Source organism: Lissotriton vulgaris, chromosome 9 (assembly GCF_964263255.1).
Source record: "Lissotriton vulgaris chromosome 9, aLisVul1.2, whole genome shotgun sequence".
Classification (NCBI taxonomy): domain Eukaryota; kingdom Metazoa; phylum Chordata; class Amphibia; order Caudata; family Salamandridae; genus Lissotriton; species Lissotriton vulgaris.
Window position 1 is genome coordinate 76796503 of NC_141697.1, and position 288358 is coordinate 77084860.

Sequence of the window (288358 nt, forward strand, 5' to 3'; positions counted from 1 at the left end):
GAATAGAATACCTCTGTCTGCCGACATTCGTGTGCCTCTATCACGAAAATGACTGTACCACCTCGTGATGACAGTCCGTTTTCTATATGTTTTAAAGTTATAGTTTTTCTTATGTTTGCCGGGATGATAATTGCACCCGGTTTATTTTCATTAAACCCTGTAACATCGAAACCCCGTTGATTCGCATCTACTGCGACTTCATCGGTTTCGTTGTTATCGCCATTGTCTGACATTGTTTTAATGAGAGTTTGCAGAGCAGGTTTCCAAGGAAACAAAAGATTAGGTGCACAATATTTTGGAACACTGTATCCTTCAACGTTGACTAAACCAGAAACTCTACATAGGAATCTCTTCCTACAAAGTTCCGGCGGATTTTAAACTTTTACCGACTCCAGACGTCTATTGGAGTATTTACGGGAGAAAGGGTCTGTGTGAAAAAAAACAACTGAGTTACTCTAACGTCTTGCATTCGTTTTATCGCCTTACCAAACGTTGGGCGCCATGTAGTGTAGTTCCTATTTTCCCTATAGGCCCTGCACATTGCAATAACATAAACAGCAGTTTAGACGTAGGACTGAGGTCTTCTAGCTCTCTACTGACTATGTTAGACTTAATTTAGGTTTGCGCCAGCTAGCTCAGAGGTCACTGGAAACTTTCTTGACTGAATAGGAAGTGATCAGCTTCCCTGGCTCAGACAAGAAGGGATTCAGCTTCCGACAACCGCATAAACATGACAACTTTGCTCCCTCAGAATAAGAGTCAATCTCTAGAGTCGTGTGAAACAATAGACAGCTATTTCACTCAGTCAGTTGTGCATATTTAATTTCACCAGGGTGCAGAGAATAGAGAGACGGGCGTTTTCAATAAAAGGTATTATTTATTGAGCAGTCTTCCTTCTCATGCAAGAGAAATGAATTGCCACAATTGCAATACTTGTTATAAAGTAAAGTACGTACAGTAAAAGGAGTATTATGAAATAATACTGTAAAAGCATTGATATGGTTTCTTAGCCATAAGACACTTTGTAAAATGGATAAAATATATATACATATATATACATAGGCTAACGTGCTCAACTGGTGCTTCTAAAATACGCCTACCCCGGTGTACCTGACCTAAGCCTAATACGTGGGAAGGAGTAAGTAGCAGTTTAAGTTAAGTAGGTTTGTTGCCAAGGATCTGTTCAAGAATTCTCTCTAAGGGTTTAGTCAGCACTGTACCTTGGGAATAGAATGTAGGAGGTCTGGTATCTCCCTCTCAGGATCCGATATCCCAGTCACCCACAAGGGTAGGCTGGAAACGCCGGAGCTGGATTTTCTCGGCAGGAGAAAAGACAGCGTCTTTCTCAGCGCGTCAAAGAGGAGGGGCAGTGTCCGTGGGCTTCTCGCTTCTGCTGGGCTCTCGGAAAGTAGATTAGCTGCTCTGCTCCAGAATCACCACCGTGTGTTTGCTTAAGGCAACGTTGGTATATTTATACCTGAAAGGTGCCGAGTTTGACGTAAGGTTTGGACATACAACGTCAATAAAGATGTCACTAAGAACTGGTCGTTTTTACAGTGCTCGCAGGAGTTCTATTACAAATCAAAACAAAGCAAGCGGGGCTTTCCCAGGTTGCTGGGGGTTTGGTGTGTCGAAAGAACTCGGTGTGCTCTCTAGGAATCTAAGGAAGTAGCTTCTGCTGTGTCATGGACTGCAGAGGCGATTTACTGAAATATGGCTCTGATTATTATGCCATTATAGGGATATTTATTGATTATAGCCGTATAGGGGCATAAGGTCACAATATTGAATCGGGTTCCTAGATAAAACACATCAATATAAAGGTACTGTTGCCTAAACAGAGCCAAGACAAGCAGCCCAGGCACTGCCCCATTGTCTTACTAATGAGTTTTTGTGTTTCGTGCTAAAGCTGAGTGGATATATAAAATCTACTTTTGTGCTTAAAAGGGCAGGACAAATAAATTAAAGTCTTCACATTTTGTGCTGCTTAGAGCCCGCCCATTACTTACCATTGGTTGTCTCCCATGTCACTTTTGGTTCCTTGATTCTTATTGGACAGAGCCTCCTCCTCAGTCAGCTTCCTCCTGAGGCTTTGTGTGTGTTCTGTTATATTCCATATAGGTATCCCAATTTAGGCTCAGGCAACATTGTAACCCTTCACCTATATTCTTCCCTACATTACATACATAGCGGTTCTTAGGGACTGACCTTTTACCTAGACACGACACTGCGCACAGAACACTGGATTTTCCCTGGTAAAGGTCTCATACATTATGCATGAGGATTCTTGGAAACTCAGCAGGACTACCATCTCCTGTATATTATCTCTGTATAAAGATCATTCCCGACGTCATCCTAAGTCCAACAAGTGGCACAGCGAGGTAGAACCCCGGGAGACCTTTGGGTATATAAACATCACATCTTGCCGAGACAAGGAGAGGAGATCAGGATTTCCCTGCCGACAAACACTGACACAAGACGCCAAGGTACCTGCATGCAGATACCCCAGCGCGCAGTGGTCTAACATCCGGGTGTACAACTCAAGACCAAGGCAGGGTCCCACAATCTTTCACTTCAGCTAATGGGGTTGACTTTATCCTAGAGGGATTCTTGACTTAAAAACCTACATACATGCTAGGTACACTTAGGTACATCTAGCTAGAGTAGCATCGTAGGGGTACGCATTTCTATTGCCATGTATTTTATATACTTGCCTGTATTGATGGTTATAGCAAAAGGGCAGAAATCTACCATCCTTTTACTTTCTTAGTGCTTCTAATCATTTATATCTTTTACTCTCTAATGGTTGTTTCAGTGCACGTATTTTACACTAGAATAACAACGGTTCAGTAAATACTTATTGAAAAACGTCCCTACCGTTAATTCTGTGTAACTCTCTGAGACTAAGTGAGCACGAGTGACTGAGCGAAAAGTAGTACACCGTTCCACTGTCATGAGGGATTAGGGTTGTCATGTTCGATAGTTGTCAAGAATGATTCTCGCCTTGGTAAGAGGAGTTTCTAGTGGCAATGTGAGCTAGCTGGTACACAGGCCAACATACCCGGTGGGGGTGTCTAGCATCAGTCTGACACCAATCCTGCAGTGTATGTTGTCTAAACGCACAGATCCTATGTAGGTTCTATTGGAACTACACTACAGTTTCTGCCATGGGGCATGGATCAGGAAAAGCTTCTTATCTACCGCCAGTGGCTGTAGACTCCTGTAGGCACTCTTTTTCACTTTTTAGCATATACTCTTATAGAGTGCATGTCCCGGCAATCCATCTCCCAGTCCATGTCCCACTGTTACTGCCCCATTGTGTTGCTTTCCCCGCCCGCCTTTTCAGTATTGTGTGGTCGGATTATTTAATATTTTTTAATGTTTTCTGTACAGCACACACTGAGAACTGAAGTACCGTCTCTCTGTGCCACAGTTGGCAAAAATAGCTGGGACCTGCCAGAATCAATTCAGTTTAAAGTTCAAACTTTCACAATAAACGGAAATGTGTGATCGTTGGTGCACAGGATCACAATTTTCAATTAAATTGGGAAGCTGGGACTAGCACACTGTTTAAATAAAAGAGGTGATTCTTCTGCAATCACACATTTGGTATTCCACAGTGCACCAGTTTCAAGGTTCTTGGAAAGCACGGCATTATCAACTTCTTCAAAAGAATGTTGAATATGAAAGATAAAAGCATGGCATCTGGGATTTATCTACATATTAAGTGTTTCACACATGCCTTTGTGCACATACACAAACGTATATATGTAATTATGATATAGGAACCTGTTAAATATTGCGCTTGATGCCACACGCTTATAAGTCCGTAGCATCGTAATTATCAATTGTTACTGTTATCCAACCTGTGCTACTCTTTTTATCGAACACACAGTTGTTGCACATGTGTTTATTTAATTGCAATTGCACAGCAACCAGGAGTACAAACAATTTGCGGTATAGCTCACTTTGTATGCTATCTTACATCCAAACGCTTCTATAAACTATTAAGGCACGAGACTTTGAGTTTGTTAGCAGGGCCCAGTCAGTATTTCTGGGCGACTGCAATATTCCACTAATGGAAGTTCATTAGAGTACCCACCAGCATGCATCAGAAAATAAAGCATGAAAGTGCCTTTCGGATGCTGCACACTCCTTGGACAACAAATAGGCCAATTTGTGTCAGTAGAGACAAGCACTGACAAAGCCAATATGCAATATCTATTTTATTTGCCAATGCATTTTTTACATGTTGCACAGCAGTGTGAGCTGGCGAACAACATGGCTTAAAGTTTTTTTTAAAGCGACATGACATGTCCAGCATTGACCGCGTCAGTCACCACCTCCGTGACACACTCGTATACAGGCCCTCTGGCCCCGCCCGCCCTTCATCTACACCATAGTTGACCTAATCGCACCCCAGGCTCTCGGACCACCGATTATATACTACTCGAGAACGTCGCCAACATCGGGCTCAAGCAGCTAGTCACCGCGCCGACCCTCACAGCCGGACACACGCTCAACTCTGTCTTCTCTGCCAGTGGGAACATCACCTACAGCCACACCACCGAACTCCTCTAGACCGACCACCACTGCGTGTATTTCGCCTTCGCCACTCCCACCGTACACCACCGCCCCCCGTGGTAGCTTGAACAAGGCCACTGAAGAACATCTTGTCGATTTCCTCAGCACGACCACTCCACCAACACCAACAGGCACCAACACAGCAGCACACAACCTTCACCAATGGATCTCCAACTGTGCTGGCACCCCTCATGAAGACACCAGGCAAGCAACACACCAAGAAAGCCAGCTGGTTCATTCTCGCCCTCCACAAGTCCAGACGCACCTGCAAAAGACTTAAGAAGAGATAGAGGAACAACAAAACCCAAGAGACCAAAGCAACCTTCTAATCCAATGTCAACGCACACCACCTGTCACCAAAACCACAAAGAAAACAGCCTTCCAAGACAGAATCAACGCCAATGCACACAACAGCAAAGAATTTTTTGCAATCGTCAAGCAGTCCGCCAGGCCCAACGGCAAGACCATAGGCCTTCCACCCTCTCAAGACCTCTGCAACAAACTCAGCACCTTCTTCCACCACAAGATCAGGCAGATCTATGCCAGCTTCGACACCCAAGACCCTGCGACAATGCCATCAACCACATCAAGCAACCACGCGCCACACCCCAACAGATATTGCTCAACCGGACCCTGCTCACCTCAGATGAAACACTCAAGACCATAAAGAGCATTCACTCAGGAGCTCCATTGGATCCTTGCCCGTACCACATCTTCCATAGAGCAGCCACCTCCATCGCCCCGCCACACCATCAAATGCTGCATTGATACCGCCACCCTCGCCGATGTCTGGAAACAGGCTGTGATCAACACCCTGTTGAAGAAGCCATCCGCTGACCCGACAGACCTCAAGAACTTCAGACCCATCTCCTTAATCCCCTTCCTAGCCAAAGTCATTGAGAAGGCCATCAACCCCAAACTCTCCGAGTTAATCGAAGAGTACCATGACTTGGACACCTCCCAACCTGGCTTCTGAAGCAACCACAGCACTGAGACCACACTCCTCGCTGCCACTGACAACATCTGCTCCCTCCTCGAGTGGGGTTAAACCTCAGCCCTCATCCTACTGAAGCTCTCGGCTGCCTTCAACTCCGTCTCCCACTGCACCCTTATCACAAGACTCCATGACGCCGGCATCCACATCAAGGCACTGGACTGGATTCACTCCTTCCTTACCGGTCGAACACAGCGAGTCAGACTACCCCCAATTCTCTCAGAACCTACAGAGATCAGCTGCAGAGTGCCCTAGGGCCCCTCCCTGAGGCCCCCTCTCTTCAACATCTACATGGCCCCCCTCGCGCCATCTTCGAAAACCACGAACTCAACATCATCTCCTAAGCTAATGACACCCATCTAATCCTCTCCCTCAACAAAGAACCCACAACCACCAGAATCAACTTTCACAGCGGAATGAAGGCAATTGCTACCTGGAATGAAGACAGCTGCCTCAAGCTCAACTCGGACAAGACCGAAGTACTCATCCTGGGACTCGCCCCCTCAGCCTGGGACGACTCCTGAAATGTATTTAGTTGAAAACCATAACATTCTTATCTAGCCACTATATTCTATTTAAATTCTATGCAGTGAAGACTTTGTTCCAGCAGAAGGCAAATTGTTGCATCTTCCTTCGGATGGACCTGTCAGCGGTCCAGTATGTAAATAAGCTGTGCGGGACATGTACTCGAATGTTGGCAGAAATAGACAAGGATTTTTTGGCACTACAGCCTTCAGTGAAAGATCTTAGTAGTTGGGGATTATCTTCCAGGACAGAACAATGTAGTGGTAGACTGGATCCTGTGGGTGCGAGATCTTGGTCTCTGTGTCGTGATCAATTGTCAGCTGGAGAGGTTCTTCAGTTTGTATTCTAACCCGAAAGCCCTTATGACCGGTGCATTTTGCCAATATTGGAGCGGGCTCTCCACCATGCTCTTTCCCAGTTCATGAAGATTCCTTGGGTTAGCTGTCCAGGTAAGGAGACAGAATTAGGATCGGACACTTTGGAGGACCCAACCTTTGTTACCATCTCTTTTGGAATTGTCATGCAAGCCTCCGGTTCGGCTCCCATTTCCAGAGGTACTCATAAACGCTATTCTTCATCTTGGCAGTGATGGGTACGTTGGTGTGGTCAAGTCCACGTGGATCCTAGGGGCAGATTTGTCACATATTATGAATTTTCTGTCAGCTCCGGCTGCAGGTGGTCTGACTTACAGGTCAGTCAACAATTATCTGTCAGGCATTTCAGCAGGACATTCCCATGTTGACAGCAAACAGGTGGCAGAACACCTGTTGGTGGGTAAACCCAGGGGTATTCGTCTGTCAAATCCTTCTCAACCGCGCTATTCCTCCCTTTGGAGTGTCAATGTAGTGTTAACCTTCTTGGAAAACTGGCTGCTAACTCTTATCTTTCCAGGAAACAGTTGTCTGCAAATCTTACTGTTCTTTTATGTCTGGCTTCTTGCTGAAGAGTATCGGAATGTCCGGGCTCTCTACTTGGCTGGTAGGATGATTACTTTGGACCGGATTTCCTTTTGGGATTTCTTGACAGACAGACTTTCTCCAGGACTATTTCACATCCATGCTTTACGAAAAAACCCAAATTATGTGTGATGCAGTATTTGAAGGCTTATGAAGACTTCAGAAGGGAATTTAGGACTTCCCCCTCAGGTCAATTTTTGATTGCCTTGCAAAAGCCCTTTCGTTCAGTGATGGCAGAAACCTTGACATACTGGTTTAAATGGATTGTGCCACAGCTGGCATTGATGTGACCAAATATGGTGCACACTCTGTAAGGATGGCCATGGTGTCAAGGACATTTGTTTGGTTTCTCGGCTGGAAGACATTATGAGAGAAGCAGATTGGTCCTCTGATTCAGCATTTGAGACAATTAATACTGGTTGGTTGATATGCTTTATTTCGATACATAAATATCTTAAAAGCAGTACATACATTGATAAATAAAAAATACATTCTCAAGGCCAACAATAAAATACATATGTAATTTAAGAGGAATAAAACAATCAAAACTATTACAATAAATAGTTAAAAAAGAATTACATTGAAATGGAAAGCCTTTTTGAACGGATCAACCATGACCATTTAAAACATTTTGTAACACCACAGACAATAGGGGAAGATGTATCAGTCAGTAGGATACGGAGGGCCACCAAGTGCTGGCGTGTACCTAAAAGTCTACACAATGGTATGAGCCAGCGCCTCCTTGGTGCACAATAGTCCGGGCATTCAAAAAGAATGTGTGCCACCGTCTCCACCCGTGTTGAACACAAAGCACAGAAGGGCGAGGACTGGGAAGAAGATTTACACCTGGACACCAGGTTGCCTAGAGGTAAGGTACCCACTCTGAACTTAAAGTAGAGAGCCCTGTCCAATGGGATAGAGATGAGGTCCAGATAAGGCTCATATGCCACCACATCTTTGATTTTTAGGAATGCTGCGGTCGAATTGCAGTTTCGTGGGTTGCCAATGAGTTTGGAAGATATCCAGTCCCAGTATAGTTTCTTCAGGGTGGCCTTGGGAGGAGCAGATCGAGTAGCCCAAGAATCTTCCAGACCCAGCTCCCCCAAAAGACTCTTGACATCCCTCAGCCATTTTATTCGGTGCCATCCCTCCATTGCGATCACTCCAGACAGGCCTGCTGGTTATGAGGCTAGCTCAGGGACCCTCCATAAGCGAGCCCACAAGAGCAAGGGCCGGAGTCGTGCCTGGTCCGCCATTGGTCTGCAGCCCAAGTCGAGGAGCACCGGAACTGTGGGTGTGCTCAATGGAAGAGCCATAAGTTCTTTCAGGAATTTACTTTCCGCTTTAGCTAATACCTCAAGGATTGAGGTGCCCCTCAACTCCGCCCCATACAGGGCGGCAGTAACCCCTCTAGCTTTATAAATGTCTATAACCAAGGAAATGCAATGTTTAGAAGATGAGCGATGTTCCCTGAGTAGGACGCCAGCCACCCTTTTGTGGCTGAGCAGCATCTTGTGAATGTGTGGGGTCCAACTCATGGTATTGCTAAGGCGGATCCCCAAATAATCAAACTCACAGACCCTCTCCAGGGGAACAGTATTCAAAACCGGGGGGCGCCCTAGTTTTTTAGGGGGGTTCATGGTCAGGTAATAATTACAAGCCTATTACTTTTGTAGAGTCTGTGGTGGTGAATCAGCCTTAAACAAGCATAATCTGAACCTCTGGTCCTGTTATAGAATTAAAATAAATCTAGATTACGCATTAATACTTTTCAGTTCTATTAAGGACACAGAGGAGAGGATTATGCCACTCAAAATTGACATGTATCATCTTTGAATTTCACTATTTGCATTCTAATTACATTGCAGTTCTTGTTAATGCAGAATTATTACCTGTTATCCTTTTCTCCCACTCTTTATGGATCTTTTTAGTGGGATAGTTGTTACTGTTCATTTTTTGCCTTTCATGAAACGATCAGTAGCAGGAGTAATGCTTGCCATGGGCTGTGGTTCATGCTGTTCCAAAATCGAGGACCGATCAAAGGCGATCTTTACGCTCTGGGCATTTGTGTGTCTCTGCACTCATGCAGTGTCATAGAGTTTTGTGTGAAAGTCTTGTTGATTCTATGGACTGTGCTGGCCGGTGAAACAGAGGATTACTGTGGACTTGTTGGTTGACTCTTTTTTCATGTTTCAATTGTTTGTTTATAGCAAAGAAAGAGGAACTCCTGGCTCTCCAATACATAAAGGGCTAAGTTGGTCCTGAATAGATGGAGGTTTTATGGGAAGTGTAGTTTATATAATTAACTGTTTTGATTGGCTGCTGTAAGTTTTTAATACAGAAATGAGAAGCATAATCCTTGCCTTCTTGTGCTAAATAGAACTGAAAATTCTTGACGCATAAAGTAGATTTTTATTTATTAAATAGAGAAGTGTTCTTGGAAAGTGAAAGCGCAAGAAAGCAGGGCAGCAATGGGGGCAGTGAAAGGCGAGACAGCATTAAATTGAAAGCTCACTCATTTGTCATGTCTGTTTATAAATCACATTGCAAATTTGAGCAGTGTCTTTAATGTGCTTTGTATTCAATCTTTGGAATGGACACTGCCTCTGTCAAGCACTGGGTTTATGTAACTTCTAAGCTGATTTTTAATTTCAGGAACTGAAGCACAGTACAACGTGGAGCTGCAACGTGCCCGCACCCACTTCAAGGTGCCTCTGTATTTTGCTACAACATATTTACACTGAGGTTCAAGCCATGCAGCTCACTGCCTTAAGTAGGTCTAGAAGAGAGTTTGGTACTTTTTTCTTCCTTTTTTATGTTTTTTTTTTCTTTTGTTATTCTTGTGTGCTTGAGCTATGCCTCCAGAATACAGTAATTCAGAGCAAGTGGTACCTTTTGCAGCAATAAGAATCATGTTTCGTGGGAATTGCTTCAAAACAAAGGGTTTCTGTACCTATTCTACTCACTCTTCCCTTCTAGGCAGCCCCCCAACTGTTCTATAACTGTTTTATTAAAACAGCACAAATATTATGTAATTTAATTTTTGTCATTTTTTACTGCATGCGAATGGCTGACACGTTGATGTGGTGGTGTGCTTTTAAACAAAATGTGGGCATATGCTTGAAATAAAAATGGGCTTGACCAAAGCTTATTGGAACTGGTGTTTGACAAGAAGCACTGTTGTCAGTGAATGACTTGACATGTTGGGCCAGGATGGCTCTATCCTAAGTCTCAGGATGTAATTTAAACTGATATCATAATTCTGAAAAAAGTCATATAGCATCACTTTTAGTGATACCATCATTATGCAAATAAAAGGTATTAAAACCTGAATAATTCTACCCCTTTTTTTGTCCCAAAATGTTGCCACGTACACCAACATCATCCTATCACAAGACATCACAGTCATCTCCTACGTCGATGAAACTCAACTCATCCTCTCCCTGTTGAACAAGACAACCACCACCAGAACCCACTTCACCAACTGCATGACCATGGTAGCAGACTGGATGCGAACAAACTGCCTGAAGTTAAACTGCTACTAGACAGAAGAACTGGTCTTCAGCAACATGAAATCCCCATGGGACTCCACCTGGTGGCCATCAGAGCTAGAACCAACACCCACACCTACAGAATACACATGAAATCTCGGGATCAATCTAGATGACAAGCTAAACATGACAGCTCAAGTCAACGCAGTGTGAACCTTCTACTTCCACATCCTATGCATGCCACAAAAGATCTTCAAATGGTTGCCTCAGAATAGCAGACGGGGTGTCACACAAGCACTCATCACCAGCAGGCTGGACTAAGACAACACTTTTTACGCTGGAATCTCTAAACAACTCTTACAGAGACTCCAGACCATCCTGATCGATGCTGCAATACACAAACTCAATCTCACACGCTGCACCCACATCACACTGCACCTCAGGAAGCTTCAATAGATCACCATTCACAAGTGCAGCCAATTCAAACTTCTCATACACACTTATAAAGTCCTACACAACATAGGACCAGAATACTTGAACAGCTGCATACACATTCACCAACCCACGAGACACTTACGTTCTGCTTCATTCTCACTCGCACACACTACCCACATCCGCAAAAGCAAAACAGGAGGTTGTGCTAGTCTAATGCCTGATGCGTGGTACTTGGCAGGGCTGCGTCCGCAGGCTGCTTGCAGCAGGCTTAGGGGCTCGCTCAACTGGCTACAATATAAAACATTTACCCGACACCCCGGCGAGCGCATCTGATTCACTCAGGACGTCGCAAGAATCATTGCCCTATCCCTACTGCTGACACAGCCCGCTGCTGCAGTAGCTCCCCCGCGTGGGCCGGCCGGGGCCCAGCGGCTTAAAGATCACCTGCGACCGACCCCTGGCAGACCACGGCCGCCACCGAAGTGGTGGTCTGGTGCCTTAGCACTGCAGCCTGGCCACCCTGCACTACAGTCCACTGCCTGGACCAATGAATGTCATGTGAGTCAAGACCTCTGGACCGCAGCCACGATGCTGCCTGGTGGACGTTACGGCTGGCTCAACTGTTTTGGTGGATACAGAAACGCCTGTGCCTACTGTTTAATGTACATCAATGCTAAAGAACAGTACTTAATACAAGAGAAATTTGACAAGGAAACTGGTCAGGTGCTTAATGGAATGGATACCTTGCCTCTTGATTTAAGGGACTCTGTGAAATAAGAGACCCGGTGCTTTGCGTGAGAAACTGAAGAATGGAATGTTTATCAGCTCCGAAAGGTACAGGAAAGGATGGTGACCTCTAAGCCATCCCAGGATGCGGCACCTTACAGTAAAAGGTGGAGAGCCAGAATTCTTGGAACAGCCGTTACGAAGCGATCTCTCAAATTATTTGAACGAGTCGACAGTAAATAAATCACTAAAGCTGCTGCTGAAAATGAGGTTCGAAATCCAGAACTTGTGTAACAGATGACAATTAAGCTACACCACTAGCTCGACCCCAGCAGAGCATAAGCATCCACGCAACAAAAACAAATCGAAAACAAAACTATAGCTAACAGGAAGCATTTGCTACGGAACACCGGGCCACGTGAGGCTGGGCAATCACTTCCCGTGAGAGATCGAGACGGGCGGATAGTGCGTCATACGGGGGCGGGTCATTTGTCTTAAACCAATCACTGGAGACATGCGTGTACCACCATCCAGCTGACCCGTCGGAGTACCGATTGTAAACTTTTCAATCATGAACGAGTAGTTTTCGTATGGGTTTTTAAGTCCGGTCTGCACGTGCACAAATTAGAGTCGAAAGCAAAGCAGGTAGGCAATCAGTTTGTAATACCTTTTTTTAAGGTCGGAGGGTTGGTGTGTGTGTTCAGTTTAAAAATAACACTTTATCGTCTTGTTTAGCTCTGAGACATTTTTTGCTGTCCTGGGTTTATCGTTGTAGGTCTTATAGTTAGGTATTTACTTTAATTATTTTCGTCTTGCAGCAGCCCCACCCTCTATATCAGGCATCTAAGGGATGGTAGTTCAAGTTATATCTCACCCGAGGTGTAAGGTCTGTGCCTACCCCTTATGCATTATTAACCCATTGTACCATGTGATCAATATTAACTTAAAAGCAAGCACTAGCAACGCCAGTATAATGTGAAGCATTGCAAGTAGATAGCATGGGGATGCAAATGTATTTATGTGGAAAATTGGCATAGGTTAAAAGGTGAAGTAACAGTCAAGACAGACCTAAAAACTATGTACATGAGTTACTACCCTTCTCTTATCTGTGCTGCTGCTAGAGAAAACCGCTTAAAAATTGCAGTTATCTAGGACACTGTAATAGCATGATAGTGCCATGTGAGCCAGTGAAATTTCACCAAGGAAAATCAGAAAAGAAATCGGATCAGAAAGTTCAAGCTCAGGCAGCTGGATAAATAAACGCAATGATCATACGTGTGTTGGGCAAGCACTTTTTTGTGGAAGCACATAACTTCTGCCCAATCAAAACATGCACTCCTGGGTCCTAACAGGTGGGCGGAGCCAAAGCCCCTCCTGGAGATTTTCACATAATTAAATAATTGTCTGACAACAACTGCGTGATCAAGACAGGCCATAAAAAGAATTAGTTCATTTGAGGTGATCTAAATATTATGTTTAATAACAGACAAAATATTGTCACTTGATATTACCCACTTGACAGCTAGGGCGGCACACATTTGCTGCCACCCTGCTTTCCCACAAGTCTCCCGATAGAAATGGTACTCAATCAATCTATCAATCAGAGTACTTGTAAAGTGCGCCACTTACACGTGAGGGACAGCGGCGAGGGCGAGGCTGGCGGAGCGGAGTTGTCGGGTGTGGAAGCTGAGCCTGCTGTTCAGGTCGGCTGGTCCGGTGTTGTGGAGTGCTTTGTGTGCGTGGGTGAGGAGCTTGAAGGTGATCCTCTTGTCAACGGGGAGCCAGTGTAGGTCTCTCAGGTGGGGGGTGATGTATGTGGCTGTGGCGGGGGACGTTGACGATCATTCGGGCGGAGGCGTTTTATGATGCGTTGTAATCATCGTGGGTGTTTGGCTGGGATTCCTGCGTAGACGGTGTTGCTGTAGTCCAGTCTGCTGCTGACGAGAGCCTGTGTAACTGTTCTTTTTGTTTCGGTCGGGATCCACTTGTAGATCCTGCGGAGCATGCAGAGGGTGTTGTAGCAGGAGGAGGAGACGGCGTTGACCTGCTTAGACATGGAGAGGGAGGAGTCGAGGATGAATCCTAGATTGCGTGCATGGTCGGTGGGTGTTAGTGCTGTTCCCAGTGTGGTCGGCCACTAGGAGTCTTTCCAGGCTGAGGGGGTGGGTCCGAGGATGAGGACCTCCGGCTTGACCGAGTTCAGCTTCAGATGGCTGCTCCTCATCCAGTCGGCGACGACCTTCATTCCCTCGTGGAGGTTGGTTTTGTCGGTGTGAGGGTCCTTGGTGAGGGAGTGGATGAGCTGGTTGTCGTCGGCGTAGGAGATGATGTTGAGGTCGTGATGGCGGGCCACTTGTGCGAGGGGGGCCATGTAGACGTTGAACAGCGCCAGGCTGAGGGATGAGCCCTGGGGGACGCCGCAAATTATGTCGGTGGCTTCTGATCGGAAGGGTGGGAGGCGGACGCTCTGTGTTCTGCCGGTGAGGAAGGACGTGGTCCAGTCAAGGGCCTTCTCTTGGATTCCGGCTTCTAGGAGGCGTGTCTTTAGAGTGCGATGGCAGACCGCGTCGAAGGCGGCCGACACGCCCAGGAGGATGAGGGCTGATGTTTCGACGTTGTCTCGTTGGCGCCTGTGGCGGCGATGAGGGCTGTCTCAGTGCTGTGGTTTCGTCTGAATCCGGACTGGGACGGATCCAAGATGTTGTTGTCTTCCAGGTGGCGGGCCAGTTGCATGTTGACGATTTTCTCGATGACCTTTGCCGGGAACGGGACAGGGAGATGGGCCGGAAGTTCTTGGGATCCTTGGGGTCCGCTTTGGGCTTCTTGAGGAGGGCGTTGATTTCGGCGTGCTTCCAGCTTTCCGGTAATGTTGCTGTTTCGAAGGAGATGTTGATGACCTTCCGTAGTTTGGGTGCGATGGCTGCGTCTGTTTTGTTGAATACGTGGTGTGGGTTGGAGAGTTCCTTTACGATGCTGAAGAGCTCTTTGCTGTCGTGTGCGTTGTTATCCAAGCGGTCTTTGAAGGAGGATCTCTTGTCTAATCTGATGAGGTGGTGGTGTCTGCGGGTGGCGTCCTTGTGGGCTGCGTGGTTGTCCGGTGTGCGTTCGTGGAGCCATGTCTACTTCAGTTTCCGGCATGCACGTTTGGAGGTCTGGAGCTCGTCGGTGAACCAGGTGGGTCTCTTGTTGGCATGGCTGTTGGAGGGTTTCTTGAGCGGGCGAGGGTGTTAGCACAGCCGTCGATCCACTGTCTGAGGTTGCGGGCTGCGGCATCTGGGTTGGTGTGGTCAGTGGGTGGGTTCTTGGCGAGGGAGGTGATCAGCTGGTCTTAGGTGACTTTGCTCCAGCAGTGGCGAGGCAGCTGTTGGGTGCGGTGGTGCGTGGTTGGTTTCTTGAAGGTGAAATGGATGCAGCGGTGGTCGGTCCAGTGGAGTTCGATTGGGTGGTCGAAGGCGACGTGGGAGAATGTGGAGAAGACTGGATCCAGCGTGTGGCTGGCGGCGTGGGTGGGTGCGGTGATGAGTTGTCTGAGGCCGATGTTGGCGATCAGGGTGGCGGAGTTGGCGTCGTTGTTGTTCTCAAGGTGGAAGTTCAGGTCCCCGAGGAGGATATAGTCCGTGGAGGCGAGTGCGTGGGTGCTGGCGAAGTCGGCGATGAAGTCGCTGAATTGAGCCCAGGGTCCGGGGGGTCTGTAGATGAGGGTTTCTCTGATGGTGGTGTTGGGGTCGGTGTGGATCCGGAAGTGCAGGTGTTTGGCGGTGTTGAGTGTGTCGTCTGCGTGGGTGGTGACCTTGAGGGTGGACTTGTGGATGATGGCTATTCCTTCTCCGATTCCGTTGGCGTGATCCCTGCAGGTGATCCTGTTGCCGTCCGGGATGGCTATGGCGATGTCGGGCGCAGAGGAGTCGTTCCACCAGGTCTCGGTCAGGAAGGCCACGTCTGGGCGGAGTTATCGAGCAGATCTCAGTGCTCGACAGTGTGTTTGCATGCGGAGCGGGTGTTGAGGAGTATGCAGCGGAGGTGGTTGGGTCCAGTCCTTGCAGGTTTGGGGGTTCTGTCGCAGGTGAAGCTGCAGGTGTGGCAGGAGAAGGGTCCGTTTCGGAGCGGCCTGGAAGCAGGTGTGGTTTCGGCCGTCGTTGAGTGCGTGGAGGGTACTGGCGTCGTAGTGGATTCTGGTGTTTGGCGTTCGCGGGGTCCATGGGTTCTGGTGCTGGGCGCGGACGGGCGCAGACGGGCATGCCTTCGGAGCGCCAGTGGCCTGCATTTGAGGTGGCTTGGGAGGGAGGAGCAGCTGGGAGGCGGGAGTGGGGAGGCGAATGAATGTGCAGGGGGGCGGGGCCGCAGAGAAACAGCGGCGGGAAAGGGCCGGATCGGGAGCGGCGGTGGGAACTGGCGCACAGGGCAGAGGGGAAGGGAAAAAAAACAGGAAACAAGGAGGCAGCAAGGAGGAAGGAACCAGGGCAGTCAGGTGGCGAGCAGCGGCGTGGGGGCGACCTGCCTGCAAGCAGGGTCAAAGGTCGCTCCACTTGTGTGGATGGTCCTAGCACCTTCGAGAGCAAAGGGCCCGAAATGCAACATTGATCAACAAACTTTTTCTACTCCCATGCCCAAAATCCACAGCTAATAGCTTTGCTGATGTCTCAACTTTGCATTTTGGGATGTTTCATGTTGCAGAAGACACCTCAAATGTTCTCTTAGAATACCCCTCCTTGTGACTTTCTATAACTAGTAATCACTTTTAGCTTGGACTAACCTTTCTGTTGGATATTGCCCTGGCCCATACTTCCAGTTTTGGAAGTAGTCTGTTGAGACTTCGTCTCTCCCTTTGCTTTAGAGCATAGCTGCTCCAGCACTTTGGTAATCCTGTTAGCCAACCACTTGTCATCCAACACTGCATCGCTGGATCCTTCTGACAAGTATTGCCAAGCAGTGTGGCAGAGAGGCTCTCCCTTTAGTCCCCTGGTCACCATCAACAGGTTTAAGTAATGACAATCTCTGGTCTCCATACTTCTCACCTAATCAATCCAATCAAACAACACACCATTTATCCAAATTGCAAATGGTATACTGCCTGCTCTCTTGCTCTCATTGAATCTCTGATGGTTCTAAGCTGACTTCAGGCCAAACCAGCTGATCAGAGCATCCTTCATTTGATCGTAGGTCATTTGATTAGCTACAGGCATTCTCCAAATGTCTGCTGTTCCTTGTTTTTGGCAAGTGACTCTGTAAAGTAGCTGCCTTTGACACATCATAAAAACCTATACTCTACAAGTGATCTCAAAACTTACAAACCATTCCACAATATCCTGGGTTTTTGCATACAAGTGCGCAAACTCTTTTGGAACCTTTACAGGTACACTTGCTGAGTTAGAGTTAATAGGTTTTTTCTAACAAAACTGTCTCTACTTCAATCCTGAGCTTTTCCTTCTTGAAAGCTGTCCAGTCTCTCCCGACGACCTCATTCTCTTTTTCTTCTCTTTCTAGTTCTTTTTCTTGCCTTTCATTTTCCTCTTTCCTCACGGGCCCTATTCCTGTTTCTCACCTGCTTCCTTTCCTCTTGTTTCTTCTGTAGTAATCTCATCTTCTCCATCTTGAATTCCCGGCTTTCTCCTCTTGCTCGGCTTTAGCTTTTTGAAAAGCCAACTGCAAGTTTAGGATCTCAGCCAGGCTTAACCCACCCAAGAGAATAATTCCTGGTTGTGGTGACCCTAGTACCCTTAAAGGGGGAATCTTTTAGGGGAACACATATGCGGCGAGTACTGGGAAAACCTGGGCTAGGGTAGCCAGACACTACAGCACTTCCCTGAATTCCTATCATAGTATCCTCTCCAGAGTCCATCACACTGTCTTCCCTGCTGCTCAAGTTCGCTAACTGGTCTTTGACAAAACCAAAAAGAATCAAACTATCGTTCTTTTTAGGGGGCCTCCAACCTCTACCAAAACACAGAGACTTTAACTGATATAAGAACAGGGGGTCTGGATCTACTCCTTCCAACGTTGTAACTATCTTTGTACTATGCAGGCGTACTGTGTTTAAGCCAAACCTATTGTTCTGTTCATGAAATTTTGACCTGGCACTTGTAGATCTCACACCGTTTGCCACCAGTTGTCAGACCCTGCTCAGGGGCTTGACAGCTTTTCAGGGGCTAATGGTCCCAAACATTATGGTTGAGGCTGTTTCCCACTGGTGGAGGCTCGCGTATGGTCTGATATCACTCTGTAGGCCTTGGCATCACTGAGCAAGCGATCCTGGCAGTTGTGACCTGCTACTGGGCTCACGTGGACTCTCGTCACATCAGTTGCATTCCAAACCTAGATCAGTGCGCACAACGAGTCAGTTGCTGCTGCATCGTTGGCTGATACACACGGCAAGACAGATGCAGCCTTGACCTAGATCAATGCACTGTGAAAGGTAGATTCAGCCTGCCTCGAGCTGATGTGTGGGTGTGCACAGATTTTTATGGTTCTCCTCTGGAACCGCAGAGAAACTGCAAGGCCCTCTGCAGTACATGTTGGTCCTAGTTCCTTTCTCTGAGGCAGTCCATTTTCTGTGGATCCTCTTCAGGCCAGGAACGCACCGGGATTCTTCTGGACCATCTCTCTATCTGCAGAACAAGAAGCAGATCCTCAGGTCCTCCATCAGAAAGTACATTCATCATATGATGTAACCTATCTCTGGGAGATTTCAAACACCGCCCCGGTCACACAGCAATCCTCTGCTCTGGGGAGCATTCACTTTCTTGGTCATAAAGAATTTGGAAGTGGAAAAAAGTGGGTTCGTTTGGGTCACACTTGTATACCTATTTCCTAGGCACTATATTTATCTTTCTTAATGCCCAGTTTTTCTCAGATTTAAATTGTGCTGTACATCAATGATTATTAGCTCGCCTCTATTGACTCAAAATACCTGCCTAATTTTTTGGCGTTGCAATGTTTGTAACAGCTTCTCTTGTTCAAGTCAGTATGCAAATCATTTTATTCATATATTCATGAGTGTTTAGTCTATGAACTCCCTCAACTGGATCTTTACTGTAATGTAATAAATTCATCATCCGGTTTTGTTACATCCTTTTATTTATTATTTATTTTGTCTTTAGAGTTAGGATCTTTATTTAACTGGATCTTGTGCCTCTTTTTCGATATTTAATGACAGCTTTAGTAGTAGAACATCAAAATCTGTTATACCCATTAGACACCTAACATGCACTCATAAAAAATGTTGATGGTTTTACAAGCTCTGTTAGTGTCTCACTGATCAGTCCAAAGTGCTTGCCTAAAACCACCCAAAATGGTGTATTGTCTGTGAATGGCTCTGTTACCTTCCTTTGCACCACCCTCAAATTGTCTTCATGGTCCCACTTTTATTGTAGTCAACTTAGTAGGCACTTTAGGGAGAAGTTAAGGCATCAAAGGGAACCTTGTGTACTATACAAAAAACTGACAGTCCCTCTCTTCAACAGGCCCTTCTTCGGAATTCCTGGCACTTCTTCATAGATAGAGAGAAAGAAATAGTGTGAAAACAAGCTAACATCTACCTATGTAGATCAACTTTTACTGGTTCAGTCAGCTGCCTCCACATTGTCTGCGAGGAAGGTGTTTACCTTTCTTGTTTCTTACCAGTGATTGCTGATCTGTTGTCTGACCCACTGTTCCTTATTGATAGCTTTGAGATCACTGCACTACCTAAGAGAAGATGGTGAGGAGTGCACACCTTGCGAGAAGATCGTCTCTTATCATTAGTTGTTTGCCGTTTTTCTTTAAAGCATGAAGCGCAACAACTGGAGAGAGGAGGACCAGAGGCAAAGCCCCAGCCCTCGTGGAAGCAGAAAACAGAAATGGACACCCAATCAAAGGTAATTATAAAACATTAGGAACAAAATTAAAATATGTTGTTATTTGTGGTGTTCCCCAGAGAGCCATCTGCCATCTTACTAAGCACTTCTTCCTCCAAACTGAATCGCTGGAACCAATGTGCTGAGTACCGACAGCCAAACACAAAACATAATTTATTTTAATTGCTGAAGATGCAGCTTTGTTTGCTTGCTTGGGCCCAGGTGCTATTCTCCTGAAGCTGAAAGGAAGAATTGTGCTTCTTTCGACCACCAACTTTTTTCGTTTCTGAAATCTGTGAGGGCTAAAGGACTGCAGCAATCATTCAGGCTTACCATGTGAAAGAGGAAGCATTCGTTTATGTGGATCAGATGGGGAAATTGTGGATAGGGCTTTGTAGTACACTGTGGAACTCTTTGGCTGTGCCACCAAAAAATGCCCTCCCAACTCTCAGCCTCATATTCTTGCAGTTGTGAGTTCAGTTTGTGTTTTAGTTTGGGTTCAATTTAAATATTAATACTAACATTACTGAAGAAAGCACCTCAATACAACGCCTCTCTCACCCACAATGATGGCATCACTGTATTCTTATGTTTTCATTAGCAGGCTTTAACTGTAGCATGGGTTCTGCATCACGCGAGGCGTTTAATTTCATGATCGGTGCTGAATTGTTTCCCTGACTCATGTGTGAGCATGGATGCTAATGTAGACTATCTTTGTTAATTGCTAAGAATTGAGTGACTATTTCATTAATGTAAGTATTCCAGAACTAGAATTTAGGAATTTTGCACAAGGTTCTCTCTCCAAGTTAATAAGGAGAAGACAGAGATCCTTCTCTGTAAAGTAGGGAAGATCTCCCGAGGACTGCCAAATGATTTCTGGCCGACAAATGGAAACGGCCCACTGGACCAGTCAGTGCTGTACGGAACCTCGGGGTCAGTTTCAATGAAAAAATTAACCTGGAATCACATGTAAATAAAGTAGTGGGAGCTTGCTTTACCCTCATTCGAGGACTGCGCAAAATACTGCCCTTGCTGCCGGTCCTGGCAAGAACGACAGTAGTCAGGAGCATTATTTTAAGTCGTCTTGACTACTGCAATGCCCTACTTTTGGAAACCCCAGGGTTTTTGATTGCCAGGCTCCATAGTGTACAGACCATAGCTGCAAAGCTTGCGCTGAGCCGACCACGCCTATCGTCAACAACACAGGCTTTAGCGGAGCGTCACTGGCTTCCGGTAGCAAAAAGGATTTTGTTTAAATCCTTGTGCGTAACGTTTAAGGCCTTTCATGGGCAAGGAACTAAGCCGATCGAAGCCAGCTTCCAATGGTACGTACCAAATCGCAATCTTCATTCTGCATCTGCCTACCTGGTCAGGGTACCAAAGACAAAGAGGGCAACCATGGGCGGTAGAGCCTTCAGTGTGGCAGCTGCCCGTCTCTGGAACAGCCTGCTCCTGGATATCAGGAATACACGGAACCTGCTGCTTTTTCGCAAGAAAGTAAAAACTTGGCTCTTTCCTAAATCCCGCCCCCTGAGTCTCTAGCTCTGTACCTAATATCTGCCTAGCGTTGTCTGGTCCGTATGTAGTCTTAGCGCCAGGATGCCCGTAGGGTTACAGTGCGCTCTACAAATGGCAAAAATAAATAAATTAGGTTCCGGCTTTATTTTGTGCAAGCCTACAGAATGTTTGTATGTGCAAAATTGTCACATATTTTCTGCCCATGAAATTAGGATATTTGACTGTTCTCTGAATGAATGTTTGGGCTGACAGCAAGAGGCTTCTGCCGGCTGACCTTGTATAGCTCTCTGCTTCTGGAATTCGTAAATAACAACAGTTGTTGCTTTCACCCTCATTTTCAGTCCTCCTGGAAATACAGTTTCTGTGTTTATCATCTCACTTTCTTCATACACTTCTTAAAAGAAGACATTGATAAAAGCACCTAGCAGAGGGGCACAGAGATGACCGGTTGGTGGTAGAGATACTGTCGAGAGGGTAACCTAGTTGCGACCGTCTGGCTGACAAGTATGAGGGGGATTTGAAGGGGCTCTGCAATTTAATATAGATATAGTAATATAATGCCACAAGGGCAGTTAGGGTTTTTGTAACCAATGGATTATTGATTTGGGATGGACAGCGTTTGAGTTGTATCTTGTATACAGTCTTATCTTACTTTTAATTCTTGTGGTAGTCTGAATTATAATCACTTACAAAATTTCTAAAGGAACAGCAGTTAATACATTCTCATCATTATTCAATCCTAGTTTTGTGGGTGCACCTATTTTGTGGGTTCGGGTCTTGGCCGTTTCTCTTTTACCTGCAAAGTGTTCTCTGGCAGGTTTGTCATATTCAACCCATCCCTATGTCTCATGAGCATGACTCTGTGAGAAACGCTGTCGCTTTCCTTTTCTTTGAAATGGACGGGTAATCCTGTGAGGTTAAAGAAAATCTGCCAGATGTGATCTCCAAATTATTGTGGTTCTCAAAAGGCTGACAGTTTTTTAATCTCATGTTCAATGCCACCTCATGTTCACCTCCCTACTGCATCTGTTTTACAGCCTTTGTAATCCCCATGGTCATAGCACTATGTGAAAACCTTAAATGTAAAAAAAAAAACTTGTTTCTGAGTGACCCACAGATCCCTTGTGGAAACTTTTCATGAATGAGGAATTCATTCCAGCTTCCCAGAGCTGTTTGGATGAAATGGCAGTGTTGTATTGCAGCAAACTATATATCAAAATCAACATATGGGATTAAGAGAATCAGTCACATTTTGTATTCCAACTAGTGACTAGTCTATGTTACTAGTAGATCAAACTTTACATTAGTCAGTTTCATGGTACACTATTCTACCATAGAGCTTGATCAAAATAGGCCTAACATCATTTGCTATTCTCACAGCAATACCTACATTTATGTCTTTAATTTTATTTACAACTGAAAGCATCTCTTGCTAATATAAGGATTCAGCAAGCCAGGAATCACTTTTACACTGAATAAAACGGCCAGCTAATTGGAAATTATGTAACTGCTCGATTTAACAGAGAATGTCTGGCTGTTCCTGTTAGTTTAAGCAATAGACGGATAGTGAACAGCTCATGCCTGCCGGTGCAGGTGGGGCAAGCAGTGAGGTTGTAGACATGGATGGAGAGCATGCTGTCCGATGGCAGCTGCTAGAGTGCGCTTGCATGGACCACCCTCTCTGTCCTTCCCTCGGACTGCAACTATGCATGCCATACCACGAACAGGTACTGTATGTATGCAGCACTCTCTCTCACACCCTACTCTTAGAAAACGTGGTGGCATGCTTTAAATCAAAGTTGTACCTTCAGATCTTTGGGAGCGGAAACATCTGGCAGCAGAGCCAAGCCTCTGTTTCAGGCACAAGGACATGCATACACCCAACCGTGCTCTGCAGAACCATTGCCAAAGCCAGTTGCCTCCTCCCCACATGCTAGAAAACGATGCACCTGGACAGACTTTGCCCCTCTTGACCAGACACCTCTGCTGTCAGCAGTCCATTGCCTGTTTTGAAATGCAGATTGTGTTTAGAACCTGCAATAGTTGATGGCATACAAAACATATTTATTGCACGGACGACAAAGCCTGTTGCTATCAAGGCCCCAAGTGTTGTATAGCATTTTAGGACCCTAGTGTAATTTTCCCGATTCATGCCCTTATCTAGGTACAAATCACCTTGCCCTTATACAGGCATAGAAATCATAACCATATTTAGGCATAGCCCATGCAGTCCAAATACAGGCATGGATACTTCCGCTAGTTTCGAAAAGCCACAGCGATCTTTTGGAAAACTCGGCTTCAGCAGTCAGGGTCATCCCATTGCTTGAATATTGATTTGTCCAAGAACTCATGGAGTTTTCAAAGAACTGCCAGTCCCTTGGGGTTCTTTGATGATGTTATTATGTCCAACTTAACGTCAAACCAGGCACCTTCAAGGTATAAATATGCCCACATTTGCCCTAGCAAGCACACGGTGGTTTGGAGCAGTTCGACTATCTACTTGCTCGACGCAGCTCGCTATAGCAAGTGCCGAAGGAAGCCGACCTTCCAGCTGATGCCCTGACAGAGACGCTGCCTTTCTCTCGCTGAGAATCCAGCTCCAGTGTTTCCAAGCTCCCCTTGCGGGGTGTTGGGAAATCGAGTCCCGAGACAGAGAGGTACCAGACCTCCTTCATTCTAAAACCAAGGTACGGAGCTGATTAGACCCTAAGAGAAATCTTGGATAGATTCTTGGCAAAGAATACTAAACCTATGCTACATTATACTTACTTCTTCCCTCGTACTAGACTTAGGTTAGGTACATTGGGGTTGGCGTATTTTAGAAGCACCAGTTGAGTACTTTTAGTCTTTGTTATTTATGTATGTATTTTATGGCTTAGAAACCATACCATGCTTTTACAGTATTATTTTATAACCCTCTTCTCGCTGTATGTATTATACTTTGCAGCCAGTATTACGATAGTAGCAGTTCATTTCTTCAGCATGAGAAAGAAGACTTTTCAATAAATCCTTTTATTGAAAACGCCCGTCTCTCTATTTCTCTACACCTCTGGTAAAACTAAGGATGCACGATTGACTGAGTAAAATATCTATCTATTGTTTCCACGACTCTGAAGATACGTTTTATTCTTGAGAAACAAAGTTGCCATGTTTATGCGGTTGTCAGAAACTAATCCCTTCTTGTTTATTCGCGAAAGTTTTTAGTGACCTCTGAGCTAGCTGGCATTCACAATTAAGTCTAACATACTCAATAGAGACCTACGTCTAAACTATCGTTTATGTTATTCCAATGCGCAGAGCTATTGGGAATATAGGAACTACACTACACGATGAACTCTGTTTCTTAGTTAGATGGACAATACAACAATGTGGAAGTGGGGTCTCAATTATTGGAAGTGGAACTTTCCACAGAGGAGATTGTGATCACCATTGAGAATCACCAACCAGGGAAGGCCATGGGCCCAAACGGTATACCCATCGAGTGGTACAAAAGAAATAAGACATTACTCACACCTCACCTCGTTGTCAGAAACTAATCCCTTCTTGTTTATTCGAGAAAGTTTCTAGTGACCTCTGAGCTAGCTCAATAGAGACCTAGTCGACCTAAGTCCTACGTCAATTCTATAGGATATATTATTCTAATTACCAGAGCCTATTGGGAATATAGGATATACACTACACAAGAGAGTTCACATTTGTGAGACCCACTGACTACAAAGATGTATGTGCAGCAGAAACATTAAGGGTGATCAAACTATCTAGAACATGTCTCAAAAAGATGCATCAAACTGGCCCGTGTGGTGTTCTTTGGAAGAAGCAGAGAAAACAAATGCAAGGAATGCACAAGTGGCAGGAAGCAATGGGAGGAAGTGGCGGATGGTTTATTGAGGTAGCAAGATAATGAAATGAGGAAAGAAGCAAGCGAAGAGAAGAAGAAATGTGAAGCAAGAATAGGAAATAGAGAGATAGGAAGGAAAGAGCAGAAGGGAAGCAAGAAAAGGAAGAAGATTGAAGAAGGACAACTTAAAGAAGTAACATTATTTCAGCTATACCATACTGTTTGAGACCATTGGATGCAAGAATGTTTTGAAATGGCCTTTATGTTTCCATTCTTGAGACATTTCTTTCAAAACCTAATGAAACGCTAGCAAATTACTGTTGTGTTGGCGATGAGACGGATCCTGCTACGATCTCCATTGTAAAAACACAGTGAGGTATATTTCAAGGACATTTTTGGTCACCTCTTCGATTTTACCTTTCACTTAACACAATGTGCAACATCATCATTGATCATTCAGCACCTGGTACAGTGCATTAATCATCACAGGTGAAGAAAGTGGCATGGCGCAATGTACATTATACACCAGTGTATTCAGGCTAATGAGCTGTGTGCTTTTGTGGCCCAGTATGGTTCAAACAAGTTCTCATTTCTGTACACAGAAAGTATATTTCCACGTGGAAAGAAAAAAGCATTCCTTTAACTCTTTGGAATATAGGGGGTGAGCTTTTTTACACCCGATTGGCGAACTTAGTCATGCATTTTCTAACACTTGAATTTAGTGTGCACCTTGAGTCTGAAATACCCATGAATCTAAACTTTGTTGGTGTCCATCGAATTTTATCACAGAAATCCCACCCTAATGGTAGATTTTGTGAAGTTGTAAATTTAAATCACTCTTATAATAAACCTCAAACACTGATTCTGTAAATGTCAAAGTCAATCCATCGTTCTGCAGGCCTAAGTGCGTTCATGATCCCACCCGTTAGAATGGATGGTAATATCAAGGGCTGGACTGTGGGTCTCCTCTCTCCATTTTGGCTACCTTTTGGAATGGCCAATCGCTTCCAGTAAAGATTGTCTCACCCTATACAGAGATATTATGATGAAGGTGTTTCTCTATAGAAGGAAAATATCTTAAGGGCAGAAAAACCTTGATTGGAGCTCAAGCAGAAGAAGACGAGCAAGGCACCAGAACCACACTGAGACAGAGTAGTCGTGAGCCAAGCAGCAAACAAACTTTCAGAAAAATTCAACAGGAGAACTACTAAATGGAGTATCGAAAACAGGCTCTGGGGAACATATTGATTAAAGAGGCAATTAACGTAACAAAAACAAAACTCCAAAAGTGTAGTGCTTTACGCATCTCTTCGCAAAGCCCTTTATATATTGTCTAGACCACAAATTAAAAGGCCAGGGTCCTTCTTGGATTGGTAAAATGCTAGAAGCAAAAATAGGAACAACGGTTATCTTCGATTGGTTTTATACATCTGGTGTGCCACATGTCTTTCCTCACAAATCATGATGTAAGCTTACATGGAGACAAGGTAAGTCACAATTGTGTAAATTATATTTTTCCTGTCAGGGCAAATTATTATCTAGCAGACTCAAGTTTTCAGGAGATGGCTCTGAAACACTGCCATGACTCTATGGGATCGGTCCACCCACTGCTGCCCATCATAACGGGCAGGGCCGGACTGGGAACAGAAATCGGCCCTTGAAAACTGCTCAGCCAGCCCCCGAATTTGCTACAGGGGGCCGTTATTGCCGACCCCCACCCTGACGACCCACCGGGGAAATGCCAGATGCCGCTAAGGCCAGTCGGGCCCTGATAATGGGTAACTGGTGGGAATGCTACATTTCTTACGGTTTCATTGGACCCACACTTCACCTCATAACGAGGTCCAGCAGGCTAAAATTGGTCTGGTTTACTTGTATGTTTTGCTGGTGGGGCTCTGCCTGATAGTTTAAGCTGGACTGTTAGTATTGGAGCAGTACCAAGACTGTTTTGTATAGAGCTGGTCTCTGCTTAGAGTGGAATAGCCAACAAGGAATAAAGAATTGGAATGTCTCAGGAGTAATTCCAGGGCTGAGATTAATTCAAGCATTTCACTCATCACTTTTTTGTTTTTCTTATTATATGCAAAGTAATCCTTTTAGTCTTTGCCATGCCAGTATTTAAGAAAGGGGGCATAGTATTTTTAGATTATGTGTTATTTAATATAAAATTACATTTTAATGTTTTCATTGTGAATTTTTTGGTTACAGTTTCAGATCTTTCACCTGCTTTAAAACCTTTTGCCACCACTCTGACTGTATCATGGGAGGCTGAGCCATGGACTGAGTCCCAGTACCTTTGTGCAGCCAAAGGGACATTTACATTTTATGACACACTAGTTCTTTAAAAAAAAAACAGGTCTTGAATAAAGAACCAGTCACCACTAAACAGAATCAGCCAGTGGTGGTAGTGTTGCTGTAATAAAGGCACACACAAGGGTGAGCGGATTAAACCAGTTGATAACTAAAGCCTTAAGAGTAGTACTAAGAAGTGTGTCACTTTTTATTAATAGTTTGTCAGTTTACATTTGACAAAGAATGTATTTGTCTGTGAATGCACAAAAAGGGATGTGATCTTACATCTGTAGGTATGAACCCGATGGGCCTTACCACTCTGCAGCAAGAAGGCCATGGACTGAGGAACCCACCTCTTCCTCTGCTTCTAATCGCTATCCGCCACCTGGTAAGTAGCCTCTTTGGTCTCAATTAGAAGTGCCTTTTAATTCTGGTAAAGTCGATATCACTAGTTACTAGCCCCATCAGTGTTTTAGGTCTGTGGGAACACTTCAGTCCATTGTATTTTTTTTAAACATATTTTGAGTTTTATAGTATCAATCCATACATCACAATTATGCGAGGATCTTGTTACATATTCATGTATAACAAGGCGTTACATTTTAAAATCCACAGTTTGCACAGATATGCACATGAACTTCTATCTTTACAGTACTTATTATGCCTTCAGCCATACCATGTGTTATCATTAGTATAGCATAAGGCAATACATACAATAAAACCCAGAACGATACCCCAACACCCCCCCTCCCCTGAGGTCACGGTCTCTGTCTACCCGTTACACACTGTCCCGAAAAACACAGTGGGCATCTACATCATTAAAATGTCTGGTCCGCACACTCTGCATCACATTAAGTCCCATCCTTGCTCTATTGCACACACTCTGCATGAGGTATTACTGTACTAAACGTCCATTTCCTAGGTAACAGAATCTAAATCATGTGATCACATCCCTTCTAACATAACTTCCCATTCAAGGCAGATCAGGTTTTTTCGCAGGCCTCTGATTTCTTCTCTGCACCTTCTGCGCCGCCTCAGCGTAGCAATTCTGTGTGCCAGGCACGCAGTTCCGGAGATTAACGAGATTTCCACCTTATAGCGATATTTCTAATAGCCAGTATAAATGCAAGGCTTACAAATCAGTATTGCACTTTATGGGTAGTGGCATGAGGATGTAACTCCAAAATGAACTCCCCCAGTGTATCAGTAATGGCGAGCTGCGAGGTCGATTCTGTCATGTGTTGTACTGTATCCCAATATCTCCTTAGCTTCGAGCACTCCCATACCATGTGTATAAAGCCTGCTCCTTCGAAAAGACATCTCAGACATAAGTGTTGTGTTTGGGGAAACATCTAGTCTTGTCTGTTCGGGGTTAAATATGCACGATGTAGCACCATCATTTGAATGAATTTGAATTTGGCATTGCGTGGGATTTTTCTGGGGTGTTCTAACACTCTCACCCATTCCTTCTCCGACATTTCTTTCCCCATATCTAAGTCCCACATGGTCTTAAGCGTTTGTAGGGAGACCCTCGTGTGTGTACTAATACCAGCGTACAACCTTTTAACCATATGGCGCCCACCACCCATGTAATAGACTATCTTAATCAATTCGTTCTCTGGAGGGGCTGTTCTCTGTGGGGCCCAATGCGTCTTAATAAATCAAATCCGTGCTGGATGCATTAAGTACAAATGCGCCGGAGCGCCAGTCTGATTTATAAACGTTTCATGAGCCATTAATGTCTCTTCCCCAAACAAATCCGCCACAGTACTACTACCCGCATCTAGCCAGGGCACTAATCTGCAATTTGCAAGCCTACGACTTGCTAGTGTGATACCTAATAATGGTATATTCCCTGCGTACCTTTGCGTCGTGTGTGTATATTGCAACGCAGCTCTCCAGCACCGTAATGCCTTCTGCAGTAATGGGGGAAGATCTCCTGGGGTCCTATTACCGGGCAGTAACAAAGCGTGTAGTGATCCACTATCCAAGTCTGCAGCGGTATAGTCGATTTCTTGCAGGTTGCGACCCGCCGTCCAATACGACAACCACTGCAGCTGACAGGCATAATAATAAGCACGAAAATCAGTCACTCCTAGGCCCCCCGCCCTAGTTCCGACTTGTAGTTTTTTTAGGCTAATACGTCGCCTGCCCTTACCCCAGATGAGATCTGTAACCAGAGTGTCGAGTGATCTAAAAGTATGTCGCAGCACAACCAATGGCAATTTCGGAAAATAATAGAGCAATCGCGGCAACACACCCATTTTAGCAATAGCCGCTCTGCCCGTTATAGAGAGCGGCAACGAACCCCAGAAAGCGACACTAGCTCTCAATGCTCTGATTGGTTTATTCAGATTGCCCTCCAACATGTTTTCGTGTTTTCTATATATTTATATGCCTAAATATTTAAACTTCGACTGTGCGACCTGGATACCAGTGCCTCAGATATCTACCTCTGCAGTGCCCTCCCGCTCCACAAAGAAAAATGCATGTGTTTTGGTGGTGTTTATAGCCAGACCCGATACACGTTCGAAACTGTGAAACGTCTCGAACAGCGCAACCAGTGGTCTATGGAGATCAGATATGTACATGAGGATATCGTCGGCGTATGCCGAAAATAAGTGAGTCGAGTTACCTATTCGTATCCCCCAATCTAGGAAATCCTGTCATAACTTTAGGGCTAGTGGCTCTAATGCTAATATAAAAAGGAGGGGGGGACAACGAGCACCCTTGTCTCGTCCCCTTATGTATGGTATATTCCTCTGATATATGTCCACCCGTTCTAGTGAGTGCCGTTGGGGCCCTGTATAATATTTGTTTCCACGTTATGTATTCTGTCGGTATTCCACATTTTTCCAGTGCCTGGAACATAAATTCTCAGTGTATGGTGTCGAAGGCTTTCCTAAGGTCCAGCGAAAGACAGCCGGCATGTTGATAACGCTTCGGGCCTCTGTTAGCAAATAATGTAATTTCCTTATATTAAGGGAAGTGCTGCGAGCAGAAAAAAAACCTGTTTGGTCTATATGTATCAATTTGGACAGATGTGGTAGATGTCTGTTTGCTAATACTTTACTTAAAATTTTGTATTCCGTGGACAGCAGCGCTAATGGCCGGTAGTTTGCCATATCCGTGTGCTCTCTGCCCGGCATTGGCAGCGTAATGACCAGGGCTTGGGATGTCGTAGTAGGTAGAAAGCCCTTTTACCACACCTCTTTATACAAGTCTACTAAATGGGGCACCAGGACCTCTGCATATGTGTCATAAAACACTTAATGGGAAGCCCATCAAGGCCAGGTGTTTTGTTGCGTGGCAGCCCCTTCATCGCTACCCTGATCTCCTGTGGTGTAACGTGTCCTATAAGTCCCTTTCGCAGTGGTTCTGGAATTGTCGGACTGGTTAGGGTGGACAGAAAACCACTATTTGGTTCTCATCAGGGTAATTAGGTACCCCATATAATATGGCGTAATAGTCGCGGAACGCCGCGTTAATCTCCCCTTGAGTGGAAACTATGTCCCCATTGCCTGTAATAATCTGAGGTATGACCACTGATTGGGGGTTGTGGCGTATAATGCGAGCCAATAATGCTCCCGCCTTGTCGGCCTCGCTGTGGGTACGTTGTGTGAATGCCTTATAGTCTGTGACTCTCAGAGATTCTAACAATTCCGCGTGGCGGATTTGCGCCTCTTGTAGAGTGCCTTTTTTCTCTGCATCCATAATTGCCTCTTTTTCTAGCTTACCCAATGTCTCCTCCACCTCGACCAGTGATTTATGCAATTCTTGCCTTACTCCCACCGTCGTACCAAAAGCCTTCCCACGTACCACCACTTTAAATGCGTCCCATTCAATCAATTTATTCGTGGCTGTATTACTGTTGTGTATAAAGTAATGTTCGATAGTGGTAGAAAGGGTATTCCGGAAAACTTGGTCCTTCAGGAGTTGTGGCCAAAGGCGCCACGTTGGGACTGATGTGGGTATCCTACCCCATGTGATGATGGATTCCAGGGGATTAGGATCTGAGAAGGTCTTGGGGAGATAAGGAGTCAGTCACCTGCATCGCTATCCCGCTGGAACAGAGCAGCCTATCTATTCTGGTGTGGAGGTCGTGTACCACAGAATAATATGAGTATTCCCTATGTTGTGGATGTCGCATCCACCAGACATCATGTAAACCCCACCCCTCTATCCATCTTAGTAGCGCCTCGGCTTGTTTATGTACCCCAGTGCCCTCTACTGGTGGGTGCGACCTATCCAGTGATGCATCTAGTACTACATTGCAATCACCTCCCAATATCCATGGATATGCCTTTCAGCCGCTAATGCTCCACTCAACGTATTCCAATATTGGTCTTGTTCGTAATTAGGGGCATACAAATTCCCAAGATCACCAATTGGCCGTCCAACGTCCCCTTAACAAGCACATATCTACCCAATTTGTCAACTCTCTGCTCCTGCGCAACAAAAGGCACCCCATGTCTTATCCAAATCGTGGCACCTCTGGCATAATTAGAGTAGAGGGTGGAGAACACTTGCCCCCTCCATTTCTTCCGGAGTTTCACAACCTCAATTTTTTTCATGTGTGACTCTTGCAGGTAGACTATTTGCGCCTTCCGGCGCTGCTATTGGGCATGTATTCTGTGACGTTTATGTATACCTCTTACATTCCAAGTTATAATTTTGTACTTCCCTGGTGTATACATCTTGACATTAAAAATACCAGCCTAACAAAAATGGCAGACATTTCAAGACCGTACCCCATCCCAATTTCCCAAATACTTGGTCCAATCTGAAAACTGCATCGGACCAAAACCCCCAACAACTGATCCATCATACATTCAAGTGTCTTTAATGAATACAAAAATTGAATGAACTAAAGGAAAACAAAAAGGGAACATAAAAAGCCCCTTAGCCATATGGGGGATTGCGCCTGCGCTCTGCACACAGTACTGTGTATCAGATATCTGCCAGGCTTGAGCTTCTACGGTACAAGAGGACTAACAAATGGTGCCTAATATAAATTAGTTATACTGTCTAGGGGAGGAGCCTAATCTAGCGCAGCTGCGGTGTGAAAATACAACATAAAAGTTTCAATACTGGTGTGAGTCCATCACCCGAACAGGTCCGTGATCAGTTGTGGAGTCGCCGAAGGAAACCAGGAGTCGATCCGTGTGAGTCCTCCTCTTCTGTAGAGGATTTAGTGATCGTCCTTGGCTCATTCGTGAAGGTCGCCGTGGCCAATACCCCCTGTTGTTTGGTCTTTTGCATCTGTTGCGAGGTAACTCGTGCACACCTGTTGGTCCTCCGCAATTGACGGTCTTTACGCCCAATCGAGGTGCTTTCGAAGGATTTCTGTCTCTCCTCTGTGAGCCCAGCAGTTTTGTCCGCGTTGGTAAGTTCCATCACCTCCAGCCAGTCTTCAGTCTCCAGGGCTCTCAAAAAAATATGATTTCTGTTCATGTATTATTTTGAGCCTTGCTGGGAACAATAATGCATACTGCAACTTCAGGTCCCTAAGTCGCTGTTTCACCGCCATAAAGGAGGATCTTTGCTTCTGCACAAGCATCGTGTAATCCGGGAATAAAGAAATCCTCGCATTCTCGAAGTTGATCAGCGCCGTCACCCTGGCTTTTTGCAGTAGGACATCTCAATCGCGGTAGTTCAATAACTTTACTATGAGGGGTCTTGGAGGAGCACCTGGTTTTGGCCTCCAAGTAGGTATTCTATGCGCCCGCTCTATTCACTATTGTGAGGAGAGCCCCTCTGTCGTGACATGGTCCCTAAACCACTGCTCCATATACCTTACTGCATCAGGTTCCTCACTTCTCTCCGGCAGGCCAATCACCCGGATATTATTTCTCCGTGCTCTCCCATCCGTGCCTTCCACTCGCTCCAGTAAAGTGGTCACCTGTGTTTGCAACTGTGTCACATCTGTCTCCATTTGCTTCTGTTTGGGCGGCAGCTCCGCCAGTGTCATTCTGTGCTCCTTCACCGTCTCTGCCGTTTTCACATGGTCCGCCCTGAGCAAGTTTAATCCTGTGATAGGGACCCTATTTGAAGCTCGAGTGCCTTCCGTGTGTCACGCACCTCTTGCAGAATAAAATCCAGCTTATCTTCCGTGCTAGACTCCTTAGTCGGGGGGACATATCCTGAGCTCATCGCCTCGTCCGTGCCGCCAAGACCTATTTGTGTCTGGTCTGTATCACTCTGGTCTTGCTGCTTCAGTTTGGCACGCCCTACCTTGCACTTTGCTGTTGGTGTAATTATGCACTAAAGTAAAGATACGAGGCATGAACGTTCCACTAAAAATAGCGTCTCGGCACACACACGTAAAATCCTGCTCCACTGCTGGTCTTTGTGGAGATATCAAATCTGCCAGGCTGTTTCTGCACCCTGCATGCAGCGCCCGTGCTCACATAGAACCATCGATCTCTACAGCTCCCGTCTGGCACCACAGCAGTCCGTGGTGGGGCAGTTGTCAACTCCAGCATTGTTTGGTGCACTTGACAATGTTACCTCAGTGGCCCTTCCCCGGTCGCATCCCAGCTCCGGAGGCGAGGATAAGAGCAATGGCGCCGTTAGTTAAACTGCCAGGCGGTCATACCCATATTAGTGCTCCGCTCCACCCGGGTTCATCCAGGCCCAGCAATGTGGTAGAACAGCACGAGGTATGTCCCCACAGGTATTCACTGAATAGAAGGCCAGCATTAGTACAGAGATAAGAGCAAAGTAGAGCTCACCCTCGTGGGCACAGCAAAGCCCTCTATATTTCGCCCCTCTCACCCCAGATCATGAGCAGCGTTTGGCGGCCTTCTTTCAGTCCGTTTGATCACTTCTGGGAGGGCATGAAGGAGTAATTGTTTCCCCACAGCTCCAGTCCCAGGTCCGCATGCAGCTTGGTTGCAAATGGCCGCCATCGTCACAGGGCACGCCCCCCTGGCCGCGGCTCCGACGTCCGCCCAGGTCCTGCACCGCACCTACAGGGAGTGGAGCCCCAGTCTTCCTCCCACACTGTCCACGTCTCTCTTCAGGCTCCGATGCGTGGGTCACCGTGTCCCGGCAGATCGCGCCCCACCGGGGTTCGCCCACTAGTGGAGAGCAGGCCTCGCCTCATCCCCAGGCTCGCGTAGTTGCGCGTCCCGGTGTCCCGCCACAGGCTCCACCTCGCTCCTTGCATGTCTGTAGGTGCAGTTTCGGCAAAGTCGCAGTCTGCAATTTCAGTGAATGTCCAATGCTTCGGCTCTTGCCCCAGGATGACAATCCCTAGGATCCGCGGCGTTAGATCACCGGGCAGCCGTACCTCCTCTTCACGCACCATGCGGCTTCGGCGATATTGGGTCACCGCACCCCCTCTTGTCCTTGGAGTCCGCGCCGAGTGTTCAGGTTCGATCCCACAGTCATGCACCGCAGCTACAGGCATCCGCTTATAGTTCTTGGCATATATAAATCAGGATTTTGGAGACTCGAGTCCGGAACTCTCCTAGCAAGCAACCGCCATGCTCAGCTGCTGGCCACGCCCCCACTTCAGTCCATTGTATTTCAATAAGTGTATTTCATTCCAGGAAATGTACTGGTTATAAAATGAGGAATTATCAGAGGAGTCTCGGTATCTATTGGAAACTGGCTTTTTATGAAGTGTACCAAAATGAGGCACATTATGTCGAAAGTCCAGATGACCCTTACTGGCTTACAAGCTTAAATTAATAATCCCAAATGCCCTCTTTTTTGTTAGTGTGGGCGAGCACTTTAGGTTTATCAGACTTTAGTGTTAAGCATTTGTTGAACACACAGAGTCAATAAATCAGACACACACTCAAGAAGAAACTCAAGACCAATTTGGAAAAATAACATGTATTTTTATATATTTCCTAACACCAAGATATTCATAATTGGGTAAGTGTTTTTTGCATTATCAATTTTTACAGTTAAGTAAAAATGGCACACAAATGCATTCTTCTGCGGTAATATTTTCCTATGGAGAAGGAAATGTATACTGCATACAGGTATTTTGCAAACGTATTTCAGGGGTTACCTTAAGGACTTAAGGTGCTGGTGGTCAAGGTCACAAGATCCACCATCCGTTCAGGTATACCTGCCCTAAAAGTGTCCAGCTACAGAGGTGCCGGACGGGTTGGTAGGTAGCCTTGTGCACTACACTGTAGTCTAAAGGGGGGGGGGGGGGGGGGGGGCACTTAAAAATAGACCGCAGAGGGAGACAAGTCCGGGAGCTTCCAAATGGGGACTCCGTATTATTTTTTAAAAAATGTATTTTATTTTTTATTTTGTGTGTCCTCATTCTGCCAATTCTCTTGTTGGCAATACTCTCTTTCCATTACTGGTATACCAGCCAGGGATGGAGTCATTCCACCCAAGAATACATATCTGCTTCCACGTCTGCCCTTCACTGGTGTGCCTGTAGCAAAGAAGGGGCCAGAACTGACAGCAATTTATTGGCTTAATCCTTGGACCCCAGGTTTTTAAATCCACTCCACCAGCTTGGCCCATACTTTTTTCCGACTACTGGGATCACATGCTATATATATCCTGTTGACGTGTAGATATAATATTCTTTTTGCACTCCTGAAAAGGAGGTGGGTGGAGCACCTGATTTCCATGATCTACAAATCTCCCTTCTCCCCAATAAGATCACATAAAATATAAAACTTGCAAACGGCTTATTAGGACAGGTGGCACTATCTTGAAATATTCCAAAAAATTCCAGTAAAGGACTTACCCTCACCTGTATGCCTGTTACTTCCGTTAAGAATTTACAAACTTCAGTCCAAAATTTTGTAATCTCAGGACACGTTTTACAAATATGAAGGTCATCTGCTGAGGGATCCCTACATCTTGGGCATGAATACTGTGTTCCTAAAAATGTTGGAAATTTTGCTGGGGACCAATACACCCTGTAAACAGTAAAAAGGTGGTTACGTTTAAGAAAGGCAGGTTTAACTGTCTCCCGAAGCATTGCAAATGAACCCAACCACGCCTCGCTCAGATTTAAGTTTACCAAGTCATCTCCCCAGAGCTTTTGAATGTCTTTATCCAGTCCATCTTCTGCCTCTGCCAAAATACGATACCACAAGGCAACCTCCTTCTTAACTGTACCGTTTTTTGTTGCTTAATCCAACCAAGTATCATCTTCCTCCTCATCCCAGTCTTGACGTGCCCACCACACGGAGACTTGATAATACTTACATCTAGTTAGTTGACCCCCCTGTACATAAACTCAAAGTTTCCCAGCTAACTAACTCCATTCCCGACTTCAGATCTCCCCATCGAGAAATTCCTGCATTCTTCAGTGGAAGGCTGAGCGAGTCTTTTAAGCACTCTGGGGTTCCTGGTGATTCCCATATCGGGGCTCTAGAGGAGTAGTATGTTATTCCTCGTTTTGTCCAGATAAAGACCCATGCTTTCAATGCCCCCAACAAAATCTTCAATCTCACTTTAAAAAAAAACTTTGGGTCCCCACACTTAAATAGAAATTGATCTTGCACCTCCCTCAGCTCACTGAGCATTGCCCCAAAGAGAATTCCTATTGTTGAGCCATCTGCTTTATTTAACCACATCCGATATTTCTTAAAATAAAACGCATGCCCATTTATCATCAAATCAGGAAGTGCCAGCCCACCTTTCTACAACTTCCTGCTTAATGTTTTCCAGGATATACAGGAGCCCTTTGAGGCCCAAATGAAGCTGCCTATGTTTCCCTTTAGTTTAGCAATATCTCCTCTGTCAAATAAAAGGGGTATAGAATTAAAAAGGAAGGTGACCTTAGAGAGAACAATCATTTTAATAAGATTTACCCTGCCATATAAATTTAGGGGAAGGTTTGCCCACCAAACCAACAATCTCCCTACCTCCTGACTAATCTTTCTCCAGTTGACAGTAGTCACTTCCGCTAATTCCTGCGTAATTATGATACCCAGATAGCGCATGCTCGATTTTGCCCCCAAAGTTTGTTTTGGTTGATTCAATTCCATAACTTCTGTCTTATCCCTATTTACCTTGTATCCTGATATCTTTCCAAAGGATTCCACTTTAGCCATTAAATTAGGGATAGCCCTCTCAGGGTTTAACGTATACAGTAGGAGGTCGTCAACGTATAAGGCTAGTTTTGCCTCCAAGTTTGCATATCTAAACAGAACAATGGAATCGTCCTTCTTAATCCAAGCCGCTAACGGTTCAATATAAAGATTGAATAAAAGCGGGGACAGGAGGCATCCCTCTCTAGTTCCCTGCATTATATTAAGCCAATCCGTTAACTCCCCATTTACTAGAACCCTTGCTCTTGGTGAACAGTATAAAAGTTGGACTGCCTTTATATTGTCGGGAAATCCAAAGGTCTTTAGGGCCTCCTAGAGATAGCGTATAAGGCTAGTTTTGCCTCCAAGTTTGCATATCTAAACGGAACAATGGAATCGTCCTTTCTAATCCAAGCCGCTAACAGTTCAATATAAAGATTGAATAAAAGCGGGGACAGGAGGCATCCTTGTCTAGTTCCCCGCATTATATTAAACAAATTTTTTAACTCCCCATTTACTAGAACCCTTGCTCTTGGTGAACAGTATAAAAGTTGGACTGCCTTTATTATATTGTCGGGAAATCCAAAGGTCTTTAGGGCCTCCCAGAGATAGGGCAAGTGAACTTGGTCAAAGGCCTTAGCGGCGTCTACTGCCGCAACTGTTACAGGTAGATTAGAGGTTTCTGCCAAATCAACTACCCCGAGCATTCCGAAGGTTAACTCATTGAGCTGCCTCCCGGAGATAAAACCTCTCTGATCTCGATGTATAACACTTTTTATGATCTTAGCCACCCTGGCGGTCAATATCCCTGAGAAAACCTTGTAGTCGGTATTCAACAGCGATATTGGCCTACAAGAATCTGCCACCAGGGGGTCTTTGTTGGGTTTCAAGATCAGGGTTACTGTTGCTTCAGCCCAGAACAGCGGGGGGTCTTCCCCTTTCATCAATATATCATTGAAAAGCTCTTTTAAAACTAATACTATGCTATCTAGGAGACTAAGATATATCTCAACTGGTAGGCCGTCCGGCCCAGCCGCCTTCCCTCTAGCCATCTTTCTCAGCTGAGCTCGGACTTCCTCCTCCGTTATCTCAGACGTTAACGTCGTTTTCTGATCTTCACTTACATTCAGGAGTTCGATGTTCTTTTAAAAAAAACTCTATATTCTCCCTCCCAGGAGAGATATCCCCCTTATACAATTGACGCATATGTCTGCATACTTCCAAACCAATTTTTATGTTGGTATCTACTAGTCACCTGGTATACTCTCTCCTAAACTAGCTATTGTGTTGCAGGTTTCATCTACTTTAGCTTTCCAGGCAAGGAGTGAGCCGCTCTTCTCCCCGTATGAAAAATTTTGCAATTTGCTAACCTTCCATCTATCAGATGGAGCCATAGGGCGACATCACACGGTCCGCCAAAAGGAGTGGCAGGCTTTGCTTCCGTGGCTGGGCTTTAGCTGCTAGTATCCCAACGCAAAGCCTGCCGCTCTTTTTGGCGGACCGTGTGATGTCGCCCTTTGGCTCCATCGTGCTGCGGGAGATCGGCTGTCCTAGAGCAGCAGAACTAATGCAACAGGGCTCGGCCATCAGCCCTATACTCTTTAATCTGTACCTCCGCCCCCTGGTCCGGCTTATAGAATCTTTTGGTGTCTCGGCTTTTAATTACGCCGACGACACCCAGCTGGTCTTTTCGTTGAAGGACACAATGCAGTCCCGCTGGAGACATTTCATTGCTGTATGGCAGCCACAGCGGACTGGCTACGGGCTAATTCTCTACAATTTAACAGCACTAAGAAGGAGGTGCTCTTTTGCTCCATAGACCGGATTCCGCGGGTACTTCCAGAGAATTTTTGGCCTACCACTTTTCCTGAGCCAGTGTCGGCTGCGGAATCAGCTCGCAATTTGGGGGTGATCTTCGGCCCAAACCTACAGCTTGACATGCACGTTAACAAAACCATCTCTACGTGCATGATGCTGCTACGCATGTTGCGTAAAGTTCTGCCCCTTCTCCCCGCCCAGGCCAGGCCGGAAGTAGTTCGCAGGACCATACTAAGTCGATTAGACTATTGTAATGCGCTACTCCTGGAGGCCCCAAAAAATCTGCTGGGGAAGTTACAACGGGTGCAGAATATGGCCGCCAAGCTGGCTCTTTCCCGCCCTAACTTTAGCTCTTCTACTCTAGCTTTAAGAGATCTTCATTGGCTACCGGTACACCTGCGTGTACTGTATAAAGCGGCGTGCCTGGTGTTTAAGGCAGTACATCAACAGGGCCCAGTGCCCTTGCAGAATATGTTTGCCTGGTACTCTGCCTCGCGGCCCCTCCGCTCCTCTTCGGCACATCTGCTTGTGATCCCGAGGTTTCAGAGAGTCAGGATGGGTGGCCGCTCATTTAGTGTTGCAGCGGCCAAACTTTGGAACTCCCTGCCACTCTCCTTGAGAAGCCACAGGAACTACTTCCCGTTCAGGAAAGCGTTAAAAACGTATCTCTTCCCTAGAAATGTTTGAGCAGTGAAGTGTAACCGTCCGAAGTTCAAGCGCCAGGATGCCCTTTGGGTGACAGGACCGCGCTTTATAAGTACACCTACATACATACATACATATTTCAGTATCACGTTTCACCGGCCCACATGGGTTTAACTTCATTTGAATACAGTACCTTCTTAAAGATGAAACTCACTTGAGATTACAAACTCTGTGTGCACGGGGCGTGTGGCTTGGACGGCAGGAGGAATGGCCGCCTGAACCGAGTGCTCTGCGGAGAAGGGAGAGCGAGCTCGGTGCCTACATCGCTTCCAGTGGCGAATACCAAGCCAAAACCCAGGATCCGGTGACTGGACCTTAGCAGCACACTTCAATGCCCTGATTTCGGGCCATGTTCACTTTTTAGTGACTTTGCGGGCCTTTTGGTCGACCACGCGTCCCTCGCCCGGACTCTGCCCAAAATGGCGGCGCCCTGTCTCAACTACGGCGCCTGACCCTCGAGTGTGCCGGAGGGGCTCTCACTGGATTCTACGACCTCCCGCCGGCATTACAGGTCACACAGCCCAGGTTAGACCCCAGCCAGCAGTTGTATGTCGGAAGGGGGTGAGCGAGTGATCGGCGGTGATCGAGTCTATCAGCTCCACGCGCCTGACCCTAAAATGGCGGCGGCGCCTCCAGCGAGCTTCACGAGAAGACACACCGACCCGCGGTGAGCTCCTATGCCTGTACCTGTGCCTATATGTTCAAGCCCATGTGTGCTAAGGTGCTAATTGTCGGTGGCGCTGATAGTGATCCACATAAAGAACGAGCTTAAAGACGCTTACAAACCCTCGTTGTGCTTCAAAGCCCTCCACAAGCCAATCTGCAACCTTCTTCAGCCATCTGGTGACCTAATCTACTGCCAAATGAAGGTATGTGCAACCCTACCTGCTTCGCCACTTCTCTCGTTGGGGGCCGGTGCCTGAGCCCATATCTTTAAAACCACGTGGGGTTCCTGTCCGACCACATAGCCACAGGCAGCACTAACATCCTAGGTGGAGTTCTACTTCCACGTTCTACAAGAGCAGCCATTACCCAGGGTCATACGGCCTCCTTTTGCGTGGGTGCCAGTCACGACAGCCAGCAGCGTCTTCCTACAGTATATATGGTCTGGCTGGCTCCTCACTAACGTTATCAGGGATCAGCATCGGTGATTCCACTGCCATCTCTCAGCACGTATGAGCCCGGCCTCGTCAATAAGCAGTGCCTTTCTACAGCGATTAAGTTCAAGCAGGCTTCCAACTAGGGCGAACTCAAACCAGGCAACAATGGCAAATATAGAGGACAGGAATAACCCAAAAAAAGTAAAACCTGGAAGTCTGTTGGACTCTCCCATCAAAAGTAAGACCGACATGGCAGCCAATATAGAAATGATCCTAAAGAAGATGGCAGATCTACATGAACTTTCCAAATCTACCAAATCCAACACCGACTCGATGCAACTGGAGCTCACTGCAATCAGAGCGGATATAAATGTGATTAATAATGGCTTGGGCGCAGCTGAGCAACGAATAAGCGACCTGGAGGACATATCGAGGCAATCAGTCGCCAAAATCAAAAATCTAGAAAAGATCACGGAAGAGATGAAGCGCCACAATGCAGAGTTGGAGGACAGGAATAGAAGAGGCAACATCAAGATCTTTGGTGTGCCGGAGAATTCCGAAAAAGATGCGGATTCCTGCGTGGCTTTCCTCGAATCATGGATTCCCATGATAACCAAATTGTCCTTCCCACACGGCCTTGAACTGGATAGGGCACACAGGATCCCCACCTTCACTGCAAAGAACTCCAATGGCCCTAGACCGCTGATCTGCAAACCACTTAGATTTCAACACGTAGAGATGATCCTCCAATTCGCGAGAAGAAGCCACGCCATCACATGGGAAGGCCATAAAATCATCTTCACACAAGACTACTCTAGAGACACGGTATCAATCCGCAACGGGTTCCTGGAGCTCAGAGACAGGCTAAGATCCAAAAGCATTCCTTTTTCTTTTGCTGGACCAGCGAAATTCAGGATCATCGCCAACGGCCATCCGAGATATTTCACAGACCCCAAAGCCCTTGCAGCTCTTCTGGAAGATCGGCAGGAACAAGAAATGGACCTAGCGTTAGGCCTCTCGAACAAGAGGAAAACTTGATGTCATATGTTTTCACATGCAATCAGGCTCATTCTCAGTCTCGAGCGCAAGTGTAAAGTGTCATTGTCGTGCTTTATTGGTGCTAATCATTATCTCGCGGGTTCAGGTCTCCACATGTCTCCACGGGTATCCTCATCTGTAATGTGAGTAGGCCTTGTGCCCCATGCATCATTATTATTATTACGTGTTCTTATCACGTTCGTTGCATCGTCGTTTTATAGGCTACGTTTTTGCAAGTTGGCTTGTGCCCAGATAGAAGGAGGTTACTTTGATGTAAGAATATTGCTCATTATTGCTCAGAAAATGCTCCTATGTGCTCACCAACACAGGACTGTTTCAATGTTTTGGATTTCTAGACTATAGAGTTAATGGATTTGTCATGCTTTAATGATGCTAGTCATTAACTTGCGGCTACAGGTCTCCACATGTCTAAACAGGTATCCTCATCTGTAATGTGAGTAGGCCTTGAGCCCCATGCATTATTATTATTACGTGTTCTCCTCACGTACGTTACTCCGTCATATTATAGGCTCCGTTGATGTAACAATATTGTTCCTTATAGTTCAGAAAATGCTCCTATGTGCTCACCATCACAGGACAGTTCAATGTTTTGAATTTCTAGAGTATAGATTACTGGATTTATAAAGTTATTCATTCCGCCCATGCTCAAGAGTAAGTTGCACTAGTTGTCTGATGTACATTTTCAAGCTTTATCCCAACAGTGTTTTACTTTATGACTGGAAGCTTCTAGTTATCTTCTATGTATCCCTTAACTCCGCCTTGCACGGGTCTGCCGTCGCACTCCCGACGTACGTTTTGGGGGGGGAGGGGGGGAGGGACAGAGGACAGAGGATGGGGGTGGGGAGTAGGGGAGGGGGGGGTGTAGGAAGGGGAGAAAATGGAGCTGAAAGGGTCCAAAGTGCCCTTATGTCCTTTCTGTACGTTCTATGCTGTTTTGTCCTTAAGGTTACCTATGTCACAAATGTAATTTGTATTTTTTTACAGTCCACTATGAGTCCACATATTGTCCCACATGTTGAGCAGCCGGGGGTTTTATCCACTGCCTGCCTTAGGTCACAGCGCACTACCTCAACGACGTTCCTCATTCCCAATGGCTAAGACAAACTCGTTGGCCGACGACCTCACAATAGTCTCTCTCAATGTTAAGGGCCCAAACCACCCGGTAAAAAGGAGGAAAATTCTTGATTATATCACCAAGTCAAAGGGTGACATTATTTTGCTGCAAGAATCCAAATTGTCCGAGGAAGACCTACGTTTCCTTAATATTCATTGGGCATCACACATCCTGTCCTCACCAGCTTCCCACAAAAAAGGAGGGGTTATTACCATCCTAGCGAAAAAAGCAAACCTTACTCTAATCTCACACTCACACGACGAAGCAGGCCGGCTGTCCATTACTAATCTTCTCAGGGAAGATGACCCTATTCATGTTCTAAATATATACGGCCCAAACGCAGACGACCCAGATTTCTGGGAATCGGTCTCACAGTCTCTAGAACCTATCCCTACGGATGATCTGTTGATAGTGGGAGGTGACTTTAATCTCCCCCTGGACCCGATCCTCGATAGGCAATCCAAATGTGCCTTCCACCATTCCCGCTCACATGACGCCCTCCTTCGCATATGTGACAGATATCACCTGAAAGACTCATGGCGCCTACAAAATCCAGACGGTAGAGATTACACGTTTTATTCTGCACCTCACAATTCCTATTCACGTATCGACTTCATATTAGTTTCAAGCCCCTTCACTCACCTTATAGAGGAGACAGAGATAGCCCCCAAACTAGTCTCTGATCACGCATGTATCAGAACCAAACTGGCTGGTTCCAGATCGATCTTACCACCTAGGAGATGGCGATTCAATGACGAGACACTTACAGATCCCGCAAACAAACTATTAATATCGGAGGCCATAGAGGATTATCTCTCTTTAAATGACACCCCCGACACTACACCTACCACCCTGTGGGATGCTCTGAAGGCCACAATCCGCGGGACCATCATCACAATTAGGGCAAGAGTAAACAAGACACTTAATAAAGAGCTAGTAGATCTAGAGCAGCAGATTACCTCACTCGAAACCCAACACAAAGCCAACCCGCTTGACTCTACCGTCTTTGATACTTTGACCAAGAAAAAATATGAATATAACACCATCACCAGCAAACGGGCGGGGGTATGGGTTAACCGATTCAAGGCCCTGAAACTGTGCGAGGGCAACAAAGCAGGGAAACTGTTGGCCTCCTATCTCAAACACAAACAGAAACTGACTACCATTTTGTCCATTAAAGACTCAGGCAACGTCACACACACCATACAATCTATCATCCTTGACACTTTAAAAAAATTCTATGAAGACCTTTACAAAAATGACAAGGTACTAGATGAAACTGCCTGCGCAAATTACCTCTCTTTACTCCACCTCCCGAAAATTTCGGAATCTGACAAATCCCATCTGGCCTCCCCAATCTCTGGTTCGGAAATCAAAACAGCGATTAACACACTGAAGAACAATAAAGCCCCCGGCCCAGACGGCTTCACCGCACCCTTTTTTAAGGCCTTTGCGGACCAAATTAGCCCCCCACTCCTAACACTCTTTAACTCCACTGCAATCAATGGCGGTGTTTCTCCTTCAATGAGCGAAGCCACAATAATAGTACTGCCAAAAGAGGGGAAGGACCCACTACTCACTAAAAATTACCGTCCCATATCGTTGATTAATCTGGACTGCAAGATTTATGCTAAAATCTTGGCGAGCAGACTAAACTCCATTCTCCAAAAAGTAATTAGCCCCTCGCAGGTTGGCTTCCTAAAGAACAGGACGTCCAACGACAACACTAGACTACTATGCCACATCCTAGAAAAGGCAAAATCCTCCTCCGCGCCAATGGTAGCAATAACCTTGGACGCGGAAAAGGCATTTGACAAGGTTTCATGGTCCTTTCTGCGCCAGTGTATGTACGCCTTCAATCTGGGCGAGACCTATACCAGGATGGTGATGGCCCTCTATTCGGCGCCTTCGGCCAGGATTGCTATAAACGGCACCCTCTCGGAACCGTTCCGTCTCTACCAGGGTACAAGACAGGGCTGCCCTCTCTCACCAGCACTCTTTCTCTTGGCCCTTGAGCCCCTCATTACAGACATCAAATCTAATAGAGACATCGCGGGTATCTCCTTTGGGGACACGCAAGTCAAGTTAGCTGCATATGCAGACGATATCTTGATTGTGACCGAAAACCCTACTACCTCCATTGCTGCCCTAATGACCTCGATAGACAGATACTCCTCCCTCTCCGGATACAAATTAAATAGGGATAAGTCCGAAGTAAAACCTCTAAATGTACACACTTTGAAAGAGGTGTTGGGCGACTCCGGCCTTCTTTGGCAAACTGGAGTGATTAAATATTTGGGAATCGAATTCACGGATGAGTTATTGAGTACCCTTAAACATAACGAAATCAAACTCCTGACCAAAATCAAAAATCTGTTGGACGGCTGGTCACCCCGTTTCATCACCTGGTGGGGCTGTATCGAAACTATAAAAATGATGATATCACCCTTGGTTAACTACCTCGTCACGATGCTCCCACTCGTCCTCTCCAAAGAATTCCATGCTAAAGTAGATAAACACATCTCGGCTTTTCTATGGCAGGGCAAAAAAGCGAGAATTAGCTTAAAAAAACTTCGATTGGATAAGAAACTGGGAGGAGTTAATCTGGCGGATTTTAAAACATACCAAATAGCATTCTTAGCAAAACAGGGGTCTTACTGGATATCCTCCCAACCGGACTATAGCCCAGTTTGGCTGTCGGTAGAAAAAGCGATTCTGAAGGGGCTCAGCCCAAGCGCCCTACTCACTGTCAAACCCAGCCCCACCCTAGGTCCAGGTCTAATCTTCAAAAACACGAAAATGGCTCTCTTAAAAGTCAGTAAATATTTACCACATCAATTCCGAAATTCACAGTGGGAGTCTTTATGGCACAACACAACCATCACATACAAAGGGAAACCTCTCAATTACCAAGCCTGGATAGACAAGGGCGTCATATTCCCCCACCAACTCGTCGGAAACGCGATACCCCTAACCTTTAAAGAAATTCAGGTTAAGTTCCACCTCAATAATATTGAATTTTATAACTTCTTACACATTAAAGTAGCTCTAGCAAAGGCTAATCTGAAAGATGCCACTCCTTCACTCCTAGACTTATTCCCCTCCCTTAACAAGCAAGGACACCAAGTCTCTAGCTTGTATAAATTAATGCGTCCGCAAGCGTCCTCCCTAAATGCACCCATCCAACAATACTGGGACTCATTCTCCTCCGAACCGAACTCGGACACGATTTGGGCCAGAACGTGGGAATCCACCACCCGCCACAAAATATGCCCTACACTGTCTCAAACCAAATTCTGGCTTCTACATAAAGCATTCTGGACTCCCAGGAGGTTGTTTCTTCATAAAATCAAGGACGATGACACGTGTTGGAACTGCTCAGGGGTGGGTGGAGATCTGGAGCACCTAGTCTTCAAATGCCCCTGTGTTATCTCGTATTGGGACAAGATCTTTGGTTTCGTGAAGGAAGTCCTCCATATTACTCTACCAAGAGAATTCTCGTTGCTTGTACTAGGTTTTGCCAAAGCCGTCACTCTCAATGAAAACGATAGAGCCCTACTGGACCTGCTGCTGACGGCTGGGGTTAAAATCATACTTAACAACTGGAAAAGCACGAACAAAGCCTCCTTTCCTCGCTGGCTGAACTGGGTATCGTACTTGAGAGGTGCTGACAATATATCCTTGACCTCCACCCCGTGGAGACCCCCATCGAGGAAAATCTGGTCCTCGCTGGACACTCATTTTGATACATACAAACCTCCTTGAATCTCGACTACTAGGCCTTAGAGCGTGTCATCACACAATGTTTCATTCTGATTGTTAGCCAATCTATGTTTTTGCACATTCCTAACCACAGAGTGATGACTCCAGCTCCCACATGTACTACAGGTTTGGGTTACGAAAATGTACAGCTTATGTAGCCTCTGCGATAGTGGGGTGGTGCCTATCTCCTTCAAGGTCAGGCTTTACATGACACCAGTTATTATCGGAATGTATGTGGACATTTAAGGGTATTTTATGTAACGTGATGGACTCATTGTTTTATGTTTTATGGACTCAATTGCATTATTGGTGACAATTTTCTGTATTCCTATTCATGTGACTGTAACTATTCGTACTGTACCGACTATTCCTGTACTGATGATTCTCTTTGCAGCTCCTAATAAAAAATCTTTTGAAATTAAAAAAAAACAAACTCTATGTGCACTTCAAGAACCAGAAGGCCGTTTTTTCGACCACGCCCACTGGGGCAGGCTCTTTATAACAAAGTGCACATCATGTCATCAGTAAGAATTGATGCCATTGAAGAAGGGATCGTAATCCTGAAACCGGTCTGGCAGCTTACTCAGATGGTGAAAGTTTGTCTTCATCCCCTGCTGGCTGCTGCTCTGATAAAGAAATGGATTCAAAATTCCAATTTTGTGGCTTCTTCCTTTTGGGGCTTAACTTTGCGTTGGGATACATATATATATAAATATATTCATTGAAAAAAACATAGGTTTCACACCAGTTATAGTTGGGAATTAGCATTTAAAAAACCTATGAAATTCACTGAAAAAACCATAGGTTTCACATCCGTTATAGTTAGGAATTAGCATTAAAAAAACCTATTAAATTCACTGAAAAAACCATAGGTTTCACACCAGTTATAGTTAGCTGGAAATTTTACTGACATAAAACCATTGAAATTCCCACGTTATAGTTAGTTGGACTCACTATAACTTGCGCGCCTGCAATGCACTGCTGATGACGTCACATATTACATCACTCATGACATGGTCAGTGACATCACTCATGACATCACTGATGACACCATGCAGGGAATGTGTGTCTTTCTTAAAAATAAATATGTTTTATATATGTATATGAAAAAGGACGATGGACGAATAAATGTTTAAATAAGTGTCTTAATGGATGTTTTTAAAAAAAAAATTGATTGGTTAACTGGCTTATTGTTAGCGAGTATTGTTTAAATATTTAAATGTTTGTATCAGTGTTTCACTTTGTGTATAAGTGGCTTCATGGGTTGGTGAGTAGCTACATGTGTGTATATGGGTTATTAGATGTTTTTTTGGTATCAGTATGAGTGTCTGTATGGTTTGGTGGGGGTGTTACTTAACACATAGATGCATCAATGACTGACTCACTGTTTCTATGTGTTTTGAAGACAACATATGTGCAGGACTGTATGGGTGGATGTGTGTGTATATGTGTGTGTTAGTGAGTGAATGACTGTCTCACTAGTGTCTTTATCAGAAACTACATATGTTTTAATCTAGTATATGTGAGTATTGATGTATATAAGCGAGTATATGTGAGAGTGAGAGATTGTAAGAGTTTCTGTTTAAATAAGTATGTGTTTCTATAAGTGATTGTTTAAGAGAGTAAGTATGTGTAAGTTTCCTTAGAAGTAAGGTGGTAGTGTGTGTATAGCTGTATATGCAAATAAATGGATGTTCAATAGTTTATTTGCATGTGTGATTATGTGTGTGAGTAACTTTTGGATGACTGTCGGTATGTAACAGGATGTATAGGTGTATCACTACATATGATGAGTGAGTATATGTATGAGGGACTATATAGAACTGTTGGTGAATGAGTGGATGTGTATCTAGTTGGTAGAATTACTGAATTGGTTGTTGTAACTGGTATGGGTATCTCCATTTTTTTGAAAATGTTAGTTTCTATTTTTGAATATGTGTTTCAAGGGTTACATTACACTGAAAGAAGGTCTCTCACTCTGTCACAAGGATGGTGTCATCAGTGATGTCATGAGTGATGTGACTGACCATGTCATGAGTGATATAATATGTGACGTCATCAGCAGTGCATTGCAGGCGCGCAAGTTATAGTGAGTCCAACTAACTATAACGTGGGAATTTCAATGGTTTTATGTCAGTAAAATTTCCAGCTAACTATAACTGGTGTGAAACCTATGTTTTTTTTCAGTGAATTTAATAGGTTTTTTAAATGCTAATTCCTAACTATAACGGATGTGAAACCTATGGTTTTTTGAGTGAATTTCATAGGTTTTTTAAATGCTAATTCCTAACCATAACTGGTGTGAAACCTATGGTTTTTTCAGTGAATTTCATAGGTTTTTTAAATGCTAATTCCTAACTATATATAAGGCCCCAAACCTATGTTTTATTCTTTGAATTTCAAAATTTTGTTAATAGCAAATGTCTATAGCTATGAAATGAATCCTATATTATATTTGTATTTAAAACAATTTTTTAATGTATATATCTATTTTTTTGCCCTGGAGCGCTTCCGGGGCGTGCCCCGGTGAGCACCCCGGAAAGCGTAGCCTTTTGAAGCGCCCCAGGGCGCGTTCCGGAGAGCGTCCCGTAAGCGCTATTGCCGCGAACGAAAACATCATCGGGACGTATCGCGTAGTCGCGTCCACGTGATACGCACGGCGTAATCGCACCCGGAAGCACTCGAGCGAATACGATTGCGCAACGTAAACATCCGACGCGCTTACACGATGCGACCCGGGGCGCGCTGCGTAAGCGTGTCGGGTCATGTGACCTGAAAATAACACTTTTAATTGGTGCAGAACAGTTTTGGTTTCATAATGATGAAATCCCTGGTCTTGTGACCTGAAAATAACACTTCTCATTGGTTCAGGCCTTTTTTTTCCAAATGATGAAAGACCCCACCTTTTTTCCTTATTCTGACTTTGTCCTTTGACTTAGGAAGACCTGTTTTGCAATATTTGAGGTATATTTTGTACTTTGAAATGGCTACAGTAGCAGCAGCAGCTGGAGCATCTGCACCACCACAACCATTAAGAGGACCACCACAATATTACATTGGTCGTCAACAATAGGAGGAGGAGGAGGAGGAGGAGGAGGAGGAGGAGGAGGAGAGGAGGAGAGGAGAAGGTGGCTGCAAGAACACAATACCCCATACCAGCCAAGACCACACATTGTATGAGAGTTTTTTTGATCCCTGAGGGCAAGAAAAAAGTCAATGCGGCCAAGGTGACTTGCCTAATCTGGGGCATGGAACTTTCAAGGGGGAACCCTAACAAAAAATACTCTTTTGGAAATAACACCATGATTCGCCACATGCAGCGCAGGCATCCAATCAACTATTCTGCTGCAGAGATGAGGGAACTGGCCAGTAACCCTCCCCAATCTTCAAGCACAACCTCCAAAAGAAAGCAACCCACTCCATTGGGACCAGAGGCAAGAGAGACGATCCCTTGCATTCAGCCACGGTTTGGGGATTTCCGAATAACATGTATTCATTGTGGTAAGACCATCTCCTATGGTGAACTGAGCATAAAGCTCATCGTCCTTGCTGGGGACAACCACAAATGCCCCAAAAAACCCTAATTTTTTCTTATTTCTTTTTTTTTGCTCCATTGAGCCATTTTCAATTCCCTGTTTTTTCGTTTCTCCCCATAAAAATAACAAAAAAATATAAAATAGTTCATAAAAGCCAAAAAAAGTACAAAATGTCCCAAAAACACTAAAAAATATAAAACAACAAAAAGAAGAAAAAAAACAGTTCTTTTTAGAACTACCTCTAATTTATAAAAAAAGGCTACATTTTTTAAAAACTCTGTCATTCTTCTTTCCCATGGGCCGCTCCCCGGTGTATTTTGCACCGCGGGGCCCTTTTATAGCCCCCACATCAAACCTAGGGGGTCAGGGGGGGTCTACCCTGCCCCCTTATGGTCATTTCCCCCTTTTTTTTTCCACCTCTTGTGACTCTATCCTACCGAGACGCAAGATGGCGGCCGGTCCGGACTGTTTCGAATGTTTACAGACACCCGAGAGCCAATCAGCTTTCCGTGCGCACTTCGCGTGTCACACCCGCTGCGCTCCCCAGTGCGAGTACCGGGGCGCGGCCATAGATATATATATATTTTTTAACCTAAATTACTCAAAATCCACTGGAGCACATATCTTGAGACATAACAAAGGCACATCGGGCTACCAGTCCCTACAATTTTGCCAAGTTTGGTGGAAATCCATTCAGCCGTTCGGGCTAAAAGTGAGTTTGACCGCCCTATGGAAATTAACATAGAGAAAACACGTTTTGGGACCCCCCCTTTTATCTCAGCCCCTGCTTGACAAATCCCCCCCACATTTTCAGGGAAGGAGCGGAGCGGGCCACCTTCTTTGAGAAATTCGTGAAGATTCGTCCACCGGCGCCAAAGTTATTCCCAATAGAATGTTGCGGATTTCCTATGGAAAGTAGATCCTAACTATAACTACCTACTGGCGACCGCCAGTAGGTAATATATATATATTTATATGTGATACTCACCTGTACGCAATCAATCAAATAAAAGAGGGGATGTTACTGCGGGTCTCTGCACGCCATTATTTTGTCTGCAACGCTCATGGATGAAGGGCGCAAGTCCGAAACGCGTCTGCGAGTAGGAGTGAGGAGGTGTGTGTCGGTGCAAGAGCCGCTTGGTTGAAGTCAGCGTTTACCAAGCTGCGAGTGCGACTCAAGAAATAGCAAACTGCTTACTTGGATTTAACTGGTCCCGCCTGGGCCGCGAGTCAGCACCATCAAGCGATCCTTGTGAATCCATTCCAGCTTACTGGGGCAGTGAGTAGCGGAGCGGTTTGGACCTGTTTTTAATGTACAGGTGGGAGTAGTGCAGGACACACCCGTGCCTCCAAGAACTTTTTCTTTTAAAGACACAATATGGCAGTCCCATAATTCTGTGCGTGATACTCACCTGTACTCAATCAGTAAAATTGGGGCTGTTACTGCTGGTCTCTGCATGCCATAATTTTGTCTGCAAAGCCCATGGAAGAAGGGCGCAAGCCCGAAACGCGTCGCCGAGTAGGAGTGAGGATGTGTGTGTCCGTGCAAGAGCCGATTGGTTGAAGTCAGGGTTTACCAAGGTGCGACTCAAGAAATGGCAAACTGTTTACTTGGATAATGTAGGGCATTGGAGGCTGATTCTTCTTTCACTGTTGGGTAGGACTGTACTATTCCAAATTATTGTGCTTCTATACACACTCCAGAACACATTTTACTAGGTACTGGAGGAATTCTTACAGGGAGGAACAGAAGTAACAGTATGCACACTGCTGTGGCCCTCCTTCCAAGGACCAGAAGTAGCAGTATAATGGCTACTGTGGGATACCCCCCAAAGATCACCTTTGACATGTTAGCTTGCAGAGTTTATAACAGGGATGGTGCACTCCCAGATCTATGAAAATATCATTGGGCCTCTCATCTGATGGAAGCCAAACACTTGGTTTTCTTGTCCCAACAAGAGGCTTCCGTCCGGGTAGCCACACATGCCCTGGGCTCTTTTTGGTATTTAGAGACACAATATGGTAGTTAGCTCATCCACTGCCAGTGCACACAGGGATGTGATTAAGGTATGGAAGGCAGACACATAAGCAATAGATTGAAATGCCACCTTGACAGCCTTAACCAGTTATGGGTGAGTGTGTGTAGGAAGCTGGCTCTGTATACACTATACCAAAATGAGGTATAGTGTGCATAGAGTCCAGTGGAACCCCAAAGGTAGGCAGAGGTAAAAGTAGATATCACCTCACTCTCTATTTGTCTTGAGGACTTGGTGCAGGTAAGTCGAATTTTACTTTTTCAAAACAGGTTGGTAAGGATATTCAAGCTGGGTGAAATTTACTTTGTGAGGTTTGTAACACTTTCAAAGACAGTTGATCGTTGTAATTGCTTTTTGATTACTTTTAGATTACTTTTTCTACAGAGTGTGGTATGCCTAGATGCCACACTGGGACATTTCGTAGACAAAGGTAAGTAAAGCACTTTGACATTAAAACATAGTTGCAAAGGTATCCATACAAACACAACTCAACACAAAACTCTTTCAGAGGAAAAACAGTCAATGCGATCCTTTGGAAGAAAATGTGGTATTGGTTTGCAGGTCAGCAGTCGGTCTTGAGGGTTGAGTTTCTGGGGTTAGAACTAGGGTTCCTCCAGGGTCAAGGATGCACTCATAGAGCACCCTCAGCGGCACTAGGGCGGCTCAGTTGAGAGTGCTGAGGCCCAATGTTAACCTACTGGGCTTGGGGGCCGTCTGTTGTTGGCTGCTCACGAGCGAGCTACTGGGTTCTGGGAGCTCCTCGGGTTAAGGTCAGGGCAAAGGGGAATCTGAGTTAGCACACAAGGTGCACCCACAGCGGCTCAGTGGCAGCCAGGCGTAGCGTGCTGATGTGTCGGTGGGTGCCCTGTTGTTTTCAATGGTAGCTCTCCAGTCGGAACAAAGACTGCAGGCTCAGGCAGGGAGCCTCCTAGAGGCGACCACCAGTTGAAGAGGTAAGTTGGGATGCAGGGGGATGCTGGTACTTCATCTGTTGGGCCTCCCAAGGCCGTGGGCCATGGGGCGTCAGGAGCAAGGGTGTCATTAGGCGTTTGGTTTCTTTACCAGCTCCGGATGCGGTCGGGAGGATCCTCCAGATAGAGGCTGCAGACGTCCTCAGGAAGTTTGAGGTAGGTCAAGGATTACAGGATCCTACGTCAGGGAACCTCGTAGTGTTTGGCCACTCGAACTCAGGCCTAGGGCGTCCGTTTTAGAGTGGTGCAGACTTGCGGATTTGGCCAGAGCCAGAGTCAGTTTCTTGAGCAAGTCTGATGCTCACGGGAGACAGAGACTTGGCAGGGCAGGTCCTCCGGGTTCTGGGAGGCTGTTGGACATGCAGGGATTGCCCTGGAGCAGGCCGAGGTCAGCACAGGCCGGTAGGACTGGGGCCAATGCAGTTGGTGCCCTCCTCTTCTTCCTTCAGCACGGCTCTTCAGTCCTTCTTTTTCTTGCTTGTCTGAGGAGGCAAGGTTTGGGGTCCTCCCTAAATACTAAAGTTAAGGATGTTTTAGGTAGGTACAGGTCGGGACCCCCTATTGTGCCACACTCTAGTGGGAGGGAGGGGGCATAAAAGATGGTGGGGACTAAGAGATGTGGGCACACCTCTCCTCCTATCTTGCTTTTCCCACCGATTCTCCCTCCCAAAGTGGGGGTTAGAACTGGTGAGGGCCAGTTGCTGGGAGCAGCAAAAAGTAGAGTCAGCTAACAAAGGTGGCAAGCCTTTGAAGCTTTTCCTTCGTGGACACTGCCAATCATGGGGGAGGAGGCTTGGCACCACTGGGCAGGATGTGCTTTTCTTCAGGACTCATAGAGCAGGAGGCTCTCGACCCAGGAGTCCATAAACAAGTCTAGGCGGAACATAAGAATCTGAAAGCCGCCCGGGTGAGCTGGTACCCCCATATAGAAACACACAGGGTGTGTCTATTACAGGAGTTTAAAGATTACTATCCAGCATTCGTCCAAATTTGTGTGGGACGCCTGCCTATTGAGCCTAAAAGCCTACTCTATACAGGTACGAGTTCCTCATTCACCCTGTGTGTTTCTATATGGGGGTACCAGCTCACCCGGGCGGCTTTCAGATTCTTATGTTCCGCCATTTATATATTCCCTTAAGGCACTCCCGACCTCGTCCGCATCCACCTTTGGATCACTACAATTGAAAACCTCTCCGTCCCCGGTCCACTTGGAATAAGCGAGGTAAGAACCTGTCCTCCCCAGCACATTGTAAGGTGTTCCAGCTCAGTCTTAACACTGGAGGCTTATTGCTGCCCTTTACTCCTCAGTGTGACAACGTCATCCCCCACAGTGAGCGCTACCGACCGCATCCCTGCTCTCTACACCTGTCAAGTGGCCTAGCAGACCAGTAGGGTAAGCTGAGTGAAAGAATTGGTTTTTATGCTGAAAGTTTCTGGAAGGGTCTTGAGCATAAACCTGACATGAAGATATATATTTTTCTTTCTAGATAACTCCCCCGGCCCTGATGAGAGTCCCCTCATTGTATAGGACTCGAAACGCGTAGGCCCCTTGCAAAGTGCTGCTCTCTCTAAAGTGAAAAAATTCAAACAAGTGTGAACTTGAATGCTCTAACCTGTGTATATACAATGTGTGACATCATTTAAGTTGTTCATGATTAGTCTCCAGTTGTGTATATATGTGCAGATAGATGGTATATCACAGATGAGTATTGTTTGAGCAGCCTTTGTTTGTTTCTTCCTTTCTGAATTCTGTTCTGTTTCTTTTCCCCTGTGACAATTCTTTAATTCTGTGTACATATGGATGTCTGATTTTGCATGTATGTGATATGGATGACTAGTTGAATGAGTGTTGTATAATATAATGGTGTAGTGTTGTATAAAATGTATTAATTTGTTTGAAACAATTTTCTTTGAATTAACTGAATAAACCGCTATTTATGAGCAACATCTTAGGTTGGAATGAGCTTTTCTAACTTATGAGCAAAATTCAATGTTTAATCCACGTATCAGTTTTGGCATATTTCCTGGTCTATTATCTCGGAGTGCATTTGGCATTAAATCCAACACTGGCATCAGTGTGGGTTTAATAGGCTGAGACGTTTGATACCAAACGTCTCAGTCTTCAGTAAAGCCATCATGGAGCTGTGGAGTTCGGGGTGCCAAACTCGCAGCCCATGGTTTAAAAAATGGCTTTACTGCACTTACAATACCTGTGAATAGCACTGGTACTATAGGGGCCCAGGGCTTATGCCACTGCCACCTGCTGTATAGTGCACCCTGCCTTATCGCTGTAAGGCCGCTAGAGGGGTGACTGACCTGTGCCACAGGCAGTGGTTTGGTAGGCATAGCACACAGGGATGTGTGCCGTGTTGACTTGTAGTTTTAGGTTCTCCCCCTGGCTCACCGACTCAGGGGAGGGGTCTCTAAGGGTGGCAATATATGCTTCAGCCCTCAGAGACTTTCCCTGGCTACAAGGACCTTGATGCCCCTGGCCCATTTTACTTGGGACTTACATGTAGGCCAGAGGAGGGACAATTTAGGAGCCAATGTAGGAGCATAGGTACAGTTTTGGGGCAAGAACACAGGCCCTGTTGGCAATGGTTTGCACCTTTGTCCAAATCGGGACCCTTCTTCCTAATCAGGGTAAGGGATACACGTCTAAAATAAACCCTGCTCACCCCCTTGGTAGCTTGGCACAAGCAGACAGGCTTATCTCAGAGGCCAGGACTTTCACTCTATGATATGTGAGGAAATATTTGATTCCTCTAGAGGAGAACTAAGAAAATAGAAGAAATATAGCAAAATGGTATTGTTTTTTTAATTTTAATTTTAATTTCTTTATTGTCATTTTGTAGGTTTGTATTACAATTCGTATATGAAAGCAAAACAATCTGAATCTCAAATAATTCAATGGCATCTGCTATACAGTACTGAAGTCCCTCTTTCAGCGTCCATATAAACTATGAAGGTAGAGAATCTGATTAACATTATACAGTATGGTTAACCCAAAAGGTTGCTGCATAGCCAATATTCCAGCGGAAATCCGTCCCCTCCAGATTTAGACCACGTTCCTCAGTACGTTCTTCACAATAATTTGCGCTCGATAAGCAAAATGGTATTGTTTTCAGAAAAAGTGATTTGCAAGAAAGTGTAAGGCTTTTTTTAAAATAAAACTGGCCTCAACAAAACTTTTGCTGTGCTCAGATAACCCTTTTCCCAGCTATGAGGAACAAGCGGAGTTGTTAAAAACAATGTTCTACCATATTTTCTGCCATATTTATTTCAATTTACTAAGCGGTAGTCAATACAGCCTATACATTTCTGAAAAGTTGGCTAAATTCCACAAGGATCATTTGTGTAGATTGCTTAGTTTTTCTGAAGACATCAGACTTTAGAAAAATATTCAAATGCCCTGTATCTTTAGAATCAGTCAATCAATTAGTAATCTTATAAAGCTTGCCTACTCTCCAGTGAGAGTCTGAAGTCCCCAGCATTAAGGAAAAAGGGTTCAGTTTTGCCTTGATATTCTCTGTAAAAGAAAATTATGAAGGCTTAAGAACAAAAATGAAAAGAGAGCCTTAGAACTGTGGGACAGGTGAATGGGGAGCCGCAGGTCTTAAGGGGATGTGTCTGGTGTACTTCAAGGACGATCCCTCTCCCCTCAGCTTTTTAGTAAGTACATGAAGCCAGTAGCAGAAATGGACAAGACAAGAGCTGAATACGCTGCGACTACACGGTTGTACCACAGAGCGTCCAATCCTTCAAATATAACTATTCTGAAAGAATACTTACAAAATGTAATTGAGTGGATGGCTACCTTTTTACTGAAGTTGAATCCCACCATGACCAAATTCCCTCTTCTTCACCCACCTGTTCAAAAATGCCTGAAGCTGTCGCCCTCTTGGGAATCTCACTTGGTAGCAGAAACCTTGGGAGTCACTATAAACAAAATCCTGTTTTTCAATGAACATGTAATTTCCCTGTCAAATACAGCTGCACCTCGTGAATTGAATAAAATACTCTATTCCGCCGAAAGACTCTAGATCTGCTTTATAAGCCTTGTTACGCCTCTGTACAGGCTGCAGCAGAGCCATTTTAGCAGGTCTATCCAAATCCACAATCTCGTCTCCTGAAGGCCACCCGCCATCCTGCAGCAGGGGTAAGAGTCAAATGGAAGAAATTCGAATCATATAACCTGATCCACAGCCACATCTATTTCAAGGTCGAATGCATTACACACAGGGCAATACACTAGTGGATTCCAGACTATCTGCAAGAAAATAACTACATACCACTAACAGACATAACATAAGGAAATATAATGAGAAAATGAGAAGGCCACAACCATAAATCATGCCTTTCTTGTCCAGCCCCAGATTAGGGAGCATAATCCCCAAATCCATAAAAAAATCCTAAATCTCTTGACATTCCGTAAAAATCTAAAAATGCAGATTTTCATGTTCTTGATATCATAGTTTTCACTCCCTTACAGCTAAGCTAAGTTTCACTGATTGCCATAGATAGTTATAGATATAGTTATGAGAAGCGAAGCTAATGGTCTAATTGTTATGTATTTTGAAATGCTAGGGTAAAACATCCCATTATCACTACATCTAGAGCAGCGCTCTGTAAATGCCATAAATAGATTTCTTTTTGCTGATCCTCAGCTGCTGAGTGAGTAGCAGGTACAATTGTTGTAGGAAAGTGGGTTTCTGTTGCAGTAACCCCCCCACCCTTTTGCTAGATTTCTGATGTACTTTGACTTGATGTGCCCTAGATCCCTGCCAATCAGATTCTCAGGGCCTGTGTTCTTTCCCAAAACTGTACCTTTGTACCCGCAATTGGCACCTCTCTGGCACCATACAATCCCCTTGTTAAAGGTACTATGTGTACTGTGACTGGGGAAGGCCTCTAAGGGCTGCAGCACATATTGTGCCACCCTTAGAGGTCCTGTACCGTAACACACATGCACTGCCATTGCAAGCTGCGTGTTTTGGTGCTGAGTAAAGTGAAGAAGCGACATAGCACACATACCTGTGTGCCATGCCTGCAAACACTTCCTATGGTATAAGTAAGACACCCCTCTAGCTGGGTGCACTATACCACTTGAGGGTACATTAGCATTAGTACTACACCCCTACAGTGTCTAAGTCCATTCTTAGACATAAGTGCAGTAAAGCCATAAAGAGTATATGGTCGGGGAGTCGGTCATTACGAACTTCACAGCACCATAATGGCTTTACTGAAATCTGGAAGTTTGGTATCACACTTATCAGCATAATAAACCCACACTGATGCCAGTGTGGGATGTATTATACAATGCACTCAGAGGGCATCTTAGAGATGCCCCCTGGAAAACGACCAGCCTCTGGTGGGTTCCCTGACTGGTACATACCCGCCTGCCACCACAAGACATGTTTCTGGACCCCTGGGGTGGGAGCCTTTGCTTCCTGAGCCCAAAAACAAAGACTTTCCTGGGTGGAGGTGGTCACACCTCCCCAAGGTCAGGAAGATCCATCTGTGGCAGGGGAGCTTTAACAGCTTTGCTGCCTTTGTAACGCGACCCCCAACCTCTCCCGCTATCAGGAGCAGGCCACCTTCCTGTTTCCCCTCCTTTTCGGCAGGAAGACAGGTGTGAGACAGCCCAGAAGGTGTGCCCACCTCTATCAACCCCACCCCTCAGGTGGGGGAGGCGAGGTGAAGCCCACTCTTCAGTGCCCGCCATCTTGCAGATGGCAAGCACTCTCCAATTATTGTGAGGGATTGTGTCCACTCCCTCACTTGGGGCGAGCACACCAAGGGTATAGTCACCCTAAGGTCAGTAGCCCATTGTCTATTGACCTCGAGACCCCTAAAACGCCCCCTAAATACAGTATTTAGGGGGCAGGCCTGAACCAAGAAGGCAGATGGCTGTAACCTACAAAGAAGAAGGACGAAAGAAGATGCCCAGCAGAGGAGACTGCAAAGAAGAACTGAGTTGGCCCCAGCCCTACTGGCCCGTCTGCAGTTTTCAGAGATCTTGTGCCAAAGGTTACCTTGTCCTGCAGTCAGCGACCTCCAGAACCCCTCGGAGGACTGAATGCCTTCAACATAGACATAGACCGTATCTCCTGTGAACAGCAGCTGAAAAGAAACTCCCAAGACAGACTCTGCACCTGCTGATGACAAAGAATCCCCAAAGCCTGGAAACACAACTGCACCTGACGCCTAAGGCCTGATTCCGAGTGGCCCACCGGTCCCAGCAAGGTTCCCCAGCGCTCCAGAGTCTGAGTTCACTGTGGGTTGACACCTCCAGGACTTCCGACGTCGCCTGCAGCCTCTGCAGGGAGGTCCCCCTCAAATGCAAATGACCTGGTACGGTAAAATCCAACCTCAAAAGATACCACTGCATCCAGCCACCCTGCGCCCTGGAGAAGAGAACCTGAGGTGCACCTATATCTCGAGCCATCCAACATACCTGCCCAGCTGTTGGTTCCTCCTGTAAGACTTCCTGGACCGAGCCTGCAGCTAAAATACCTAAACTGGCAATCCCCATTGAAACAATAGGGCCCCCAATGCCAACACAGCCTCCTGCACCCGGCCGCCCCTGTGGCGCTGTGGGTGCACCTTGTGTGCTAACTAGGATCCCCCTGTGCCCTGAGCTTTAGTCCAGGAGCTTTGCTCCCACAATCTTGTGGCCTGCTCGTCCATCACCACCCCCTTTTGTACTGCTTTTGGCCACCATAAGTGTGGCATGGTATGCTCAGACGTGAGTCCCTTGCTCACTTTGCCACTGGATTCAAGCAAGCCGGGCTGAAGACGGCTGGAATGCCAGTAACCGGTCCTCGGAAGATTGTTTCCGGTCCAGGGAAGACATGGCTTGGCAGTTCAGGCTGGAATGTTCCCATGAGGCACAGGGTCAGACTGATTTGCATATAGCCATGTCTGAACTGGGGTGGCAGAGTAGGCTAAAGAACGGTGATGGATCAAACCCAGATCTTTTGACTGGGTGTGAGTGTTTGATTGGTTCAGATGCTCCGTCCATCACCACCCCCTTTTGTACTGCTCGTGAGCAGCCACCAACCGGAGGCCCCCTTTCACTCATTGGATAACATTGAGCTTCAGCACTCAGCACCCGGCTGCCCTAGTGCTGCTGAGGGTGCTTTGAGAGTGCATCCTTGACCCTGGAGAAACCCCTGTTCTAACCCCAGAAAACAAACTCCCAAACCTAAGTACTTACATCTAAACTGATAACCTGGTTTTCTCCGATAGGACTGCATTCTTGTGAAAATTGTTGTGTGTGTGGAGTTAGATTGTATGAAACATTAAAAACTGCATATGTCGAAAAACCGATTTACTTACCTTTTACCTAGGAAATGTCCCAGTGTGATATCTAGGCATATCACACTGGGTAGAAAAAGTAACTTAAAAAGTAACCAGAAAAGTAACGTACAAAGTAATGTCAATAGTACCTGAAAAGTAATTACAACTGTTTTATGAACAAGTGACTTACCTGTAAACAACCCAATTGCATTCAACTGCATTCAAACTGTCATTGCATTATTATTGCAAAGTACTATTACATTTACCTGTACCAGGCCTGGCTCGGTTCTAGGAAATAATATGCAACAAAATAAGATTTTTATACAATCAAATTGCTCCGAGTTCAGTCTCTGAGTGTGTGACATTTCTTGCTTGAGTCTGTATAATAATTGCTTAACACTACCCTCTGACAAAGCCTTACTGCTCTCCCACACTACCACAAATAGAGAGTAAGGTCTTATCTACTTTTACCTCTGCCTACCTTTTGGACTCCACTGGACTCTGCGCACACTATATCTTACTTTGGTATAATATTTACAGAGCCAGCTTCCTAGACTTGTGTTCTCTGTAGACTCTAGTGTTTAGAGGATACTTAAAAAGTGTATGGATTGAGAACAGAGCATCCCTCATGTGTCAATAACATTTTTATTTTCAATCAGGCATGAAGAGGAACAACTGGAAAGAGCAGGATAGACCTGGTTGCTTCGACTACAGCCAATACCCCAGGTCTCGTGGGAAAACGAGGCACAAACACAATGGCCCTGACAAAAGGTTAGGAATCATTTATGGTGAACAGAATGGAAAGTTGATTCTGATATTTAGAGGTGATTGTGAGCATTTGCTCTTCAGACTTTTTATGAGCAGTTGGCTGTGCTCTGAAATTAGTTGTCCAATGGTTAAGACTGGCATCTAAGGGAATAATGAATTTCCCGTGGCTTAGGATGGTAACCACAAGTCACTTTTTGTACAACCTTTTTAGCATTTTACCACTTTGCTAGCTGAGAAGCAGGTGCAAAAAGATGGTAGAGAGCGCATTGATTGTGTGAGAGGGTAATTGTGGGAGATGCTGACAGATGAGGGAGAAGGAAAGATATGAAGAAACAGAACACCAAGCTGTGTTAGTGAGGTGCAGGGATTAGGAGACCTACATTGTGAGTGTATGATAAAGATGAAAGAGAAGGCCTGTCAGTCCCTACATTCTGGCTAAATCTTTAGCATTCTTCCCAGCCCGAATTCTCTTTTATTTGATCCATCGCATGCCCATCCCGCAAAGTGTTCCATTTTGGCCCAAAATGTCCCCCAAATACTTGTAAAAGTTTTCAGCCCCTCTTCCCAACCAAACCAGATTGGACTTTCCAACTATAGTATGTCTTTCAGCCTGATATTCAGGACCCCTCAGTATTTTAGCCGTATTGCCACTCTTTTGCTGTGTCTGCCTTTTGCTTGCTGTTGAGCTCTTCAGCTGTGGATTTGTGTCTCAGAATCAAAGTTCTATCCAGCAAAAAAACTGGCAGTCACTGCAGATTACAATGTTTAAATGTACTTGGAGTCTGAGCACACATGGGCATGTGTTATAGTTACTCTGGTGTGGAAAACATCAAACTGCAGTGCTCAGAATCTAGATTCTTTCACCGCTCTGAAGCCACAATGTCCTTCAGAAAAGCACTTATCAGAGATTCAGTTCACAGGGTGTGCTAAATAGCCCACTCTGTCAAAAAAAAGAGAGCTATAGTGAGATTGTGTGGTGAGCAGGACATACAGAGTGAGTTTTAAAGATGAGTGTAGAGTCCTGGAAATGGAGAGAATAGAAAGTGCTGATGCTGCAATCTCCTTGGACTAGCAGACAAGCGAAAGAATGAAGACAACCAAGGAACACAAATCTCTCCAGTTTATTCAGCCCTCTGACCTAAGAGCTTGTACTATCACTGGTACGTCTCCGTAACCACCAGCTTCCACCCCAAAGCAATGTAGGGCATGCTTAGGAGAGACTCCACCCTGCTGCTGCCTCTGGCAAGAGTTGTAGGTAAGATAAATGCATGGTTTGGTATGTCTAATCAAAACAACAACTTTGGAAGCATTTTGCACTTGCATCTTGACTATTATGATTATTAAATCTTTTTTTATTCACATCTCTATCCATCTGAATAATATCCGCACAGAAATAAAATGCAGCTTAAATTGTCTTTTTGCACTCCCCTTTTTACATACATTCTATGACAGTAAACTGTTACTGCACTTACATTGATCTGTATATTGAAGCAGAAAGTATAGAGCATTAACCTTTCAACGCTGAATTCGAAATTGGAATAATTATTGATATTTAGTGTCAAACGGGCATTACATTCCGATGAAAGAAAGAGATGTGGCGTAACGGCGAGAGCCACTACTTTTGGACCTGAGGAACCAAGTTTAAGTCCCCGAATGTGCTTATCCTGCAATTCTGGGCTAATCACTTTAATCTTTGTGTGCCTGAAAAAGAAAAAAAGAAAAATGCACCTTATGTAATGTCATCTGGTGCTTGTTTAAATCACTCTAATGCCTTTGTTCAAGTTTGTATTACATAAAACTACAAAACAACAACAATAGAAAGGTAAATATCTTGCCACCTACATCATTTTCCTTGCAATAACATAAATATTTGTATGCACATACTGCTACAAGGATTTAAAGCACTGTAAATAACAAATGCTGCTTGATTAAACTATTTAGTACATTTCTTATTTTAGTCATTTTTATTGAGGCGAGACATAATATGACCAAATAGCATATCATGACGCACAGCATTCATAAGATATGACATCTTAGTCAACTCAGGCTATTCATCTCACCAATCTAAATGGCCCAACAATAACTCCAATCACAGTTTAAATAGAATTTATCCATTAGGCAATCCACTTAATGCTATAGGGAAACAATCAACTCTGTAAACGGTAAAAAAAAAAAAATAGGGAGGTAGGTGAGAAATTTTTTGGGAAGGAACCCTAAAAAGCCCTTCCAATCTGTACAACAAGGGATTTTGGTTCCAAGATGAGTCGGGCTGTGAAAATGAATCCCACAGACCGTACAAGTCCAACCTCTGCTGAATAACACGGCTGGAATTAGAATTTCAGGTTGCACACAGCTCTCATCAGCAGATGATTATTCCTCTTCCCAGTTATCAAAGAGCAAAACAGCTTTTAATTCAGTCATTAGTCAATGAATATTATGCAGGTTTTTCTGTCTACAGCTTTTTGGTTTTTGTAACTAAAAATTCTTTTGTGTCTCGTTACACATGCAACCAAAATACTTCAGGCTTGTAGATTCCCTGATTACTTGAAGAATAGAACACATGCTTTCCCATTATGCATGTTAAAGAGTTATCATACACCGCCACTCTGGCAACAATAACCTATATCTAGTGTATGTTACTTCTGGCCTTCTACTGGCACTAGAAGAAAGCTGACTACAGTCTTCGTTTGTGTGATGTCTTTAGGATCCCTTCAAATTACTAGGAAAAACAGCCCACAGGTGACAGGGTTGGAATTCCCAGGCCTGTCATCCTCAAGGATTCTGTGCCCTTGGGTCTCCCTGCATCCAACCCCTCATTCCAGAATATTGTGATGGGTCACTGGGCAACTGGCCCATTCATGCCTCTGCTCGACATCCCTTGCCTCAGTATCGTAGATCTTATAGTTAGGTACAACAGGTTTTGTTCTCTGTAGTTGGTGCTTGGTGGACACCTGCTGGTCCACCGATAGAGAAAGACGTCCGAGAACCCCATAAGGAAGGTGTTAATCTCTCCTGACCGTTTCTTACTAGATTTAAATATGCATGTTGTTCTGTTCCATTTTGTAAGAAACAGTTACACCCTCTTTTATTTGTCATTCGTGCACTATTCCAACTGATACATTGCCACATACACATAGACAAATGGGATGTGGGTAAGAATAAAAGTTTGGCAATGAGTTTGAGTATGGCAGTGGTGAACAGGATGCAAAAGTGACAGTACTGCTATCACTATTGAATATACTTGAGCAGAGTAACTCAAATCAATAAAAGCACATTAGTTGAAGAAATTCCTCTAGGTTGGGCTTTATTTTACTTGGTCAGATATAATATATTGTGATGATTTTGGCTAAATATAATGATCTAATGCGGAACTGTGTCATTAGGTGTGAAACTGATGGTCATCACCCCTCATCAGTTGCAGGCACAAGCTCTATGGATTCCAGGCGGCTTTCTTCCACTTCCTCACAGACCCCGCCTGCTGTGGGTAAGTAACCACTTGGAGAATTGTCGATCTCTAGGACATGGAGAATCCGGGAGAGGCAATATGGATAGCAGGTCACAGTGCACAATAATTGCATGTCTGTCATCTGTCTATTGCGTTGCACAGGAATGAGGCGCTAATGTAAAAAAAGATTTTAAGTATATATTTATTTAATTCATATAGGGCGAACATTCATAATGCTTCTGCATGAAAGCGTTGGTTTTTATTTGTCACACAAATGAGCAAGACCTAAAACACAGCAGTGCCAAAAATGTTTATTGACAACTTAGTGATGCCAAAGTATAAACTGAATACAAGTCGCTAGCGCTGTATGTCTCAAAGAAGCCCTTGGTGAAAGAAATGGTGCTCTGACTCAACTAGGGTGGAACCAACACACTGCTAAATATACTCCCTCATAGTCAATATATGCTTTACAATCAGACATAGTTCTCATTAATCATTAACCCCTTGCATGCTGATGACGAACCCCAGCCGTCATGCACTACGGTGCTCGTGTGCTGATGACGGCTGGGGTTCGTCATGGCCCGCCCCTGTTCATTTGTTTACAGCACAGGGGCGGAAACGGGCCAGCAGTGAAGGGGTTAATATATGGAATCACACAACAGTGAAAATAAGCCCAAAAATTATTTTGCCCATTGTCTTTATTTTTTCATTTCACTTCATGATTTCATTTCTCTTCATTTCATATCTTATTTTTTTGTTTTTATCTATTTTCTATTTTTTCAAAGTCAAGGATTTAACAGATACAAAATATAAATATAATCATTTCCAATCAGTATTATTTAAACAAACCTATACAAAAAACCCAATCAAAACTATCCCTGGACTGTGTACAATAAATACATACATCTCATACTCAATCATACACATTCACACACTCTCAAAACCTCATACACCTTACATCTGTACATGGTAGATGCAACCAGATGACTAGCGGAACCTCTGCATAACACAGTTTATAAAAGTTTAGAGCACAAGGCTCAGCAAAGGGTCGACGCGCGTTTCGGTGGTATACAGGAGATTAAACCACCTTCATACGGACCGTATCAGATATCAACACACTATGCACCGCTCCCAGGGATCCTAAAATGCTAATGAGTAAAACACTGTTGTGACTACAGATTCCAATTAATACAATTTAATACAATTTAATAAAATTTAAATAATTTATATGGCCATCCATGCGCACACCGTACGGCTGAAGGTCATGAGACATTCCAACAATTTCATTACTATCCACAAAGACCAACAACATATTACTCCACACACATGATAGTCTCACACTCCCTTAGTGTCTATATCTTATTTTTTTGTTTTTATCTCTTTTCTATTTTTTCAAAGTCAAAGATTTAACAGATACAAAATATAAATATAATCATTTCTAATCAGTATTATTTAAACAAACCTATACAAAAAACCCAATCAAAACTATCCCTGGACTGTGTACAATAAGTACATACATCTCATACTCAATCATACACATTCACACACTCACAAAACTTCATACACCTTACATCTGTACATGGTAGATGCAACCAGATGACTAGCGGAACCTCTGCATAACACAGTTTATAAACGTTTACAACACAAGGCTCAGCAAAGGGTCGACGAGCGTTTCAGTGGTATAAAGGGTGGAACAACGATGCTTGATGCAGGGCAGAAAATGTCTATAAGTGGTGTTTAAATACTTAAACAAGATGTCACATTGTTTGACTTACTGTACATAGCATGGGAGAAGATTCCTGGATTTGTTTGTAGGTTTTGCCTGTGCCTCAGAGTTGTCAAATTAAAGGCAGGATGGTGTGCACTTTGGTATGATCCACCAGGAGGCTTTTTTTAATGACAGCTGCTCTCTACATCCGCTTGAACTGGTCTGCACCTTCTAGTATCCCCAAATCTACATCTCCTCGTCGAGAGCATGAGTCGCGCAAGCCTATCCTTATCCATACCTTCAGACACAGTTCCTTTGAACTATCAAGTTCTAAGGAACTATGAAGAAAGGCATACACTGTTGTTTTCATATTAGCATGTCCACCTTGCACAAACAGCCTTAAGGTTTTTAAGTTAATTTACCCTCTAGGGGACATATTATGAGTTGCCTAGTGTGATATTCCCCATGGACATATCCGTGCTGGCAACTTCATGTTTTGCAGTGTTTCCAGGATATCAATTCCTCAAACTCCAGATACATTAGTTATGGGCCTGGAGAACGAGAAGCATCAACTGAGCTGAGGGCACTGTAGGCAGCTGCAGTGTCTGTCCCCCACCTACCTCAATATTTCAGCATGGAGAGCAGAACAAGCTCTCTGCAGCTGAAGAAAAATAATAATTTCCCTCCTGTGGCCCCTACTTCCCGTTTCTTCCATCCTTCAGTGCATTTATCCTCCTCTTACTGCAGATTGTAAATGTTCCAGATTTTGACCTGTTGCTTCCCCCAGAAGATCTAAAACATGCAGGACTGGATCTGGTATTCCAGATTCTGCATGTTATTCCCCACTCCGGGGAAAACAACTTGTAATCCCCATTATTGCATGGGATGACACTGCCAGGTAACATAAGTACTGACTCTGGTATCTCCCCGCGATTATAACAGGTGACACTTAACAGCGGCTCATATTTACTAGGGAAGTATAAGTGCCCCCTTAAAACCTTTGTCTATTGAAGCCCTTCTCATTCTTATCTGTAACCAAAGATTGCACATAGTGATTTGTAAGCACTACTGAATGTTCAGTGTCAGTCATAAGTTTTTGCATCGCAGTCAGGGAGACTTCCATCCTAAACACTTTTAGGGCTACTCACAAAGTTAACTTACACATATGGTAACATACATTTATACGTTTACTCTTAAACTTTTGAGTAATTTATCTTCTTTTGGGTATACACAAAATCTGAGTGTAAAGTTACTCAAAAGTGTAGACTCACGTGTCTCGACCCCCTGAAGAAGAGGGTGAGCCAGATTTACCATTGTAAGTTACTACTGTCAGAAAGAAACAGTAGTAAGTCCAGCATCATACACGACTAACCACCAATACTGCAATACCCTCCTATAGAAAGACAGGGACTTAAAAATACAGCCCCACATGAAATGATATTAGATTATTTAAAATAGTAAAAAATATAATTTAACGTTTTAAAAAGTCTAAAAATTGAGCATTTTTATTATTTAGTTCTAGAATATTTTAACAACGTTTTTTGAATGTATACTTTAAACATTAAATTGTATTAAAATATGATAAAATTAATTTTAATTAATTCTGTCCACCGTTTTCAATAATTATTATTGCATAGCAAAATAAATCATCTTTTTAATGTAGGTCAGAATTTATTTTAAACTCCAGAAAAATATGTTTTACTTAATGTAATATAGTTACGTTACTGAAAGATTTAATTCAAAATTAAGTTAATACTGCTGCAGCATTTTTTAATTTGATACTAAATTTTTAATAAATATAACATTAATTTACATTAATATTTACCTGGAAAATATTTTTTCTGGAAACGTGCTAAAAAATAAACATGCAAGAATTTCTTGTTAGTGTTATGATGTTAATTTGACTTACTGCATGCTCTCTGCTGCCTGGGATCTGCTGCCTGACATCGTAGCGCCATTCTGACCACTGCTGCCTGGTATCGTAGCACTAACTGCTGATTGCTGCCTGCGATCGTAGCGCTTTACCGCCCACTGCTTTAATTCCCTTGCATTTGCTCGCATTGCCTGTTGCTGCCTGGTACTGCATTATTGCCTGACTCGCCTGATTACCACTGCCCATTCCAAAAGCGTCACTCCGACTGTGCCCCAATATCGTACTGCTTATCTTTGTTTACGTCTCCATTTTGTGTTGAGCCAGTCCCTACACCCCGCCCCCGCCTCCCATGTGAGAACCCCTCGCTCCGCCCCCTCTTCTATCCACATATGTCTAATGTCTTCTCGCGCAGCGGTCACGCGCAGCGGTCTCGCCGAAGGTGCGCCAAAGGTAAGCCCGTCTACGCCTGGACCGCGCCCAGCGCCAGACCCCCTGCCCCTCTCGCCGCCCACCCCCCCGCATTACCTACGATGCCGCCACCCTCCTAGCCCTTAACCCCGGCCGCGCCCCCACCTGCGTCCAAGCCGCTCCTGGACACACCCATGGACCTTTCTCCTGCTACTCCTGCAAATTCAGCAGCACCGACAACATCTCCGCTACGACCACTCCACAGATTCCCGACCCCAACCACCTACAATGCATCCTTCTCAACACCCGCTCGGTCCACAGGCACGCCATTGACCTTTGGAACCTACTAGACACCATCTTTCCTGACGTCGCCTTCCTAACGGAAACATGGATGAACGCTTCCTCCGCCCCTGACATCGCCATCGCTATCCCTGACGACTATAAGATCACACGCAAGGACCGCACCGACCATACAGGAGGAGGAATCGCTATCGTCCATAAGAAATCCATCCGCATCTCTACCAGCTCCGACGCCAACCTCGCTAACTCCGAACACCTTCACTTCCAGATCCACATCGACCCCAAGACAACTCTTAGAGGCACCCTCCTCTACAGACCTCCAGGACCCCGCGCAAAATTCAGTGAAGACATCACGGACTTCATCACCCCACACGCGCTCCCCTCCAAAGACTACATCCTTCTGGGAGACCTCAACTTCCACCTTGAAAAGATCAACGACCGCAACACCGCCACCCTCTTAGACAACCTCGCCAACCTCGGACTTAAACAACTGGTCACTTCCCCCACCCACATCGCAGGTCACACACTCGACCCCATCCTCACCTCCAGCAATCATGTCTCCTTCAGCCACACCACGGATCTCCTCTGGACTGACCACAGCTGCGTTCACTTCACCTACAACAAGCCGAAACCCATCATCCACCTCCAACCAACTCTACAAAGAAACTGGAACAAAATCACCACGGATCAGATCTCCACATCGCTCCTTCGAACCTCCCCAGCCCTCTCTTCTAACGCCAACGAAGCCGCCTCCAACCTCACCCTTTGGTTATCCAACACCGCCGACACCTTAGCACCACTGAAAAAACGTCAACACAAACTTGGCAACAAGAAGGCCTCATGGTTCAACGATGATCTCAAGAAGTCCAAGAAACTGTGCCGCTCCCTTGAAAAGGCCTGGAAAAAAGACCCATCCACTAGCAACAAGGACGCCTTCAAAAGCGCCACCCGCACTCACCACCAACTGATCCGAAAAGCCAAGAAAACAGCATTCAAGGATCGACTTGACAACAACGCCCACAACAGCAAGGAACTTTTCAACATCGTCAAAGAATTTTCCAACCCCTCGGCCAACTCCAACGACATCACCCCCTCTCAAACCCTCTGCGACTCCCTAGCCTCTTTTTTCCACAACAAGATTGCTGACATCCACAACAGCTTTGACAACCAACCCGGAAGCCAACCCACCCTACCATCTGCTGACCATCTTCCCCCCGTAAACACCCTTAACGCCTGGAACCCAATCTCCACTGAGGACACCATCCGCCTGATGAATTCCATCCACTCTGGATCCCCCACAGACCCATGCCCTCACCACATCTTCAACAAAGCAGACTCCGTCATAGCTCCGCACCTCCGAGACGTCATCAACTGCTCCTTCAACTCCGCTACCTTCCCAGAAGACTGGAAACACGCTGAACTCACCGCCCTTCTGAAAAAACCCACAGCGGACCCCACCGAACTCAAAAACTACCGCCCCATCTCGCTTCTTCCATTCCCGGCCAAAGTCATCGAGAAAGCCGTCAACAACCAGCTCGCCGCCTTCCTCGAAGCCAACAAATCACTCGACCCCTCACAATCTGGCTTCCGAGCCAAACACAGCACTGAGACCGCCCTCATCGCAGCAACAGACGACATTCGAACTCTACTGGACAATGGAGACAGTCGCCCTCATCCTCCTCGACCTCTCTGCAGCCTTCGACACAGTCTGCCACAGCACCCTTTTACAACGCCTCAGAAACATCGGAATCCAAGGAAAAGCACTGGAATGGATCACCTCGTTCCTCACCGGAAGAACCCAGAGAGTCCGCCTCCCACCATTCAAGTCCGAGGCCTCTGAAATCATCTGCGGCGTACCGCAAGGATCCTCACTCAGTCCCACCCTCTTCAACGTATACATGAGTCCCCTCGCGGCCATCGCACGCCAACACAACCTCAACATCATCTCTTACGCGGATGACACTCAACTGATCCTTTCTCTCACCAAGGACCCCAGCACCGCCAAAACTAACCTACACGAAGGAATGAAAGAAGTCGCCGAATGGATGAAACACAGCCGTCTGAAACTGAACTCAGACAAAACAGAAGTCCTCATCTTAGGTACATCCCCCTCTGCATGGGACGACTCCTGGTGGCCGGAAGCCCTCGGAAAAGCACCCATCCCGACAGACCACGCACGGAACCTTGGCGTCATCCTGGATTGTTCACTCTCAATGAACAGACAAGTCAGCGCCGTATCCTCTTCCTGCTTTAACATTCTTCGCATGCTCAGAAAAACATTTCGCTGGATCCCCTCCGAAACAAGGAAAACAGTCACCCACGCTCTAGTCACGAGCCGACTGGACTACGGAAACACCCTCTACGCAGGTACCACCGCTAAACTCCAGAAGAAACTACAACGAATCCAAAACGCCTCAGCCAGGCTCATATCAGACATCCCACGCAACGAACACATCTCTGGTCACCTTAAAGACCTCCACTGGCTACCCGTCAATAAGAGGATCACTTTCCGACTGCTTACCCACGCACACAAATCACTCTACGACATCGGACCAGATTGCCTCAACTCTCGACTGTCCTTCTACACCCCCTCCCGCCAACTTCGCTCTTCCAGCCAAGCCTTCGCCACTGTACCTCGCATCAACAAGACCACCATGGGAGGCAGATCCTTTTCATACCTGGCTGCCAAAACATGGAACTCACTTCCCGCTTACCTTCGCCTCACCCAGAATCACCTAGCGTTCAGAAAGCAGCTTAAAACGTGGATATTTGACAAATAATCCTCCTCCCCTTCCTAAGCGCCTTGAAACCCTCTGGGTATGTAGTGCGCTATACAAATGTTATGACTTGACTTGACTTGACATTGTGAAATAATCATATATTTTCATAAGAATTATCACAGGTCTAGTCGTTTTGATAGCACTTTGTCATAATAATAGCACATCATTAACTTTTTATAGAGAAAGCACTTTATGTGAATAAAAAGTACCTGTAAAGTCACACACATTACCATGTTGGGGAAGAACACATGTGAAAAACACTGCAGATAGAAGATATATATTGCTTTGTGACAGATGGTAGATGTATATACAATAGTACACTAAGCATGAGTTAAAAAATTGACCCATTGAAGGGGAAGAAATAGCAGGCCTCTTGGGGTTACTTTGATGTATTCCAAGGCCTTATCTAATGGTTGGTTAAAATGTAGTTGTGGGTCAATCTGGCAAGGGGATCACAAAGAGAGAAGCGATGTATAAATTACTGGTAGTCTGGTTATTTTTCACTCTCAGTCCAGTTAATGCGAATTGTAACTTATCCTCCTTCATTTTCATTTACACATTTAACTCTGGGGGGACTTAGTACCAACAAGACACTCCATCAGGACGAGCATCTGTTGGAATCCATTAAAATGACAACAGGGCAAATGACTCAGTTTTCAATGTGGTTATAGTTGGAGGAAGATAAAACGTGATGGGTGTCCAGTATAGGGGGGGAGGGGAGGGTGTGTGTGTGTCTCTTCTTTCCTGTTAGGCTGGGGATATACAAGAAAGAGGTATAATATTGTTAGCTGATTGCAGACTAGTGAATTTGTGAAAAGTGCATATCTATACTTTTATCAAACCTTTCCTGCCATAGGTGATGTGCTGAAACGAATACTCTCGGAATTAATATAGAGGTAGCGGACAATTAAACCCATGTACATTTTTATGAAAATATGTGATTTTTTTCATTATAAGGCAATGATTAACCCATCTACCTTATACAGATTAACATAGTTTTACAATTTTTGTTTGGGATAGGAGTCTCATATCTTTTTCCTATAAATATTGTCCTTATTCCAAAACCACTGTTTCTTAAATATGTTCAGCCTGTCTTCATACATACTGGCAAATGCGTCAACCAAAATAGCCCTCTGTAAAATTGCGAATCAGTAAAACAGGCCGTTACCGAACGCAAAAAATCATATCCCAATGAATCAACCCCAATACAGAAAAATCTCACCACAACCTCACAGCAGTTGAACTGGACCAAACAGGACTTCTACCATGTGGCACAATTTCCCCATGTCATAGGATCCATTGACTGCATGCATGTCCCCATCTGACTCCCTCAGCCAAGGAGTACATATTCGGCAACCGGAAGTCCTATCACTCGATAAACTTGCAGGTCATGTGCAATGTCAAGCACATAATTACGGACATTGTAGAGCAATTTCCCAGGAGCACACACACAACTCCTACGTATTCAGACACAGTGGCATCCATAGGCGTCTGCTCAACAGTGAATTCGGAGTGGGACACCTACTTGGTACATACATATACCTATTTGTTACGCCATCATCACATATGTAATTGAATTTATGCCGCTAACCCTTTGCTCCTCACCCTGTAGGTGACAGCGCATGCGCCTTGCATGAGTATCTCCTCACTCCCTTCCTCAACCCAGCAACACCTCTGGAGCCGCGCTACAATGCGGCACATATCAGTACCAGGAATGTGGTAGAGCAAACATTTGGTATCCTTAAAAGTCGCTTCAGGATCCTACATAAGACGAGAGGTGCATTGCAGTATAACCCTGTAAACTGTTGCAGGATAAAAGCAGTGTGTGCCATGCTGCACAACATTGCGACAAGAAAAGGGATACCAATAGAGGTGGACGGAGATGACCACTTTCGTGGTGACCAACCCCCTGCACAACACTGACAGGCACACGTGCCAAAAACAGCTAAAGGTCAAGGGAGGCAGAAATACATCACACCACATCACTTCAGAGCCAGGTAAGAATGAGCCATCACAATATATTCTGGAGTGCAAATGTTTAATTCACATGAGCACTTGTCAAAGTAAATATACATAATTCGTAAACATGACGGTGACTCAACACATTGTGAAAAGATACAAATCCGTTGGCATCACAGGAGTACGATCACGATATGCAAGTGTCCCATGGTTACGCCACCATGGACAAATAGGCAGAAGTGCATGTCTATTGCCGCTTTCCACGTATCCTCAGCCTCCTGTCGCGTTGCTCCTCTACATCACCACGATGTGTGTCGCGGCTGTAGAGCTGCATGAACTGTGACTTCGGGAAGGAGCTACGTAACGAAGTGTCCTTGAACCAAAAATAATATACGTGGGGAAAAGGTAGGCTTTGGTTTGCAACCTATACCAAAAAACCCCGTTCTAAACAAAATGAAAAAACGCGAAGGGGCAAGGAGCCGGGAACCCTCCGTAGCGCTAAACAAACAGCGCGAGTGAAAGCAAAGCCGCCGCGGAGTGACCCAAAGCGTCACTTCCGCAAACAACGAAGCTACGCGTAGCCCAGCAACAGCGAGCTGACGCTCACGCTCGTAACAAGCTTCGAAAACACAGCGTATTTAGTTAACGATGACGCTGGAGTGAACGGGAGCCCCCGAGCACTTGAAAACGGGAACACAGGGGGCAAACAAGAGGGGGAGGACAATAAAAGGGAAGGGATACCAGGATACCGCTACCTACACTAAAGGGAAATGCAACAACGGGAATGGGACCAAAAACGTAGCAGGAAGGCACACAAATCCTCTCACGAGCCCGTGAGAGGAACTGGACAGCATCAAAGGAGTAGGGAAGACAATGAGGAGGCTCAGCTCTCTGCTTTCTGCAACAACCAACAACCAGGAAGGGAATCCAAACACTGGCAATATCGAGCAATGAGCTAAAGGTAGGACTGGTTTTTATCTACCTATCCCTGGTCATGTGATGGCAAGGCATGGTCACAGAGATAGGACTAGCTCGATTCCTAACACTGTTACTGGTCTCCGGCACAGATGCCGCCTCACTGCCCTCCTCTCCTCCCAAGTTGCTGGCCCTAAATGTGTCAGACTGCAGATGTTCAACTGCAGTGGTCACCTGGCCTAAGGCCTTCGCTACATCCCCTCAGTAATGACCTAGGTCTATCTGCAGTGACACGGATCTGCATGACAAAACAGCAGTGCTGTTGCAGAGCTTGGCGATGGCCCTAGTAGATGCAGTAGAACGGAGCAAGTTCTGCCGATGCCTCCTGCGCTCGCTGTGTTGTCCTGCTAGGATGGCACCCTGTAGGGTCTTGTTGATGTCACAATTCCCCTCTGCTACAACTGTGGTCAGTTGACGCACAGTGTCTGTCATCGTGCACATGTGTTTTGCCAATTTTGAGAGGTTGAGGTTCATTATTCCCATATTTCTCCCCTGCAGGCGCTGAACACGCAGCATCTGGGACTCTACCCCACCATAGACGTTTGTAGGCTGTTTTGATCCCTCAGCAATACTGCCCATGGACCTGCGCCACTGTCTGACTCGGCCACGCGCTGGTGTTGGAGTTGGCGGAGTGACACGTGACTGGCGGGGAACATTTGTGGGTGCTGGGCTAGGATCCATATCAATTACCTGCAGAAAGGGGACATGTGCCCTGCGTCTTGGTGGTGTAGTTGGTAGTGGTGGTGATGTCGGAAGTGGCGGTGGTGGTGCTGGTGTGGATTGACGTCCCTATGGAGTCTCTCCATCAGTTTCTGCCGGTGTTTCGGAAATTATGAGAAGTTCGCTGTCATCAGAGTCCACCAGAGATGCATCTGTGTGTGGAACAGTGCATTGTTATTTTATTTTGTTACTTTAACTGTTTATCATTTCGCATACTTTGAACATAATAAATAACATATTTAGACAGACTGTTTGACCTGTACTGCTGGTCTAATTTCTTGCGCATTGGTGATCATACATGCACACTTTACTGATATGACTACAACTCCCATGATGCAATACTTCTGTGATGGTATATGTGTTATGCACTTCTTCCTGCACACTGTGATTAGCCTGGGGAGATGGGCATGGGTATACAATACGCAGGGTATCAGCACAGGCATGCATCTTACCTTGTTCTATGGTCGCTGCGCCGTAAGTGTCCATTTGAGTGACTCCCACGACTGCCTCTGGCTCAATAGTCCCCTCAACGAGGTCCTCAAGGGCTGTGTTGGCAGGTACTCTGGATGGCCCCCCTCCTGTGCCAGTTGCTTCCTTCACCCTTTCCGCAATGCGCTCTTTTGCCCTTTTCCTGAGGTCATACCACCTCTTTTTCAGATCGTCAATGCTGCGGTGCGGAACTCCTACCGCATTTACCCTCTCCTTGATGCGCAGCCAGATCTTACACTTCTCGGCTTCGGGCACCTTGAGTGACAGCTTTCCAAAAATCATGTCATGCTTGCTGCTCACCCCCTCTATCAAATGTTCCAGTTCCCTATCAGAGAACTTTCTCTTCCTCTTCCTTGGTGTGTCATTCTTGTCCATCCTGCATAGCTGTGGTGTGGCTGGGTTGTGAGGGTGAAGTCTCTCAGCTCAGCCCCTATGCTCTGCCTCCTCCGGGCACTGAATGAAGCATGGGCTGGATGACTTCCTGGTTGTGATGTCATCAGCCTGCTTCCAATGCGACCCATTTTTTGCGAATTCGCTAATTCCGAAATCGCTAATTCCGAAATCGGTAATAGCGAATTTGGAATTTGCTAATCTTTATTTTGAGGACTCACTATCGTGTATTCTGTGTTTTTTAGCAATTTTTACAGAATCACAAAAAAATACTGAACCTGTTAATGCATCCCGAAAACAAATCCTTATTTGCGATTCCTTAATTATCGCTAATGAGGACTAGTTTTTCCTAATTTTGATGCATGTGCACCATAGTGAATAACTGCATGCAGGATGTCCATTTAATTTTCTCCGTGGTTGGAGCTCCTGAAGTAGTTACCATAAAAATTGTGCAATGCCTAATGTTTCTAAGATTTATGTAGAGCCGTGTGCCAGCCCCTTGAAAAAGATTTGTGATAAAGCGGATACTCTTAAAAGATACATCTATGGGATGACCTATCTCTTTCAGCAGCCAGTCCATTACCTTTGGAGACATTTTGAATGATGGATGGATGCAACTTCCCATTTGAGCCCCTCTTGGCCTCTGTAAGTTTAGTGAATTCTAGGTTTCACTGTTTTCAGGGATCACAGAGGAAGGATCAGTATAAAGTAACTATGCCCCATTTACTCCTACACAGATCTGTTAAGTTCTTTCTATGTTCCATTTCTGGAAAACAATGACAATTCCCTTTTTTAAGGAACATCTTGTCTCCTAGTAACAACGAGATACCCCATTCTCCTCAGCCACAACCTGTAAATAAATGTCACTTGCACCACCCTGTCTCCCTCACCTCCTGCATTAGTGCAGGTACTTGCATACCCTCCATTGATGTTGATGGCAACTTCAAGGACCCGGAGTTCCCTACAACCTCTTCCCATTCCAATAATGTGGTCTGATGACTGGCTCTGTTACACAAGATGTGCAAGAAAGTAGTTTAGCTATCAAAAACAGTGTCAGTCAAAGCAATTGTTTGGCTAGGCTGTCTTAATTTGTTTTATGGCTTTGATATTACAACTGCGCGAGTTGAACTAAGCACTGTGGGTCTCTCTAATGTTCAGAACATGATCTTAACATACCTTTTGGCAGGAGAATATTCTGAATCATCTGTATCTGGATTTTCCTTTTAGGCCTGACAAGAAACAACTCAAAAGAGCGGGAACAATCTAGGAGGGACAACTGCAGGCAAAGTCACAGCTCTCATGAAGGAAGAAGACAGAAAAACTGCCCCCCTAACAAAAGGTATTGTTGTGTCCTAAAACAGTCTGAATCAGGTTGGCAACCCTCTGATATCCCATTATTGTTTTACCACTTATTGATGCTTAGTTAAATCAGGGTACAATTAGCCTTTCTGCATCTTTGATTCTACATTGTTATTCTCAAACATTGTTGCTCTTTTCCAGATACATGAGGGTAATAAGTGGTTTACTAATGAGTAGTCCCATTGTATAATCAAAGCCAAGGGTTCCCTGTTTCTGGTCACCTAGGCACCATCTCCAATCTATATTATAGAGTTATACTAAATATAATATCGAGGCTACCTCTAGTGTAAAGTGTCATCTTTATGGGTAATTTAGTCATTTGTGTGAGAGTAGACCTTAACTGTCATGTTACTGTTGTACCCAGTAATTGATATTCAATAGCTTCAAAGTACTTTCCCTGCAGAACAAATGATAACTATATATATGCTAACATTTTAGAACAGGAAAATGGTAGACTTCGAAAAAAATAATCAAGGAAATGCATTGACTACTAATCAATTAAACTGGATTATCACTATTATTAATTATGAACAACTCAAGAATTTGAAAACTGAGCGGTGGTGGTTTCAGGCTGTCACCAAATTGACCAATCATTTTGCCACGTCTTTGCACCGGGTGCCTTAAGCGATGAATATAGAAAAATAACATAGATGTATATATTACAAAAATAACATTGATGTAAATATTACAACAGTGGTATTTTTGGTATGTTTTAGTCCTGAGGAAGTCGTAAGGGGAATACTCCCGCTGCATCTAAACGAGTTGGCGTATGGCTAAAAAAGTAATAAAAGAACACAAAGAGGAACAAGAATTTCAGCATCTTTCTTTTCTAAAAAGTTATTATGAATTATAGTCTTGATTGTATTAGTGTGTGCCTTGAATTTGGTGAATATTTGTAAAGTGCTGCTGATCACCTGTGAGGGTATCCAGGCGCTGGGGGATGCTGCTGCTGGATGTAGGTTAGTCGAACAGCCACGTTTTCAGACCTTTCCTGATTCCTGCAGGGTGGGGGGGGGGGGGGGATTCTGCTTCAGTAGAAGCTGGGAGTGTGGGAGAGAAGGGTGGAGCGCACTTGTGTTAGGAGTTGCACTTGTGTTAGGGGTTGATTGAAGTTCAACCTGTGGGCAGTGACGAAATTAGAAAAGTCCTACTGTTGACCGTGAAAATACGCAGCTCCAGTTTTTGTGACGTTAGGGGTTGAAGGCTGATATCTCGGCACAATGCACAAGTGTAGCTGTGGGTGGGTGAGTGTAGAGCCAGGGTTCCTGGCGCTAGACGCGGTCTGGGCTCCAATGGCCTTGGCTTTGGTGCGCCAGCTGGGCACCTGTCTGCACATCGGCTGCTCAGGTGCACTGCGGTCTTTTATTGGAAAATATCCAAGAAAAGTTTATGACCAGTTCTCAACCTGAATGAGTTTCTCCATATGTACATATTAAAGTACTAATGGCCCACCCGCAGATTCACGGTTCTTCAATGACACTGTACTTTCCGCTCCATTAAAATGCTTGTGATACGAAGCAACAACTCTTTCAACTCCATTTCTTTCTTTCATTAGTAGAGCACCCATTCTGTACACACTTGCATCTGACATAGGAATAGTGTGATTTATTCACATCATACAGTTTCAGTTCAACCACGTTCACAATCCTCCTCTTGAATTGGTCAACTGCTTTATCACAGTCTTGCGACCAATCAGTTACTAAATTTTTCTACAGAAAATTCCCTCAACACCCTTATCCTCTTAGAAAAATGCTCCACAAATTTGAAGTAATAATCCTCCATCCCAAGAAACAATTGCAATTGTTTTTTGTTTTTATTGGGGCGTGATGTCCATTCAGTGGCCTGAACCCACTGCCTGATATCAAGTGACCAAGTTATTCTACCTCAGGTTAATCAAACTTGCATTTATTTACGCTAGATGTCAAGCCCTCCGCATTCAAGCTTTTAAGTACCCTGGGAAATACAGCATCATGCTCACTCTGGTTGTTTCACCTCACCCATATATCGCTCTGAAATACTTTGCACTTTGATCCCCCTCAAATAATCTTTGCATTGGCCCTCTGAAAATACATCAGAGGCTGAAGCGAGTACAAATGGCATTCTAATAAATCTATTTATTAATTATTGTGCTAGATGTATTTGTTATTAGGTTAGTCTTGTGCTCTAAGGAAATTGGAGAATTTCCTCAATTTTTAAGTGCTGATCTATTAAGTTTAATATGAGTTAGTTGTAATTATTACAGTGCAAAAAGGAGGGAAGAATAAAATAAATGAGGAGGAGGTTTACCTGTTGTGAGACAGCAAGGAGAGGAGCTAGGTTAAAAATGGTTTGGTATTGTAGGAATTGCTACTCCGAAGGTTATTTTCATGCAAGATTCTTAGTAATGTTGAGGTAGGATGCAGAAAATATAAAGAGTACAAAGAAAAGCTGAAAAGTGTTTACCTGTGGGCAGGGTATATACTTTGTTCCATCTTAGGTTGTTCTATTTGGCTGTTGATGGTGTTGATGCTGTCTGTTCTTTTTACATAGATATTGAAATTGCTTTACTTTGTACTTTTTTTATATGGGCACAGGTCTGGGTTATTGCTGGAGTTATACCTTATAACTTGTGCTCTTGGCTATGTGGTTACAATTGGTTTATATATTTCTTTGTATGTACAGAAAGGTGAGAAGGTAGGAAGTACTATTGGAGAGATGGTGGTGGGATTGTGGCATTCCTCTCCTTCACGTTCCGGCTTATGTAGGCTTGTTAGTGACTTGATAGTTTTTGTATGGGAGAGAGTTTGAGCCAGAGTGTGTTTGTGATATAAATGTGGGTGTAGGGTTTTGTTTTACTGGTGTGTTAAAACAAAGTTCAATTCTGTTCTGATATCTTATGGATGATAAGACGTTGGTGTGATTGGTGATTTTTTGTTGTTTTGTTTTTTTGGGAAGTGGTATGAGTGAGTGCTGGTGGTGGAGTGTGGTTGTCTAGTTTTAGTACTCTGAAATCAGCAGTTGATGAGATTCATTGTTGGGTGCGTATGTGTGGATAAGTTGGTTTGTGTGGGGTTGAGTTATGCTGAGTGATTAAGGTTTTAGATGAAGAGAGAGATTATGAGGATGGGTGTTAGGAGAAATGTATTTGACCAGTCTATCAATAGGGCATTCCCTTTTGACCATGGTTGGTAGAATCTGGGGCGTACTGTAGGCATTTCTTCATTTTAGCATTTGTGAACAAGTTTATTTGTGTATAGCCCCAGTCTTGAAAAAGAGTTTCTAAGATTTCATAGTTTAGAACCCAACTCTGTTTTTGGGAATGTGGTACTATGGGGGAGTCAGTTTCCACATCTGGTAAGCCTGGTAGGTGAACTGCTGACCTGTTCACATTTTCTGCTATTAGCCATTTCCATATGGCTTGAGATTCAAGAGATAGCAGTCTTGCATGAGTCCCTGTCTGCTGGTTCAGATAATGCATAGTTTTTTTTACTTCTGTTTATTAGATATAAGAGGCACATTTACATCTTTTAGGTTGTCCAAAACATGGTCATCACATGTTGGATATCTTGGTCTCTGATCAGTACAACTGCATACATGTTAAATTCACATATAAATCAATACATCTTATTAGCATTGATAATGTTAGAACAGTTCTGGTTCAGCAGGCAACGTTGGTATTTCACATATCCCTCCTCTGTAAGTGTTTCATCCACCCCACAGTTTAATCAATTTTTTGGGGCAGCCCCTTCATATATATATACAGTTCTTTCTGCCACCATGGCCTTGTCCATATCTTTGCACCAGTTTGCACATGTCAGCGCTGTCGCCCCTCCCCAGTGCTGAACTATACCTCTCTTAACCTGCATCATTCCTATTGTCACCCATATCTGTGCCATAGAACTAAGATCTGTTGCTTCCCAGATATTTAGGAGACATCGTTTGGGGTCAGGGGGAACTGGTTTTCCGCTAATCCTATCCCTAGAAATAGTGCTCATGACGGATTTCCAGTATGACAGTACAGTGGGACAATCCCAGATTGTGTGAAAGAAGGTACCAATAGCCCCACATTGTCATAGACAGAGCTGTGTGGGAGCCTTCCCTATTTTATAAAGCGTGGTTCTTGTATAGTATACTCTGTGAAGTATTTTGAGCTGTATTAACTGGAGTTTAGAAGTGATCGCAACTTCTCTAAGGACGCTAGCGCTTTCTGCCAGTCGGTGTCGTCTAGTTCTCCCACCTCCTCCCCCCATTTGTCCCTAAGCTGCTGCAGAGGATCGGGCTCATTGTTGATGATCTTACGGTATGTCATGGACATCTCCTTTGTGGTTATATGGTCCGTTAGTAGTCTATTCTTCAACGGTTAGGCCTCGGGTGGTGTGGTGCCAGGCAGGATCACTGCCTCTAGAGCGTGTTTTATCTGATGGTATCGGAATAGCTCAGTTGATGCCATCTCATACTGTTGTTGAAGCTGCTCAAAGGGGATCATTGTACCCCGTACCCAGAGGTCCCCCACCTTGGATATCCCTATGTCGTCCCAGTGTTTAAAGCTGCTCCTGCCCAGCCTGCCCAATTTGTCCATAGTCCACAAGGGTGTTGCCTGTGTTACCTTACCATGCCACCCTAATTTTTTTACACACGATGGTCCACACTTGGAGCACGTGGTTTGTCGGGTTTACCAGGGTACGGGTCTTGTTATAGAGTGCTCAGTGCTGGCCCTCCTCACCCAGTTCTATTCTGTCAAGGCCGTAGGCCGGGTCTGTATTTGGGACATCGAGCCCGTGATTAATAACAGTTAATTGGGACGACCAGTAGTATACTTGGATACTTGGGAGTGCTATACCGCCATCATACCAGGTGCGGAACAACTTTGCCATAGCTGCACACGGTGGCTTATTATTCCACAGGAGTTTCGTGAGTTCTGCGTCTTTTGTACGGAAGTAGGGCTGGGGGACCTGGAAAGGGGTGTTTTGGAGGGCATATAAAAATCTTGAGAGTGCCATCATCTTGAAGAAGGCCGCTTTCCCTAACAGTGTTAGTGGGAGTGTTTGCCAGTGTTTGTGTCCGTTTGCAGTCTACGGAGAGGAGCTTGAAGGTTTAGAGTCATGAAGGTCCCCGGGTCATGAGTGATGTGAATACCCAAGTATTTAAAAGTGTTTCCTGCCAGCATTATAGGGCACCTAGCAGGGAGTGTTGGTGGAGATCCCCTTAGCACGTACATCACAGACTTAGTCCAATTGATTGTGTATCCTGAGTGCCTGCCATACCAGTCACAGATGTCCAATAAACATGTGAGAGATCGTTTAGGAGAGGCCAGGTAAAGAAGGACATCATCGGCCTATAGGGTGATCCGGTCTTCGCAGCTCACCGTCCAGTGAAGTCCGCAAATGACGGGATCATGCCGCATCCAGGCCGCTAGGGGCTCCAGGATAAGGGCAAATAGGAGCGGTGATAGCGGGCAACCCTGCCTAGTGCCGCAATGGAGTGGGAACTCATTGGACTTATGTCCGTTGGCTACGACATGCACGAGTGGGGCAGCGTAAAGCATTTTTACCCAGGCAATGAATTTCGGCCGAATCCAAACTTCACTAGGACAGCAAATAGGAAAGGCCATTCGACCGTCTCAAAGGCCATTGGGCGTTCAGGGAGACAATAATGGAGTCCTCTTGTATAGTATGTTTACGACCCAGCACACTGTGGAAACTCCTCAGATTGAGGGCTGTATTTCTACCTGGCATGAAGCCTGATTGGTCTGGGTGTATCAGGTGTGGCGTGAGGGTTTTAGCCAGGACTTTGGCTTTGGCATTAATCAGAGATATAGGTCTGTAGGAGGTGCACTGCAGGTTTGCTGCGCTTTTTAATGGCCACTATCGTCGCTATCCGTTGATCTCTCAGAAGTTTTTCTCTGTCCAGAGCAGCCTCATACATAGTCACGAGATGAGGTGTGAGTAATATCGTATTTCTTTTGTACCACTCGATGGGTATACCGTTTGGGCCCATGGCCTTCCCTGGTTGGTGATTCTCAATGGCGATCGCAATCTCCTCTGTGGAAAGTCCACTTCCAATAATTGAGACCCCACTTCCACATTGTTGTATTGTCCATCTAACTAAGAAACAGAGTTCATCGTGTAGTATATTCCCAATAGGCTCTGCGCATTGGAATAACATAAACGATAGTTTAGACGTAGGACTGGAGTCGACTAGGTCCATATCGAGTATGTTAGACTTAATTGTGAATACGAGCTAGCTCAGAGGTCACTAGAAACTTTCTCGAATAAACAAGAAGGGATTCGTTTCTGACAACCATATAACATGACAACTTTGTTCCCCAAGAATAAGAAATATATCTTCAGAGTCGTGGAACCAATAGATGGCTATTTCACTCAGTCAATCGTGCATGCTTCGTTTCACCAGGGTTTTTGCAGAGAAATAGAGAGACGGGCGTTTTCAATAAAAAGGTTATTTATTGAGCAGTCTTCTTTCTCATGCAAGAGAAGTTAATTGGAACAATCGTAATACTTGCTATGAAGTAAAGTGCGTACAGTAAAACGAGTATTATGAAATAATACTGTAAAAGCATTTATATGGTTTCTAAGCCATAAGATACTTAAAATGGATAGAATAAATACAATGATAAATAATGACTAAAAGTACTCAACTGGTGCATCTAAAATACGCCTACCCCAGTGTACCTAACCTAAGTCTAGTACAAGGGAAGAAGTAAGTGAGGTGTAGCTTGAGTTAAATAGTTTCTGCCAAGAATCTATCCAAGAATTCTCTAAGGCTCTAATCAACTCCGTACCTTGGTCATAGAATGAAGGAGGTCTTGTATCTCTCTCTCAGGACTCGATCTCCCAGTAACCCGCAAGGGAAGCAGGGAAACACTGGAGCTGGATTTCTCTGCATGAGAAAAGACAGCGTCTCTCTCAGTGCGTCAGCTGGAGGGACGGCTTCCTTCGGCACTCGCTACAGCAGGGCGTCGGGCAAGTAGTTAGTCGATCTGCTCCAAACCACTGTGTGTTTGCTAGGGCAGATGTGGGTATATTTATACCTGGAAGGTGCCGAGTTTGACGTAAGGGTGGACATAATAACGTCACTAAGAACTCAAAGTTGTTTTACACGCTCCAGGAGTTCTGGGACAAATCAATACTGAAGCAGGGGGAAGTCCTGTACTGCTGAAGGCTGATTGTCTTCAAGAACTCGTTGTACTCTTGGAGCTTAGTGGAAGTAGCCATGCCGTATTTGGACTGCATTGGCTGTGCCTAAATATGGTTATGATTCTTATACCTATATAAGGGCATGAATCGGGAAAATTACACTAGAGCCCTAGATACGTTTACAACAATCGTAAACAAAGTAAAAAATAATTTCAAACACTTAACTCTAGACAATTGATATGGTAGGCCTCCTTTTTGTCTGACAGTGTCCTTTGAGCCCTTAAGTGGTCCATGGGAGCTCCCCATCTTTGGAGAGAGGCATCTGTGACTCTATCCCTTCTAGGAAGTTGGATTGTCTGATGGAGTCAATCTCTTTTCCCAGCGGCCTGAGAACTGGTTTCACTGGTCCTCTAGGCATTCTTGTAATTGCCTCATGCTTAGTCTGGCGTAACTAATCAGAAACATTCAGGATGGCACCAATCATAGGAGAGATAATATCTGTTGTGGCTTTGGGTCAGGACTTTGTAACAGATTGAGACACTTCAGACGGAGAGATGACAGTGTCTCCTCCAAAAGATACACCTTTGTGGACTAGGTATCCAGGATCGTACCGAGGTAGTGTATCTATTGCACTAGGTATGTTTTTCTTTAGGAAAAGTAAGTATTGGGAATAAATCCCTGATCCTTTTTGGTTATAAGAATCCTCCTCCACCCCATTTTTTTGTTGCAAGATGATGACTTCCCTCTTCAGCAGGAATTGCTGATAATCCCAAGTTTAGCTTGATGGTATAGAAGGAGAAGCGGATATCAAACAAAGAGAACATTCATTCTTAACAATATTTAAGACCGGTTTGTATGTTGGTATTAAAAGCCACCCTTGTAGATGATCAACTATGATTTTCCACCACCGTAGTGACTGACAGGAGAAGAGGGAAGAGGCAGGTTATTTTTTGACAAAATGTTTTCCTGTGGCCATGGGTAGTTGCTGGCCTCCGTTGTGTCTGGAGTGCTTCTGTGAGTGGTATGGTTCCTTCTGATGCTGTTACTGCTGATGTGGTGACTGAGTTGTTTGAACTCTGAGGGAAGAAACGCTGGTTGTAGGGCCTTTATCTCCGAGTGCACTCATTTTTCTTCTCCTGACACACTGCTTTTAATGTCTCCATCTCATACTTCATGTGAAACATTTTGTTGTCTATTAGCGCCAATGTGAGAAATTACTGAAAATTGTATATTCAGGGTCCGTTGTTAAACCTCTGGTTTGAGTCCAGGTAGTCTAAGTTAGGAACTTTGTAAAATAATCCATTAACATCTGTGATGTGCTTAGAGTCTAAATTTTAAATACAAATGGATTTTTTAAAATTACAAATGCTATGTCCTTTTACGTGACTTTCTCAAATAGTAAATATCGACGTCATGTTGAAATATCCAAATTTTAAAATTGATATTTGATATAAAATATATTTTAAATCCACATTCAAAAACATTCTAGGATATGGTACCTCCCCTAAAAATATCAATTTATTGAATTGATTTAAACAACTACATTTTATGGTGCCTTAATGTCTTAAATGTTACTTATATTAACACTTAATTGAAACCATGTCTGCTATCATGTTACTAAAAATATAGACTCCATGTTGACAAAAAGTTTAATTCTCTAGTTTCGTAACAAATATATGCTTTAAATCTGTAATCAAGAGTCTCATTCCAAAGACATCACTTTTCGATTCACAAATGTCTCAATAGCATAATCAAGTGTCCCACTCACAGTATAATTCCCATAGTGAAGACATAAAGATTTATAGATCATTTTATTGCTATTGCCCTATGTGATCTACAACTATACACATAACCTCCTACAGTGGACAATACACTTGTTAAACACAACCACACTCATTCCTCATCAAATTCAAAACCGGGTAATATAGACAATGGAATAGAATAGATGCCTCCTGTCTCCTGGGCAAAGCTAACACTAATGTATGCCAAAATGGACTTCCAAAGAGTGAATACCTCCAGCCTCATCATATAATCTCTGACCATGCCTCTAATCATGGAGCCCCTACGATAAGTGATTATTGCTGTTGTTGATGTGATATATAGTTCCACATCCAAAAAGTAGTTTTATGTCTGTAACTTATCATAGTTTGTTATATAATTTAAGTTTTGATCCGTCGTATCATGCCAATTCAGATAATTATAATAGCATCCATGCATCTGCCCTAGAAAAACTTCCCTCTCATACCATACCATAAAATGGTTGCCATAAAAGGGGCAAACCGGGAATCCATAGCTGTGTCCTGTAGCTGGTGGTACCACTCTGCATTGAACAAGAAAACGTTATTGGTCAGTTTCAAAATAACCATCTCTATTCAGGTCTCAAAAAATCATAAAAAGTTTACTAGACCTGCAGGTCTAGTGACCTAAAAAAATCTAACCTAATTATAATCCTCTTGACCCATAAACTGGTTTGAAATTATGTGATCCTGGGCAAATATTTTAATTCACCGAGCTGCCATTTTCTTCTTTATCACATATAAGAGCACCTTCAAACATATGAGTTCAGCATCTCTGCTGTACAAAAACACTTTTGTTTTTTTTAAAAGAGTAAACATTTGCTCTCTATATAATACAAATTTAGCCTCGTATAGGATAGGATACACATGGCCGCTGACTTTGGCTCTTAGTTCATTAACTGTTACAAAAAACAAGGGAACCCAAAAGGTATAGTATAGGGACCTTGGGCACTATCATGTTATAGAAAACAATGGTCCCTATTTTCAGAGGAAGCATCACTTATATAAAATAATCATACTCTAAATAGGTAGTATGTCTTTTGTCCAATTTATTTTGCAAGTATATATAAAATTAAATTGTTAGAAACATTCAATGACAAGTGGGCACAGCCGTGACCCACAAAATAGTGAGACAACAAAACGAAGCACAGAATGGCCAAACGGCAAAGTGAAATACGTCTGTACACTTCTATTTGAAAGTTTTAACAGACTAAGATCATTTTCTTATACACCATTGCACATTACAATATTGCATAGTCCTATTGCGTATGGCGTTTTGTGGTGTCGACGACGTTTCGATGCCACCACTAGATACTGGGCATCATCCTCAGGACAACATAATATTTCATTGTTGTCTTTATGAATTTACAATTGCACTATGCCTAAATCGCATTCTTTTTTTGTTCTTTTTGTTTCTTTCCCAATTTCTCCCCTGTGTCATGTAATTGTACAGTAATGTGATTTAGGCATAGTGCAATTGTAAATTCATAAAGACAACAATGAAATATTACAATTTACAATTGCACTATGCCTAAATTGCATTCTTTTTTTGTTCTTTTTGTTTCTTTCCCAATTTCTCCCCTGTGTCATGTAATTGTACAGTAATGCCCACAGCTTTTCTTACTTCATTCCACCGACGATATTGGGGGGAACCGATATAACCAGCATCTGCTGTTCCTGGCCCTTACTATCACCAAAACAGATATTGCACAGGGGTGGAAGGCGACGTCTCCCCCGACCATAAGCAAATGGAAGAATGCATTAGACAAATATATGGGGGCCGAGATTGCTATCTTTGAGGACAGGGTTTGCCTCATGAAACATCGTAAGATCTGGACACGGTGGGCGACATAGCGAGGAATTTACCTGCCCCCCCTGCCTGAGGTGGATCCATGAGTGGCACCCTTTGATCCCTGATGTGTATCACCCTGTGTTGTATCATTATGTAATATTGCTGCTCTGCTATGATATGTATTTTGGATCCGTTGTATCAGGTGTCTTACTATGGAGATTGAAAACTGCCTGCATACTGTTTGTATTGTTTTACCTGCATGTTTGGCAGGTATTGTTTATTATCGTAAAAGTGGCTACTGATGCATACATCCTCTCATTCATACAGGTCATTGTAGGGCTTGCACCCCTCATAATGCAAAATAACCTAATAAAATGTGTTATTAAAAATAAATGTCAACACCATTTTCCAGGATAAGATAAGCAGCAATTAGTAAAAAGACAAACTGACATTTGACCTCCATCCTTGAACAGCGAGCAAATGTGTCAAGATAAAAACAAGATTTAAAGACATTTTAATTGCTTATTTACTTTCGGAAGGAATGGAACACCTGTTCCTTTCCGGTTTAAGTTCACTCTCCAGAACGGATGAGTAGGTCCTATAAATAGCTCGTCCTGATAAAATCTAACTCACCATAGCGAGTAGATTTTTCGAGCTGGCTATTCATATGCTGATATGGTCCAAGTAATTGTTTAATCTTGACGAGAAAAACTGTTCCATAGCAGTCAATCCATGTCCTTTATTGATACCTGTATAGAGTCCAACCACATCCATTGTTACAAAATCATACATTGATCATCCCATATTAAGTTTTCCAATCTATTCAAAATGTTGTTTATATCCCTCACAGAGAGTGGTAAATTGTATGCATTTGGTTTTAAGAAACAGACTACAAACTCAGATGAATTTTCTGCAGTGGGCTGTATTCTGTAGATAGGTCTCATAGCTGGGAACCTACTTTGCTTATGGATTTTTGGCACAAGGTATATGGATGCGTTGTCTGCTTTGAGGAAACTAAATTCTGAGTCACTCAAAAGGTCAATTTCTTTTCAATCAGTTCATTTCTGATCTATTTGTCTTTAAACCTTATAAGTGGGGTAACTCGGTGCTTCCATGTAATGTTCAGTACCCCAAATGTTATCTAAGAATTTCCTTTACATAGTCGGTTCAGTTCATAGTAACTATAATTCTATCCTTATCCACCTCCCGGATAACAATTGTATTATCTGCACTTAAATCATGAATTGCCTTTTTCTCATGAATTGAAATATTGTTGTACTTGTTCTTATACAATTTGGTTCTGTTTTCTATTTTATATAGATTTTTCTGTGACTTTCTTTGCAAACACATCTATTTCAATTAACTGTGTTTTTTGTGGAATTAATTTTGTGAGTGTATGCAAACCACTATCAATTTGTAATCTAGTTTAGTGTTTAAAGCAGTGTTTCACAAACTGTGGGTCGAGACCCCATGGTGGGTCGTGAAAGTCCTGCTTTATATGTAAACATGACTAATCGTTTTAACTCCTTGAGTGCTAAGGATGAGCAGGGCTCTTCTTGATGAGAAGGTCTCGTCCCCAGGACCATTGGAGCTGGACGCCCTTTTATTCACCAGTGATATAATGCTAAACAATGTTCTTAAGTCCAGTATGAAAACAAATCCCTGCAAGTATTCCCAAGCAAGACTCTGAATGAGCCTCCTAGCACTTGTTGCTGTTTTCTTTTACTTCATGAAGCCATTTCAACAGAGAATATGCTCACTATATATTATCATGCACAACCATACCACTTGTGTATAACTTTTACATATAAATTGAGAAATAGGGGCCAAAGCTGCTGACTCTGGGTGTTGACTCAACATTTTTTTAATTTTGGACAAATCACTTAATCTCCTGTGCTTATAATAAAATTAATCTGATCTTGTGTAGCTCTAACCGGAGTCCAACTTTATCTAACATCTATTTGTCCCCCTTAGCGTATCTGGTTCGCTCTTTTGATTTTTGTTTCATTCAAGAATGACACAGATTATTTTCATAATTTCTGAGAATGCCTCCTCCACTCAAGACAATTTTGAGCATGTATGAATTCCACCTGGATGCATTCCAACTGTTGTTGATTCAATTCATATAAAGCAGAGGTTAGTTGGCTTTAGACCAACAAGTGGCCTGCAGAACTGGGAGTTGCTCCCGCTCCTGGGCGGCTGGTCGGTAATCTGGGAGTCACTATTGATCGTGATCGGTCCATGCCCAATAGAAGTGGGCAAAGTAGTAGAGGCATGTTTTTCCATTTTAACAATGTTGCATAAAATCTTCAAGGTCCTACCCATTCAAGCCCTGCTTGTATCCAGTTTAGAATATGGAAACTCGCCGTACCTTGGCATTTCAGCAGGCTGCTTGCTCTTTTTGAGGTGGTCCCAAATGTGGCTGCCTGGTTTGGTGTCAGTCTATTCAGAACCAGAACTCCTTTTCTGAAGTCATTACATTAGCTCCCAGTTTGAAAGAGGACTGTTTTCAAGTCCTTCTGCCTGGTTCAAAGGACTGTGCCGGACTATTGTTCCATATTATCCCAGGCATAATCTATACTCCACAAATGCTTTGCAGCAGGGCTAGTGGCCATGCATTCTTCTTCCTAGTGCTTAAAAGGTGGGCTCAATTGCCTATCTATATCACACATTGGACCAATTATCCTCTCTTTAAGAAAACCCTTAGCCTAAAGACATGGCTCTTCCAATAGCCCAAATCTAATCTAATTTCTCTTCATGGCATGTGTAAATAACTGTACCTTAGCACCAGTACGCCTTGTTCAGCCAATATTTTAGCATAACATTTTTATTTTAATATAACATAACTGAGTTATGGTACCAATAGTTTCCTGTCATGACAATGATAATGGACCTAGCAACGTTACACCCATTGTCAACGGTTCTTATACCTAATCGCACCATGTTTTGACGTCTATTTGGCACCAGATCCTGGAAAAGCTGCACTTTCCGTCGAAATCAACATGTCTGCGCCAAGCTGCCGGAAACCTACACTTGGAGTAAAATAAATGTTGAAAGCCCCTCAACAACCGGCATCAAAGCAGGCACAAAGGCTGGACGCAACAGAGGAGTCTTCTTCAAGAAACTGGCAGATATCTGGATGAGAAACAGAAAAAGATTTTCATTTGTCCAGACACTGGAAAATTGCATAATGTGGAGGACAAGGTCAAGTTAATATTGAAATGCTCTGTAAAACAGAACGCACAGTTCCAATGTCTAAGGGGATGTTAAAGTAGGACAATTCCACTTTTAGGGAGCCAGTGAAGGCCTGGGTGGTAACTCCACTTGCGGAGATTAAATAAAAGTCTTCTCTAGACAATCCAGCTTATGTTAAGGGTCTTATTTTTCCGGACTCCTTTGTGGTGCCGTCAGCCTGTAAACAGGAGATGCTACTGTACCCGGCATGGAGTCTCAAAAAATTGATGCTGCTGAAAAATGTGAGAAACGCTTGGACCAGCCACACACTGGCACATTGCTAACATGGTGGACCTTCTCTCCAGGGACGACTGATACCACTGGAATGAGATGGAGGAGTTGGTGAAGCACCTACCAGAGGCTCATTAGAAAAGGTCACAGGAGTTGGTTGCTGAGGGCAAAACCGTTAGCTATGCTAATATTAAATGTGCTATTGAAACAGACACAGCCGCCGATTGTTTCGTATGAGCGTCCTCCTCTGAAGGCATTCCTGTCTTAGGGTGTCAGGATTTAGGCCTGAGGTGCCATAGCACCTCTCAAATATCCCAATCTCATGGGATTGTGAGCGTTAGTTTGGTCTTCAGGTCAACCACATGCTTGAAACACTGAAAAAAGATATCAATATAGTCAAATCTATTGCCGCCCTACAGTACCCCAGTCCCAAATCTGCTTTTTGTAACCACAAACGATGAGGTACAAAACGAGGGTTCTTTAGGTTAGAGACACCTGTACCAACACTATCATCTGCCTTTTCAAGACACCCAGCTCATGGACAGCGCTACAACCCCAGCCTTTCGCCCTATGACCCCTGGCACTTTCCTTGCAAGTCTGGCCTTAGAGGTGGTAAAGGCAGTGTCAGAAACAACTGTATAACAAGGCTCTAATGAGTCGTGTTTACTTTCTAAGCCCCTCAGCCACTTCGTGCGGACTCCAGCAAAAAGGCGTCTTGGAATCTCTTGCTGTTCCTGCCATGCAAAGTGAGTAAGAAATATAGGAGAGAGAAGAACATCAAAGGGGGCAGTAACAAAAGGAAGAGCAGGAAGAAGATGCTACAATGAGGTAGATGAGAGGTCAGGTTTTTTGTCGGGTGCGAAAGAGAGCAAGACACTAAGAGAGCGATAGGCGATAGCTACTAAGACAGGTGACAGACAGCCTAGAGTCAGAGGGGAACACCAGTGAGAGGGGTTGACAGTATAAAAGATGCAAGACAGATGAGAATTAGATAGCTAAGAGAGACAGAGAAGGAGACACAAGTGTGAGAAAAGTGATAATGAGACAGCTGGTAATAGACAAGAGTTAGAGGAAGGTAGAAGAAACATGAGATTTATTGGGAAGGTACTGCTCAGATATGGACAGAAAAGAGACCAGTAATAAAGAGGTAGCTGAAAGAGAGTGGGGAGACATTCTAAAGAGGGGAGAGATTAATGAGAAAGTTGGTTCAGAGAGCAGGGGAGGCAGAAGATGGTGAGGAAGACATTTGAGAGAAAATGATGAGAAGGATCACTCAGAACGAAGGCAAGACATGTGTGAAAGGGGACTCAATAAAGAGACAGGTTAGGAAGACAGCTGAGAGAGTTGGGAAAATTGACAGCTGCGAAAGTGATAGCTTAAAGAAGGAAACAGGAGAGTGGTGATAAAGTGTGAAGCTGAATAGGAGACTGAGCCCTTATACTGGTAAGAGAGTGAGAGAGAAAGAGAGAAATGATGAGAAGACGACAGATGGGTTAGAAAGAAAACGGCTATGGGAGAGGCAGGGAGAAGGAAATGTGAGATATATGGAGGCGATATTGAGACAGATAAGGGACATGGAAGACCGGTGAAAGAGGTCAGATACGGAAAGACTAGGTGAGAAAAATGGGTGGATGGGAGAGGGAACTACTATTAGGAGATTATAGAGAAAGAAACAGTTGAGATAGAGTAGGAGACCGGATAGGTGAGAAAGAGACAGCAACTTGTGAGTAAGACTGATGATAGCGAGATAATAAAAGACTGACTATTGAGAAACAGACAACTGAGAGGAGGGTGATAATGCGTCAAAGGCAATTTTGCGTCAAATTCACTGTTTGTGATGTCATCAAATAAAATGTGCTGGTAAATCTGCTGGACCTGGCATTTTGGTGAATCGACATCTATGCTCCAGCAGCCAAAGTCCTTCCATAGAAGAGCCTCTAGAGAGAATGGGTGTGGAAAATGCAGAGGTGGCAACCCAAGTGACTCCTCCACTTCAAAGCATTGACTCCCATTCCCTTCCGCCTTGCCACATTACACCTGTTGGCGGCAGACTAAGGCACTTCCTGCCACAGTGACATTGATCATATTAGATCAGTGGGTCCCCTCTATTTTGAGTGAAAGATGCAATCCCCTCAAAATCCCACCACGATATGATATAACCAGTACCTCAGCACCAACGCACCAGATGGGTATATGGTTCCCTTTACTTTGTAATCCCCAAACATGATGGCCCCTTCTAGCCATTGGACAGGTTCATCCTCTCTGAGCACTTTCACATGGTCACTCTACAAGATATAATCCTGCTGCTACATCAAGGCGACTTCATGTCAGTATGAAATGTGAGTACTTTCACATCGTCCTTCACCTATAACCCCACCAGTACCTTTGGTTCATGATAAGTGAACCCACTCCCAGTTCAGGGTTATACCCTTGGGAGTCACTGCGGTCTGGTCATAACTATGGATTCACAAAACACGGTACACTGCCACCAAATTTCTGCATGCTAAACCTAGGACAGGGACAGCAGTCCTGGGTCTGAGAACGAGGGCACTCTTGGTGCTCCCTTCCTGGTCACCGTGTAGGTACAATATGTCAATGGACAGAACTAAGCCTCAGCACAAGCACTAGATGAGTGTGAAGCTATGGCCAAACATCAGATGACCAGATACTCGCTGCCAGGCACTCAAAGCAAGGGAACACAAGTGTGCACTATGCGTACTAGTGACCTTTCCATTCCAACAATGCTGGATCCTAGAAAATTTCACTCTTGATGATGATGATGAATCTTCAATGTGTGGTTGTGCAGTATACAACATTCCAAGTAGAAAGATATTTCATAAAAACTTAGTACACACTTGTTAGAAATGGGCGTCTCTACTTGGCAAAGGTAGGTGCCTTTGTCCAAATAGGGACCCTTGCTTCTAGTCAGGGTAAGGTGGATACACACTTTAGATAACCCCTGCTCACCCCCTGGGTAGCTTGGCACGAGCACACACGCCTATCCTAAAGGCAATGTGTAAAGTATTTGTACTCAATACACACAGTAATACAGTGATAACACCACAATTGGACACCAAACAAATTTAGAAAAATAAAGTATCTTTATCTAAACTAACCCCGGGCGGAGAACTCCGCTCTGCCAGCCAAATTTCGCCTAATTCGCACTCCGTTGTGAGCGTGGAGTTCAGGAAAAACTCCAACTCTGTAGTGCAGCAGAGTTAGCCTGCCTCTCCATCCGCACTAATTTAATTATAACGGAAAAGGCACTTACCTGCTGTGGCGTCTTCCTCACCTATTCAGTTGAGGGCCACAGGCATTGGGGATAGCTTCCTGTTCTTACTTGGGGTCAGAGTAGTTGGAGGATATGGACTCGGGGCTGGGTGTAGGTTGGTGTGACAGAATGCTGGAGAGCTGGTACCCTCTCTTTCCATGACCCAGAAAGGGTCTTGTTCATGGAAGATGTTGAGGGGATTGGTGGTGGAGTGCTGGTGCATCTTGCTGTGCACCCAATGCCTCTCCAGTACCATAAGTTTTCTTTGAACGGAAGACGGGGCCAAATTCACACCAGGTATTGTAGTGGTCGGTGAGAGGCAGTGGTTTCAAACCTTATGATGGTCTGACGGCGGATACTTTGCCGGGCAGCTGGAGCAGTACTGGAAGGGAGTCTATTATAACAGCCTTTACAGCTCTGCATTCTCCAGTGTCAGAGGCTGTTAAAGAAGGCATACCTGCCTGGAAGAGCACAGGGGACCGGTGTTCTGGGACTTGCAGTCGCCACTGGGTAGTTCTATTTAGGATTGCTTTTCCATAGACTTAGGGCCATATGTATCAAGCAAAAATGCGATTGCAAACGCCGAAATTCGCAGAATTTCGGCGTTTGCAATCGCATGTTTGCTAAATGGTATGTATGGTGGCAAATCTGCGTGCAAAGTAAGGATTCGCAAAATTTGCGATTCCTTATTTTGTGTTTGCATTTAAGGAATCGCAAATTTTGCAATTCCTTAAATGCAATGTAAGAAGCACCAAAAAAGTGCAATTTGGCTTTAAGGAATGGCAAATTACCACCAACTCCAAGTTGGTGGTAATTCGCGATTTCTTTGAAAAATTCACTTTTTTGCATTTTTCAAAGTGCCATGTGGCGCACATACATGCCCTTAGGGCATGTATGTGTGCCACATGGGCACACATGCACATTTCAGGGGTGCAACAGGGTGTCCTTTTGACACCCTGGCACCCTTGAAATTGCATTCTCAATTTGCGATTCTCTAATTGAGAATCGCAAATTGTGAACGTCTTACCATTCATTCCTGTGGGCCTCTAGGCCCATAGGAATGAATGGGGGGGTATTCCTTAATTGCGAATTGCAATTTGCGATTCTCAAGAGGTCTCAGCAGTGAGAAGAGTCCCTCCCTGCACCTCATTACGCGCAGTAGTCACCTTGGGGAGAGGTCTCAACAGAGGGGATAGTGTCTCCCACACTCTACTATGCATGTCACTCTGGGGATAGGTCTCAGTAAAGGTTAGTCTCTTTCCACACCCTAGCACATACATTTGTCACCCTAGGGAAAGGTATCAGTGTAAAGGCTTGACCCTGCCCACCGCCTACAAAGCACATCTGTCGACATGGTTAAAGGAAAGGTATCAGTGGAGAGAAGAGTGTCTCTTCACACTACTATATGCCCACCTCTTATGTTGGGGGAAAATGTCAGGAGAGAGGCCACTTCCTCCTGGCAGTCTACCATGCACACTTGTTACCCTGGGGAGAGGTGTCAGCGGAGAGCCCAGTCTCTCCCAACAGGCTACTATGTACACTTGTCGCACTGGGGAGAGGTGTCCGTGCAGAGGTCACTTCCTCCCCAAACCCTACTACGCATGCCTGTCAAGCTGGGGAGAGTGGTTAGCGGAGACACCAGTCTTTTCTTACATGTAACTATGCACGCATTTCACCCTGTGGTAATAAAATATTACTTTACATTAAAACAAAGTACAAATTCACTGAAAAAACAAAGGTTAAAGTACCATTATAGTTAGATGTAATAAAAAGATCTGTTTGTGTTTTTTTTTTTAAAAACCTTAGAAATTCACCTAAAAAAGCAAAGGTTAAAGGGACGTTATGGTTAACTGAATATGTCAGTAAAACATTAATGTTTTGAATGAATAAAACCCAGAGATTCACCAGTTAGAGTTAGCAGAGATAACTATAACTTGCTCCCCTGCCATGCACTGCTTATAACATCACATATTACCATAACTCATGACATGTTCAATGCGATGGTTTATGACATCACTGATGACCTCTCAAAGGACATCACTGATAACATCACTGATGATATCATCCAAGCTTCTTTTGAACACATTGCTCTATAAACAGGGAAACAGGTATGGCATTAGTTCAATGAAATTAAGTGTAAAATAGCTTAAAATAATATAAGGTATCATTAATGCTATCCTACATAAAATCCCTTAGGTAAAGCAAGCTTGTGTTATGTGCCACATTAACACTATACTATACACTTCATGGGCAGCCGAGTTCATGTTGACTATAAACCACTGATGAAAGAGTAACCTCTCCTGCACACGGTGGTCAATCTGTACACAACTGTTCAGAGAAAAACGAGTTCCTCCAGATCCTAAAGCCCTGTTACACAACTAGTACTTTACTACAGACAGTATTTACCTGTACCAACTACTCACAGTGACTGAACCTACAGTGAGAAAATGAAGTGGATATCAGTAGAAAAGTGGGTACTGTATACAACATTTAGACTTTAGAGACCGTTATCTCTTTGTACCACATGTTTTGCAGACAGTGACACTCTCATGAGAAATACACCCCAGAGTATTACAAAGTAGCTACTAAGATTAGTGTACACTCTATGCAAAACTTAACCAAGGTCTGAAGTTGCAAAAGATCATACTATCGGCAGCCTTCGTACAGTGGTGAAAACTTTACAGATAGGCCATCTTCTAAAGCAGAACAAGCACACGTACATATGTTAGTACCTTGTGCACACAGTCTTCTATTTCATGTAGAAATTGTCATGCTGAGGCGATTCTGTCGAATAACTCTAGGCTGCTTACAATACTTGGTATACAATTCATAGGATCTTTACCCTGTTGGAAACATTTTCTGCAGTGCCAAAAGACGTAGGTTGAACACGTAGTCACCTGCACACAGAGTTACTCTTCTATACAAACATTTATAAGATGTTCACTACCTCTACACACCTATGATGCATTAGAAGCACATGCGTTTGGTAAACACTTATACCCGTTAGCTCGACACAGGCTGTAAAAAGTAGGTAGAATAGTAATATGGTACTTGCTCGCCATCATGTAACCAATTAAACAAACTAACACACTCATTGGATGATGTCACCATATCTGTCATCAATGATGTCATCTGAGATGCCATGAATGATATAAAGGACATGACCTGAGTGATGGCAGTAGCGCAAGTTATAGTTAGCACAGATAACTATAGCTGGTGAATTTCCATGTTTTTTTTAGTTCAAAATATTAGTGTTGTCACTGAAATTCGCCCAACTATAATGTCACTTTTGGTTTATTCATTGAATTTCCAAGGGTTTAAAAAAAATACAAAACAGATCTTTTTATCATACATAACTATAATGTTACTTTAACCTTTATGTGTGTGTGGTGTGTGTATATATATATATATATATATATATATATATATATATATATATATATATATGTGTGTGTGTATGTGTGCACGTATGTTTCAGGAATTTGTTATGAAATATACATGGAATTTGAGATGAAGGATCAAACTGCAATTGGTGCAACTGTAAAACAATTAATAAAGGCTCAATATTAATAGAGCCTTGTTGGTACTCCCATGCGCCAACTTCATGTTTATGCCAAGAATTGCTAGTAAATTATCAATAAACATGTCTTCTTTTCTTTCATCTGTCAGTAGGTTTGAAACCAGTAGCCCTCACAGCTCATCACCAGCAGCAACAAGTACCACAGAGCCTTCCGCATCTTCCTCCTCTTCTTCCACTGCTTCTCAGAAGTCTGCTGCACCTGGTGGGTGATCTATTAGTGTATTTTACGGAGTAATTAAATGAATGTCATGTGGGTGCTTCACATGGCTTACAGAACATGCTGGGTCATTGTTTCTCCCTCTTTCTGCCCGCCTAAGACGAGCGTTGTCATGGTGATAGTTGAAAACAAAAAGTTGCTGATGCCTATATGGTGTTTGTATAGATATTTGTTGCCTCTAGCTTTTATTTGTCCAACACTGAATCAAACTAGCTGGTCTGATACCACTGTCAATGATGTTGTTTTCCTAAGCAATATTGTTGGATTATGGAGGATAGATGAATGCATTTTAAACATCTGGTCTCCGTATCTTCCCCTACATTTTATGTTTTTTTTTAGCAGTTTCATGTTACTTTGCTCAGTATATCGAGAACTGCAAGTGTGACAGACTCCCTCTTAAGAGCATTGTATTTGACCTTTAAAAAATAGTGTCCTTGCAGTCACTTGAGGCATTCACCAAAAGAGTCACATCTAGCAATCCACACTTTTCATCTCTATCACACTTGCTGGTTCATCACCAGACCCTGACCCTGGGAGACCCCTGAGTCTATGCCCAGAACCCTAACTTCACCAGCCAAGTACTCACCTGTAAACCGATAACTCACTTACCTGCCATTGGATAAAATTGACTGGTTTGACTCGAAAAATCTTCCAAGTGTGAAGTTTTGGAAACTAAAAATATTCAAATAAAATCACCGAATTCCGAAGTACTCAACTGTGATCAGGGGCAAAGCCAGTACTGTACCATGTAGCCCAGTACTGAACCGCAAAAGTAATCCTTACCGGGTTTACTAGTAATCTATATTTTCTTCATAGGAATCCATTGTCTGCTTTTCTATGAAATTTCTTCGACGTGTCTACATTTGAAAACTTTAAATATTCTGTAAAAATCATACGAAATACTGAAACGCAATTACTCACCTGTTTTAAGTTGAGACCTCAGTGCTAGACCCAGGAGCCCAGTACTGGATTAGATTACATAAGTAACGAGATCATACTTTACCTGCAACCGGATTATTCTCCCATTGGATAACATTGTCAGTTTTTCATTGAAAAGTTTCAAAGTGTGAACTTTTAAAACCGCTTTAGATTCCTGAAAAATCACTACCATAACTAAAACGATTTTACTAAATTGGTTTCAGCTTAGACCCAGGCGCGCATCACCCATTGGGCTCACGGGGCTTCAGCCCCCTCGGCGTGTGTGTCAGCCCGGGCGGAGACAGCTTCGCGGGCTGGCGAGCAGCTAATTGCAGCCGCACCGAGTACTTAACAGGTCTTTAAAAGACCATTTACTTGTAAATGAGGCTTTTGTTGTGTGTTTTCCCCTTCTTACAGCCACTCTGTCTATGGTTGGAAGAATTAGCACCCCCGGAATATTTTTCATCCCCCCCCCCCCCCGAATTTTGGCTCTAGTTGCCCGCCTGCTTAGACCCCAGGACTGAACCTAGGATCCAGTCCTGGAACTACCAAAGTAATCTACAAAGTAATCAACGGTACATATATGATGAAAACCCATTTAGCTTAATGCTATAGTGTGTCTAGAATTGTGTTGCCTACTGCAACCCCTGTATCTATTGTGTTCACAAAGTTTATTGCCTCTTTGCAAAGTAATTACATGAGAGTACTCATATCGAGAAAAGTATATTTTTATACCTATTGGTTCTAAAAATAAAACAACTATATCTGTTGATATGGGGCGCTAGAGGGCGCACAGCGGAATGGCTGCCTCTTGAGACAGCTCCGCCAGCCAGAGACAACTAACGGGTAACAATAGCGTGCAGCTGGTGGTATCACTCCCGAAAACGGCATATAACGAACTCTGAAGGTGTGGAGAACATGTTGGAGAGTAAAGATTACTGAACCGACAGCTGCTGTTTCCGCAATCGGCTCTTGAGACCAGAGTGGCTGGAGATCAACTTCGGCCAAGATGGCGGCCCCGTGTAGTCAATGGGAGGAGAGAGTGGCCGCGCTACCCGCCTGAGAAGGAACGTGCGGCGAGACAACACAAGTCCGTATCGGGTGGTGCTGTGGGACGCGGAGGGCCTGGCGGTCTATCTGACTTGTGTTTGTGAGGCGGCATAATGTGTAAAAGCACATAATTAACTGGCGGGGCTGATGTGGTGAAAGCGAAGCGCACGTAATTGAAATCTGCATTGCCCTTCAAATATTGACAGGACTCCAGCGCTGCCGCGGCTTTACTTCTCTGCTGTTGAGCGTGCTATAAAAACGACCCGATACCTTAAGTCCGCTGGTGGAACGCGTTACTTCTGGTACATCTGCACTGTGATGGTGAGCGGCTTGGCCGCACAAGATGGCGGCGCCCGCAGTCTGGTGAGGTGCGGAGGAGGCAGCGCGACTAGTGACCGGTAGCGGTGCGCGGAGGTGGAGGCGACCGGCAGAGAGGTACTGCGGGAGACGGCACGGCACATACCGAGCAAGCCCCGGCTGTGAGGTGCCTGGCAGTTGGCAAAGGGCGACATCGGAAACGGCAACGCTCCGAAAAGGCGCGAACGGGGCAGTGAAGTAAATAACAGCGGCGAAGGTTCGCAGACAATAAACGGCTCCCGTTGATAAATTGCATCCCGCGCAAGACTTTACAGAGCTGTACGGCGTGGATCGGAGCTGCAAGACTGGGGGGCATTCTGGCACAACTCCTAGCTGCGTACCTTTCAAATAAATTACATTCTTGAACCTGGCTGGTCAATAGTGGACTGCAATACGTGCTGGTCTGTACGTGAGTGAAGAGATCTGATTGCAAGGCTGCGCAGCTATTGCGAACGACTAAACTAGTAGTGTATAAGCGAAGTTTGGGAAGTACGCAGTGATTAGAAACGGCCCCCACACACGTCCCAACGTACAGCACTTGGAGACGGCTGTTATATATTTGTCCAGCAACATGGGTAAACCAGAGAAAGTACAAACAAAACTGCCCTTTGACAATAAAAAAGCTACGAAGGGGGCCACGGCGCCAGCAGACGCTGACATGGACACGGACGCATCCCTAAGAGCCATTCACAAAAGCTTGCAGGACGTGCATAGTAAACTGGATTCCATCACAGAGAGTCGATAACATGGCTGCGAAGCTCGACAAGCATGGGGAGCGGCTAGAAGAAGCTGTTGAAGATGAGTCACACGCGACAACACAGAAATGCTCTGAGATGGACAGAGTGTTGGAGGTCATTAAAAACAAGTCCAAGGAGTTGGAGGCGAGAACCCGCCGCAATAATATACGCATAGCGGGAGTCCCTGAATCAACCAACACTGGGAAAATGGAGTCGTATGTGGAGGATCTGCTGAAAACAATCTTTGGAACTGACCAACTGTCAACAGTGTTTATTGTCGAGCGTGCAAACAGAACGCTGGTGCCGAGACCAAAACCAGGAGCCCCTCCACGCCCAATAGTGGCACGTCTGCTCAACTATAGAGATAGGGACGTAATACTGAAAATGGCGAGGGAGAAACAAGAGATTGAACATCAGGGTAACAAGCTACAATTCTACCCAGACTTCACCATCAATGTACAAATGGCGCGGAAAGAATTCGCTTCGGAAAAGCAGAAACTGAGAGAAATGGAGATCACCTATGCGATGCTATACCCAGATAGGTTGAAAATAACCAAAGATGGTAAATCAGTGATATGCCAAACTCCCAAGGAAGCGAACGACTATATTAAACGGTTGGGACAACGTCGAAGGGAACAAAGGCGTCAGGAGCAAAATCATGAATCCGACTGAGTCAAGAGAGACAACATAAATCGAACTATATTGACAACGACCTTCCTCACGAAATGGTACACACAGGATGCAGAACTAAATATTATGCCATGTGTGATGTAGGGAATAAACTGTCAGATGGAGGTTTGAACTACAGTCATCCCACTGGTGCGATGAACATTTGGTACCCATAAATGTGCGCAGCGGGGGATGTGCAAGATATTGCTGGTCTGTTTCTTACTGCGGCGGCTGGCGACGATAGCCGCTGTGGTGAGATGGAACCATGTCGCACTGTGCCCGGACTGAGTGGGAAAACTCGGTGAAGAGTGGTAACGTAGTATGCCCATTACTGGGAAGTGCAGTCGATAACAAAATAACTGGGAAATGTAGAGATTGTCGGATGCATTGCTTAGATACCCTGCACGGGTCAATGGTCGCCTCTCAGAAATGTCTGATTTTAGCCAGAGCTGTTTCTCACGGGAGGTATGTAGGTGGGAAATGCAATGCGCTAGTGCTGTGGACACCCACGGTTATGAGGCAAAAATGACTGTGAACACAGGTACACCTGCTCTACACACGGTACTCTGGCAACATCCACTATGCTGGATGCAGTCGTGTGACCCAAGCGGACCCCCACACAGGGTATCCCCCTACAATGGTACTGTGTTGTTTGATGTTAAAACTAGGGTATGTCTTTGGCATGTTTGGGGTGCTGAAGTGGGCGGGGGCGGTGGGGAAGAGTTGGGGAAAGTTGGTTGTAGAACTGTATTTGAGAAGCACTGCCAAACTCCATGGGAGATGTATACTGATTAATACTTTGTATAGGCTAAAAATGTCACATATCATGTCCCAGACTGATGTTAACACTTTGCAAAGGCTAGTATTAGAGATAAGATATGATGGAGGATAGGCACATAGGTAATTTAAAGCTGTTAACTTGGAATGTACGTGGCTTAAAAAAAACCAAGAAAATTAGGCAAATACTGGCATACCTAACACGATTGCACATTGACATAGCCTATCTCCAAGAGATGCACATTGATCCGCATACACAGACACACATTGGTATTAGGTGGGTGGAAGCTTCATATAGTGCGGCCTACTCTTCGTATTCAAGGGGAGTACTCATATTGATACGTCGCGGGTTAAATTTCAAAATGGAACGAGTTCATACAGACAGTGACGGGAGATATGTAATTGTCACGGGCATCCTCAGGGGATATAGGATCAACCTACTGAACGTTTATGCCCCAAATGTAGACGACCCTCAATTTTATAGCACTATCTGGACGAAACTGTCTAAACTGCCAGATATTCCAGTGATTTGGGGAGGAGACTTCAATATGGCTCTGCATGACGATGTTGACAGATCAAAAGCATCGACAGAGACACACAAAAAAGCATTGCAAACACTACAAGACATAATGATAGATAGGCACCTAGTGGATCTATGGCGAATAAAAAATACAAACAAACGTGAGGCTACACACACGACAGCGGCCTATGGCAGCTGGTCATGGATAGATTACTGGATTGGGTCACCGGAGGTGTTACAATGGATGGTGGACGCCACCCACCTTCCAAGGACGCTATCCGATCACAACCCGGTGCTGCTTACGCTTATGATGCCTAACTATATGCCCCCCGGTTCAGTTGGCGCTTCAACGAGAAAGCCCTACAAGACCCATGTTATTGTGACACGATCAGTAAAGCAATAACGGATTATTTTGAACTGAATGCGGCTACTACGGATGACTCAGGACTCCTGTGGGAGGCCTTTAAGGCCACAATTAGAGGGGTCTGTATTAGCACTAATGTAGGTATATTAAAAGACCGGACCAATCAGGCTTTATCCCCACTAAATCGACTTCCCATAACACGAGAACCCTGTTTGCACTGTCTCACTATTTGACCCCAGAGACGAAAGCAGCAGCGGTACTATTAGACGCTGCAAAAGCGTTTGACACCATTGCTTGGATATATCTGCGCACGATATTGTGTAGAATGGGTTTCCCACCAATGTTCCTGCAATGGGTGGCGCTCCTCTATACAAAACCTATAGCAAGAATTAGAGTTAACAAATATGTCTCAGAACCAATAACTATAGAAAGGGGTACACGGCAAGGATGCCCACTCTCCCCCCTCTTATTTGCCATAGCAATAGAACCACTAGCATGCAAAATTAGACAGAATATCATCACTCGGCATTACAGTTCCCCCAAAGACCACTTCACATCTCGCTTTACGCGGATGATGTGCTGCTGTATGTAAGAGATCCAAAAGAAAATTTAAACCCGCTCTTGAGGGAATTTGTCAAATTTGGATACCACTCTGGGCTTAATATCAACTGGACGAAATCCACGATCATACCCCTCACTGATAGCAGTCTTCCCTTTCAACTAGATTACCCCTTGAACTGGCAAACGGACCCAGTAAGATACCTGGGAGTATGGTTCCATAGAGACCCTGAAGAGGTGATTCGCACGAATTACGGCAGAGTGTTAGCTGGGCTGGAACTGAAAATAGATAGGTGGATACAATTGCCATTATCTATGGCAGATAGGATAGCAATAGTTAAAATGGTGCTACTACCAAAACTACTTTATCTATTCAATAATATTCTGATAAAGCCACCGAAGCCTGTGTTCCAGGCGATGAAATCGGCAACCTTAAAGTTGATTTGGGCAGGAAAGACGGCTAGAATAAACCTCCACACTCTGACATTGCCGAATGCAAAAGGGGGATTTAAGGTCCCAGATTTTCTACTGTACTATATATACGCGCAAGCACAATATGCACACTTTTGGTATCACCCCATCCCATTCCTCACACATGTAGCGGTAGAAGAAGGAGACGCCCTCCCTATACCACACGCAGTTCTGACACACGTAAGGCCGCCATTACACAAAAAAGAGATTAATACAGTGGATGCTACATCGGCAGCATGGCAGATAATAGCAAAAAAAGTGGGCAAACAACCTCTTTATACACCAGAAATACCACTACACTATCACCCGGCACTATCGGTTACGCAAGAGACAGTGGGAATGGAACTACTTAAACAAGTGGGATTTTACACGATAGGAGATCTATATCATGAGGGTACAGTTAAAAAATTAGAAGACCTGGCATATATACAAAATCAATCATTGCCATTTAAATTTACGTACTATAGACTACAGTGTGCACTAAGGGCACACTATCCCACCTATCCAGTAGAACCTGACATTCTACTGACACTGCAACTGATCATCACCTCGTCTAACTTTAGGCACCTAGTGTCTAGACTGTACACTACGTTGCAAGCTGAAATAGGAGATACTGCGGGTTAGGCGGTTCAGAAATGGAATCTGAGCTTGGAAACACCCCTAACTGATGAAGAATGGAGTGCAGCAGGCAGGATTACTGAAATACTACCACCAAACGGGAACCTAAGGCTCATACACATTAGATACTTACATCACACCTACCACACACATCAACGCCTACACAAATATGGCCTGCGAGAGGACTCTAGATGTCAACGATGCGGGATGGAAGATGCAAATTTTATACATATGGCATGGTATTGTAGAGAGGTGGCTCAATTTTGGGTAGCGGTTACAGATATGCTCGGTAAGATGGTAGGAACTGTGATACAATGTAATATACAATCGTGCCTTCTAAGTCTCCTACAGAATGTTAAAGCGAGAAAACGCAAATGTTGTGTACTGGCACTGCTATTGGCTAAACGTAACATAGCACTATGTTGGGGTGGTAAGAAGACGCCACGAATAAAGCAATGGGTAAGTGATATGGTATATTGTAAGGACACTTTCAAACAGTATGAGGAAGAGCTTCCGCCACGTGCACGACCTAAGGACTATTGGCATTATCTAGTGGATTATCTATCAGGATTGGATGAACAGTTGGAATAACATTAAGGTAGACTGTTTTAGAAGTGACATAATATGTATGTAGTGAAAATACCCTATTGAATATGGAGTGTTGTAATGCTGTTCAGGTGTATGGGGCAGAAATGCCTAAATGTTGGACATTGTATGTCCTATGTTGATTCCTTCGGAAATACCAATAAATAATAATTTTTTTTTTTTTTAAAACTATATCTGATGATATAAAAACAATTGGCCTGGAGTTCAGTCCATGAGTGTGTGAAACCTTTTGCTGACTGAGTGTGTACAACAAATGATTTACACTGTCCTCTGGTACTGCCTTGCTGCTCGACCAAGCTACCACTTTTGAGAGTAAGGTCAGTCTTGACTTTAACCTCTGTTATACCTCTGGGGTTTGTGGACTCTATACACACTGCACCTTATTCTGGTCCAGTATATATAGAGCCACTTTCTCACAAGCATACCCCGAGGAATTTTCGGCCATTCAGGATAGTCAAGATGCTGTGAAGTACATTATCCGTTCTGAGCCGGGCAATACTGAGTGCGTGGACAGAGCGGTTGGCGTTAGTGTGCTGCTTCGGTGCCGCAACTGAATGAGGTCCACGGGCTTCTCGAGTTAAGTACAAGCCTCTTTAATGGCCATTTCATTCAATCGGTGTCTCTTTTCTACAAGAATGCGTATTCGGGGTTGGAACTCTTTAAAGAAAGCTTGGCCATGACTCCTTAGGCCTTTTACTCCAGGTCAGATAGTACCCTCAACAGTGTCCCCTTTTGTGACTACTTCAGAGTGTTGCCATACTGGCAACGTCAAGGCCCACCTCCTCCTCAACTGCCATCCAAGTGTGTTTTGGATTCCCGGGGCAGGAATCAAGCAGACAAACTCAATGTCATCAAGGACAATGCTGTTCCCAGTCTTGTGCCCCGATGACTCTGCCGCTTTAATTTGTACTTAATGGCACTTGACCACACTGTGGAAGGCAGGATCGGACGTTTACCCCCAGAGTGACACAGGATGACATCCAACGGTTGGGTCCTGTAGATTGTTCAGCGAGTCTAAGCAATATTTTTTTAGACGTGCTGTGTCTCACGCCCACATCAGCGCATCTTTCAGAGGGGCACCTGTTCATCTTTTTCTAAGAAGAGCAGGCTATTTTGGCCAGAGGGGCCATAGAGAGTTTTTCGGTCCCTGAAAATAAGGACTGGATGGTACTCCTGTTATTTCCTTGTTTCTAAGAAGGGAGGCCATTGTCTCATTTTTGGATGTCCTCCCTCTGAGCGTCTTCGTGCAGAAGGACAAATTCAAGATGTTTCATTTGGCCAAGGTGCTGCCCTAGATCCAGGTGGCTGGATGGTGTCTCTGGACCTTAAGGCCACCTACTTGTATGTTCCCTTTCTTCTGTAATACAGATGGTTCTTGCAGTACAATGTGGGTCAGGAGCATTTTCAATTTGTCTTTCTCCCCATCAGCCTCATCAGTGCCTCTCGGGTGTTCACGAAAGTGATTGCGGTGGTTGCAGCGCACCTTAAGAGGTCCAGTTTTCCCCTACCTCGATGACTGTATGATAAAGGCGGACTTGCCGCAGTCAGTCACAGACCACCTTCAGACGACGGAAAACTCCTGAGGGGTGCACTATTAACGTTCTGAAGCCACACCAACTCCCTCAATCCCAAGTTCAGGACATTCGGGCTATGATCAAGATGTTTTAGTCTGTGTTCTGGGTCTTGGTGAGAATGACTCTGAGGCTCTTGTATCCTGCATCCTGCTCTTAAAGTATGCCAGGTGGTTCATGCTGGCTCTGCAGTGGAACCTGAAATCTCAATTGGCCCAGCACCCTGGGAATCTATAAGATTTATCCAGGTTTTGTAGGACACTGTAATAAACATGCAGTGGTCGCTCAGGCACAGCTGGTATGGCGGCAGATCTCTCTCCTTGCCCTACCCAGAACTGACAATGGGAACAGACGCGTCACGGCTGGGATGGGGCGCTCGTCTAGGAGAGGTGGAGATCAGAGGAATGTGGTCTGCGGCGAAGACCTGACTCCACATCAACCTGTTGGAGCAGCAGGCCATGTATGTGGTGCTGAAAGCCTTCCTGCTGTTTATTAACCCCTTGCATGCTCATGACAAGCTCAGCTCGTCATGAGTCACAGTGGAGCTGTGCTCATGACGAGCTGAGCTCGTCATAACGGCCGCGGCCCGCCCACCCGCGTCTAATTCCCCGCCTGTGTGGGAGAATGAATGAGTGGGCGGGTCTGTGATGAGCTCAGCTCGTCATGAGCACAGCTGGGCCGCGGACCCCCGCTTTACCCCCCCCCCCCCGCACCATGGGGGAATTACCCCAGCTGCCTAGGGGTTAAAGGGAGGCTGGTTTGAAGTGCTCTTGGATAACACTATAGCTATGTGGGACTGCAACACGCAGGGTGGGGCCCTGTGCCAGGAGGCACTTCACCTCTGGAGCTGGCTGAAAGGGTATTTCCCTGGGCGTGAAGTACCTAGTGAGATCTTTAAACGTCAGAGCAGACAAACTCCGCCAGCAGCCATTGGAGGATCATGAATGGCAGTTGCGGCTTAGACAGCACCGGGAATCTTCTAGCAGTAGAGAGAGTCTGTCTTCCAATCAGCATACCACTTCGAAAAGACCTCCTGTCGCAGCTACAATGCAGGGTCCTGCACCAGAACCTGCTGCGTCTGCAGCTCAATATTGGACATTAAGCGGCGGCACGTGACAGCATTCGATTCTCCTCTAGAAGTTGGGAATGTCATATTGGCTGCCAGTCACTGTTGGATAGCCTTTTGTTTTTCTCTTTTTATTTTACCTCTGGTCCAGTAAGGACTTGCATTGGGAACGGTTTAAGGTTTTCTGTCTGCCATGTTGGCATTTTACGTTCGCTGGACCAACTGTCCTTGTTAAAATCACCTGATGAGGTTTTTAAAAGGTATGCCCCATTTTTTTCCTCTAAATCCCTGTGGTGCTACAGTGCAATCTAAATTTGGTCCTCAGTTCCCTCACATGCATGCCATTCGAACCAAAGCAAAGCTGTCCACTGACTCTGGAGACTGTTCATGGTCGCAGTCACTTTGGCTCGTTGTGTCAGTGAACTCCAGACTCTCTTGGTGCAGCTGCCTTATACTGCTTTTTACAAGTTAAATTAGTGTTGAGGACTATGGCGGCATTATTGTGGACAGTTGTGAATGCTTTTAAAGTTTGGTAATCTGGCTGTCTCCTTGCCAATAAGTTACGGGAAGCCCGACAGTGTCAGGGAGTGCAAGCCATTCGCACGGCCGGAGGCAGCTCAGTTTCCGATGACGCGGCAATAGCAGAGACGTTCAGAGATTTTTACGCAGACCTCTATACTGGGGACTCCCTTGATATTCACCAAAGTGAGTATATAGCACAGGCCCAATTGCCTTCCCTGAACAAATCTCAGGCTGATTTTTTTGATAGGCCTATCCAAAGTAGGAAGTCATCTCAGCAATATCTCGCCTCAAACTAGGCAAGTCGCCCTGCCCTGATGGTCATTCAGCTGCCTTCTACAAGTCATTTTGCGACAGGTTGGCTCCCATCCTAACGGGCCTTTTTAACACCTTTGAGCACACCGGTGCTATTCCGGGGGAGATGCTGGAAGCAGCAGTGGTGGTAATTCCTAAACCGGGGAAGGACAAGACGGAGTGCAGTGCGTACAGACCTATATCTCTACTGAATGTAGATATTAAATTGCACACCAGCATCCTAGCGCCCTGCCTGGCACCATATATGACTCAACTGTGAGAAGTGTGGCTCAATGGTTAGAGCGGCAGAACCTGATGCAGAGGTCTAGCCCGGGACCAGGGTTCAATTCCCCGCCTCGGCGGGTCTTGGGCTCAAAATTCCACGGACCTGATAATTCTCGCCTCGGTGCCGATTCCAATCATAGATTCCCACTCTGCAACTCTGGGCAATAGCTTGCTTAATCTCCACAACGGCCCCCACAACGCTAAGGATGCCTGGCCTTCACCCTGGGGGTGCCCAGGAGTGGACGCCTCACAGGGAAAGCCAGGATGGGTTCCACAGCGGTATTCGTACAAGCGCCTTGAGACCCTTGCGGGTGAGTAGTGCGCTATACAAGTATAAAGTATTAACTCAGCTATCTCGAGATGGTTTTGATGGCCGCCGGTTTAGGCAAGAAGTTCCGAACTCGAGTTTTAAATTGCTAACGTCTCCCTATGGCTACGGTCCGAGTTAATGGCCACACGTCATCTCGCTTTCCGATTGGCAGGGGCACCAGGCAGGGATGCCCTCTGTCACCCCTCCTTTTTGCGCTCTATATGGAACCTCTGGCGCTGCTAATTCAAAGGCACCCCCTCATAACCGGGATTAAATTCGATCGGGATGTCCACACCATTAGCTTATACGCAGACAATATTCTGCTCTCCCTATCAGAACCAAATACAGCGCTGCCCGCCCTAGTCATTGAGTTAGTCAGCTTCGCACGCGGGTCAGGGTTTAAAATGAACATGGGCAAATCGGTGGCTCTGGACATTTCCCATTACCCGCCCACCCTTACCTTTCTCCCGGAGGAACACCCGGTGCAATGGGCAACTACTACGATACCCTACTTAGGTATCCAATTGGGCCCCACTGTGCAAGGTACCGCTGACGCCAACTACTCTGCCCTCCGGGCTCGCATCCTCTCAGAATTGAATAGGTGGAAACATTGCGCGATGTCTTGGTTAGGCAGGATTGCGGCTATCAAAATGACGATCCTCCCTCAAATTCTATATCTTTTTCAGACTCTTCCTCTCCATTCCCCACCTGGCTGGATCCAACAGACCCAGGCGGATCTATCGCGTTTCATCTGGCATGGACGTAAACCCCGCTTCCGACACCAAGTTGCAGTGCTCCCACCAGGGGAAGGGGGGTAGGGATACCAGACATCAAATTATACTATCATGCCGCCCAGCTTCGCTATATCGTGGAATGGCAGCAGTTAGAGTCTGAGAAACATTGGCTATTCAAAGATCAGGCAGTTGCAGGTCGACCACTTCGGGTATCCCATTTCTCCGTAAATCTCACTGCCCCCCCCCAATCTGTATGCCTCATTGATTACGGGTTCTCTCATGGATTCATGGGACCGAACCAATGTGTCTGCACAGCTGACCACCTATCCATCCCCTCTCACGCCACTCTTAGACAATCCGGACTTTCGGCCCGGCATGGATTCAGGTCCGTCTGTTCACCTCTTTGATTTGGCCGGCATTCTTACCTTTCCGCAGCTCAAAGAACACTATGATATCCCGGAAACGGAACGTTTGTCATACTTACAAATCCGACACTGAAGCACAACTGCAGTCACTCTTCATGTGTTGCACTGGGACTTGTTGTGGCCTTCACCTACCTGGGCAGTGTCATAGACAAGCAGGGCGGTACAGACGCCTATGTCAAGGCAAGAATAGGCAATGCAAGGGCTGCCTTCATTCAACTACGGAAGACCTCGAGCTCCAACGACCTAATGGTGCAAACCAAGATCAGGCTATTTAACACCAATGTAAAATCAGTCCTTCTGTCCATAGCAGAAACTCAGAGGACAACTGCGACCACCACCGGCAAAGTCCAGACCTTCATCAACACCTGTCTGAGCGAAATCCTCCAAGTCTGAATGTTAAACACCATCAGCAGCAACAACCTATGGCTGCGGACTGTCCAACTCCCTTCTCATGAAGAAATCATGAAAAGACGGTGGGGCTGGATTGGTCACACCCTCTGCAAGCCTGCATCAAACACCACCAAGCAAGCCCTCACCTGGAAACCTCAAGGGAAAAAATAAAGAGGTAGGCCAAGAAACACCTAGCATCGAGCCCTCGAGGCTGACTGCAAGAAGATGGGTTACACCTGAAGTCCGATTGAACGGAAAGCCCAGGACAGAGATGGCTGGAGAGTCCTGTTTGATGACCTAAACCCCAAGAATGGTAGTAGTAGGCATAAGTAAGTAAGTATATTAGTGTAGGGACAAAATCTGGGTCTAAGCCTAGATCTACAAGGGTTGCTTACAGCTGCAATATGGCACTGCATGGCAGGTCACATGAGGGGTTGAACTGCACATTGAACGTTACCCTGCTGCATAATCAAATCATTTGACTGGACCAAACGGCCTGTCTTAATTACTGTAACAATTTCCCAATCTATATGTTTAACCATTTAAGTAGTGAGAGTTGCTAGAGCAATTTGAGTCTGTTTTTGCTAACAGTAGTAGATTTATTAATTGAACATCTCCGTTGGCGGTGGATTCACTACAGGCTTAATACTCTTGCCCTGAACCCATCCCCGGGACCTGGAACTGGTTTAATCTTTAGACGAATGTTATTGTTCCAAGATGCTTATTTCTCTAGAATAAAGAAGAGTAATAGAATATCCATATGTCAATGTATAGAGGATTACTTTTGTTTTTATAAACAAACTGAACCGAACTGCCTTAAGTTTTGTAGTGTTTCAATGTTTTCTTCGAAATGCGTATTATATTTTGAAAGAAATAGAAATATAAAATATTTTTGAAAAATGACTGCCTCTGTTTGCCACATGATGCATGTCCATATCTTGGAAGAAGTTTCCAGCCACAACCCAGGGCTTGGTTACGAGTTTGGGAGACAGGGTACTCCGTCTCAAACTTGACGTGATATAGAGACAGGTGGACCTTAAGTCAGATGGCTTAGGGGCTGTCGGAAGAATGACCTTACATCATCTGCCTTCTTTAAGGTCGAAGGTATAAATAAAAAATAAAAACTGTCCATCACTTCGAAGAAGAATCTGTAGTTGAGGAACAGGAAAAAACAATAATGACCCACACAGCCTGGGACCTTTCACCCAGGGTGTGGGTGTCATTAGTTTTTGTTTTTCAGAAACAAACTCCCACTTTAGAGTTACTGAAACACAAGAACGTTGGAAAGATTTGGTGAATGGCTGTCAAAACCTATAGCAGCCTTCCATCAAACTTTTTATACATTGAAGGGAAACTGCCATGACAATGGTTCCTTTAAATGTAGAGAGATGATCATTGAGCCAGTGGTCATCTCTAAATCTGGCAGACAGTGGTCTGACAGGGTGGCAGAGGCAATGTTCTCTGCCACGCTTAAGGATGGAGTTCCGTCCGTTAAACCTTAAATCAGGCCATTAGTGTGTCATTGGAGTATGTATTCTGCTGATTAAACCTAAGAACATCTGGTCTTTGCTCGGATTATACCTTATTGAATTTTGACAAGTAATTGCCGGCATCAGAGCATAGGCCATGTAGGAAAGTACCTCTTTTTGACATGGTCACCCCTACTTTTTCCTCACTGACACTGATGCTTTTGATTGGAAGTGCACTGGGTCCCTGCTTACCAGGCCCCAGTGCCACTGCTCTTTACCTAAAATTGTAACCATATTGATTGTTACCCAATTGGCAAAGACTTTAGCACCCCTGTAAGACCCTGCTTAATGATACTCCTGTTAACCACAGCATGGGTACTAAAGAGGGTCCCTAAGGGCTGCACCATGTATTATGCCACTCAGAGACCCACACACAAACTGCATGTAGGCGGCCATTGCAGGATGCGCAAAATGGTGCAAACCAGTCTGAAAACACGAAATTGGATTGCCCACTCTCTGTGTGCAGTGCCCATGTAGACTTTGTGTACTATATCTACATCATCCCTACAACCGGGCTTAGAACCCTAAGTCATGGTGTATTATATTACATGTGGGGGCATGAGCAGATGTGCCCCTTTGATGCCTAGTACCATTGGTAGGCCTTGCAAGGGGTCAGGAAGCCATTTTAAAGATATGTACTGGGCACTGATCATTACGAGTTACCCAGCTACATAATTGCTTCACTGAAAATAATGGTGTTTAGTATCAAACACCTTGTCTTAATAGATCTGCACTGATGCCGGTATCAGATTTATTGGACATGCACCCAGGGGGCACCTTAGAGGTTCCCCGTAACCCTGCTAACTGGTCTGTGAGTTTGTTGGCTGACTGGTATCTTCAAACCTGCCACCACAGATGAGTTTCTGCTCCACTACAAAGGAGTATTTACAACAAGGGGTGGTGAGGGACAGAGTCTCTGAATTAAGCAGAAAGCTCTCACCCAGTCAAGAGATCAGGGCTAGATCCAACACTGTTTTTTAGCTCACTGCACCATCCCAGTTTCAGAACCTGGCAGGTTTGCTTGAATCCTGATGGTGCAATGAGCAACATACAAAGGAGAGCCCACCCTGTCAGATGGCAGTAACAATGCCTGCTCGGTAGAAGATGTTCTCGCCTCCTCCAGCAGGATGGCTAGCAAATCAGCACATCAAGGCCAGAGTCTTCAAACCCTCTGCTGCCTTTGATATGCAACCCCGGCTTCCCCCCGTTGTGGTGAACACCACTCCCTTGTCCTGGGGCCCATTTGGCACCGGAGCAGGTATGAAAATTTTCAGGCAGCGAGTTGTACCCACAGGCTAGCCACACCCCTAAGGTGGGCTGCCTGAAGAGAACAGCCAAAGAAGGGTTTCACCATCTTAAGTTTTGATGAAATAGGGACTACTGGGTCAGGGTTATGCCCATTCCCCACAGGAAGTGAACATATAGGGGGCGTAGTTGCGCTAGTAATAGGCAGCCCATTTGTTAATATTGCCTACTTCCCACAGGAAGTGGGCATATAGGGGGCGTAGTTGCCCTAGTGATAGGTAGCCCATTGGTTACTATTGCCTACTCCCCACAGGAAGTGGGCTTAAATGGTGCATAGTTGCCCCAGTGAGAGGTAGCCTATTTGCTACTACTGGCTACTCCTCAAAACACCTCTAAATTCAGTATTTATGGATCCCTCCCCTCTCTGGACACCAGGTCCTTAGATTTGACTTCCTGGGAAGTGAAGAAGGACAAAGAAGAGACAACACTGCGAGAAACAAGGACCTGCACAGAAACTGGTGCCAGCCCCTGCCTTGCTGCTTGCTCCTTAAATATTGCCTAGACCCGACTTGACTCGTCCTGCAGCTGTGCACACTCCCAAACACTTGGACTGTCCAGCACTTCAACAACCAGCTAGCATCTCCCTTGGGGTGGAGGAGACATCCCCCCTGCATCTGCTCACATCAGGAGGAGGTCTTCGTGGCTCAAGGAGGCCAGCCCATCTCTCTGCCGAGTTTCGAGGTGCTAGACCCTCCAGGAGCTCCCCTACACCAATACCCTGAGTACTGGGGCACTTGCACCAGACAAGGCTAGTTCAGCGTCCAGTCTGGACACCACCACCTTGGAAGCCTTCCTGCACGTTGAGTGACATCAGGACAGATGAGACCCACATCCGGAGTGGCCCTGCTGTTTTGTTTTTTCCTCCTCCTGCAGACACCGACAACCCTGAAAGCCTCGAACACCAAGTGGCCAGCCAGCCAAGACCATCTGCTCCCGAGCCCCACAGCCCAAGTTACCAACTTCTGACTGCGTCTGCTTGGCCCTAAAGTCCCTCTGACTTGAGCGCCCCTTTGGGTTCATCCATACTTGCCCCAAGTCTTCTTAGTTTTGCAGCGTGAATCTTTCTGGATTCACTATGCTGTGCATATTCCGCGGTCTTGTGGTTGGGTCCGGATTCGTAGTCTTTTCTCTCTTTTTTTTTTTTTTTTTTTTTTTTGTGGCCCAGGTGGGCGTCGGCGTCACCCCTCCTTGGGTGTATTTCCGGTGACGTCGGCATGCTTCCTGCGGAAGCTCCCATCCCTGGGCGCCATCTTCAGATTCTTTTTTCCGCGGTCGGGTCTGGATCGTTCCCGTTGGGCTCCAGACATTTTTGGAGAAAGTACTGCAAAGCGAGAAGTTCGAGAAGAAATTAAAAGGAGAAGACCAAGGAAGACTTCGCAGACCATTGGCGAAGCGAGAAGGAAGAGAGAACGTCGAGAACTTCGACGATCATCGACGTCCACGCGGTCAGGGAAGCCTGAAACGCTCGAGGATGGACAACACGCCGTTCAAGTTCTGCCCGAATTGCAGACACAAGTACGCGCAGAAAGATCAGCACCCGGTGTGCAACCTTTGCCTACCGGTGGACCACAGAACCGAAGACTGCAACGCCTGCTCCGTCTTCGCCGCGAAGACCCTTCGTGTGAGGAAGAGCCAGAGGGTAGCACACGCCACCCTCGGAGGAAAAGCCCCGACGCCTTCGCTGTACGACCTGGGGATGTCCTCAGAGGAGGAGGACAACGCTGCCGCCGAACACGACAGCTACACGGTCGTAGAGACCGATTCCAAGAAGACGCCTGATAAGGTAGGAGACTCGACGTCCCACAAGAGCACGAGAGACCCTGAGTCTCGAAAGAACGAGGGCCAGACCCCGAAGGCGCCGACGCAGCGACATCTGCAGTCCGCGACCGCACACAGGCCCAGCGGATCCTCGGAGAAGGAGTCCCTGGCGCCGAGAGCTGTAGAACAGCAGAAGGCTCCGAAGATCGCCTCCGAAAGGGGCCGGCCTGTTGAACAGCAGAAGGCGCCGAAGATCGTCTCCGAAAGGGACCGATCGGCGTCGAGGGAGAAAGACCCGAAAGCTTTGACGACGTCCAAGGACCCGAAACCAAGTTCGGCGTCCAAACCTTCGACGCCGAGAGTCTCGCCGCCGAGCCAGGTGACGAAGAGAGGGGCCGAGCGTTCCGAGGCCGAGAACGCGGCCGAAAGGGAAAAGAAAAGACGGCGTTTGGAGGCCGAGATGGCGAGCATCTTGCAGCGGAAAAAGGATTTCGACGCAGAGATGAGTGCCTTTACAATTCCACACAAGACCAAGCACGTTGTGCTAGATCTGGTCGAAGAGGAAGAAGAACTCGGCGACGGACATGGCCCGGCCGCCGAGATGGTCGACGACCAGGGAGATGAGGAGAATCCCTACGAGGATTACGGCTATGACGAGGAGGAGGGCAGTAGGTTGGACGCCGAGTCGGCCACCTCTGACCCCAACGAGGAGGATTACCTGGATATCGACACCGAGAGCCCGGAGGAGGCGGTCGACACATACCCCTCGAGGCCCTCGCCGCCTGACGACATCGGGGCATACAATTCGGCGATACAATCTGCCGCAGCGGCATTTAAGCTAAAGCTCGACGAGGAAAAGCAGAAAGCAGACTTCCTGCTCGAGACTTTGCTCCCAACACAGACAAGGAGCCAGTTCCTCCCAATGCTCGAGAGCGTCTTGGCTCAGGGACGAGAAGCATTCAAGGAGCCCGCAACATGCAAGGCGGTAACCCCTAGAACAGAGAAAAAATACAAACACTCCACGAAGGACCCGGCCTACATTCGAGGCGAGGTCTCCGCAGACTCCATTATCACGGCCACGGCTAGGAAGAGGGCCAACGTATCCACTACCTCGGGCCCACCACCGGATAAGGAGAGCAAGAGGATGGATCTGGTGGGCAGAAGGATCGAACGGAATGCTGCGACCCACTGGCGCATGGCTAACTCCAACGCTCTTCTGAACAGGCACATGTACCAGATCATGGACGGCCTGGGGCACTTGGTGAAGGACCTACCCCAGGAGGCCAGGCAGAAGGCCGAGATGTTGGTCGAAGAGGTGAAAAATGCGGCAAATTCTTGCCTTAAGACGGCCCTGGACGGAGCAGACACCGCCAGCAGGCTGATGATGATGGGTGTCACGGAAAGGAGACACGCCTGGCTCAGGATTTCAGGGTTCAAACCCGAGGTGCAACACAGTATCCTCAACACACCGTTCAACGGCGACACGCTCTTCGGGCCAACTGTGGACGAGAAACTCAGCCAACTCAAGAAAGATAATGAGACGGCAAGGTCTATGGGGGCGTTGCAGTTCAGAGGCAACAGAAGAGGCACCCCGTCACGGAGGCCCGGCGGGAGAGGTGGAAACCAACCAGGTACATCACACCAGGTTTTCCAGCAAACGCACCAGGCAGACTCACAGGGACAGCAAGGTCAGCAGAAGCAGTCCTGGCAGTACCAACCAAGAGGTCAGTTCTTTCGAGGAAGAAACGGACGTGGCCAGAATAGGAGAGGGGGGCAGCAGCCCTCCTCGAAGTGACTCCACAGAACTCTGATTGCCCAGCCACAGAAAGGACCCGGGGGGGCACCACGTACCAAGGGGTCGGGACAATCAAAACACCTACGACCACATGACACCAGTGGGAGGAAGATTGAAATTTTACCTCCAGGAATGGAGAGAAATCACATCAGACAAATGGATCCTAAACATTATCCAATTCGGGTATTGCCTGGAATTGGAGAAAGGGCCAACAAGCAGGAAACCAAGGGGAAGACCACCAGCAGGAGACCAGCTGGCGAGGCTTCAGGAAGAGGTAAAGGAACTTCTGCAAAAGCAGGCCATAGAGCGAGTCCCATTCAAGGAAAGGAACAAGGGAGTCTACTCGACGTACTTCCTGGTACCAAAGGTAGACGACAAGATGAGGCCCATCCTAGACCTGAGGTTCCTCAACAAATTCATAAGAACACAGAAATTCAAAATGACCTCCCTGCAGGAGGTGCTACCGCAACTGCAGGTCGGAGACTTCATGGTCACGATAGACCTCAAGGACGCCTACTTGCACATACCGATGAACAAAAAGCACAAGCATATGCTCAGGTTCACACTCTGGGGAGGCCACTACCAGTTCACAACGCTGGCCTTCGGACTCAAATCAGCACCAAGGGTATTCACGAAGTGCCTCGCAGCAGTTGCTGCACACCTACGAAGACAGGGGATACACGTATACCCTTATCTAGACGACTGGTTGGTGAAGGCGAGTTCGTACCAAAGGTGCAAACACCACGCACAGACAGTGACGAGCACGCTCATAAACCTGGGGTTCTCCGTCCATTGGGAAAAATCGTCAATGGAACCGGAGCAAGTGAAGACCTTCCTGGGGGCGGTGATCAACACCGTGCAGGCCAAGGTGTTCCCCAGCGAGAAGAGAGCAAGGGCGCTGGTCAAGGAAACTCGCCTCTACCGGAAGGGGCAAGCTCGGACAGCGAGGACTGCGAGCAAGATCATGGGGATGATGGCATCATGCATCCACCTGGTGCCGAATGTGCGGCTACACATGAGACCCATGCAGGAATGGCTCCAGGAACAGTGGTCACAGGCGTCAGGCAGTTGGGAGGATCTTGTGGTGGTGACGCACGCAGTGCAAAGGGAGATGACATGGTGGAGCATGGAAAACCTGACAAGGGGAAAGCCTCTAACACCCCCAACTCCGACAGTGACCATCACCACAGACGCATCCCTGAAGGGATGGGGCGCTCACATGGAGGAGCTCAAAGTGAGAGGACTGTGGACGCCAGCAGATGCGACAAAGCATATCAATTACCTAGAATTGAAGACAATCTTCCTTGCACTGAAAGCCTTCCAGACAAGACTGTACAAGCAAGGGGTGTTACTGCAGACAGACAACACCACGGCGATGTTCTACATCAACAAGCAGGGTGGAACACAGTCAACAACGCTTTCAACACTGGCACAGGAGATATGGAGATGGGCCATCCCTCTACAGATAGACCTGCTAGCCATACACCTACCAGGGAAGGAGAACATTCAGGCAGACTGGCTGAGCAGACAGACATCGGCATCCCACGAGTGGGAGCTCAATGCTCAGGAAACTAGGTGGTTATTCAACAGGTGGGGAACGCCATCAGTGGACCTGTTTGCAACACGCCAGAATGCGAAATGCCAGTACTTCGCATCCAGACTACCCGAAGAGGGGTCCCTTGGGAATGCCCTATGGATAGATTGGTCCGGGACATTTGCCTACGCTTTTCCCCCGATACCACTGATACACCGAGTACTGAGCAAGTGCAGAGCGAGCAAGATGACCCTGATACTGGTCGCGCCACAGTGGGCGAGGCAGACATGGTACTCGCAGATCATGGAGATGTCACAGAGTGCACCCCACAGATTCGGCAGAAGAAAGGACCTGCTCTCCATGCAGAACGGAGAGGTGCTGCACCCAGAGCCAGAGACCATGAGCCTAGTAGCATGGCTCCTGAGGACATAGAGTTTGCACATTTGAGACTGCCAGAGAGCACCCTCAGGGTCCTTCGGGAGGCACGGAGGCCGAGCACACGGCGGTGCTATGTCGCAAAATGGAAAAGATACACGATGTGGTGCAAACGTGAACAACTTCACAAGAAGATGAAGAAAGACTCCACAGTGCTGCGATACCTGACACACTTGCTGGACAAAAAACTCAGTTCATCCTCCTTGAGGGTTCACTTAGCGGCTATAGTAGCCTACACAAGGGGTGAGATGGGCAGAAGCTTCTTCACATCCCAGGTTGTCAAGAGGTTCCTGGAAGGAGCGAAGAGGATCGCACCGCCCAAGCGGGTGCCACCACCAGCATGGAACTTGAACGTAGTTCTCACGGAACTCATGAAGGAGCCCTTTGAACCACTGCACAGGGCCTCCTTAAAGATGCTAACCATGAAAACAGCCTTCCTAGTTGCTATAACGTCATTACGCAGGGTAAGCGAACTACAAGCGCTGACGCTACAGGAACCCTACATACAAATACATAGTGATAGGGTTGTGATGAGGACGGACCCACACTTCATGCCGAAGGTGGTCTCCAGGTTCCACATGAACCAGTCCATACAGATACCGAGTTTTTTCCAAAAACCAACCAATAGCGCTGAGCGAGCTCTGCACACCTTAGACGCCAGAAGGGCGGTCATGCATTACATTGAAAGGACAAAGGAGCACAGAAAAACGAAGCAGTTCTTTGTGTCATTCGCCAACAGTTACATGGGCAAAGCAGTAACGAAGAACACTATTGCACGATGGATAGCACAGACGATTCAGCTCTGCCACAACAGGGCAGGACAGGAACTAGGCGAGGGAGTGCGTGCACACTCCACTAGGAAGAAGGGGGCCACAATAGCCTTCCTGGCTAACACGCCCATACAAGACATATGCCTGGCGGCAACATGGGCTTCAGTGCACACGTTCACAAAACACTACTGCGTGGATGTGCAGATGAACAAGGAAGCGCAAGTCGGACAAAAGGTGCTCCAGCACATATTCAGACACCAGAACTCATCTTCCACCCAGCCGCCACGGAAATGAGAAACCGCTACAAAATCTATGCACAGCATAGTGAATCCAGAAAGATTCACGCTGCAAAACGAATAGTTTCTTACCTGTCGGTGTAGTTTTGCAGCTTGATGATCTTTCTGGATTCATTAGCGAACCCACCCACCTCCGCCAGAAAGATGAGGCTGGAGAGAAAAGGGGTGGTCAAAAAAAAAAAAAAAAAAAGAAAAGAGAAGATGAATAGATAAAATGGATTTTACATACAAGGCGGTTAAGGAAAATTCACCTACATAGAACATTGCCATCACTTCGGAAACGAAGGAAACACGGAAAAAAGAATCCGAAGATGGCGCCCAGGGATGGGAGCTTCCGCAGGAAGCATGCCGACGTCACCGGAAATACACCCAAGGAGGGGTGACGCCGACGCCCACCTGGGCCACAAAAAAAAAAAAAAAAAAAAAAAAGAGAGAAAAGACTACGAATCCGGACCCAACCACAAGACCGCGGAATATGCACAGCATAGTGAATCCAGAAAGATCATCAAGCTGCAAAACTACACCGACAGGTAAGAAACTATTCGTTTCTGCAGTGTAGCATTTGAGGCTACCATCCCAACCGCACCTCTGCACCTGGACACACCAGGTCAGGTTAAAGGAGACTGCTGGCCCCTAGCACCTTAATTCCCAAATGATAGTCCTGAAATCCAATTGCAAGAAACTGTTTGCTATGTGTGTTTTTCCTCCCATAGGTTAACATTGTAGCCTGCCAAGCTCATGCCTCAAAATCGTTATTTGATTATTTTACTGTTTTCAGCTAGAATGGATTCCTGGGTTTTTACTTATGTTATTCTAAAGATCTTGGTGCCTAAATTCATATACAAATCTACTTTATTTTTATAAATTTGTATCTGGTTTCTTATTGAGTGTGTGAACCATTTATTGACTGTGTGTGTACAACAAATGCTTAACACTCCTCTATGATAAGCTTAACTTGGGTGCTAATGGCTTTTCCCCTCCTCTGCTGCAGAATCATGATCCCCATTGTTCATGACAAGGTCAACTCGTCATAAGCACAGCGCAGGTAACACCCATGACGAGTTGACCTTGTCATGAGCATGGAAGGGGTTAAGCTGCTCAACCACACTACCACAAATAGAGCACTTGGTATTATTAATGGATGATGTGCGCTTACATTGGCACCAGTACATAAAAAGCCAGCTTCCTACAGGCCAGCAATGACAGTTGTTAGGATTTTAGGTCGTAACTAACTATATGTAAATGGTATATGGTATTTCTGTAGCGTGAACATTGTCAAACTACTGTGGAGAGCTGCGTATGTAAATGTAATCATTTATTTAATGATGAACATAACCTCGGGACCTGATAGTATCTACAATTATTTTACATGTGAGATTTGTTTTCTCTGATCGGTTAAACAGAACATATAATACTTATCACCTTCTACAGGCAGTTAAAAAGCTATCAGCCAAGATGAGTGGAAAGAGAAACTCCAGCAATAGAAATTTGATCAAGAGTTGCCTTTTAAAATTCTGAATTCTTTGTCTTGATATACTTTGTTTCTTCAAAGAATTGCCTGGGTTTTATTTCGACCCGGAAAAAAATCGATATTTTCGCCTCCTCCCTGGACATAACAACTGCAACCCGCTAACCAAGGAGAGCATTAAACAGAAGGAGATGGAGAGCAAACGACTGAAGCTCCTGGAGGAGGACAAACATCGGAAGGTGGGTGTCCATGTGTTCATTATCCCTTACTACAGGCTTCAGTCGCATGGTTAAAGTGTTATCAAATCAGTTGAATCTATACGATAAAATTGACCATTAAGTGGTAAAAGTTTGTCTGGATTTGAAAACTAGTGCGATTTAGATGCTGCATTAGTCTTTCCATTACACTTTGAGACGGTTATAGTGTCAGTGCTTGGGTGATATTATTTAAAACCTATTTACAATGAGAATTTTACGCAGATATTGACAAGTACTTGCCTTGAAGAGAGCAGGGGGATTGGAAACAACATCTCGGTCTAGAGGAAATACCTCTTCAACCCTAGGGGTCATTAACACATGTAGTATTGTCTATCTACTGTTTTTTCACTTTTATTCAACTGTACTTAAAGCCTCTTTTTTTGTAAAGCATACCGAAAGATCTATTGGATAAGTATCTGATTTGTTTTTAAGTGAGTCATGGTAAGACCTATTATCACTATCCAATGGAGCTACCATAACCTTCACACCACTGGTGAGTTCACAGCTGCAATGAAACCATACATTAAGAGAATGAGATTTCTCTGTCCACCACGCCTGATGACCGAAGCAAACAAGGGTAGAACCCTGAAACTTGAAAAGCGACATTTGTGAAAAGAGCTGGGCATAACACAAACGTTAACTCTTTGGTAGTAAGAGGTGGTAGTGTGCGTGAGGGACCGCAGGAAGGAGGACAATTGGTATCTACGTTCCTTCTTTCTCCTGAAATACAGTTAACTGAAGTTATGAATTTAAAAAAACTGAAAATTCATAAATGCTTCTTTTTAAGTCATGTAATAAGGGCTCTGCTTATCATGTAATTTAGGAAACTGTCAGAAGAGGGGTGAATTCTTCACTCCTGTTGCAAAAGAGAAGGCTTGGACTACTTGGCTCTACCAGTTACTGCAGGTAAGATCATTGCATTTCTTCAATCCAAGATCAGTCAAACTCTTTAAGAGTTCCTTGTGCCTGTGGTGGTTAAAACATCTAGGGCTATAGACAGTTATACTCTGTAACCTCAATGCCAAAAAGGATATCAAAGTGAATGTGTTCCGACTGAGAGTGTACACTTCTTCTTTCGAATTGTGCATTAGACTTTTCCATCAGCTGAAGGTGAGCTGTATGCAGAAGAAGAAACTGGAGGTGCAGAGCATGGATTCCTTCTTCTCTGGGGCAGGGAATGTTAAGCTTATTGCGGTGAGTGAGACACACAATTTCTTTTTTTTTTTTAAACTAGCCGTAGGTGTTAATGGTTTTGCGTGTGTTTGTGCAAATTTGCTTGAAATTACGAGTATGTAATTGAAAGCCGTATCAAAATGTTTCCCGCCTGTAGGATGAGTTATCTGAAATGAAATTGTGGATGAAGTCTTGCAGTGCCACAATAATGATGTCAAACAGACTTTCTTAAACTCTTGATTCAGTACCACTGAACCATGCATTACCACGCATGCCTTTCCAATGCGGGCATTACAACGAAAATGCCTTTACCACACATTTTTTAATCACAAATATACCTTTACCACGCATGCCATTACAACTGAATTATATTTATATGATGGTAACTGCTACATAAGAAGCAGCATTGACCACATACGACAAGTAAAATCACAATATAAATTAGAGTTAACCAAATGGAGGAATGCAGGGTTACTCATCCAAGATGAATACCTATTCTTGAGAATTACGTCCCTAAGACACCGGTGATGTATTTAATACCGAAAATACATAAGAATAAGTTCCAACCACAGAGAAGGCCTATCATCTTGGCGAGAGAGAGCTTGTTTGAAAACATCAAAATTTATAGATTTCATTTTTCCGGAACATTTTGGTAGTTTGCCATCATTCATCCAGGACTCTGGCGATTTCCTTATAAGAATTTCTGATATACCGTGGAGAGATAATTACCACACTCAATGTGACCTTGTTACACACGAGCATTAACCACAGTGATGGATTACAAGCGGTGGAGCATTTTCTAAAGGGGAGACCCCTTCAGTTAAATAAGCACCTAAAGATGCTATTATCTGTGATCAAGTGATACCTTGAGAACAACTTCTTTCTCTTTAATAAAGGGCATTTTTTACAACCTGCGCGAGACGGCGATGGGCACCTTTTTCGTCCCAGTTATGCATGTATACACATGGGCTGGTGGGAGGAGTAGGCGCTCATCGCCGACCATGGTGCTTTGTGGGACGAACATATAGTTTCTTGACTGCAGTACAGTGCTTATCACCGACCATGGCGCTTTGTGGGATGGACATGTAGTTTCTTGACTGCTGTACAGTGCTCATCGCCGACCATGTCGCTTTGTGGGACGAACATGTAGTTTCTTGACTGCGGTACACTGCTTATCGCCGACCATGGCGCTTTGTGGGATGTGTAGGAGAGTAGGGTCTGCAATCCTATGATCACCCGGACTTTTTGCTTTTGTTTCACTGGTTTACGACTTTCTCGGGCTGTGGGCCTGCCAATCAGACCCACAGCCTAGCTGTCCTCTCGCTAAATTGATATGTGTACCTTAGGTGCATTACCCAATTGGAACTGGGCCACCCTGTCAGACCCTGTAACTCAGGCATCGGTGTAACCAGGGCCTACCAGGAGCTGAAGCATGTATTATGCCACCCCTGGATGGCCATCTAAATCTGACACAACTGGCTGCACGACAGCTGGGGCAACGTGGCGTACTCGCCCGTTGCTGTAGGTATAGTATCCCTATGCCTTACCTTAAAATGGACACCCGAGTTCCTATCAGTCACTTCTATGGCAGGCCTTGACAATCCTGAAGGCAGAGTGCATGGAACTGTGTGAATTGGACTCCGGCACGAGCCGAGCCCGGTTGCAGCTTGCGGAACCAAGACCCAATGGCTGTTCCATGATAACGCGTCCCATATCGGTAACTTCGGTATCGCGTTATCAAGACATGTCGAGTAAAGTGTCATACGAATCGGGGTGCTGCCCTCTCACCATTCCTGGCGACTAGGTTAGCATTCCGCCGCTTCTAGAGGGACACGACATCTACGTAACTGTGAACCCCGGTTAAAGTTAACTGAAGCCTCAGCTCCACAAAATGGACGCTGCCACCACAGACACAAGTCTGACCTCCTGCTGCTGGGAGTCCTTCCAGCGAGGAGAGCTTGGACAAAGGGTTTCCTGTCAAGGGCGGTGTTCGCACCGTCCCAGACAGGGTTTGTGTATTCTGGGTAGGTAGGGCTTTGCAAGAAGGTGACTGCGGAGTGGCACCCCGGTGCTCACTACGCATCTGCCGGCTAGAACCAGTTCCAGGGGCGCGCAGCCCCTGACCTGGGGAAAGTCCAGCAGGGGGAGAGGGGTGTAACTACCCCCCTTCCTGGTCCCACCCTTAGGGCCGGACCTAGTCATGTACCCGCCCCTTTCTTTAGGATAAAGGCCGGAGCGGGGACCCTTCCAAATTAAATCATCTTTGAATCAAGAATACTTTCTACGAAAGGACTTCAAGACTCTTCTCAAGATTTCTCCCTTGTGGCTAAGGAGTAGTCACCCTGCACCAGGGGGCACCATCTAAGAACTCTGCGGTTTGCTGCAAGTCCTTCCTCAAGGATCCGACGGACCAGCTCGACGAGAACCGGCTTCCCTGGCACCTCTGACCTCTACCCACGTCGTCAGCTCAGCTGAGATCTGTGGGTGCGACGAGACCTCGAGGGACCGGCCATCATCAAAACCTGCACGCCTTCTTAACCAGCACGACCATCGAAGCAATTCTCTGGTGAGTGCTCTGGGGTCCGAGAAGCCCCGACCCTGAGCAGCTCCAGCACCGAAGTGCAGTCTCCCAGCATCTCCACGATCTGCGTGGGGCCCTTCTGCTCGCTGCTCAGCACGTTGTCTGGTCACTAGCCGCTGGCTGGTGTCCTTCTTTGACGACATCCGACAACCAACGTTGCTGGTCTGGTTGCTCCAGACTGGCCCTTGCTCCCTTTTTCGAGAGGAGCACTCCGGACCCTCCTGGTCCACTCAAGACGCCATTTTAGGCCCACCACGTGGCCCTGAGATCTGCCAAGGCTTGTTGCCCCAATCCTGGGCCCAGCGACGCCGACAGCATCAACCTTCGTGGGACCGCTCGCACCTCCATCCTGGTCGCCGACAACGCCTCCTGGTCCGTGAGACTGCAGAGCCTAGTGTCGCCCACTCACCTAGTCGAGGTGACGGCCATCCGGTGCCTTCCTGGTACCCTCTGACTACTGGCTAGTAGTACGAACTTGGTCCCCTCTGCTTTCAGGTGTCAACAATCACTGATCCAGGCTTGGATCTCTACGAACTATTCATCACTGGTCGCCGGCCAGCAACTCCTTTTCTTCCGGCTCCTGGCTCGTCAGCGAAGACCCCCGACGCCTGTAAGACTTGTGCAGCCGCAGCCCTCGTGGCTAGGTAACTTCGGCATTCCGGTGCCTGCATAGCCTCCTTACTCTAGGGTCCCGAGTCCCTCGCTTCCGACTTGCCTTATCGGGTCCGCCCGAGACCACTAAACTTTCCGTGCCCTCGGGCACTTGTTTTTAATTGTGCACTTGAAGTATTTTCTAAGAGCTTTTGGTTCTGTGCTTAGTACCCTGTCCTCATAAAGAGTCCAGGGCTGTTGTGATTCTTAATAAATATACTGTTTATTTTCATAACACTTGTGTGGTGTCCTTTCACTTGGTGTTCAAGGGGTATGTGATGGTATTACAGCTGGCTTAACACGCCCTCTAGAGTTTAGCCCGAAGACTGCTCGTATCCACGCTACTAGGATAGCTGGTCTAAGGTTGACTTACAACCAATCACCATAAGGGTCGTTGGAACGATACATAGTGGACGCTAGAATAGCGAACGCTGCATATCGGGCCACCTTCTCACAGGATGAACATGTAGTTTCTTGACTACGGTACATAGATGATTTGTTTGTAGTGTGGAGGGGCTCACAGAGCACAGCAGAAGCATTAATTGATGCAATCAGCTGCAACTCAATCAACCTACAGTTTACTGGTCAGATCAGCAGAATTCAAGTTGAATTTCTAGACTTACAAGTAAATGTACATGACAATAAGATTGACACACAATTTTTTAGGAAGCAAACTGCTGGCAATTCCATGCTTCACGCAGGCAGTATTCACCCGCGGCATTTGAAATCCAATTCAGCTTTCAGGGAGATATTTAGACTTAAAAGAAGTTGTAGCCGTACGAGTGACTTTAAATAGAGCATTGACTAGGGTGAACCAGAAAAGTAGGGAAGCCATTTTATTTAAGGCATGCCCTAAAGGAAAGCTAGACAGGCAGTTGAAATACATAATTAGGAAACACTGTTTTTTTAATTCATGGAGATCCAGCTGGATACAACAGAGATAGGGTATTTGAAAGTGTACTAGCTGCCAAGCATGTAACTTTGGGCTGAACTCTACAGATACATTAGTCTGTTCCAAGACAAGCTTTTCATCATTAAAGTCTTGTTTAACTGCAGGATGGAACATGCAGTATATGTATTGGAATATAATTGTTGGCTAAGATATGTAGGCATCACAAAGCTGAAGGTCCAGAAAAGAGTACTGCACCTTAGAGTGATTAGAAATGCTTCTCCTTCATATCCAGTAGTTAGGCACTTCAACAATCATCACAAAAGTAATCCCAATTGCCGCAAGTATTTTGTGATTAATGCAATCTCTAGGCAATGATGTGGCAGAGATTGTGAATGGTTATTGAGAGAAACCGAAGTCAGATATACACTTAATCTAAATCCAAATCCTCTGAATGAACCTTGTGGAGGAGCCATACGCATTCTTGTAGATTTCATATCAGGCAAGCTGCTCCCCTTTCTTTCTTTTATAATCAGTACACAGTGTCACATTTAATGTGGTTTTGCAATACAAGGTATGCATCACAAGATGGCAGTAAATAGTTATGCAAGTCAAGATTAATAATTTTAACTATGCAGAACATCTGGTGCAAAGGTGCTCGAACATGTTACACTACTATTAGAGGGGCAATTAGGAGTAGGCTCACTAGGCCATTATTTTATTTAGTGAATAATGGGCTCTTAATTTTGAGGGCCAGCATGGTCAACTTGATAAATCACTTAGTTGCTACGTTTCCGAAATGCAAACAAATTGTTTCCTTCATGGGCCCACAGGGGCATGATAAACAAGTTCAGCGGTTACATCATCAAAGCAATGTGGGCATCAATTGTAGCAACATACGAATTGTGATTGAACAATGAAATGCATGCTGATTCTGGCTCTAGTTCCAGATATGGTTGTTATTTGAATGCTCTCAATCATATTCATTAGGTGCGTTGTGAATCTAAACATTTATTTTTACATATGTGTTAATTCTGTGGCAGCGCGACATTAGTGCCTCCTATGTGAAATACCATACAATGTTTATCAATACCATGTAAAGTGGTGAGGATTTATGTTTGGTGAATTAGTCAAATGCAGGGAGCTTGTAGATAGTGATATTTAATTTGTTTTAAATGTGTTTTCCCTTAGTGAATAATTGTATTCACAATGAGTGACAAGTGTGGCGTGTAAATACTTTTTTTGCACTTTGCACAGTCTTCAAGCTTTGTGAATCATGTGGCCACTATATAATGAGAAAGTAATAGTGCAGCGCATGTGTGAACAAGGCCAATGTTTGTCCCAAACACTTAATTCTGGATCATTGCGGAATAAACTGAGAAAGCATGCAAATTGGATATATATATATATCCGTTTCGTGCTGCTCGCCCGTACCGCCACTCTCTTGTGGGCAGGAGTTGCTATAACGCAGTGGCAAAACTGCACAAAATTTTATAAATGAAAAACCTTGCCATCGCAAAGCCTATCGGGACTCAGAAGTCAAGTATGATGTTTCTTTATTCCATCACCATTGTTGAGAAACTTGTTTTGGCCATGACAACCTTTGTCAATGTCAGCGTCCTTTACTACACCACTCGATTTTATTTACAAACAACGTAAATATCATTGTAACAAAGGACGTACTTGCGATATAAAATATATTCGATCGTTTAGGAAAAACATTCCTGCTATCTTAAAATGGTCAATGTTTATAAAAAATATCATTAATTCCGTCTCAGATGGGACTATATATATTTCATTATAAACATATTAATATCAAGCTCATATGAATTGTTGTGGCCGCGTACTACTTTTGGTGTTGCAGTACTACAAAAACCGTTCGCCATAAAAAGGGCCTAATTTTTTGTGTATCTGTTGTATGTTCACTGCTACCCTTTAAACTATCACAATTGCTGTATACTGGCAAGTAACTTCTATTTAGTTGAGACCTAAATGGGCAGTGCTGGGGGATTCCTGTATGTTAAAATAACGGACAATCCTGTCTCCCATTATAGACAGTTCTAAGAACTTAAAACAGTTAATTGCGTATTGTGTAAATTCAGCAAAAACCTAGCCCTGATTGGGCAATAATAGGAGATTTCAATATGCTAGGAAATCTAACACATTCTGCTCTCCAAGATAATACGCAAATTGACCTTTTTATCATTGTGCAAGTTCAACAGTGATCAAACTAAAGTGTGTATGCGACATAGTATAAACTCAACATCATGTAGTGGAGCTAAATATACCTAAAGGCCATATAGCAAATTTGTTCATCCGAACAGTCGCCGGGGCTCGGGGGTCCAAACGTCCCCCACTTATAAATGAAAAAGCCCTGGGGAATGATGGTCTCCTGGTTATCAATGAGCCCCGGCTGGAGGGGCTCGGGCGCCCTACTCCTTTATTAAAATGCCCCAGGGACCTGGTCCACCCGGGGGCCGATTAATAATGACGCGCATGGGTCTGCGCTTTACTTTTTAACCAAAATTTCAGCAGAGGCCGCGGATCCAGCACGACTCCCGCCGCATTTTGTTTTGAAAAAAAATGCCTTTCGGGCCCTATGGGGTCACTATGGGACCCCCCCCCCCTCCTGCCCCCCCCCCTCCCCCAGCTTCTTTGGGGTCAGTGTGTTTCTACCCTGCCCGTTTTTCGTTTATTAATGTTTTTTCTGGGACTCAGTTCAAGCTGAGTCCCAAGATGGCTGTCAACACTCCCTGATTTGAAGTGTTAGCAACCAGGCATATTTCAGCATGAGATCAGAAATGGTATACATCAGACAAAATTGTAGTTCCTATGACACATTCGTCACAAATATTGAGAACACTAAGCACCGTCTTTTAAAGCCGGGTATGAAATAATAACATTGGAAACGCTTGAGAAAAGAATTGCTAAAGTAACTAGGAGTGACACCTTCAAAGGGATTGAGCCCAAACGAACAAACCTGCGTATACTGTCATTTAATACTGAGTATAACACACATAGCAGCAGTATTTATGGTATTTGAGAAAACATTGGAATCTCTTGATTTATATACCTGGACTCAAGGACGTCATTTCCAAAAAGCCGAAGATGACGTACCGTAGGGGGATGACAATCAGGACTCTGCTTTGTCCCAGTTACATTGTGACAGGAAAACCCTCTACATGGCTTTCTAGTATGGTAAAGGGTTTCTATACATGTAGAGACTGTAACGTGCACTTTGGGAAGAGACAAGACAAAGTTCTTCTGTTACAACACGGCTAGAGTATACAACATTAAACATCACATACATTGTAAGACCAGATTTGTTACGTATGTTATGGTCTGCCCATGTGACAAGATATATGTAGGTAGCACCATTAGACCACTTAAATTGCGTATTCAGGAAGATGTTCTTGCTAAAGCCTCTGGAAGAGGAGTACTTCTTTATAGTCTATGCATAGCATGTGTATCTGCAGCCAACACATGCTTTACAAATTGAGTATGTTACTTACCATGTAGGTATCTATTCGTATCATGTAGTGCTGCAGATTTACATGCACCCTCTTGCCTCCCCAACAGGTATAAGATGGTGGCACATATATGGAATAATATTCAGCATATTAAACAGCACAAAGCTAAATTAACAGAATATATCCTCACTTCCTGTAAGGCAGGGAGAAAACATTATAAATTAACAAAGGAACTGGTGAACATGTGCAATGACTCTAGGAGGAGTTACGGCCTCAACCATGAAATATTTCTTCGAAAACAACAACTTGCAGAGTCGGAGCCCAACGCTAGATGCAGGATTGTGCATAGCATGTGAATCTGCAGCATTATTCGCTGTGGATGCCCACCATAGGGGCAGAATGATGCCCTGAGCTGGCAGTAGCATACAGTGAGAGGGAAATACTCCTCTGCTCAGAGCCTTCTCTCTCTAAATTTTAAAGAATTGGTAACAATAGCTCTTGCAGGCAGCTGGGCTATTAAGCCAAACCTACCAACCCACTGCTCATATCTTAAGGTTGACTAGATGTTTTTCATAAGATGTTTTATTAGAGCAGATGCAGCTTTTTGTGACTTAAATGTCTACATGGTGCTAGAATTTCAGTTTAATTTGTTTGTATTTGTCTGCAGGCTGACGGGGCCTGTGAACATATATTCACAGTAAATGAAGCGAAGAACGGAGGAATCTATGGAATACTTAATCTGAAACCCTTGCGCAAAGACTTGCTTCAAATGGAATTATATGAACATATGTACTACACCAATTGCAAGGTACCATTGTATTCACAGATACAGATACATTCATTGCTAAGATTTCCAGTAACACTGGTGTACAAGAGGGATTCCGTGGGCACTTGTTTGATATTCCTTTGTTGAAACTTTAGTTGTTGTAGCAGTTTACCATTTATACTGGTAAAAGATGACATAATGCGTTGACAAAGCTTAGAGGCAGACTTGTCCCCTAGTAAACTTCTGCTACTTAATTTTTCACCACAAGCTACCTACTTTACTTTATTCCCCACTGTTATAAGTCATGTGAAAGTATGAACTCCAACAAAATATATGCTGCCAAAATCGCAAACGTACACCTATTTCCATTATTAAACACTTAGGCTCATATAGCCAAGACAGTATTTGCAATAGTATAAAATATGCTGGTTGTGAGTTTGGCTTGATTTAGTGATTAAATCCAGGTTGAAATTCATATAGTAAGATATTTATGTGTGGTCAAAGTTGCAACAGTCAATATTCATGGACTGTCGTTGCCAAAGATGATTTTAGAGTTTGTTTTTATATGGAATCCAGGTGAATACATTGATAGTATAACCTACAGAGAAAGAACCGTGTTGTGAACCTTTTTCTCACCCCCAACTTTTGACATTTTCTTTGTCACTGGCTACCATTCTGTGCTGAAATGTAACCCCTTAATTTTGTTGTCATAGGCACTGTTTTATTTACCCATCACTCCTAGTTCTGCTTCTTTCTTCTCATCTTTACTGCAAGACACATTTAGCAGATGAAAATGTTTAAATCTAACTATCGACCCAAAAATCTCCAAGAGGTCCGTTAGGCCAGAAGACACATGATCAACTTGTGCTCCTAGTACAGCATTGTTTTTCTCCGCGCACCATGGAAGCAGTTTTTTATACATGGGGAAAACCTTCTAGTAGCATGTGGCACTGGTAGCTCCAGTTAGCAGAGGAAAACATTATTAAAACTAATAAAAATAAAGCAAAGCTGTTATCAAATGTGTTTTATAGTCCAACAAGTGTTATTTTATATTTTAGGTCACTGCTGCTTGCTGGGCCTCGGTGACGCACCCGGATTCTCACTTGTTGTATCCTTTTCACGCTGAGGTTCATATCAGCACAGTACTCAAAGGTAGAGGCGCATTCGTTGTAATTCTGTAAAGTATATCAATTTTGGAAGCGCCATCCGGAGAATACTCTTTCTTGTCATCAATAAGTTTCATTGTTCCAGTTTTCTTCACTTGTACTCGTCATGTCTGCATAGTGCTTAAAGTAGTTGGTAGTGTGCTCCTAGGAAATGGTGTAAAACAATTCTTTAGGCTTAACTGTTATATAGTACTTGCAAATCAGATTCTGGATTATGAACTCTCTGATGTGCTTTGTATTATCCGAGTGGACCTGGTCGTTTGGACATTCTGAAGCGTTGCAACAGAGTTACTGATCTCATTGTGGCCCCTTGAAAATGACTGTAATAACCAAGCATTACTGTTTGGGAAAGCTGCCTTGCGGAAAGCATTTTTTGAATTTCTTTCTTCACCTGGACTGTTTACCTTGACTACCGTCCTCAGATTGTGCCTCATGGGCAATGCAAAAACTCCTGGTTCTGTCAGTTTGCTTCCAGCTTCTATGTTTATCACTCCCAGCCTAGGTACATTTTTTATGTATAAATGTGTTTGAACCTATTACCAATTATGATATATTTTCTAAGGTTTTATGCACTAACCTATGATCCATGTCACACTCTCGTTAATATGCCGTGTACCATGTAATGACCAAGCATATGGGGGGGAAAGCAATGCTTGACTTTTTATTCTGAACAACCCCTCTGTCAAGGTTTGAGGAGAGGCTTGTCTATAACGTGATACTTTCTCTTTCTCATTTAGGAGATCAGCCTGTCATGCGCTACAATGCCAGAATTACAGATGCTTGGTCTTGTGCTTGGTGCCCAACCTCTCATGCTGAGAACTGCTTCAGTACAGGTTAGCTTCTCTATACGTCTACACTACTAACATCATTCAGCAACACACCACCATCATAAACCAATACACCTAATTGCATATATCCACACAGCCAACATCACATACCAGCACATCCACCATCATCATACGTCTGTACAATTAACACCATCGCCCAGCACACTCACCATCATACACCAACTGAAACACAATTCTACTACCCATCAAAACATTTTATACCAGCACACCCAGCATCATACGTTAACACCCAACCCTCCTATTTCCACACAAACAACTCAATGTACCAACACACCCACCATCATGCACCAACACAAGTAATATCATATGTCTTCACAACCAAAATCATGTGTCCACCCAGTCACCATCTTACACCAGCACACTCACGATCATGGGCCAATAAACATCGTAGGTCAACACAGCTAATGTCATACAGCAACGGTCAGAAGCCAATGCAACGTAGCAAAATAGTGCCAAAGGAAACAATTAAAACACCTAAAAAAGACTATAGTTGAAACAGTTGAGGCCACACAAACTAAAATGAAATTAAATTAAAATGTCATGGTAGTACCTTGACATAGTCTCATACATTAGTTGCACGTAGTTACCTTTTTATAGATATATATCTTTAAAAAAATAAGAGGCAGATCTACACTCCTATGTGCATGAACTAGGTCCATTATACTTATATACATGTACGTACATACTGGTTGTATAGCATGGCTTTTTAACATCCTTCTCCTGGTCTGGTTTGCATCACTGCACAAGTGTCTTTGCACTGAAGTACTATTTCTAAAAGTTGAAATTGTCCTGCTCACTTAAATAACTTCCTACCTTTGTACTTTCCATTCTCCTTACCTTTTGGCTCCGGTGCCCTCTAAAATTATTTCCTATTGGAGCGGATGGGGGTGGGTAATAGAATGAGACACGCTGTGCTGATAAGAAATGTTATGTAATAAAACAGGTTTATACTCATTTAGAATGTTACAACTGACAAAACAACTGTTTCTTTCCTTCTAGTGTCTCTAGTGTTGGCCTTTGTATTCGGGCTATTAACCAATAAAAAGCTTGAAGTAAAGAATGAAAAGGAAGTATTGCTTTTCCCCAAAGCCACATGGATTTCTTTGTAGTCGAGTTAATGTTGAGAGCATAGCGAACTCTGGTTGGTCCCTGATCTATGAAGAGGCATCGATCGCCCTTTAGCACTTTCACTGTGGCCTTTTGGGTGTGGGGCAACAGCTTGGAGAGCTGTCCAAACTGGGCAGCAAACTGCAAATGTTCAAATTGCAAGTTTTAATGCATTGTCTTGGAAATGACAATCTAGGAGGCTGAAGCCCACTTTTATTTGAAACCTGCTGCAATGTGTTTTTTCAAACGGCGTCAGTCATTAACAAGTTCTTGCTCTTAAAAGAAAGTCTTAATAAAGTTAAATGTTTGCTTGTGAAATCTGACACATTGTGGCCAGGCTGTACATGTTCTTCCGCCTGGACTATTGCAGTGACTTCTGGTCTGTTCTCCTTTGTCCATTGACTAAGGAGGGTCTTTTATTATTATTATTATTATTATTATTATTATATTTAAGTTTATAAAGCGCTCAGCTACCCGTAGGTTTCCCGGCGCGAAAAACCAAAATGAGAGTGGGGAGGTCAAAAGGAAGGCTGTTATATAATAACTAACCAAGTTTTTACCTGTCTGCGAAACTTAAGGTAGCAGGGTTCAGTTCGCAACATGAGAGTAAGGGAATTCCAGAGAGAGGGGGCCAGCCAGGCGAAGGAGCGACCACCCATTCTGGATCTTTTGATTCTAGGAACCAAGAACAAGTGCTGGTTAGATGATCGCAGAGTGCGGGGGGACAGTAGTGCTGTACCAAGGAGTTAAGATAGGGTGGGGCCAGGCCAGCATTTATTCTGTGCATAAAGCAAAGGGCCTTACATTTTGTACGGCTTTCAATGCGAAGCCAGTGCAGAGTGCGTAGAGAATTGGATGTAGGGGAAGTATTGGGGAGTTTACAGAGCAGTCGCGCTGCCATATTCTGGACTGTCTGTAGTTTACGAGTCACCTCTTTGCAAGCTCCCAGGAGAAGAATGTTCCCGTAGTCCAGTCTAGAGGTGATTAAGGCCTGGACCACGGTTCTCTGAGTATCCTGGGGGAGCATCCAGATGATCTTACGCAACCACTTAATGATAGTGATACAAGTGGAGGAGGTTTTAACCATGTGGTTCTTCATAGATAACTGGTCGTCAAAAATGACGCCGAGGTTGCGTGCTGTTTTAGATGGAATGGGTAGGGTGCCCATTTGAGAGGGCCAATGTTGGGGTCCCCATAAGGTGGTATTATGGCCAAACAGAAGAAGCTCTGTTTTCCCCCCGTTCAGTTTCAGTTTGTTATCATACATCCAAGCTGCAATGTTGCTGAGTCCTGCACAGAGGGAAGAGGAAGAGGAGTGAGAACCTGTAGAAAGAGAATAGATGATTTGGGTATCATCGGCGTACGAGTAAATAGTGAGCCCAGCTTGCTCCGCAATAGTAGCCAAAGGTCTGACATACAAATTAAAGAGCAAGGGGCTCAAGATGGAACCTTGCGGAACACCGTGCGTCGATTTATAGATTTGGGAAGCTGATGAGGAAGAGAAGACTTGGAAGGTACGGTTTGATAGAAAACTGACAAATCAGTTGAGGGCTGAGCCGGTGATGCCAGATGATCTAAGGGCATTGATGAGAATGGGGTGGGAAACCGTGTCAAATGCGGCACTCAAATCAAGCAAAATGAGTGCCACGGTTTCCCCCCTATCCACTCGGCATCGGATGTTTTCAGAGACCCCAACAGGGTAGATTCCGTCGAGAAACCAGACCTAAAGCCGGATTGGGAAGGATGTAAAATTCCCCTAGATTCAACATGGAAAGAGAGTTGAGAGTTGATGTGCTTTTCCATGATTTTTGAAAAAACCGGGAGAAGGGAAATAGGGCGGAAGTTCGATGGAATGCTAGGGTCGGCATTAGCCTTTTTTAGCAGAGGCACTATCATTGCATGTTTCCATGCAGGGGGTACTGTAGCTTCTCTAAGGGAGGAGTTTAGAAGATCTATAATGAGTTCAAGGGGCGAATTGTCCAACATTTTTAATATTTGAGGGGGAAAAGGATCTAATGGGGAGCCAGATTTGATTTTACTGATAATCTCAGAGAGAGTATTGATATTGAGAGGATCCCATGTGTCGATCAACTGTGACGCAGGAGGACTGGTATCCGGTGGGACCCCTGAGTCACAGGAGATCGTAGGGTTAGATACTGTGGGAGGGGTCTGCTGTGCAGGGGTATGGGACCTGTCCTCTAGAGTTACTTAATCAACAGATGTGATTGTGGCTGGTGGGTGAGATAGAGAAGGGGGAGGAGCAAGTTTTTCAAAATCAGAATAAATAGTATCAATTTTGGCGATAAAGAATTCAGCCAGAGAATTGCACTGTGCAGAATCTAGACAAGGTGGTTTGGGCTGACACAATGCGCCCGAGAGCTTTTATACTGCCTTAAAAAGTGCTTTAGGACGATTTTGTGCCTCAAGAATAGTTAGGTTGACATGTTCAACTTTTGCAGTTTTGCATAAAGAAAGATATTTAGTTAAGGCAGCTTTGTAAATTTGCTTGGTACACAGATCATATTTTATGCGCCATTTGCGCTCGAGGTTTTTGCAGATAGTTTTTTCTTTTTTTAAAGCGGCTGTAAACCAGGGCACAGGCGGGTGGTGGAGGTTGTGCTTTTGCATGCGCTGCGGTAGGCATGCATCGGCCGCTTGTGCAAGCCAGGCATTAACAGCATCAGCTGTTTCAGTACTAGTGACTTCCGTGAAAGGCCTAGAATTCACAAGGCAGGAGTTGAGTTGCTTAAAGTCCAATTTGTTCAGTTTCTGTGGAGCGACCTTCCTGGGCCACCGCTGGACACCTCTGTGTTTGATGTACCCAAACAACCAGTTGCTGAATCCCAGTTAAAAAAGGACTAACGCTATGTCTTTACAAAAATGGGTGGCACATAATAAGATTTTTCTGTTGGTTTCTGTTCAAGCTGACTAGGAGAACGCATTAAAAGTATTTGCTGATAGATATGTACAAATGTTTTAACTGAACCCTGATGTTCATGTGGCCAACACATTTATTTCAGGTTTGGCCCGTCAGGTCCTTCTAACCAATTTGGATACTGGCCAGCGGCGGACCTTTGGAGCCAAGAGTGATGTTCTCGTACAGCAGTTTGCTACCCAGGTGAGAAGGACAGAGTCCTAAATAACAAAGAGCAACTCTTTACTCTAGTAAAGAGTTGCTCTTTGTTATTGTTTTTACTTTCCCATCCTGGTTTTGTCTCTTGCTCAATTTGTAGGTATGCTTACATCATAGTAGTGAGCCTGCAAACTCCTTCTGCAGCTGTTTAGTGCAGAGCTTTCTGATGCAAGTATTGTGTGCACATGGAAAGATTGTATGCAGCACACCACTATCGCTGTGTTTAAACATTTCTGCACCAGTTACCCTTTTTCCACCTATTGTAATGAATCCGAACTACCTTTTCACAGTCAGTGCAAATTCCTACCAACCCATAGAGACTCCATGGTCTGTGGGTCTTTTTTTATAACCCCTTATAGCTGTGTTCCGACAGTTGGTATTCAGCATTCAGGTAATATGCCTTACTAGCCAGATCCAGTCTCGAGAAAGACTGTTTGGAATGACAGAGGAGAGTTTTGAAAAATAAGAATTACATCATGTATGGTATTTTATTTTTAATAATATTAAGTATATTATATAAACCAGCTATGCCTTTGAAGAATAATTAGTACTACATATGTAGATATTATGGTGAAACATAACTTTTCATCAATTTCAAACAGAATTCTTTAAATAGGTTTCCTAAAGCCCCTTTATGTTAACTGGTTCTCAGTTTAGCCAAAGTCCCACTCCTTCATTAAGTTTAAAATCTAATACAATTGTATTAATAATCTCCTTCTTCCAACGCGAAAAGAGGGTAAGCTTATCTCAAATGCTGTTTCTCATTATCTACATCCTAGCTATTAGTGTGACATAGAATATAAATAAAAGAGGGCTCGCTGTTTGAATATTCCTGTTATGTAACAAAAATGTTATAGCTTACCTCAAAATTTCAGTCAATTGCTGACCTTATTACATTAAGTACTTTACCTCAAGAGGCAGAAACCGTATCTTATATAGCAACCATGGGAGTGAGTGATGCTTCCAATGTAAAGCATCTCGATCAGCCTGAGGATTTCAGAACATTTTTGATGTACTATCTGGGGAGAAAAACAAGCAAAGGAGTAGTTGTTTTTTAATTAGGGATTTTATTATTTTATGCAAAAAGAAAAAAGACTGTAGAAAGTACTCATCTTCTAATCGAAGACCGATACATCTTCGAAAAGTAATTTTTCTTTTCAGAGCATTGTCGTAGTTCTTCTTAAAGACAGGAGCCATTTTCCTTTCAGTTCATGTCAACCAGCTCTAATTCCAGTCTTTGCCACTGCAACCAACATAGCTAAGGAATTTTGGTAACAAAACGATCTCAACTTAAGAGAGGCTTTTTCTTAGGAAACAGATCTTGTGTAACATTAAATCATCTCCGAACGAAGCCCTTCTTAATAGTTTTTCTGATCTCCATATACCACAACCCTGATTCCCATAGGTCTTAAACGCGAATGTTCACAAATTAGAAAATGAATCTTCATCTCCTTATACGTTTATCCATCCCTGAATGATCTTCAATTTTAATTCTTTGAATAATTTTGAACCTCAGAACGTATACAAACATCCTGTTCTCTGAATGTGTCATTTTAGATTTTTCTATTGTGCGAAATAGATCAGCTTCTAGCTCTTGTTAGAAAATGTTACCCTTTTCAATTGAGCTGCCCAGTAGTAAATCCTTTTCAGTTGTGCTGCCCAGTATTGAATTAATAAAGCTCTCCCTCCCTTAAAGTTGTGCAGAGTGTTTTTCAGCATAGGTGAGCTCTATTGACTCAAACACATTTTGTAACTTCAGATTGTAGGTTTCCAAATTGATTTTAGCCAATATTTGTTAGTGGTACTTGAAGAATGAAAATAATTCTTGACTATCTACATTTTAACCACATTTTTTGCACTTTTATGGTAAGATACACCCTATCCCATTTTATCATTAAGCTTCTTACCTCCCTAAAAACTCTATCAAATGTAACTGAAGCTATATCTTCTAACATTTCTGGTATTTTGAATTTCTTAGTATCTTACTCTAAGTTTTGTAAGGAGACAATAGATCAAACTATTCCATTGCATTAGTTAGGATTTAGAGGAGTTGGCTTTGTATCCTGAGAGTTCACCTTTGTTTACAGGATGGAGAGAATAGTTCTCAATATAATCCATTGCTCCTGAATATCCACATTAAAGATTAAGGTCCTGATTATGAGTCTGGTGGTCCGCGGACCGCCAGGCTCACGGTGGCGCGGCGGTCCAGCTACAGCCGCACTAGCGATCCGACCACTCGGGTGGTCAGACTGCCATTGCACCGCCACGACCACCAGAGATCAGAGATCCTTGGCGGTGGCACCGTGGTCTGACGACCGCAATATGCTTGGTGGTGCCCTGAGGTTCTTTCTCCATGAAACTGCTGGCTGAGGGGAAAGATAGGGGGCCCTGTTGTTGCCCTGTGCATGGAGGTGCACGGCAGGAATGCACTACATGGTGCATTCCTTCCTGTGCAGGAATGTGCTCTGGTGGTCCCGTGGCGGTGCAGTTTAAGGCTCACTATGAGCCTTAAACTTTACCGCCAAGCCTACTGCCTGCCATACCACAAAATGACTTGTAATCGCGTGGGCGGATGGGAGTGAATTTTGGCGGTGCAGGAGCATGGCGGTGGCATACCGCCTGCTCCTGCACCGCCAAAACTCCTAATCAGACCAAAAGTCTAATTTAGTCTAATTTAGTTTTGTCTTGTGTCAGTTTTTAGTTAGGCGTTCTAATGTGAGCGCAAACAATGCCTTGTCACTTTTCGGTTATCAAAACTCCCTGAAAAATGGCTTCCAATTTCTACCCTTTCATTTTGTTGATGTTAGAGGCCCCCGATTACTTCAGTAGGAGGCCATGGGTAGACCCAATTGCAACAGAATTGATCACCAGTGTAACCAATTCGTGCAGTGAATGTTTTTTCCTGCACCAACCAAATAGATGTCTAAAAAGTTGTTTTTTTTCTCTGATATAGCAAAATTGACCCTCTTGACTAGTAGGTGTGTTAACAGTGTTTAATATAAGTTAGGAATACATCCTTGTTGATCTTCACGAATAGGATTTTCAGCCAACATTTTTACATACAATTTGGAATCTCAGTTCAACAACAATATCAGGCTGTACGAATTGCATCATTTCAGATATTTGCTGGATTTATTGACTAATGCTATTAAAGCTGATTGCTAAGAAGCTGGAACATTCGATATAATTAATATTACATTAAACAGTGTCTCTCAAAAGGAAAGAAACAGACATTTATAATTTTCACATGCTATTTCAGCTGTTACCACAGCTTTTTTACAATATTATTGTCTCAATGCTTTTTGATCTCAGTGGCTTTTATGTGGAACCATTAGTTATACAATGTCATCTTAATTAAGATCTAAAGTCTTTAAATCTTCAGGTATTCAGTTATCCTGGCATTCTGTTACCCTTTTATGTACATTTTTAATTTTATTTTTATTATTTTAACCAAAACATCTCTTAACAATAAATATCTGCACATTTGTTAGGGTATCGCCAACATAGCTAAGGAATTCTGGTAACAAAACGATCTCAACTTAAGAGAGGTTTTTTTCTTAAGAAACATATCTTCTATAACATTAAATCATCTCTGAACATAGCCCTTCTTAATAGTTTTTCTGATCTCCATATATCACAACCCTGAGTCCAATAGGACATATATTGTACAATGGAACCTTTAGTCCGTAAATACTCACATTATCCTTGTTCAGCCTTTGTGTCGCACTAGTGTTTATCGAGCTTTTTTGCATCCTGCTTTATTATAAAGTTGATTCAAATCTACCATCCATGTTACCATATTAAAAGAAAAATCAAAAACATTGTGTATTTGCCTGCTTAAGAAAGATCGATAAAATAAAAGAAAGACAAAACAGAGAAAGAAGAAAAGAAAAGGGAAGTAAAGCAAAACAGAAAGAAAAAAGAGAGGCAAATAAAGAAGAAAGGAAAGAACATAAAAAAAGAATTAAAGAAAGGCAAAACAAAGACAGTAAGTAGGACAGAAGGCAAAAAAGAAGAAAAGGAAAGTTAAAAAAGTAAACAAGACAAGAAATAAAGATGCAGGGAAGGAAAGAAAAAGGAATGAAAGCAAAAAAAACAAATAAGGAAAGAAGGCATAAAAGAAGGAAAGCAGGTAAAAAAAAGGAGAGGAGGAAAGAAAAAAGAAGAGAATGTGGCCTAACGGCAAGGGCAGTTGACCTCGGAGCTGGGGAACAGTGTTCGTGTCTCGGCAGAGACGCTTAACATTCTGTGATTCTAGGCAAATCACTTAATCTCCCGTGCCTAACAAAAACAAATGAATGTGTCCGTCTGTAACGTAACTTGTGCTCATGTAAAGCGCTCTGATATCTCTGGGTCTAGTTCATGCTATATAAAACTCCATAGGGTAAAAAAAAGCCAAGGAAGAAAAAAGATAAAGAATGAAAGAAGGTAATAAGTAAGGAAAGAAAAGGGGAAGAAGGCAAAAAAGGCAAGAAAGAAGGAAAAAAAGAACGCAGATGGATAGCAGGCAAGAGGGTTCTTAGTATAAAATATTGGATACTAAAAACCAAATAACATCCCATCTATGTTTAAATACATTTGTTAAGTGTGCTCCTAATTAAACACCTTAAAGCTTTTTTTATTTTCACCTGGACAAAGTTTATCAAAGGACCATTGGTGAAACAGAGTGCAAGAACACAATATGGCATGCTATGTCCACTTCAAAGGGAATTTATAACTGCGTTGGAAGGAGATAGGCACTGACAAACCTGGAATGTGGCATGTGCTCACTTCAGATGTGTCCTGTGATCACATCAGGCAACACTGGTACTGAAGGGAACTCCTTGTGTGCAGATGTATACGTCTGAAAGAGGAACATGCAGTCACTCATTGCCTTATGCTGTAGTTGGCGGAAGCAAAATAGGAATGACACAACAGGCCAATGGGTGTAAAGAGGTGGCCGAAAACCCCTTTAAGTAACTAAATTATACATATTATTTTTAGAACCTATGAGAATGTTCTCGCAAGCAATCTTCTATACCACTTGTACTACAGCACAGTCAATCAATCAATCAATCTTCGAATTTGTATAGCGCGCTACTCACCCATAAGGGTCTCAAGGCGCTTAGGGGAGGGGGGTCGCTACTGCTCGAACAGCCAGGTCTTGAGTTGTTTCCTGAAGGAGAGATGGTCCTGGGTCAGCCGAAGGTGAGTGGGGAGGGAGTTCCATGTCTTGGCTGCCAGGTAGGAGAAGGATCTTCCTCCGATGGTGGATTTCCGAAATCGTGGGACGGAGGCGAAGGCGAGGCTGGCGGAGCGGAGTTGGCGGGTGGGTGTGTAGAATGTGAGGCGGCTGTTTAGGTACTTCGGGTCCGTGTCGAGGAGAGCCTTGTGTGCTTGGGTGAGGAGTGTGAACGTGATCCTCTTGTTGACGGGGAGCCAGTGAAGGTCTTTCAGGTGGGCAGAGATGTGGCTGCAGCGAGGGATGTCCAGGATGAGTCGTGCTGAGGCATGCTGAATGCGCTGGAGTCTTTTCTGGAGTTTGGCTGTGGTTCCAGCGTAGAGGGTATTCCCGTAGTCCAGACGGCTGGTGATGAGGGCCTCGGTGACCATCTTCCTGGTTTCGGTGGGGATCCATCGGAAGATCTTTCGAAGCATGCGTAGGGTGTTGAAGCAGGATGATGAGACGGCGTTCACTTGCTTGGTCATGGTAAAGGAGGAGTCCAGGATGAAGCCCAGGTTGTGTGCGTGGTCCGTTGGTTTGTGTGCGCTGCCCAGGGCAGGGGGCCACCAGGAGTCGTCCCAGGCGGAGGGAGAGGGTCCGAGGATGAGGACTTCCATCTTGTCTGAGTTCAGTTTCAGACGGCTGATCTTCATCCATTCTGCGACGTCTCTCATTCCTTCCTGGAGGTTGGCTTTGGCGGTGGTGGGGTCGTTTGTGAGGGAGAGGATCAGCTGGGTGTCGTCTGCGTAGGAGATGATGTTGAGGTTGTGTTGGCGGGCGATGGCTGCGAGAGGGCTCATGTAGATGTTGAAGAGGGTGGGGCTGAGTGAGGATCCTTGCGGGACGCCGCAGATGACTTCGGTGGCCGCGGATTGGAATGGGTGGAGGCGGACTCTCTGGGTTCTTCCGGCGAGGAACGAGATGATCCACTCCAGGGCTGTTCCTTGGTTTCCGGTGTTGTTGAGGCGTTGTATTAGGGTGCGGTGGCATACGGTGTCGAAGGCTGCTGAGAGGTCCAGGAGGATGAGGGCTGCAGTTTCCCCGTTGTTGAGCAGGGACCTGATGTCGTCGGTGGCTGCGATGAGTGCGGTCTCGGTGCTGTGGTTTGCTCGGAAGCTGGACTGTGAGGGGTTGAGGGATCCGTTGGTCTCGAGGAAGGCGGAGAGTTGTCTGTTGACGATCTTCTCAATGACTTTGGCTGGGAAGGGGAGGAGCGAGATGGGGCGGAAGTTCTTTAGGTCCGTGGGGTCTGCGGTGGGTTTTTCAGGAAGGCGCTCAGCTCGGCGTGTTTCCAGCTCTCCGGAAAGGTGGCGGATGTGAAGGAGTTGTTGATGATGTTCCGGAGTTGGGGTGCGATGACGGCATCGGCTTTGTTGAAGATGTGGTGTGGGCAGGGGTCCGTGGCGGAGCCGGAGTGGATGGTGTTCATCATACGGGTGGTGTCTTCGGTGCTTACAGGGGTCCAGGTGCGGAGGGTGGTGGTGGGGAGCGCTGGTTCGGTGTTTGGGTGCGTGGTCGGCGCGCCAAAGCTGTTGTGTATGTCGGCGATCTTGCGGTGGAAGAACGAGGCGAGAGAGTCGCAGAGGTCTTGCGAGGGGGTGATGTCGATGTTGCAGGCGCTGGGGTTGGAGAACTCTTTGATGATGTTGAAAAGGTCCTTGCTGTTGTGGGTGTTGTTGTCCAGTCGTTTTTTGAAAGCTGTCTTCGTAGTGGTGCGGATCAGCTGGTGGTGTATGCGGGTGGCGTTCTTGAGGGCGGTCATGGGTTCTGCAGTCTGGTCGATGTGCCAGGCTTTCTCGGGGGTGCGGCAGGTTTTCTTGGAGTTTTTTATGTCGTTGGTAAACCACGAGGCTTTCTTGCGGCCGGGTCTGCTGGGAGCGTTCTTCAGTGGTGCGAGTTCGTCAGCGCATTCGGTGAGCCACTGTGTGAGGTTGCGGGCTGCTTCGTCTGGGTCCGTTGTGTTGGTGGGTGGGTTCTGGCTGAGGGAGGTGGTGAGCTGGTCGGCGGTGATCTTGCTCCAGCTTCTGCAGGGGATCTGTTGCGGGTGGTGGTGGGTCGTGGTTTTCCTGAAGGTGAAGTGGACGCAGCTGTAGTCTGTCCAGTGTAGTCCGGTGGAGTGGCTGAAGGAGATGTGCTTGCTGGAGGAGAAGACGGGGTCGAGCGTATGGCCGGTGTAGTGGGTGGGGGTGTTAACCAGTTGCTTGAGTCCGAGGTTGGCGAGGTTGTCCAGCAGGGCGGCGGTGTTGCAGTCCTTGTTGTTCTCCAGGTGGAAGTTGAGGTCCCCTAGGATGGTGTAGTCTGTGGAGGTGAGGGCGGGTGGACTGACGAAGTCTGCGATGGCTTCGCTGAATTGTGTGCGCGGTCCCGGGGGTCTGTAGATGAGGGTGCCTCTGAGGGTGGTCTTGGGGTCGGTGTGTATCTGGAAGTGAAGGTGTTCGGCGGCGGTGAGGGTGTCGTCGGAGTTGGTGGTGATGCGGATGGTGTTTTTGTGGACGATGGCGATGCCTCCACCGGTTTGGTTGACGCGGTCTCTCTGGCTGATCTTGTAGCCATCCGGGATGGCTATGGCGATGTCGGGGGCTGAGGAGGCGTTCATCCAGGTTTCTGTGAGCAAGGCGACGTCTGGTGATGTTGAGTCGAGGAGGTTCCAGAGTTCGACGGCGTGCCTGTGGATGGAGCGGGAGTTGAGCAGGATGCACTTGAGGTGGTTGTCGCTGGGGCTCGGCTTGGCGGGTGCGGTGCAAGTTCGCAGGCAGGTGAATCGGCAGGTGAGGGTTCCGTGGGTGCATTTCGGGGTGGCTCGGTAGCAGGCGGGGATCTGGCCGGCATTGAGTGCGTGAAGGGTTGCTGCGTCGTAAGTTCGTCGGGTGCGCTGGCATCGACGTGGACCAGGGGTTCTGGCGCTGGGTGCGGTCCAGGCGCGGACGGGCGCAGACGGGCTTGCCTTTAGCGCGCCTTCGGCGCACCCGCTGCGCGCGTCCGCTGCGCGTACACCGTGCGTCCTCCATATGAGGGGCTGAGGGAGGAGTCGTTGGGAGGCGGGAGTGGGGTGGCGAATGGGAGCGGCGGGGGCGGGGCCGCACAGAGCAGCGGCGGGAAAACGAGGACGAGGCGGGAGTACACAGAGGGCAAGGGGGAGCGAGGGAAAAGCACAAATGACAAAAAAACAATTAAACAAAGCTAAATGGAAGCGGAAGGCAAGGGGAGCAAGGGGAAACTAATGGGACAGAGCAGAGGGGTATAAATGGCAAACACACAGCGGGGTGAAAAACGGCGAGCACACAGCACGAGGAGGACTACGCGGTGGCTAGGGGGGCGACCTGCCTGGTGACAGGGTCAACGGTCGCACAGCCACTGTCATAACGCAGAAAGTGAGCCCAGATCAAGCTGTTGATCGGGAGCTGACCATACAGCCATGATCATCGTGCAGGAAGTGAGCCAGATTAAGTTGAAGAAAACTGAGCCCGTAGATGAGTTTCCCATGAGATGTCATAGTTATCATTTGCTTCTCGCACTCATTTATGGAGGGCACTGCCACCGCGTTCTCTTTCTCATGGTATACAATTTAGCTAATGCCAACTTCGTAGAACCCCATCATCTCCAAGCTTTAGTGTCAGAAATGTCAGGCAAATTAAGGGGTGCCACGAGTGTCGCGCCACTCTAGTTTGACATATAGTGTTCAATCTAAGACCAAAACCGCAAATGAGGACCACAGAAGAAGTAATATGTCACAGCCAGATTAAGTGTATATCTGCATTACAAATTTATTTTGAAATATGTTAGAGGAATAACTATTGAGCTGGGTTGCAGGGAAATCGTTAGTCTTGTAACCTCAGAGAGGTTTCAAGGAAAGATGCAGCTGCACCTAGCCTGATGGCTAAACAAACTAAAAGCCTGAAAATTCTGTTCTGCTTTTTGCCTTTCGTGACTACTCTGCATCTTTCAAGAAAGTTGCTAGAGCTACATGGAGTTGAAATTGCTGGAAGGGTCCCTCGAATGCCTGATCATTCTTACCTACCTCAGGATACTTGAGGTATGATTAAGCCTACACCAAGATTAGTTGTGCCCATTGAGCCCAGCAGTGTTATGTGGTCACTCTCTTCCTTTATTATCATGGTTTTATGCAACCTGGAGTTTAAGGTCGCTAAGGGTTCATTATTTAATACAAGAATTGGGTCAAATTATTGAACGGCTCTCTATTGAGACAGTGTCATTGTGTTATGTAACTCAATGGCAATACGCTTAGAGTCTTGGATGTTTGGGAGCAGTAGGCCGGAAAGAACAGACTTATTTATATGAATGAAATCCGAAAAGTAACATTAGGAAAATCTAAAAATATTAGGAAATGATGTGCAATATTCTTACTTGTTATCAATACGTCTCTTGTGGCTATTTTGGTCTTTCTTTTAATAAAGCTTATCAAGGGAAACTAACCCTAATTTTGTTTTAGGATGCATCTCGGTGGTTGTTTCCAGTGGAGAGTTTGATGGATGAGTTGGAGGCATCCATGTTGAGAAACTTCCTCCAACTAAGAAGTTTTACGTTAGTGGAATTAGTGCCAGTTGATTTCTCTCCTCCTTGTTGAGCTAGAGCACTTAATTTAGTAATCCTCTATTGCGAGCCCTGCACAACCTTTGGCATTTGCACATGATGAACAGTGAAAACAAAATGGGAATTCTGTAAACCATTAATTATTTTGCAAGTTATTGCTTAAAGGTATACAATCCTTAAGTTAAAGGTAAAAACTTAGTTTTAAAAAAAAACCTTTTCAAAGCCAATCTATTTATTTGTCTGGCTCCAGCTTCGCGGGGGCACTACGCCCTTCAGAGCACCGGATTCAGGTCTCCAACTGGGTAAGCCCTTATGGCCAGGTGGCCGCGAACACTGACATCTTACTGGGGCGTGGACTCAAGCCAATCACTGACTAGAGTCTAGTCATGGGCTTCTAGCCATCCGAGGCCTCCAAAGTTTCTCTATGACTTTATCAGCTTTTCCGATTGGCTATGAACCCCAGAGTGTCACAGCTCATACATCATTTATGTAATTTGATGTCTATTATCTGTCGGACAAAATAGACATTAAATCTTTTTGCCCGTCACAAAGATCTACATGTTTCGGGTGGCATGCAATGTGAAACCCCCACCCCTGGAGTCTTATCATGTGTACAGAATTTAGAAGAAGTCATTAGTAACCCTTTCCAATTTTAATCTACCTAATAGGACGTTGCAACTGATAGTCTCAGATTCCTGTTGAAACCTCAGCAATTTGTTTCCCCACAAGGGACACAGAAATCCCCAGCATCGAATCAAATAGACTTTGTTACAAGTAGTTTGTAACAACAACTGAATAATGGATTATGTACAGTGCCTGTGGGCAACAACTCCTTCAGTGAGGTTTCATGATTTACATTTGTGCTTGTTTGATGTTAATCAACACTGTAAACAGGAATACTTATACATAAACACTCAATTGGCGGCACTTGGTGATGGGAATAAGAGTTTGAATAAAATGTATTTGAGATCACTTTTTTGATCATGTACACAGAAATTTATCGAACAATTAACAGTAGTAGCTGGTACTCTTGTATCTTGCCTCTCTCTGAACCCGTACCCAAAGTAAGTAACAGAAAAAAGCTGGTGCAACCACTTGGAGCCAGCTATTACAACCCCAAATTGCAGCACGGAGTGTTGGAATGTATGTACTTATAGTAGATTTTAGTGTGCACTCAGCATTTTGTGTCATATCATTACATTTATCGGGCCATCATCAGTCCTTCACACATTTATCCAGGTGAAGTCTTGCGGTTAGTTCTATTTATAAGTCTCGAATATTGTTATTCATCTAAAGAAACGTGGATTAAAAACATTTATATTAGAGGCGGTTTTGCCAGCCGACGCATTTTGTCCAGGGACAGACTTTTTGAAGGTACACATTGCCACTAAGCTTGTTCACTGTAAATGTATTAAATTTGTCACCTGGTTTCCACATTAATCACTCAATAGATGTATATATTCCAAAGGCTACCTGTCAAATCAATTTCGTTGGATGTGTATATGAAATTCAAACTTTGAACTTCCTTTCTACCGTTCGGGACGAGACTCAAACGGACTGCGCTTCATTAATATGGATTGCGTTATGATTATTATACTAGTTTAAAAAAAGCTCTTGTGTTTAATGTAAGCACAGGATGAGAGAAGGTCTGTGAAACTGCACTAAAATTACAGTGAAAATGTTTAGAGTTTGTAATGTTGACACAAGAATTACATGCAGGCACCAGCCTCAAAAAAAGTTATGTATTTTTTTTTGTGGCTGATTAGACAACCTAATTGTTTTGATAGGACACTCCCCTTCATGGTCGGAGTCTTGGACAAGATCGTAAATTCTCTTGTTTTAACTTCCCTTTGGTGTAATGGTGCCAACATTAGAACAGTTATGTTTGTTGTGGGTCAGTGTCATGTGAGGTTTCTGTGCAAGTAGTGGCATTGTATGATTTCTGGTTGTGGTTGACGTGTAGTATTCTAGTAATGTCACCAGTTCATGCTATTCTTTCTGGGGCGGTTAATATGTGATATTGTAGTACAAGGAACTCCTTGCACATGGTATGCTCACCTGGATTAATGTCCTTAGTATTGCAGTTCAGTCTGTCACAGACATGGTATACTCTCTGGACTGGTGATTTGAAGCATGTTGTTTTTAGTAGAGTCCAGCATATAGCATAGTACATTCTCTGGAGGTATGGACCCTGTGGTATTTTAGCATAAGTTTACTGTTGTGTACAATATTCGACTGCAGTTTGCTGTATTAGGCCTGTTACCCTGTTGTACCCTTGTAGATTCATACCCCAAGCATGGTATGCGCTGCCTGGATTAACGTGTTTAGGTAATCTTTCAGATAAATACATAGTCATAAATGACTCTTAGGGCTGGAGGCCCGTGCCGTTGCCCAGTCATATTCTGGGCATGTTATCCCCTCCTCTTTCCATTTGGTGTCCTTCACCCTCCCCTCCTCTTTCCTGCCTCCATTACCTATCTGCTTCCCCATCTCCTTCCCCCCTCCCCTGATTCTTTCCCCTTGCCTGCTTTTCCCCTTACGTATTTGTGCTTATTGTTTATCTCAACCTTACAAGTAACTATGTTGCCATGCTCTAATAACTGTGCAACCTTTGTAACGATGTAACCTGTAACTATGATCTGATGCTCATGTAAAGCGCTCTGATACCTTCGGGTCTAGCCAGCGCTTTATAAAACCTTTTAAAATAAAAATAAAATTAATAAAAAGGTTTCTCCTTGGTAGTATTTTTCCGTTGAGAGAAAGTATAAATAAACAAGAAAAAAGAAATGTGTGAGAACAATGCTTTTTACATCTGGCCAGGAGACAATGGAAAACTCAAATGGAGATTCTTGCTAAATGACTCTATTGACCTATAAAGTAGAAGCTTCCTACTTCATTGAAGAGATTAATTTTGCAGTGTCTCCTCCATGGTTGCACCCTGCAACTGATCTCTGTCATTAAAACTGTTGATTGTCCCTTTTCTCTAGCCTGCTGATCTCCCAGAGTTGTTGCAAATGTTGCACCACAAACAGTGCATTCTACTTTAAAATCTTCTTTTCTCTCTTAGGCTCCAGTGCTGTACAATGGTTGCCGTTCTGGAGAGGTGTTTAGCATTGACATCCGTCAGAACATCAGAGAAGGACAGAACTGTAGGGGTATTCGTTTTTTCCAAGATTCTGCTGTAACATCTTTGCAACTTCTTAAAGATGAAAATTACATGATGGCAACAGATATGTCTGGAAAGGTAATGCTGTCCTTTCTTCTTTGTTCCTTATGCACATGAGCTGGTGTGTCACTAAAGGCCAACTCAAACTTTTATCTCTAGTAGTTTTGTTGCAAGGATTCTGCTCCTACACAGAACTGTGCACAGAGACCCAGGACCTCAGTGAATTGTGGTGTACCAAAAACTCACCTCCGTACCTAGAAAACCCCAACCAGCTAGCATCAGTGTCACATTAGCTCTTCGTCCTATAGCAAAGTAACCAATGATTAGACAACCAAGAACATGCGACTTAGGATATACTCAGGAATGGTGGGAAATGAGAACACTCTTTCGTTATACTCTCATAGCAGTCCACAACAGGAGTAAAAAAGAGACACAGGTAAGGTTAAAATATTTATTTTAACGACGTGCTCTCAGGTGCAGTATCTTTGCCAACACAAGCAGACATATGATTAGAAATAATATGGTCAGCATTGTTACGATTCCATAAAACACAAAAGGAGAAAGCATTTTACAATGCTGGTGAAAACAGGTCGTATCACACCTAGTTATAACACCCTCCCTCTCTAGGAACTATGTTTCATAAACTATAAAAGGTCTCTTAGGCTTGTTTGGAGAACCCCATTACCTCTCAGCTCAGCAAGAGGGAATCACATCAGGATCCGCTAAGCTCTCTGCATCACTGGAAACGGAAATCTTCCAAGTGTGTGAAAATCATGGCTGCAGTGTAATAAAAAAGGCGCCAGTATTTCGGCAGGCTCGCAGCTGCCATTTGTTGTGTCTAAAAGGGTTAGCCGATCAGTTTGAACAATAGCTACCATGTTATGATAACCTTGACTGCTTCAGCACTCACTGTGCAGACTAGGGTATTGATGTAAGTCTAGGGATGTTGAAAACAAGCTTTTTTCATGTAAAGACATTTGCGTAACGTAACTTACAAAAACAGCTATATGCAGTGTCGTGTGGAAAAGCAGAAAAAGGTAAAATGGCGTTTAAACTTCTACTAAGCCATGCTAACATAACGATGTGTACAACCCAGGCCACAGCCCACACTACAGTTTTAACTGGCATGTTTGATAGAGGACTGCAATTCCAATTTTTGTTTGCTTGGTCAGTGTCAAGGTTAATAGGTTTAATTACATAAAAGGTTTAAATACATAATTCTGTTTTATGCAAATGACCAGAGTTAGCTAGCCTTGCCCACCAGGCCTCTTATGCTGCTTTAAACGATGAACACACATTATATTTCATTATACTTCCAATTCAAAATAGTCAGAATTATCACTTCTGATGGATAATTCTAACACAGATTCCTTGTCTTAGAATATTCTTAAAACACCAAACTGGATATGAAAACCTTTTCAAATAGTCTTCCCTCGCGCCGCTAGATGGCGCTGTGCAGCTGCACTCTCACTCCATACTTCCACAGAAGAGACCACCCATGCTCGCTGACTTCAGTTCCTTTCTTTCTGACCCTTTTGATGCAGATCCAGAGCTCTGCTCCCAAACCATGTCGTTTTTTTTTGGATGCCTTCTAAAATCATGTCACCAGTGTGCTAGAGAACGATGTCCTCACCCAAAATAACAGGTTTTAATTTATGCCACGACTGTACGGCGCAGATGTCTCTAACGAACCTGAACAAGATATGACTTTGGTGCCTCTGCTTGTGCTTCTTCCTGCACCCTATGCAATCCAAGACCAGCAGACTAAGCTACATGTTGCAGAACATAAGAAGTTGGGACCTTTGTCCTACTAGGAAGAAGCTCTCCCGCCTAGGGAGAGAACACCCCTGCGCACAACTTCAGAAAGACCCAGAGGTCTAGTTCAATAAACTGTTGTTCAACAATTAATGTTCACATCAGAAAAAGTTCAAGTTTCCGGGTTCATTCAAGGTCATTAATGATGTCATTGCATGTCAGCAATTGTAATCCAAATCAGGGTACATAAATTCAGGCGTGTTTTCTCATCACACAACCCAATGCATTTCGGGCGAAGCCCATCGTCAGGGGATTACTCTACGGACAAAAAACAAAAATGCCAACTATAATCTCAATATTAAATGCTAATCAAAACATAATGCAAAAAACAATCAGTGTGCATAAAGGTAAGAAAAATGTGCTTATGAGAAAATGCTAAAACGGTAAAAAACGGTAAAAGAATAACGGAGTTCTAAAATACCCATGTGTTCCTATGAAATTGAAACTGAGCGTGCTGCCCAAAGGTTTTAGATAAAGGAAAACGCGTGGATAGAGGGACGCTACAACCAAAGAGTCAGCGTGGTGAAAAACAATGAGGCGAAACGCGCCGTGTTGGCCAAAAGGTGGAAGGTAAAACCACAGATAGTGAAGAGCATAATGAGGTCCCGAGTCAGGGTACTTACAGATGTGATGACTACGCCGGGACTCCGCGGAGTTCCGTGGAGGTTAGCAACCCGGGGGAGGAGAATGAGGAAGAAAATGTACAAAACCAAACAGAGACATAGGACTAAACGACCCAAAGGTGGAAAGTGTAAGCGCCATCTTGAAAGGTGCAAAAAAAGGACCAAGGTTGTGAATGGTAGTCATGAATAAGAAGGATAACAGGATCATATAAACAATCACAGATAGAGAACATAAACAAGGGAAAGAATCATAAATAGCACAAAAATTCAATGCGGTCATTGAGACCCAAGGGGGCCATCGTGGAAAGATAACGGATCCAGAAATTCTCCCGTTTGAGTAGATAGTTCTTATTGTTCACAGTAATAGGAACTTGTTCGAGTACTTGGAATTTGAGTTGAGCCACTGAATGTCTATTTTCCAAAAAATGAGTAGCCACAGTAGATTTCAGGTTTTCAGTGCGAATGTTGCTCTTATGTTCTAAGATCCTTGTGCGGATCTTCCTCTCCGTATGGCCAACATAACATTTGCCACAAGGGCATTTTAAGGCATATATAACGTTCTTGCTGTTACATGTGACGTTCACTTTCAATTTTATAGGATTGCCTTTCATCGGATGGTTAATCAAGTTGCCTTGGATGCCGTTGTTGCAGTTACTGCAATTATAGCAAGGTTTGAAACCACTGTAAGTGACCTTGGTTTGGGGACCACTAGTTTTACTCAGGATCTCCTTGAGATTCTTACCCCTGGTGAATGCAAAGATGGGGGGTTGTGTAAACAGCCCTTTAAAGTCGGGTTCCAATGACAAGATGGACCAGTGTTTACGGATGATCTTTTGGAATTGTGTGGATGCTTTAGAGAATTTTGAAACTACCACCATACGGTCGGAGGGTGTCTTCTGTTTAGGTTGTAATAAAGAAGCTCTGGTGCATTTTTCACTCCTCTGGATAGCCATGTCTAGTATGGGGGTAGGGTAACCACGTGCTCGTAAACGTTCTAATACAGTTTTGATCTGTAGTTTACTCTCCTCAGATTTGGAAACTATTCTTTTTACCCGTAGTATCTGGGCGTATGGTAAATTGTTCTTGAGTCCCATGCGGTGGAAGCTCTGATAATGTAGAGTGGAGTTCCTGTCAGTGGGTTTTCGAAAAATGGTGGTGGACCAATCACCTAATTCTCTGAGAATTTTGACATCTAGATAGTGGACACAAGATGTGCTATAATCCCATGTAAATTGAATCCGTTGAGTGACTTGATTCCAGGTGTTGAGGAAAGTGATTAATGTTTCGGTAGTGCCTGCCCATAGAAGGAAGATGTCGTCAATGTAACGGAGATATAACCGACCATGTTCTTGCCAGTTATCTTGGGAAAGGATATGAGTTTCCTCAAAAATTTGCATGAAAATATTGGCGTAGCAAGGAGCAGCCGAATTTCCCATGGCCGTACCGTTGAGCTGTAAGAACCATTTGTCAAGGACGGTGAAATAGCTGTGGTATAGTGTGAATATGGTGAGTTCCATCAGGAATACTTTGAGGTCATGATCAATGTCTGATTGGGCCAAGGTTCTTTCAATGGCATTAATCCCTCCGTCATGAGGGATTGAAGTATAAAGGGAACTGACATCCACAGTACACATAATGAGGTTAGAGTCTTTGAGTTGGTTCATGACTGGGTCCAGTTTCAATAAAAAATCAGTGGTATCTTTAACAAAAGAGTCTGATGTAGTGACAAATGGTTGAAGATATTTGTCCAAGAATTTTCCCACATTTTCGTGGATGCTGTTTCTTGTCGACACAATCGGCCGAAAGGGAGGATTGGTCGGGTGTTTGTGCAGTTTCGGTAACATATACAATACCGGAGGTTTAGGATTGTTCGGTGTAAGAAATCTTTTTGTTCTATCATTAATAGTACCGTTATCAAAGGCCCTATTGATGATTGTGATCAAATCATTGGTATATTCCCTGGTGGGATCCCCAGGGAGAATGTCATAAGTGTTGGTATCCCCAATGTGTGCTATGACCTTTTCTTCATAAAAGGTGGTGTCCATGATGACCAGGGCACCTCCTTTGACTAGACCTCTGGGTCTTTCTGAAGTTGTGCGCAGGGGTGTTCTCTCCCTAGGCGGGAGAGCTTCTTCCTAGTTGTTCATTTCACACTGCCTGGCCAGACAGTGTTTCCCCCCGCTGCACACGAGAATTCTTTACAACTCCATCATTTGGTTTACCATAGCTGTGCGAGCTCCACAATATTTGTACCTTTGTCCTACTCCCGATGCAGGATTCAGACTCAGTCCTGAGGCCATTCTCACAACTACTCAACTTCACGCTCATAGCCGTACAGTAAGTCAAAGTCCAAGCATAGGAAAGCAAAGCAGAACTCTGCCTCATGCCGCCACTCGACTCCAAAGAGAAGTTGTGAGGGCGTCACAATTTCTCCGCCCGATTCCTCATCTGGTCCCGACATGCCTTGAATTTTCCCGGCCATCGCTGACCATGCAGCAGATCAGTGTCTTCAGGTTTATGCTTAAAATCTTCGGTGTGCATCCAGCTCTTTCTGGCGTGCCTTTACACTGCTTGGATCTGCAGGAGCCTGCTGTTGGATTACCGTTGCAGTGTCCATCCTCGGTACTATCTATCCCCTTGGAACCTGTTACCAAGCCATCCCAATGCTGGTACCAACGCCACATGCACTGAAGAGGATCCAGTATTGATGCCAATGTCGTACCATGAACCGAATTCAGCTTCAGCGGTGCCATGCTACGAATCACAATAGAGCATCTGGTTGACATGCAACTTCACTCTAACCCAATGCCGCTTCAAAGTTGCACCTACCAGCAGAAGGACCGTTATTTTTTTTTGTTATGACTCTTATACTATGCCAGACTGGGGGCACCCCAGGATGTTGGGATAATACAGATAGGGATGATTTGCTCTCCCCTCACTGTACCTCTGATGCCTTAAAATGGTTAAATATTTCAGTGGGCTTGACATCTCACCTAAGACACAGCTTGATTTGCCACTTGGGTCACCAATGGAAGAGAGTGGTTCATTTGCAGTGATGATCCTGAGGGCAGCTGAGGCACTAAATTGCCGCTACTCACCATTGAGACCAAAACAAATGTCTTTGCAGAGATGTTACAGCCTGGGTCATCTACTTCTGATGCCTTGCTTCCTTTTAAGAATGCCCTCACTGATGATTTGATGGACACTCGACCGAAGCCTTGTTCTTGCCTGCCTGTTAATAGGCAGGTGACCAAAGGTCACAGATAGGCAGGTGTTTAGTGGCCCAGATTTCTTCACTAAAGACCCCAACTGAGAGTCTTATTGGACTGGCTATAACCAGTGTGATGCATGTCCAAGATAATTGAGGCTTTTGGCAAACATATGTTTTCTTCTGCCAGTCTTGCCTTGCAATCCATAAATGCTGTTTGTTTGCAGGGTCATTACACACAAGCCCTGTAGGACATGGCCAGTGAGATATTGCCACCAGTCCCGGAAGACCTTGGGGCTTATTCATGATGGACAGAACAATGCTAAGTATGTGATCCACACTGGTGTGGATACTATGGATTGCCTGGGAAGGGCAAACAATGTGCAGTCCAGCAAAGCTAATTCCTCTTACTTATCTACAACGGCTACAAAATCTCTTGAGTTTGCCTTTAGTGGCGTACGCCCAATCGATGAAGGACTGTTCAAAAAAGCTCTGCCCCAACTTTTTTTCTGCCCCTCCCGCTATTCCTCCCACCATCAGAGCGAATTTGAGATGAGCACCTGTCCATTCTGTTGCAGGAGGTGCGATTGTTGCTCTCTAAGAGTGCTGTTGATATAGTTCCAAATCTGTTACTCTTGCTATTTCCTCACTCCAAAGAAGGACCAGGGTCTCAGGCCAATTCTGGACCATCCACCTGTGAATGCCTGGTTGCAGAAAGGCAAATTCAAAATGCTCATGCTGGACCAGATTCTGTCTGCTCAGAACCCAGGCGACAGGATGGACCTGCAGTACTTGTTTTTTTTATATACCTGTCCTGAATTCCCACAGACTTTATCTAAAGTTCAAGGTAGACAACGAGCATGTGCAGTTTGCTATGCTCCCCTTCACCCTCACAAACAGTCCTAAGGAGTTCATGAAAGTGATAGCAGTGGTCACTGCCCATTTTCAGAGGTCGGGAGATACGAGTATTCCCATATTTCGACAGCTGGCTGTTGAAAACAAACTCACCACAGTTAGTCCTGGACCACCTCCAGACGACGTTGGATCTCTTGACATCGTTTGGGTTCACTGACTCCTACGCAAAGGCCTTCTATCATTGGGGCACTCTTGGATACCATTGACTTCTAGGCTTTCCCCCCACCTCAATGAGTTCAGGACATTATGGCTCTGATTCCGATGTTTCAGGCTTGGTCCTGAGTCATGGTGAGAGCTGCTGTAAAGCCTCTGGCCCTTTTAGCCTCCTGCATCCTCCACTTCAGTCATGCTAGGTGGCACATCCATGCTGTACATTGGAATTTGAGGTTCCAATGCGTCCACACCAAGGTAGTCTGGTCAATGCCATCCAGCTTTAGGAGGAAACAGCTCAGAATATGCAGTGGTCATGAATCAAATCAAGGTTTTCCAGTGACGAGCCCCTCCCTTTCCCATCCAAATCTGACTTTATTGGTAATGGACACATCCCTTTAGGGCTGTAGCAGGTCATCTATGGGAGGTGGAGATCAGGGGATTCTGGTGACCAGCGAAGGGCCTTCTCCTCATGGTTTTGCCGGAGTTGTGGTCCACTTGTCTAGCTTTGAAGGTCTCCCTATCATCCATCAATGTAAGCCTGGTGAAAGTTCTCATGAACAACACCACCACTATGTGGTACTGCAAAAATCAGGGCAGGATGGGGTTCTGTGTCAAGAGGATCCGCACCTCTGGAGGTCATTGGAGCGCCAGGATATTTTCCTGATCACAAACCACCTAATTGGGTCACTGAACGCCAGAGTGAATGAACTGAGCATGTGGCATCTGTCAGATCACAAATGGTGCCTGAACCTGAGGTGGCACGGGATGTCTTCTAACAGTGGAGAAAACTGTGGTTAGATCTTTTTGCCACCTTCTAGAACATGCATTGTTGAGAGTTTTATGCGTAGGAGTTTACACAAGAACATTTATTCAGATATAAATTTGGACTGGATGGAACACAAGACTCCCTGTACATCTTCCCGCCTCTACCCCTCCTCTCCTGAGTTCTGAAAAAGATTGCCATTGACCAGGCCCAAATCATCCTACTGGCTCCGGATGGGACCAGGAAAGTGTGGCAACCACACCTTATGAGCATGAATATCTGTCCTCCAATCAGGCTACCACTTCTCAAGGACCTCCGTCCTCAGCAACAGAACAGTGTGTAACTAAAAGCTGCAAGCGTGGAATTTAAGTGGCAGCAACTGCCTGTGTTTCATCTTCTGCCTGCATTGATGGTTGTCATACTTGCTTGCAGGTGCTCTTCCATGATATTCATTTATTCTAGATGCTGGATACATTTGTGGCCTGGTGTGGGTTTAGCAAGACTGACCCGTTACAAGCAAAGCTGTTGAATGTCCTTTTGTTTTTATCTTTGGCGCAGCAAAGGTCTCTCAGTGAACACTATTTAATGGTATCCGTCAGCCCTTTCAGCATTTCTGCATTTGCTGGACAAACCGTCCTTGTTTAAATTACCTGTTGTGATGATATATCCTAAATGTTTTGACAGGTTATCTCCAGAACCATCCATTTGTAATGCCACAGCAGAACCTTAACTAGGACGTAACGTTTCTCATGTGTGTGCCCTACAAACCAATGTATAGCTGCTCGCCGCATCTCCTGAACTTATAGGCCATCTTCCTCATTGTGATTTTGGTAGCTCATCGCATGAGTGAGCTTCAGGCACTTTCGGCGCATCCACCCTCCACCACCTTTTTCCTAGCCAAATCTGTGCTGAGGATACGGGTGGCATTCTTGGCATAAGTCGTGACTTCCTTCCACATTGGGCAATCCCTCACTCGAAAAGCTCCACTTCAACTCTCCATCGGCTAGACCCAAAAAGGATTTAAGCTTTTTCACTGATTGTACCTTGCATAATCAAGTGGAAGATCAGCTTTTTGTGAGTTTTCCCAAAGCAAATGAAACCGAAGGCTGTGCCGAAGAGGCTCTGTCGACGTGAATAGTCATCTCCATTAGAATGTGCTACGTACTGGCCAAGAAGCAGCCTCCGAAAGATCTGAGATCCCTTTCCACCAAGGCTAAGTCTGTCACCACTGCCTTTTCATATGGAAGCCTATCCTTGGCAGCTAGCAGACTGCGACATGGGTGTCGGTACATGCACTCATGAAGCACTTCTGCCTAGATAGGCAGGTGTGACAGAAATTACACTTCGCCCACTCGGACCTGTAAGCCTTTTTGGTTTGAGTCCACTCCACAGACACTCCACCGGGGAAGGTACTGCTATTGTATATAAGGTGAAGAATATGTGTTTAGAAGTAACGATCTAAAGAACCATTTACTTACCTTTGATAACATACTTTCTGGTGCAATGACAGACTCCTTACTCAACTAAATTCCCCCTCCCCCCAGCCCAAGCCTCACTTCCCCGTTCTATGGAGCTGCCTCTTTTTAACATATTAAAAGGTCCAAAGTTAGAATACAGCACACTGGTACCAGCAATTGTTCACACTCTGGGCCTAAGGGTAAAGAAAGAGTAAAGAAACTGACATCAGAGCACAGGGGTGGCACTTTTATGCAGCTTTCTCAGTCACTTCTGGGACAGTGTAGATTAAGTGTGGAGCTGCATGGCGCCACATAGCAGCACGAGGGAGCGCTCCTATGAGAAAACATTTTCTGGATCTAGTTTCACTCCTGGGGAGTACTCTAAGGTGAGGAATCTGCAATTAGATAGAGTATCTTCCAGAAAGAGTGTTATCCTTTTTTTATTGTTTTTTTATTTTATTTTAAATACCTGGTACAGATCGCAATAAATACATTTTAATGTTACATTAATATTGAAAAATCCGATATACATAGTTTTAAAGCAGGTACAAATTTACGAAGTATCAATTGAGAGCAGGCTATCTAAAGGATGATAAAAGTAGATACAAACAGGGAATCACACTTCATTATTTCAGAATACATATACACATATTATATATACATATATACAAATTACAAATATTATTTATACATATATACAAATTATTAGATAAACATATAAAAAAAAATAAACACGGGACTCCCTCCATCTCTTGATGGGGGCCCAGATGTTCAAGCCCATTTCACGCTTTTTCCTACCCTTATGCTCGTATAGGGAAGATTCAATATTATGTATCCCCAGGAGTCTGGCCAGCCACATCTGGAAGGAAGGTGCTACCGTATCTTTCCAGCCTGCCGAAATAAGAATCCGAAGGACCGCGACAGAAATAAAAACAAGAGCTTCATCCTCTTTACTTAGCCCCAGATTACTATCACTACCTATTATCATTCGGGTAGGGGATAGGTTGATATTCACACCTAGCTTCATGACATCTAGGGCACTTGTCATCTTCCCTTTTACCCCTCTGATGCAGTTTGGCTGGTGTGAAATATAAGTTAAAAAGGGTTTTATAGTGTTGCGCCCTCAGGTTCATGGAACGAAAAAGTTTCCGATCTAGTTGCAGGGCTTTATCGATATCGACATCCAGGTCACCCAATTTCAATGTCCAGGCAGCTTCGCATTTTTCTAAATCATCTTGGATCCCTCCCAGTAGGGACCTATATACCATTTTGATCTCAGTGCCACCATTTAACAGATAATCCATCATACTAATTCTGCCGCATGGAGAAATACGCGGTTTTATAGATGTTAACGTTTTATAAATCTGAAAGAATTTAAACGCTTGGTTAGCCAGGATATCATATTTTTGTTGTATCTTATCAAACGTCATAAGGGAATCTCCCTCAAAAATATCGCCCACTCTTTTAATTCCCTGCTGTTCCCAAATCTGTCCCATTCCATTGTTGCTAACTTGTGGAAAGATACTGGATTTCCAGAGGGGTAGATAATAATTAATTTTTGGTATTACCATTAATTTTTGCACCATTTTCCAGATGCCCAGGCGCTATTCAAAACTTTGTAGCGCATTTTTCTAAAATAGCGCCGCTCCGTTTTCCACAGTAGGAGTCCCAGAGCTTCCCTACCCAACAGAAGTTTGTAGATGGAGGGGGGGTTCTGGTTGCCACAAGGAGTATCCACTACATTTGTGGCCGGAACAAATAGTATTGGCATCTGAGTAAGCATACAGACCCAGTGGTAGAATCTTAGATTCGGGACTGCCAGCCCTCCCCTTTCCTGTGGTAAGGACAAATACTTCATTGACCGCCTAGTTTTGCCATATTGCCAAACAAAACTCATAAAGATTGTCTCCATAGACTTAATTAAGCTTTCCTCTACTAAGAATGAGATGGAGTGAAAGAGATATAGGACCTTGGGAAACATGGTCATTTTCATTACATTTACCCTGCCTGTCAGAGACAGATGTAAAGCGTCAATTCTTTTCAAATCTGTCGCCATTGACTTTAACAGCGTGGTAAAATTTTCTTTAACAATTGTGTCTATTGCTGAGCTAACCCTGACTCCAAGATATATTGCTGAATCCGAATATCTACTATCAACTCTGCTTATATTGTCAGTACAAATTATTTGAGTTTTGCTCTCGTTCAGGAGAAAACCTGAACAATGACCGAATTCACCTGCTATTTGTGTGAGTGCCACCATAGCCCCAGCTGGTTCAGGGGTGATTACTGCCAGTTCGTCGGCATAAGCCAGTAGTTTGGTCTCATACCCGTTCAAGAGCACTGGCCTGATATCATCGCACCCCAATATCCTGAGGACCAGAGGATCTATATACAGGGCGAAAAGGATAGGTGAACAGGGACAACCCTGACGCGTCCCCCTGGAGATATAGATCCTTTCTGAGCTTTCCCCCATTATCTGCACTCTAGCCTTAGGGTCACAGTACATAGCCTTAATGGCACCCATGATTTTTGGGCCAAACCCTCTATGCTCCAATATCCCCCTTAGATACCTCCAAGTAACACGGTCAAAGGCCTTTTCCGCATCGAGAAGGATCATGGCCATCCTCCCCCCAACCTCCTCTAATATCTTGACAGATTTGCTCTCTTTTTATGTCCCTTCCCGTCCGCTTCTCTCCATGGGCCAACATTTACTGGTGGTACCTCGGGTCAGGAGAACCCGGGCTGGAGGCCACTCCTTCCGGTACAGAGCGGCGACTCTCTGGAACTCTTTGCCACCCCATATTCGAGGGCTTAACAATTTGTCTGAATTTAGGAAAGTTATTAAACCCTTTCTTTTTCTCACTGTGTAGACTGCTTCCTGCGCTGATTCTGTCGATTCTGTTACTAGCGCCGGGGCGCCTTTTGGCTGGAGCAGCTGTTGTGCTCTATAAATTACATAAATAGAAATAGAAATAGTCCCCGGCAGCCCTCTGGGCTATCCATTTATGCAGCTCTGTTTTAATTATAAGAATCCTCTGCTGACTCTCCTCCCCCTTCTTCCCTTGCCTAATGTCACTCATATGACGCTCTTCTGCTAGAGCTAATTGGGCCATCAATTTTTCATTTTCTAGCCTTGCCTCTTTTCTGAGCCTGGCAGCAAAACGAATTGTTTCACCCCTCAGAGCTGCCTTAAATGCATCCCAGACGCAATTCCTGGTTGCACTAAAGCGGTTCATATTGAAGTAATTTTGCGCCCTTCTCCTAAAATGTATCTAGAGTCTGCTAATAATTTTCTCTTGAAAGTCCACTGGGATTGCTTTTTGTTGGCCTTGACAGTCTCTAATTCATATTGCAAAATTAGTGGACTATGGTCAGACATCATTTTTGGGAGCTTTTTAATATTAACCTTTTCCAACTCCATAACAGATATCAAAAAGTAGTCCAGCTTGGTATATTTCTGGAATGGGCATGAAAAAAAGGTGTACCCAGGGTCCTTAGGTTCTTTAGCCCCCAGACATCAGCTAACCTGTGCGACTTAATGAGAGAACTAAGTGCCCCTTATACCCTTGGCTTCCGCCCTGTGTACAGAGGATTGTTCGTAAAATCAGCAGAAATATTCCGATCTCCGCACACGATGATGGGTTTGAGCCAGTTTGCTAGTTCCATTTCAAGAAAATCATAAACCTCTGGGCCATCCTGATTAGAGCCATATATCACACAGATTGTGCAACCCACCCCTAGCTTAACCAGTGCCCATCTCCCCAAAGTGTCTGCCCCATATTGCTTAAAACCTCCCAGCGTGACTTTAGCTAGTACTGCCACCCCCTTGACTGTCGACGTCTGTGAAGAGAAGGCCAGCAAAGCGAAAACCCTAATGTTGAGCAAATATCTCTTCTCCCATGATAAATGGGTCTCCTGCAAGCATAATACATCTATATTATTTGAACAAAGTGTCCCAGCCTTTGCCTTTTTCTCCAATCATTAATACCCCCAATATTTACTGAACAAATATTAAGTATCCCCATGTATCCCCTTCCGGACATAGCCTTTATAGAACCATCTATACCGATATTTAAATATATCTAGCATTGTATCGTAAAAAGCTCCATAGCACCAGGTACTTTTTTCTTTTTAATATTTTTTTCCTCTCCCCCCTACCTTCCCTTCCCCTCCCACCACCTCCCCTCCCCTTCCCCTCCCACCACCTCCCCTCCCCTCCCCCTCCCACCACCTCCCCTCCTTCCTCATCCCCATCCCCCCTTGCTCCCACCACCCTCAGGAAGCGCTCAGACCTAGGTCTGTGCATGTGATGAGTGTAGCAATAATGAATTAGAAAAACATATAGAGAGAGCAAAACTGATCCAAAAAAGCCAAGAAGTAAAGAAAGAGAGGCAATATTCAGCTTTTCATATATCTTAATATGTCCTTGGCTATTTATCACCCAATCTTCCCCAATATTCCCCGATCTCCCCCGACACCAAGCACCCAACCTAGCCAAAACCTATAGCTTCTTTAGATCAATAAAAAGATAAAGTCCTCTTAAGTGCCTACAGTCCCCAAAAATTCTTTGGCCTTTATCTCCGAAGAAAAATATCTGGTTTGTCCCTCATGTATCACTTTTGATTGCGCTGGATTGATAAGGTAGACCTGGACAGTCTTCTCCTGGAACGGCTTGATTAGCTGCCTTATTCTCCAGTGCCTCTCCACCGTTGCGTGGCAAAAATCAGGGCGGACAAAGAATGAGACCCCCCACTTGACCTCTTTGACTCAGGTATGGCCTTCTCTGCGATTGCCTGTCTGTCATTCCTAAAAACACCAGAATCGCTCGAGGTTTGCCCCCTCCTCTTGCAGAGTCTCGAATCTTAAACGCAATACGGTGTGCCCTTTGTATTTCAGCTGACCAGTTCTAATCAGGCATCTCGGGGAAAGCGGATCTAAACAGTTCCATTATATACATTCTTGTGTCTGACCCTTCTGCCCCTTCCGGGATCCCCAGCACTCTAAGATTATTCCTTCTCTGTCTGTTTTTTAACTCTTCTAGCTTCCACTGGATGTCCTTAATTTGAGCACTTTGGGCCTCTGCTTGGCTAAAAGCATTAGTCGCCACTGCTTCAGTTGTGACTATCCTTTCCTCTAAGTTGGACACCCTCTCTCCAATATTTGTACAAACCTTAGATAGTTTTCTCACCACCCCCTGCATCTTCCTCATTGCAGCCTGTGCCTTGCGGCTGTCCTGGCGTTTCTCCTCCCTATGGAAGAGGATAGCCTGATGTATGACATCCAGCGTTGTGGGCGTGGTAGATTCTGATGGAGTTTTACCGTCTAGCGGGGTGGCCGAGTAGTCCCATTTTAAATTCTTTCTAGTACAGGTCTGTAGACCTGTCTGGGGATTAGATTTCTTGGTGGTATTAGGGGGGTCCAAATCACTCCCTTCCAGGTCTGAGTCAAAATCGCTACCACCTTGGGATGAGCTCAGATCATCAGACGACTCTGCCCCCTCTGAAGCAGAGAAGAAGCAATCACCTTGCTCCTTCTCTTTGTCCTTATCCAGGTCTGAACTTTCCTTATCCCCGGCTGAGAGATCTAGAGCTGCCATCAAGTCGCAATCCCCTGCCTCGGCTGCCAGCGGAAGCAATCCCATCTCCTTTTCCACTACTTCAGATATATCAGGAGCCTTTTCACTTCCAGTATTTTCCCTACTACTTTCCCCATTTTGACTTTGCTGGGGGGTGTCATTCTCCCTTCAAGTGTAATTTGACCCTCTGGCTCCCCTACATTTTCTTTCTCCAGGGGATAACTTTCTTCCTTGGGATTAGTGCTAGATGGAGAGGGGCCATCTGCAGGTACAGGATCTACTATTACAGGGACCGGCTTTTTACCTTGCGGGGGCTCTTGATGTCACGCAGGGCTCCGCTCTGCAATTTGATTTTCTTTCAGCCCTTTCGCTGTGCTGGATGCTGCCTCCCCACCCTCCGCGGCCCCAGCTGTCTCAGTCAGCGGGTCTTTGCCGCGTCTCAGCATGTCTGCGACCGACGGGCTGTTCGCCCGTTTTTTACACGCGTTGCCGCCTTGCCTCTCCTCACCGAGTTCAGGACCGGCGTCCGCCGGGGTTCTACGGATGCCTGCTCCGCCATGTTTCGCTCCATAGTGGTCTCCCCCCGCAGTCTCTGGGCTGCCGCCGCCGCGGCAGCCTTTGATCCGGTGTTCGCTGCAAGCTTTGGAGCCATTCCAGCTCTGATCAGGTGAGTCATCGGGCAAGAGAGACGATCCCCGACAGCACGCTCAGCAATCTTCAGACAGATTGCCCAGAGACTGTGATGCGATCTCCGTCTCCCCTGCATACGGGATTAGGATGCAAGGTGTTTTTTCTTTTTCTTCTTCTTTTTGTTACTTTTCCCTTTTTATTCCAGTTTCTCTCGATGTTTTTAATTAGTTCATGGAGTGCGATATGGGTCTTTTACACTCGAAAACCTGACCCAGTTCCTTAGTGCTACTGTCGACCTCCTACACGGTCGCCATCTTGCCTCCCTTCAGAAAGAGTGTTATCCAATGTAACATTCTTTAAGAACAGTTCTCTTTACAGGTAAGTAAAACAGGGCAATTAATAATAACCTTTATTTCTATATAGACCTTCATACCACACTTCTGCTACATCTAATCACTATAAAATAACAGGTTTGGGGACTGAGCTAGCCAGGCTACTGTTTGATGGTATCGCAGAGTAGCGCAGTCTCTGCTCCCACTTCCTGGGCTGAGAGCGTGATTGCAAGTGAGAATGCCTGTTATCGCTTAAGAAACTGGTAGTGGTTGGGCATGGAATGGTCTGATTCTGATGCCTTTTTAACCATTCCAATGCCTTGAATTCAGTGTTCGATGAGGCTCCTCTCACTCACCAAAAACATCCAAGATAGCGTTGCAGCCTGGAGATTTTGTGTTTAAGGAGCAGCTGCAGTGCAGAACGCTTAAGGAGGAGGTCACCGCAGGGCATAATCATCGTTTGACAGTTGAGGAAGAGGCCCCCGGCATTTACTGTTAGACCCTGAAGAACCATCCTAGTAGGCAGAGGGCCCCATACAGCAAGGGGAAATTATCTAAATGTATGTCAAGGTTTATATTAACCATGCAGACCTCCTTATTGCATGAAAGCTGCTGAATTTTCCTTTTAATGCAAGAGGATGTTGAAGGTACATCCACTATGTTTGAAAGATATGAAACTCGAAGGATTGGCATTCTCTGAACACAAGATGCTGCCAAATGCGCCTAAGTCCAGGGTATCCCAATATCAGATATATTTTTTAATCACTGGATGACACAGTATGCCCTGCAGGGAAAACAAAAGAGGATTCCAGGATGCACAGCCCCTGCACTGCTACTTAAGGCACTCATTCTCGACTTCCTAAAAGACATGCAATAGAGGATAGCGAGCCTAGACAAGAATGTCTCTTCGTTGAGGAACGCCTAGTAGACCTCAGTGTTCTAGCTGACCAGAAGGCATTTAGCCTGGGTGGTCTTGGCCATCACATACTGAAGGTTGAGGGCTTGGCACATGAACATGAGGAGGCAATGAAATAACTTGAGGACCTCAGGGAGTGCCTTGTCTCACCCGGATTCTCTTAGAGAGAGAGAGAAGTGCACATTCTGAACATGTTCTTCCAACGAAGGATCCAGGATGTTCCACAATTGGATAAGTAAGGGAATCTGGTATTCTAAGCAAGGAGACCTTGGTGTGTATGGCTTCCACCCATCTGGAAATCTGCAGAGTAATAGGCTGTAGGCAAGAGACCCAAGAAACGACTTGTGGGGGCAAGACCCTTCAACATGGTGAGGCAGTGTCACCGGCAGCATCAAAAGGCTTGACTGTCTAGAGGAAGCCGAGCTGGTATTTCCCGACCTGAGTAGGATGACACAGAACAGGAGAATAGATCTCCAGCTTACTAAAAAAGGGATTTTGGCAGCTGGGCTGAAGCATCTTTGTGGTCCTAGCAAAATTGTAGGGACCGAGAGGTATATCATCACAGATCCACTGGCAGCAAGGGCTTTTCTTGTGAGAGAGTAAAGGATGCCTTGACGTTTGGTATTCTTTAATCTGTTATTAGTTAGTGTACTAACCACTGATAGAAGGAATGAGTATGGACTCCTACTAGAGCGTGATCACTGAGATGAGTTAGATTTCTTGCTCCAAATAAAGGAGTTGATACTTGATTATATTTCTCTTTCTTTTGTAGACAACATTTTTGAACCCCAAAAAAGTAGCTGGTGTTACACTTAACAAATTAAGCTGTGCTCATTTACTCAACTTCTAAGGATAGAAAACTGGGCCAGTCCTGCCGGGATTTGAACTTGTGATCTGCATATTAAGTACAGGGCATTTAGCTTTATGAGCCATAATACCAGATAATACATACACCTATCAGAAAGTGTTACCACCTTTTGGGGGTGTGATAGATTTAGTATAAACGTGACGCTATAGCTTATCCTATCCTATGGGGAACGGTTTGTGTGTTCATTGGCATACTGTTTGACCATGAATTATTTTCATATTTCATTCTTCAACTTGATCATACTGCTGCTTTGAAAGTTTTGAACATTTATGGGAATGTGTAAAGACAATTGACAATGTGATCTGTGCTCTTACCCTTCCCAGATAAAGATGTGGGATCTGAGAACTGTGAAGTATGTGAAGCAATATGAGGGAAATCACAATGAATACGCCAGCCTGCCTTTGCATGTCTGTGAAGAGAAAGGATTGCTCTTAACAGGTGTTAATTTCATTCTTTTTTGATCTATGCACGTGTTAGTTCGCAGAAAGGATGTTGTGTAGTTAGACCTTCATTACTTGCCTGGTATCGTTTTTTGTGTGTTAACTCTTACTGACTAATACTGTTCTAATTCTGTTTCATTATAATATGTGTAGACTGCCATGTTACACTGTAGTAACATTGCAGTCAAGTTTGTGTGCACCAGTCAATGTTCAGAATTATACCTTAGTAGATAAAAATAGATTTAATTCCCTGTCCATCAAAACATTACCTTCGCTTTTCACATTGGAGACTCAGATTGCATTTCAAAGTTATATTGTTCTCATAGAGAAATTTATTTTATTGATTTTATGTGCATTTGCAGTTTTCGGAGACCAGCGGCTTTAGAGGGCATCCAGATGTTGACCAGCAGTGTAGGCAAACATGTGGGTACCTATTACACAGATGAACCACCCAGTTATGGGTTCACTTACCAGTATGCAAAGCCATGCAGTAAGTGGGAGGGGATCTCAAACAAAAGGGAGCTTACACCCCACCATCAAAAGCCGATGTATCAACATGTGCATGGGGCTACTAACGGTGAAACGGTATTAATCAGTGTTTTGCTGTCGACATACTGGCGGTGTGTGCAGATGAGGAGGTGCAGTGGAGGTATGGAGAGATGTGTCCCAGTGGCCAAAGAGACCTTTCCGGGTGTGGGGGTACCCAACAGGTCCTCTTTGACCTCCAGACCAATCGCCCCTGGGCCAAGCAAATGAAAACAATGGCTCTTATTTCGGCTCCTCAGGTTGAATTGGGAATAAGCGCTCTCTGCCCTGACATGTCTGTCTAGCACATTCAATTAAAGGCTGCTTTGGTAGTTGCTCTTTTCAGTGTTCAGATGGCCATAGTGTTACAAAGATTTAATGCAATCTATTATTGACAAGAGCTGTCAGTATGGTTTACAAAGGATACCAGAACAGTGTGTATGAAGTGATCCTAAAGATTATTACAGTATATTACAGTACCAGCGACTGGTCTGTAGAACACCAACACAGTGCTGTGTGGGACCAGCCACGTCCGTTTGGTGGGAAAAAGGAGTTTCTGAGATGTTTTGCATGACTAGCTTAATAATGTCTTTGTCTAGGGCTATTTAGACAGGTACAAGTTACACCAAACAGTGACGTTTTACCCTCCGTCCGTGATGAGAAGCAGAGAAAATGTAAGTTCTTAAAGTAGAAAGGCAGAAATGGGTGGAGAGTGGTAAAGAAGGGCATTAGGACGGATTAATGGGGTGTGGTTGCAATCACTCCATTGGAGATCAAATGGCTACTGCTGTTAAAAAGTAGATAGAATGGATGTATACCATTATCTACTGGGTATGTCTCAGGGAGAGTTGATGTGTAAGAGCAATGGACCTCATTATTTCCTTCAACTAGATGGTGACACTCAACAATGATCCTGAAACTCCATGTCTAAGTATGTGTCGCACTTCAGCTGCTGTGCCTTACACTTCGGATCACTCCTACCAGAAGCTTTATTGTCCAGATTAAATCCACCAGTAATATCCTTATACAAAATCATACTAGGAAAAATAGTTCTCCCCAGTTCACACTTGTTGGCCTGTGTTTCCATTCTCATGCTAGTATCCTGGTGACAGGACTCAGTCAAATTACTCAGCTAATGTTATGACGTTGCTTCAGTAGTGGTGCTTAAAAAGTGTGAAGTAGGACAGTGAGCCCACCAACAAGGCCTACACCAGTGCAGAGCTTCCGGCACCACGCTGTAACTGTAGCCTAGCATGACCACAGTCCGAAGACTTAGACTGTGCTTAGCACATGTGCCAGCACTTTACTCAAATGATATAACGCAACAATTCAGAGCCCCAGTGCACCTTTTTCAGGAGCACTGGGCTTAATAAAAACTCAAGTCCATTTCTAAAGCCAAGCACAGCAATGGAGTAACATCTATCAAACTATAACAGTAAGTCCAACTAGTCCTCTGCTTTTGAACACCCCAAGCCTCCCCTTTGAGATAATATACAGCTCAAGAACTGTGCTTGCACCACCAATTTCGAATATCAGTGAAGGTTAAATCTTTGAGTTGCATTTCTAATTTAGCATTACATGGTTGTTCAGGAATATGTTGTTCAGGGATTGCAATATCCAGCTCCTCACACTCTCCTGCATCTGCTTGCTTCTTGTGAAACTACACTCCAAGAAGGCTGTACCTATTTCTGAATCCAAGTAGCCTTATCTCCTAACAGAATATCGCTTCCTGATATACTGGTAAACCTCTACTCTGGCTGCTTGCCAGCAAAATAACTCCATCTAGTTTAATGCTTGATTCCAGACCCCACCCTCCAGCCAGCCGCTGTGTTTCTGAGCTCTGTTTTTACCTGTGTCTTGTTGTCTCAACCACATCTATTCATTTCATCCATTCTCATTTTTTCTGTAGTCTTTGACCCTCATTCCGTTCCCTGCTGTGGATAGCGCTCTGCCACGGCTTGTGTTTTGCAGCTTACCCACTTGTCTGTTTCTCTGTCGTTCTAATTGCAGTTTAACCTACTCCTGTACAGGACTAAAGTGCCTGAGTGCCTGCTGGGGCCACTGCTGATCCTTAAACTGGTTGCAGCAGCACCTGTGAGTATTCTGTTACAGTTGGACTTGTTGTGCTGCTTTAGAACCAGTTACAGACACTTCCAAGGCATATCCCATCCATGGATATGTGCCAGGCAGTATCTGTGAGAGCATAGTTTGTTAGTTAAGAGGAGTTGCTTTAAACTTCATTTCTTACCTTAAATTCTAAGTATATATATGTTACCCTGCTATTTATTTGACAAGCCGGATTCTACTCCTCAGCACTTGATCGTCCATAGGTGCTTGGTACGTGCAAAACTCAGAGAATTGATGACGAGTAGCTTAATAATGAGTACAGTCATTAGATTATCACTAACAGGCATATACATTGATTATTGCCACTTCTGTGGGGGATCCCTTTAAACCTTTTCAACAGAAAGAAATAAAACAGTGTAATGTATTAAAACACTTCTTAAGTTCATTTGCCATTATAATTCCAAATAATCCGTTGAATGTAGGTATGTAATAATGAAGCACAGCTTATTGGTCCTACACTTCTTTGCAATATACCTACACCTACATGCAGCGCCAAGAACCCTCATTAGCAAGAAAAGCTAGATCGCAGAGTCATTCGGTAGCAGATCCCCCAGTTGTCACAGACCACTGTTGGCGATATTGAAAATAGGCCAGTGGTAGCTCTAACACAGCTCCTTCGGAAACACAACAGAACCCACATCTGAGTACGCTTCAATGGTGCAGCCTTCCCTCATCCATGCAAGCTAGCATCTGGTCCTAACACCAGTGATTGCAGCTTTTTTTATTTTATTTTTATTTTAAAAGTTTTATATATCGCTAGCTTGACCCGTAGGTATCAGAGCACTTTACATACACACAGTAAAAAAACAAAAGGGCATTGCATTACATAGTAGGCCGGCAGTAAGGAAGCAAACCTATGAAAAAAAAGTAGCATTGGAAATAAATATGCAGTGAAGCAGAGGGGGAGAGAACAATACAAAGAAAAAGGTGAGAATTACATAGTCCGGTCACCCACTATCCTTGAATGTACAGAGAGAGAGGAGACAACTCGGATATAGAAGTCTAGGTTAGTTGACCATTAAATCAATTTTCAAAAAACATCCACTCCTCCTTGGCTTGCCTTGGACCCCCCTTTGCAAAAAGCTGCTGACTGGGAAAAGAGTAAACTAATTTGCCCCATTGAAAAGGTGTCTGAAGACTAAGCATACTCAAGTCCCCACCCATCTTGGCCAGTGACATAAAAGACCTCAAAGCAAGGAACATCAAAGCTATATGCGCCTAGTGAAAGCCATGTTCATCCCTGTAGGGAATAAGCAGGTGGGCAAATGTCATAGACCAGTGTCTGGTAACCCTGATTCTCTCACTAAACATTCTACTCCAGAGAGTCTGTTTTTTTTTTCAATACTCTTTATTCATTTTATGCACAAAACAACATACAGCTGGAAATACGACATAGTGAAATACCTGTTGTAGTACATCTCCCTTTGCATTATTGTGTCCACTAGGTGGAGGGGGGCAAATCGCTGTACTTGACATTGGAATTAAACTATAAACAACATTATGTCAATGCAAAGGTTGCCATCCAATGTTAATATACAAAGCTGCAACAAAACATAATATAAAACATTAAAACATACTACCTGCTAACTAGTGTGCCTGTCAAAAATATGTTCCCGCTGATTGTGCTGCACATGCGGAGTGCGGACCACCAGAGTCCTGCTATGATGGATACTGCAGTGGGAGTAAAATGAGAGAGGAGTCTTATATTGCAGGTTCCGCGTTATGTGTAGGTGCGATTGGACCAGGCTGGGAGTGTGGGGCTACTGTATCTATCCACCGATCCTGCATATGTGTAACCGAAAACTCTGCTGGCGTGCGTTCCTTTGTGTAGATGTTCAGGGTGTCCCTGTTGCATCACCCAGTTGCAACGTCAGTACAACTACCTTATCATTTGTGGTCATTAGAATCACGGAGGCTAACTTCTACAATAGTTACATAGTGCTGCCAGTCTACAGGTTGCGTCTGAGTCATTGGGCGTAAGGGCTGAGCTGTCAGTGTCATGTGTTCGACTACCAGGGCACGCCGGAGGGCGTTCAACCAGTGTCTAGTGGAAGGCCCCGTCTGGGATTTCCAAGCCATGGCCAAAGAACGTTTGGCCAGAACCATCGCCAGGTCAATAGAGTCTGGTTGTTCAGGCTTCAGCTAGCAAGGTGAACCCCAATTGATTCCCCATGATTCCTTTGACTATGGAGTCAAGGATTGAGGCGTTTGGAAAACAAATGTTCTTTTCTGCTAACCTGGCATTGAGATCAATCAATGGAGTCTGCCTGTTGGGCTCATAAGAAATGACTACCCAACTCAAGGGATAATCACAACCCTTATCAGGGTGAACCCTCAAAGTCAGTAAAAAAAACATGAGCTTAGCCCCCAGTAGCTATGGTGCATAGCTGGCAGGCTTAACTTTGGGCACTGTGTAAAGTATTTATTTTACCAAAACAGCAAGATATTAGAAATGCAAATCAATACAAATGCCAAACCAAATGAGAAAATCTGAGTAAAATGTAATCAAAATTTCACTAAAATAACAAAAATACCAATACGAGAAATCGGAGATATGATTTAAAGAAATATGAGTAGGAATTGCACCAATAAGCATAATGTGCAGATGATAGTCAATGGTCGCTGCACACTGGGACCTAGGCGCTATTGGATGCCGACGGGGATGGAGCGTGGATCAGATTCACCAACCAGGTTCATCCTGGTCCAAGATTTGACCTTCTGATTTAAATCCTTTAAGTCACAATCCACCACAAGGGTACACTTCTAAAGACCCCAGGACCACAGTGGAGGCTCTTGAAGACTCACAGAGTGTCAGGCAGCTGCTGCTGTATAGATGCAAGTTTCAGTCTCCCCAGCCACTACTGCAGTCACCCCAGACCTTTCAAAGCCAGGGACTTGCATCTGTCCTCCTAGTCCCTTCCCCCTGTAGCAACAGCCACCAAGACGCTTTAGCTTGCCGTTAGTGCCACACACTTACCATGTAGGAGGTAGGCTCCAGCATTTTCTCCTAGATTTCCCAGAATTGGGCCCACGTGAAGTCAGTTTGTAGAGACTGGGGTTGGACCACAAATTCAAAGTCTGTGGCAACTGAGCCCACATGACTCAAAAGCTATATTGGCAGGCAAAGCTAAACTCTGAAGCAGGACCATGAGGACACAAGGCGACAGAGGAAAGCACCTCTTTCTGTGTTACGATGTGATGGGCTGCTTAGACATATAATTGCCAACCATGGAAGTGAAAACCAGTGTTTTGACCAAAGTTTTGCAAACTGTCCGAAAGAAGCACTTACTTAATCCCTTTTAGGCACTTGGGTCAAGCCCTGTTCTGGGATGCCTGTCAATAGTCAGGTTGCCTGTCGCCATTTCCCAGTTTTCTCCTATCTCGACAACTGACAAGTGAAGGCGGGCTCTCTCCAGACAGTCAACCACATCCAGCTGGACAACACAGGCCGAGCCACGCGTGTTCCGACAACGCAAGCGCTACCATGCTTGCCTTAACCAGTGTGCAGGCTAGCTGCTATAGGGCCAAAGCAGGAGGATTGGGAGAGGACGCTGTGAGGTAAGTAGGCCTGGGGCTGGGTTTTGGGGGGCAGTTTATAAGGGTTGGGGGTAGTTGGTAAGAGTTAGGTGTAGTTTTAAGGGCTGGGGGCGGGGTCGTTTTTAGGATGGGGTTGGGGTAGTTTTTAGGACGGGGAGAGCAGGCTAGTTTTTAAGGCTTGGGTGGAGGTGTTGGGTAGTTATTTAAATTAGATGTTAGGGTTTTAGTCGTCGTGGAAGGGGTTGGAATAGTTTTAGGGACAGCACGGGGTGGGAGGGGTCTGGGTAGTGTATGTTAAGGGGCAGGGTTTTAGGCCTCAGGAGAAGGGGAATTGTTAGTCGGGTAGTTTTTAGGGCTTAGGGTAGGGTAGTTTTTAGGGCTGGGGGTCTCAGTAGTTTTTTTAATTGGGGGTTAGGTTTTAGGCCTCAGGGCAGTGGAAGGGGTTGGATAGTTTAAGGGCCAGCGTGGGGTGGGGTGTTGGGGTACTGTTTGTTAAGGGGCTGAGTTTTAGGCCTCAGGGGGTGGGGAATGGGTAGCTTTCAGGGAAGGTTGTGGGCCTCAAGGCAGTGGGGGCAGGTAGGGGGGTTTGTAATTTAGGGGTTAGGATGGGGGAGGAGGGTCCGAGTAGTGGCGACCCCAGCTACCATTCATTCCTTTACCACGAAATTGCGGGGTTAAAACGCATTTGTGGTTTGGGATGCGTGGTAGATGCACACGTGGTTTAGCCATGCGTGCCTCTATCATACAACCCATCAAGAATACAGGGAAGATCCTAACATTGTTGTTGTTCACTATTAATGAGCTGATGTCTCACCTGACTCTGTTGCAGGCGCTCCTTTACATCTGAGCCTTTCTATTTACGGCAGAGCTTTATGCCTTTCCTCTGAAATGAATGGTCCAGGACATTTGCCCTAGGAACCTGATGTTTCAGCCTCTGCCCTGAATCTTAGCGTGGATGACTCTGCAGCTGCTGCAATTGTTGGCCTCCTGCATCCTGCTATTGTCACATTCCAAATTGCACATGCGAGCCTTGCAGTGGGTCCTGAAACTCCAGTGGGTTCAACATCAGGGAAATCTGTTGGATTCTACCAAGATTTCGGAGAAGAATGCGAAAGATCTGCAGTGGTGACGATTAGACAGGGAACGGATCAGTGACAGTCCCCTCTCCTTACCCCACCCAGAGCTGACTGTGATCACAGATGTATCATTACTGGTTTGGGGAGGCAATTTGGGAGAAGTGGCAATCAGAGGACTTTGATCTCCGACAGAGACTCCACTCCAGATCAATTTGTTGGAGTTGAGGGCGATTCATTTAGCGCTGAAGTTTTTACTGCTGCCTAGGAAAGGTGGGATTCATGGATGACACTATCGCCATGTGGTAGAGCAATCAGCCACTGGCAACTAGCGGATCTTGAATGGCAGTTGCACCTGGAGGTAACATAGGTTGTCTTTCAGCAGTGGGGACAACCTGGACTTGATTTTTTAGCCACTTCACAAAACGTACAATGTCAGCACTTCTGCATTCTCGTTTATGCCTTCCGGTCCCTACTTCTTCTGCTCTGAGTTCTGATGAAGATCAGGAATGACTGGGCACAAGTCATGTTTGTGGCGCCAGATTGGACCAGAAGGGTATGGTACCAGGACTTCCTGTGCATGAGCTTCTGTTATCTGATCAACCTGTCGCTTTAGGAGGCTCTTTTGCAGCAACAGGACAGGCTGTTTCACCCCCACCTGCACTCCATGCATCTCCATGCTTAGAGATTAAGCAGCTGCACTTCACTTCCACCTGCATCCCTGGATCGTTGTGGTCATCTTGGCAGCAAAGCGTCCCTCAACTAAATCGTATATGTCAGCTGTAGTCATAAATTTGTGAATTGTTGCGGCATCCGACAAACTGACCCCTCACAGGCAAAGTTGTCTGAAGTTTTGTAGTTTATTCTGTGTCTAGCTCACAAGAACTTGCCTTGGATGCTGTTAAGGGCTACTTATTGGCTCTTTCGACCGTCCCCCGGTTTCCAGATCAACCGTGAAAGGTTTGCAACTTTTGTGTTTGCCAAAACACTGCGATGCCCGATGGGACCTAAACTTTGTCCTCATATCCTTGATTTGTACCCCTTTTGAGCCGTTGCACTGTTGTCCTTTGAGAATTTTGATCTTAAAGGCAGTGTTTATCATCACCATAACATTGGCTAGGTGTGTTTGCAAACTTCAGGCTCTCTTTGTAAATCCACCTTACTCCACCTTTCACGTTGGTTTTGTGGACCTGTGCTTACTTTCAACTGAAAGTGGTTACCCCTTTTCTTGTCAACCAGCCCACCACCTTTTCAGCATTCTTTTCTTCTCCTCATCCTGCTAAGGAAGAAGAGAGACTCCATTGTTTCAATCCTAAAAGAGCCTTGAGTTTCTATATCAAATGTACCAAGGATCAGTGAGTGGACGGTCAGCTTTTTGTATGGTTGTCTCGAGCAAAGATAGATAATGCAGTACAAAATTGGATCATCTCCTTATGAATCATTCTTTGCATAAAGATCTGCTATGCATTGGTGAAACGCTGCACACAGAAGGCTGGTGTACACCTTCTTCCAGGGCCAACACTGCTATCACTGTATTGGCTTCCAGAGTGCTTGACCTAGAAATTTGTCAGCCTTATCATGGGCTCTGGTAGGCATGATCACACAGCACTATTGCTTTGACTCGTCCATCAAAAGGTGCATTTTGCTCACCTTTTCTGTAGAACCTTTTGGTTTGAGCCAGTTCACAGATCCGCCAACTAAGAAGGTACTGCTTTGTTATCTATTCACAAGATGAGGAATCTGCTGTTCGTAGCCTTTGGTAACGATTTTTCTGACAGATACTTTATCTAACCACAAGTTCCTCACCAACCTTCATATGTCTCTGTTCTGTGAACTGGTCTTTGCCATTAAAAAAAGGTCCCAATCTAGGGATTTGCCCACTGGTCATACCAATTTGCCGATGGGCTCTGCTTCGGAGGGTGCGGACGCCTAAAAGGAACAAATGTCAACACACATGAGTGGGGCCTATATCTGGCTCTGCTCGTCACTACTGGAGGGGAACAGCTTTGGTCCTGAGCCGCAAGATGCCATCTAGCGGAGCACAGAACAACTTTCAGAAAGTTTCTGGATCCAGTCTGATACCTAGGGATTATTCACAAGGTGAGGAATCTGCACTTAGAGTATCCTCCAGAAAGATTGTTACTGAAGATAAACCTCTCAACCACATAAACAAATGGCAAAGCACAAACCTCAGTCTGTAATATATATGAATCACCCCTACTGCAGGCCTATTGAGTCCCAAGGCAGGGTGATGTATATTACAGAGTAACACATGCATTTTTATATGTCCTAACAGTAAAACCCCCCCAATTGTTGTTTATATGCAGAAATATTAGTAACCTCAGTTGTGAGTACAAGGTTATACGCTGACAACTCAGTTGTGCTAACTTCTGAATGGAACTACTAAAGCTGATAACTTTTTAAAAAGTGCAACTTTTAGAAAGTTGCTGCTATGTTGCCCAAGTCTTCCTGTGGCCACTCGCAGGTGTTGACCACCAGTCAGCCTTCTACCCGCTTGGGAAGAAGTGGGAATGACTCCCAGTGTGAATGACTCCCAGGAGTACGAACAATAAAGGCCTGTCATGGGAAGCGAGGTTACCTCTCTTAGGCTGGAAGCCACACAGGGTGTAAGCCCAAAACGGCAAGCTTCAAAGGGGAAGCTGCCTTTGAAGGGCAAATGGTGAGCACACATGAGAGGCTACACTTTTGTTGAGTTAAATGGCTTCATGTTGGAGACCGAGAGGGGCAACCAGTTGCCAAACCGTATTAATATGTGCATGTAGCACTCCGGCACCACACCGCTAGGGTAGGCTACCAAGATCCACACACAGGGCCCGATTCACAAAGAAGATCTGCAGGGGTGGCAGATGCTCAGCACGGCACACTCTGCGGAGTCTCTGCCATGAATGTGGAGGCTCTTAGTGAATCGGGCCCTGAAGGGGGGGGTCCTGTCATCTTGGGAGTGAGCAGAATAAAGCACACTGAGATAGCTGGATGGCAAACATTCCAGGAAGTCATCATCAGGTGGGGGGCCCTAGTACCCCATTGGCTAGTAACCGCTCCATCCTCAGAAGTCACTTTCTGGGCATAAACGTGACACCTCTTATACCCAGGCCTCCGATCACACCTGAAATGGAGAGAGAACAGAAGAAGAGTTGCCCTGATGTTGCCTCGACCTGGCAAGAGAGGCTGCACCCGCCGCTGGACTGCACCTGCTGATCCTTAAGCCTGCAAAGAGAAGACTGTGCCAGTGCTGACTGGCTCGTGAAAAAGGCCATCCCAAGCCCAGACAGAAGAGCTGAACTCCAAGTCAGTTGGCTGACTTCCTGTTACAGCACCAGAGCCACAAAAGCTGAAAAAGCCTGTTCTGGCGTATCACTAGCCGCTATCGTCTGATCAGCACTGAAAGCCGATATGCAACCCGGACACCAGCAAGTCCTCCGCAATCTCCACCTTCATGCTTGGAGATTGAGCACTGAATAATGAACACCCTTGACCTCCCTCAAAGAGGTGGCTGATGCCATCTTGGCAGCTTGATGTCTCTCTGCAAATACTGTATACACCTGTTATTAGGACAGGTTTGTGCTTTTGTGATGCACATGCAGGATTGACCCCATCCAAGCTAAATTATTTGACGTTCTGTAATTTTTTTTGTCTCTTGCTTGGCAAGACTTTGCTTTGGGCACAGTTAAAGGGTATGTTTCGGCTCTTTCAGCCTTTTTTTTACCGTTCCGGATCTGCCTTCGTTGTTTACGTTACTGGTTTTGATGTGTTTTCTGGAAGTGCTCCAACACTTGTTCCCCCTATTTCTTTTATTATGCCACTAAGGGACTTCGGCCAGACAACACACCTACCTGGGAGGGCCAACACAGCAGGGCACCGGACCCTCGCAGCCCCAGCGCTGCCCTGCTGCACCATTTTCTAGGCTCCCTGCTGCCTGCAGCCTGCCGCTTTGGACGGACGCGGCGAGGCGGCAGACCGGGGACTACATCCCCCAACACCTCTGGCGCTTGGGAAGGCGCGCTTCCTGTCCCGCCCCCGGAGGTGCGCTAAAGGACAGCGCGAGCCCCGGGGGAGCGGGGGACTTCGGCCAGACAACACACCTACCTGGGAGGGCCAACACAGCAGGGCACCGGACCCTCGCAGCCCCAGCGCTGCCCTGCTGCACCATTTTCTAGGCTCCCTGCTGCCTGCAGCCTGCCGCTTTGGACGGACGCGGCGAGGCGGCAGACCGGGGACTACATCCCCCAACACCTCTTGCGCTTGGGAAGGCGTGCTTCCTGTCCCGCCCCCGGAGGTGCGCTAAAGGACAGCGCGAGCCCCGGGGGAGCGGGGGACTTCGGCCAGACAACACACCTACCTGGGAGGGCCAACACAGCAGGGCACCGGACCCTCGCAGCCCCAGCGCTGCCCTGCTGCACCATTTTCTAGGCTCCCTGCTGCCTGCAGCCTGCCGCTTTGGACGGACGCGGCGAGGCGGCAGACCGGGGACTACATCCCCCAACACCTCTTGCGCTTGGGAAGGCGCGCTTCCTGTCCCGCCCCCGGAGGTGCGCTAAAGGACAGCGCGAGCCCCGGGGGAGCGGGGGACTTCGGCCAGACAACACACCTACCTGGGAGGGCCAACACAGCAGGGCACCGGACCCTCGCAGCCCCAGCGCTGCCCTGCTGCACCATTTTCTAGGCTCCCTGCTGCCTGCAGCCTGCCGCTTTGGACGGACACGGCGAGGCGGCAGACCGGGGACTACATCCCCCAACACCTCTTGCGCTTGGGAAGGCGCGCTTCCTGTCCCGCCCCCGGAGGTGCGCTAAAGGACAGCGCGAGCCCCGGGGGAGCGGGGGACTTCGGCCAGACAACACACCTACCTGGGAGGGCCAACACAGCAGGGCACCGGACCCTCGCAGCCCCAGCGCTGCCCTGCTGCACCATTTTCTTGGCTCCCTGCTGCCTGCAGCCTGCCACTTTGGACGGACGCGGCGAGGCGGCAGACCGGGGACTACATCCCCCAACACCTCTTGCGCTTGGGAAGGCGCGCTTCCTGTCCCGCCCCCGGAGGTGCGCTAAAGGACAGCGCGAATCCCCGCGTCGCGGGAACGCGCGCGGGTCAGCGCCCGGGGCTAAGCCCGGGCAAAGGGCGGGCCCTCTGTGGCCCTCAGAGGCACAAGGAGGCCGGGACGGGCCACCCCTCTTGGCTACTACGAAGGAGGAGGTACCGAGTTGTTATATTGTCCTACCTTCCACTGGATAAAGGAGGTAAATCATATTGACTCATAACCGTGACTGCCTTGATACCCTTTCCGCCTAACAGAATTGGATTTATGACATTGTACACTGGTCCAGTACTGGTGTTTGTCGTTGTTACTATATTGCTGCTATATACGAAAGCTATCAACATTATGGCTGGCAAAGGGGTCATAAATAATACTAACTCCCGCGGGGGGCTTGGAAACGGGAGTCTGGATAACTTAAATTTCTGCCGTCAATCCCCTTTAGTAACAACTAACTACTGTCAATCGCTATCCCTATTGGAAGAACTTAATGCGCTTTGTAAAACTAATTACATCCTGTTTCAAGAGGGTAACGAATCAACTGGTGCCCCACTAAATATAAGTCCTAGTCTTAACAAACTACCTAACCCCCAAGTAACCCACCTGGGAAACCACTCCTCAATTACAGATAAAGATAGCACTCTTATAACAAACCCTCAGACACCCCCCACGGTCTGTACTATTTCCCCGCAATCATTCAGGGCACGCTCTACCTCTGATTCTCCCCTACCTTCCACACCAACTGACCCTTTGACCCTGATTGAACACATCGTTAAATCTTTAATATCCCCTTTGGTTAAAAAAATCATGGTTATCGGGGAAAAAGTTACCTATATAGAAGAAACAACGAAGGCGAACGCTATCCTTTTAGAAAGTCTGGTAAGAGCTAACAAAGCTAAACTCACACCCACTGCCGATCCACCAATAACTATGACACAAAGCAGTACTCCTCCAACCCAGCCATCTGCACCTAATAAATCTAAAAAGTCATTACCATCTAATACTCAGCAGACTACACCAAAAATGGTAATACCATTGAACTCTGATAAAGGAGTAGGGTCATCCAAAGATACAACGCCCTTAGTGGGGACTCTCTCAAAAAATGGTTATAGGCAAAGAAAAACGAATCAAATTGACCTACCGCCGGAGGCAGCTCCGTTTGTATGCATTCTATCAGGCGTGCCTGAATTAAGCAAAGAAAAAATCGAGGGACAAACCGAGCTGGCAAACAAGGTATCTTTCTGGTTAACAAAGAATAGGCCCCTTCCACCAAACATAGACGGGAAAATACTGAATGTCAGAAGGGTGAAATGGTTGGGTCCTCTAACCAAAGATATAGCGGGAGATCTGATTCTTGTACACTTTAGGGATCCTCGGGTTGTCCATTATCTTCTGGGCTGGCAGCCTCAAAGGGGGGACGGCCCAATAGTTGTAAGGGAACTGAGAGATTTTTACCCCAGAGCCGCATATATGCCCCATGTAAGATTTAAGACAGGAAATAATCGCTGTAGGGGCAACAATACACTCAGCAACTATAAGCTACCCACTTGGAATCACTTTTCGTATTGATCTGATAATTCGATCCTTGAAAGGTCTGATAACAAAACTCTGATGCCTGGGGCTGCTTAGAATTGCAGAGGAGGCGGCACTAAGTGGGGGAAAGATGTTACGTCTAGACCGGTTACATGCTGATTGAGTGAGGGTTGTATCCCCCTTTTTTATATGAATGAAATTCCTTGTTAACGCACTTTGCACTTTTTTCGTATAATCTAAAAACTGTTTGTTATATTTTTGTAAACTTATTGTATGTATGTACATATTTACTCTTTGGCATGGTATTTCCTTTTTAATGTATAGATATGAATGTATTTTAATAACTGTACTGTGCTTTTATGGTTGCTTTGTTTCAACCGAATAAAGCTTATTGATACCTGATACCACTAAGGGACCTTAATTGTGTTTTCATATTTTAAATTTGTACTCCCTTTGAGCTGCTTCACGACTGTTGTTTGCAGCTTCTTACCCAAAAGACCGTATTTTTTGTCGCCATAACATCGGCACCGCAGGTTCTCTGCTTTAATCCGCCTTATACCACCTTCGTCCCAGACAAACTGTGGTTCTGTAGATGAAGGCAACCGTCCTGCCTAAAGTTGAGATGCTATTCCACATCAGCCAAATCATCACCCTGACAGAGTTCTATGCTCCTCCTCACGTGTCTAAGGAGGATTCGAGACTCCATCGATTGGACCCCAAAAAGATAGTGAGATTTTATATATATCGTACCAAAGACCCCCCGGGAGAGGATTGTCTCTTTGTGGAATTCAGTGCAAGGCTGTGCAGAAAAGGACAATCTCCAGCTGGATCATACTATGCAAAAAACAACCTTCAGATGCACTCCACGATCATTCCACCAGGGCCAACACTGATACCACTGCGTTGACATGCATGATTCCTGGTCTGTACATGTGCCAGGCAGCTACGTAGGTTTCACTCCATACGTTCACGAAGCACTACTATCTGGACAGCCACAACTTTTTGGTTTGAGCCAAATTCACAGACCAGCGTCCTAATAAGTGCTGCTGTGTTATCCATTCAAAGGTGAGGCATCTGCGATTAGAAGTCTGTATCAGAAGAACAAATTATTTACCTCCCTCACCCAGTAACTCTGTATCTGGTAGAGATAGAGACCTAGCTGCAGATTCCACACCGACCCTTTCATGCCTCGTTATTTGAATTGGTCTCTACTCATCAAAGAAGATCCCAAGTATAGGAGTCTGCACACTGGTCAAAGCCAATTTGCTGGTGGGGCACTACATCTGGAAGTGTGGTTAGCAACTGACATCAGAGTGCAGTAGAGGCGTCAATATAGGCTCTGCTCATCATTTCCGGAGCAGAATGGCAGCAGTACTGCACCGTATGGCACCTACCAGCATGCAGTTGTACTGCTGAAATGTTTCTGGATACAGTCTGATGCCGGGCGATAATTCAAAAGGTGAAGAATCTGTGGTTAGAGTCTCAACCAGAAAGAGCATTACGGAAGGTAAATAACTTGTTCTTCAGTAAATGTCTTTAACATGCACAGTGAGAAACCAACACTGCTTTTGGCCTCAGCTCCAGAGCTTTCAATTTGTGCCCCATCATGAACACTTATCTGCTACTAGAAAGCAAATAACTTCACGGTATCCACTAAGGTTATTTGTGGCATGAAAAAATAAAGAAACACATACCATGTGGAAAAGCAGATGTTTTTAGGCAAGGGAAGTTAAAAAAAACTGTACCTTTCTTCTAACGTCACAAATATTGAATCAATCACAGACAAGCATTTTCATGCCTCTGGATCAAAGAAGTTAGCAAAAAAATGCTGCTCATCTACTGTGGCCAAGGGGCATGTGACACTCGAGGCGCACCAGAGTTTCAAAGAGCAGCAGCTTTTCCTGTACTTACTGCGTTGACGTGACATCCCCATCAACATCGCTCAATGGATTGCACTGTTGACAGGGATGTCATCTCAATAGCACCCAAGTGGCAAAGAACTAAAATCAGATTTCCTGTACATCTTTTCTCCCCAGAGCTTTATTCTCCAGAAGATAGGGCTGTTCATGCACTGGATGCCAAGAAAGCCCAAACTATTTGAGACATTAAAAAGCAGCAATTATGGGGGCTGTTAAAACAGATATATCCTCCACAAGCGAGAAATAAACCATAGGTATATGGATCGAGACCTATATCATAACTTGCTTCCAAAATCTGAACAGATCTTTACCTGGAAAACCTAAGGCCCATTCTACCAGATTGATAGCAGCAACAGCTGCTATTATGAGAAATGTCCTGAAGCTAGACTTTAACAGTTGTGTTTTCTATCCTTTTGATTTCTACCTCCAAAAAATGAAATCTTTTCAATTTGCTATTCCATTTTACAGTTTATCGATTCCAGAGAGGCTGCATAAGAGCAAAGAAAAAATAACTTAATCCTAGTTCTCCTAAATGGGTATTCTATCTGAATCCCTAAACATCCCATCTGCCTGCCGACCAGTGACCAAATGCATAGTACTTAATTAATGTTGGATCCTCTCACACAGTTTTACTCAGAAAATAAAGTTCTTGGCTGTCTGTGTGGGTCTTAAAGGAAGATACTGTTTCAGGAATTCATACAGGTGCTGTCATTTTTCCACACTTTTTGCATCAAATGTTAGAAGATACATTTTCCCTTTACTTCTCAGTTTTGAAAATGTAGAGCAAAAGTGGAGGTTTCGGGCAAATGTACTATATGACTAATTTGGGTAATTGGCTGCATTTGTTTTTTAAAACCAAAATCGTTGCAGAAAATGTTGATTTTCATAGACACGTTAATTATTGTAATACTTATTTATATGGAAATGTATATTACAAAGGTGTTCAGGGCATTCAGCAGATGCATAGAGATAGTCTGAAGCGACCACTGCGCCTCTGGCCTGGTTGCCCCCTGGCTCCTCCGTGCTCCTGTTCCAGAGCCCCTTGCTGAGCTAGATCTTCACCGACGCCGAGAGCAGCGCCCCAGCCGCCGCAGGGCCGCCCGCTCAACCCGATCCCGTTTTCCCGCCGCTTCCTGCCTGCGGCCCGCCCCCTCGCCAGACGATTGGTGGACGCGACCCCGCCTCCCAGCTGCCCCGCCCTCCCGGCTCCCCTGCCCTCCCGGCTCCCCTCTTAAGGGACCCTACACGCACCTGGGAAGCGACCACTGCGCCTCCGGCCTGGTTGCCCCCTCGCTCCTCCGCGCTCCTGCTCCAGAGCCCCTTGCTGAGCTAGATCTTCACCGACGCCGAGAGCAGCGCCCCAGCCGCCGCAGGGCCGCCCGCTCAACCCGATCCCGTTTTCCCGCCGCTTCCTGCCTGCGGGCCTGCCCCCTCGCCAGACGATTGGTGGACGCGACCCCGCCTCCCAGCTGACCCGCCCGCCCGGCCCCCCTCTTAAGGGGACCCTGCACGCACCTGGGAAGCGACCACTGCGCCTCTGGCCTGGTTGCCCCCTCGCTCCTCCGCGCTCCTGCTCCAGAGCCCCTTGCTGAGCTAGATCTTCACCGACGCCGAGAGCAGCGCCCCAGCCGCCGCAGGGCTGCCCGCTCAACCTGATCCCGTTTTCCCGCCGCTTCCTGCCTGCAGCCACGCCCCCTCGCCAGACGATTGGTGGACGCGACCCCTCCTCCCAGCTGACCCGCCCTCCCGGCACCCTTCTTATGTCGCCCCCTCAGCGACTGCGCAGCGGACGCGCGCAGCGGGAGCACCGATTGAGCGCCGAAGGTGCGCCAAAGGTAAGCCTGTCTGCGCCCGTCCGCGCCTGGACCGCGTCCAGTGCCAGGACCCTTGGCCCCCGCAGACCCCAGCCCACCCGCCGGACTTACGACGCCACCGAACTCTACGCACTCAACGCTGGAAGAATCCCGGGTTGCTACCGAGCCACCCCGAGACGCACCCACGGACCCTTCTGCTGCAACGCCTGCAAGTTCACCTGCATACGGACCTGCACCACTCCAGCAGCGCTCAAGACCTCGACGAGCAACAGCAGCAGCCACCTGAAATGCATCCTGCTCAACACCCGCTCCGTCCACAGACACGCCGTCGAGCTCTGGAACCTGCTCGACACTACGTCACCAGACGTCGCCTTCCTCACGGAAACCTGGATGAACGCCTCTTCAGCGCCCGACATCGCCATCGCCATCCCAGACGGCTACAAGATCATCCGAAAGGACCGCATCAACCACACCGGAGGAGGCATCGCCATCGTCCACAGGAACACCATCCGCATCACGACCAACACCGACGACACCCTGACAACCGCCGAACACCTTCACTTCCAGGTCCACATCAACCCCAAGACCACCCTCAGAGGCACCCTCATCTACAGACCCCCGGGACAACGCACACAATTCAGCGAAGACATCGCCGACTTCATCAGCCCGCACGCCCTCTGCTCCGCTGACTACATCCTCCTAGGGGACTTCAACTTCCACCTGGAGAACAACAACGACCGCAACACCACCACCCTGCTGGACAACCTCGCCAACCTGGGACTCAAGCAACTGGTGACCACCCCCACCCACTACGCCAGACACACACTCGACCCCGTCTTCTCATCCAGCAAGGACATCGCCTTCAGCCACGCCACCGGACTCCACTGGACGGACCACAGCTGCGTCCACTTCAGCTTCGGTAGGACCACGATCCTCCACCACCAGCAACGGGTTGCACGCAGGAGCTGGAACAAGATCACAGCCGACCAGCTCACGACCTCCCTGAACATGAACCCTCCCACCAGCACAACGAACCCTAGCCAGGCGGCCACCAACCTCACGAAGTGGATCAGCGACTGCGCAGACGAGCTCGCCCCCCTGAGGACCCCGCCCAGCAGACCCGGTAGCAAGAAAGCCCCATGGTTCACCGACGAACTCAAGAGCTCCAAGAAGAACTGCTGAGCCCTCGAGAGAACCTGGCGCAGAGACCCAACACCGGACAACATGACTGCCCTCAAGCTCGCCACCCGAAAACACCACCAACTCATCCACGCCACCAAGAAAACTGCATTCAAAGAACGACTGGACAACAACGCACACAACAGCAAGGAACTCTTCAACATCGTCAAAGAGCTCTCAAACCCCAACGCCGGAAACAACAACATCACCCCTTCGCAAGACCTCTGCAACTCCCTCGCCTCCTACTTCCACAACAAGATCGCGGACATACACAACAGCTTCAGCTCTCTACCGACGAACGCCACGACCGAACCACCGCCCTCCACCACCACCCTCCGCGCCTGGACTCCGATCAGCACCGAAGACACCGTCCGCAGGTTGAACTCCATCCACTCCGGGTCTCCGACCGACCCCTGCCCTCACCACGTCTTCAACAAGGCCGACGCTGTCATCGCACCCCATCTGCGGGACATCATCAACACCTCCTTCGACACCGCCACCTTCCCGGAGAGCTGGAAGCACGCCGAACTCAGCGCCCTACTCAAGAAGCCATCGGCCGACCCGACCGACCTCAAGAACTACCGCCCCATCTCGCTGCTCCCGTTTCCAGCAAAAGTCATCAAGAAGACCGTCAACAAGCAACTGGCCGCCTTCCTCGAAACAAACGGATCCCTCGACCCCTCGCAGTCTGGCTTCCGAGCCAACCACAGCACCGAGACCGCCCTGATCGCAGTCACCGATGACATCCGAGCGCTACTCGACAACGGAGAAACAGCGGCCCTCATCCTCCTCGACCTCTCCGCGGCCTTCGACACTGTCTGCCACCGTACCCTAGTACAACGCCTCAGCAACGTCGGAGTCCAGGAGAAGGCACTGAAGTGGATCATCTCCTTCCTCGCCGGAAGGACACAGAGAGTCCGTCTCCCTCCGTTCAGATCTGAAGCCACCGAAGTCATCTGCGGCGTCCCTCAAGGCTCCTCGCTCAGTCCAACCCTCTTCAACGTCTACATGAGCCCCCTCGCAGACATCGCACGCCAGCACAACCTCAACATCATCTCCTACGCCAGCGACACCCAGCTGATCCTCTCCCTCACCAACGACCCCGCCACCGCCAGAGCCAACCTTCACGAAGGGATGAAAGAGGTAGCCGAATGGATGAAGAACAGCCGTCTGAAACTGAACTCAGACAAGATGGAAGTCCTCATCCTGGGATCCTCACCCGCCGCGTGGGAAGACTGCTGGTGGCCCCCCGCCCTAGGCAGCGCACCCAAACCAACAGACCACGCACGCAACCTGGGCTTCATCCTGGACTCCTCCCTCTCCATGACCAGACAAGTCAACGCCGTCTCCTCGTCGTGCTTCAACATACTGCGCATGCTACGTAAGATCTTCCGGTGGATCCCCACCGAGACCAGGAAGACGGTCACCCAGGCCCTCGTCACCAGCCGTCTGGACTACGGCAACTCCCTCTATGCCGGAACCACCGCCAAACTCCAAAAGAGACTCCAGCGGATCCAGAACGCCTCAGCGCGACTCATCCTGGACATCCCCTGTCGCAGCCACATCTTTGGACACCTGAGAGACCTGCACTGGCTCCCGGTCAGCAAGAGAATCACCTTCCGTCTCTTCACCCACGCACACAAAGCCCTACACAACCAAGGCCCAGGATACCTCAACAGCCGCCTCAACTTCTACGCTCCCAAACGCCAGCTTCGATCGACCAGCCACGCCCTCGCCGCCGTCCCCCGCATCCGAAGAGCCACCACAGGGGGGCGGTCCTTCTCCTACCTCGCAGCCAAGACATGGAACTCCCTCCCCACCCACCTCCGCCTCACCCAGGACCACCTCGCCTTCAGGAAGCCACTCAAGACCTGGCTGTTCGAGCAGTAGCGGACCCCCCCAGCACCTTGAGACCCTCTGGGTGATTAGCGCGCTATATAAATGCGATGATTGATTGATTGGTCTGCTGCTCATGTATTTTTGGCACCAAGGAGATAGAGGGGGAACACCGTGCGCAATCGTCGGCTGCGGACGAAGGGATCTTCTCCCCCTATGACAGCTCTGGCTCCAACCTGTAAATCTAGGAGTTCCCACCAGCGCAGCTGTGAGTACTATGGCACCCCCACCTCGCCTCCAGCCTCACGCATAGCAACTCTTCTCAAAGGGTTGACTCTGGAGCACCAGAGACAGGCTGCTGGGCCACCACTGCCTTCGAACCGTGGTTGCCACCAACCAACAACTTCAGACATAATGCTCAACCCCAGCTTGGTGCAGAAGAAACCATCAAGGCCTACTATTTCGGGACAGACCACTCCTAACTCGGAGCCTGTGTTGAATCGGCACAGAAACAAAAAAGCAGTCAGCTGAGACCATCTACGTCAGAGTCAAGACCATCAGTGCTCAGCAGCAAGGTAGGCCATGAATCTAGGACTGTCAAACCGATCCTTCATAAATTACAAGAAGAAATCGACCCCCACGAGAAACACCTGACGATCCATCCACATACAGGCCACAAAATCATCCACCCTCCTGGAGCTGCTGCTCAACGATCTAAACGGCAATTGTCCTTTGAAGAAGACTTGGGCGTGCCACCTCCACCAAACCTGCTGGAGAAAATGGACCAGCCTACAAGCCCTTTGCTTTTCAGTATTCCAGCATCCGTACCTGCTCCAGAACACTCACTCTCACCTCCTGCTTCTCCAGCTGGCACTATATCATACACACCTCAAGGTCACCGAGTTCAGATATAGATGGGCATTACATGGGGATGCCTCTGACATCCCACCGCAGGATAATTCCTGGGTTACCTAAACTACTGACCCAACAGCGATACAGATGCTGATCTATGCCCTGCAAAACCCTCCCCTCCTGATGATACCACTTCCTACCATAAGTAGGGCTGCCACCTTCCATAAAGTGGTTCTGCATACTGAGCCGTTGGAGAATGATTTCCTTTTGGAGACCCTTTCCTAAACACAATGGTCCGCTAGTACCTCCCCATGCTTAAAGGCATGCTCCATCACACCCCAGACATCTTCCATGTCCCCGTACGAGCTAGGGTAATTACGCCAAGCTTGGACAAGAAATACAAGGCTTCCCCAACTGACCCACCTTACATCCGAGGCCTGCTTCCACCTAGCTCATTAGTGGTAGCTACTGCAAGAAAAAAGGGTCAACTCTCAAACCAACTAGTGATGCCCATCCACCAGATAAAGAGAGTAAGAAAATAGATACTGCAGGTAAAAGGGTAGCTGCAGATCGGCCAATGGTTGGTAGATAGCCAATTCAATTGGGTTTCTTTCTCAATATGACCGAGCCCATTAGGACGAAATGGAGGAACTCCTCCAGTATCTCCCAGATGAACACTAGAAGACAGGCTATGATAATGTCTCTGAAGGGAAGCACATCTCAAACACCACCATATGCTGCACCCTAGATGCTGCTGACACTGCTGTTAGGCGGATTAACTTTAGTGTCCTTCTACATAGGCAAAACCTCCTTAATCTAGCTTTCAATGGGGAACATCTTTTTGGCCCACAGATAGATCCTTTATTAGAAAAAATACAATGAAAGCAAAAACAATGGGTGCCTTTAAGACTCCTTCCCATTGCGAGTCCTTTTGCCGCTCATCCTACTGTGGAGGTTGCAATACCACTTCCCCTGAAACCTCCACATCATAACCAAAACGCCTCTTCCAGGGGCTATTTTTGGGACTCTTACAGAGGGAACAATTCAAAGGGCAGAGATGAAGGTGTAAACCCCCCCCCCCCCCCCCCCCAAGGATCTGCCACCACCAATAAGCCGTAACTAAACTCTCATTCCCTCCAATCACATAACACCAGTCGGGAGTCTATTCCAAGGGTTCTTTCTTGCTTAGCTGAATTTTACGCCCAACCAGTAGTTGTTGGATATTATCCTACATGGTTATTGTCTGGAGCTCAATTCTCCTGCTCCCAGCATTCCACCTCGCACAAACTCTCCCCACAATGCCAGAGGTTACTTAGGGAAGAGGTCCAAGCACTTCTTCACAAAGGAGCCATAGAACCCACACCTCACCATCAATAGGGTACAGGAGTATACTTGTTATACTTCCTTATGCCCAAAAAAGACAGGTCCCTCAGACTAGTTTTAGATCTCAGACCTCTAATGAATACATACTGTCAGAGCACTTTCACATGGTCACTCTTCAGGATGTTATCCCACTACTACAGCAAGGCGACTTCATGGCCTCACTTAACCTCAAGCATGCCTTTTTCCACGTTCCAATCTGTCCAGCACATTGCAGGTACCTGAGGTTTGTAGTATGCAAGGTACTCCCTTTCGGAGTCACTACCGCATCCAGGGTCTTCCCCAAGTGCCTCGCGGTGGTGACCGCTCACCTACGCAGGCAGCGCATTCATGTCTTTCCCTATCTGGATGATTGTCTGATCAAGAGTGCCACTCATCTAAAATGTCACCAACATACTCAGGTCACCATCAATTTACTTCACGAACTAGGCTTTACCATCAATACTTTAAAATCATATCTCCAACCCCTTCAGATCTAACCTTATCTAGGGGTAATTCTCAATTCAGAGATGGGCTTAGCCTAATCATCATCATAATCATCATTACACCTTTATTCAGTTGCTAAAAAAGCCATAAAAGAATACAAACAACCTCATTATAAAATCATCACTAAAACAATTTGTCAATAAAACAGAAATATCCCACACAGCCTGAACAAAACATTGATTAAGCAGGTCACAAACTCTTAGACAGCTCACAAAAAGGATAAAACAGTAAAGATAACACATTCGTTGAGGAGGATCTGGGAGTAAACCAATGCCGACCTTACTTGGGAAAAGTTCAAAGACTTCAACAGGGGCATTTAAAACCACTTCCTGGGCCAGCTAAAATAGGAGCCAAACATTTCAAAATGCAGGGTGTTCTGCGGAGACTTACTGTCCTGTCTGCAGGGCTACCTAGTGTCTGGCGAGGCCCAACCGCATGGGGATGCCAAAAGGTGATGAAGCAAATTATACCTGAACCTGGCCAGGAGAAACCTATCTCGCTGATGTCGAACCTGACCTAGATGTGGCTCCACACACTGCACAGTTTTCAGTAACATGTGACCCCGCACTGATGGTTTCTGCAGGTGATGTTGCTCTCTATCCAGGAGGGCTCTATCCTTAAACAGTCTTTTGACACAAACCAGCTCTCGTGAGGAGAAAAAAGTAGGGTCATCAAAGATATCAGACCTCCCATAGGAGGCAAAAGCTGCCTTCCTTCAGAATTGTCTATCCACAATATTTTATGCAACCGATCAAGTGCCAGACAGTCCGCAAGGATCAACCGGCTTAGTTTTAATTCTCCCCACTAGTCCATACCTTCATCCATCACAGTAGGGTGCTAAGGGAAACCATATCCGTCACTTGACCAAGGCCAAGCTCCCCCTTCACCGAAAATGCTGGGGTGGAATGTGGACCTGTGCTACCTGAGGAAGAAATTTATTCTCTGCAGCTTGGTTCTTATCCAAGTTTACATATCCTCAAACATCACTCCCCTACCGGAGCTACGATATGCATTTAGCATGATGAATTTTTAGGAGGATCCTTGGTGCCTATGAACCTCTCCTGATTGCAAAACTGGAGACAGCCCCATAGTTTTAATAAACTCAGATCTTCTGGCCTTGATTAACGGCTTCTAACAATTTTTGGTATCAAATAAGATTCCCTAGTAGGGGAAAGCTGAGACTTTACCCAAGGTATAATTGGCACCTTATAGGTCTTGCTGCTTATGGGCCAACTACCATAACAGACTTAGAAAAGTTAACTGACAAGCCCAAATTCCCCATAAATGAAACAAGCCTGGCCAAGAGTAGATCCAACCCCCGGGCTGTGCACACCATAAGAACCGCGTCGTCCGCATATAATAAAGCTGGGAGGGATCCAGCCCGCCCCTAGGGCAGTCCGTGAGACTCCAACCCATTCACATATAAAGAAAATCAAAAAGCGGCCTCCAGCCCATTCACGTATAAAGTAAACAAAAATGGGGCAAGGATCCACCATAGCCTACTCAAATTTCGCCAGATACAATCCTCTTGGGCACTCCATCCTTAACCAAATCAACAGGTTACAATAAAGACAGTTATGCGCCTCCTAGGCATGATGGCCTCATGCATCACTATAGTACCCCATGCCAAGTTACACATGCATCCATTACCAGAGTGCTTAGTGCACCAATGGTCTCAAGCTTGAGGGTAAATCGGAAGATCTAGCGTGGGTCGGCTGTTAAACTTGCCACATTCTTTAGATTCCTGAACCCATACCTGCTGTCAAGGATTGAACCCGTGGTCTCAGAGTTTCTTGGAAACTTTGCTTCCATTGGTAAGTAAACTACTGGTATACATTCTACTAAACCTATGTTAATATTACTGGGGCCCCTGTACTCTAAAAAAAATTAATGATTGGTGATGGAACCCTACAAATGGCTCCTTATGTGAATATATTGTAATTAGTGCCTGCAGCTCTGGATCTTAGAGCCCCCTGATGCTGAAAAGGATATTTGTTGTTGACCAGACACAGGAGCATTTTAAGATTGGTCAGCCATTTGAGAATCACTTATTACTTAACTGTGGGTGGATTACTAGTTAAAATCAGATTTGGGTAGACTTTTTGGGGCCACTCAAACTGTGAGGTATAGTAGTGGGCAGGAAGTAGCTTTATAAGATGTTTGATTCTGCTGTGCTACCTTTCGCCATGATGCCGACTGAGAAAGAATTAACCCTTAATAAGGCAAACCTTATAGCATGTCTAAAGTTTCTGTTGCTCCATGTAAGGTTTTTATTCACCTCTGCACGCAGATTCATGAAGGCCTTCAACTTTCAAAGGACTCTTGGCAGTGATGGTTTAGTAGATCAGATTACCAACCTAGTTTAATTTGATTGTGTCTGTAGTGAACTGTCACCTCAGGAGCTAATGGTGCAGCCTGATTTTTTGTTTATGGAGCCGGTTAGATTTATGGTAAAAGCTAAGTTTTAAGGGAATTTAATCCTGGGTTCTCATAGATTCTGGCAGGTTGCCCAGAGCTGAACAGCCTGAATTTGTAGACTGACAGAGTACGTTCAGCCCTGTAATTGTAGCTTGGAAGTAGTCTTTGTCCAATTAACTACAACCAAGAAAGTAGGGAGGGGCTTGCCAGTGCACAGGTGGCATTAGATTCGAGGGCGGGGTCCTCTTTCTGATAAAGAATGGGAGGGAGTTCGTGAAGGGGACCTTTACGAATGCAAGATTAAGCTGTTCCAGTATAATGTTGTCCATCAGGTGTACCGCACCCTGACTACGCTGCATGCCATTTACCTGACACGTTCGTCCTCCTGTCCCCATTGTTTCAGGCAGGGACGAGACTTTCTACATATGTTCTGGGGGTGTCCCGAATTAGATACTTTCTGGCTGACAGTTTTGGAGTCCTTGAATGCAGTAATGGGGTGGTCCTTTCCCAGGGGTGTTAGTCAGTACCTGCTGAGGATGATCCTGGCTAGGAAGAAAATAAAAAGCTTAGTAGGAAGTTTCTCCTCTTGTGCTTGGTACTCGTGAAGCCAAAAGTAGCCATCAGGTGGTTGTCTCCTGTATCTCCAAAAGTGTCTGAGTGGCTGCAAGATGTGACTGAATGGGTGGTGGCCATGGAGAGGCACATGCGAAAAACGCATAGAGATAATAAACTAGCAACTGACCTGCAGTCCTAGGCAGCAATGCTTGGCGAGCTTCTGGAGTCCCTGGATGCCCTGCCCCCGTGAGATGTGTGTTGATAACCGGGGGGAGGATAAGTTGTTTGAATATGGGACTGAGATTGGAGAGCGCTACTACTGTATATGATCATGTGGGGACATAACTTTGAATCAGTTTTTTACATTGGGCCATTTCCTTTAAGCACCATGTGTTTCCTAGTGGAGCATGATGGGGAGGGAAGGTTATTTTCATATTTGAGAATGATATTTTGAAATGATAAACAAGTCATATTTGACATGCCCAAAAAAAACTTATACAAAAAAAAAGAAAGTAGGGATCCTTAAAGAGAACTATTTGGGAATGCAGTAGTTGATAATGTATGAAAAGCTTTTCTCTGCACACCAGGGCTGTTTGTGTAAGCTTAAATATGGCATGCAATCATAAGGAGATTCTGGTTGAAATTTCTCCTGACTAAGTTATATCCGATATTTAAGCTGCTAATTCTCCCACTAGCTTTTATGATCTGAAAGTGAAGGACTGATTAATTTAAGACTAAGGCCTCTGTAAAGGGGTGATGCCTCTGTTGACAGATTATCACACTTGTTTTTATCCTACCTCGTATTTTATTAAATGAGACATGGGGTGTAGTACAGTTTTCTCATAGAATAGAATCTATTTGTCAAATTTGGTACTTAGTGCCTGATATAAATCTTGACAGATAGGATACTTTGTCACACACTTGACGCATATCCCATCTGCCGTATTAAAAAAACATTATATCTTATGGCACTTGTAATGTGGCGGATGGGATATCCGTCACGTTTGCGATGGAGTATCCTAGCCGTCAAAGTTCTAAATCAGGCCCTTAGTCTATTTCATTAACACTGACTCTCTGCTTTTTGTGTACTCTAGATGATTGAAAATATTGGTTTCATTAGCTAGGATTAGTGGCTGTTGTGCCATTAGTAGAAACTAATATTTAAAAAAATGATTAAGGAAGTTCGTAAAAATTAATCTAATCTTTGATTCACAATTTTTCCCTTCCCAGTTGGTCAAGATTGCTATACAAGGATTTGGAACATTCAGGACACGCATCTTATTCGAACCATTCCTTCTCCGCACCCAATTTCAAATGATGCCATCCCCACTGTGCTGTTTTCGTCACAACTTGGAGGCAGACAAGGTGTTCCCGGCCTACTCATGGCCGTCAAGCAGGACCTCTATCACTACTCCTACAACACAGACGATTGTTGTTAGCCCTTAAACTCAGAGAAGGCATCTGGTTGGCACAAGGTGTAGGTGTCATGATGCTATTTTAAAGGTGGAGCAAAAAGTTGATTTTTGACCTAACTTATTGGTTGGACTAGTTTGCTGCTTTCTTCTGCTTATCGGCAACCTCAAGATTTTTGGTGAAGCCCTCAGGTATTTTTGATCAAGCCCCTGTGGCAAAGGTCCTCGTTTCCATTCTAAAATGTATTTTTGGCACAAACTAGATTTTCTAAGGAAACAATATGGTTGGATGCACCAGAAGCAACAACAAACGTTTCACAGGCTCAAAAGACCACAGTTAAAGGAAATTGCTGGCCAAACATAAGTTATCCCATGAAAATATGACGGGCGATGTGTTAATATAAGAAATGATGACTAAAAAAGCTTTTATCATATGCAAGTGTGTGATTCAGGAACTCCTCTCTCTCCCTTTGTTTCATTAAATGATTTGTTTGTACCTCTACTGCCGGATGAGGTATGGACTTTCAGTAAATGAAGTGTGGGCTGTGGTCTGTCATGAAGCTATTGTTTCTTGTGGTAATATTCCACAGTATAACATCCCTTTCATATCATGAAAAGTTGCAGCCTACAAGATTTACAGAATAGCCTATTGGTTTATTAGCCACCAATTATCTCTCAGTCTCTTTGTTTGGCAGTTGGCTGCATACAGTTACTTCTTATGTCTGATAGTAAACTGCCTCTTGTTCCTGAAACAGCACCAATATGTTTTGCACATAACATCCTCTGCTTCTTCAGGACTTTATAAACTATTTGATGATTTTAAAAAAAAGAGGTAGCAAAGAAAAATACAAACATATATGGAGAAAAAGACATTAGTGATAGAATAAATATTAAAATGTATCTTCATATTTACTGAGAGATGTCTAAAATGTAATTTTGGCAAAGGGAAATACCTGATCTTTCCCTTGTAATCTGTTGGCAAATAACTCATGAATTCGCATTGCTGGACCATCAACTAAATACATTTTACATTTCACTTGTATGCTTATATATATATATATATATATATATATATATATATATATATATATATATATATATATATATATATATATATATATATATATATATATATATATATATATATATATATATATATATATATATATATATATATATATATATATATATGTATGTGTGTGTGTGGTATTTGTATAGCATAACCCTATCCAAAAAGTGGTGTACAAGGTCAATTGCAAATATGCAGTCAATGAGTGATAGGATATGTAGCTGGATTCTGGGAGCAAAACTATGGTGGGTCAAAATTAAATATTGTCGATCTATGGAGCAGATTCATTTAGAACCAAAGGTTATTACCATATAACACTGTAACATGTATTATTAGTACCCATCCGTGAACAGGCTAAAAGCAAAATAGATTTTGAGATAGAAGGAAGAATATCCCGTTCGATTTCTAATAAACATGATTAGTAATATGTCCATATTTTTACAAATCTAGCGTCCTGTTCAAAACCTGGATTTTGTAGTATGTAAAATGGTACTACAGTAGTACTACTCGCAAACTACAAAATGCTATTTACAAACTTACGTGCAGAGACCTCTGCCTCTTCTATGTTTTCTATTCTGAGCTCTCCTTCCATATAACCATCATTTTGGAGAAAATATAGGGGGACCCACAGGAGTGGCTGGAAAATTGGGAGTATATACTACTAAATGGTTGGGGTTTAGGCAAATTTAGGGAGGGGTTTAGTGAGGGACTTGCAATTAGAAATACACACCCACACAAGAGAAAGACTATTGCAATTCATACACTACACTTCTAAAGTTTCTACAGCCAGAATGTCACAATGCAGTAGTAACTTTATTCCACCTCAGCTGTGTAGTAGCTCTAGCATCAAATACGGCCTCGCACACGTACCGCAATGCACTCCAATGGAAAACAATGGAGGCCCAAAATAATAATATTGCAAAAAAGGAAAATATTAGGAATAAGTTACACCTTTTTGATTTGTTTTAAAAGTAGGTTTACTACACTTAGAACACACCGGGTAATACCAAGGGGTGTGTTAACTGTGAGCTCCACCACACATCTACAGAGGAAGCACATGCAACAACCAATCACATACAGGCTGACCACATAAGAAATTAACTCTCAAACAAAACATTTTTTTTCCTTCAGTATGTCCATAAAATGTTTTGTTGCTCCGCCCCTAATTCTGAGGAAGAATTATTTGAGGAGGAGAGCGAGAGGCATTACAAGCAAAGGATCAACATGTTTGGCATGTCCAGGGAAGTAGTCCTTGCCGGATATCATTTCCCACCTGAAGAAATCCTTGATGTCTCAGACTCAGAGCAGAAGCTTGATCGACCTACAGCTCGATCCCAGACTATGTGTGCCTGTGTCAGAATTCTAGCTGCACCCCATTTCTCATTGAGAACTGTATATACCTCACCTTGTGAGTGCTCTACAGGTATCAGACTGTACACAGAAACTTTAAAACAGTTCTCCTGCTCGCCTGCAAGTGACATTAAACCCACGTCTTTCCGCTCTGAAAGTGACGAACAGTCACATTTGAGCACCACCCACACACATTAATGTCAGTTCCTTTCTTTTTGCGTCTCCATACACAGATCCAGAGCTCCTCCTTTCTCTTTTTGACCATGACATTTCAACATTATCAAGTGTGCAAGGAACAATGTCATCCTTTAAATTAACTGGCTGGGATAGAGCAGGTGCTGTCGCAACCAGATGTCTTTGACAGAACGTTTCGAAGTCTGAGGTGCCTGAGTTTAGAACGTGACTGCAAGACCTGTGACTACTGCAACCAGATGAACCTGAAGGCCATACAAGACCATGAGGCCACCTTTATGCTGGAAACATAAGAGGACTCTGCACCTTGCCTGGTCGAAGTTAAGCGGAGGTCCTATTCCCTCTATCAATGTTGTTCGTCACGGTCGAAGTCTTCAGGTAAGTCGAAGAAATGCACAAGAAGTCGTCGAAGAAGGAATCGGCCCTTCCTACCACTCGACGGACTCCAGAGAGACTGCTAGGCCATCAACGTGGCTTCCTGTTTCACTCTTCATCTGAACCGATCCGAGAGAAATCCCATGCCCATAGGAGATTTTGCAGCAAATACAGTCCTTCAAAGATGCCATGCCCATGCTAGGTATATTTGGCACTTTGCTGGGTCCCTCTGGTGCACCTTCAAGTCCAAATGATCGTTAGGGGACTCCAGTCGGATGCCTGTTGCCGGGCGACAGTTTGTGCCCTTAGGACCCCGCATTAGGTTGAGTACCAGCTCTGGCGCTATCCCCTGCGCCAGCTCCTTTTGCATCGATGTCAAAGCCAGAGGAGGATGTGCAGCCTTGGGCCCTCTCTGACTTCAAGCAGAATCGAAATTTGCCTAGCTTACGTAACGGTAAGTTTCAATTCTATTAAGGACACGGAGGCGAGGATTATGCTATATCTTCCTTCGCTTTATTAACATAAAGTCTCCACAGCAGCTTAGGAAAAGATATATAATAATAACCAAAAATGCTTTAAACATAAAGCATTGACGGAATGTTCAACAAATCAAACAACAACTCCCAAGAGTCTCTTTGTATAATGATAGTCCATAGTCCTTCCACTCTGTCCATCACCACTATAAATCCGGACTTCTCATCTTCTTCCTCCTCTTTCTTCGCGCAGATCACGCTTAAGCCTCATTGGTCCTGTTTAGCACCCTCGTTGCGTGTCGAAAAAGAAACAGCATCAGCGAGGTGGTCCAGAAATGCGACAACAAGGCGAGGAGCATTCAGTGACTGTTACAGTACCGACAACGTAAAGGAAAACGCTTTACTTACTGCCATACGGTTGGGAAGAGACACCACTGTAGCCTGGGTGGGATAATCCTCGCCTCCGTGTCCTTAATAGAATTGAAACTTACCGTTACGTAAGCTAGGCAAATTTCGATTCTATGTCAGGACCGGAGGCTTCAGATTATGCTAGTTCAAAGCTTACTTACCACCAACTGGGCCAAATCCACCACCAGCTTAAAATAAAACCTCTTAAAGGTGGAATCCGAGGACCAATCTGCCGCTCGCATCAGGTCCTCCAAACGAGCACCCACCGAGAATGCCTTAGAGGCCATGGCCCCCCTGGCGGAGTGTGCTCCAAAGAGAGAAGTATTGATGCCCGCTTCTTGCATGACCCACCGCACCCACCGAGCAATAGTGGGCGAGGAGACAGCTTTGTGTGGCTTCCGCAGGGCAATCAACAACTGACGCTCGCCCGGAGGGCGTAACTCCAAAGTCAGGTCCTCATATGCTTTGAGGCATTGCACAACACACAACTTAGGAGTGTCAAGAAAAGCTGGATATGAAATGGACCGCGACGACGTTTTAGTGCGTCGGCCCACGGTAAAAGTAACCCCATCCGGGGAAAAAATACGTGCAGAGACATCCAGCGCGCGCACATCAGAGACGCGTCTACAAGAAACCAAACATAACAACATGGCCAACTTCGCCGACAGCTCCTTAAGAGACAGATAGGAATTGGCCGGCCAAGACAAGAACAAATTCAGAACCAAATTGACGTCCCAAAGGACGGAGTACCTGGGTTCAGGAGGCAACGCGAGGTGGATAGCCCGCAGAAGCCGACAAACAAAAGGGTGTTCCCCTACTGGATGGCCATCGATGTTGTCGTGGCCTGCCGAAATCGCCGATCGGATAGCATTGATCGTTCTATAGGCCAAGCCCTTGTCGGCTAAATGCGCCAGGAAATTCAGCACAGGAACGAGGCCTGCGACCAAGGGATCCAAACCCCTTCGTAAACACCAACGCATCCACTTAAGCCAAGCGGATCTGTAACGCTTCGTCGTACTATCGGCCCATGCTTTGGAGAGCAAGTGCTCAGCCGACCCCGAAAGGCCTGGGAGCGTCCAGCGTCTCCTGAAAGCCTCCACGCCACGAGGCGGAGAGAGTTCTGCGTGACGAGGGGATGAGGTTCCTGATCCGGATTTGTCAGGAGCAGAGGAAACAGGGGGAGTAGGATTGGAAAATCCCAAGAAAGTTCCAGAAGAACCGGAAACCACACTTGAGACCTCCAGAGTGGCGTAACCAACACCAGCTCCGCTCCCTGGCGGCGTATTTGGGCCGCCGCTCGCATGATCATGGAGAACGGGGGAAACGCAAACGGCTGTTCCCGACTCCAATCCTGCAGAAAGGCGTCCGTGGCCTCCGCTAGAGGGTCCGGCCTCCAGCTGAAAAAACGAGGCAGCTGGTGGTCGAGACGGGACGCAAAGAGATCCACCGAAAAGGGACCCCAGAGAGCTTGCAGCCACCGGAAGACCTCCGAATCCAGTTTCCACTGGCTGGCGTCCCTGAGATGTCTGGAGTGCCAATCCGCCACCTGGTTGGATTGACCCGGCAGATACTCCGCCGTCACCGCAATGTGACGAGACAGGCAATAATCCCAGAAGTCCTTCGCCAGGTCCGCCAATGCGCGGGAACGAGGGCCTCCTAGATGGTTCACATAACGAACCGCCGAAATATTGTCCATCCGTAGCAGGACACAGGCGTTGACCGAATCCTTGGTCCAACAACGAACTGCGAATGAGCCCGCCAGGAGCTCCAAACAATTGATATGCAATCGTTGTTCTTCTGAAGACCAGGCGCCGCCGGTGGAAAAATCCCCGCACCGGGCGCCCCAGCCCGACCTGCTGGCGTCGGACTCTATGATCAGGTCCGGAGCTGAACCGAAGATCGCCCGACCATTCCATGCCTCCATGTGAGACAGCCACCATGACATTTCCTCCTTCACTTCGTCCGTGAGGGGGACCCACTGATCGTAACTCATCCCACGGCGCAGATGTTGCGCCTTCAGACGTTGGAGAGCCCTGTAGTGCAGTGGGCCTGGGAAAATCGCCTGGATGGGGACGAGAGAAGACCCACCACCTTGGCGATATGTCGCAGGGACGTACGATCCCTCGCGATCGTCTGCCGCAGCAGGTGTCGTATCTTTGTGACCTTCCGACCCGGCAGGCTCAAGACCGCCTGCACCGAGTCCACCACAAAACCTAAAAAGGTGATCTTCTGAGTGGGAACCAAAACCGACTTGGAGCCGTTGACCACAAACCCCAGTCTCTGGAGCAGACCGACAGCTTGTCGCAGCTGGCCCCCAACACCTCCGGGCACTGCCCCATGAGGAGGATGTCATCCAAGTATACTAACATACGGACCCCCTGACTTCTGAGAAACTCCACTACCGGGTGGAGAACCTTCGTGAAGCACCACGGGGCCGATGAAAGACCGAACGGCAGCGCGGTGAACTCGAACACCTTGCCGTCCCACAGGAATTGTAGGAAACGACGATGAGGGGGGTGGATGGGGACGACCAAGTAGGCGTCCTTGAGATCCAGTCTCACCATCCAATCCCGAGGGAGGAGTACGTCTCGAAGGAGGTGGATACCCTCCATTTTGAAATGTCGATAGACCAACCACCCATTGAATTCCTTGAGATTGATCACAGGTCGCTTGCCCCCATCCGTCTTGTCCACTAAAAAGACATTGCTGAGGAACCCGTGTGGGTGGCGTGTTGATAGGCGGATGGCCCCCTTGCGCAGCAAGTCCGAGACCTCCCCATCTATCAACTGCGCGTCGGACTCCGAAAAGACCATTGGGCACGGGGGCCTCGCTTGCGTGGGCTGGTCGTAAAATTCTATGTGGAACCCTCGTACAGTTTGCAAGACCCAAGCGTCGGCAGTGAGCAATTCCCACTCCCCGTAAAAGCTTGTCAGCCGCCCCCCAATAGGAACTTGATCCAAACAAAGGGCACTTACCGGGGGCATTTCCCTGTCCGGAGTTCTTCTTGAACCCTCTGCCGCCGAAGCGTTGCCCTCTGGTGGGGTAGAAGTTGGTATAGTTGGCAGAGGTCTGGTATTGACCTCTTCCGGAGCCTTGTCCTTTATTGTTGGTCTGCTGGCCACGGCCGATCGCGCGGCCCCTACCGCGACCGGCCCCTCCGGAGAAACGCTGGTGAAACACCCTCTTAATGCTGGACTGGGCCTTATCCAGCGACGTGAACGTGTTCACGAATTTGCCCAGTTCCCTGATGAAGGGTTCGCCGAAGAGGCCCCCCTGGGCCACAGCACCCGCCTCCGACGAGGCCAGGTCCCCCAATTTTGGGTCCAATTTGATCAGGAGCGAACGCCGCCTCTCCGTCGACAGGGCACAGTTGGCGTTGCCCAAGAACACGATCACCCTCTGGGCCCAATTCGAAAGCACCTCCGGGGAGATGACGGTGCCATTCGCCCTAGCCTCCTCCGCCATATCGAGGATCTTCGTGGCGGGCCCAACCGCATCTAACAATTTGTCCTGGCAGGCCCGCCAGGACCGATCGATTCCCTTCCTGGTGTCCTTCATAAATTTCGCCAGGAAGGTGGCCATCTTGGGATCCAATTCCGGGGTCATGGCCACTTTCCCTTCCAAAGTTGGTCGAGGGCACTCCCCACGCAGGCAACCCCTCGCCTCCTTCTCCAGGGGCTTGCGCAGCCTGCCCGCTACAAATTTCGCCACTGTCTCCCCCGGTGTCCAGGCCGCGGAGCGGGGGTGGACGATCTCGTCCGGGTCCAGCATGCCCGACTCATCTCCTTGGCAGAGGGTGCCGGAAGCCAAGATCTGGTCGACTCCCCGTCGTCGTCGGTGTCCGGAGAGTCGTATACTGGAGAGGCGGGGGCCGTCCCCCGAAGCGCTAGGGTCTACCAAGGGCGCAGGGGGCACCGCCGTTGCCTTTGCCAGGAAGGCGTCCCGAAGACGCTCAAACGCGCCCCTGTCCACACCTTGGGCCTCCGATGACGGCCCCTCCTTACAAGGCCTCTTCGGGGCGGGTGGCAACCCGCCGGACGTCCCCGGGAGATCGGGGATCGGGGGCACATGCGCCGATGCCAGCTTCGCGCATTCTTCCACGATGCGGGCGGAAAGGCGGTCTTCCATGGGGCCTACCACCTCCGTCACGCAGCGGTAAATCGAATTGTCCACCGCCTGGTAGAATTCGTCGTCCTGCAGATAGGGGTAAGGTTCCTCCTCGTATTCCCCTTCCATCCTTGAACCAAGGGCAAATCTGGGGCACCCTGTAGGGCGGCAGTCGAGATAAACTCGGATATGGCCAGGCCAACCGGCTGCAATCACGTTTTTTGGCCAACTGACGTGGCAGGTGGGCTGCACCAACCCCCAAGCGCGCAGACCCTCCTCGCCGGGACCGGGTCTTCGCACCCCTCAAGCGCGCTAAGCCACACTTTGAATCAAGAGGTGCACAAAGGACACCCGAAGGCGGATCACGCGGTCAGAGCCGCAATACAGACCCCAACGGGGCGTCAGAAGCAGGAAAGTACAGACCCGGGGCACCAGGTGTCAGAGGGGTACGCGAGGGCTGGCTCCTGCGCAAGCAGACTCCACGGCGCGGCTCCTGGCACTGCGGAGGCGCGCCGAAGGGTCGGCGAGACGACAGGCCGCCCCCTGGCGGTCTACTCACGCACCGCACACAAGTGGGAAAGAAAAAGGTCGCATAGGAACGAAGAACGTTCCCGCAACCGGGGACTCTGTAAGGGAATAAACCATGCAGTGAGTCCCCCAACGATCATACACAATACAATCATCGAAATATCGAAAAAAGGAAAAAACATGAAAAGCATGAAAACATGAAAAAAACATGAAAAGCACTTATCTGGCTGCGGGAGCAGCGAAGAAAGAGAGGAAGAAGATGAGAAGAAGATGAGAAGTCCGGATTTATAGTGGTGATGGACAGAGTGGAAGGACTATGGACTATCATTATACAAAGAGACTCTTGGGAGTTGTTGTTTGATTTGTTGAACATTCCGTCAATGCTTTATGTTTAAAGCATTTTTGGTTATTATTATATATCTTTTCCTAAGTTGCTGTGGAGACTTTATGTTAATAAAGCGAAGGAAGATATAGCATAATCTGAAGCCTCTGGTCCTGACATAGAATCTATCACGACCAAGATTGTGCCCGGATTTGACCAACACAGTGAGTAGCCCTTCGGATTTTGATACTTTGCCCTCACCATATGGTAGCACCCAGACTTCACACAATCTTTTTGGCATGGAGTCAGACAATAACTATAATATAGGGAATGACTGGATTCCCCAATATGACCAAGAAAACTGATATGTAGAGCCTTAGAATGCCAGTTTGCTGGATGCTTCACCAGGTACGTGCCTTGTGTCCTCCTCTAGTCCAGCCATGGACAAAAGAGTCTCTTTGGCAGTGTGATGCAAAGGGCAGCAGAAGTCCTAGATTTAAAATTACACACTATGGAAGTAAAGACTAATGTATTGACAGAAGTACTTCAATGTGGTCTGTTCCCGCAGAGCCACCATTACCATTTAATGAGGCCCTTTCGGATGCTCTTTTGGGAACTTGTTAGAAATGTTCTTGTTACCTTTAGCTGCACCAACGAACCAGCCTTTCTCACTCAATATCTGCCACCAGAGAAGTGTTACAGGCATCCTCGAGGAAAATGAATCCCAGTCTTTTCACTACTATTATGACTGATCGTGAATCCAAAACACATGGAAACATTTAGGAAACATTTCTTTATCCACCAGCCTGACCCCATAGCTGTCTCCTGGTTTTAGGGTTTGTGCACAGCAAAGAGCATGTCCCCTCTCATTGCACTAGTGGTCTCTGTAATAGCTCTCTTTAAACATACCACTGAAAGCCTTTCTTGTTATCTCAGCCCCCCCTAAGACTTCTGTGTATGTTGCTCAATGTATTCACAAGTTTGGACATTGCTGTCTTGTTTGTACATTGGACCTTGCTTTTACCAAGGCTTATTTAGAAAACATTGGACCTTGCTTTTACCAAGGCTTATTTAGAGCACTCCTCCCTAGGCCATGTGTTACTTCAACTCATTAGCATAATAACGGAAGCTCTGCACACCTGCTTGTGAGAACCACACCCAGTTCTTCGAACCACACCCAGCTCTTCGAACCACACCCAGCCCTGTCTATAAAAGGCAGCCTCTGAGCCTCACCCAGTGCTTGTGCTCATCTACCCCCCACTTACCTGAGAACAGATCCTTCGGCGCTGGCACTCCTGCTCGTTCGAGACCTTCATTGGCTTCAACGGGCACGGCTGCTGGCCCTTCCTTCTTCCGGTTTCCGGCTTCTTCTTGCCTCAGCCCCTCTTCTGTCCACTGCAATCGACCTGCAAAAGAGAAAGAGGTCAAGGTTAGACTGATCAGTATCCCTTTTCAGCAACAAGTAAGTGCAAAACCTTTTATTACCTGAAAGAACTTTGTCTGCGCTTTCCGGATTCATGTAAAGACAATTTGGAACAAGATATCTCCCACAAACTTTGTGATTCAAACCCTTTGTTACAAGAATACTTTGTGGAACTTTGTGAAATAAACATTGTTTTACATGGAACTTTTTAAGAATCGAACAGAGGAAACCATTGACAGCAAGGCAAACAGTAAATCAAGGACTTGCACAAATTACCTGCTGTATTTTGATGTAAAAGTACAGTATTTGTTTTTTAAAAAGTCTGGAAATGTGTGAGAAGTGAGTTTGCTATTAAGAATTTAGGCTTTAGTTATATTAAGGTGAGTGTTAGACTTTGGTAATTCTGATAATGATATTAGTTTGATTTTACAGAAGTTTTACTGTAATAGAAAGCACATCCCAGAACAGTAACACATTCCAAACCTGGAAGCTTGGGACCAGGATCCAAGAGGTACTTTTAGAAGAGAATTTCTAATAGATTAAGGTTTAGTCAGGAACACATTTAGGGATAGGTTGCACTTATCTGTTCTTTGTTTATGTTTCATTAGGCACCAGTTTCTACAAAAGTCAGAGAGGGCCGCAGATTTTAGCAGCTCTTCTACAGTGGAAACGCAAGAACGGTGTTGTCTCTCTTTTTTTATTTTATCCACTTCCCTTGAGCTTCTGGTTCTTAGTGCACTGTTTAAAACTAGTGTGAGCTGGGCTTTGACAGAAGCACAAGCCTTTAAAATATTCAGTTATGTTGGACGATGAATGCCGGGGAAGAAACAGAGGGCATTGACACCACGGATATGGCGCAGGCACTAAACGAGGACTTGGCCCATAATGAATCAGTGTCTGGCATCTTGCAACGTATGCAAGAGGAAATAGAGAAATTAAAGTTGGAAAACACCTTTTTAAAACGGGATTTAAGCAGGTATAAAGCTAGGGAATCTCAGTGGAACACAGCTTTTACGCCTTTGTTTAAAACCTCCTCAGAGACAGGGGCGCGAGCAAAACATGCAACTTTCCCTCCCCCAGTTGAGGTTACTGTTAATGTTCCTAATGCTGTGCCTTTAGCAGCACCTGAACGTTTTCATGGAGATAGTAACAAATTCCATGTTTTTATCAATCAATGTCAATTACACTTCGTTTGTAAACCACAACAGTTCCCTACTGATGCTACGAAAGTGGCATTCGTCTTGTCTTATTTAGGCGGTACAGCAGCCAATTGGTCAATTCCTTTCGTGGATAGAGATGATCCCATCCTCCATAATTGGAATCAATTTAAACGTACTATGACCAGCCTTTTTGCAAAACACACTTTTATGCAGGCCAGTGATAATGAGCTTTTAAATCTTAAACAAGGTAACAAGGATTTATTGACCTATCTCACTAGTTTTAATCGTTTACTCACCGAGACACGTTGGCCAGAAGAAAAGCGTGTCTCCCTTTTTTATAAAGGTTTGAGAGACGAGTTAAAAGACGCGTTGGCTCATATCGTTGATTTGCAAGAAGACTATTCTGACTTTGTAGATTTAGTCGTGAAATTGGAACACAGACTAGGAGAAAGAAAGGGAGATAAATCCAAACTGGAATCGCGGTTAACTTTTATTAGACATGAGAAGAAAGACACAGATAATAAACTCCCTGAACATGAGCCTATGCAAATAGGGACAATCAGAGGTCCACTCACGTCAGAGGAAAAAGAAAGAAGGAGAAAACTTCAATTATGTGTATATTGTGGCAAGGCAGGACATTTTGCCAGAGAATGTCCAGTAAAACCTAAAACTTCACGAAAGGATACTGTGTCCTATATCTGCTCAACTGAGTCGGGAAACGATTAAGCTCGACAAGGGAGGAGGTTACTTGTTCGAGAAAACATCTTAATCAAACCTCTAATTCTGCAGCCTTCATGGTACCGCACATACCTAGACATTTCATAATTCAGATCTTTTTAATTGTTACTACCCAAGTTAGACATTCTCTCCCTGTCCTACTGGACTCGGGAGCAACAGGAAATTTTATGGATAATAAGTTAGCTAACACATTAGGTCTTCCTATTTGCCTAAAGCCTTGTCCAGAAGCAGTATGTGCAGTGGATGGGTCAGAATTGACCTCTGGATTAATCACAAAACAAACAAGTCCCCTTGTCATGGTCTGTCAAAACGGGCACACAGAGATGATTAGCTTTGATCTGATAGATACCCCTAATTTTGGCTTGATTCTCGGGGTACCCTGGTTAACAACTCATAACCCAAAAATTGATTGGGTGAATAGAACAGTTACTTTGGATGCCTCAATCTGTAGAACCAATTGCTATCAAGAAGCAGGTACAGAACAGAGCACAGTAATACACTGTGCTAGTGTTACACAAGACAAACCAAGTCTCCCTCCTGAATATTCTGACTTTAAAGACGTTTTTTATCCAGTGAAGGCTAGTGTGTTGCCCCCACATTGGTCATATGACTGCCGTATAGATCTTATAACAGGGGCCCCTTTACCTAATAACAGAGTATATGCTTTGACTGACGAAGAGACCAAATATTTAAGAACCTACCTAGACGACCTACTACCGTCTGTGTTCATCCGACATTCCACATCTCCGGTGTCATCTCCACTTTTTTTATCCCGAAGCCGAATAAATCTCTGCGCGCGTGTATCGACTATAGAGGACTAAATAAGGCTACAATAAAAAATAAATATCCTCTTCCTCTAATACCTGTGTTGTTGGATCAATTAAGACATTCTACTGTATACACTAAACTAGATCTGCGGGGAGCTTACCACCTGGTCTGAATAAAAGAGGGGGATGAGTGGAAGACAGCTTTCAAGACAAAGTTTGGTCTATTTGAGTACACAGTAATGCCCTTTCGGTTGTGTAATGCCCCTGCGGCCTTTCAATTCTTTATAAACGAGGTCCTACACAAATTCCTGGACGTTTGTGTCATAGTATACATAGATGACATCCTCATTTACTCTAAGAACCCGGAAGAACATACCCAACATGTTCGTGCAGTATTATCAAAGTTAAAAGAAAATCATCTCTTTGCTAATTTAAAAAAATGTACTTTTAATGTCAGCAAAGTGGACTTTTTAGATTACTGCCTGTCACCTCAAGCAATAATTATGGATGAAAAGAAAATTAGTGCTATTACTGATTGGCCAGAACCATCATCTGTGAAGGATGTTAAGAAATTGCTGGGTTTCGCCAATTTTTATAGGAGGTTTATTTCTCATTTTGTAGACATTGCGGCCCCAATAACCACCTTGTTGCGGAAAGGGCAATGATTTCTTTGGTCTGATGAGGCGCCTCACGCCTTTCAACTCCTGAAACAAAAGTTCACTTCAGCCCCAATTCTGAAACATCCTTATCCTGACTTGCCATTTTTTGTTGAAGCGGATGCTTCACAAGTAGCTTTGGGAGGAGTTCTCTCTCAGCGAGATGCAGTAGATGGCCATTTACATCCTATAGCCTTCTATTTCAAAAAGTTATTACCAGCTGAACATAATTACACTGTGGCTGAAAGAGAACTATTATCTATCAAAGTAGCCTTTTCTGAATGGAGGCACCATTTAATGGGAGCCAAGTACCATGTTACCATCTTTTCTGACCATAAGAGCCTACAGTTCTTTGGATCACTAAAAGCATGAACTCCACGTCAGATGCGCTGGTTAAATTTTTTTAGTACATTTGACTTCGTTATAACGTATAGACCAGGTGCGCAACAATTTCAATCTGATGTGTTATCTAGATACGGACATACCTCAGACATGAAACAAGACAAAATAGGAGAACCCATTATTCCCCAGTACAACAGAAGGATTTCATCACAGATCTATATAATGCACACATGCAAATAGCACCTCAAGATTGGTTAAAGGATTCACATAACTCAATACAACAAGGTTTATTGTATCACAACAACATGCTGTTAGTGCCCACCATAGAATTACAAACACAGGTGATAATTTGGCATCACGCCTCACCGTTGGCAGGTCATCCTGGCTGGGTAAAAACCCTGGAAAATGTGCGAAAACACTTTTGGTTTGACAATATGAGTAAGGACATTAAACAATTTGTCACTACCTGCCCAGTTTGTGCAAGACATAAATCATCTCATAAGGCCCCTGACGGTTTGTTAATACCAATGCCATCACCCAAACAACCTTGGCACACTGTGAGTGTAGACCTTATTGTAGGTTTACCACCAGTAAAATCCTTCACAACAGTATTAGTGATAGTGTATTTTTTGTCTAAAATGGCACATTTTGTACCATTACGGAAAATTGCCAACTGCAGCAAAATTTGCAGATATTTTTATAAGAGAAATTGTGCGTTTACATGGTTTGCCAAGTAAAGTGGTGTCAGACCGAGGTAGCCAGTTCAACTCTAGATTTTTGAAAAAATTATGCGAAAAACTGAAAATAGATGTGGCATTATCCACTGCTTTCCATCCAGAAACAGATGGACAAACTGAACGACTGAACCAAACCTTACTTCAAACGCTACGTTGTTTATTGGCTGATTATTCTAGTGAATGGTTGGAAGCTCTCCCTGTAGCGGAGTTTGTTTATAATAATACTGAGCATGCAGCTCTACTTTGCTCACCATTCTATTTCATGCAGGGGTATCATCCGAGAGCTATACCCATTTTATTAAAAGATTCCCTGTTGCCTACAGTAACAGATAGACTAACGAGATTAGGTGACATACAAGACAAGGCCAGGAAACATTTATTAAAGTACAAAGAAAGCATGAAAAGACAAGCAGACAAACACAGATCTGAGGCCCCAATGTATAAAATTGGTGACAAAGTATGGCTCTCCACAAAGAACCTACATATAGAGGGATCCCGAAAGCTGCAACCACGTTTCATTGGACCCTTTAGTATAACTGCCATAGTAAACCCGGTAACAGTAAAATTGGACTTACCAAAAAAATACCCAGTACATGCTACATTCCATGTGTCCTTGCTTAAGCCGTACAACCCAAATACCCGACCCGAACCACCACCTCCACCCATACCAATTAAGGGAAATCTAGAATATGAAGTGAAAAGCATAAAAGACGCAAAACAAATTCATGGACGTCTGTTTTATTTAGTAGAATGGAAAGTATATGACGAAACTGAGAATTCATCGGAACCAGCCTCCTATGTACATGCCCCACGGTTGATTAGACAGTTGTATCTAAAAAATCCAGGGAAACCCCGTCCAGTAGGAGGGCCTTTGAGGGGGGCGACTGTTAGGGTTTGTGCACAGCAAAGAGCATGTCCCCTCTCATTGCACTAGTGGTCTCTGTAATAGCTCTCTTTAAACATACTACTGAATGCCTTTCTTGTTATCTCAGCCCCTCCCTAAGACGTCTGTGTAAGTTGCTCAATGTATTCACAAGTTTGGACATTGCTGTTTTGTTTGTACATTGGACGTTGCTTTTACCAAGACCTATTTAGAGCACTCCTCCCTAGGCCATGTATTACTTCAACTCATTAGCATAATAACTAAAGCTCTGCACACCTGCTTATGAGAACCACACCCAGTTCTTCGAACTACACCAAGCTCTTCGAACCACACCCAGCCCTGTCTATAAAAAGGAAACAACAAGGGTTTTGGCGAGAGCACAGTAAGGCTGCGCCAAGATAAGAGTTAACAAATCTGGATGCCAGTATTGTGCAAGATGATTACCAAGTTGAAGAATTGAGGTAGAGTTCACTCAATTCCAAAGACCACTTTTTCAGTCAACCGTTTCTTTGAATGAATCTTTTTATTTTTTTGTTTTCTTTCAACATATGAATTTTTGAGTTAAAGCATGTTCAAAATGAAATACTCGATAGAATTTTTAGAATATACAAAACTCATGTAATTAACATTCAAGGGGGATGGGAGGGGAGAATTTTTTAGAGCTCCCTAAGGAATTTCTAGGAAAAAGAGGGCTACGTGGTGCAGACCGTTGGACAACAGGACAAATCACAATTTCAAACACACATTGGTGAACATGTATTGACGACAGACAACCACAGGTGATGGTGAGGGAGGAGGCCGTGACTAAAGAAAAATGAGTAATTAAATAAGGGACCTGCACAAAATTTATTTTTGGCGGCAGATAACCTAGTTTAATCCGTGAAAAGGGGGTATTTATCATACTCATAAGGCTAGATCATCGAACGTAGTTGCCTTTTTACAATACAATTTAGTAGTCGATTAGTCTATGTGTTGAAAATGAACACAATCAGCATGGTCAAAACATCAGCAAAGTTGATCAAAACAATATAACGGGGTCACAAAAGTCAACAAGATCTGAGTTGATATCAAAATCAACAGGGTCGACGCGTTTCGAATCCCTTTGAAACTCAAAGGATTCTCTTCAAGACCACACACAAAAATCTGCAAAACCTAAATTAAAGGAACATACTGTCAGTCAAGAAAAGATGAGCAACTCTCAACTTACATTCAGATCAGCACACAAACAGGTCCTACCTGTGTTCTGTTGTGAAGGGTTCTCTTGTTTTGATACTGTATAAGAGGAGAGTTCAGGTGTCAAAAAATGCCAAATAAATCAGGCACGGTCAGATTTATAGAAAGATAATGTCCTGTGGGTTGTACTCACTTGGATGGTAGGCGAATGGAGCTTTCAAAAAACCTCTTTTGTTCAGGTTGATAAGGAAAACGCGTTTCTTTTACTCGCGTAGGAAAAACGTAATTGTCGTGTTTCTAGGGGGGAGAGAGAATGGATTTGGAGTTATGTAGTACCTCAATTCTTCAACTTGGTAATCATCTTGCACAGTACTGGCATCCTGTCTATAAAAGGCAGCCTCTGAGCCTCACCCAGTGCTTGTGCTCGTCCACCTCCCACTTACCTGAGAACAGATCCTTCGGTGCTGGCACTCCAGCTCTCTCCAGACCGTCATTGGCTTCAACGGGCGCGGCTGCTGGCTCTTCCTTCTTCCGGTTTCCGACTTCTTCTTGCCTCAGCCCCTCTTCTGTCCACTGCAATCAACCTGCAAAAGAGAAAGACGTCAAGGTTAGACTGATCAGTATCCCTTTTCAGCAACAAGTAAGTGCAAAACCTTTTATTACCTGAAAGAGCTTTGTCGGTGCTTTCTGGATTCATGTAAAGACAATTTGGAACAAGATATCTCCCACAAACTTTGTGGTTCAAACCCTTTGTTACAAGAATACTTTGTGGAACTTTGTGAAATAAACATTGTTTTACATGGAACTTTTTAAGAATCGAACAGAGGAAACCATTGACAGCAAGGCAAACAGTAAATCAAGGACTTGCACAAATTACCTGCTGTATTTTGATGTAACAGTACAGTATTTGTTTTATAAAAAGTCTGGAAATATGTGAGAAGTGAGTTTGCTATTAAGAATTTAGGCTTTAGTTATATTAAGGTGAATGTTAGACGTTGGTAATTCTGATAATGATATTCGTTTGATTTTACAGAAGTTTTACAGTAATAGAAAGCACATCCCAGAACAGTAACACATTCCAAACCTGGAAGCTTGAGACCAGGATCCAAGAGGTACTTTTAGAAGAGAATTTCTAATAGATTACGGTTTAGTCAGGAGCAAATTTAGGGATAGGTTGCACTTATCTGTTCATTGTTTATGTTTCATTAGGCACCAGTTTCTACAGAGGTCAGAGAGGGCCGCAGATTTTAGCAGCTCTTCTACAGTGGAAACGCAAGAACGGTGTTGTCTCTCTTTTTTTATTTTATCCACTTCCCCCCTTCCCTTGAGCTTCTGGTTCTTAGTGCACTGTTTAAAACTAGTGTGCTGGAACAAGCAGTTTCAGGGTGGGGTCGGACTGTCTTCAACCTCCACCAGAACTGAACAGAAACTCAGGTGCGCTGGGCTTTGATACCTGGGCCGCTATTCTCATGCCCTTTAGGATTCTTTGGGTCTAATCTGAGGTGATATGGCGGCCAAAAAAACGATGGACTGGGATGTGGCCCCAGCGATTACCAGTGGCCTAGATTAATTCAAGCATCCTACCTATCACTTTTGAATTACTTCAGTAAGCCTCCCTAAGTACTCTGACGGTATTCTGATCTGGATAATGCTCAAATGATGGTCCTGTGCTCATTGTTCCACTGGAACCATGCTGCACCCCACTGAAGAGCCCCAACTTGAGCAAAACCAATCTCGGGTTGCTTGTGTTCCACTTTAAAGAGGACCATACTTTGCAGATCGGACTGGAAAGTTCCCACTGGAGTAGAATCAAGACCAATTTGTATGTGGCTGGTTCTAATCTGAGGGCCATACTGGAAATAAACTTATGGACTGGGATGCAGCACTGAGTAATTGCCACTGGCTGAGATTAATTCAAGCAATGTCAGTCACTATGCGGCAAATTTTTGTTATTCTGATAGAGACTTCTAGCCGCAAAGTCCTCACCTTTTGAATATTCACTAGGCGCAGGACTGGATCTAGACATTTTTCAGAAAAACCTCTGTATGACGGTAGGTGGCACCTTGCAGTTCCACACTGACACAGTTCGGCTCCTGCAATGACATGCAGAGCTTATATAGGTGCCACAGATGGAATTTCCCTTCTTTCCATGCCACCAGATGTAGGTCCTGAGCTATCTGTCGTCTCCTTTGAGACTTTTATCTCAATCAAAAATTTGCTTTACCATGTGCAAATGCCATATCACCACCCAAAGCAACAGGCTTTAAGCCCTGTGAGGACTGTTGCAAACAAATGTCTGTGCAGATACTCATCAGATTTGCCTGTGATGTCTAGAGTTGACCTACAACTCAAAAGCCTGCAGTGGCTGTGTGTCGATTAACGTTAAGGCCATTCAAGAATTTGAGGCAAAACTCTTTATCGCCAAGCACCACAAGACAGGTCCAAGTCGAAAATTCTGTCTTGTCCCATTTGAGATCCAGAAGTCGCAAGAGTCATTCCAGAGGTCGGTCTTTGTCTTGATCAAAGTCTTAGAATAAGTTGAAGAAGAAAAAACACAAGAAACCTAAGCAGGGCTTGGCCCCTTCCAACCACTCACACTCCCCTGAAAAGGTGCATTGGTGGTGTCATGAATCTCAATCTTGCTCCCAAAGTCTTTTGACTTCAGTGCTGATCTCTCAACCTAGTCAAGCACAACCCAAACTTCTGGGGTCACCTGCTATTCCACAACAGATCGAGCAGTACAGCTGCAACATGCTCATACTCTTTAGAACCTTGCCAACTCCCTTTGGCATGCCTGCAGACCCCATGGAGTTAAGAGGTTCTCCACCTGGATTACTGTTGGTGGGTTCACCTTCAGCTCTAGCTAGACCCTCCAAGACCCTTATCGGGCCACCCTTGGTTCCAGTTTAGACTCTGACACCATGGTCCACACCAGTTCCCAGTACTTCAACACCAATGCCAACTCCATTAATGCCAGAAATTGATGGCCTAATTGTCCTCTCTGACACAAAGTCAATGCAGGTGTGACCATGACCAAGGCCATGCTCATCTGCCATAGAGGCCCCACTTCCTCCTTTAGATCTGCCTCCGTCAAGGCGAACGTACAACCTTGCATTCCCTGTTTGGCACAGATTCAGACAATGATTACGATGCAGGTGATGAGATTGACCAACCTTATTAGAGGAGAATTGGTATGACAACCTGCAGGAGGGTAGTGACCTTGATATCTCCTGAGTCTGCCTCCTCTAACTCCATGGTCGTGCCACTGAGAGCGCTTTTTATGCCATGGTAAAGTGTAGGGCAGCCAAAGTCCTTGACCTCCAGCACCCCACCTTGGAGGTCAAGACGAGTTTTCTTACAGTAGTCCTTCAGCCGGGACAAAGATCTGCTGAGCCCTTCTTGCCTCTTAACAAGGGTCTTACAGATATTTTGTTGTGGTCATGGATTAAACCTTGCTTTAACCCCCGATCAACTGCCCGATTGCACAACACCACTTCCCAGCCCAAGCGACCCTGCATTTATATCTCAGGACTGCTCCCCTGAAAGCTTGGTTGTGCAGGCGTCTGCAAGTAAGACTAACCCCAACACATTCCCTACTACTCTCTCCTATAGGGAGTTACAACAGATTGAGACATTCAGAAAAAGAGTTTTCTCATCCACCAGTTTGGCACTTTGATCAGTGAATGCCCTCTGCATGCTGCGGCTCTATTCCCATGCCCTTTGAGATTTTCAACTCTAAGGGGTTCCTAAAGATCTTTTGCCTGTCCTAGTTCAGGCCATACAGGATGATTGTGACATGGCTAAGTTCACAATTCACTGTGACTTGGACACTACTGATTCAATCAAGTGAGCTATTTGCAACAGTGTCACCATTCATTGTCACTCTTGGCTGTGGTTCACTATTTTTTCAGGCAATGTTCAGTCATCCTTCATGTACATGCCATTCGCAGGACTTTCCTCTTCGAGCAGTTCAAGGAGAGCAGGGACATGGCACACTCCTTGGACTTGTCTGCTTGACCTCCCCAACTGTATCCACCCTACTGCTACTTTGGTGGCTTTGCCAGAGGTGCCCCATACTGCCTGCCAATCCGCCCTCCACAAGGCGCCTTGCAGTTTTGCAATTTAAGCGGTGGTGCCTACCAGCACTGTGGTCAAGGTCAATGAGGAGCCCAGTCCTCAACCACTCCAGCAGCACCACCTACCAAACCTTTTTGCGTGCCTTTAGCAGAGTAGAGCCACTCAATAGGAGGCAGTATCCGACAATTCTTAATGGTCGTGATATCTGACACGTGCGTCCTGCAAATTGTTCGAAATGGCTGTGCCCTAACCTTCCTTTCTACGCCACCCCAACTTCCACTGTCCCCCCAGCCACTGATGGAGGAAAGTCTCTGTTTTGTGGTAGGAAGTGCATGTTCCTGTGGACAAGAGGGGCTTGTGCCAGAAGTAGGATATGGTTGTTATTACTGCTACTTTCTGTTACCCAAAAAGGAGAGAGGCCTTCTTCAGATTTCAGACCTGCACCCTCTGAACGCATTCCTCCGGGAGGAGAAATTCAAAATGCTCACGCTGACTGGATGGTGGCGCAGGACCCATCCTACTGGTCCATTGATGGTTTCATTTTGCTGTGCTCCCATTTGGTCTCACCAGTGCCTCTTCGGAGTTCATGAGAGTAATGGTGGTAGTAATACATCTTCAGTGATCCCAGTCTTCCCCCTAACCCAATAAGTGGACGATCTGAAAGAGACCGTTATAGATTCCTTACATTAGTATTTCCCAGAAGATTTTTTCTTAGCAGTTCCCCTGCTCGACAGTAGGTGGCGTTGGTCGACTCCACGTTTGTCGTCTGCATCGTGGTCACCGGGATGATGCAGTGCCTACTTAGACACCACCCCAGCACGCTGATGTTAGTTCTTTCTTTTTCCTTCGACCCCTGGTGCTCAAGGGATGTGCCTTTGGCGAACCGGCTTCAAGCCCTGGGGCACCTGTCACAAGATGATGTCTGTGACGGACCTGCACCGCGTAGGCCTGTGGTGTCTGGAGTGTGACCACGACCCAAAGTCGAGCTCCGACTGCCGGGAGTGGTTCCGAAAGTTGCTGGAGGCCTGGCAGGTAGCTCTGCGTCATTCAGATCTTGTTTGAGAGGGAGGTCTTGAGGCTGTTCGCGGAGCCCCCACTCCTCATCTCACTCCCAAGTCGGAGAGGTCATTGGGTAAGTCCAAACACAAGAAGAAGGCAGCGATGGTGCGTCCATTGGGGCGCTGGGGCGTTGCCCCACTAAAGCCTGCTTCGTCCGCAGCTCCCTCGGCATCTCTGAACTTAAGTAAACTCACTCAGTTTACTTAAGTTCAGAGACGCCGAGAGAGAACTGACGATCATGTCAGTCAGCATGAGGTCGGACTGCCCACCCCCTTCTGAGTCTGAAGGGGGTGGGCAGTCTGGTGTCATGTTGACTGACATGCATTGTCAGAGTGAAGACCAGGGGCAGGCAGCAGCACAAGTGCGCATGACTGGTGAAGGTTGGAGAATTTTTCCGTCTAACCCAGTCATGCGCACTAGTGTCTGCTCTGACTGGCTGCTGCATATTAGAAGAGTGAGGGTTGATCAAAGTCGCAACCCTCGGTCTACTAATGGGCAGGCAGGCGGCGAATAACCCTGCTAAGCCAATCCTGGCACTGCTGGAGCAGTGCCAGTATTGGCTGAGAGAGGTTGGCACTCCAGTGCTGTTCGTGAAGGCGCCAAGGGCTCAGGAGCAGAGGCGGGGCAGACTGGCGGTCAGGTAAGTTTTCTTTTTTTTTTTTTTTTATTTAATTCCCCGCCACCACCCCGAGTATTGCGATGTGAGCCGCAACTGGCAAGGTGGGATAACAGTAATGACTGGAATAAGGAAAATTCATGTATAGGTAAGGCAGCATGTCATTGCAACTTCCACTGGTACTTGTTGGTGCAGGAATGGTGTTCCTGTGGGTGGCAGAAGTAGGAATCATATTTACTTCCAACACTGGATGAGTTAGTTGCATTACTTCATTGAACCGGAATCTCAGGCCTTGGATTGTCAAGGTAATAAAAAACGCTCTTCTGTTTGGGGGCCAAGAAAGTACTAAAATATGCATGTGCAAATAGTGAATTATGCACGTTTAAAGTTCAATGTTTAATCCTAAACTGAATATTTTGTACATTGCATGGCGTATGATGAGCTCAAATTGTCAAAGGCTCAAAGAGAAGCAAAGAAAGAAATCGCTATGGACAACTACCATTGATAAACTTTAAAATATGCAATAGATTGAGGCTTAACCTCCTAAGTGAAACTTCCAGGCGGTTCCCGGCCTGTCGCTTTTATATTGACAATTATGCTTGTAAAGCGGGGCCTCGCCTCGCTGCGCTCTATAGGTATGCGGGAGTTGATTGGTAGAGAGAGAGAAGGAACCGGAAAGAGAGGCACTCTGGGTAAATGGGGGGAGGGGCTCGAGGATTGGGGGGGGCGAAGAGAGTACCTTGAATGAGGAGATAAAGGTAAATGGGCACCGAGAAGGGACAAACAGGGCGAGATGGATGGAGGGAGGGGGCGAGAGCAAGATGGAGTGGTTGGGAAGAGAGGCAAGTGTCATCATTTCAGCAGCGTGGAGTTAAAGGGAGGAGCCGGCTTCAAGAGGGAATGGATGCAACAAGCTATGAAGACTGGAGGGAAGAGAGGGAAGAAGGGTGGAGAAGAAGAGACTGCTATAGAGACCGCATGAGCCGAGAGTGGAGGTATGAACAGCTGATGTCAGCAGCGAGGTGTTAAGAAGAGAAGCCTGCTTCAAGATGGAATGGATGCAACACTCTCTGAAGACTGGAGGGAAGAAGGGCAGAGGAGAAGATACTGCAGGAGAGACAACATGAGCAGAGAGTGCAGGTATGAGCGGCTGATATCAGCAGCACGGAGTTAAGGAGAAAAGCCAGCTTCAAGAGGAAATGGATGCAACAATGGTAAAATGTCTCCAGTAAGTGTTTTACTTTGAAGCAAAGTCCTTGCTATAAAGAGATGTGCGCTGCTTGGCATGCTTTCCGAGCGCTGTTCTCTGCCTGTTTCTCTGGCTGCTGCGCTTAGTAGTGATGGTCAGTGAATTAGTTATGCTTTAAACTTGTCTGTACTTATGTTACCTTTACTGTTAGTGTCTTCAGCTGTGTGTTCAGTTTCCCAAAGTGCACGACCTCTGAGGAACAATGCTGCTTTTGCTGCTTCGTTAGTCTCTGTGCTTCCAGATTAATTGCACTGATACACCCATGAGCACTAGCAATGCTCCAGTCTCTCCTTGCTGACGGTGGATGTGCTGAATGATTATGGATTCATCACGTAATGCAGCATCTTCTGCACAACTAGCAGACTTCTCCAATAAAAGTAGTTATTTTTGGCTCAAACTGGTTAAAGGTCATTAAGGAGTGTAATGGCAGACTCTTTACAAGTGTTAACTGATGTCCTTTCAGCTGGTGGCTGATTGCAGTGTTTCAGTGTTAAACTGGTACTAGCGAGGTGCAATTTTGTCCTGCCCATATTTCGAGGTGCAGAAATGACATCCTAGTACAAACTGCTGGCCTTCCCCATTAGCATAAGAAGGAGAGCATATTTTTCCAAAGTCAATGCTGCATGCAGTGCAAGTCACTGGGCAAGCATACATTTTAAAGGGTTAAAGTTGTCATGCAGAACAATTTACATATTACAGTAACTGTTGAACAAGTGAACGCAAGAAGATTCAGGGCAGTTTTTAATGTGTTTAATATTTTAAGACTATACGTTCCCTCTGCTTAATAAGCCTTGCTTTATTGCTGCATTTATGTGCTTTAAAATGCACCATTTGCCAATCTTTTTTAAATTTCTTTCTCAGAAGAGGAACTCTCCCTAACCCCAGGTTTGTCCATTTAACTTGTTCACATCGCTAACTAGTGTGTATTCTATTGGAAAGGGTAGAGCCAAAGCAGTCTTGCTTAGGACCCTAGCCTTCTTCAGAAGTCAGACTTGCTTGGCAACCCAGAAATTCTCTGAAATAATGTATGAGTTTTCTTTTATGAATGCCTAGAAGAACTGAATTTTTATCCATTTATCGCAGAAATAGTACTGAAAATCGCACCAAAAAGATGCCAATTTAAAAAAAAATCTTCACGGGGGAAGAACTCCTCCGAACCCCCCTTATTGCCGTCGGGCTCGTTCGCTGCGCTCGCTCGCATACGTTCATTTGTTCTGCATATGCCTTACTAGTTTAAAATTCCACCAGCCGCCACTCGAAGAAGGTGAAGAAGCACAATCGCTCTTTACCTTCTCCCCGTCAGTAGGCTGATGCGACGCCAGAGTCGGAGTGTTGTCATTCAAAGGCTCCATCTCCAGTTACTGATTTAGTGATGACTCTGCGCCTCCCCCCATTTCTGGGAGCCAGAGTATCCCCTGCCCAGCTTCAACAGTTTTACAAGGACTTGCACCTCGTCTTTGGGCAGCTGGACTCCGCTGGCGCACCTGCTGACCGTCCGGAGCCTCTCTGAAGCGGTCGCTCCCCTCGCTGCTCCCTGCTCACCCACACGTGGTATTGTAGCGCTGTAATTTGCCTCGCACTGCTTTTAATCTTGCACTGCCATAGTAACGCTTATTGCCAGACTTGAGCGCACTGCTATATATAGAATCATCGTAGCGCTTTATTAGCAGACCGTGATTATAATCATCGTAGCGCTTCATGAGCAGACCGTGATTTGTATTGTATTGTGCCATAATCAATTGCTGTGCCACTCGCTTTGCATATTGTTGCCTGATTGTGCTGCCCAGTCGATATTGCTTAAGTGTGGTCGTGCCCAATCTCGTCCTGTTTCCACTTGTGGCTTGCAGCCATCTTGTTGTTTGTTTGTTGTGCCTCCCAGCCCGGCCCTCCACCCCGCTCCCGCCTCCCAGCTGCTCCTCCCTCGCCCCACCCCCCTCCACTATCCACTTATGACAGATGCTTTTGCGCGCAGCGTTCACGCGCAGCGGGCGCGCCCCATGCGCGCAGAAGGTGCGCCAAAGGTAAGCCCGTCTACGCCCGTCCGCGCCTGGACCGTGCCCAGCGCCAGACCCCCTGGCCCTCGCAAAACCCACTCCACCCGCATAACACACGACGCCGCTATCCTCTCAGCCCGGAACCCCGGCCGCAAAACTCCATGTTACCAAGCTGCCCCAGGACTCACCCATGGACCCTTCACCTGCCACTCCTGCAAATTCGAATGCATCAGAACCCACACCAAATCCACAAACTGCAACCGAAGCTCCAACACCAACCACCTAAATGGCATCCTGGTCAACACCCGCTCGGTCCACAAACACTCAATTGAACTCTGGAACCTACTCGACACCACATCCCCAGACGTTGCCTTCCTTACAGAAACCTGGATGAATGCCTCTTCAGCTCCCGACATAGCCATAGCCATCCCGGACGACTACAAGATCATCAGAAAGGACCGCATCAACCAAACAGGAGGAGGCATCGCAATCGTCCATAAAAACTCCATCCGCATCACGACCATTTCCGACGACTTCCTTACTACCACTGAACACCTTCACTTCCAGATCCACACCGACCCCAAGACCACACTAAGAGGCACCCTCATCTACAGGCCACCAGGACCACGCACACAATTCATCGAAGACATCACTGACTTCATCAGCCCACATGCCCTCCCCTCCGAGAACTACATCCTACAGGGAGACCTCAACTTCCACCTGGAAAAGATAAACGACAGCAATACCACCACTCTTCTGGATAACCTTGCCAATCTCGGACTCAAACAACATGTTGACACTCCCACCCACCTTGCCGGACACACGCTCGACCCTATATTCACCTCCAGCAAACACATCTCCTTCAATCACACCTCAGCTCTCCATTGGACAGACCACAGCTGCGTTCACTTCAGCTACAAAAAGACCACGACCCAAACCTCCCCACAACCTATTCCCCGAAGAAACTGGAACAAAATTACCACCGACCAACTCCTCACATCGCTCCACCAAAACCTTCCTGCCAAATCATCGGACCCTAACCAAGCAGCCTCCAACCTCACACAGTGGATCACCCACAGCGCCGACGAACTAGCACCCCTGAAAAACCATCAAATCAAGCAAGGCAACAAAAAAGCCCCCTGGTTCAACGACGACCTCAAGAAATCTAAGAAGCTGTGTCGTACCCTCGAGAAAGCCTGGAGAAAAAACTCAACCACTGACAACCTGGCCTCCTTCAAGAACGCCACCCGCAAACACCACCAACTTATCCGATCCACCAAGAAATCAGCATTCAGTGCTCGACTTGACAGCAACGGCCAAAACAGCAAGGAACTATTCAACATCGTCAAAGAATTTACCAACCCCACCGCCGGCACCAACGACATCACTCCCTCCCAAGTCCTCTGTGACTCTCTATCCTCATTTTTCCACAACAAAATCGCCGACATACATAACAGCTTCAAAAACCAGTCCGAAGACCAACCCACCCAACCCACCCCCGAACCAACACCACACTCTAACAACCTTTACGCCTGGAACTCAATGACCACTGAAGACACCATCCGCCTGATGAACTCCATCCACTCAGGCTCGCCAACCGACCCTTGTCCCCACCACATTTTCAACAAAGCAGACTCCATCATCGAACCCCATCTCCGAGAGGTCATCAACTGCTCCCTCTACTCCGCTACCTTGCCGGAAAGCTGGAAACATGCCGAACTCAGCGCCCTTCTGAAGAAACCCACAGCAGATCCCTCTGAACATAAGAACTACCGCCCCCTCTCACTCCTCCCATTCCCTGCCAAAGACTTTGAGAAAGCCGTCAACAGCCAGCTCGCCGCCTTCCTTGAATCCAACAAATCCCTCGACCCCTTACAGTCCGGCTTCCGAGCCAAACACAGCACCGAAACCACCCTCATCGCAGCAACAGACGACATTCGAACACTACTAGACAACGGAGAAACAGTTGCCCTCATCCTACTTGACCTCTCCGCAGCCTTCGACACAGTCTGTCACAGCACCCTCATACAACGCCTCAACAACGTCAGAATACAAGGAAAAGCATCAGATTGGATCATCTTGTTCCTAGCCGGAAGAACCCAGAGAGTCCGCCTTCCTCCTTTTAGATCAAAGGCCACTGAAGTCATCTGCGGGGTACCACAAAGATCATCACTCAGTCCCACCCTCTTCAACGTTTACATGAGTCCCCTTGCATCCATCCCGCGCCAACACAACCTCAATATCATCTCCTACGCAGACGACACCCAGCTGATCCTCTCTCTCACCAAAGACCCAAACACCGCCAAAACCAACCTACACGAAGGAATGAAAGAAGTAGCCGAGTGGATGAAGAACAGCCGTTTAAAACTGAACTCGGACAAGACGGAAGTCCTCATCTTAGGCTCATCCCCCTCTGCCTGGGATGACTCTTGGTGGCCACCAGCCCTAGGAACAGCACCCATACCTACGGATCACGCACGTAACCTGGGCTTCATCCTGGACTCCTCTCTCTCGATGACCAGACAAGCCAATGCCGTCTCATCTTCCTGCTTCAACATCCTACGCATGCTCAAAAAACTCTTCCGTTGGATCCCCACCGAAACTAGAAAGACGGTCACACACACACACACTGGTCACCAGCCGACTGGATTACGGAAACACCCTTTACGCCGGTACCACAGCCAAACTACAGAAAAAACTTCAACGCATCCAAAACGCCTCAGCCCGACTCATATTGGACATCCCTCGCCAAGCTCACATTTCCGATCACCTGAAAGATCTCCACTGGCTCCCTGTCAACAAGAGAATAATATTCTGTCTCCTCACCCACACACACAAAGCCCTCTACGACCTAGGACCCGAATGCCTCAACACGCAACTGTCCTTCTACTCCCCCGCCATCTACGATCATCCAGTCAGGCCCTTGCCGCTATTCCGCGCATCCACAGATCCACCATGGGGGGAAGATCCTTCTCCTACTTAGCGGCCAAGACCTGGAACTCCCTCCCCACCCACCTCCGCCTTACTCAGAACCACCTTTCCTTCAGAAAGCAACTAAAAACTTGGATATTCGATAAGTAAATGCACCCGCCTCCCCAAGCGGTTTGAGACCCTCTGGGTGAGTAGTGCGCTATATAAATCTTTGAACTTGAACTTGCAGACCCCATGGGCTGGGTCAGGGCCCCTGGGCATTTGATGCCAACGGCTCCGATGCCGGTGGACCCCCGCAGATCCAGGCCTGGATCCGTATCGATGCTAGTTGATCTCGCTTGACCTTCCCCAGTGCGATCCAGGTGACCACGCCCCGGTGCAAGTCGTGACCCTGACCAACACCATCCCCATCCTCATCCCAGAGTTGGACCCGTAGCAGGACTGACGTCTGAACCGACGCCGGAGGATACTTTTGTTCCCCTGTTCAGCCCTGGTGTTCTCCATCGATAAGAGGGTGGTGAGAAGGACTGAGAGGGGTCGCTGGACCCTTTAGCTGACCAGCTGGAAGATCTGGACTGGTGTGAGGACCTGGATGACGCTAGTGGTCTGGAAACTTCTCCAGACACTGCCTTGCTTTTTCCCCCTACTGTGGCTACGGAGGAGGGAGAGTCCTCTGCTGTAGTGGGGAGAAAGGCGGCCGAGGTCTTAGGCCTTCACCTCCCTACGGTGGTGGTCAGGACTAACTTCCTGACAGATGCTTCAACCTATGGCGTGCACTTCTGAACCCCTACTGCCGTTTAATGAAGCCCTCACTGACGTCCTCCTGGACACCTGTTCCAAGCCCAGCACAGGGGCTCCTGTGGAGAGGATGATTGCCCGCCGGCATCGCCCGGCCCAGGGCGACCCAGTTTTCCTGGCCCAATACCCTTCCCTCGAAAGCTTGGTGGTCCAAGCCTCTTCTTCAAAGGGTGCATTCCCTTCTGCTCCACCAGATAGCATATCCAAGAAGCTGGATCATCTTGGGAAGCGTATGTTCTCTTCCTCCAGCTTGGCACTGTGGTCTGTGAATACTGCGTTCCTCTTGGGCCGATACTCCCATGCCATCTGGGATATGGTTGTGCAGGTGCTGCATCAGTGTCCGGAGAGGCCCAGGTCATTCTCACCCAGGCAGTGACAGATGGGAGAGAGGCAGCTAAATTCACTATCAGATGTGGTCTAGATACCACCAACTCACTGGGAGAACGATTGCCACGTCGGTAGTCCTTAGGTGCTACACCTGGATGAGGCCGTCTGGCTTTTCGGGAGATATACACTCAACCTTAATGGGCATGCCCTTTGATGGCTGTGGTCTTTTTGGTGGCAAAGCAGAGTTGGCGGTGGAGCGCTTTAAAGATTTTTGGGCTACAGCTAGATCTTTGGCCATCGCTGCGCCTTCTTGCCCACTCCAGTCTGCTTTTTGTCATTTTTGTGGCTAAGGAAGGGGCGCACCCAACCATGTCCAGCTCATTCTAGCCACCACCTGATGCAAGCTGCACAGCCACTGCGTGGCAAGGGACGTGGGACTCAGCGACCTCGTGGGTCTCGGAGCCAGACAGTGGGCCAGTCCACCCTATCCCCCCTCTACAGCAGCCTCCAAACCTTCCTAGTCTGACATTTCAGGCCCATCAACGGCCAGTGGGAGGGAGGATTCACCATCACCTCCTCCACTGGCGACCCATCACGTTGGACAGGTGGGTTTTGCAAATAGTCTGAAGGGGATACTCCCTCCCCTTCGAGACTACCCCTCCCTCCATGCCTCAATCTTTGGATTGCATGTCAGAGGATCATTTGGCACTCCTCCGCCAGGAAGTTTCAGCTCTCTTGACCAAGAAAGGTATAGAAAGGATCCCTGCACCAGAAGAAGTTTGTGGGTACTGTTCCCAGTACTTTCTGGTGCTCAAGAAGGACAAAGGCCTGCGTCCTATTCTAGACCTCAGGGCTCTCAACCGCTTCCTCCAGAAGGAGAAGTTCAAAATGCTCATATTGGCTCAGGTCCTGTCTGCCTTCGACCCGGGAGACTGGGTGGTGGCGTTGGACTTGCATGACACCTATTTCCATATTCCCGTCTTGCTATCCCACAGACATTATCTACAGTTCATGGTGGGCCATGAGCACTTTCAGTTCACTGTGCTCCCCTATATCCTTACCAGTGCCCCTCGGGTGTTCACTAAAGTGATGGCGGTGGTCACACCTCATCTGCGCAGAATAGGGGTTCCATCTTCCCCTATCTCGATTACTGGCTGTTGAAGGCGAGTTCACCCCAGGCTGTCGTTACCCACGGTGGGCCTCTTGCACTTGCTGGGGTTCCCTATCAATGTGCCGAAGTCGCACCTGAGTCCCTCTCAGACGCTCCCTTTCATCTAAGCTGTTCTGGACACAGTGCAGTTTCCTGCCTATCCTCCCGAGCAGCGAGTCCGAGATATTTGGGCTATGATATCGATGCCTCTATCCTGGATTTCGTTGAAAATGACTCTGAGGCTGCTGGGCCTCATGGCCTCCAGCATACTGCTGGTGGATCATGCCAGATGACATGCAGGATCTGCAGTGGGACCTGAAGTTCTACTGGGCGCCGCATCAGGGGAATCTTTCCGACTATGTTCGGTCTCAGAGGGAACTGCACTACAACTGCAGGCTGAAGGATCAAGCTTGGGTCAGGGGCAGATCCCTCTCCCTTCCCCAACCAGATTTAACAGTGGTGACAGATGCGTCACTCCTGGGATGGGGCAGCCATCTGGGTGAGGCGGAGATCAGAGGCATCTGGTCTCCAGCGGAGTCCGGGCTCCATATCAAGTTGCAAGAGCTCTGGGCAATCCGACTGGCACTGAAGGCATTCCTTTCTTCTCTTAAAGGGAAGGTGGTGCAGGTGTTCACATAAAACAACTAACAGTGCTGGGTGAGGTTGTGAACCCTATGTTAGGAGGCTGTTCACCTCTGGACATGGCTGGAACATCAGGGCATTTCCCTTGTGGTTCAACACCTGGCGGGTTCTCTGAATGCCAGGGCAGACGAACTCAGCTGTTGGTGCTTGGTCGATCTTGAAATGCGTCTTCATTCGGAGGTGGTGCAAGGTCTTTTTCAGCGGTGGGGGGAGCCTTGGTTAGATCTGTTCGCCACTGAAGAGAACACACAATGTCAGTAGTTTTGCGCGTTGGAGTTTCCAAGGCAGCACTCGCTCGATAACGCTTTTCATCATGAGTGGAACTGCAGCCTCCTGTATGACTTTCCACCAGTACCACTTCTGCCTCAAATGCTCAAGAAGATCAAGCGCGACCGGGCCCAAGTTGTTCTTGTAGCTCTGGACTGGGCACGAAGAGTCTGGTACCCTTTGCTCCTGAGCATGACCATCAATTCTCCAATAGGCTGCCCCTTCAGGAGGATCTTCTGTCGCAGCAGCAGGGGACGGTTCTTCACCCGAACCTGTCCAGTCTCCTTCTCCTTGCGTGGAGATTGATCGGCAACAGTTTACAGCTTTCGACCTTCTGCTAGAAGTCTGTAATGTCATCTTGGCAGCAAGGCATCCCTCGATCCACTAAATCGGCATACACCTGTAGATGGAATAAGTTTGTGGCATGGTGCACAGCAAAGGCTGTGGATCCCATTTCTGCCCCTCTTTCAGAGGTTCTCTTGTATATACTTTCTTTTACCCAGCACAGCTCTGCTCTGGGGACTCTCAAAGGCTATCTTGCTGCTATCTTTGCTTTTCTTCCGCTACCAGATCAGCCATCCTTATTCAAGTCTCTTATTGTAAATAAGAGACTCCTTTCATAATGCCCCAGTGGGACTTGAATCTTGTGCTTACATTCCTTATGTGTGCTCCCTTTGAGCCTCTTCACAACTGTCCTCTCAGGCTCCTTACTCTAAAGACTGCCTTCCTTGTTATCACATCTGCTCGCAGAGTGAGTGAGCTTCAAACTCTATCTTCCAAGCCCCCTTTCTTCTCTGTGCATCTGGACAAAGTGGTGCTTAGGACAAGGCCTTCTACCTAAAGTGGCTTCACCTTTTCATATAGGTCAATCCATTACGTTACCTGCTTTCTTCCCACCTCAGCACCCTTCCAAGAAGGAGGCAAGACTCCACCGCCTGGACCCTAAACGTGCACGGTCATTCTACCTTAACCACAACAAAGATTTCCGGGTGGATGATCAGCTCTTTATTGGATATGTGGGTGCCAAGAAAGGAAGGGCTGTTCAAAAACTTATCATTTCATGATGGGTTGTCCTTGCATAAAAATCTGCTACGCTCTAGCTAAGAAAGATCCTCCTGTGGGGCTGCGTGCTCACTCCACTAGGGCTACGGCAGCAACCACTGCATTGGTACGTGGAGTCCCACTCCTTGATATCTGCCAGGCAACGACGTGGGCATCTATGCACACGTTTGCCACTCATTACTGCCTGGACAGCCAACTCCAGATGGATGGCTACTTTGCCCTTTCAGTCCTCCAGGATTTTCTAGTGGGAACTTTGTTCACAGTCCCTCCTCTGGGGATGGTCTTTCTGGGGTATCCTAGGAAAGGTATCTATAACTAACTCATTTCAGATGAACAAGTTACTCACCTTCTGTAATGATGTATCTGTAAGAGACATATGTTAGTTATAGATTCCATACCGCCCCACCCATCCTCCCTGCTCTGCGAACTGATTTCTAGGGATAGGGACTCCCTTACAGGGCCCTAGTTGTGGCGCACCAGTGGTCAGTGTCTTGCATAGCTGTGTGCTTCTGGCGTGGAAAGTCGTATCAAAACTGACGTCAGTTTGCAGGGGCGGCGTCTAAGTAGGCACCGCAATGTCATCCCGATGACCAGGACACAGACGACAGATGCCACCTATCGACGTGCAGGAGTACTGCTGAGAATAAATCCCCAGATCCAGTCTGACGCCTAGGGGAAATTCTAAAGTAAGAAATCTATAACGAACATATGTCTCTTACAGAGACATTGTTACCTTATTTAAGTAACTTGTTCTTTAAGATGGACTGGACTCAGGCAGTAGTCAATCACCTCTAGATGAAGGCAAACCTCCTGTCATTTTGGGGGTTCCCTATAAAAATGCTGAATTCACACCTGACTCCACATACGCTCCTCTTCATCTGAGCCGTTCTGGACATGTTCCGGTTCCGTTCCTTTCTCCTGGGAAAGAGAGTCCAGCACCTTTGGGCTTTGATTCCGATCTTTCAGTCTCCATCCTGGATTTCAGTGAGGTCGACTCTGAGTCTGCTGAGACTGATGGCCTCCAGCATCCTGCTGGACAAACATGCTAGGAGGTACATGCAGGCTTTGCAGTGGGATCAGAAGTCTCAGTGGGACCATGTTTAGATTTCAGAGGAAACTGCAAAGGAATTGCAGTGGTGAATACTGGATCGCAATTAGGTCAGTGGCAGACCCCTCTTCCTTCCCCACCCAGAGCCGACAATGGTGGCCAATGCATTACTTCTGGGTTGAGGATGCCATCTGGAGGAGGTGGAGATCAGAGGCCTCTAGTCTGTGGAGGAGGCCTAGCTCCATATCAAACTTTTAAAGGGCCATCTACTTGGTGTTAAAAATCCTTCCTTCCATTCATCGAAGGGACGCTGGTTCACGTGTGCCACTGCCTTGTGGTACTGCAACAAGCAGAGCAGAGTGGGGTCACGTACCCTGTACCAGGAGTCCTTGCGCTTCTAGAAATGGCTGGCCCACCAAGTAATTCTGCTGGTGAACCATTTGCTGGACTGTTGCATGCGAGGGCGGATGAGCTCAGCTGCCGTCGCCAAGTGCATCATGAGTGGTAGTTGCATCCGGGGGTGGTGCATGGTGTCTTCCGCGAATGTGGAGGACAGTCACTCGATTGGTTTGGCACCGTCGAGAAAATGCAATGTCAACAATCTGCGTGTTGAAGTTTCCGAGGCATATCACTCAGAAACTCGTTCTGCCTTGAGTAGAAATGGGACTCCTGTATACCTTTTACCCAATACCACTCCTACCCAGAGTTTTCAAGAAGATCAGAAATGACCGGGCTAGATAACTTTAGTGTCTTGGAATGGATTACAGAGCGTATGGTATGCAGAACTCTTCGGTTGGTGTATCTGTCCTCCGATCAGCTGCCCCTCCGGGAGATTCTGCTGGTGCAGAAGCAGGGCAAGATTCTGCACTTGGTCCTTCACAATCACCACCTTCATGCTTGAAGATTTAGCGGCTACAGCTGAACACCTTTGACCTTTATTTGAAGGTGATTGATGTCATCTAGGCAGCCAAGTGTCTTTTGTTAAAAAGTATATACACAGTGTCGTTATCACACATTTGTGGCTTGGTGCAGTGCTCGGCAGGTAGACTCTCTTCAGGCACAGTTATTTGATGTTTTGTTATTTGTTTTGTCTCCTGGCCCAGTGGATATTTGTCACAGCTCTTTTGGCTTTTTTGCAGTTGCCGGATCAGCCCTCATTGTTTAAGTCTCCTGTTGTTGTGCACATTTTTGAAAGGTTTACAACATTTGTTTCCTCACTCTGCCTTTGTCATGCCACGTGGGACCTACACTTGATCCTTGCGTTTCTGATGTGCACTCCCTTCATGCCGCTTCACAGCTGCGGCTTGTCACCCTAAAGACATTGTTCCTCATCACCATAACATCAGTGCTGTGAGTGTGTGAACTTCATGCTCTCTGTGTCAACCCACCGTACACCATCTTCTTCCCCAACTAGCTGATTTTGTGGACAAGGGCATCTTGCCTAAAATTGTGATGCTTTTCCCCATAAGTCAGAAGATCACTTTGCGGTGTTCTATGCTCAACATCACCCCTCTATGGAGAAGGACAGACTCCATCTCTTGGATCCCAAGAGAGCACTGACCTTTTACATTGTCCATTTTAAAAAGATATTGGATGGATGATCATCTCTTTGTGGGGTACTCTGGAGCAAACAAAAGGCGAGCCTGTGCAGAAGAGAACCATCTTCTGCTGGATCACGCTCTGCATTATGATCTGCAAAGCATTAGATAAATAACAACCTCCAGAAGGACTCAATCAATCAATCAATCAATCATTGCATTTATATAGCGCGCTACTTACCCAGAGGGTCTCAAGGCGCTGGGGGGGGGGGAGGGGGGGGGGGGGATTTGCTACTGCTCGAACAACCAGGTCTTGAGTTGCTTCCTAAAGGCGAGGTGGTCCTGGGTCAGGCGAGGTGGGTGGGGAGGGAGTTCCATGTCTTGGCGGCGAGGTAGGAGAAGGACCGTCCCCCTGTGGTGGCTCTACGGATGCGGGGGACGGCGGCGAGGGCGTGGCTGGTCGATCGAAGCTGGCGTATGGGAGTGTAGAAGTTGAGGCGGCTGTTGAGGTATCCTGGGCCTTGGCTGTGTAGGGCTTTGTGTGCGTGGGTGAGGAGACGGAAGGTGATTCTCTTGTTGACCGGGAGCCAATGCAGATCTCTCAGGTGTCCGGAGATGTGGCTGCGACGGGGGATGTCCAGGATGAGTCGTGCTGAGGCGTTCTGGATCCGCTGGAGTCTCTTCTGGAGTTTGGCGGTGGTTCCAGCGTAGAGGGTGTTGCCGTAGTCCAGACGGCTGGTGACGAGGGCCTGGGTGACCGTCTTCCTGGTCTCGGTGGGGATCCACCGGAAGATCTTACGTAGCATGCGCAGGATGTTGAAGCACGACGAGGAGACGGCGTTGACTTGTCTGGTCATGGAGAGGGAGGAGTCCAGGATGAAGCCCAGGTTGCGTGCGTGGTCTGTTGGTTTGGGTGCGCTGCCAAGGGCGGGGGGCCACCAGGAGTCGTCCCAAGTGGCGGGTGAGGATCCCAGGATGAGGACTTCCGTCTTATCTGAGTTCAGTTTCAGGCGGCTGTCCATTCATCCATTCGGCTACCTCTTTCATCCCTTCGTGAAGGTTGGCTCTGGCGGTGGCGGGGTCGTTGGTAAGGGAGAGGATCAGCTGGGTGTCGTCGGCGTAGGAGATGATGTTGAGGTGGTGCTGGCGTGCGATGTCTGCGAGGGGTCTCATGTAGATGTTGAAGAGGGTTGGACTGAGCGAGGAGCCTTGAGGGACGCAGCAGATGACTTCGGTGGCTTCAGATCTGAACGGAGGGAGGCGGACTCTCTGTGTCCTTCCGGCGAGGAAGGAGATGATCCACTCCAGTGCCTTCTCCTGGACTCCGACGTTGCTGAGGCGTTGTACTAGGGTACGATGGCAGACAGTGTCGAAGGCCGCGGAGAGGTCGAGGAGGATGAGGGCCGCTGTTTCTCTGTTGTCGAACAGCGCTCGGATGTCATCGGTGACTGCGATCAGGGCGGTCTCGGTGCTGTGGTTGGCCCGGAAGCCAGACTGCGAGGGGTCGAGGGATCCGTTCGTCTCGAGGAAGGCGGCCAGCTGCTTGTTGACGGTCTTCTCGATGAATTTAGCAGGAAACGGGAGCAGCGAGATGGGGCGGTAGTTTTTGAGGTCGGTGGGGTCAGCCGATGGCTTCTTGAGTAGAGCGCTGAGTTCGGCGTGCTTCCAGCTCTCCGGGAAGGTAGCGGTGTCGAAGGAGGTGTTGATGATGTCCCGCAGGTGGGGTGCGATGACAGCGTCGGCCTTGTTGAAGACGTGGTGAGGGCAGGGGTCGTCGGAGATCCGGAGTGGATGGAGTTCATTGTGCGGATGGTGTCTTCGGTGCTGATCGGAGTCCAGGCGCGGAGGGTGGTGGTGGGGGGCGGTGGTTCGGTCGTGGTGTTCGTCGGTTGAGTGCTGAAGCTGTTGTGTATGTCCGCGATCTTGTTGTGGAAGTAGGAGGCGAGGGAGTTGCAGAGGTCTTGCGAAGGGGTGATGTCGTTGTTTCCGGCGTTGGGGTTGGAGAGCTCTTTGACGATGTTGAAGAGTTCTTTGCTGTTGTGTGCGTTGTTGTCCAGTCGTTCCTTGAATGCAGTTTTCTTGGTGGCGCGGATGAGTTGGTGGTGTTTTCAGGTGGCGAGCTTGAGGGCAGTCATGTTGTCCGGTGTTGGGTCTCTGCGCCAGGTTCTCTCAAGGGCTCGGCAGTTCTTCTTGGAGCTCTTGAGTTCGTCGGTGAACCATGGGGCTTTCTTGCTGCCGGGTCTGCTGGGCGGGGTCCTCAGGGGGGCGAGCTCGTCTGCGCAGTCGCTGATCCACTTCGTGAGGTTGGTGGCCGCCTGGTTAGGGTTCGTTGTGCTGGTGGGAGGGTTCATGCTCAGGGAGGACGCGAGCTGGTCGGCTGTGATCTTGTTCCAGTTCCTGCGTGCAGCCTGTTGCTGGTGGTGGTGGATCGTGGTCCTTACGAAGCTGAAGTGGACGCAGCTGTGGTCCGTCCAGTGGAGTCCGGTGGCGTGGCTGAAGGCGATGTCCTTGCTGGATGAGAAGACGGGGTCGAGTGTGTGTCCGGCGTAGTGGGTGGGGGTGGTCACCAGTTGCTTGAGTCCCAGGTTGGCGAGGTTGTCCAGCAGGGTGGTGGTGTTGCGGTCGTTGTTGTTCTCCAGGTGGAAGTTGAGTCCCCTAGGAGGATGTAGTCGGCGGAGCAGAGGGCGTGTGGGCTGATGAAGTCGGCGATGTCTTCGCTGAATTGTGTGCGTTGTCCAGGGGGCCTGTAGATGAGGGTGCCTCTGAGGGTGGTCTTGGGGTTGATGTGGACTTGGAAGTGCAGGTGCTCGGCGGTTGCGATGGTGTCATCGGTGTTGGTCGTGATGCGGATGGTGTTCCTGTGGACGATGGCGATGCCTCCTCCAGTGTGGTTGATGCGGTCCCTTCGGATGATCTTGTAGCCGTCTGGGATGGCGATGGCAATGTCAGGCGCTGAGGAGGCGTTCATCCAGGTTTCCGTGAAGAAGGCGACGTCTGGGGCTGTGGTGTCGAGCAGGTTCCAGACCTCGATGGCATGCCTGTGAATGGAGCGGGTGTTGAGCAGGATGCATTTCAGGTGGCTGCTGCTGTTGCTCGTCTTGGTTGGTTTAGTTGTAGAGCAGGTCCGGATGCAGGTGAACTTGCAGGAGTTGCAGCAGAAGGGTCCATGGGTGCGTCTCGGGGTGGCTCGGTAGCAGCCCGGGACTCGGCCGGCGTTGAGTGCGTTGAGGGTGGCGGCGTCGTACGTTCCGGCGGGTGGGCTGGGGTCTGCGGGGGCCAGGGGTCCTGGCGCTGGGCGCAGTCCAAACCTTTGGCGCACCTTCGGCGCTCAGTCGGTGCTCCCGCTGAGCGCGTCCGCTGCGCAGTCGCTCTGGGGACGTCATAAGAGGGAGCCAGGAGGGAGGGTCTGCAGGGGGGGGCGGGAGCGGGAGCCAATCGGCTGGCGGGGGGCGGGGCCTCGGGCTGGGGCGGCGGGAAAATCTGGCGCGGTCCTCGGTGGCTGGGGTGGCGAGAGGCAGGGGGCTCGGCGGCCCTAGGTGGCTGCGTGACGAGAGGCAGGGGGCTCGGTGGCCCTCGGTGGCTGGGGTGGCGGGAGGCCCAGGAGCGTGTGGGTGACCATGCCGGGAGGCGCAGTGGTCTGCATGCTCATTCTACCAGGGCCAAAGCTGCTACCTCTGCGTTGGCATATGGAGTCCCTGTCCTTGATATTTGACATATGGCTATGTGGACCTCCTTCCATTCGTTAATGAAACACTATGGTCTGGGGAGTCGAGTCCTCCAGGAGGAGCATTTTGCCGGTTTGGTTCTGCTGAACTTTCTGGTTTGAGCCCAGCCATTGGCCTATCTCCAAAAGGGTACTGCTTAGGTACCTATTTGAAAGGCTAAATGTCTCTTTCAGAATAACAAGTTACTTACCTTCAGTTATGCTCTAGCTGCAGATTCCTCACTGACCATTCCATCCTTCCTGTTGTCTGTTTGGAATCTAAACATTAATAAGATTCCAAGTCGAGGAATCTGCACACTGGTCACATCAAGCTTTTGGGGCTTTACCCGTGGGCATGCTTGAAAGCAACTAACAATAGCACATGGATGTGACTCCTATATAGGATCTACATGTCTGTTCCGGAGCGGCATCAGTGCAGAGCCACACAGCAGCATTGTGCGGCTAATTCCGTCCGCCATATTGCGATGGAGGGCGGTGTGGGTGGCGGACAGAAAGTCCATCTGCCACAGGTCTGACAGCAGCAATCGTAACAATTGCTGCTGTCGGACCGCTAACATCAATAGAATGGTGGCGGTGCCTAGGAGGCACTGTCCGCCATATTATGATGCTGCATCCCCACCAGCCTTTCCACAGGGGTGCAACTGTCATTCAAAGGCTGGCGGAGATGTACTTTGGGGGCCCGTTGCGTGCACCCCTTGTGCTGGGGGGTTTGGCTGTGCACTGGGGGGGGCACCTATGGTGCCTCCCTACATTTTCCTGCACCAGGTGCCTGCCACGTAGTGCAGGGAAATGCAAACGGTGCATTTCGGACATTGCGGGGGGTTCCGCAGCCAATGAGATAGACGATGCGACCGACACGGTGGCAGTCGCATTGTAATGTCATGTGCGGGAGCGTCGCCTTACAAGCGAACAGTCCCACTCCCTGCAACAATGGCAGACAGACTTCAGTCCGTCCGCCATCGTAATCACTCCCTCAGTCTTAAGTTGAAATAAAAACTGTACAAAAAAGTCATTTTCGCACTTTAAGACACAATTTTGGAGGCAAAGCTATATAAAATCCTTACTTTACTAAAAGTGGACGTTTAATTGGCAGGTTATGTTTGGTAGAACCCCGAGCAGTAGCATACAGCTCTAGCTAAGGGTTAATATTTACAGTCAACTTATATCATCAATGTTTAGGTTCTGGCCTTCGCATGAGTTTCCTAATATGAATAGGCCAGACTGATTCTAAGAATTTGACTATTGAGAAACCCACACAATACCCCATGTCTGACCTACAAATACACACAAATTGTTAATGGAGCCTTATTCAAAGGTATCTGCACAAGGGAACAATTTATCGTCTTCGCTGTCTAGTGTTTGCTGGATAAAAAAAAGAGTAGGTGGACATCTGTCTCCTGTGCTCCTTTACATGCCGAGCAGGCTGAACTACCCTCTGAGTGGGATCTCCATTTGCTGGTGAAGTATATATGTGGCAAGGTACCCAACCTGAATTCAATATACAGAGATCTAGTAAATTGCAGGTCAATTTCATCCAAGAATGTTTCAAACCTTGGCTCAATTTTTTCATACAGTAAAATTCAGCAATACTGCCACTGCTGACGGCTTCCTATACCTTCATCCGTTCATTGCCCAGAAGGCTTTTTTGATCCCCTTTACAGAGGACGCAGAGATGACCCCTAGGCATTGCCATAGATCTGGGGCCCCCAGTGCAGTGAGGGATTGCTTGATATAGCTTAGCCACGGCAAGGTATGGACACATATTTAATTACAAGACGGTGGAAGCAGGCAGATCCCCCAGAAATGAGCAGCTGGAAAAGCTCACTTAATGTGTGGGCACAGACAGAGAGTACAGCGCTGCACAGGGAGGAAACAGTGAAATAGCACAACACTGGGATGCCATACTTACGGCCTTCAGTAGTGTAGTGAACGGGGAGGACGATGACACTTAGCCAGTGACTACATAATATATTAATTGGAGATCCCGGGTGGTGGCGGATGTCTGTGGCATTTTAATAGATGACACCTCATGAAGGAAGCCTGATGTACTAGGGGCTCTGTTCTTTCCTACTCCAGCGCCTAGTGGTGTGACAGTAGCCCCCAACACCCACATGATTCTGAGTCAAGTCCCGATGAATCTCCAAGTAGTTATTCATGCAATAAACGGTCCCACACTCAGTAAGGCAATGGTTAACATAATTTTTCCAGATAGCAGCCCTTTAGTTTTGTTGTTAAATATTTTTATTTAGATATGAATGTATGCTTTATTGGAGTGTCTATTGTTAGAATTATTCATCAATCCTTTTCTTCTTTGGAACAGTTCTCCTCCTTGTATTATCGAACAGGCCACATGTATCGATCTCCAACGCCTGCTAACGTCAGGTCAACTTGACACGAAGGACTTACATAATGTGGGCAATATTAACATGTGATGTCAGCAACATATCCCTTGGGTTTTTTCTTTTTATTCTGGCATAGGCACCTGGAAGCTGCGGGGACATGCGGTGGGCAAGCAATCACAACAAAGTATGAGAAACTGTCTATCAGCGATAAGCTGATGTGAGATTATGCTTGTGAAGTCGCGCTGCTGTAATAGTAACAGCTGTTCTATTATAATTTTGTTATGATGACATGATATGCAAATATCAACTGTACTTCTCACATCTTTGCTTTGCTATATATTGTAAGGAAATGGAATAATATGAAAAAGCCAATAAAGATATTTAAAAAAAAAAGGTATGGACACATCTTGGGACTATAAGGATATCCTTCAATCCATTTCTAAAACATTCCAGATCAGGAACCAGCCATAATCACAGTATAAGATTTGTTTTAGTCTTGCTACGGCATCGATTGGGCGAACATTTAGGTCCACTCTGGAAAAAAAAACAGGGTATGCCCTGTGGGAGTCTAAGTGCTGTTCTCAGAAACGTGTTTCCTTGCAATACCCAATGGATTAACATTGCTATAGCCCCATAGTTCAGAGCTATAGGTAGCCGCAGCAACGGCTTGGGCTCCCCAGATTTCCAGTAGTGGGGACATTGGGTGGAAAGATGTGTTCTTAGCAAAATTCAGCATGGCAGCTGCCCTATGGTTGAGAATTGAACTACTCTTGACAACTTTTCTGTTCCATGAGCTGGTGTTGGAAAGATGTATGTCCAGATAATCAAAGTCTGAGACTCTGTAGATTAACTCCCCCAATCTAACTGTTCTTTGGAATTGTTTCAGTGGATGGATAGCTATAAATGTTGTTTTGTCAGCATTTATTGCTAGCTTATTGGTGCAGAACAAATTGAATCTTTCTAACAATAGTTCCAAACCTTTTGTGGTTTTTGACTCCAGAAGGGTGTCATCAGCGAATAATAATGCCAGGATGTTAGCAACACCCAAGAGTAATTTACGCACCCCATTAATAATTCAACAAACCTGTAGATAAAAAGTAAAAAGAGTATTGGGGTAAAGACATATCCTTGCCTTACACCCTTATCTACTGAAATACAATCAGTTAATTCACCCTCTGGGCTGCATCTCACTTGCATATAATTTCCAGTGTGTAGTCCCACAATAATTTCCAGTAGCACTGGGGGATTCCCATGTCCCCCAAGGTGGCCCAAAGTTTGTCTCTGGGACCCATGTTAAAGGCAGCCTTGAGATCCACAAATGCTACGTAAAGGCTACCTCAATTAACATCTACCGTTCTCCAACTCAACATCAGGAACCTAAAAACCTGATCTATGGTACTTACTTTGGGGCGGAAACCTGCCTGAAAATGAGACACAATAATAATGTCCTCCAGCCATGTGTTGAGATGGCTCAGGACTTGTTTACAAAAGATCTTTTGGGCTATGTCTATCAGGCTTATTGGCCGATAATTAGCAGGGGCCGATCTCTCGCCTTTCTTGTATATGAGGACTATTATAGCTTGCTTCCATGAATCTGGGATGGGTGCACCTGCCACAGTTGATTTGCGAATGCGGTTTAAGTATGATGCCCGGATTTCTGGTACAGACTTGGACAGTTCCCCAGGAATTTTATCTGGCCCAGGAGCCTTTCCAGCTTTTAATTGAAGGCTAGCCTGTTGAGTTTCTCTCAGGGTAAATACCAGAGAATTGTTTGCGAGTCTTAGCCAATACCCAGATAGGTCTCGGCCCGTGCTGTGTTGGTCTTCGAGCAAGAGCTCTGTGGCGGGCAACCCCTCCTCGGTGTAAATTGGTTTGCCCTTGCTTTGAAGGGATTGGAATTGGCCACCCAGTCTGTGTAGGTTCACTAATAGAATATCGAAGTAAAAAATATAGTAGTAAAAAATATCGATGAGAGAATATAGAATGCAAAAATATTGACTCCCTATACTTAAACAGCTGAGTAAAAAAATCAATGTTAAAAATATAGTTGTACAAAATATTGATTCATATTTATGACAGTAATTACCCTGTAGCACGTCATTTCCAAGCCTACCATAACAGCAATCGTAAACTTTTGAGGTATTTCTGCCTAGATCATGTGGCACGAGACCTGCGAGGCGGTGAGAGGGAAAAAGCCTGAGGAGACTACAGTCTCGCTACATCATAGATTTAGCTACTAAAATTCCTTTGGGACTCAATATGGGGGAAGAACTCAGGGTACACCTGTAAATATTATATATATAACTGCTGTTTTTGAGTTTGGGATTATGTGGCACCAGTTGACTGATTTCAGTTAGTCTCCACAGCTTAAGAATGTCATGCCTGTATGGTCTTTGCAATTGATTTTTGCTGTTTGACTTTCTTTTCTTCTTTTTTCAATGCCCATCCAGGGCTATATCACTTGTTTGGTCTAATACAGTGGGGCTACCTGTTATCACTGTGAGCAGATATGCCCATTCAGGGTGATATCCCAATATTGTGAATTACGCATTAATAAGATAACTATGTGTGTGGCTGCAGCCCCCAGACCAAGCTATTTTGCGCTTTGGATTTAAATTACGTTTAGGTATAATTATGGGACCATTACAGACATTGATTTTCTCGTATCGCAGCAGTACTAAAGTTTACTGTCTCGATCGTGGGATAATGTATTTTGATTCTACTGTGGAGAAATGTTGAGAATTACGCCACTAACAATTTGAATATATGCTTTATTGAGCTTTTTCTAGCGCACACACGCTATGCCTGACATTAAGATGGCGCTTCACAGTGACACTGAGGAAATCCAAAATCTCCATTCTCAGGGGTCTTCCTAATATCAATAAAGAACTTGGCACAGAAGCTGAAATATGAAAAGACATCTTTATTAAATTTAATAAATGAGGCCACATCACACAGAAACCGTAGTAACTGAATGAGGTAGTCTGAGGAATACAGAGGACAGAGGCCTTTTATATGTTTTAGGGTTACATGACTCAGCACAAAAGTAAGGGGCAGTCCTAGCTTTTGCAAGCATGCAAAAACCCCAACATTCCTTCTTACACAAGCTGGACAAACCCATATCGTAAACAGGTCATAAAAAGTAGGAACAGAAACAGATGAGGTAGGATAAGGGGTGTGTATGTGTATACCAAACTTTACACTCTCCTGTGCTCTGATCCTTAATCTTGATCAGCTACTGGGCAAGAAACTGGTCTAACAAGGTCAGCTTCAGGCAACAGGGTCAGTTCACTCAGGTCATCCAGCAGTCAGCTAAAGTCATCAACCTATGTGAGGGCAACTACAAAATGGCTGCCATGCACAAAATGGAACCCATGGTTCAGAACGAAGTCTTCAAATACACAGTGAATCCATCGGTGTAACATGATGAAAACACTAATACTTGCTGAACTCACTGTTTACGGTTCGCTGTTACCAAAATCGTAACAGAACCATGACCTTTATGACCGAGGTTCAGAATTCACGGAACCTCAGACCCTCCTTTTGCCCTTACATAGGCAATAACCTAAACTTGCGTCAATCTGAATCCAGGTCTATATCCATCAGATCATCAAGATGTTGCTGGAGCATAATCCTATTACTTAGTAACTCTCTCGGGACACGTCTCCTTACACACGTAGTAGCACAAAGGCAGGACCAAATAGGTAATACCTCTAACTGTAGTAGGTGGCATAGGATCACACACCCAACAATTAGTGATGTTCACTACTAACTGGTGTTGATGCAGAAGCTGTACAAAAGAATTGTTTACGAATTCTGATCTTCTAACCTGCTCATGTTCAGGAAAAGGGTGAAAAGAATGCAAAGAAACAGTAGTAGGAAAAGACATAGGTTGGGAAGTGGGCGCAGAAGTTAATTGAGTAGAAAAAACAATCCCACCCATAAATGACAGCGTCATGTTTAAAAAAACACTAGAAAACACGTTATTAAGAACATATAGACAACAGGAGAAAGTAGTGACCACTATTACAAATGAAATTATAATTTTTCACAACCCTAAGCAAAAAACAAATCCTAAAATTATCTAGTAACATTTTTAGGGCTCCTATGTATTTTAGTAATTTATTCCATGTTAAGGTGAAACAGTGGTGATCCTCATCAATGCTCTGAGGTGAAAAAGGGGATACTTTTCCACAGAAAATGGACTTTATTCTGCTTTTACTAAACAGAATACTACTTTAAAATAATGCCAGCAAAACAATAACAATCAGTCTCCTAACACCTAGTCTATACACTCACACGGAAACCTCTTGTGAAACCAACTATGCCCAGAGTCCGTTCAAAAAGCCTCTCTGGCAGGCTTCTATTGTCCATCAAATCTTCTTTTGTTGTTTTTCTTCCGCATGGGCCTCTTCATTCAGGCCTTTCATGATCCGTTGGAGTGCCCTCCTGGCAAACACTCATAGCTCATTCAAAAGTCTCAATGTCTCAAGGCAGTGCACCAGTATCTCTCCTTTGCGGCAGGCACTACAGGTAGTGGGCTCTCCATTGATCAAGGGCACAGATCATCTCGTGCAGACCCGGGACCATTCTCAGGCTCCAACATTCATCATGCAGTGTCATAGGACGCTCAGGCTGCTCTTTCATGGGCACCAGAATGTAGTGCCTTTTTGCCAATCTTGGATCCGCCGGTGCACTGCACTTCTATTGGAGCAAAGGAAAAAGGGAGGTGTGGCCAAAACTCAGGCCAAGGGGCTCAAGGGACTGCACACTGTCAGAGGTTACCAGCACATGACAGGCGCTCTTTTGCACTGAAATTCTGGTTCTGTGGCAAAACCAGCTCCTCCTTCTTTTCTGATGTTGAACGCCTTCTGATGAAGCAAGTGCGATGCTTTAAACAGTTCATTGTATAACAAGGGGACTGCAAACAGGTGGCCTGCGATCTTCAAAGGAGTGACCACACACCATGGGATAATTTTGGTCTAGAATACACTGTCATTTTCAAAAAAGCAATACAAATATAAAGGCAGTAGGCAAAACAGTGCCTCTAGGCTTTTCAATTGGGTTTCCGTGTGAGAGCATATCCTTCATCATCTAAGGGTAGATAGCGACATGATTAAGTCTAAAGAAAATTCTTAAAAAACAGTCTGGTCATACAAAAGGGAATTATACATAACATGGGGGTCTCTTTTACATTACTGCAATCTGGAAGTGTGAACCTGAACAATACACTAATAATAATAAAAACTGACTAGTGAAAGAAATATGGAAAAGAGAAATGGGACTAGGTCACAGTTAAAATCCCAAATAACTAGGCATGATGCGACATTGGTCAGGGAAGAAGTGACAAAAGAAAAATGTATAGGAAGAACAAGAAATTACTTGGGTGATAGTCAAGCATGTGACACAATACCAAGAGTGTGAGTGATACACAAAAATAAATCACAATAGGTTACAAATGTAACGCTACCGCTGGCCGCTACACCATATACGGTAACCTCAGCTAATGTTCCAGTTCCTTCTTCAGAGAAAAAAATGAAACCTGGATTCCTTTATGGTACAAAGCCATACACTACTTAGGAAGCAGAACAAAACTGATTAATGTAATATAGAAATTAGGTCACCATGTACAAGAGTCACAGATCTATAATTTTATCCTTACGTCCAATCGGGGTACATAAATTTAGGGCTGCCTGTTCCTTTAAGGGAAGAGGCAGTAAGTGACAGCAGGTGACACACTTTGATCCTGTATATCTTTTTTATTTTTCTTGAATACTATTCATAGCCAAATTGATAAACACTGGTGAAGTGTTGTCTGTGTCGCGCACAGTTATGAAAAATCATATCTGTGAAATTTAGCAAATCAACCCAACGGTTGTACAGCGATACACATCGTCATGTATATCCCCTCACAACACAGGTAAACTTGTAATAGTATCAAAAGCAGCAACATAAAACAAACTTGCATAAAATTAAAAAAGCACAAAACATCAAGCCATCAGATATGTGAAATTCGGGCCTGCTTAATTTGTCAGGTTTAAAATCCTTACCCTCCTTTTGACAGTAGATCACCAGTTAGTGGATATCTGCTGTCAAATACAACTTTCTAACATACAGGACCAGCAAGAACAATTCATGATAGGACCAAATACACAAACATAAAAGTCACATGAACATTTCTTTCCAAAGGAGTTATGCAAAAACACATCTCTTTTCAACCAACAAAACTCACGTGTCTTGTCAGCTTTAAATCACCCAGAACAATCCATGAATGATCTGTAGGCAGAAGCAAAAAAAATACACAACACACAAAAGACAGGGGCGTAACAAACACCCCCGCAGCCCCTGCCGTGCGGGGGGGCCTCACTCCCTTCAATAAATGAAGGGGGCCCCCCTGCCCTCAGCTCTTCGGTGAGAGCTGTGAGAGAGGCTTGCGCTGAAGCAAGCCTCTCTCCCTCCAAAGCAGATGCAGGCTGTCTGCAGCCTGCTCCTCTGAGCCCCTCGACCCCTCCCTCTGACTGAAGAGAAACAAAGTATCAACATACATTGTTTCTCTTCCGTCAGAGCCCAGCCGGAAAAGGGAGGGGGTGGGGGCCCTGGTGCCAATGTGCAGCCCAGATTTTGTTCGTTGGTTTCAGAGGAAATATGCGCGAGACCGGAAATGGGTCTTCTTACTACATACATCACAGGAGGACTTCGCCATAGAAACCATGTCTGCAGGGTTCCTTTCTGTAGAGAAGTGACACGTGTGGATACGTGTGTGACACGCTACTTGCACACATCTCTGTTCTGTGTCTGCTCCACCCCCCTCTGTAGGCCATGGATCTGGGGGTGCCTGTGCTTGCGAGGAACATCCCGGAAACGCTGCAGTGGTATCCCACGAGGACACAGGGCTGCTCTTTTCAGACCGCAGGTAAGCAGTGAAAAGCCACTTTAATCATCCGACATATTTGAGGCTTATTGTAGTAATGCTGTAGCATTATACGTTGTTTTTATCATTTACAAAGTCACTGGTGTGTTGAAACACGATACTCAGTGCAATAGCACTTACCTTTCACCCGTAGGCTGACGTTTGATTAAACACAAAACAGCTAAAAGCTAAACATAAAACTATTTTCCCATACCATCTGCCAGACAGCAAGCTGCCAAGAAACCTGTGAGTTTGAAGTCCAATTCTTCAACAAGTTATGATAACTATTGCAGTTCTCTAGGAGTAGGTCAGGAGACAGGTCTGCAGAAAGTGTTAGAAAACCGGACATGTTAGCAAGTTTGAGAGGTTTAGTCCAGCAGGTGCCTGAGCCCAGCGGGGTATCTGCAAAGTTTGGCTGCAGTAGAGACACGTGTGGAGCCTGAGAAGAAATCTAGTAAACTACGAGGAAGCATGTGCAAAGAATGTTTTTCATCTGAATGTCGTGTTTGGCTGGTATCATCCTGATTTCAAAGGTTTAAAGGCCTCAATTGGCAGAGGGTTGACAAACATTAGTACCTGCAATTAGAATATGAACACAAGAAAGTCCGTGAAGGGTACTGGAGGGATACAAGGGGAGGCAGTGTTCATCAGGAGTATTGGAGGGATACAAGGGGAGGCAGTGTTCATCAGGAGTACTGGAGGGATACAAGGGGAGGCAGTGTTCATCAGGAGTACTGACGAGATGCAAGTGGTAGTTGTAGTCATCAGGGGTATGGCAGGGTGCAAGGGGTGGTTGTATTCATTCGGAGTATTGGCAGGGTGCAAGGGGTGGTTGTATTCACCAGGAGTACTGGCAGGGTGCAAGGGGTGGTTGATTTCACCAGGAGTACTGGCAGGGTGCAAGGGGTGGTTGAATTCATCAGGAGTACTGGCAGGGTGCAAGGGGTGGTTGTATTCATCAGGAGTACTGGCAGGGTGCAAGGGGTGGTTGAATTCATCAGGAGCACTGGCAGGGTGCAAGGGGTGGTTGTATTCACCAGGAGTACTGGCAGGGTGCAAGGGGTGGTTGAATTCATCAGGAGTACTGGCAGGGTGCAAGGGGTGGTTGTATTCATCAGGAGTACTGGCAGGGTGCAAGGGGTGGTTGAATTCATCAGGAGTACTGGCAGGGTGCAAGGGGTGGTTGTATTCATCAGGAGTACTGGCAGTACTGGCAGGGTGCAAGGGGTGGTTGTATTCACCAGGAGTACTGGCAGGGTGCAAGGGGTGGTTGTATTCATCAGGAGTACTGGCAGGGTGCACGGGGTGGTTGAATTCATCAGGAGTACTGGCAGGGTGCAAGGGGTGGTTGTATTCTTCAGGGGTAATGGCAGGGTGCAAGGGGTGGTTGTATTCACCAGGAGTACTGGCTGGGTGCAAGGGGTGGTTGTATTCATCAGGAGTACTTGCAGGGTGCAAGGGGTGGTTGTATTCATCAGGGGTACTGGCAGGGTGCAAGGGGTGGTTGTATTCTTTAGGAGTGCTGGCAGGGTGCAAGGGGTGGTTGTATTCATCAGGAGTACTGGCAGGGTGCAAGGGGTGGTTGTATTCATCAGGAGTACTAGCAGGGTGCAAGGGGTGGTTGTATTCATCAGGGGTACTGGCAGGGTGCAAGGGGTGGTTGTATTCATCAGGGGTACTGGCAGGGTGAAAGGGGTGGTTGTATTCATCAGGAGTACTGGCAGGGTGCAAGGGGTGGTTGTATTCATCAGGGGTACTGGCAGGGTGCAAGGGGTGGTTGTATTCATCAGGGGTACTGGCAGGGTGAAAGGGGTGGTTGTATTCATCAGGAGTACTGGCAGGGTGCAAGGGGTGGTTGTATTCATCAGGGGTACTGGCAGGGTGCAAGGGGTGGTTGTATTCATCAGGAGTACTGGCAGGGTGCAAGGGGTGGTTGAATTCATCAGGAGCACTGGCAGGGTGCAAGGGGTGGTTGTATTCACCAGGAGTACTGGCAGGGTGCAAGGGGTGGTTGAATTCATCAGGAGTACTGGCAGGGTGCAAGGGGTGGTTGAATTCATCAGGAGTACTGGCAGGGTGCAAGGGGTGGTTGTATTCATCAGGAGTACTGGCAGGGTGCAAGGGGTGGTTGAATTCATCAGGAGTACTGGCAGGGTGCAAGGGGTGGTTGTATTCATCAGGAGTACTGGCAGGGTGCAAGGGGTGGTTGTATTCACCAGGAGTACTGGCAGGGTGCAAGGGGTGGTTGTATTCATCAGGAGTACTGGCAGGGTGCACGGGGTGGTTGTATTCATCAGGAGTACTGGCAGGGTGCAAGGGGTGGTTGTATTCATCAGGGGTACTGGCAGGGTGCAAGGGGTGGTTGTATTCTTCAGGGGTAATGGCAGGGTGCAAGGGGTGGTTGTATTCACCAGGAGTACTGGCTGGGTGCAAGGGGTGGTTGTATTCATCAGGAGTACTTGCAGGGTGCAAGGGGTGGTTGTATTCATCAGGAGTACTGGCAGGGTGCAAGGGGTGGTTGTATTCTTTAGGAGTGCTGGCAGGGTGCAAGGGGTGGTTGTATTCATCAGGAGTACTAGCAGGGTGCAAGGGGTGGTTGTATTCATCAGGAGTACTAGCAGGGTGCAAGGGGTGGTTGTATTCATCAGGGGTACTGGCAGGGTGCAAGGGGTGGTTGTATTCATCAGGGGTACTGGCAGGGTGAAAGGGGTGGTTGTATTCATCAGGAGTACTGGCAGGGTGCAAGGGGTGGTTGTATTCATCAGGGGTACTGGCAGGGTGCAAGGGGTGGTTGTATTCATCAGGGGTACTGGCAGGGTGCAAGGGGTGGCTGTTAGGGCTGGACTGGCTACCGGGCATTTAGCCATTCTACAGAGCTGGGGGCTGATTTCGTTGATGGGGACCTGCGTATGCAAAACGAAATTCGTTTTGCATTGTTGATTTCAAAGCACACTCAGGTCTCCATCTACGAAATTAGCCCCCACCGCAGTGACATCGGCCCCCAGCTCTGTAGAATGTCAAAATGCCCGGTAGCCAGTCCGGCCCTGGTGGTTGTATTCATCAGGGGTACTGGCAGGGTGCAAGGGATGGTTGTATTAATGATGAGTACTGGCAGGGTGCAAGGGGTGGTTATATTCATCAGGAGTACTGGCAGGGTGCAAGGGGTGGTTGTATTCTTTAGGAATGCTAGCAGGGTGCAAGGGGTGGTTGTATTCATCAGGAGTACTGGCAGGGTGCAAGGGGTGGTTGTATTCTTTAGGAGTGCTGGCAGGGTGCAAGGGGTGGTTGTATTCATCAGGAGTACTGGCAGGGTGAAAGGGGTGGTTGTATTAATGATGAGTACTGGCAGGGTGCAAGGGGTGGTTGTATTCATCAGGAGTACTGGCAGGGTTCAAGGGGTGGTTGCATTCTTTAGGAGAACTGGCAGGGTGCAAGGGGTGGTTGTATTAATGATGAGTACTGGCAGGGTGCAAGGGGTGGTTGTATTCTTTAGGAGTGCTGGCTGGGTGCAAGGTGTGGTTGTATTCTTTAGGAGTGCTGGCAGGGTGCAAGGGGTGGTTGTATTAATGATGAGTCCTGGCAGGGTGCAAGGGGTGCTTTTATTCATAAAGAGTACTGGCAGGGTGCAAGGGGTGGTTGTATTTATCAGGGGTACCTGGAGGCAGGCCTGCTGCAGAGTGTTCTAAGTGTCTGTCCTTGTGGGGTACTGCTTTAGAGGGGGGAGGGGTGCAGGAAGGATGACACATACGAGGTCTGGGTGTGCACAGAAATGCAGACTCTCTCATTAGGGATGTAGTTTTGTTCTTCACGAAGAAGATGTTTGGCGAGAAGCAAATACGAGAACCCGACCCTACTTACTCACTATCATGAGTCCTAAATACTGCTGGGTGGCGCACACATAACCGCCGTTGTTCGGATGGTCCCGGGGTGTAATGAAGATGGGCGAACAAGATGGGGGGGTCGGTACATGGGGTTTAATGTCAAGAACTGTACAGGGGCATCATGGGCGCGAGGCAGGGGCAGGCTGAGTCCGAAGGCCTAGGGATGTTTAAACCAGCAGAATGTCACTCATTGGTGACGCCCACATCCGGTGCTGCCCGGCGAGCCTCATCCTTGACGAATAGCTCCAGCTCTACAACACAGTGACATAAGGACCCACACTTGCTGCACTCAGGGCTACTCACTTAGGTTACTAGGACTTCATGCCAGTCATAAAGCGGTGAGCCCAAATACAGTGGCTACTGAGTGGCATGTGCTGGCACCAGGGCCAACTTTAAGGCAGAGCCACTGGTGCAGCTGCACCTGGCACTGAGCTGTGGATAGGGGCCTGTGTTAAAAAATAACATGGGTTTAAATGCACCTGCTGCAGAGTTCATTGTGTATGGAGCAGTTTTCAGGCAAATTTCAAAATAAGTCTGGTGATTAGAGAGATCCAGATTTTTACTCTAGTGGCAGTTTTGACTCATCATAAAGTAGAGAAGAGGGTTAATTTGCCTGCTGGAAAGAACACGTCCTTTGCAGACAACAGAGCTGTATTTGATGTGGATAGCTCAGTGGGCTACTGCTTTTGTCACTGAGATCCTTTTGTTATTTGCAGTTCATAAGTTGCAGTCCTAATATAGCACAGTGACCTATTAACTGTCAAAACAGAGCTGCATCAAACTGGATGGCATGGGTAAAATGTTATGTTTTTCCCCAGTCTTTAATTATCGTAATGTAGCTAAAAATGGTTCGTTTGGGTAGAAATAAATTCTTATTAGTAAAGCCAACCCCAAGCAATGTGGTAGATTATAAATCCTGAGTTTGTGCTTTTCCAGACCAAACAATCTTAAAATATACTGCTTTCTAGTATAGATGATGTGAGTCTTACACTTTTTAATGCTCATTGTTTTATTTACCATTTCCTATAGACTGATTTACACACGTATGGTTCATTGTCACTGTACATATATGTGATGTAAAGTGTTGAGACACCCTACACTGGTATGAGTATTGATATTAAAAAACTGAAATGCATGTGAGAGAGGCAGGGGCGTAACAAACACCCCCGCAGCCCCGGCGGTGAGGCGGGTCCCCAGTCTTCAGTACATGAAGGGGGCCTCCTCAGCTCACCTGCAGAGAGCTGTGAGGAGTTTGCTCTAAGGGATCTCTGTAAATAGGCGTGTTAACCCAGGGATCTTTCTGCGTCAGGTGGAGGGGCTTGGGGGGACCAGGATTATGTTGCAGTGGAAGATTGATTATGCGGAAGGTTTCACTCCGTTCTGCGTCAAGACAGGGCAAGTTATTCTGCACAATGCCAGGCATTACTCTCTGCCCTCTCTTCCCCTGTGGGAGAGCACCTGTGCGCTCAGTACTGTACTCCGCTCCATAGCAGGACAGAGGGGCTTGGGCCAAGGAGGATTCACACTGCCTGCCTTTGAGTACCCAAAGCAGACCTACTTTGGCTCCGACGCAGTAACTGACAGAAGCTTTGCCCGGGCTGGGGGGCTGGAGATGGGGGCCATGTGAGTGCGGCCCAAACAGGGGATAAAGGAAGGTGTCCTGTGGGTCTCCTGTGGGTGCAGCTTACGCTAGGGGGCAGGGAGGGAATGGGTGCTGTCTGCAGCCTGTGAGTACCCCAATGGCCATGGGACAGTGCTAGCGGCAACCTGTGAGAACAGCCACTGGGTCCTGAAGATTGATTTTAGCAGCTGTGACAAACAGCACCGAATACAAGTTCTCCCATCAAAAACAACTGTGGATTGTGAAGCTTTCTGCTCCAAAATCTGCACATTTGGTTATTCACTGTGTTGTTTCCACCCGCTGCATTTCCACGAGTCTTATTTGCTGAAACATAACGGAGGCAAATTTCTTGTATCTACAATGTTTGCAAACAGTTGTTTGCGCAGGAATCCCAAAATAATGACGCATTCGTATTCAAGGCCAAAATGTTGAAAGTTCGGAAACGACACATACAAACCCAGAGTGAAAACGCTTGTTTGTCATATTTCCGAGGCATTGTCCATTTTTTTTGCTTTCTTCTTTTAATTAAAAGATCATAGATCCGATTACGGTATACGATTATTAAATATGTATTCCACATAGAAAAAGGAATATTCAAGATTTACAAGTTCAAAAATAATTATAAAGTATCAATTTTTATAACAACGTTTTATTATATCTACTTTTAAAAGAACTTTCTGAATGGTACTTCAGTGACCTGCAGTTCATAGCCTGAATCCTTGCGAGACCCACTTGTCTCTACATCCTTCAGAGGCCGGTAAATTGAGAATCATGACATTGGATAATGCCATCACCCATTATTTACAGCGTTTAGAAACACATAAAGTAAGGCAGGAAGAGCTGTATTGTCATGCCGCCTGATAATGCAATTTTGGTCAAATTGGAACTTTTCATTAAACGGCTTTTGTCGGGCTGGATGTAAACACAGGAATAAGCAGTTGGTCCTGAAACGAGGGTCACTAGAGAGGGATGAGCGAGGGGTGTCTCAGTAAGGCCTCTCCTGCAGTGCTCATGGACCAAAGGGCACAACTCTGTGCCAGGGCCGGTGACTCCCTCTCACTAGTGGACCAAGAGGCCAGGAGGGCGAGGAACAGAAGATGCAAGAGACCTGATGGAAGGGAAGGGGTCAGGCAGAGGGGAGAAACTGAAAAGTGGGGATGGAAGGACTGTGTAGAGAAATAGAAGAAGGACAAGAGGGGGACAAACCATCGAGCAGGCAGGGTTCTGGCTCCTACTAGTCAAATTAGATGTTCGACCAGTTAGCTTTTTTTAAATTCAGTTTTCAATATATGTTTATAAATAGAACTAAAAGCTTATTTCACACCACGTTAAAAACCCACTCCTATAAACGATTTACAAAAGAAATAATAAAAGCAGGAACTCTTTTAGACGTCATTGCCCTCTGGTCAGCAATGAAAGCGTGTAAGCAAGTGTTAAAGAGCAATTTCACTAACAAGACCTCGTGCCACTCGTGAGTCAATCCCCTGTGACGTCTATCTCAGCACGCGCCAGAGGGACTCGTCCAACATGATTGGATGAGGTCACTGTCACCAGATGATCCTAAGATCGTTGTGCACTTCTGCTTTGGCTAACCACGTGCTGGTGACATCATGGATGCGTGAGTTTGTTTCAGACTTGAGGAGTCCACAGGGTCCAAGTTTGGACAATATTATCAATAAGGTTTTATTGACCGCTTCTGCAGATACATGGCATATTTCAGCAACAGAATAGCTCCCACATACAATGTGCTCTATTGGCTTTTCCTTTACTAATGTCTTGGTACTCAAAGCTCTGATTCAGACTTTGTCAGAGGGTCCAGTTCTTTTGATTCAACTTGGTCAGCTTGAAAGCAGCACGTGGGCACTTAATTTAAGTGTTATCAGGTGCACAGCTGGAGACAGCTGAGGGTATCAATGACCATAAAACAAGAAAGGGATTGCAGTCATGTGCAAACCGCGTAGGTCCTCATTGCCCAGAATGAAAACACACCCTCTTATGTGCATCTGTGTGCTTGTTCTTGTTGCTTATCTCAAGGTTATGCACTTATTTCACCTAGAAATGCCAACACTGTAACAAAAGAGTTTAAAAAAAGAATAAATAATACTGGCATTGAGTTGTAACCTTAATAACAGTGCTTAGAAACTGTATGCGTGTACCCCTCTCTCTCATGCTTGTGTTCTTTTTCTACCTTTTCCACTTTCTTGTTCTTTAACCCAGGCTCACTTTCATGCTCTGCTTTGCCCTCTCTGTCTTTCCATATATATATTCCTCTATCTCTCTCATACTCATAATCACTCTACGACATCGGACCAGAATGCCTCAACTCACGACTGTCCTTCTACACCCCCTCCCGCCAACTACGCTCTTCCAGCCAAGCCCTCGCCACTGTACCCCGCATCAACAAGACCACTATGGGAGGAAGATCCTTCTCATACCTGGCAGCTAAAACATGGAACTCACTCCCCACTTACCTTCGCCTTACCCAGAACCACCTAGCATTCAGAAAGCAACTTAAAACGTGGATATTTGACAAGTAATCCTCCTCCCCTCCCTAAGCGCCTTGAGACCCTCTGGGTATGTAGTGCGCTATATAAATTCTTTGACTTGACTTGACTTGACTTGACTCTCTCTTGCTCTCTGTTTAGTCGTCTGACTCACTTTCTCTTTCTCCTCAATATCCCTCTATATGTCAATTTTTTTCTCTTTGCCAGTCTATTCCATTTGTTGTCCTTCTGTCTCTGTCTCACTCAGCTTCGCCCTTATGCTCTTTATTTGCTGCGTGTTTGCCCTCTTCCTTGCCTCACTGTCTCCTCATTGTCCTTTCCTACCTGTGAAGCATAGTAGCCTAGTCTCAAGCCCGAGTAGGCATCCTTTGACTCCGCAAATCAGTCATGAAGTTCCAAATGGCCAGGCTGTGCGTGTGCGTACTCTAGAGAGAGGCAGGGAGTGAATATCTACATCTATGTGAGATTGATATATAGCAAGTGTGATACCCTCAGCCATTTACAGCTCTTCAGCTAAGCACACTGAATGGTGGGATTTCCAACCTCATACGTGAGGGAGATTCATAACATCTCCAAAAATGCAACATGCTATTGGCTCGAAGGTCAGGACTGTCTGGAGTTTGTCAAACCTGGCATAGCTGACTTGGCAGGGGTGTCACATCATTTTTTTTTTTTAAAGTTTGCAAAATTTGTCTCTGTTCTCAATATCTATCAGATATGCAATCTCCTCTTCATTAGACCCTTAGGCTGGTATTAATGTATAGTAAGTTTACCAGATAAGCCATGTCACCACGGGCACACCTATTCAGGGCCATCTATTCATTTTACAAAGCATTGTAATTTGTAATCTATCTATCTGGCCAGAATAGAGGAATAAGGCTTTACATTTTAAGGATCGTATATTGCATTTATCTTTGCAATCAAGACAACTAAGGAAAGTTTTTCCCATTGCTGGGATGAATATATTTATTTCACAAAACAGAAAGCGGCTGACACAAGAAGTTTCTGAAAGTAAACAGTTCTTATCGGCATCCTATTTCCCCTCTGCTCTTCATTTTGATCTACCTGCCATGGGTTGCAAGGGGAGTGCCATGGGTCGCAAGGGGAGGGCCATTGGTAGCAAGGTGTCACAGGTGCGATTCCTGGCGACTTCTAAATGATAGTCCATGGCTGCATCCTTCCTCTTGGTACCTTTCATTGGCTCCTGCCTCTGCTGAAGTGCCTCACTAGGAGCCACTGCCTCGAAGCTAGCACTGACTACTAGAGAAGAGCACAGGCCACCAACCTCTGGAGGGCCTAGGATGACTAGGTGTCCTGGATTCGCCAGGACACTCCAGGTTTTTCACGAGCTGTCCCATTAGATTTCGACAATTTTAGCACATGTCCTAGATTTCAGGGAGGGTCGACTAAAGACATAGGGAGGCACGTTTTTGTGTGTTTCATGGGCAGTATGGCGGGTCGCCGTCTTGAGAGCTATTGACGGACGTGGAGAATGGGGGGCCCCCTCCATGTACTTCGCAGGGGGGCCCCCTCAAGTTTCGTTACGCCACTGACAAAAGAGGAACATTTCTCATAACAAACGAATATCAATTATAACTTTTAATCAGAAGACAAAACATGATACATATTAACAAATACAAAAATAAATTTCCATTACTTAACCGCTTCCGTGCGGCGCGAATTCCCCGCCCATGCTGACTCCGCCTTGCGCGGGCGGAGTCATGACGGAACGGTTCCGTCATCAGCACAGCTCAACTGTCGCTGATGACGGAACCGTTCTTTCATCAGCATGGAAGGGGTTAACTGTTACCATCTTGTCAGTCAGCTTGCAACATTAAGCCATTTTAACTTTCCAAAACTAAAATTCTTTCACTGACACTCCATGTTATCTTTGCGCCACAATTCGTTCTCACTTAGGCATGTAGCCTTCAAAATTTCAATAAAAGACTTCGTCTTATTTTCTATCTAAGACTTAATGCAGTCCATTTTCTGTCAAATAAAAGCAACTAGCAGACATTATTTTTTAGAGCAGAGATACAAATGTATCAGTTCTGCAGAGCATTTAACATGATGTTGGGACTTTCAAAGAAACCTTGTTTTATATTTTCTCTTTGGAATTAAGTTCTTTAATTGTATTGATGTTCTTGTGGAGAAACTAGAAATCCCACCTTTCAGAGGCCTGTTTAGCAAGGTCATTCTGCATTCCACAAAGACAAGGCCCTAATTTAAAAGGTCACGAATGTCAACATGACAGCCTCTTCCATTGTTTACAGGGAAACTAAAGATAGCATCTCAGCGTGACTTCACAGAACCTTAATAACACACTTACCAGTTTTTAGAACAAATGCTTGTTGCAGTGGTACTCATTTCATCTACCTTAAATGGATCTCACTGGGTCATTTAAAAGGAAAACCCCAAAATTGGGACAACCTGCAAATTTGTATTATACCGACATGTATGCATTTACTGAAGCCTAAAGCACTTTAAAGCTATTATAAATGGCAAGAATGCTGTTTTAAATGGTCTATTTTACCCAAATTCGACTTTGATGTTAGGGGCACTTAAAAATAAATATCCTATAATTGTTTTACCTATTAATCATCCTTAGAATGTTTTCTACAAATTGCAGATATTGGACATTAGACATATCCCATGTAAATACTTATAAAAATGAGTTTTGCACACCTGCGCTAAGTGAAATTCCATATACTAATATTCTCATTATGCAGTGTAACACAACTTAAATTAGATTATAATGCTAGGAGGTCACAGTATGAGCATTAAGCTTCATGAATAGTAAAAAACGAATTTTGTAGCACTTATTTTTAATAATTATTTTTCAAAATGTATGAATTATTTTTAATAAACCCAATCATTTTTGATAATTCCACATATAAAAGTGAGCTGCATCCCTTGCCTATCATTTTAGACGTATTCATTTATAAGCCTAAGCACAGAAGCCTAACTTATAACATGACAAAATGTTTGCGCTACTTTTTATCTGTCTTTCTAAAAAGGACAATTTTATTTAGCAACAGACCCACGAATATGCTTACAAAAAATGCTTAAAGAGAGAAAACCCTTAATTGAAATGCCTTCCTGTAATACAAAATAATGAACCTTAGTTTTGGAACCTTTTTAAAATGACATTCTGAAATGTAAAAATGTACCTGTGCAACTGAGGGCAAAGTCATGGCTGAATAAATATTCCTATATATTTAGCTTGTCTCTCAATGTTTGTAACATAAGCACGGTGGATGTCTATTTAAAACTAAAACTAAGACATTTCAAGTTTCAAAATGCGTGTGCAATACAGCAAGGTCCAATGTATTCAGATGATGTATTTGCCTGTTAATATCTAATACAATGCATCTAAGAAAAATGCTGTAAGTTTATTTATTTTTCGCAAAACACCCAATTTCGTTTTTGGGGGCTTTTTATTCCTAGTGAATGTGGATTTACATTTTAGTTTTTAAGCATTTAGACATTTTGCTTAATAGACTGAAAACATCAAAAAGAAACACAAACACACATTTGAGCTCATTTCAGACATAAACAGAAAGGGGTCAAACACTCAGGACACACAATACGGTGCGCCATGCATTTCGTGAATAGCGCCATCGCTATTCACTTACAGAAGTTGCACTAAAAACCACATAGACATTTAAACACATATTTGACCCACAAATCAATAGCCATTTGCAAATACTAGTTGTAAGTCATATTTACAAGAAACGTTCCTCAATAGTGTTCCAAAAGACTGCAAAAACAGCCCGCCCAACAGACTGATGTATGTCCAAGAAGTGAAAATGCACTCAATTCACTAGCTTTGGCTAGCAGAAAACCAAACAAAATCGTTCTGCATATCTTCGTCCATAAAACTGCGCAGAACAAAGGATCCTTGTTTTGTATTATGTCATATTTTAATTCCCTGGGGATACAAAATCACCAAGGAAGAAATATGTTTTTAAATCTAACCTATTTAGATATTTCCTTTAGGGGAAGCCGGCTAATCCAAACGTATACAAAGTTGGCCAACACAAAGCTTCAAATTTGCTAAGATCAGGCATCTTATAGCTCACTAATCTAGCTTTAAGGGGCTATCTCTATCAATACACTCGTAAATATACAAGACCCTCGGTTTTTAGGTCTCGCCTGTCGATGCGCATGCGCATCGAGCAAGCGAGACTATGGGGGCTTATCCACTCTTTGTCCAACTTGCAAGGAATCGTGGCGATTCCTTGCAGTGCCCGTGACTTTTAAGCTCAATGCGCATGCGCATTGAGCTTAAAAGCGCGTGCACATCAGTTCCCTCATCCGCACTTCTCCTCCCCCCTCGCCCCCTCTCCTGCCCGCCGTGTCGCATTTCTCCTCCCCCCTCCCCTTATCTGTCTTCCCTTCGTCTGTTCCCTCTCCCCGCTCCGCCCCCTCCCCTGCCCATCTGGTGAGCACTCTATACTTTTTTTAACTTTGTCCAGACATGGCTGCACCCTTCTTCTCAGTATACCTTTGGGTGAGGACCCTATGCTTTCTTTGACCTTTGTCCAAGACTCTTGTGTTCCCTTCTCCTCGGTAGCTGGATTTAATTCAAGTTATCTCATCACTCGTTATGAGCCTTCTTTGCCACCCTATGCATAACCTTTTATTTTATTTTTGTACGTTATTTCATTATTTTACTTTTTACTTCTTTTGCGTTGTTGCCTTTCTGTGGTGAAGTGTCTGACACCTCGTGCTAAGGGCATTACTCCAGGTACATAGCATCATGTCAACATGGCGGCACTTTTCAACCTTTACAGAGGTCTCTCGGAGGGCGCCATCTTTTCCTTTGACGTATTTCAACATGGCGGCCGCTGTTGCCTGAGCTCGATCGTCGGTGTGCTCACTATACGTTATTGACATACCGGAAGTAGCTTGGCTCCCGACAGGCCGTTCCACGGAAACTGTTTCTCGGCCCCACCTCAGACTGCGTGTGACTCCCGTGGAAATACCGTTTCCGTTACTGCCAACGTGACCTGTTTCCGTCCCAGCTCGCTTGCCACAACTCACCCTTGTTTTCGCCTCTGGCCGTTCCTGGCTGCTGTCGGCATCCCGTGCGGCCCGTGCCCAGACGCACCTTCCACCTCAGAACATTTTTAATACAGGTAACGCCTGCTATATACCTGTCATGTTCTATTTCTCATTCAGGCGATTGTTTAACTATTTTGACTTACCTAGCCTATACCCTTTATTTTAGAATCCGTTTACGTCTCTGCCGCTGCATTGGAGTTGCGCCTTGTTCCTACTTCCCACGGTAAGACCCTGATAATATTTTAACACTGCTGAGCCATGCCTCTGTCACTCTCCCCTGGGACACACTTTTCCCACGGTGAGGTCTGCCCCCCCCCCACCCCACCCCACCCCGCACCCTGGCTCCTTGCACTTGGTTCCCTGTCTCCTTTGACCCTATGTCTGCTGCAGACACTCAACCCTCTGAGTTAACTCATCATTTAATAAACATTTTCCAGCTGGAGCCCTCTTTGGTTTCTTCCCTGGTTGGAACCACTGCGTATTTGATTCAGGTCGCCGTGTGGCCTGTTTCAGATCACGTTTATATGCGAAATAATAGCTTTCTGCGCCGCTGCAGGGGGTTTCTTACCTCCACTCTAAATATGCAAGGATGCGATAAATGACGTCAAAGTACAGGAGCCGAGAGGCCTCCTATTTCTCTGAGGCGCGTTCATGCGCACGTCACCTCCGTGCACACAGAAGGTGGCTCGCGCGAGTGGACCGTGCACGCATGTGCATACTGATGTTTCTTTCATCCCTGCCCTATCCCTGTATTTCACCTCACCCCCTATGTCCACCGCATCCCCCACCGCATCCCCCACTGCATCCCCCACCACATCCCCCACCACATCCCCCACCACATCCCCCACCACATCCACCACCACCCCCACATCCACCACACCCACATCCACCACACCCACATCCACCACACCCACATACACCACACCCACATCCACCCACATCCACCACACCCACATCCACCACATCCACCACACCCACCACCACCACATCCACCACCAGGTGCAAATGCAATGTTCTTGGATTTTCGTCACAATAAAATACACTGAACATAATCTTCACAAAATTAATTTACAAACGTTTAAGCTATTGCCATTATAAATTACAATAAATTTTATTTAAGTATTAATTATTTACAAAATTAAAAGCCATTGTTATTTGCAATATCAATACATCTAAGTCACGTAAAGACAACACACATTGCATTACAAATGCTATAGGTGTCACATTGGCGAAAGTTAAAACTATTGACATTGTAACTGGCAAAGCTATTACTTTTGCTATTTTCAAAACCAACACATAAATAAAAAAAGTGTCCTTTACAATACCAATTGCTCAAACTTTCCTAATGCGAGACCTATTGCATTTCTAATGCTTGTTGAAAATTGCAATCTTCAAATAGAACTAAGGACCAAACAAACTTAGCAAAGAACCACAGAACCAAAGAACAAAGGACTGGGAGTGACCCACTTATACTTAACTCTTACTTTTACTAATCAAAACGTTATCCAAATTCTAACTGTCAAGTTCTACATGACCTAACGGTCTTTTTATAATACTCACGCCAAAAAGGTTCTCAGTCAGGAGTGACATCATGTGGAGGATCAAAATAAGGAAGATCAGCAATATACTGGGCTGCAGAAACAAAGAATCTCCAGAATCCCTGTGCACAGAGTACCTTCTTAGTAGAATCCTGTTCTGTCCTCCTCAGTAGATTTCAGTCTCCTGACAAGATCACTCCCACAGAAAGTCACTTCTCTGATGAGCCTCGAGTTGGCTGCGCCATTTGAGGAAATCCAAAATCTCCATTCTCAGGGGTCTTTCTAATATCAATAAAGAACTTGGCACAGAAGCTGAAATATGAAAAGACATCTTTATTAAATTTAATAAATGAGGCCACGTCACACAGAAACCGTAGTAACTGAATGAGGTAGTCTGAGGAATACAGAGGACAGAGGCCTTTTATATGTTTTAAGGTTACATTACTCAGCACAAAAGTAAGGGGCAGTCCTAGCTTTTGCAAGCATGCAAAAACCCCAACATTCCTTCTTACACAAGCTGGACAAACCCATATCGTAAACAGGTCATGAAAAGAAGGAACAGAAACAGATGAGAGGTAGGATAAGAGGTGTGTATGTGTATACCAAACTTTACAATCCCCTGTGCTCTGATCCTTAATCTTGATCAGTTACTGGGCAAGAAACTGGTCTAACAAGGTCAGCTTCAGGCAACAGGGTCAGTTCACTCAGGTCATCCAGCAGTCAGCTAAAGTCATCAGCCTATTTGAGGGCAACTACAAAATGGCTGCCATGCACAAAATGGAACCCATGGTTCAGAACGAAATCTTCAAATACACAGTGAATCCATCGGTGTAACATGATGAAAACACTCAACCAAAATCGTAACAGAACCGCAACCTTTATGACCCAGGTTCAGAATTCATGGAACCTCAACACAACCCATGTGATTGCATGATTGTTTGCTTATTTAAATGAGTAGCGTCATGGCGGCCGCCTTACACTGACGAAGGCGTACCGCTGAAACGCGTTTGTACCTATCAACTTTGTGCTAAATAAATCCACCAAGGATTTTACCCCCCGCGAGTGCTGGTTTTCTTTTTTCTAGGCATATATATATATATATATATATATATATATATATATATATATATATATATATATATATATATATATATATATGTATATATAAAATAGTAAATTTAATCTTAAAAAAATAAAGTGGATTTAATATACTTTTTGACAAATAAAGCAGAGGGGTAAAAATTACTATTCCCATTCCAATGAGTGCAACAGTAGGGTAAGTGTTGGATAGCAGAGGGGTAAAATTAACTATTCCCACTCCAGTAGATGCAACAGTAGGGAAAGTGTTGGATTGCATAGGGGTAACAATTACTATTCACACTCCAATGAATGCAACAGTAGGGAAAGTGTTGGATAGCGGAGGGGTAAACCGTACTATTCCCACTCCCGTGAGTACAACAGTAGAAAAAGTCTTCGACAGCAGTGGGGTAAAACTTACTATTACCAATCCAGCGAGTGCAACAGTAGGGTACGTGTTGGATAGCAGAGGGGTAAAATTAACTATTCCCACTCCAGTAGATGCAACAGTAGGGAAAGTATTGGATTGCATAGGGGTAACAATTACTATTCACACTCCAATGAATGCAATAGTAGGGAAAGTGTTGGATAGCGTAGGTGTAAAAATTACTATTCCCACTACAATGAGTGCAACAGTAGGGAAGGTGTTGGCTAGCAGACGGGTAAAATGTACTATTCCCTCTCCAGTAGATGCAACAGTTGATAAAGTGTTGGATTGCATAGGGGTAAAAATTACTATCCACACTCCAATGAGTGCAACAGTAGGGAAAGTGTTGGATAGCGGAGGAGTAAACCGTACTATTCCCACTCCCGTGAGTACAACAATAGGGAAAGTCTTCGGCAGCAGTGGGGTAACACTTACTATTACCAATCCAGCGAGTGTAACAGTAGGGAAAGTGTTGGATAGCAAAGGGGTAAACATTACTATTCCCAATCCAGTGAGTGCAATAGTAAGGAAAGTGTAGGATAGCGGAGGGGTAAAACCTACTATTCCTACTCCAGTGAGTGCAACAGTAGGGACAGTGTTGGATAGCGGCAGGTTAAAATTTACTATTCCCACACCAATCAGTGCAACAGTAAGGAAAATGTTGGATATCAGAGGGTTAACAATTAATATTCTCACTCCAGTTGGCTCAAAAGTAAAAACAAACAAAATATTAACAACAAAAATATTTCAAAAAACAAACTAAAAAAAACCATATATAAATATATTAAAAATTAAAAAATATATATATTTAATATATAATATAATTTTTATATATATTACACATTTAAAAAGCACATATTACAAAATACCTACAAATATCATTGTTACCCTATGGAGAAAATGTAGGTTATCGGTTTTAGGTAAGTACTCGACTGGCTGGGTTAAGGTTCTGGGGTTAGACCCAGGGGTTTCCCAGAGTCAGGTTGGTACAGTTGTTACACCCTCAGCCGCACAGGGGCAGCCGGGTGCAAAGTGAGTAGGCCAAATATTAGCCTCTGGCAGGCAGGGGGCCTTTCGTTGGTGGCTGCTAGCAGGCAGGCCACGCGGCTATGGGAGCAGGGCTCCTGGTCACTTACACAGGGCAAGTGGGGAAGTAGAACAGAACAGGTGCTGCACTTCTAGTGGCACTCGGGCGGTTGGGTGCAGGGTTCTTTTGGGCCGTCGTGCGCTCAATGTATTTCAATGGGAACACTGCAAGACGAACAAAGGCTGCAAGCTCGGGGACGGAGATTCTTCAGGTGCGACCACCACTTCGAGAGGTAAGTTGGGAAGCTGTAGGTTAGGTAGGCACCCAAGAGTTGGGTGCAGGGGGCCATGGGGCGCCGGGTGCAGGGGTGTCTTTTGGTGGTGAGAAATCTTACCCTCTGCTGGTTGCGGTAGGAGGGGTCCCTGGTTGTGAGTCTGCAGGTGTCATCAGGAGCGTCGAGGAGGGTCCTTTGGTGCTGGATTTGTGGTCACAGTCGGCGGGGGAATGTCTTTGTGGGCTTTGTTCACTCAGGCCAGGCTCGGTGGTGCAGAGTGTGCTGGATTCACGGTTCCTGGCTGGCACCAGGGGTTGTTGCTTGTTTGAGGAGAACCACTGCTTTTGGGAGTCCCAGTCTTTGGATGAGCAAGACAGTCAGGTCCTCCGGGGTTTTTGAGGTTGCTCACCATAGGAGACGCCGGGATTTAGCAGGAGCAGGTTCGGGGGTCGACAGCCCTGTAGGGCTGGGGCCAAGTCAGTTGGTGTTGTCCTCATGTTAGCAGCTGCAGGGCAGGTCTTCTTTCTTCTTCTTCTTCTTAGTAGTTTCAGAATCGGGATCTGACGAAGGAAGGTTCAGGGTGCCCCTAAATACTAAATTTTGGGGTGTTACAGGTAGGGGAAGGTCAGGTCCCTTCCCTGGGGTGAGTACATCCCCTATCCTGCCACTCTCCAGGGGGAGGGGGGCAGGAGCCTGTCTCTGATTGGGTAGGGCTCCCCATCTTCAAGATGGCGAGAGCCCGGAGTTGTGCTTTACCTCGCCACCCCTCACTTTGGATTTCAAGACGGTCTTCCCACCAGAGTAGGGGCCAGAACTGGTGGGGACCAGTTGCTGAGTACAGCAAGTGGTCTAGAGAGGCTCACAAAGGCGGCATGCATCTGAAGCTTCCCCTGCCCGTCCTGGGGGGATGAGGCCTAGCGCCAGGATGTGCATTGTTGCAGGCCCACGAGAGCGGATGGTTAAATCAATGGGGTTCACCCACAGAATCAAAGGACCTGGGTATGAATAGTATAAAGAAAAGGATGGTCCTTGACTATGAACTAGTACCAAACTTATGTCGTTACTCAATGGTGCGATTGGATCCGCATATGTTGATTAAAGCAACATGGGGGAGATATATTTAAGAACTATCGGTTTTGTGCACATTGGTTGCAATCATGAAGAGTACCCAAAATATAGCAAAATCAATTTGTGAAAGGAAACATTTATTATAACCACACTCTGATTTCTCGTTATATCAAAAATTCACGTATTTATTTACAATATCATAAAACAATTCTAAACGGCGCAAAGGACTATCAGGGTATAGTCCGTGAGAAAGGGAAAAGGGGTGCTCTTAGTGATGTAGAGAGGAAAGGGGAAAGGTGAGTGAGTGCAATATACAATTGTACTGTTTACAGAAACCAAAGCGGGACAGCTTCCGCTATCATAACAACCTGTCCACAATAATTGAAAGGGAAATGGACTTGAACTGAACAGGGTACAGGCATCCAAAATGATAAGCGTCGACGTTTCGACCCTAGTGCTCCTGGGGTATTTGGGACCTCAGCTGCGGGTCTTCTTCAGGACAAAATGTTGGGATGGGGGCGGGAGGGAGGGGAAGGCTTGGCCGTATTCCAAAGGGTGATATAAGTTGAACACCACTAGTACTGCTCAGAGTGGACCTCCGTCCAAACTTGTAGGGGGTGGGTCACCTAGTATCTTCCTGGTTGTCTAATGGTTCAACTTAGAATTCAATCGGATTGGTCTTGCAAGTTGGGCCACTAAAAAGTAGCTGGTAGAGAGGCCTACCGGTGCCCCCTAGGGCCTGCCGGTGCTTGTCGCAAACAAAGTTGCCAGTGTTGTCTCTGTTGGGTAATTCAGGGTATTTCTCTCAATTGGTAAATAACGGGTCCTCAAGTGACCTTCGGAAGACTGGAGCAATTATTAAGTGCCGGGCAACGTCCTTTGTCGGTGTCTGATCAGTATCGGCACCGCGCGGTGCCGATACTGATCAGACACTGACAAAGGACGTTGCCCGGCACTTAATAATTGCTCCAGTCTTCCGAAGGTCACTTGAGGACCCGTTATTTACCAATTGAGAGAAATACCCTGAATTACCCAACAGAGACAACACTGGCAACTTTGTTTGCGACAAGCACCGGCAGGCCCTCGGGGGCACCGGTAGGCCTCTCTACCAGCTACGTTTTAGTGGCCCAACTTGCAAGACCAATCCGATTGAATTCTAAGTTGAACCATTAGACAACCAGGAAGATACTAGGTGACCCACCCCCTACAAGTTTGGACGGAGGTCCACTCTGAGCAGTACTAGTGGTGTTCAACTTAGATCACCCTTTGGAATACGGCCAAGCCTTCCCCTCCCTCCCGCCCCCATCCCAACATTTTGTCCTGAAGAAGACCCGCAGCTGAGGTCCCAAATACCCCAGGAGCACTAGGGTCGAAACGTCGACGCTTATCATTTTGGATGCCTGTACCCTGTTCAGTTCAAGTCCCTTTCCCTTTCAATTATTGTGGACAGGTTGTTATGATAGCGGAAGCTGTCCCGCTTTGGTTTCTGTAAACAGTACAATTGTATATTGCACTCACTCACCTTTCCCCTTTCCTCTCTACATCACTAAGAGCACCCCTTTTCCCTTTCTCACGGACTATACCCTGATAGTCCTTTGCGCCGTTCAGAATTGTTTTATGATATTGTAAATAAATACGTGAATTTTTGATATAACGAGAAATCAGAGTGTGGTTATAATCAATGTTTCCTTTCACAAATTGATTTTGCTATATTTTGGGTACTCTTCATGATTGCAACCAATGTGCACAAAACCGATAGTTCTTAAATATATCTCCCCCATGTTGCTTTAATCAACATATGCAGATCCAATCGCACCATAGAGTAACAACATAAGTTTGGTACTAGTTCATAGTCAAGGACCATCCTTTTCTTTATACCACGAGAGCGGATGGCTCTCTACCCAGGGGTCGAGCAATATGTCTGCTGGGTGGCAGCCTAGGCAGCCTCTTAGTCAGGACACTGGTTGTGGGTTAGTTACAGGGGGCAACTCTAAGTTGCCACCTGTTGTGAGAAAGTGCCATCTTTCTTGTATAGGTATGCCCCCACTTTTTGCTGAATTGCTGATGTGCTTTGACTGAGTGTGCCCTGGGCTCCTGCCAATCAGGTGCCCAGGGCCTGTGTTCCTTCCCTAAAACTGTGTTGAAACTAAAACCCAATTGGCATCTTTGGCCACCTGTCAGCCCCTAGTAAAAGGTACCCTAGGTACCCAGGGCATGGTGACCAGAGAAGATCCCTAAGGGCTGCAGCACTTATTGTGCCATTCTTAGGGGCCCTGTACCCTGACACCCACACACTGCCTCTGCAGGCTGAGTGTCTAAGTACAGAACTAAACAGAGAGTCGACATGGCACACATCTCTGTGTGCCATGCCCACAAGCTCACTGCCCTGGCATCCATCAGTCACCCCTCTAGCTGGGTGCCCTATGCCAGAGGTGTGGGCACAGGTACATGAGCCCTGTGCCCCTACAGTACCCAGGGCCATTCCTGGGCACTGTAAGTGCAGTGCTGCCATTAAGAGTATATTCTGCTGGGAGGTTGTCATTACGAACTCTACAGCACCATGATGGCTTCACTGAAGACTGAGAAGTTTGATATCAAACTTCTCAGCACATTAAACCCGCACTGATGCCAGTGTGGGATTTAATGTAAAATGCATGACAGAGGGCCTCTTAGAGATGCCCCATGAAACCTAACTAACTCCCAGTGTCCTGACTGTGTGACTACCGAGGCTGCCACCCCCAGACATGTTTTTGGACCCCTAAGTCGAGAGCCTGCCGCTTTCGGGGGCCTGAATCAATGCACATCCTGGGACGAGGTGCCAAGCCTCCTGCCCCAGGATGGGCTTGGGAAGCTTCAAAGGCGTATCGCCTTTGTGAGCTTCTCCAGGCCACTTGCTGTACTCAGCAACTGGCCCCCACCGGTTCTGACCCCCACTCTGGCGGGAAGACAGGCGGGAAACCCTAAATCAGGAAAGGGGGTGTGGCCAGCCTATGCCAACCCCACCCCTCAGGTGGGAGAGGCGAGGTGAAGCACAACTCCGGGCTCCGGCCATCTTGAAGATGGGGAGCCCTGCCCAATCACAGCTAGGCTCCTGCCCCCCTCACACTGGAGAGGAGCAGGCTAGGGGGTGTACCCACCCCAGGACAGGGAACCAGTGGTCCCTGCCCTTGCCCTACCTGTAACTCCCCTATGATTTAGTATTTAGGGGCACCTTGAACCTTCCTTCCTCAGATCCCAATTGAAACAAGAAGAAGAACAAGAAACAAAAAGACCTGCCGTGCAGCTGCTAACAAGAGGACGACACCAACTGACTTGGCCCCAGAACCCTACAGGCCTGTTGATCCTTGAACCTGCTCCTGCGAAACCCCGGCGTCTCCAGCGGACAGCAACCTCGAAAACCCCGCAGGACCTGCCTGCCTTGAACCTTCCAAGAGACTGGGACTCCCACGAGCAGTGGTTCTGCTCAAACAGCAATACCCCTGGTGCCAGCCAGGAACCGCGAGTCCAGCACACTGCACCCGCCAAGCCCGACATGTGCCTGAATGACCCAAGACCACGAGGACGTCCCCCCGGTGACTGTGACCCGGAGTCCAGTGCCCAAAGACCCTCCTCGACAAACCAGACGACGCATGCAGCCTCAGAACCAGGGACCCCTCCAACGCGACGAGCTGAGGGTAAGATTTCCCAACGCCAAAAGACACCCCTGCACCCGGCGCCCCACAGCCCCCTGTGCCTTCCTTTGGGGTACCTACCTCTTCTCCAAGATCCCAACATACCTCTTGAAGTGGTGGTTGCACCTGAAGAATCTCCGTCCCCTAGCCTGCAGCCTTAGTTCACTTTTTCACTTTCCCATTGGATAACATTGAGCGCCCGACGGCTCAAAAGCACCCTGCACCCTGCACCCAGCCGCCCGAGCGCCGCTGGAAGTGCAACTACTACCCGACTCTTCTTTCCCACTTGCCCCTGAGTAAGTGACCACTTACACACTTTTCCACAGAGACATTAAGACGTGCCTATTCAACCAATAACTCTTGTTTATCTGTTGTACTTAGGCTACCAGTTCTCTGACCTTCCAGCGCTGGTAAAACCCTTTTTGGGTAGCTGTCACGCTCTATAAGCTCAATAAATAAAGTGACTAGGAGCCGCGTGGCCTGCTTGCTTGCAGCCACCAACTAAAGGCTTGCATAGGATTGCATTGGGCCTACTCTCTCTGCACCCGGCTGCCCTTGTGCCGCTGAGGGTGTAACTACTGTACCTTTCCGACCTTGGGAGACCTCTGAGTCTATCCCCAGAACCTTAACTCTACCAGTCGAGTACTTACCTAAAAGCCGATAACTCATTTTCCTTCCATAGGATAACATTGACTTGTTTCACTAGAAAATTCTTCAAAGTGTGGAGTTTTGAAACTTTAAAATATTAATCTAAAATCAGCCGAATAACGAATTCCGAGTTACTCACCTGTGATCAGGAGAGAAGCCAGTGCTGAACCTTTTTGCCCAGCCTTGAATCGTAAAAGTAATTATAAATGTACTTACCAGTAACTTGAATTTCCTCCAATAGGATAACATTGCTTGGTTTTTCACTGAAAAGTTTTTAAGTGTCAACTCTAAAAATACATTTATATTCTTTAAAAATCACAACTGTAACCAAAACGCTTTTATTTAACTGTTTACAGCTTATGTCCCGGGACAGAATCAAGGATCCAGTTCTGTTGTTAGAAAAGTAATCCATAACGTAATCAACTGCATTTATCTAGAAAAACCCATTGAGCTCAATGTTAAATTGTGTTTGAAACTGTGTTGCCTATTGCAACCACTGTAGCTATTGTACTTACAAAGTCTATTGTCTATTTTCAAAGTAATTACCTAAAGTCACTCATATTGAGATAAGTATATGTTCGAGGCATATGAGCTGCAGATTACACACTGTGCATAGATGGCCACCTAGTGTTGGGCCTGGATGATTGCAGTTTGTTTTGTTGTTGAAAAGGCTTTGGCAGTCACGGGATAGGTGACTCCTCCTTTAGATTATAGTGCGCATGGGCATCGGCTCTATCCCCAGATTGTTTTTTTCCACCACCCGGCTCGGATGTGTTTCCAGCGCTCCATGTTGGAACCGATTTCCTTCGGCGCACAACGCTTTCCCAGTCAACGCTACTCTTCAACACCGAAGATTTCGATTCCGCCCATCGTCAACGGCCTTCGGGCCTAACTAGGCTTCGGCTCCAGCTCATGGAAAGGACGCCATTTAAAAAGTGTCCTCAATGTGGGTCGAAGTTTCCCCACACCGACCTTCATGAAGGGTGTAACCTTTCCCTCTTCCCGGAGCACGAGGCCAGAGACTGTTCCGCTTGTGCCTCTTTTTGCTCCAAAAAGACTATCCGGGACCGAAGAGCTAGGAGAACAATAGCTCGATCTTCAGCTCCGATTCTGGACCATATCTTTGAAGAAGTCGTCGATGTCCCAGAACAACACAACGTCGACAGCAACTCAGAGGCAGAAGATTCAGACGTTGAGGACATCACTCCAGTACAGCGGGTCGTAAGTAAGACCGTCGACCCCGACCCTTCCTCGACACATCCAAAGAAGGCCCCGGTCACACCCTCGCCCTCGGGCTCGGGTGCACACGACACACTGCTTCTACTGCCCCAACTTCGGGCCCGGCTAAGAAGCTAACTAAGCCTTCAGGCGACTCTGGCTCGAGTCGGCCTTCCCACGGTGCCGGCACACAACTACCGGCACCGAAAAAGACAACGTCACCGGCCCAACGACATCCAAACCACCGGCGCCGAAGCCTGCCGCTACTCCTTTGGCACCGAAACCCAGGTCGGAACCAAGTAAACCCACTTCGGATTCAAAAAGACCACCAGAACCGAAAAAACCATTGGATCCCAAAAATATGCCGGAGCTGAAAAAATAATCAGAGCTGAAAAAATAATCGAAGCCGAAAAAATCTTCGGAGCCGAAAAAGACTCCTGCTTCTCCGGTTAAGGACATTTCCAAAAAAACAAAAGAGACCGCTTTGGTGCCGAAGCCTCCCTCCGCACCAAAAGATCGACCTCCTGCACAGAGGCGGCTGGTCCATGGGGGCGTTTGGGCGCCGCCCCCCCTGTTTTCTCGCCGTGCGAGAAGGCAAACAAAGGTAGTTATTACCAATGATAATAACTACCATTTGTTTCTGCCTTGCCTTCTCCGCATGACGAGAAAACAGAAGTTCCTGTGTGGGAGGTGTTACGCGAGGGCAGGTGGGAGCGGCTTGCCCACTGTTCGTAATACTGTCTGTTTGGGCTGCCTGAGAGGCTACCCAAACAGACAGTATTTACACAGTAGGCAAGCCGCTCCCCCCTGCCCTCGCGTAACCCCTCCCACTCTCCCTGCTCTCTGTATGCTGCTGTGCTGCAGCATACAGAGAGAAATGACGTCAATAGGGGGCAGCCGGCCGAACCTATCACAGCGCTGTGCTGTGGTGGAGGGGAGGGGAGGGGAGGCTGCCTGCAGCCTTCCTGCTGCGTCACGACGAGTCAACACCACGGAATTTCAAACAGGACGGCGCCGCGGGAGTCAGGACCTGAAGGCGGGAAGCGGAGCCTAAGGTGAGTGCAGGGCCCCGGATCACTGGCGCTGCTTTTTCTGCTAAATGATCGGTGTAAGTTTCTAACTTGTAGCTCCGAGACGACAGCACCATTTTCGCTGCATATATTACAACGGGGAACTCGTAATATAATTTTGTGGTATTAATGTTCCTCCAAGGTCAAAGGCGGCCACCGTAGTGTCAATTTCATTGCACATGCATCCACGCTGATTTCCGCCAATACAACTCCGAGAGCTTGTTCCCTTCTTGGCTTACACTATCTCCCAGTGCTCTTGGACCAGGCCACAGCCTGCATGCAGATCCATCGTAAGCTCCATCTCGCTTCAAACTCTGATCTTTGTCACGTCACGCAAGCATTTATTTTTGCAGCAACACCAGAAATATGGGGTCCGTCCACCCTTTGTCAGGGCAGCAAACTTTTCACCCCTTGCATGGATATATTTCATCCACGCTTCTCCCCGACCCCCTCTCCTATGGCAGGAGCAGCGCTGAAAGTTTTCCCCCACCAGGACACTTTTTTTCTATTCCCTTTCCCTCCTGCACCTTTCCACCCCCTCCTCCCCCCACACACACCTCTCCGACACCCCCCTGTACGTGCCGCACATCAGATTCGGCCCTGAAGGAACACCAAATACCAAATTGAAGCCTGCCCAGTAAAACCAGGCCAGGACAGTCAGCTCCATTCCGAGGGTATTAACTCGTAACTGCGTGGCACTGGCAGGGTGTTACCGCATGGTATTGGTAATGTCCATGGCATGATGGCAAACATATGTTTATGTTGCACTGAGCTAGTGAGTGAAGCTAGAGAGCCTGCCCCGCTCTTAGTAGCTTGGTGTGGAATCTCCCTCCACTGTAACAAAACATTTTTCCAAACGGTGCATTTTACTGTATAATTTCTGAAATATATTTTTGCTCAAAAGCCTCATGATGTTCAGGCAGTTTTGAAAGTTAACTAATGAAATAAAATACTTCAAAGTCTGTCACTCTGTCTTTAAATCCACCTCTGTCAAGGCTGACAATTCGTTCTGAGGTTGCCATGCAGTACGCCTATCAAGGGCATTGCCAGTGCCAGGGCATACAGGTGTGTCCTCGTTTTTTTGTCCACGCAATTTATCCAGCACTGCAAGGTGGTGGATTGTAGCAGGGATTGGTGGGTAATTATCACTGCCGAGGATGAATCTATTATGTATGATACGAGCCATTGAGAGGTTTGCTTCCATGAAAAACAGACGTGCTGATTTTAATTACAAAAAGTGAACACTCTATTTGAATGCTGCTAGTTTGCGTCCTGTTTATTTGTTTGTTATTAAAATACATCTGTGAGGTACTCCGCAATGCATTCTGTTTAAAAGTCTGTTATGAAGCTCTGTGGTTATGCTGAATAAGCAGCTGCCTATGTTATATGACACCACTTTATTAATGTAATAACTGCACTTTCACAATTGCTTTATTAACATTTCTGCTTTCACAAATTTTCTTGAAAATGCACCATTTGTCCACTCTTTTTTCAAACTTTTCTCGGAAACCCTCCTTAGGGGGTTCAGGCTCCCTCGCTACGCTCGCTCGCTACGGTGCAGTGTGATTATCTTTTTACGCCCCGCCACTTTCAAATGTCACCAGCCGCCACTGCTCCTGCAGAGGACTTATTTCATCCAGACCCTGCACAAAAGACTCTAGCTAAAGACCCAATCACTGGGCAGCTAACTTTAGCTTACAAAAGCGACCACTGGATACACCAGCGCCAGTTCCTCATTCAAAGAAAAAGGACATGGCTACCTCGCCTTTAAGACTTCCTTCCCCTCCTCCTCCACATATACCATCACCATCTGCTCCCCTACCACCACATTCCCCTGCATCCTCTATCATACCAGACGATGACATTAGGGATGATAGCTCTGATGATATTGGGGCTAACATAGATGATCCATCTATTCCTACAGGCTCACCTGACCCGTGGGATGATTATAACTCCCCAGACGTCCCAAATGTCCCTCAAGATGACATATACCCCTCAAGGCCTTCCCCACCAGAAGACACTATTGGTTTTAATCAGTTGATACACAGAGCCGTGCAATATCATGGAGTAGATATGCATACAGACCCTGTAGATGAAGACTTTCTAATGGATACCTTTGATAATGCACAAAGGTCCTCAACCATTTTACCAATACTTAAAGGAGTGATTAAGCATGCTCCTGAAGTCTTTAAAGACCCAGTCAGAACTCAGGTCATTAACCCTCGAATAGAGAAAGAGTATAAAGCTGCCCCTTCAGACCCAGCTTATATTAAAAGTCCAGTACTACTAGACTCACTTTAAGTTTCCAACGCACGCAAGAGAGCAAACTCACAAACATCAGGTGAAGCTGCCCCACCAGATAAAGAGTCTAAGCTACTTGACGCATCAGGGAAAAGAACTGCATCTCAAGCAGCAAACATGTGGCGTATTGCCAATACACAAGCATTATTGGCCAGATATGACAGGGTACATTATGATTAATTAGAATCACTAATGCAACGCTTCCCTGATAAATACAAAGATAGAGCAAATGAACTTATTCAAGAAGGGAAAAATATTACAAACACCTCTATTCGATGTGCACTTGATGCAGCGGACACTGCCTCCAGGGCAGTTAACACCAGTGTTTTATTACGTAGACATGCCTGGCTACGCATATCAGGGTTCAAACCTGAAGTCCAAAGTGCTATACTTAATCAGCCCTTCGATGAGCAACACTTATTTTGAGCCAATGTAGATGTATCACTTGAAAAAATGAAAAAGGATACAGATACAGCCAAATCTATGGGAGCCCTGCAGTCGCAGGCTCCCAGACGTTCACTTTGCCGCTCATCTTATCGAGGCACCACCAAGGGATACTCCGCAGACACACCTTCTACCACATACAAAGCCCCTACACAATCCACATATAGTAAGGGCTACCAAAGAGGAGGTTACAGGGGTAACAATAACAAAGGCAGAGGTAAAAACAACAACTCCCGCTATACCTCTCTATAAAATTCTCATTTAACAGTGAGCCAGTGGAGTGAAATTAAGGCAGGAGTTGCATGGTCTTGTCTGGCCGGACCCAACACCATTCTGGGCCCGGAGTTTTTGACCAGCTAAAGAGACTGAAGGGAACAATTTGTAAGACTGAGTTACTGAGCACTGCAGTGGCCCAACCACCAAGAAATAAAAGGGTTCAATATCTGAACTTTATGAAAGGAGAAGAGCAACAAATAAAAACAAGAGCGGATTATTACTTCAATTTGATTTCTGGCTGTTTTGGCGTTGCCAATCTCAAGTGGCAATGTTGAGATGGCCCTGTTACATATAAAGTTTACATGGGAAGGAAAGAACAAGCACTCATGACCAAACACTCACCAAAGACATATAGTATGGTGTGCTACAATAAGTTTGATTTTTAAAAATGTATTTCAACCACATATACACGGTATGTACACTGTCCTTCTTATACCATGCACTATCAGTGCAGAAAGTAAGCAATAATAAAAGCAAAACGTTCCATAAGCACCGGAAAAACACTGTTTCTGTTGTTTTTAATGCTGCAAAAATGTGTAACCACTGATAACCACTGTTTTTTTAAGGTATTAAAATCACTGGAAAACACTGAAAAAACCCCCACCAGAATTTACCAAAAATAGAAACTGAAAACAGGAAAGCCTAATCATATTGAATAAAATAAAAAATAATTTTCAAACAAATAAATATTTTTAATTAGAAATTATTTAGAATCAAAACATTGATGATTACATACATTTACTTTTTTATTTCCTACCCATTAACACCACACAATTCACAACCCAAATCTAAATTTTATTTTAAAAAATGACTTGCATAATTACCAATTTTAATTACCAATTAAAGAAATATTATTAATTAAAAAACAAATTAAAACTCATAAAAATTAATAAACTTCCCACACTTTACCCCTACTATCCCCAAACACCACTGGTAAAATTAAACCATTAACAAAATAAATTAATTACACAATTAAAACTTATTTTTACTTAAAATATGAATAGTACATAAAAATGAATTATAAATTAAGTAAAATGTATTTACTACCCACCTTTTACCCCTAAAAAAGTAAAACCCACACAAAGAAAAATATAAACAACCTTTCTAATTAAATATCAATTAACATTATTGATCAACCAATTATTAATTAATTAAACATAAATTACTTCCCACATGTTACCCCTATATTCCCTATAACCCACAACTAAAATAAATTACACAAATTTCATAATTAATTTTGATTCAATTACTTAATATTAATTAGGAACTAATTATTAATTAATAAAAATAAATTGCTTTCCACCCCTCACCCCATAAACCCCACAACTAAAAACAATCATACAATTACCACAATCAATTAGCAATTAGTTAATATAAATTAACTCATTATTAATGAAATAGACATAAATTACTTCCCACCCTTTGCCCTATAAATCCCACAACCTGCACCAAAAATTAATTACAAATTACCATAATTCATTTTCAATCAATTCATATAAATTAACTACTAGTTATTAATTAATCAAAAATAAATTGCTTCCCACCCTTTACTCCACAATCAACACCAAGAAAAAATTATACAATTACCATAATTAATTATCAATTATTTAATATTTAACAACGAATTAATAATTAATTACAATTAAATTACTTCCCACAATTAACACTCTGAAATATAATTTAAATAAATAAAAAGTAATCATTAATTTATTATAATTAAATTACTTCCCACCCTATTCTCCTATAAACCCACAACCCGTTACGGAACTAAAAACCGCAAAATGTAATTAAAATAAAATTGATAACTACAAAAAATGTAACACATATGTTAAAAAACATAGACAGTACTTATATAAAAAAACATACATTACACATTTAAAATATAAACTAAATTACATAACACTAATTACATAATCGATATTTTAAACACCTATAATTTTGCTTACAACATCAATGACCTCTATATATTTTTTAAAACTATATTTCTTACCTTACATTTTATATGCTTGACCACAATATTCTTGCTGTTGATTTTTCTGAATCACAATAATTCCAACTTGATATTTGTGTAGGTCGACATTTCCAACGGGATATTCTGTCTCAACACTGTCCGTGAGTAAAATGTTGATTTTGGGTCTTGTTGTGCTCGATTTACTTCAATGGCTTAGTATATGCCAGAAGGTGGCTTGATTTTTTTGTCTGGATGGCCTCTAGGGCATCCTCCCAAATTAGAGAATCCCAGTTTGTTTTTGCTATTTTTAGGGAATATTTTGTACCTGGCCCCTGCTTTCTGAATTAGTGATTGTTGGCCATATTTTTATAGATTTGACAAGGGTGGTTATAGCTTCTCTACACCCTTTATTGTACCTGGTGTGGTCACTGGAATACCTATAATTGTGTTTTCCTACGGTTTTCGTGAAGCAGGTGTTCCTAAGAGCTGTGAAACAATCACCATGGAGCTTTACTACATTTGCGGGGCTGATGTCATGGTCACTCAATAATATTTTTAAAGGCTCTAAGTCAGTATATAATTTGCTTAAGACATCAGGGTTTGAAACAATACCATCCTATTTGACATTTCTCCTATTATTAGTTACAACTAAAGCCTTTAAGGCCAAATCTTTGGCCAGATTTACCTGAGCCAGGCTGCCCTCAAGGGTAAAGAGCAAGGGAGAGTGGTTGTTTTCGTATCTCTTCTCAACCCTCATGTCAATCAGTTCGGGTTCACAAGTAAAGATCTAAGGAAAAGTAATATAAATTGCTTCTGTAAAGACCCCTTCTGAAAGTTGGGCCGCCTCTTTAAATATGAAGGTGTATAATCATTACAGGTTCTTAGTTGGCATGAGAGTGGGAGATCTACCAATTGTAAGGCGACCTTAGAAGTAGTTGAAACGCTAGGTCCTTGCTGCTCTGGGATGCCATAATAATGGCCAGCTTCTTCACTAGCTATTTCTCTGATTAAAACAGAGGGATCAAAAGGTGTATTAAAATCACCCCAATTATAATAGCAGTATGTCTACTAGGAGCAGGCAGGCATTCTCTCAGGTTGGTTAAAACCTCCAACTCTACGGCTACAGGGGTTTTCCTGTCGTACACATTATAGAAAAAGAGGGTCTTATCATTCCACGACCAGAGTTGCAGCCCCAGAATATCCTTGGAGTTAATGTTCAAGGGTTTCACTCGACACCTTATCCTAGTACTGACCCATATTGCAAGGCCCCCTGCAGCTCTACCTGAACAGGACTTTTGTACTGGGGTAAAAAAGATGTTGTAGCCTTGCCTATCAGAGGCCATTAATACCAACATCTCTTGGAACATAATGATGTCAGCCGTATCACTAAACAGGCAATTTACTTTTTAGGCCAGCAACGTTCCAGGATACTGCTGTCAAGTTGTGAGCCCCCTGCACATTAGTTGGGTGAGCCCCCTCATTTAACGTTAATGGTATTGATGGTGTTGGTATTGGTGGCGACTCACCCTGGAATGCGCCAATAATTGACTCAACATTACCTGATTCAGGGAAAAGAAGGGTGTCAGGTTGGGAGAGTTCATTATATGGCTCAGGTAGAGGGGCTGCCTCAAGCCCCAGTCAGTCTAGCCCGCCAAGATCACGTAAGGTAAAACATCTGTTACTCTCTGCAAACTGTGGTAAGGAGTTACCTTGTTTGTTTGAACTCAATTGGGTACCTAAGGCATTGGGTTTATAAAAATACCCTAGAGGAAGTGGACAGATGTTAGTCTGGGGTTGGCCATAGGGTTCGTGCAATCCGAGTACATTTCTTATGGATTGGGGTCTGCAGAAATTCAATACAATACCCTCCCACTCTATGTCTTTCATTGACTGGCCCACCCTTCTTACCTTTATTATCTTGTTTATGTGTACAGGGTTGAATAATTTGTGAGCGAGTCCACACTTTTGTTTTGTAACTCAACCCGGGATTCTCCCTGGTATTTCTTTAGAGGTGGAACTCCAGCCAGAACTGGCACATAGGGGCAGGAAGCCGGTGGCAGGTCCAAGCGGTCTTTGGACGGGGAGCGTTGATTTTGCAATAGGGGATTTTGATAGACCTGGGTTCTGTGTGGCCGTATGACCTGGGCACAAAGAGCCACATTCTGCCAGCTGAAAATCCAGATTTCTGGTGCCCTTAGAAACCCCCAAGGAGCTGGACCTCCTATTGCAGTTGGCAGGATTAACATCATTGTCACCGTCATTGAAGATGGCATTGTGGCAGAATTATGGGCGTTCTCATAAATAGTCATCTTGTTGGTAATAGTCGTCAGTCTGTTTCTAGACAGCTTAGTTGTTCCTTAATTGAGCTGAGTTTTTCTTTCTAGGATAGAGCGTAATTTCTCTCAGAGCATGTTAAGAATAAATGAACCAGAGGTTTTTAGATTGGGTGATTGGATTGACTCAGCGCAATTAGGTCTTGCGTTGCAGTTGCAGGGCGAGCTGCTTGAAGTTGGCGATCTGGGTTTTGTAGCTCCTGGAAACGCTGCCTTTTCTGTCACCTCTGTATCCCCTGTGGAGGTTTGATTGGACGATCCAAGTTTAGGACCTGGTTTTGCAACAAGAGCCGAAGATGGACCTGGCTTCAATTTCCTTTTCTTTTTAACTGCTGGCTTGCGGTGACTATAGCTGGACTTAGACTAGGGCTGTGGCTTGGGCCACGGCCAGTGGCCCAAACATGAGCCAGACATAACTGTCACTGAGCTGGATGTAGGTACAGGATCTCCTCTCCCCTCTCCATTTGCCATACAAGGCAGTTATCTCCTTGGGTCTGTCTCAGGGGGGGACAGGTTTTGCAGTTTGTGAAGTGGTCGGCTGTACAGCACAAGGATTTAGGCCAACTCCCATCCCTGGAGCCAGCCGTCTCTCCGCCACTTGGATCTCCTTGGACACAGCACCGACAGTACGCACTAGAAACGAGTCCAAGGTGGTACCAACTGTGGTGACCTGACAAGTAGGGACCGAGGACACTAGGACCCTGTGGGTCATGAGGGAGGTGACCAGGTCACCGGACACCACATCCGGTCAGGGGACAGGAAGAGGACAGATCGACCAGGACGAACACGGGGATGGACGTGTGTGTAACCAGCTGCCTGTATAATACAAATAAAGAAGTGTGAATCCACCGACCTGGGCCCTGCGCGTGATTGTGCTGCATGGTGCCCACTGAGAGGTCACGACAACTGGCGTACGAAGGCGGGATACGAGCCGACGTGCATCTCGACGACGTGCATCAGGAAGAACCAGGTGCCCACCCTGGATGTGCAGGAAAAGAAGAGAAAAAGAAGCGACATCGGAGCCCACCCGACCGCCTCTGAGGAATCACCGGCAAACTGCGGTAAGCGCGCATCTCGAAACTAGAGGCGCGAGCTCTCGCGAGAGTCTTGGCGGCCATTTTTGGATCAGGCGGCTAGGCCAATCAGAGGCGAGATCGGGGAAGCGGCCATCTTTGAGTCAGGCGAGCGAGATTTCGATCGCGAAATCTCGCGAGAAGAGCGGTGGCCATTTTGAGAAAAGGACAAGAGAAAGAAGGGCCATAGGAATCAACAGAGCGGCCATTTCAGAGTCAGGCAAAGAGGAAAAGAGGCAGAAGAACATAAGAAAAGGACAAAGAAAGCCTAGAAAAGGCTAAAACAAAGCAAAAGAACAGAAGAAGAAGAGGAAAAAGGGGAATAAAAGGGACACAAGAGAAAAGAAACTAGAAAAGGTTAAAATAAAATAAAAGAACAGAAGAAGAAGAAGAAAAAGGGGAATAAAAGAGACAAAAGAGAAAAGAAACCAGAAAAGGTTAAAATAAAGTGAAAGAACAGAAGAAGAAGAAAAAAAAGGGGAAATAAAAGAAGAAAGAGCAGATAAAAGGAAGAAGGCAAGAATGGCAGATCCAAAGCCCAGCGCACAATACAGGAGACACTACCGTTCAACTTATCGGAGCCACAAACAGGAATAAGGTGGGAGAAGTGGATCAGACGGTTTGAAAGATATGTAGAAGATACAGATGTATCAGACGGAAAGAAACTAGGGTTACTGCTGAACTTAGCAGGGGATGACGTCGAAGAACTGCTGGTGACACTGCCTACCGAAGAAACAAAAACATATGAACAACTAAAGAAATGCCTAACAGCCAAATTCGACCCACAACGAAACATTGACTTCGAACGATATACATTTACCATTGCGTGTCAACAAGTCGGCGAAACACTAGATGACTTCGTGACAAGACTGAGAAAATTGGTGACATATTGTGAGTTCGACAAATTCGATAACGAGCAAGCAATAAGGCTACGGATCATAGAAGGCTGTTGCGACACAGGATTCAGAGCAAGAATACTCAAGGAACCGACCTCATTGGAGAACATCCTGTCACTAGCGAGAGCAGAGGCGAGAGCAACGGAACATGCCAAGGAAATATCACACAGGCCGATGGAAGAATGACTGGAGGGAAAAAAAAGAGAGGAGACGACCTGAAGGAATATGCTACAAGTGTGGAATGGAATTTCCACACAGAGGCACATGCCCAGCGTTTGGCCAGACGTGCAGAAGATGTGGTGGAAGAAATCACTACGCCAGTATGTGCCAAGGTGCACAATTCAGGGACGACAGGGGTAGAACGGGAAGACAACAGGAATCGACAACAAGATACGTCAGGTATGTCGACAACGAAAGGAGAAGTTCATCACAAGGGTCAGGCGAAGAAGAGGAAGAAGACGAAGTGGAAAGACTATACCACATGTCGGAGGTGCACACAGAGCGGAGCGAGGAAGACGAAGCAGGAGAAACAACACAACCAGCAGACAGAAGCACCCGAGGAAAGACGGACTATGCAAAGATAAGAGTAGGAGCGCATGAAACAGACTTTGTACTGGACAGTGGTGCAACATGCAACGTCATGTGTGTATCAGAGTACGAGAGAATGGAAGTTAAGCCGACACTGAGAGCGTCCAAGGTAAAGGTTTTTACCTGGGGGGGCAAGGAAACAGGTAACCAACTTGGGAAAGTTCACAGAGGAATTGAGGTACAAGGACAAAATAAACAAGGAGGACATTCATGTTCTACAAGGCGATGTCCCAGGACCATGCCTGATGAGCAACAGCACCGCTCAAACAATGGGCCTTATAACGATGACATATGAAAAAGACAAAAGACATGCTGAGAGCAAGCAAAGAGAAGATGCAGGGACCAGAGAAAGAGGACGAGAACAAAAAAGAATCATTGAGGGAATAAACACAACAAAGGGCGGCTGTAGAAAGAGAGGAGCAAGAAGCAAGATGGAGGGCGGAGAACAACGATCAAGACGACGAGAGGCTGGCAAAAGGGGAGCAGACGGAGGACAACTGAAGACCAGAAACAAGGCTAAGAGGAGAGAGCAACGACAAAGAGGAAGAGAAGCTGGCAAACGGAGAGCAGACGGAGGACAACTGAAAAGCAGAAGCAAAGATGATGGCAGAAGACGACGACCAAGGAGGGGATGCAAGGGGACAAAGAGACTACGTAGAAAAACGTAGGAGACAGAGGCTGGGGAGAAGGGTCGACGAGACTGACAGACTCTCTCTCTCTCTCTCTCTCTCTCTCTCTCTCTCTCTCTCTCTCTCTCTCTCTCTCTCTCTCTCTCTCTCTCTCTCTCTCTCTCTCTCTCCGTCTCTCTTTTCTTTTCCCACCACAACAATAGGCAAATGCGGTTAAGGGCAAAAGGGGCGGAAATGATCAGGAGAACAGCATCATGAACATTTGTTTGCAACAAAGGGGGAGATGTGGTGACCTGACAAGTAGGGACCGAGGACACTAGGACCCTGTGGGTCATGAGGGAGGTGACCAGGTCACCGGACACCACATCCGGTCAGGGGACAGGAATAGGACAGATCGACCAGGACGAACACGGGGATGGACGTGTGTGTAACCAGCTGCCTGTATAATACAAATAAAGAAGTGTGAATACACCGACCTGTGTCCTGCGCGTGATTGTGCTGCATGGTGCCCACTGAGAAGACACGACACCAACTTTGGGGGTGACTTTGGGACTGGCTAATTTCTATTCCTCTTGGCAACTTGCGTTTTAACGTTTTGAGTGAAGAAAATGAGCTGGGTAGGACAATTAAATGGTTGAGTGATTAAAGATTAGGAGGGAAAAAGTCCAAACAGTGTTTTTGGCGGTATCTGCCAGTTCTAGCACTGATAGGGAAGCCCAAATAAGAAGCAGGAGTCAAAGTCGGTTGAGCCAGGCAAATTGACAGTGGTGCAACATGCAACCAGTTAGTTAAAAGTGACAGAGAAAGGATAAAATAGGGATAAAAGTAAGGGATAGTGGATAAAGGCTGTAGGAAGGGGGAGTCTCTAGTTGGCGCAGTGTAACACTAGCGACAAGCAGGGACTCTCTCTTCCTCGTCAGGGCTGAGGGTTACCTTCCAGACAACCTCTGCTTACCCTCTAGGTAGTGTGGCTTAAGCAGTCGTAGGCTAATCTTTGGGGCACATAGGGTTAAACACTTGCAATATTACACCCTCACAACCAACCCACCACACAATGAGACCAAACCGTATTCTGTAAAAATATATATCTTTATATAGATTTTAAGCAGGCTTGTGAATACAGTTAACGACTTTCAAATATCGGTTCCAAATTACTTAGTTCAAGCTACCACAGTTCTTTCTGGTAATAAGCGTTCTTTAGGGCCTTTTGGGGCCGGTTCAACAAAGTTCTTGTGGAGCGGGCGGCTTCCAGGGGAGCTGTCCCACGTTGCGTTGCCTTCCCGGGTTCGCTGTTCGTTGCGGCTCTCAGCCGAGCAGGTCACGGGTCATCCGGGGCAGCGGTGCTCTGTGGCGGCAGGGTCCTTTCTTTGGCGTTCGCTCTGACCCTGGAGGCGGTGGCTGTGTGGTGGCGGCAAGTGGCAGTACGGTCCTCAAGTGCAGGACGTACCCAGCCAAGGGCCGGTGCAGCTGTGCGCTCACAGCTGAGCTGTCGGGCAAGATACCGACTCAGTGGACTCTCACAGGGCAACTGTCCGTCTTTGCAAGTGGATTGGCTGCTCGTGGCGCAGTCAACTCAAGAGCTCGGACCGGACGGTCCTCCTTCGCGTTGCTCTCGGGCTCCCGGTGCAGTTGCGGTCACTGTGTTCGGGCCAGCGGCGGCTGGACCTCACTTTGCTTTCGCTGTTGCTTTGGGCCCCGGTCACGGTGGTCAGGTGGATGTCGTTGCCTTGGAGGAGATTCCTCCGTCGGTACTGCAGCGATAAGCAGCACACACGGTCACTTTCTTCAGGGTGTAGCGCCCACTGGTCCTGGGGCGCTGGTCAGGGGGCAAGTTCACTGCAAGCCCTTGGAGATCGCTCAGCAGAGTTTGGCACAAAGTTTTGTAAAGCAAAAGTCTCTCGTAGTCTTTCCTTTCCCTTCTCCTTCGGCAGCAAGGCACCAGACACAGGCAAGAGACAGCACCCTTCCTTGTCCTTCACGGTCCTTCTCGTCGGGTAGAGTTCCTTCTGTAGCCCAAACCGGATCTAACTTTCAAGGAGCAGGGCTCCTTCTTTTATAGGGCATTTCTTTTGTTCCCCCAGGCCAGGGGGGCCTTTGCATAGCCACTTTCGGTCCTTGAGTACTCCGGCGGGTGTAATCCGGCTTCTGCTTTCAGTGTGAGGGGCAGGCGCATCAGACGCCCTACAGGAGGTGGAGCCAGCATTGTGCGGACGGGGGCAGCCAGAGTACCTTGTTGATGGGGCTTCGCCCTTCCTGGGCCAGATGTCGGCTGAGTCATCAGTCGCTCCCCAGGAGGGTGGAGCCAGCATTGTGGTGGCAGAGCACAGCAAGATCCAGAGTCAAGAGCCACTCCTACCTCCCACTAAGGTGTAATCTGCGCATTCACCACCTGCCCTCTCCCCAGCCCTGTCACTCACACATCCCAGACAGTCAGATACACATACCAGCAGAGGCGGGCTGAAATGGTTAGGCAAGCAAATGCTAACTTTCTAAAAGTAGTATTTGCAAACACAGGATACTAAAACAAACTTGACTACAAGAAATATTTTATCATCCTGAGTTCAGGCATACTAAACATGACTCGCTACCATGCTCCTTGAGCCTGCTGGGATTATAGCGTGTAATAATTCCAACAGCTCAGTCTGGCCTAATGGAGCAGGTAGCCTTCAATAGTGAGCTACGGTTTTGGTTGTAAGTCACTACTAGGACATGCCACACATCAGGGCCTGTCCTACCTTACACCTACAACGCACCCTGCCCGCAGGCCTACCATAGGGGTGACTAATATGTAGTCAAGGGAAGGTTCGGGGGCTGGCAAGTGGGTGCACTTGCCCAGCTAGCGTGACAGTACAGGACCGCACGCGGGTTCTGCGGGCGCAGTTCCCAGACACATCTTTACGGCTGCTACGGTGGGTGGCGCAACCAGCGCTGCAGGCCCACCAGCAATATTGGCATCTACAAGCCCCGGCACTCTCTAGTGCGCGTTACTAGGGACTAACAGTAAATCCAATGCACTAATCATGGATACCAATCGCATGTACAATTTACAGTAGGGAGCACTTGCACTGCGGCACGGTTCAGCCGTGGCGCAGTGCCCTGAGTATCGGAAAACCAGCAAAACATCGGAGGCACATCAGCAAAACGTGGAAGGGAGACTCACGCCAAGGTGCCAGGTCTAACATGTGTCCCCTCCAGCTGAAATGTGGGGGGAACTACCCTTCCCCAGGGAGTTCCACATCACTAAGGCGGAAAAATCTGGACAGACCGTCAGCGTTGGCGTGATCGGTGCCAGGGCGGTGTTCCACCGTAAAGTCCATACTCTGTAGAGAAATGGACCACCTCAACAGTTTCGGGTTCTCACCCCTCATTTGCATCAACCATCTGAGGGGCCTGTGGTCCGTCTGAACTCGGAAGTGAGACCCAAACAAGTAGGGTCTTAGCTTCTTCAGCGCCCAGACCACAGCAAATGCTTCACGCTCTATTGCACTCCACCTACTTTCCAGTGGAAGTAACCTCCTACTTATGAAGGCTACGGGTTGGTCAAAGCCCTCCTCAGTCATCTGTGAAAGAACAGCCCCTACACCATGCTCTGAAGCGTCTGTTTGCACTATGAATTCCTTGGAGAAATCAGGAGCCAGGAGCACGGGCGCCGTGCACATGGCAGTCTTCAGGGTGTCAAAAGCCTTCTGACAGGTGTCAGTCCAAATCACATTCCTGGGCTGCTTTTTCGAAGTCAGCTCTGTCAAGGGGGTCACAATCATGCCATAGCCCCTGACAAACCTCCTGTAATACCCAGTGAGCCCCAGGAAGGCTCTCACTGCCGTCTGGGTCTTGGGGGGTTCCCAAGCCAGGATGGTTTCGATTTTGGGTTGCAAGGGTGCTACCTTGCCACTCCCAACTTGGTGTCCCAAGTACACCACTGAACCCTGCCCAATCTGGCACTTGCTTGCCTTGATTGTGAGGCCTGCTCTGCGCAGGGCCATCAACACTTCCCAGAGGTGTCGCAGGTGTTCTGGCCAGGTGCCACTGAACACCGCGATGTCATCCAGGTAGGCTGCACTGAACTCGTCCAGCCCAGCCAACACCTGGTTGACCAATCTCTGAAAGGTGGCAGGGGCATTCTTCATTCCAAATGGCATAACCCGGAACTGGAAATGCCCATCTGGTGTCGAGAATGCCGACCTCTCCTTTGCCCCATCGGTCAAGGCGATCTGCCAGTACCCAGACGTCAAATCAAACGTACTGAGGAACCGGGCAGCCCCTAGCCGATCAATGAGCTCGTCAGCTCTGGGGATGGGGTGCGCGTCAGTCTTCGTGACTGAATTGAGTCCTCTGTAGTCCACACAGAACCGTAGTTCGGGTGTGGCTCCCGGCGCAGCAGCCTTTGGGACCAAGACCACGGGGCTGGACCAAGGACTGCTGGAAGACTCAACCACCCCGAGGGCAAGCATCTTGGAGACCTCCTCCTTGATGCAGGCCCGGACCCTGTCAGTCACCCTGTAAGCCTTATGCTTCACAGGTAAGCTGTCTCCAGTGTCCACATCATGGACGCACCAATCCGTGACACTCGGAACCAGGGAGAACAGGTCTGGAAACTGCCCCAGCAACTGGCGGCAGTCCTCCTGTTGTTCGGGGGTCAGGGTGGCTGAGAGGTTAACTCCATCCACTGACCCGTCCTTCTCACAGGCCACTAAGAGGTCGGGAAGAGGCTCCGACTCCTCTTCCATTCCGTCATCAGTTGCCAACAACATGCCCACTTCGGACCTTCGTAAGTGGGGCTTGAGGCGGTTGACATGTAGGACCCTCAAAGGGTTCCTGGGCGTCTTCATGTCCACCAGGTATGTCACGGGGCTCTTGCGCTCCACAACCTCAAATGGGCCTGTCCACTTATCCTGAAGGGCACAGGGCTCCACTGGGGCCAGGACATACACCTCTTGTCCAGGCTGAAGCTCGACCAGAGTGGCGTTCTGATCGTACCACCGCTTCATTTCCTCCTGGCTCGCTTCCAGATTTGCCTCGGCAAGTTGTCTGAAGCATCTGGTCTGGTTTCTGAAGGCCAGCATGTAGCTATATACATTCTGGGGAGGTTTCCTGGGAGATTGCTCCCAGCCTTCCTTTACCAAACTCAGCGGTCCTCTCACGGGGTGACCGTACAGCAGTTCAAAGGGGCTGAACCCTAGAGACTTCTGTGGTACCTCGCGATATGCAAAGAGCAGGCATGGTGAGAGGACGTCCCACTTACGCATCATCGGACCTTCCAGGCCCATGATCATGCCTTTCAGGGTTCGGTTGAATCTCTCAACCAACCCGTTACCTTGGGGGTGGTAAGGCGTGGTGAACTTATACGTTACGCCACACTCTTGCCAAAGGGACTTCATATACTTGGATATGAAATTGGTCCCCCTGTCGCTCACCACCTCTAGAGGGAATCCTACTCGTGAGAAAATTCCCATCAGTGCACGTCCCACCACGGGGGCCGTCACTGTCCTCAGAGGGATGGCTTCAGGGTACCGGGTGGCATGGTCCACCAAGACCAGGATAAACCTGTTGCCCATGACCGTCTTGGGGTCCAGAGGCCCAACGATGTCAATACCCACTCGCTGGAATGGCGTACCGACCACAGGGAAGGGTTGGAGGGGAGCCTTCTTCTTCCCTCCGGTCTTCCCACTTGCCTGGCAAGTCAGACAAGTTCTACAATGAGCGTCTGAGCTCTTGTGCATTTGGGGCCAGTAAAAGTGGGTGACAAGCCTGTCATAGGTCTTGTCCATCCCCAAATGTCCTGCTAAAGGCACATCGTGAGCCAGACCCAGTAGGAAGGCTCTGAACTTCTGGGGTACCACCAGCACACGGGCTGACCCAGGTTCAGCAGCCTTAGGCTCTGAATACAGGAGGTCGTTCTCCCAGTACACATAATGTGTTTTGGCCTGAACACCATTGGCCTGGTCTGCGGCCTGCTGCCGCATACCCACGAGAGAAGGGCCTTCTTTCTGCTCCTTGCAGAATTCCTCCCTGGTGGGTCCTCCTTCTTGCTGCCAATGGGTCAGCTCAGGCAGGTCCCCCAGTTCGGCGATCTGTTCCCCTGTAGGCTCCAGGGCATCCCCCTCAAGGTCTGCTTCCTCCTGGACCGTGGGAACTTCAGGGACCGGTTTCCCGCGTCCCCTGCGCCTTCTCCCTAAGGCCGGTTCCTGGGCCTCTCCTTCAGGCCCTAGGACCTCTTGATCACCCCTACTGGCTGCCATCGACCGGGTGGTCACGCACGCCCAGTCAGGCAGACCCACCATCCGCAGGTGAGTCGTTTTCTCCACCTTTTCCCAAGGGGAGTGCTCCAAGTCATTCCCTAGCAAACAGTCAAAAGGCATGGTTTTTCTCACACAGACCTGCAGAGTACCAGAGACCCCCCCCCACTCGAAGGGAACTTGAGCCATCGGACACTGACTCTCAGAATTATCAGCGTTGATAACCCTACAGTAGGCATGGGGTACAACCTGCTCTTGAGACACCAGGTGCTGCCTCACTGCAGTCACACTGGCTCCTGTGTCTCTAAGAGCCTCAGCTTCCTTGCCATTGATGATCACCACCTGCCCATATTTCTTAGTGTTGGAGGGCAGGTAGTTCGTAGGGATCATCTCACTGTCTCCTAGCGAGACCAGGGTCATGTGAACGGGATCTCCACCCCCCGGGACCATCATTTCTTCTCCCAAGTGAACGCTAGTCACTTGACGGGGCGGAGCACCAGTGGGTGCGGGTTTTCCAAACAGGCGACACTTGGGGTCACTGGATATGTGCCCAGGCTCGCCACATTTGTAACAATTGAA

At 46.0% G+C, this 288358-nt stretch overlaps 1 protein-coding gene across 7 annotated transcripts; it reads left to right on the forward strand.

Moving 5' to 3' along the window:
- The first annotated feature begins 12208 nt into the window (after window positions 1-12208).
- Window positions 12209-198056, forward strand: DCAF4 (DDB1 and CUL4 associated factor 4). Of its 7 annotated transcripts, none has more exons than XM_086937072.1 (18): window positions 12209-12356; window positions 19475-19564; window positions 27485-27579; window positions 61276-61387; window positions 64768-64868; window positions 77659-77770; window positions 98917-99029; window positions 123258-123412; window positions 124254-124336; window positions 124522-124624; window positions 132862-133002; window positions 134019-134068; window positions 134549-134628; window positions 134864-134959; window positions 139102-139199; window positions 152036-152212; window positions 169713-169827; window positions 197343-198056. In XM_086937072.1, exons 2-18 carry the CDS (start codon window positions 19476-19478, stop codon window positions 197549-197551), a joined length of 1929 nt encoding a protein of 642 aa, XP_086793198.1. In that variant the 5' UTR covers window positions 12209-12356; window position 19475; the 3' UTR covers window positions 197552-198056. The 7 variants fall into 7 exon arrangements, with proteins under 7 accessions (XP_086793198.1, XP_086793199.1, XP_086793201.1 ...); XM_086937073.1 differs by having other exon boundaries at window positions 12213-12356; window positions 19375-19564; XM_086937074.1 differs by having other exon boundaries at window positions 12217-12356; window positions 98920-99029.
- The last annotated feature ends 90302 nt before the right edge of the window (window positions 198057-288358 follow it).

What these genes read in the sequence shown, in the direction of transcription:
- DCAF4 (XM_086937072.1), top strand. Translation starts at nt 19,476, where the DNA reads ATGAAGCGCAACAACTGGAGAGAGGAGGACCAGAGGCAAAGCCCCAGC. An exon ending in GTTTATCACTCCCAGCCTAG is followed by an intron (nt 134,629 to 134,863) that starts GTACATTTTTTA and finishes TTTCTCATTTAG; the next exon opens with GAGATCAGCCTGTCATGCGC. An exon ending in TACAGCAGTTTGCTACCCAG is followed by an intron (nt 139,200 to 152,035) that starts GTGAGAAGGACA and finishes TTTCTCTCTTAG; the next exon opens with GCTCCAGTGCTGTACAATGG.